The sequence below is a fragment of the Coenobita brevimanus genome, chromosome 68 (genome assembly GCF_032717465.1).
Source record: "Coenobita brevimanus isolate Jiangsu-jjx chromosome 68, ASM3271746v2, whole genome shotgun sequence".
NCBI lineage: Eukaryota > Metazoa > Arthropoda > Malacostraca > Decapoda > Coenobitidae > Coenobita > Coenobita brevimanus.
In genome coordinates this window covers 9,832,501-10,052,500 of record NC_137021.1, presented here as the reverse complement: position 1 = coordinate 10,052,500, position 220,000 = coordinate 9,832,501, and the positions used below count along the sequence as shown (strand labels likewise).

Genomic DNA, 220,000 nt, shown 5'->3' with positions numbered 1-220,000 from the left:
ATGATTTATGGTGATTTTCTCTCTCTCTCTCTCTCTCTCTCTCTCTCTCTCTCTCTCTCTCTCTCTCTCTCTCTCTCTCTCTCTCTCTCAATAAGCGACTTCTAACAAAATACAGAAAAAATGGAATATATTTAACATCCATGAAAATTTCCATATGCTTAAGATTCAGTAGTAACCCAATACCCGTTACTCACTCATTCACACACTTTTTAAAATCTAAGAGAGAGAGAGAGAGAGAGAGAGAGGTGAATGTGTCATGTTGAAAAGGTGGAGGTGAAGGACGAGTTACAGACGGAAGAGTTAGTGAAGTAGCCTACCTGATTGGAGAAGGACGAGTAAAAAAAGTGAAGGACGAATAAGTAAAGGGTAAGTGAAGGACAAGTAGGTGAAGGATGAATTAGTGAAGTACCTAATTGGAGAAGGACGAGTTGGTGAAGGACGAGTTAGTGGAGGATGAATTAGTGAAGGACGAGTTAGTGAAGGACGAATTAATGAAGGACGAGTTAGTGAAGGACTGGTTAGTGAAGGACGAGTTAGTGAAGGGTGAGTTACTGAAGGACGAGTTAGGAAGGGGAAGAGAGGAGGGAAATGATGAGAGAAAGAGGAAGTGAGGGGAGAAGAGGGAAGTGATGAGAGAAAGGGGAAGTGAGGGGAAAAAAGGGAAGTGATGAGAGAAGGAGGATGTGAGGAGAGAAGCTGGAGAGGAAAGGGAAGAGACGGTAGAGGAACGGGGAAAGAGGAGAGAAGACTGAGAGGAAGGGGATGGGAAGAGAGAAGAGTAGAGAGAAAGGGGACGAGAGATGAGAGGAGAGTGGAGAGGAAGGATGAGAGGAGAGATGAGAGGAGAGTGGAGAGGAAGGATGAGAGGAGAGATGAGAGGAGAGAAGACTGGAGAGAAAGGGAAAGACAGAAGAAAAGACTGGAGAGGAAGTCGAAGAGAGAAGAGAAGACTGGAGAGGACTGGGAAGAATAGGATGTGAAAATAACCCGTGGTAGGAGAGCAGTGGGGCGGGTGTAAAACAAAAGGATCCTGCAGTAATGACGCTACCAGGAAGGGTTTAGACGCCTCGGAGCTTCGCTGGAAAACGATTCACGGCTGTATTATTAAAACTGAGTACGCGAAGGTGTGGGCAGGCTCCTCCCCCCAGTTTTTGACAATGGTTTCTAAAGCTTGTGATGATAGGTTATGTCTGACCATTTTTCTACTTTGCTGTCAGCACTTTGTAATGTGGGATGCAGGCAGACTACATTTGAGTTGTAGGCGTGTCATAAATATTTGTCAGAAATTAACAGCTTGCATATGCCCTCGTGATCGTAATTTTAGTAATATGACCGTCAGTTGTCAGTTAAGGGGAAAAATATCGTAAGAAAGCTGTAACCTTGCGTTACGTAGGCTATACGTAAATAAATAAATAAATAAGTAAATAAATAAATAAATAAATAAATAAAGCTTATTAGGTTAGTTGGGAGCTCGGTGCGTCAAAGTAGAGGTCAACGTACCAATTGATCTTAGATTTCATGTCTCTTAGAGTGTCAGTATATAGCGAAATAAAACAGTTTTTAAGTGTGAAAAACTAGCGCAAAAGTTCAAATCACTTTGCCGTCACTGTAGACCAGTGAGAACGGAGGAAGTAGTTAATACCGCTAGTAAATCATTATCATCGTCGTCGTCGTCGTCTGATTCCATTTCCCACCATAGGCTGGGGTGAGGTAGAATCCAGGAACAGGGAAATAGTACAAAGTGGAAGAGTTGTCAACAGCATGTCCAGTAAAATTGGTCACATAATCATCCACATATTCAGACCCTCAGAATTCTGGCATGTACTGGACAGGAACATATTAGTGAGCTTTAACAGTGGACATCTCATTATTAACACCTTTCTTTTGTCTGACAGTAAATTGCAAGCATTATTCCCCTCGACACTTGTACGGGATAAAACTGTAGGATCATGAAGAGAGAACCTGTATTTTTACACAGGAAAAATCATCAGAGAAATTACCAATATGCCGGGAATCGAACCCGGGACTCTCAGGTGAGAGACAGGCAGCATACCACTCCCACCTGAGAGTCCTGGGTTCGATTCTCGGCATATTGGTAATTTCTCTGATGATGTAGGATCATGTATACTGTTCAAGACATCTTGCAGTATGGCAGAATTATAGTTTCACTTTTTTCTCTTTTTTTTTCCCAGGGTGAAATAAAAATACATGGTGAAGTAGTGGCTTGTGAAGTTACGTGATGTGGATTTAAAAAAAAAAAAAAAAGAAGAGAAAACTATAACTAAAAGTGGACATGATTCACCTTATGCTAGGTAGATACTCAGTACCAGTCGTCATCATGCGCAGTACCAGTCCTCATCATGCGCAATACCAGTCCTCATTATGCGCAATACCAGTCCTCATTATGCGCAATACCAGTCCTCATTATGTGCAGTACTGTAGAGCCGGCTGAGGTAAAATATATGACGAATCACCATGGGAAATAACACAGTCAACCCTTTTACTATAGTTTGTCTACCATGACCTGGCGGAGATTTTCCTGAGCACAGTTTAAGAATAAGACTACTACGGGTCCACAGCACATCCATTCCCTAACCCTTCTTTGTGACTGGCATTCATAGTCTAGTGCTAACCTCTTGTAGCAGCATAACATTATAGATGAAGCGATGGTAATTTTTGGCCAAGATTAAGTGGACAGATTAGGCTGTAGGGGTAATGCGTGGATTTGTTCTTCTGAGTAGCAGTGTTCCTGTATTCTAAATGGCATTGCAGGCTTGGTAGCACCTCTTCCTTAGCGATTTATTTTCCATACTACACCTTAACATTCTCTGGTATGTCAGTTATATCATTTAGATGTCTACATAAGTTGTATTAGGAACGTGCAAGGGGATACTGAGGTATAATGGATAATAAATAGCTAAGGAAGAGGCGCTACGACATCTTAGAGACCGAAACCATGTTGTGGCAGAAACAGGTGGGGTGTTGTTGGATTTATGGCCTGGCGGAAGTTGTTGTGCTTGCTCCACCACATCTCCTGAGACCGGGGTACGAATTGCCAGGGCTTGTGACCCAAGTTTCGTCCTGCGCTGCAGGAATAAAGCAATTAATCGTTCCACGCACACATGTATGCACACTTACCGCATATACCAGTACAGAGAGAGAGAGAGAGAGAGAGAGAGAGAGAGTTTCGTGTTGTGTTGCCGGAATAAAACAATTAGACTAATCGTTTCAGCACACGCACTCATGTTTGCACACGTAGCGCATATACCAATACATACAGAGAGAGAGAGAGAGAGAGAGAGAGAGAGAGAGAGAGAGAGAGAGAGAGAGAGAGAGAGAGAGAGACCTAACATTTCCAACCCAGGCCCATATAGCTTAATGTGTTTAACTAAGTTTGAGGAATCAGGCCCATATTACCTCATCTCCTAACCCTGTACCTCTTCCCGAGCCCCTGCCCCTGCCCCTGTCCTTATTCTTGTGCCTGTTCCTGTCTCTGTTCCTGTCATTGGGCTTATTCATGTTAATACTGCTGTGTGCGTCCTTGTCCCTGTCACTTTTCTCATCACTTTTCTTGTCCCTGTCCCTTTCATTGTTCCTGTCACAGTGGGCCTCCGCCTGTGCACTTAGGCTATCCATACCCGTCCCATTCTTCTCCCTGTCTCATCTTGTCCCCGCGCCTTCTTACTTATTTTCCATTCCTACCCTTCCTCCCTTCCTGTCTCTCTTCACTTCCTACCCATCTTCCCTTCCTACCACTCCTCCTTTTCTACCCATCCGCCCTTCCTATCCTTCCTTCCTTCCTATTCATCCTCCTTTCCTACCCATCCTCACTTCCTGCCCATCCTTTCTTCCTACCCGTCCTGCTTCCCTACCCATCCTCCCTTCATCCCTTCCCACCTTTCCTCACTTCCCACCCTTTCTCTTTTCCCACACTTCCTAACCGCCCTTCTTTCCCAGCCTTCCTCCCTTCTCACCTTTCCTCCCCATCTCACCCTTCCTCCCTTCCTACCCTTCCTTCCCTTCTCACCTTTCCTTCCCATCCCACCCTTCCTCCCTTCCTGCCCGTCCTGCCCTTTTCACTTTTCCTCCCTGCACACTCTTCCTCTTTTCCCATCCTTCCTTCTTTCCTTTTTTTCTCACTCTTCCTCCCTCACCCACTCTTCCTCCCCTTCCCACCCTTGCTTCTTTCCTACCTTTCTTCCCTTCCTACTCCTCCTCCTTGCCCATCCTTCTCCCCTTACTTTCGTACTCCTCCCTTCTTCCTTCCCTCGTCACCTTCCTCCTTTCCCTCCTTTCCCCTTAGGCAACACCTCCTCCCACGCTTTCCTCTCCTCCCACGCTTATTACATTCATCATACACTCCTCTCATTCTTCCCCCACACACCCTCATTTTTCCCCACATTCCCCTCATTCTTCTTACACTCCCCTCATTCTTCCACATTCCCCTCATTCTTCCCACACTCCCTTCATTCTTCTCACACCCCTCTCATTATCTCACACTCCCCTCATTCTTCCATATTGCCCTCATTCTTCCCACACCCCTCATTCTTCCCACACTCCCCTCATTCTTCTCAAACTGCCCTCATCCTTCCACTTTCCCATCATTCTTCTCACATTCCCCTCATTCTTACCACACTCCCCTAATGCTTCCACACTCCCGTCATTCTTCCCACACTCCCGTCATTCTTCCCACACTATCCTCATTCTTCTCAAGCCCCTAATCCTCACCAACTCCCCATTTTTCTCTCTCACCCCTTACCTTTTATCCTCCCCCTTTCCTCCGTACTTCCTTCTCCCACTCCCCCCCCCATGGATCCTATTCCTTCCCAATCCCTCTTTCCGTCCCTTTCACCCCTTTCTATCCCCTCCCATCATCCCATTTCCTTCCTCTCCCCTGCCTCCATTCCAATTCGCCCGTCCCCCCTTCATTCCTATCCCTTCCATCCCCCTCCCTTCTTTTCCTCTCTCCCTCTTCCACTCGCGTCTCTTCCTCACACCTGTCTTCCTCACACCTATCTTCCTCTCCCCTCCCTCCAGTCAACTCCCTCCCTCTCCAGTAATCCTCAAATTACCTTCTTCCCTCCAGCTTACCACCTTCTCCTCCCTTCCAGAACCTCCCTCCTCCTCCTTCTTTCCCCCTCTCTCTCTCTCTCTCTCTCTCTCTCTCTCTCTCTCTCTCTCTCTCTCTCTCTCTCATCACCGACTTCATCTCCCGTGGGCCGAGCAGGGAGCGAGTTGGGGAGAGAAAATCATGTGGGTGGAAGCGGTGGGCATTTGGTGGTGATAGTGGTGGTGGTGATGGTGGTGGTGGTGATAGTGGTGATGGTGGTAGTGGTGATGATAGTGGTGATGCGATAATGGTGGTGGTAATGTTGGTGGTAGTGGTGATGGTGATAATAGTGGTGGAGTTGTGGTAATGGTGGTGGTGATTGTGGTGGCGGTGATAGTGTTGGTGGTGGTTATGGTAGTATGATAATGGTGGTGGTGGCGGTGATAGTGATGATGAAATTGGTGGTGATGGTGATGGTGGTGAGGGTGGTGGTGATAAAGGTGATGGTGGTAATGAATATATGGATAGGGGTTCCGGTGATGGGGTGGGAGTGGTGGAGATGATGGAGAGTGATGAAGGTAGTGGTGGTGACAATGGACGTAATGGTGGTGATACTGGCAAATGGCCCCGCAGTATCACAAAAATGAGAGAGAGAGAGAGAGAGAGAGAGAGAGAGAGAGAGAGAGAGAGAGAGAGAGAGAGAGAGAGAGGAAAGTCAAAGTGAACAGGAATGGAGAGAAAATAATACAAGACGATGGAGAAGGAGAATGGAAAAAATAAGTGATAAAAGTATGAAAAACGACGGGGGAAGAGGGAAGAGGAGGAGAAGGAGGAAAGGGAAGAAGAAAAGGAGGAGGAGGAAGAAGAAAAGGAGGAGGAGGAAGAAGAAAAGGAGGAATAGGAAGAAGAAAAGGAGGAGGAGGAAGAAGAAAAGGAGGACGAGGAAGACGAAAAGGAGGAAGAGGAAAACGAAAAGGAGGAAGAGGAAGACGAAAATGAGGACGAGGAAGACGAAAAGGAGGAAGAGGAAAACGAAAAGGAGGAAGTGGAAGAAGAAAAAGAAGGAAGTGGAAGAAGAAAAGGAGGAAGAGGAAGACGAAAAGGAGGAAGAGGAAGACGAAAAGGAGGAAGTGGAAGAAGAAAAAGAAGGAAGTGGAAGAAGAAAAGGAGGAAGAGGAAGAAGAAAAGGAGGAAGAGGAAGAAGAAAAGAAGGAAGTGGAAGAAGAAAAGGAAGAAGAGGAAGACGAAAAGGAGAAAGTGGAAGAAGAAAAGGAGGAAGAGGAAGAAGAAAAGGAGGAAGTGGAAGAAGAAAAGGAGGAAGAGGAAGAAGAAAAGGAGGAAGTGGAAGAAGAAAAGGAGGAAGAGGAAGAAGAAAAGAAGGAAGAGGAGGACGAAAAAGAGGAAGTGGAAGAAGAAAAGGAGGAAGAGGAAGAAGAAAAGGAGGAGGAAGAAGAAGAAAAGGAGGAGGAGGAAGAAGAAAAGGAGGAAGAGGAAGACGAAAAGGAGGAAGTGGAAGAAGAAAAGGAGGAAGTGGAAGAAGAAAAAGAGGAAGAAGAAAAGGAGGAAGAGGAGGAGACGATTAAAGATTGTCAATATTCCCAAGGTAATGCAAGATGGTCTACACACAGCCACATATAACTAACATAAGGAAACGACAAGACTTCCTTTCACATTCACTTGGTATTTAATAAACAAACAAAATCATTGAATCCCGAAGTATATCATGCATTTGTGTAGTGTGACCTCTGACCTCATAGTAAGCCTCAATAATAAAAAAAAAAAAAGATGTTGGTATGGATTTTTTGCCCAAGGACTAATTGTACCAAGTTTGAAGTGAATTCGTGAAGAAGTATAGGGATGGCGTCAACCTGAGATTTTTTTTTTTTTTTTGAAAGAAGATGAAAGAAAGGAAATGAGCAAATACAATATCATCCCCACCAGTGTGACCATAATAAAAAAGGAGGAGGAGGAGGAGGTGGAGGTGGAGGAGGAGGAGGAGGAGGAGGAGGAGGAGGAGGACCTAATGGAGAGGGAACGAGTGGAAGTAAGAAAGGAGGAAGGATAAGAAGGAGATAAGGAGGGAAAAGAACGCGCTGGAAGGGAGAGATAAGGGAGAGAGAGAGGGAGGGAGAGGGGAATATAAAAGAGAGAGGGAGAGATAGGAGAGAGGAATGGTGGGAGGAAAGAAAGATAGGGAGGAGGAATAATGGAAAGAGGAGGGGAAAAAATATTAGAGGGAGGAAGGAGGGAAGAGTGAGGGAGACTAGAAGACAGAAAATTGAGAAAACTGCGAGAGAGAGAGAGAGAGAGAGAGAGAGAGAGAGAGGACTAGGAGAGAGGTGAAAAGAGTTATATATTATATGGAAATGAAGAAATGAGTAATTGTAAGGTAGTGGAGATGAGGCAGGCGACAAGGTTATAGAAGTAGTGAATAAAGGAATGGGTTAAATGAGTGAAGGGGAGAAAAAGGTGTTGAAATGAATGCAGGGGAGAGAAGGCAGGAGGAAATTAGTAGAGGGAAGAAGTTGGGGAAGTAGGTAGAAGGGAGGACGGTAGGGGAAGGGAAGGAAAGGGAAGGGAAGGGGAGTGGATAAGGAATCGTGGAGCGGAAAAGAAAAGGGTAAGGGAAGGGGGAGGGGAAATAAGGGGAAGGGGAAGGGGAAAGTGAGGGGAAACGAGCGCAAGGGGAAGGGAAGGATGGGGGGAAGGGGAAAATGAGGGTGCGGGGAAGGGAAGGGAAGGGAAGGGGAGAGTGAGGGGAAATGAGGGCGAGGGGAAGGGGTAAGGTTAGTGTTGGTAATTCCCCTCCACCACAAACCAAGTTACCCTCATTGTGATGCTAAGGGAGAAGGGAGTAATGGCTCTTCTCCCTTCCTCCCCAGATGGACTCACTTTTTTCTCTCCCTCTCTCCCTCCCTCACCGTCTCTCCCCACCATCTCTCCTTCTCCCTCCTTCGTCATCTCTCCCTTTCTGCCTCACCCTCCCTTCATTCCTCACAGTCTCTCTCTCTCTCTCTCTCTCTCTTCCTCATCATCTCTCCCCCTCTCTCGTACTCCCCCTCTTCCTTACCACCTCTCTCTCTCTCTCTCTCTCTCTCTCTCTCTCTCTTCTCCCCCCCCACAGCCCCTTCCCTACAAATTCCCTCCTTACCCTCCTACCGTCTCCCTCCCTCCGTTTCCCTCATCCATTTCTTCTTCTCTCTCTCCTCTCCTTCCCTTAGCTTCATTTAATATCAACTTCCACCTACTTTGCAAATTTCCTTCGTACATTTCAGTCCTACAGTGTGTTGCATGTACTATTTTCCTGTACGGCTTATTGTCAGACGGTGGGGAAGGTCGGGGTGAGAGCTTTTTAGTTTGTAATTCTGTTCTAAAACTCATGTGATTCGTTTAACTTTTTAAATTTAAGAGTAAGGCTTTCTGCTGACACTCATTACACTGAGGGGTTTCTTCTCAGCTGAGTGAAATCGTCTGATGTTAGAATATTATAATGAATTGATGCTTTTTTTTTTGGCACATAGGGTTAATATTAAGGCTGAACCACCTGGAAGAGCTTACCGTCTTTGTGGGGTTTATGTAACTGCAACTCTCTCTCTCTCTCTCTCTCTCTCTCTCTCTCTCTCCAAATCCCCTTTTCTCTTCTTTTATTACAGTTTCCCCCCCGCAAACTTTTTCACTCTTCATTCCCTCCAGCCTCCCCTCCACCACCACCCATCCCCTCACCCCCTCCATTCTCTCTTCCTACTATCCCCTCTAGGCCATCTCTCCCTCACCCTTCCCCTCACCAACACCATTCTCCCCCCATTTCATCACACCTTTCCGTTTTCATTACTTACCTAATACTTTCTTTTACTGGTTCCTCTCACACAAACTTTTCTCCTGTCGCCTCCACCTTTTCCCTTTCCATTTTTTTTTTCAGCTATTCTCCCCAATAGTCTTCCCTCTTTATCGTTCCCATTCATTCTGTCCCATATTATTATTTTCTTTTGTCTTTCTCTTTTACATCTGGTATATTTTCTTCGTCTCCCTTCTTCTGACCTTTTATTGTTATTATTATTACTGACAAAATACTGTACATTCTTTGTTACACTTGCTTTTCAGCCTCTTGTTACTGCTTCCTTTTTCTTTATCATTGTCAGTTTTTTCGTGTTTTCATTTCAATACTTCTTTAATATTATTTTCTTTCACTGCCTGTCGACGTCAAACTTTTTCCCTCGTCTGGTTCTCCATCTCCCTCTTTCTTTCATCAGCACTGTCCCCTTCCCTTTGTATCGCACGTTCTATATATATATATTTTTTGTTTCACTCTTTCCCTTTTTCACAGGCGCCATGCTGTACTTCTTTCCTTGTTTCTTCTTTTGTGTGGGTGTGTTATTTATCTAATGCTTTGTTTACTGTTTCTTGACATATACTTTATTCACTCGTCTGTTCCTGCTCCCATTGCTCTTTCCTAGCATAATTTTCTTTCCGTTTTTTTTTTATCAGTAATTTTCACGTCTATATATCAGGCGTGGGGAAGCCCGCTGCTAGAATATACACCGGTACGTGCATACATACATATGTCAGGATACGATTTCTTTATTAGTTTCCTTGCCACTCGTCACCTTTTCTCCTACCCATTTCTTTCGCCTACTCTGCTTTCCCTCCATTTCAACGCCCCCTTTCAGATTTTTTTGTTTTGTTTACAGATTAAGTTTTTTTTTTTTTTTTACAGTTTTTTTCTCTTACCCTTTCATGTCTCCCTCTTTCTTTCGCCAGTAACACTGTCTTCATTTTTCATTTAATCATGCCATTATTATATCTTGTTCTACTTTTCTCTACTATAAATCGTCCACCTTAATTTGGAGGAAAGTTTCATCTAGTTTCGTCCTTCGTCAACTTATTTCCTGAGGCTTGGTGGCAGAATTAAACCTCACTACGGCTTTACATTTCCGCAGCATTTCTTCGTGACTGTCTCTGTGTTCTAGCGTTTATGTTTACAGCTCAGTTTCCAAGATGGAGAGATAGCAATTTTGGGCCAAGTTAAAGTGGCCAGAGTATAGTTTCTCTTGTATTATTCAGTTCCTTCCGTCTCACCTCTCATCACAGTTGGTTTTCTTCTTCCTTTTCATTGCTCTTCTTCAACTTTTAACACCTTCAGCCAGATTCACCAACATGTCATAAAACATCCCTGCTAATATCACACTACCAGCCCAAATTGAGAGACGTAACTTATCATCATTATGGTCGGTGGGTATTACTGCCGAAGTAGTCATATGAAAAACTTTGTGGCATAGAAGAGGACTGTTGGTTTTCGGGGAGCGACCTGAGATCTGTGTGTACCGTCAAAAAATAAATGAATAAATAAGTAAATCCTCTTTCATTTTTTTACTGTCCCTTTCCTTCCCTACTCCTACCCTCCTCCTCCTCCTCCATCGCCACTTTTCGGTTTTTCCTGGCTATAGCATTTTTTTCCCTCCATCCCCAAACGTCCACGAACATGATATATAAGAGATACTAGACAGTTTTTACGGTAAGCAAGTCGCCATAACAGTTCATTCTTATCACAGCCTGACACTTCATGTGGTGGCACCGACATAGCCGAACGGTGTAGCTTCATGGTTATACAAACGTCCCTCAGCAAATTTTTACGATAAACAGGTCTCGATAATAGTTAAGTATTATCTCAGACAGACGCCCTCAGTTGATGCCACCTCACTAACTGGGCTGTTGAGATGCCTGGTTATACAAACGTCCCTCAGTTCCTTCCCTATCCCCCTCAAGGAGGCTGGTTGATTGCAGGTGGAGGGCAGCTTCATCCTGCAGTCCACCGGGTTCACGTCCAGATGAGCCTTGGGTTGCAAGTGCTATTACAACTACTACAGGATGTTTTGTTTTTCGTATTTGGTCACTTTTGTATTAATTTTGGTATGAATGTCAAGTGTCTGATAGCTGTAATTGTAAAGGCAAATGTAAAGACAAGCAAACTTATACACAGCTTAAGCTTTGGAGAGTTTATAAATACTGACACTGGAAAAGAAAAGAAATATGTAGGTTACGTACTAAATGTCAGATGTCTTGTTTGTTTTTACCCTAGCTGTTTATTTAGCTCATTACTGGTCTCTTTCTAATAGTCGTATGCTTAAACAAAAATGTGGAGACCATGAGTCGCACTCAGCATTACTGATGTGTTTAAACAAATTGTGGAATCCATATTTGTGGAATGCCAAATTTATGCGATCTTCAAATGACAAAATTACCAGGCGAAAAATGCAAATCGCAGGTAGGTTCTTCACCATAATTTCAGATACAAAGGGTATAATGATATAAAACCACTCTTATCACCCCGTTACTCTTACTAATCTAACCCACTTTCACAATTGTGGTCATGCATACGGACAGCTTATGGACTCTACTTGTGGAGTGCGGCGCCGATTGCACAAGGGTGGAGTGCCACAAGTATTGTTTAAGCATACCACCATTAGTCTAGGCCTTAAACCCTCCCAACAGATGACGCAGTTGTTTTTTTCCTTTGCTGTTGCCAGACGATTTTGTTCACCTTTGAAATAATTCATCATAATGAATGTGTTAATGGTGGCTGTATCTAACCCCTCCAATTCAGAGTGTCTCGTAAGGTGAATAAAATCGTCTGAAGGTTGTTAGAATGAAACCTAAATGTCATCAGAATTAAGGGTATAAAAAAATTATTTTTTATACTTTTGACTTTGTTCCCGCGCACGGGAAGCAAGAACGGGTATTATTTTTGCTTGACGTGTGTGTGTGGGGGGAGGGGGAATGTGTACGCGCGCGCACGCCCGTGTGTGCCGACACGAGGTCTGGGTAGTCCACAGAAAGAATGTTTCCCCTGGAGCACTGTGGGGGCTATATTTCTCTCTCTCTCTCTCTCTCTCTCTCTCTCTCTCTCTCTCTCTCTCTCTCTCTCTCTCTCACGAGTACTGGGGCAGATAGTAAAGTTTCATCGTCTCCCCTTCCACCAACCCACCATCCTTTACTTTATTTTTTCCCCTCTCACTCTTTTTGTCCACGCTCACTTTTTGTCTACGAGGTCAAGGAGCGTTCATCATGGAGGAGGAGACAGCAGGGAGGAGCGTGGTTTCGTTTTACGGTGGGTTTGTGGCCGTCCAGACAAAGACAATGATATTTGTGTCCCCCCTCCCTTTCCCTTGCTGATGGTACTCCGTTTTCTTCTGGTCATCGCTCATTGTCTGTCTGTCTGTCTGTCTGTCTGTCTGATGCAACAGAAAGTGGCCCGCAATTACACTTTACATCTTTATATTCTACTATACTCTGTCCACTTTAACTTGACCTAAAATTGCCGTCTTTGCATTTAGAGTACGGACCTGTAGCAAGAGAACAAACTTTGATGCTAAACACGAAGAAGTGCTTAGGAATGGATATACTGTAGAGCCATAGTGCTTCAAACAAACGAAAATGTCTACGAAGTTAAAACCGACAAACTATGGAAGAGATGCAAAACAGTATGGGCGTCTTCTCATAACGTGGTGCTGGAGAGGGACGCCTTCACGTGGTGGCACACGCTTAGCTATACAAGAGGCTCCCCAGTTCCGTCCCTATCCAACAAAAGGAGGATGGTGGATTGCGTGAGGACAGCTTCAGCCTGCAGTCCAATGGGTGCACGTTTCAGATGAGCCTAGGCTACTGCTACAACCACTCATACACAGCCCTCCCCCCTCCAAGACTACACCACTTAGTCCACTTAGTAGTCAGGTTATGGGAGTTGCCTAGTTCTGCCAGGTTAAAACAAACTTACTATAGTGCAGTAATTTTGCCGTTGCTCAGCCGGTAGTGCAGATGTGGACCTGGATGTGAACCGACTATTTTATCTCTTATTCTAGAAGATTAGGACTCAGCGGAAGATCATTAATTGCCAAAATGGACCACGTGAATTCGATAGGCAAAAGCTAGCCCTTGTTCTTCCTCCATCCCCCCTCTCTCCCTCGCCCACCCTTACGCAACGCACTGTAGGTAGCCGCCCGGTCGAAGAACGCTCTTGTTGTAATTACTTCCGCCTCCTTTATTCTGCTGCTCCTCCTCATCCTTCTTCTTTTTCAGTCATCCTCCTCTCTTCTGCTGCTGCTCCTCCTCCTCCTCTCTTCTACTGCTACTACTACTCCATTCTTCTGTTACTTCCATTCCTCTCTTCTGCTGTTACTCCTCTCTTCTTCTACTCCCCTTTTCTCCTGCTATTCCTCCTCCCTGCTACTATTCATCCCCTCTTTGCTACTCCTCCTCTCTTCTACTACTTTTCAGTATTTTGCTATTTCTCCTCTCTCCTGCTACTTCTCTCTTCTGCTACTTCTCTTCTCTTACTTCTCCTCTCTTCTGCTACTTCTCCTCTCTTCTGCTACTTATCATCTTTTATGCTACTTCTCCTCCCTTCTGCTGCTTATCCTCTCTTCTGCTGCCCCTCTTTTGCTGCTCCTCTTCTTCTACTCATCCTCTTCTGCTGCTCCTCCTTTCTTCTGTTACTCCTCCTCCCCCTTGGTCTTCCTACTCCTCCATTTCCTCTTTTCTACTCTTCTCCCTGTCTTCTGCTACTACTCCTCTCTTCTTCTGCGCCCTCTTCCTTCTCCTACTCTTCCTTTTTTCTCCTCCTCTCTTCTGCTGTTCCTCTCCTCTTCAACAGCTCCCATCTTTTGCTGTTCCTCTCCTCTTCTGCAGCTCTCCCTCTTTCTTCTGCCGCTCCTCTTTGCTGCTGCCTATCTTCTGCTACTTCTCTCTCATCTGCTACTGTTCCTCGTCTAATGCTCCTTCTTTCTTGTGCTGCTCCTTTTTTGTCATTTTGTTTCAGGTTTTCTCCTTGCAAATGCTCTTTTACCCTGTACATAGTTTTTATTCTAGTTAGCCCTTTGTCTTCCAGCTTATTCTTGTTTCTCTCTCTCTCTCTCTCTCTCTCTCTCTCTCTGTTTTAAACTCCTATTTCGATCTTCCGTACTCTTCTTTCTTTTCTTTGTCTCTGATTCAAAGTCCCCCTATCATAGATAAAATGACAACCTAACTTTGAATCTACAATGTGTTTGGATGGGTAGGGGTGGATGCAGGGTGTGGTGGCGGAGTTAGGGGTAGATGCAGGGTGTGGTAGGGTTGGTAGGGGTGGATGCAGGGTGTGGTGGGGTGGGCAGGGGTAGATGCAGGGTGTGGTGGGATGGATAAGGGTAGATGCAAGATGTGGTTAGGTGGGCAGAGATAGATGTAAGGTGTGGTGGGATGGGTAGGAGTAGATGCAGGGTGTGGTGGGATGGGCAGGGGTAGATGCAGGGTGTGGTGGAGTGGGTAGGAGTAGATCCAGGGTGTGGTGGGGTGGGTAGGGGTAGATGCAGGGTATGGTGGGGTGGGTAGGGGTAGATGCAGGGTGTGGTGGGATGGGTAGGAGTAGATGCAGAGTGTGGCGGGGTGGGTAGGGGTAGGTGCAGGGTGTGGTGGAGTGGGTAGGAGTAGATGAAGGATGTGGTGAAGTGGGTTGGTTAAGACACAGTAAGATGCAGACGACTCCATCAGACACATCAATCCTGCCAGTCCCTTCAAGACCCACGTGACAAGGGTGTTAAGAACTTGCTAGGGCAGTGAAGGATCGACGTCTTTAATTATGCATCTTTCTTTACATTAGTTCAGTTTTCATATCTGCAGACGATTCTTTCAACTTAATGTGTATAGTAAAGAGGGACGTGTTTTATTTTATTTGTCCCATCTGCAGACGATTTTTTTTTAAACTTAGGAAAGATGTGTAGTCATGGAGGTGTTAATTTGGGCAGTAGGTAGTCCCTCGAATTCGACAGGTGTCCCCCATTCTGAATAAAATCATCAACAGATAGTAAGAATTAAAAAAAAAATCATCGTTTGAAGGGGTTAATGAGTAGACGTGGGTGTATGGAACGACGGAAGAAGGAAAGATATGGGAGTGAGTGTCCCTTTAAAGTGTGTGTGGGTATAGGTGGAAACAATAAAGGAGTGTGGATGGAAGGGTGTATGTATGGGTAGGTGTGGATGGGTAAAGGGAGGGGGAAAGAAAACTATGGTTCGTCTACGTTTAACTCGACGGATATTTTCATTCTTTTACAACTTCTTTCCTCGTAGGTCAGTGACTGTACCGGTACCATGGTTCTAAATCCTTTCCATGGAACTTCTTCGTGACTAGCGCTGTGCTCTAGTGTTCATCTTTTAGCTCAGCATTCAGGTTGGAGAGATGAGACTTAAGCCACGTTAAAGTGAACAGAATATAGTTGTGGTGGCAATGCAGGTCCCTAACGAATGTGAGTGTACGGGAAAGGGGTTGTCAGTGTAAAGAAAAAAAAAAGAAGTGAGGAGCACAGAGAAAAGACAGAAAAGGGAGAAAGATAGAAAACATAGGAAAACAAAGAGGAGAGAAGGACAGAGAAGGGAGGAGGACAGAGAGAAGAGGGGGATGAACAACGGCAAAAAATCTAATCCTATCAAAGTGAATGACCATATGGGCAGCTGTGGAAGGGAAGCAGGATGGATGTAAGGAGAGTTACATTTTGAGATAACGTGTTCTGAAAGTACTGTCTTATCATCTTGAATGTGGAGCTGTTGCTGTAGGCTAACAATAGAGTATGGTGCTGTTACGAAAGCGGTTAGGAATGGATGTGAAGCCGCCGTATTATCTTACTTTGCCGCTGAGCTACCAGCATTAAGTTGCAGAAGAACGAAAATCTCAGCCAGATTAAGGTGGATGAGCTAGCGATTACCTTTTTACTTTTACCGAAGTGCTGGTCATGTGACGTAAGTGGCCATGGAGCGCCATCTTCCTCTATCCTCAGCTATCCTGATTAACTCCACATTGCTGATTCTTTCTTGTAAATCGCTTCTTATACAGTCCATATACTTTAATCGTTGTCTTCCTCTTGCTTTTCTTCCCTCTATTCTCCCAAGTAAACAGTCATTTTCAAGATCTTTTATAACATGTCCCAAAAATTCCATCTGTCCTTTCTTTATAATCTTCATCATTTCTCTTTCCACTCCTGCCTTTCTCAGAACTTCTTCATTTGTTACTTTTTCTATCCATGATATTTGCATTATTCTTCTCAAAAACCATACCTCAACTGCTTATAATCTCTCTCTCATTTTCTTCTTTACTGTCCACGTTTCGCACCCATATAATAGCGTTGGCCGGACAAAACATTTCAACACTCTTATTCGTGTCCTCATATCCATAGTTATGTTAGAGATACGATACAGTAAAGACTAGAGCTGCCTACCAAAGCTGATGGTAGATAAAGTGGATGTGGATAGAGAGACGGACATAGCAATAAATGAACTGATAAGTGCAATAGGCTTTTAGGCTCGTAAAAGGAGTCTTTTATCACAGAGTATAAATGTGTAAATCTATATAGGCCACAGCACGTGAGTGAGAAAATTATAGCAAGGGAGGAGGCCCCTTCCCCCACCCCACCGGCCCTCCTTCCCCTCCTGTCCATCTCGCCTTTCAGCGGATGCTGGTAGGAAAATATGAGGAGTGACAAATGTAACTTGGGAATGTTTTAAGGAAAGAACGAAACAGAACACTGTATTTGCTCGAGCCGAGTCCTGATTTTTTCCCGGCTGTGGACATTGACTACGACCATTAGGCCTACCGTAACAAGCAGCTGTTGAATGAAAAGATTCTGTCTCTTCAGTCCTTTGACGTATTTTGTTATTTTAGTCTTGTTCTGTGTTGACTTTTTTTTTTTGCTTTGTTAGAAAGAGTACGAAACTGAAAAGTAGGATGTAACCCTAACCCCTGCAACTACAAGATGTCTCCCAAACACTGAATGAAATCGTCTGGAAAAAGAAATAAATCGCAGCTTGGCCAAACTGAAGGGGTTAAACCTGCAAAGAATATGTATGTGTTATTATTATTGACATGCATATATGCCTTTTTTTTTTTTTTTTTATACACACGCTATTAGGTAAAAATCGTAAACTTATACATTCCTCACTTGCCATAGGTTGATTATCCTTTGTATGCTGGTTCGTAGTGCCACGGTAGCCAATACTCTGTCTCCTGTAAATTAACCTAAAATTGCTGACTCTATCTTGAATGCTGAGCTGTAACGAGAGATGAACGCTAGAGTATGGTGTTACGAAAAATCTTATGAAGAGGATGTATACCTGTGGCATTCGTTGTCATATTCAGCCATTGAGCTTCGGGAATTAACTGCAGAATGACGAAAATGTTCACCAAGTTTAGATTTATGAAGCAAATTTGTAAGCATTGATGGGAGAAAAGGAGCAAATGCGAAAGTCAGAATGGGAGGGAAAGAAACAAATTTGAAAGTTCTAGTGGGAGAAGAGGAACAAATTCGAACGTTAGAAGTGGGAGAAAAGGAACAAATGTGAAAATCAGGGTGGGAGAAAAGGAACGAAATCGAAAGTGACGATGTTAAAACCAAGGTTACATTAATTTCCTACACCACAGTAACTGAAAAAAAAAAAAAAATGGATGATGATTGTAGTGACTGGCAGTTGTAGCATATCGTGGAAGGCCTGAAGGGACGGGAGGAAAGAAACTGGAGAGGAGGACAGTTGCGAGGACGGAAACAGATTGTAAAGGACAGTGGCGAGGACGGATTGGAGAGGGGGACAGCAGCGAGGACGGAAATAAATTGAATAGGGGGACAGTCCTAGTACCAAGACATCTCAATATGGGCGAGAGATTGGCGATAAATTGAGGGTCGGGTAACTCAAAGTCTCCCTAATTCCCAAAACTGACTGACCCTTATTCTCTCCCTGATTCTCAATATTCTCTCCCTGATTACCAATATCCTCTCGCTGATTCTCGGTATTCTCTCCCTGATTCTCGATATCCTCTCCCTGATTCCCAATATTCTCTCCCTGATTCCCAATATTCTCTCCCTGATTCCCAATATTCTCTCCCTGATTCCCGATATTCTCTCCCTGATTCCCAATATCCTCTCCCTGATTCCCAATATTCTCCCCGATTCCCAATATCCTCTCCCTGATTCCCAATATCCTCTCCCTGATTCCCATATTCTCTCCCTGATTCCCGATATTCTCTCCCTGATTCCCAATATCCTCTCCCTGATTCCCAATATTCTCCCTGATTCCCAATATCCTCTCCCTGATTCTCAATATCCTCTCCCTGATTCCCAATATTCTCTCCCTGATTCCCAATATTCTCCCTGATTCCCAATATCCTCTCCCTGATTCCCAATATTCTCCCTGATTCCCAATATCCTCTCCCTGATTCCCGATATCCTCTCCCTGATTCCCAATATCCTCTCCCTGATTCCCGATATCCTCTCCCTGATTCCCAATATCCTCTCACTGCTTCCCAATATTCTCTCCCTGATTCCTAATATCCTCTCCCTGATTCCCAATATCCTCTCACTGCTTCCCAATATTCTCTCCCTGATTCCCAATATCCTCTCCCTGATTCCCAATATCCTCTCCCTGATTCCCAACACCGACTAGCCCTGGCAATCAAGAGGCTGAAGATTATTTGAAAATCATTTTGTCAAAGTCCAAGATCAGGTGAGCGTTAATATAATCTGGGTTTATTTATGAAGGTTTGGTCTTTAATAGTTGATCCCTTTTCTCTCTTTTTCAGTGCCTGTGATGAGTATAGCTTCCATTTACACTACAGTGGTGAGTACGAAGGAATATTATCTCTCTCTCTCTCTCTCTGTTTCTCTCTCTCTCTCTCTCTTTCTTTAGGCTCTTCCCACTAGTCATTCCCCTCTTCTTCCGGTCTTTCTCAAACTACATGTCTTAACTGCAACTATATAGAGGGAGTAATAGCACATAACGAAGGCTTGTAAGTAATATATTAGAAGGTAGAACACTTAAGAATGAAAGAAGAGTCAACGAAAGCACCCAAGTCATATTATAGTGTAAAATAAATCGCAAAAAAAGAGGAGTTAGAAGAAGGTTCCGAGGTAACATATTAGAGGGTAGAACACTTAAGTATGAAAAAAGAGTCAACGAAAGCACCTGAGTAGCATAGTATAGTGTAAAATAAATCGCTAAAAAAGAGGAGTTAAGAAGGTTCCGAGGTAATATATAAAGAGGGTAAAAGTGAACTCAGCGAGAGAAAAGCTGTGAGTTAACGAAAGCGCTCATGTAGCATAATATAACGTAAAATAAATCGCTAAGAAATAGGAATTAAGAAAGCTCTGAGACAACATACTTAGAGGGTAAAAGTGGTCGCCATAAAAGGAAAGCAATGAACGCTCCTAAGTTAAAAAAAAAAAAAAATCGCTAAGGAAGAGGAGTTACGGAGAGTTGCCAGGTAATGTAATAGAGGGAAAAATGAATCACGAAAGGGAGGGTGTTACGAAAGTCAGTTCCCCAAGGTAGAATACATCGCTAAGGAAGATGCATTACGTAAGCTGCCAAAGCAATGAGGGAACAATTAGAAGTAAGTTGTCCTCTGAAGGTCCAGTGAAGGCTGCCTTGGCTTTGATTTTGGAGGGTAAACGTGAGAGAGAGAGAAAGAGAGAGAGAGAGAGAGAGAGTGAGAGAGAGAGAGAGAGAGAGAGAGAGAGAGAGAGAGAGAGAGAGAGAGAGAGCTGATAGACTTGTGAACTCGCTTTAATCTAGACTGGGGAAGGAGTGTGGGCTTTTCATGTACCTGGTAATGATGGACGCGGGGTATTGAGAGAGAGAGAGAGAGAGAGAGAGAGAGAGACTGGAGGAAGAGGAGAGAGCGAGAGGATGTATACCGTTGCCAAAGGAGGTATAGTGGTGCAAAAGGAGGTATAGTGGTGCAAGAGGAGGTATAGTGGTGCAAGAGGACGTATAGTGGTGCAAGAGGAAGTATAGTGGTGCAAGAGGAGGTATAGTGGTACAAGAGGAGGTATAGTGGTGCAAGAGGACGTATAATGGTGCAAGAGGAGGTATAGTGGTGCAAGAGGAGGTATAGTGGTACAAGAGGAGGTATAGTGGTGCAAGAGGACGTATAATGGTGCAAGAGGAGGTATAGTGGTGCAAGAGGAGGTATAGTGGTGCAAGAGGAGGTATATTGGTGCAAGAGGAGGTATAGTGGTGCAGAAGGAGGTATAATGGTGCAAGAGGAAACTTTTAGTCTCACCATCTCTGACTATCCCACCCTATGTCTCATTCTCTCTCTCTCTCTCTCTCTCCCACTCTCTCTCTCTCTCTCTCTCTCTCTCTCTCTCTCTCTCTCTCTCTCTCTCTCTCGCGTCACGTGTCTGGTTTCCCTTCACTGATGCGCTCACTCCCATCTTGAAAACAGTGGATGAATTTTGTTGTTGTTGCCGAAGTTGTAATGAGAGTTGTTGCTAATGAAAAATGGTAATGAATGGGAGTTAATGGAGGGGTGAGATGGGATAGGAGGGGAGGGGAGGGTGAAGTAGATGAGTGGGAATGAGAGGGGAGGGTGGAGTAGATGGGAAGGAAGGGGAAGGGGAGGATGGAGAAGAAGGGAGGGAATGGGTGGGTGTAACAGACGGGAAGGGGTGGAGGAGAGGTCGAACAGATGTGTGGGAAGGGGAGGGAAAGGTGGAGTAGATGGAATTGAAAGGGAGGGAAAGGAGGAATAGATGGGAATGAAGGGGTAAGCGGGGTGTAGATGGGTGGAAAGGGGAGGATGAGTGTGGCAGAGGAGAGGGGAAGGAGAAGAATAGGATAAGAGAGAGGGGACTGGGTAGATGAGAGGGGGAACAGTGGGATGGGAGGGGGAAATAGATGGAAAAGAGGGGAAAGTGGGGCAGATGGGAGGGGATGGGGATGGAAGGGAGAGTCTGGTGGGATACAGATGGACGAGAAGGCGGAATGTAGGAGAGGAGTTGAAAGGAGAGTGATGCAGAAGCTCCACCGAAGAACCCTTTGTTCAAACTTTTACCTCTAATTCTACTTTGAACTATTCTCTGCTGGTCTTCCTCTTCCCCCTCCCCCCCATCACTCCTCCTCTACTGACTTCGTTATGCCTGACTTTAAAATTTCTGTTTTAAAACATAGAATTTCTCTCATCATGGCCTGATTGGGTCCCTCCTGTTAATCTCATGAACTGTGCTTTTGTGCTTGTCACCCTGCCAAGGCGGACTTTTGTCTTTTGTCAGCGTGCATCTTTTTTTTCGATGGAAGTTTGCTCTTATTTAGCAGAAGGGTGACTGTTTCAAGCCTCAAACTATCGGCTAATCGCCTTAATTTTTTGCATTAATAAGGCCTTTAGAGAGTACGCTATCTGAATCAAGAAGATTTTGCAGTAGTTTTCCTCTTACTGACGACCCATGTGGTAAATACACACACACACACACACACACACACACACACACACAGATGCATCGGTCATGGGCTTCATAAAGAACAGTGAAAAGGAGCGTTTGGGTGTAGTTTTTACTTAACTAAATCTGTGTGTTTTTTCCAGTGTTAGTTAATTGCTGACTTTGTGCGGGGCATTATTCTTCTTTTGTGTAGGGTACAACTCCTCTGTGCGCTGACTCGGATAATGCAGCATTTATAGAAGCTCCCTTCAGCCTCTCTCTCTCTCTCTCTCTCTCTCTCTCTCTCTCTCTCTCTCTCGTGTGTGTTGTTGTGTGTGTATTGTCATACGGAGAAGAATATCGCTCCTCATTTTAGCTGAGTAAATATGAAACTCTCACATAATATTCGGAAAAGTCTCTTGGTCTCCGAAGATCACATTTATTGGGTTTCGAAAGGCATTGTTCACAGTCTCGTTATTTATCGTGAGGAAGTGTATCGGTGTTTTTGTCCACAGTTGTACTTCTGTTAACCTCTTTAATCCGATGACTTCTTCTTAGGTTTAGACCATTTCATGCAACGTAAGAAAATCTCCCTCACTAAGCAGGTTCTTGAATGCCATATCTAATCCTTCCAGTTTGGTAAAATCTCCCAAGCTGAGTAAAATAGTCTGAAGAAAGTGGAAAAATGTGTCTGGAATGGAAGTAGTAATAGTAGTAGTAGTAGCAGAAGTAGTAGTAGTTGTAGCTGTAGTAGTAGTAGTAGTTGCCATTCCAGGCTCATGTGAACTTCATAATGGTGGACTGCTGGCTGAAGTTGCCCTTATACAGCCACCCATCTTCCTTTCGGGGGCTAGGGAGGAAATTGTGGGACATTTGTATAATCGGGTAGGGGCGCCGTCCGGTTACATCAGTGCCACCGTATGAAGGCGTCTGTCTCTAGCATCGAAGCAAGGGGGGGAAAATTAAGTCTTTGGTGTGAATGGGTTAAATCATCGGCACTGTCACGGGAAGCGGCGGGAAGTTGTTGATTTATTGAAAACTGGAGCAAAATAAAGTGAGGGCGTTATCAGGGTCCCGGAGAAGAAGAATTGACGCAAGTTTTTCGTGTCCATTAATCTTGCTCAGTATTTCTCTTGTCTTTACACTGGGTACGGTAGTCAGTTGAGCAATATAGCCTCAAATTTTCTCAGTATTTGGTGTTCTATAGACCGAGGGTACAGATTTTAACATTATATTGTCTCTATAACACATCAATCTTGCTCAGTCTTTTCCTTGCTTTCATATTGGGTACGGTATTGTGTTGAGCAATATAAACCCGTACCGTCTTACAATTTGGTCCTTTGCAGACTGAAAGTACAAGTGTAATACCGGTACTTAACTTTTTCCTGCCGATTAGTTTTGCCCAGTACCGGTATTTCCCTGTTTTTCTTCTGGGTATGTGTAGTATGTGAGCAATATAATATCATATTGCCTTAGTATTTAATATTTTATAGATTGGAAGCACAAATGTAGTACTATAGGTTTTCTAACTCCTTCACCCCGAGGACAGTATCGTTATTTTTTTCCCTTGCCGTCTCCTGCTGATTAGGGGAGACTTTTCGAAGGATAAGAAATAACACTGAATAGCTCCTTTAATACTGTCACTCGCCTAAACTAAATTAAATAGTCTGGTAGCAACAAAATGAAGTAAGAATGACCTCCTTGGATTTGAAGTTGTTAATACAGGGTGTGGGAGAAGTGTGTGCAGGAGGAGACGGGAGGTGTGGCAGTGTGTGGGAGATGGAGAGATTCTGGGTCTGTTTTAGATGACATAAGCTTCGTGGCACCTCCTCCTTAGCGATTTATTTTCCATGTACGCCTAAACATTTTCGTGTCTGCTGTTTATGTCGTTCTAAAATCGACAATATATGCATCGGTAATAAACAAAAGGATATTGAGGAGTAAAGTGCAGAATTAATTGCCAAGAAAAAGTTGCTGCGAAATCTCCAGAGCTGTCTAGAGTACCATGCTGTGCTGTTGTGTCGTGGTGTATCAAGATCATAATAACAGCGCAACACCAACACCACTCCTAAAACATCACCACCAAAACACCACCACCACCACCACCAACACACCACCACCACCACCACCACCACCACCACATTCATCAACACTGCAATACTGCCGTCACACCAACACCACCCTCACAAATAAATTCACAGCACCACCACAACCGGCAATAACAATATCATGACACCACCAGCACTACACCACCACCATCACCAACACCAGTACCATGACACCACCAGCACCACACCATCCCCATCACACCATTAATACCATCACTTGCCAATCAGGATATCCTTGTCTTGTTTATGGTGTAGCGGTGGCCCTGGTGTGACTGTGGCCACCTCAATTTATGGCCACAATGGATCGGGGTTAAATCCTATCACGCCCACATCTTTATTGTGCCCTATGATTTGTGTGTGTGTGTGTGTGTGTGTGTGTGTGTGTGTGTGTGTGTGTGTGTGTGTGTGTGCTGTGGTTTTGTCAGTAGGTGTAGGCTATGTGTGTGTGTGTGTGTGTGTGTGTGTGTGTGTGTGTGTGTGTGTGTGTGTGTGTGTGTGTGTGTGTGTGTGTGTGCTTGCTGTGGTTTTGTCAGTAGGTGTAGGCTATGTGGGTGTGTGTGTGTGTGTGTGGGTGTGTGTGTTGTAGGTAAAATACTAACAGACGGATTGATAAATGAAGAATGTAGGTAGATGGATGGATAGACGGACGGCCAGATACTGTAGAGTGGGTGAGGTTGTATAGGTGAAAATGACTGGTATAGATAGTTGGCTAGATAGACATTTTATGTATAGGCTGATGGATAAATAGATAGATAGACAGATAGATTTATAAACACTTTGATGGATAGACAGATGAACTGCTTAAAACATATATACCCGTAAATGTTGCTAAATGGAAAGACAGAGACGGATAGAAGTCTAGAGAGGAAGGTGTGGCTGCGAAAGTGAAATAGATTGCCCTCATTAAATTTTTTGTCTTTACGTAGCTGGATAAGAATTAAAAAAACAAGCTAGCCTACTATTGACATCTCTGTAATTATGAGTGTAGTCCATTAGCACCATTACTATCATTCGACTTTCATCAGTGCCACTTCTGTCACAAACACCACCATTACTGTCACCGGCACCATCACTGTTTTCACCACTAGTCATCATTATCATCCACTACAATCACCACAAGTCATAATTACCACACCATTATTATTACCATCTTACCACCACTATCACCACCACCACTGTCATCATCACCGCTGTTGTCATCACTTCTGTCAGTACACACAACCACTACTATCACCACTTCCACCTTCATTATCACCCACACTATCATTACCACCACCACCACAACTTCCACTATCACCATCGTCGGTGCCACCATTCAGCCTTCAAATCTTCATCACTGCTTTCACGACCACCACCAGTGCTCTCGCCACTTCCGTCTTCAGATCATTACCACTGCTCTCACCACTTTCACCTTCGTTATCACCTCCACTACCGTCACTATTTTTACTTTATTTATAACAATTTAACCTTCCATCACTTCAACCTCCGCCTCGATCACCGCTGGGACTTATTTTCATCACTGCTATCACCATTATCACAACTGCCGCTTCCATTATCACCACCACCACCACCACCACCACCACCACAGCACTTTCTCTGGTGGCTCTGTTTCCACCTCAAACACCGGTGACACTTGCCGCTAATAGCCAGCTTGACTGATGGCCAGGTGGGAGAGTGGTGGAGAAGGTGGAGGAGATTGGTGGAGATTGAAGGGAAGAAATTGATGGAGGGAGTAAATTGAGAGAAGGTGAAGGTTGAGGGGAAGAGGAGGAGGAGGAGTTGATGGAGAAGGAGACTGAAGGGAAGAGGAGTTAAAGGGAGGAGGAGGAGATTGAGAGGGAAGCAAGAGAAGAGATTTAACAGGAGGAGGAAGAGGAGGAGGAGGAGGAGGAGGAGGAGATTGAGAGGGAAGCAAGAGAAGAGATTTAACAGGAGGAGGAAGAGGAGGAGGAGGAGGAGGAGGAGATTGAGAGGAAGAGGAAGATGATTTGTGAGGCGTGTAAGAAAAGTTGAATGCATAATGATGGGGGAATTGCATAAGGTAAATGAAATGCAAAAATGAGGATGAAAGAAGTGGGCTAAATAAATTAATGGGGAAATTCTCTCTCTCTCTCTCTCTCTCTCTCTTTCTCTCCCAGGTAAGATAATTAAGAAGTCTTGTCCTGATTTACACCTTTCCATTATAAGATTAACGCCTCAGTCACCATGGGTCAAAACATTTTAAAAATCTTACCCCAAAAAAATAACAAGCAAAAAAAAAGCAAAAAAACAAGTGCTAAAAAAAATCCGTCTTTATATTTACTCTTTGGAAGTCGAGTTTTTTTTTTTTAGGTCCTTTCGGCCCGAGGACGTATTTTTTTTTTTTTTTATAGTTTTAGGGTTTTGAGAGAGAGAGAGAGAGAGAGAGTAGAGTGTCACCTGTCTGCCAGTAATGACCCTAATGACCTGACCTGATCTCTTTTGCTGGAGACTTGACCAATTAGCGCGCTTCGTGGATCAGAGAGAGAGAGAGAGAGAGAGAGGAAAATGGAAGAATAAGAGGAAGAGGACAGGATGGAAAGAGAGAGGAAAGGGAGGGAGAGGAGGAAAAGGAAGGAAAAAAGGGGAAAGGGGACAGGAAGGGAAGAGAAGAGAAGAGTAAGAGGTAAAGGTAAAAACGAGGATGAGAAAGAGGAAGGAAGAGGTGAAGGAAATGGCAGGAGAGAGAGAGGAGGGAGGGAAACGAAATGATAATGGGGAGTGGAAAAAGTGGGAGGGGAAAGGGAGGACACGAGGCTGGTAAGAGAGAAGGGAGGGAAAGAATACAAAAATGGGAGGAAATGAGGGAATAGACAAAGGGAGGGAGGGAAGTAGGGAGAGAAGGTGAGGAAAAAGGGAGAGAAAAGCGGGAATCGGAGAGACTGGAGGGAAGGGAGAGAAAGGGATGGAAAGAAGATAAGGGAAAAAGAAGTAATAATTAAGCGAGGTCAAGAGAAAGAAAGCGAGAGGAGGGAGAGAGGGGAGAGAAATAAGTATGCAAAGAAGGGAAGGAAGAGAATGGGAGGAAAAAGGGAGAGAAAGGAGAGAAGGGAGAGAAAGGGAGGAAGAAGGGAGAGAGGAGAGAAGGGAAAGAAAAGTGAGAGAAAGGAGACAAGGAAAGGAAAAGGGTGGGAGAAAAAGGGAGGGATAGGGGTGAGGAAGAAGGAGAGAAAGGGAGGAAAGGGGGAGAGAAAGGTGGAAAAGGAGAGAAAGGGAGGAAAAGGGGAGAGAAAGGAGGGAAGGGAGAGAAAAAGTGGGGTTGCTATCGAGTATTGACGAGGGTCCAAGTTTCACATTAGGGAAATCAGAGAGGTAGAGGGGAAGGGGGGAGGGGAAATGGAGGGAAAGGAGAGAAGAGGAGGAAGAGGCGAGAAGAGAAAGAGAAGGGGAAATGGAAGGAAAGGAGAGAGGAGGAGGAAGAGGAAGGAAGAGAAAGAGGAGGGGAAATGGAGGGAAAGAAGAGAAGAGGAGGAAGAGGAAGGAAGAGAAAGAGGAGGGGAAATGGAGGGAAAGAAGAGAAGAGGAGGAGGAGAAAGGAAGAGAAAGGGGATAAATGTTGGAAAGAGAAGGAAGACGTACACTGCAAAAAGACAACAGGGATACGGGAGGGAAGTGGAGAGACGGTAAAAAGAGGAGGAAGGGAGAGAGAAAGGAAGAGAGGAAAAAGAGTAAGAAGAAACGGTAGAGAATAAACATGGAGGAGGAAGAGGAGGAAATGCACAACGGAAGGAAGAAAAGAAGGAGAGATGAGAAAGAGGTAGAGGATGGGGAGGGAGAAATAGGTAGAAGGAAGAGGTAAAAAAATGAAAAACAGGAGGCCAGAGGGGAGAAGGAAGAGGTGAAGGTGAGAGAGAGAAAAGAGATGGAGGATGAGAAGGAGATAAGGAGGAACAGATAATGGAAAAGAGAGGAGAGGGAAAAAGAGGAGGAGGAAAGGGGAGGAGGAGACGAGGAAGAAGAGAGAAAAGAGGGGTAGAATGAGGATGAGGCGGAAGAAAGGGAAGAAAGTGGCAACAAAAAGAAAGTAATGTCAAGGGAGAGGGAGGAGGATATGGAGAAAAGGAAAGAGGAGGAGAAGGAGGAGGAGGAGGAAGAAGAGCAGGAGCAGAAGAAAAAGAGAAGGGACGGGAGGGGAAGGAGGAAGGGAAGAGACAGTGTATGTGTTGGGGAGATGAGGGGGTTTGGGTGGATTTGGGTGGGGAGGTTGGGGGGGGATTGGTGGGAGGGAGGGAGACTTTTCACGTATAGCTCTTCTAAACAGGGTGGAGTTAAAGGTACCGAATAACGTTTAGTTAACTTCTGTTCTCTGACGGACTGAGGCCATTCTCTCTCATCAGTGCAGTATTGCATTCCTCTCTCATCACCGTATAGTGCTGCAGCCCTCTTTCTCTCCACCGTAGTGTTGTAGCTGTCACTGTCTTCATCACAGTATTGTAACCCTCTTTCTCTCTTCACCGTAGTGTTGCAGAGCTGTCATTCACCACAGTGTCGCATCTTTCTGTCTCTACGGGAGTGTTGCAGCCTTGACTCTTTACTATCAGTATTATATCGGACACATCTGTACTCTGCCAGCATGCCTTCCCCATTTCGACAGACACATTGCACCCGATTTTCCACACTTTTTTCACTCCTTTTCTGTCCAACTTTTTGCTGCGATAGTGAACCAGCATTATCACCCCCTCATGTACACAACTACTCAACTCTACCGCTTCTTACACAGTCTTTCCATCCGTCTACGGGTCTGCTTCCAGTCTTGAAGAAGCAGTATGTCCAGACTTCTGGGAGTGAAACAACTGGTATCATAGTTTGGGCAGTCATACAATCCTTTACAGAAGAGAGCTTTTAAGATTTTTACATTCATTTCCTCGTCTGTATATGTAAAAATAATAATAATAATAATAATAATAATAATAATGATAATAATAATAATGACGGTAATCGAAGGGCCTGTAGAGATAGTTACCTTGTTTATATGCGCTTGAAATTCATTGAGTGCAGCACATGCAAAGCCCCTGTGTCCCTTGTGTCAAAATGTTGTCTTTAGAATGATGATGAATGTGACACGTAGTGCTAGACTGAGAGCGGAGTATGGTCGGGTGGGATGGGGTAGGGGTGGGGCGGTGTAGTGTGATTTTGGATGAGGATGGGATGGGGAGGGGAGGGGTGGGGTGAGGGGTGGAGGACCGGTGGAGTGGGGTGGGTGGGATGAGAGGGGTAACATGAGTTTGGGGTAGGATGAAGTGAAGGTGGGCTGTGGTTGGGTGAGGTTGGGTAGGTGTAGCGTGTTGGTGAGGTTGGGTGGGGTGTAGAGTATTGGGGTGAGGTGGGGTAGGATGGAGTAGGGGTGGATTTGGTGGAGTAGGGTATGATGGAATGAGGGAGTGTGGGTTGGGGCGGGACCTTTATAAAAACACCTCATATGGCACATTTTTAGAGTCTGTGTGTCACATACAGGGGTAACAGCTGAATGGCCCGGTGAATGTGTGAGTGAGTGAGTGGGTGAGTGAGTGTGTGAATGAGTGAGTATTTGGGTGAGTGAGTGAGTGAGTGTCTGAGTGAGTGTGTGAGTGAGTGAGTGTGTGACAGTGATTGTGTGAGTGAGTGTGTGAGTGAATGTGAGAGAGTTGGAGTGGGTAAGAGGAAAAGAATGAGGGTGAGAGCGAGAAGCAGAGTGCGTAAGAAGGAAAGTATGAGTGAATGTGCGAATGAATGTTGACTGAGTGAATGGGTGAGATGGTGAGGGTTGGAGTGAGAGAGCGAGAGTTGAAGTGGGTGAGTGAGAGGGTGACGGTTAGAGTGAGTGAGTGAGAGGGTGAGGGTTGCTGTGAGTATGTGAGTGGGTAAGTGAGAGAGTGAGGGCTAGATAAGTAAGGGAGTGCGTGAGTAAGAGGGAAAGGGTGGGGGTTGGAATGAGTGAGTTAAAGGATGACATTTGGAGTAGGTTAATGAGAGGGTAAGGGTTGGAGTGAGTGAGATTGAGAGAGCAAGACTTGAAATGACCGAGCGAGAGGGCGTAGGATGGAATGAGTGAGGGCATGAGAGTGAGAGGGTGAGAGGGATGGAATGAGTGAGTGAATGAGAGTGAGAGGGTGAGAGTTAGTGAGTATAAGAGGGTTAAAGTGAGTGGGTCAAGAGTGTATGGATGTGAGGACTGGAGTGAAGCGAGAGGAAATGGGTAATTTGGATGATCTTAGATTGTTCATATAAATTAATGGGGCAGCATGACTGAGTGAATCGGGGTCAGTGTGTGTGTGTGTGTGTGTGTGTGTGTGTGTGTGTGTGTGTGTGTGTGTGTGTGTGTGTGAATGAAAGGGTGAAATGGGGAACGTTGGAGTGAATAAAAATGAGTGAGAAAATGTGAATGAGACTGAGAGTGTGAGGTGTAGTAAGTGTGTGAAAATTTTGTTGAATCTATGAGAATAAGAGATGAGGGTTAGCGAGTGTGAAAAGTAGTGAGTAAATGAATATAAATGGTTGAGGTTGAAAGTTGGTGACATAATAAATGGAAGAGTTTGTGTGTGAATGAGTGTCAAATATTGAGGGTTACTGAGTGAGCGAATGAGAGTGAGTGGATGAAGGCTAGTGACAGTGCCAGAATCATTGAGTGAATGAGGGTGAGGTTGTGAAGGTTAGTTAGTGAGTGAGAGCATAAATTAATTTGATTTTGAGAATAACCCAGACAGAGGTCAGAGTCACAGTAGCCTACAGGGTCAAAAATTCGACCCTATATCTCAAACAGCTTTCATTTGATTTGGACCAAATTTGGTTGAACAACTGAGGGGCAGCAAGGGATGAGGAGATTAGCTTTGAGAACAATTGGTCAAAGGCCAAGGTCACCGGGCATGGTCATCTCAGATTTGCCCTGCAGTTGGCTGATATAAGCTAATGATATACTGTATACACACACACACACACACACACACACATATATATATATATATATATATATATATATATATATATATATATATATATATATATATATATATATATATATATATATATATATATATATATATATATATATATATATATATGATGAGGGAAAACGAGAGAGCAAAAATAATCACCTCCTTTCCACTTCAACACGACCACCTTTATTGGCCAAATTTGCTGAGGAAGGCTGGATGTGGCGGGAGGGTGAGGCTGATAGTGAGGCAGGTTGGATGAAGCAGGTCGGGTGAAGCAGGCTGGGTGAGGAACATTGGATAAGGCAGGTTTGTTGAAGAGGGTTGGGTAAGGCAGATCGGATGAGACAAGTTGGATGTAGCGGGAGAGTGAGGGTGAAGGTGAAACAGGTTGGGTGAAGGATGGTGGGTGAGGCAGGTTGGATGTGGCGGGATGGATGTGGTGGGAGGATGAGACAGACCGGATGTCGAGGTGGGATGAGGGTGAAGGTGAGACAGACTGGCTGAAGCAGTTGGATGAGGCAGACTGGATGTGGTGTGGGGATGAGGTTGAATTTGTAGCAGGCTGAGTGAGGTAGGCTGGGTGAGGCAAGTTGGGTGAGGCAGGCTGGATGTGTCGGAAAGGTAACGGTGAAGGTGAGGCACCCGAGTGAGGCAGATTGGAGAGGCAGGGTGGGTAAGGCAGGGCGGTCGCGGCAGAGTAATTAACTATTTTTACACAAAGGTTTATTTTTGTAGTTTAATCGAAGTGCGAGATGATTTAAGCAACAGAGAAGAGTCCATGGAAAAATAAATCTTCTAAGCTGAATAAAATCGTCTGGGGATAGCAGGAAAAAATAAAAGATAATCCCTGTGGGTAAAAGGTTTAATGTAAGAAGAAATAAATAGACAGATAGATATATACATCGGTAGTTAGATAGATAGATATAAGAACAACTCAGTGGAGGAAACAGAATACGTAAAGGGTAAACTATCGAGCAGAAGAGAACACAAATGATGTGAACACAAGTACCAATACCATTCAAGCACAACTCGATACGTCCCTGGTGGATAAAATAACTAAAGGGTAAAGCCGTAAGTACGAGGCGACCCAATAAACTGTATCGAGTGAGTCTCATTATTGGCCAAATTTTCGTTTCGGTGTGCAGGGCGGGCGAGAAAATTTTATATATTAAATGCTACCCCGCCGCATCGTAATGGGGGGGGAGGGGAGGGGGCGATGGAGGGATAGAGAGGGGATGTTAGAGTGGGAGAGTGGGGGAAGGGTAAAAATTATGGATAGATTATGATGAATGTGGGGAGGAGGTGGGGACGTGTGTTGGGGGATAGGGGGATATGGTAAAAAGTAAGAGTCACGAGGATAGTTTATGATAAATGTGTATAGGTAGAGGGGGGGGGAGTTGATTTGTGTGGGTGGGTGGGGGAGGTAGTAGGTATGTCGGTGGGTGTAGATGTGGGTATGGGTGTGTGGGGGGAGGCGGGATAGGTGAGATGGGAAGAGGGAAAATTATGAGAATTGAGGTTAGTGGATTGATGATTGTGTGTGTGTGTGTGTGTGTGTGTGTGTGTGTGTGTGTGTGTGTGTGTTTAATGGGGAAGATGCAACTATTCTGATCTGACATGGACCTTAAATTTTTGTGTATCCTCAGTCAGCAACTTTTAAAAATGTGTGTACAATTACTGTATGTAAACAGTTGAAACGCTGTGATAGGAACACACACACACACACACACACACACACACACACACACACACACACACACACACACACACACACACACACACACACACACACACACACACACACACACAGGTGGAGTGGAGATCAGTATTTGGCCTAACATTTCACCTCTTCTGCTTCTCACTGTTCTCTGCTGGTTAATATTCCTAAGCTAAGAGAGGCTTGGTATCTATCTCTGCCCTTAGATGATGCTCTCTATAATCTGCGTCAGGGAGGGAAGTGTCAGGTGCACCTAAGTGTCGAATAATAAACATATTCTTTTCTTGACTGTTGTTATTAATGATGATGATGATGATGATGATGATGTTCGTTGTTGTTACCCCAGGCTAATCTGAAGCGTGATACCGGTGAACAGCTGGCATAATTTTTTTTTTGTTCCCCCGCCGTTCAACCATCCTTCTTTCGGGTGATATGGAGGGAGTAAATGGACGTCTGTATATCCGGACAGTGGAGCCGCCCGGTCATATTGGTGCCACTGCGTTAAGGCATCTCTTTCTAAATACCTGGCATATGCATGAAAAAATGGCCAGACTAATTTTTGTCCTAGCTGTACATGTCTCCGGGAACTTCAGTAAGAAATTCCTGGAAAATGCATGGAGAAATACCCGGGAAATGCATGAAGAAATAACAGAGAAATACATGAAGAATTACCAGGGAAATGCATGAAGAAATACCAGGGAAATGCACGAAGAAATACCAGAGAAATGCACGAGGAAATACCGGGGAAATGCATGAAGAAATACCAGGGAAATGCACGAAGAAATACCAGGTAAATGCATGAAGAAATACCAGGGAAATGCACGAAGTCCCAGGGAAATGCACAAAGAAGTACCAGGGAAATGGCTGAGGAATTGGGCAGGCAATATGCACACGTGGGGAGCATTTAAAAGGTGAACTATGAGGTAAAGGATCATGGCGTTTTGCTGAATGAATGTGGCTGCTTTGTTTACCTGCATATTTTACCCCCTTAGCGACACGCGCTTAGTTAGCAGTATATTGCGGTTTATACATTTGCGTCATTTACACATTTACGTCGTTTATATATTTACGTCACTTATCTTTGCCCAGTATTTGCGTCACGTACTGTACTATTGCTCAACATTTGCGTCATACACCTTTGCCCGACAAACATTTATTTAGCTATCTGTTTAGCTTGTTTTCCTTGTTGGATTTGCATTTTATTGACTCTTACATTTGATTCATAGTGTGTGTGTGTGTGTGTGTGTGTGTGTGTGTGTGTGTGTGTGTGTGTGTGTGTGTGTTTGTCATTGGCTTAATATTCTTTCCCGGACTCATATTTTCCATGCATGCTACATTGACCTTACTATCCTTGCTTTTCTTCCATTTATTTCAGCTACTCATGATATTATTTTTCTGACAGCATTTTTTCGAGTTATATATTTACGCTACTCGTCATTATTAACATTTCTTGACCTGTATATACTGTAATTGAACTTCCATGCTTGATTTCCCCCTGTCACCCATGCAACAGAAGGGGGAGCGTGGGTGTCTGTCTGTAGCACTTTTTCCTAAGCGATTTATTTTGCTTATTGCACTTTACTGTCCTCTTCTGTGATTATAAATCCTTCAAACATCGCCATACTCTGCGTAAATAACGTACAAAAGGATATTAACCGGCCATATCGCCATACTCTGCATAAATAACGTACAAAAGGATATTGACCAGCCATATCCAGAAATAAATAGCTAAGGACGAGGTGCTAGGGAGCTTCCTTACGCGACCAGAATAAGGAGCTTTGTCTTTCGTTTGGTCACAGGCGTGCAGAATCTTACCTCATCTTCAGTACAGCTGTGATAGTCTTTTTCTGCTATCGCCTAATGACACTCAGCTGCTAGTGAGTCATAGAAGCCTGTTAAGTGTTAATACCCACCACTAACTCTCTCAAGGACGGAACAGCTTTTGGTATTCTTTTCCCGCTAATGCCATATGCTATTCAGCTGCTGGGGAGCTTCAGTGTGTCGAGCTTGAGAATAATTTCATCTGATGGTAACTACTACTACTACTACTGGTAGTAGTAGTAGTAGTAGTAGTAACAACTAGAAAGCACTCAGAGAGTGCCTGCCTCTGCCAATGCCATTGCCATTAAAAAGGATCCGAATCCCGATCCGTGGAGATATTGTGTGGAATACGTAGGATCCGGATCATCCCCCAAGTTTAATCAATTGCTTCTTGACCCACATCCCACCCTTCCACAAAATTTTATTAAAATTCGTTGAGAACTCTTGGAGATACTATAAATAGGATCTGGATCTGGATCCGCCCCCAGAATTAATCAATTCTTTCCTGGCTTATGGCCCATCCTTCCACCAGGTTTCATTGAAATTCACTGAGAACTTTTGGAGATATCTGGGCAAACAGACAGACAGACAAACATAGGTGAATACATAACCTCCTCCAGCTTCGATGGAGGTAATATTAATAATGATAATATTTATAATGGTAATAATAATAATAACAATAATAATGATTATAAAATAATAATAATAATAATAATAATAATAATAATAAAAACAAGCGGGTAGCCTAGATGTTACCTTACCTTCGTTGACCCATCCAGTACAACGATTTTCTTTTTTAAATTGTTGCAAGCTTCAGACAGTTATGTTTTATTTAGGAAAGAGTTGCTGATGAAGGCTGTCAATAAACCCCTCCAGTTCGGAAAGAAGCAAACTATCTTAAGTGAAAAAAAAAATCGTCTGATGATAGTAGGAATAACACGGAAAAAGGCGCCCTCGTAGTGAAGGGGTTAAAACTGCCTGTTATTTCTTGTCTTTATGGTTACTTAGGTCATTACAGGGACTGGTATGGGGTGCTTAGAGAGAGAGAGAGAGAGAGAGAGAGAGAGAGAGGGGGGGGAGGGTTATATTTTCCACTATATCCATAGTTTTATGTGCATGCTGTACATATAGCCCCCTTCCTCTTATATTTCCCCCGCCTCTTGTATTTTCCCCTGCCTCTTATACGTCCCCCTTCCTCTTGTATTGCCCCCTTCCTCGTATATATCCCCCTGCCTCTTATATTTTCCACTGCCTGGTGTGTTTTTCCCTTGCCTCATATTTTTCCCTGCCACCTCTTTTTCCCTAGACACATACACTTTCCTCATCCTGTTAGAATTTCGCCTACCTTATATTTTCCCCTCTCACTTATATTTCCCTCTTCCTCTTATTTTTCCCTCTACCATTTATATTATCTCCAGCCTTCTGTATATTTCGTAACCTTTTGTATTTTTCCATGTCTCTTGTATTTTCCCTTACATATTTCCCCCTGCATGTTTTTTTTTTTTTCATTTCTTCTGTGTTACTTCATTTATTTTTCCTCTGTTTATCATATTTTGTGCATTTTATTTTTTCCTGTTCTTGTTCTATACCCATCTGTGTTAAAATTTTCCCGTATGGTGTAAGTTTTTCCTGGCATGTTTTATTTATGTGAAGGTAATGATGTCCGGATTGAAGGATTGATGGAGGGATGGATGGATGGATGGAGGGAGGGAGGGAGGGAAGGAAGGAGGGATGGTTGGATCGGTGGAAGAACTGAGATGGACTGATAGATTGTTGGCTGGTTGAACTGATGGACAGATGCATTGATGGAAGAAATGGGTGGTGCAGAGATGGAAGGATGAGAGAGAGAGAGAGAGAGAGAGAGAGAGAGAGAGAGAGAGAGAGAGAGAGAGAGAGACGATGAAAGAGGCTGTCGACAGAGGAAAAAGTGTAATATGATTGAAGTGAGTGGGAGGAGAGGGAGGGAGGGAGGGAGGGATTCTGAAGAGGGATGTAGGAAAGATGTGGAGGGAAAAGTGGAGAGAAAGAGAGAGATGGAGGGGGCTTCAAAAGGGCTCAGAGGTGGAGAGTGGATTGAGAGGTGTGGGTGAGGAGTATGGGTGTGGGTGAGGGTGTGGGTGTGAGTATAGGTGTGGGTGAGGGTGTGCGTGTGGGTGTGGGTGAGGAGTGTGTGTGTGATTGTGGGTCAGGGTGAGAGTGTGGGTGAATGAGTGAGGGTGTGGGTAAGGGTGTGTTTGTGGTTGTGGGCGAATGGGTGAGGATGTGATCGAGGGATGTGGGTGAGGATATGGGTCAGGGTGTGGATGAGGATGCTGGTGAATGTGTGTGAGTGAGGGTGTTGGTGAATGGGTGTGGGTGTGGGTCTGGGTGAAAGTGAGGATGTGATCAAGGGATGTGAGTGAGGGAGTGGGTGAAGAGTAGGAGTGAGCTGTGGATGGGTGGTGTGGGTGACAGTGCAAGTGCCTGTGTTGATGAGGGAGTATGGATGGAAGTATGGATGAGGGTGTGAGTGGGGATGTGGATTAGTGATTGTGGGTTGCAGGTGACGGTGCGGGTGAGGGTGTGCGTGTGGGTTGAGAGGATGAGTGAAAGTGTGAATGAGAATGTGAGCGAGGGGTTTGGTGAGAGGTTTTAAAGAGAGAGGGAGGGCTGGACGTGTGAGGGAAAGAGCAGTTATCATCATCATAATTTTCCACAGTATTATGGTAGTCTTTATGTTACTCTTGCCGACTACTGATGATTTTATTTAGTTTAGTAGAGACTTTTCGACCTGTAGATATTGCTTTCATTACCTTTTAAGTGCAAAATTTCCTCTCAAGATTGTATAAAATTGTCTGAGGTGGCAAGAACATATCAGGAGAATACGTCAGCTGATTTAAGGTCTCTTATTCGCTTGATTTTCTATATGTCTGTTTATTCCCAGACGCCTTAATCCCGTAAGAGGTGACCACAAACAAATCGCCTCCATGTCGCCCTGTCCCCTGCCGTTTCGCAGCCCTTCCCTAAACTTACACTCCCCTCTCTTATATACGTCCTTGCTCCATCCCTTGATTTTGTTCTCATAAATTGGAACTGGCTGAAAATAAGAAGATGGGAAAAACGTATCACTGCAGTAGATCAGTTGGTACATGCACGGCAGCTCCCGGCAGCATGACTACCATGTTTAGAGACAGAGATTGTACAAAATACCTTTCCCTGCCCACCAAATCCTCCGGTCGACACTGATAGGAAAAAGTGATAAGGAACAACACACATTAGAGAAAACTTACATGGGAAAATTGTAGGAGAAGACCTTTCCCAAGTATAAAACCTCTGCTAACTTTACATCTTCAATATTTCCGTAAGAGGTTGTACGTACATGCCTGTGAAGCGTCGTAACTTTAGATGAAAACGGGTAAGGAAAAAGGATGAAAAAAGGGTAGGGGGTGAAGAGGTGATCGATGAGGCAAAAGGGTATGAGATAAAAGCCGGATTAATAAAAACAAGCGAAAAAAGGGTGCGAGGGGTCGATGAGGTAAAAGGGTGTAAAATAAAAGAACAGGGCTGGGAAAAGGGTGAAGAGGGTGAGCTGGTGAAGAGGTTGATTGATATTTAAAAAAAAAAAAAAAGGAAAAAAAATATGCTGTGACAAGCAGGTGGGGGTTAGAGGGAGGGGAGTGTCGAGGTAGGCGGGGGAGGAGAGGGGAGGGGAGAGGAGAGGAGAGGGATAAAAAAGGAGGAGAGAGGGGAAGACAGAGAAAAGGAGAGGGGAGGGGGAGAAAGGGAGGAGAGTGAGAGAATGATAGAGGAAAGGGAGAGGGGATTGAGAGAACGGGAGGAGAAATGGGGAAAGAAGAATAAGAGTAAAGGAGGAGACAAAAGGGAGGGTGGGGAAGGTGAAGAGGAGATAGGGAGTCACGAACAACATGCATAAATAGTTAAGAAGGGAGGCAGGAGGGAAGCGGAGATCTTCACTCCCCTCCCTCGTGAAAAAAAGGTGGTAATGAAAATCTCGCTTAGTCTCACCTTAACTCCTTCAGTTTGGTGGTCTCTTTCATTCTTTTCACGGTACCCTTTAACTTGACCTAAAATTGCCACGTCTCTATCATGAATGCTGAGTTGTAGGAATGGGTGAACACTAGATTATGGTGCTAGTCACGAAGAGGTGGTATGGCAAGGATGTGGAACAGCAGTATTATCTTATTCAGCTGTTGAGCCACGTGAAATAAGTCCCCAAAATACAAAAGTCTGAACCACCTTAAAATGAAAGCACTACACCTGGCGATTTTCTTCAGGTGAGTGCAGGTGTTAGAAACTGTGAGGGTTAGATATACTAGCGTTTATTTATCCCTTCAGTACGAGTTTTTATTAAGTTGAAGGAGTTCGTGTGAAGTTTGTAAAAATACGTCATCGAAGTGAAAGGGTTAACTCGCTTCCCTGTTTTATTTACATTCCTTCTTATGATTTCCTGTTCTTATTTTCCTGTCTTATTTTCTCTCTCTCTCTCTCTCTCTCTCTCTCTCTCTCTCTCTCTCAGCAACAGAAGGGCTGATTAGTATTCTCGCCTTTCTGAGTAAGTGGCTTAAGGGTCGTTAAGGAGAGGATGCAGGGATGCTGAGAGAGAGAGAGAGAGAAAGTTGTGTGTGTGTGTGTGTGTGTGTGTGTGTGTGTGTGTGTGCGTGTAAACTGGAAATTCTTACTTAAATACCGTATTATACTCGTATTTGTAAGCAAGTAATACTAATGTCTTGACTGAAAATTATCATCCGTGAATATTAAAAAAAAATTATATATGACCAACAATAATTTAATCCTGAAGCCATTAGAATATACCGCCTTTGTGTCAGAAATATTCACGGGGTTCCAGAACAATTCACGTGACATCAGAAATATTCACGTGATTTCAGAAATATTCATGTGATTTCAGAAATATTCACGTGCTTTCGGAAACAGTCACCTGATTCCAGAAACATTCACGTGATTTCAGAACCATTCACGTGATTTTTGACCTATTCACGTGATTTCAAAACTTCACGTAATTTCAGAAATATTCACGTGATCTCAGAACTTCACGTGATTTCAGAAATATTCACGTGATCTCAGAACTTCACGTGATTTCAGAAATATTCACGTGATTTCAGAAATATTCACATGATGCCCCACTTCTAGCAGTTAGGGACAGCAGATTGGATCCAGCAGGGAGTGGGGAAGCCAGGCCAGGGATTCACAGGGACATTTACCATCAATTACCAGTCGAAACTCGGCTTTGTTTTCCCAGGTAAGACTAGACTGCAGGAAAAAATATCTCTTTCGTTCGTCCTCAAAAAAAAAAGAAGCAAGTTGTAGTTACGTGTAAAGTTATAGCATTTATTTACGTCTTAATTTTTTTTTCTCCCAGGAAGCTCAAGGCAAGGAGAGTGCAAATATTTTTTTCCTCCATGTGGCTTGTGGTCTTCCTCCTGCAAAAAATAAATCGTAAGTTACAGCGGAGGATCGATCGTAATGCTGGCTCTTCCGGCCGTTCATCCCGTAAATCCCATGATGTGCGATTTAATCTTGCTGCTACCAGACGATTTTTTGCTGCTTTTGAGGGCGGATCTTGAGTAGTGAGGAAGGAATGTCAACTCTCTCTCTTTCTCTCTCTCTCTCTCTCTCTCTCTCTCTCTCTCTCTCTCAAAGCTGTATAAAATCGACTGGGGATGCTGGACTGGGTAAAGTGGAAAACAGATCATTGATCTGAAGTAGCAGGTAGGTAGGTAGGTAGGCTAGGTAGAAAGAGAGAGAGAGAGAGCGAGAGGGAGAGGGAGAGAGTCGACATTCGTCAGGTTATGGAAATGTATTATAACGCTGTTTTTTTTTTTTTTTTTTTTTTTTTTTAATCTAACTGCATCGAGGTTGTTGTTGGCGGCATTGGAGAGTCGTTCAGATCAACATCATGTGGGGGTAGGGAGGAAGAGAGTAAGCAAGAGGTAGGAAAGGAGGCATGTAGGTAGGTAGGTAGGTAGGTAGGTAAGTAGGAAGGTAGATTGATAGATTGATCGGGAAGGAGGTAGATAGGCAGGTAGGTAGGTAAGTAAGTAGGAAGGTAGATTGGTAGATAGATCGGGAAGGAGGTAGATAGGCAGGTAGGTAGGTAAGTAAGTAGGAAGGTAGATTGGTAGATAGATCGGGAAGGAGGTAGATAGGCAGGTAGGTGGGGAACAAAGTAGGTAGGTGGGAAGATGGATGGGGAAGGAGGTAGGTAGGTAGGTGGGGAGGAAGGTAGGTAATTATTTGGAGACGGTGATACTGTAGGTAGGTAAGTAGGGATAGGGATAGGTAGGTACTGCAGGTAGGTTGGTAGGTAGGTAGGGAAGGAAATAGGTAAGTAGGTAGATAGAGAAGGAGGGAGTTCCGTAGGCAAGTCACGCTCTGTATTGTGGAGAGAGAGGGAGAGAGGAGGAGGGGGGGGAAGATAGGAAGGGAGGAGGAGGGAAGGGGAGAAATGAGGGATGAGATTGATTGAAGAAAAGGGGGGGGGGAGAATGGGGAGATAGAAAGTGGGGGGAGAGAGGAGAAGGGAGAGTAAAGGAGGAGAAGGACTATAGGAGATGAGGGAAGTTTCTGAATGAGGAGAGAAAGAGGGAAGGGATTCTGGATAATGTAGTTAATCTCTTCGTGGTCGGAATAACTCTGCTCTATTTGGATCCAACGCTGAATAGTTTTACATGTATTTAAGTGAATGAATAATGGGAATGGGAATTGTAGTGAACGAGATATTTTTTCAGGCGGGTTCAGTTTTGTGAGCGTCCGAGAGCAGCGAGGTGTCAGGGTAAATGTGGATAAGGGTAAATAATGGTTGTTAAAAGAGCATGTGATCCACGGTGTGACGCTCTACTAAATGGAGAGAGGCTTGAACTGTTGAAGGATTTTAAGTATCACAGTGCTGTCATTGAAAAGAAAGAAATGGAAAGAACAAGAAGAGGATAGAATTGTTCAAGGAAGAGGAGTGGCCGGTGCTATGAAAGCCATACTACGAAACGAAAGGCTTAAAACGGGTTGCAAGAGGACTGCATGAAGGTGAGATAGTTTTGACATTAGTGTATAGGTGTGATGCCTAACAAAACATGATTGAGAGTATTAGAAAGGAACTGTTAAAGAATGTAAGTTACGTAGATGAAATAGTTTCCATCGATAAAGCTCAACTTCTTAATGGGGAGTCTTGCTGCTTATGTTGCGAGACTTTGAGGTTATGGCAAAAAGTTATGTTGCCACTGGTCATTAGTTTTCTGCACGTCCATTTATATTCATTATTTTCTGTATAAGCTCCCAGTTTGAAGGGTGACATATAGGTTACCCCTTTGCTGGAACTGACGTCAGGCAATAAACACTCTTTTGTTGACATTTGAAGGACATCTGACACTTAATGTTTCAGTCTGTTTTGGTGTGTGTGTGTGTGTGTGTGTTTGTGTGTGTGTGTGTGTGTGTGTGTGTGTGTGTGTGTGTGTGTGTGTGTGTGTGTGTGTGAGAGAGAGAGGGAGAGAGAGAGGACGTTAGTTAATTGGCTGGTTGTTAAAGATTAAAGGATGTTTTTAGTGATGGTTGTTCCAAGTTCCTTGTTTTATGCCTTTAATTTAGCTGCCCCTGTTACGCCCTATAGCAGCTATCCTGATTCTACCACCCCTTCTGCCCTCCCCCTCCCCCCGCCTCCCTAACTGTACCCTGCCACTTCTGCCTCACTCCCATTTCCCTACCACCCCTGCCTTCCTCCCTCCCTCCCTCTTTCCTGCCACCCCTGCCTCCCTCCTTCTCTCCTGCGTCCCCTTCCTCCCTCTTCACTGCCACCCCTTCCTCTCTCTATCAGTCTCTCTCTCCCCTGCCACCCCTGTCTCCTTCCCTCTTTCCTGCCACCCTTTTCTCACTCCCACTTACCTGCCACCCCTGCCTTCCTCCCTTCCTCTTCTCTGTCACCCCTTCCTCCCTCTCCCCCACCTTCCCTTCCTCCCCTTCCTCTCTCCCTCTCCCCTGCCACCCCTGCCTCCTTCCCTTTCCCCTCCCACCCCTTCCTCTCTCCCTATCCTTGGCCACCCCAACATCCCACCCTCTCCCCTGCCACCCATATCTTCTCTCTCTCTCTCTCTCTCTCTCTCTCTCTCTCTCTCTCCCCCCTTATACCAGCAGGTGGTGATATCAGCCTTATATTAGTTTTGTCAAGTGTGTGGCCGCGTGTCACCACCTCATGAATTATGCAGCCTCAGCCAAACTTCCCCTCACACACACACACACACACACACACACACACACACACACACACACACACACACACACACACACACACACACACACACACACACACACACACACACACACGTTGCTTCCCCTGTCCTTTGGCTCTCCGTCTCTCCCTTGTCCTTCTGCCCCCTCCCTATCTCTGCTAATCTCTCTCATATCTCCCCATATCCTCCTCAGTCTTTCTCCCATATCCCTTTCCATCTCTCCCTGTCTGTCTAATTCCTCTTTCCTCATTTCTCTCTCTGCACTTCTCTGTCTCTCCCTTCTCTCTATCTCGCCCTAATCCATTTGCATCTCGCTCTTCCTCTTTCTGTAATATCTCTTTATTTCTCTCCCACTCGTTTCATTGTCTCTCCAGTCTGTCTCTCTTTTCACCCCTATCTCATTGCGTCTCTTCCTGTCTTTCCTGTTCTCCCAGTTTTCTTATTTCTCTTCCTTCCCCCTGTCTCTCCATTCCCTCCTCCCTTTTTGATCTTGCACTATCCCTACCCAACTCTATCTCTCATTTCTCTCCCTGTTCTTCTGTCCCTTCAGTGTCTCTCCATCTCTCCCTCATTTCTCTCCATTTCCCTCTGTCTCGCCGCTAGTATTTCTCAGTCTATCTCCAGTAGTCTGTTTTACCATGCCTTCCTCCCCCTCCAGTATCTCTCTATCTCTTCTTTTCTCAAGTATTTCTCCATCTCTTGCTCTCTCAAGTATCTTTCCATCTTCTTATCTCTCCAGTAATTATTCTTCCACCTTCTCTCATGTATCTCTCCAGCTTCCTGTCTCCATTATCTCATCTCTCCAGTATGCCTCCGTCTCTCCAGCATCTGTCCATCTCTCCCTGTCCACAGTATCTCTCCATCTCTCTCCCTCCTCACCCTTATGCCCATCACTTCCCCCCTCTCGCCCCTTTGGTAAACACATTAAACATTTTTCCGGGTGAGTGAGGTCGGGGGCGTCTCTCCTCCTCACAATTAATGCCCCCTACCCCTCACCGACACCCCTGTAATGAGTGGGTGTTTTAGGCTGGCTAGGGGGTGTGAGGGTGTGAGTAGGTGGTGTGACAGTGATGTGGGTGTGTGGATGTGTTGTGCGGTGTGAGGATGGTGTGGTATGAGCGTGGGGAGAGTTTGGTGGTGTTTTTGTGGTGTGTGATGATAGTGTGTATGGGTGTGGTAGTGAGGGTTTGATGTGAGGTGTGGTGGTATGGGTGTGTGGTGTCTTGTGAGTGTAATTTGAGAGTGATGAGTAAATAGTGATAAGAGTGGTGAAGTTGTGTGTTGGCACTGTACATTGTGGTTGAGAGGGTGTATATGTGTTGTGAGGGTGTGGTGTGTGGCCGTGTGTGGTGAGGTAGTGAGGGTGTGTGTGACTTGTGAGTGTGTGGTGGGTGGTCGTGTGCGGTGAGGTAGTGAGTGTGTATGTGACTTGTGAGTGTGTGGTGGGTGGCTTTGTGTGGTGTGGTAGTGAGGGTGGGTGGTGTGGTGGGAAGTTGTGTGTGGTGTGGTAGTGAGGGTGAGTGGTTGCGTGTGGTGTGGTAGTGAGGATGTGTGTGTTTTGTGAGTGTATGGTGTAAAGGTGTGGTGTGTGGTTGTGAGAATGTATTGTATGCAGATTAGTTTGGGTTGGATAGAGGTCATGTTTTATACTGAAAGTTGTAGTAGTAGTAGTAGTAGTAATAGTAGTAGTAATAGTAGTAGTGTTGTTGCTGTTGCTGTTGTTGTGTAGTAGTAGTAGTAGTAGTAATAGTAGTAGTGGTGGTAGTAGTAGTAATAACAATTGTAGCAGTAAAGCGGTGGTGGTAGTAGCAGTAGTAGTAGCAATAGTAATAGGAGTAATACGGTAGTAGTAGCAGCAGTAGTCGTCGTCGTTGTAATGGTTGTGTAAGTAGTAGTTGTGGCAGTAATGGTGGCAGTTAAGGCAATTAAGAAGGGGTTATGTCAGTGCTCGTGGATTGTCTAGGCCTAACCCTTCATTTGTTAGTTTTGTTACTGTTATTGCTGGTGCTCAGAGTTTTTGGTTTACGGTGGTAGTTGTGGTTGTAATTGCTGTTATACGTTCGCCATTTGTTGTTGTTGTTGTTGGTAGTGGTGGTGGTGGCGTTGGTGGTGGTGGTGGTGGTGGTGGTGGTGGCGTTTGTGGTGATGGTGGTAATGTCTTTTCTCCTTCTTGTTACTAGAGGGGAGAGAGGGTCAGTATAGGGAAGAGGGGATGGGGAGAGAGAGAGGGTCAGTATGAGGGAGAGGGGAGGGGGAGAGAGAGGGTCAGTATGGGGGAGAGGGAAGGGGGAGAGAGAGGATCGGTATGAGGAAGAGGGGAGGGGGAGAGAGAGGGGGTCAGTATGAGGGAGAGGGGAGGGGGAGAGAGAGGGTCAGTATGGGGGAGAGGGGATGGGGAGAGAGAGGGTCAGTATGAGGGAGAGGGGATGGGGAGAGAGAGGGTCTGTATGGGGGAGAGAGAGGGTCAAAGGGGGAGAGGGAATGGAGAGAGAAAGTGAAGAGAGGAGAGGGAAGGAGGGGAGTTCTGGGGAGGAAAAAAGAATAGGGAGGGGGAGGAAGGGACATGGATGAAGGAGAGAGAGGGGAAGAAGAAGAGGATAGGGAGCAGTGGGAGAGGTGTGAAAGAGAGGGAGAGAAAATAATGGTGACAGGAACAGGAAAGGTGAAAGTGGGGGAAATGGAGAGAAGAGAGGGGTGGAGGTGGAAGGGAGGGAGAAAGGTAGTACAGAGGAAGGAGGGGCGGAAGAGAGTACTGTGATAACGAGAAAAGGGAGAAAAAGAAAGGGGAGGAAAGAAACAGAGGATGCTGTTAAGTGTGAGAGGAAGAGAGGGAGGAGAGGTGAGAGAAAAATGAGAAGAGAAGTTAGACGGGAGAGAAAAGTGACAAAGGAGTAGAAGTGAGAGAGGAAAGGGGTGGGAGAGAGGTGAGAGAGGAAGAGGGTGGGAGAGGGATGAGTGTGGAAAAGGATGGGGGAGAAATGATAGAGGAAGAGGGTGGGAGAGAGGTGAGTGAAAATGAGGATAGGAGAGAGCTGAGAGAGGAAGAGGATAGGAGAGAGCTGAGAGAGGAAGAGGGTGGGAGAGAGGTGATAGAGGAAGAGGGTGGGAGAGAGATGAGTTACGAAGAGGGTGGGAGAGAGATGAGAGAGGAAGAGGGTGGGGGAGAGATGAGTTAGGAAGAGGGGTGGGAGAGAGGTGAGAGAGGAAATGGAAGAGAGAGAAGTGAAATTGGAAATAGAGGTAAGAGGAGAGCTATTGGCGTGTAACGAGGGTATCTGTCAGGGTAATGTGGTTACGCTAAACCTCTACTCTACATTTGTGAGAAAAGTGTAGAAAAAAGCGACTCTTACCCATACCCGCCACTTCCCTTGGCAGTGAGAGTTGGCAGGAAAGGAGTACAAAGGAATACAAAAGAAATCAAACAGCAACAGACCTTTTCTTTTCATCCTTATTTATTTATTTATTTATTTTTTGTCCAGCAGTTTTCCTCCGCGCTATTTACCGTCACACGTCACCATTTTAGCGCTAATCCCCACGTCTTTACTGAATACATCCAAGGGCTGCCTCATTCAGGACTGGTGTGATGCTGTTAGCGTGGGTAATAACATGTCTGTAGATCTTGTGGGGGATCGATGAAACCCGCTTTAGCGAAATGATCGGACTATTACTTACCCCATCATAGGATCGAACTCCCGTCCTTTTAGACAGAAGGAGAAACGGTCGTATCTCTTCTGTCTTTGCCCCGTACTATCATTCATTAAGGAAGCTCCGTAGCACCTCTTCCTCAACGATTTATTCTTGGATCCGGCTGGTTAATATAATTTTTGTATGTTATTTATGCTGACTGTGATGGTATTAGAGATTTAAATGACAGAAGAGTGTGGTGAACAGTAATAAGCAAAATAAATCGCATCGGATGAGGTGATAGGGGACTTCCTTATCCAACGACAATACGTACCTCTGTACTGCCGACAGTAAAAGTAAAAACAGTCGCAGGATACAACCATAATTAACCCATTGAGCCCCGGGATGAGAGAGAGAGAGAGAGAGAGAGAGAGAGAGAGAGAGAGAGAGAATTTATGTACATTCTTGCCACCTCCAGACAGTGACATTCTTCCAAGGATAAAGTTTTCGAACTGGACGAGGGAAATATATTAATCAACCCCATTAATTGCAGATGCTTCTAATGAGTTTAAGGACAGCCAAAGCATTCGCCCACCAATAGGTCTCGTCCACCATCACTGAAACCTAAATCAATAATCTTTGCTAAAATGGATGCAGTTTACTTCGCCAAAATCTAATCAGTACAAGCCTCATATCCCGGAATACTGTTCACAGAGTTTGAATGCAATTTGCCAGCTTCATTTTTAGATATTTTGGTAACACACACACACACACACACACACACACACACACACACACACACACACACACACACACTGTTATATAATCGCGTAGCTAGGCGGGCGATAATAATAACGTTTGGTCACAGCAAGAGTAAACTGGTAAAAAATAAGATACAGTTATACATCTTTGAGCCTTTATTGTGGAGGACGATCTGGGATAAAATTTCGTACTCTAGGTGGCATGGGAGACTTCGTAGAACCTCTTTTTCAGCGATTTATTTTGGATATTATACTTATTTCTGTTCCCTGTACGTTAGTAAGGCAAGCTTATATTTAATTTTATATTATATTCGGGTGCCATAGTGCGATAGTTACACAGTGGAATTTGAAAGTGATTCTAGTTATAACACCAACTTTTTTTTTTTTTTTTTTTTTGGAGCTTGTTCTAGTGTTCCATTGTGTCGATATTAAAGTCATAGTTTCCTTTTTATTATTATTATCATTGGATCTTTTTACATTCACCTTCATTCCATTAATTATATACCATTTTCATCTTACCTTGGATCAGATTTTCGTCCACTTTGTCGCCTGTTTCGAGTAGTTTAATGGAAGAATGGAAGTAAAATGCAATGCTACAGTCCTGCATCCTTGCCATACCATTTCTTCGTGGCGAGCACCATATTTTGAGGATAATCTGTAGCTCTGTATATTGAATAAGATTTCGTAACTGCCGTCGTTGAATCAGTCACCCCTTGTACAGAGAAAAATTAGCACTGTGATTTCTATGACTCCCCCTCAGCTGAATAAAATCGTCTGGCTGGAATAAATTAAGAGTTATCCCGTCCGTGAGAGGGTAAATGGTGATAGTATAACACCCTCTCTCTCCTTTGGTTAACTCTCAGCTGAATGAAATCGCGTATAACATTATTTTCTGATTTATCTATGAATGGTTTATCTAGCTATAAGTATTTTTTTTTTACAGCCTCTGTTACTACTTGTTTAATTTGTTTTTATTACTCCAAGCCTTTTCTTAGTATAGCTGTCCCTTTTTTTTTTTTTTTTTTTTTTTTTTTTTTTGACTTCCAGTGATTATCATTTTGCAATGTTTCGGCCCAATTAAACAGCTTATAAAGAACTCTCTCTGAATTGTCTGCCTTTGTAATGCCGTGTCTGCTCTCATGCCAGGTTTTCTATCATCGGCAGATTTAGGGATCTTGCAAAATAATCCTTCATCAGCATTATGTATATAGATATTTAGAGTAGAGTAGGGCCTAACACTGAACCCTGTGGCACCCCACGTGTAACGTGTATCCTGTCTGATTCTTTTCCATTTTTTACAACTTTCGTTTCGTCCTGTGAGGTGGGAGGAAGAGGAAGGGAAGGAGGGAGAGGAAAGGGAGGAGGGAGAGGAAGGGAAGGAGAGAGAGGGGAAGGTAGGTGGGAGAAGGTAGGAAGGATTGATGGAGTTGATGTAAAAGTTGGGGAAGCGCATATTACGCCATTAATCACCCCCTGACTCCGCCGCTCACGGGAGGAGGGGTAAGAGTGGGGGACGAAAGCAGAGGTAACTAGAAGGATGGGGAGATGTGGGGAAGGTGGAGAGGAAGTGGGAACAAAAAAGGAAGAGTTGAGAATGAATGAAGAAATTACGAAGTCAGAGGAGAGTAGGATGAGAGGGGTAAGAGGAGAGTAGGATGAGAGGGGTAAGGCGAGGAAGATGGGGGACGAGGAGAGGAAGGGGGAAGAGGAGAAGAGGGAGGGGAAGAAGTTGCACGAGAGGATAGGGAAGAAGGAACAGGAGAGGGTGGAGAAGAAGGAGTAGGAGAGGAAGGGAAAAAGATGGAGGGGAAGGAAAGAGGGTAAAAAAGGAGGAAAGAGGAGGGTGAAGGGGAGTAAAGAGGAGAGGGTAAAATGGGGAGAGAGGAGTGAGTTAAGAAAGGAAGGGAGGAGAGGAGAAAGCGGAAGAGAAATGAGAGGAGGAAAGGGAGGAAAGAGAAGAGGAGAGAAGGGAAGGAAGAAGAGGAGAGAAGGGAGGAAAGGTGAGAGAAGAGAGGGAAAAGAAGAAAAAGGTAAGTAGAAACCGGAACAAAGAGAAGAAAGAGAAGAGAAGAGAAGCAAAGGAATGAGAAGGGAAAGTAGCGAAGGATAGAAAGAAGGTAGAGGAGAGAAAGGAAGGTAAGGAAAAGGGAAGTGGAATAGAGAGGACAAGGAAAAGAAGAGAGGAAAAGAGATGAGGGATAAAAGAGGATAGGAGGGAGAGAAAAAGAGGAAGACAAAACTGTAGGGAAGGGAGGACAGAGGAAACCAGAAAAGGGCAAGATTGGGACAGAAAGGAATACAAGAGTCCAAAGGAAAATAAACACCAGCTGGTTTGTTGGTCCCCTGAAGCCCCTTTTTTATTGGGTCACTGGGCCTCATGGTTGTAAAACAGCTTGTGTGCGAAATTCATTAGTGAGTAGCTGACTGACCGGACCGTTCTGAGAGGCGCTGAGAGAGAAAGAGAGAGAGAGAGAGAGAGAGAGAGAGAGAGAGAGAGAGAAAGGAGAGTACTGTCCTGGAAAAGAGAGAAAAAGATGAGTGTAGAATGGGCGCTGAGAGAAGAGGTACTCGTGGTAGTGGAGTGGGTAAGGGTCTTCTCTCTCTCACGCTGTCTCTCTCACACACTCTCTCTTTCTCTCTCTTACACTCTCTCTTTCTGCAGGCTTGAGTTTATTCCCTGGTGACGTGTTGAGAGGAGGGCTTCAGAGAGAGAGAGAGAGAGAGAGAGAGAGAGAGAGAGAGATGCCACAGGTGACCATGTCTGTCTCACTGAGCCTCTTCATTCAACTTTTCCTCACCCACCATTTCTGTGGCATATATTTTCTTTTCTTTCATGGTCTCTCTCTCACACACACACACACACACACACACACACACACACACACACACACACACACACACACACACACACACACACACACACACCTGTGATAATGATGGACGTGCGCATCGGAGCGGAGGAGGGGAAGGGAAGAAGGAGGCAAACAAGGAAGGAAGGAAGGAAGGAAGGAAGGAGGGAGGGAGGGAGGGAGGGAGGGAGGGAGGGAGAGGAGCGTAGGAAGGAAGGAAGGAAGGAGAAAGGGAAGGAGGGAGAGAAGGAAGGAGGAAGGCAAAGAAGGAAGAAAGGAAGGAGTGCAGAAAGGAAGAAGGACAAAAGGAAGAGAGGAAGGAGCGAGAGAGGGAGGGAGAGGACCATAGACAGGGGAAAAATGAGAGGAAAGGAGCTGAAGAGAGGAAAGTAAGTCATTAATTAAGTAAATGAATGAATGAATGAAGGAAGGAAGAAAGGAATGGGGGGAGCGAATGAGAGGGAAGAAAGGAAGCAAGAAAGAAAGAAACAAGGGAGAGGAGCGGAGGAAGGGAAAGGAGGAGGGAAGGAAGGAAGGAGTGAGAAACAGAGATGAGATATAAAATGAAGGAGAGGCGAAGAGAGGGGAGGAGCAGATCGGGATAAGAAAAAGAGGAAGGAAGGAAGGACACCCAATCGAGAAGAAAGACAAGGGGGAGGGAGAAGGAAACTAAGGAGAAAAGGGAAAAGGAGAGAGATTCAAGAGAAGGAGAAAGGAAGGATGGAAACAAAAAATTAACAGACGTGAAGAAAGAGGAAGGAGAGAAGGAGGATAGAAGAAGGGGAAAGAGTAGGAGGTAGGAGGTTAGGTGAGAGAGGAAGGAATGGATAAAGGAAGATGGAAAAGGAGGAAGGAAGGAAGGAGAAAGAGAAAGGAAGAAATGATATAGGTGGAGAGAGAGAGAGAGAGAGAGAGAGAGAGAGAGAGAGAGAGAGTCCCATGCTCTCGTAAAAAGTCCCCCTTCTCTTCGAACTGTTTTTCATTATTCACAGCTGCCTCCTTCATCCAGTGTCGTTTGTACTGTGTGTGTGTGTGTGTGTGTGTGTGTGTGTGTGTGTGTGTGTGTGTGTGTGTGTGTGTGTGTGTGTGTGTGTGTGTGTGTGTGTGTGTGTGTGTGGTCTTCCTTCATTGCTTCACCATCCTCTCGCCGGGTCATTCCATCAGTTTTTGACGTCTCTCAAACTTATCTTTTTCCCTTCACCTCTCCACCTTTTCTTTCCACACATCCATCTTTCTCTTCACTCTTCCACCTTTTCTGTTCACCCCTCCACCTTTTCTGTTCACCTCTCCACCTTTTCTTTCCACACATCCATCTTTCTCTTCACTCTTCCACCTTTTCTGTTCACCCCTCCACCTTTTCTGTTCACCTCTCCACCTTTTCTCTCCACACCTTCACCTTTTCTCTTCACACCACCTATTTCTCCACACCTCCACCTTTTTTTCTTCACCCCTCCACCTTTTCTGTTCACTCCTCCACCTTTTCTCCACTCGTCCACCTTTGTCTCCACCCCTCCAGCATTCCCTCATTCCTTCACTTTCACTGCTTCACTTTCCTTTTGATTTCACTTCTTTTTTCTTCACCTTCACTTTTTGTCACTTTTCTCTTGATCATTCACCTTTATTTTCATCATTCAGTCTTTCTTCTTTTCCTTTCTTCTTCTCCCTCTCTTTACGTTACTCTCTTCTTTTTCCTCCTCTGTCTTTATCTCTTCACCTCCCACGCCCTCACTCTAAATTCATACCGTCTCTCTCTCTCTCTCTCTCTCTCTCTCTCTCTCTCTCTCTCTCTCTCTCATCATCCTTGACTTTTATCTTAAATTCTTTGTTCCATTCTTTCCGTCCCTCCTCTCCTCTCTTTTTCCCTCCTCTTTTCCACTTTTTACAATCTGCTCTCTTTCTTTTCCATCATTCCTCTCTTCGTCTCCTGCGCTTTTTCTTATGTACATTTAAATAAGAAAAACTAAACCACTTAAGAAAAACTAATAATAATAAACCGGGATAAATAATACGGAATACAAGATAATATATTACTCTTTATTCCTAACTTCAGACCTAAACTACATTACAAAATATGGGTTTGATTATGACACTTGTATCCCCTCGCTACAGACTAGGCTCATTTTGTAACTAATGACTCGTAGGCTTAGAGTACTCCCTAGCACCTCTTCCTTAGCGATTTATTTGATGGCTTACGCAGATTGATTGATGGGAGATAGGTAGATAGGTAGAGAGATATAGATGGATAGATAGACATATTTACACACACACACACACACACACACACACACACACACACACACACGCACACACACACACACACACTTGCTTCCATCCATACATAGACAGACACAAATAATTGCACACACACACACACACACACAAACCCCTTCAGTACGACTACCCCACGAATATTACCGGGCTAAGGGCAGACCTCTCGTAGTGAAGGGGTGGAGAGAAAATTACAGTGTCATATGCAGGAATAAATTAAGAAATAAACCAGTACGGAATGGGGTGTCGGGGAGCCTCCTAGGGATACGAGGATAGAAATTTTTAGAAGTCTGAAGGACGTATTCTAGGCGGTACAGGAACCTTCTTAACACCTCTTCCTCAGCGACTTGTTTTGTATACTCCGCCTTAACGTTTTCTCGTATTTTTTTTTTTTATTTATATCGATTCAATGTGGACATTTTGCATCAGTAACATACCAAAGGATACTGAAGTGTAATGTCAAGAATAAATCGCTAAAGAAGAGGTCTTACGAAGCCTCCTGTGCTGTCTAAACTACGGCCCTCTGTGACCTCAACTATAGCTCGTCCACCTTAACTTGGCGCAATTTTCGTCCTGTTGCAGCTTATTTCACTTTATGATGGAGACTGCACTTTGGCCTCTACCTCCTCTCCATAACACTTACTTCGTTACTGTCATTAGTACACTATAGTTCCTTCACCTTAACCTGACCTGGATTTTCGCCCTATTGTTGCTTATTTCACGTATATCAGTGACAGAACACAATGCTACTGTTCTACATCATTTGCACAACGCTTCTTTGTGACTAGCATCATATTCTAGTGTCAGTCTATTGTTACAACTCAGCATTCAAAATGGATGGTAGTTTTAGGCCAGGTTAGAGTGAAAAGAGTATAGTGTTAACGTGAATAGAATATAGGGTTAATATTTTGTTAAAGTTCAGCACTCAGAATGAAGGTGTGGGAATGGTAGGCCAAGTTACAGTGGACAGATTATAGGTACAGAAAGTGGCAACTTGTACCCCTAGATTACATGAGGCCGTAAAATCATTGGCTGAGGCGACTTTGTAACACCTCTAACTTAGCGGATATATTTCTGTATTTGGTCCATTAGCGTAGGTGTGTGTTAATCGTAAAAATCTATGACAGTTTGGAAAAGATATACTGCCACATTACATAGACTGGGCGTGCTGTTGTGTTAAGCATCTATGCCACTATCTATCCATCTATAGCCAGACGCCTTTGTTCTTTAAGGGGTGGCCACAGACAAATAGCCTCCATGTCACCCTCTCCTCTTCTGTCTGGCTGCCCTCCCCTTCAACTCACGAACCCTTCTCTCATATATCTCTCCACTCCATCCCTCCATCTCAACATCTGTCTCCCCCTCCACCTCTCCTCCTCCATCTCACTCACGTACACTCTTCTAGTCAGTCTCTTATTTACAATCCCCCAATATTTTAAGGCTATTTATGCAACACTCCTACTAGTTAGATGTAGTAATTCTGCTTCGCACATTGTGGAATGTAGTCAGCAGCATGTAAAAGAAAATCATCACATGCTTCAGAAATTACCGTAATATATTGAAGGCCTGCCCACACCTTTGCGTCCTCAGTTTTCATAATACGGCCAATGGATAGCACTGAAGAGGAAGATAAGGTGTCATATGCATAATAAATCGCTAAGGAAGAGGTGCTAGAAACCTTCCCAACCAAACGATACGACTCTAGTTTACTTAAGAACGTATTCTCATTGACATAGCAGGCTCCTTAACACCTCTTCCCTGGCGATTTTTGTGCTCATTACACTCCATCCCTGTGTCAGTGCATGCTTACAAGATTTAATATGCAGAATAAATCGCTAAGGAAGAGGTGCAACGAAGTCAACGATGCCAGCGAGAATACGACTGAATTAGGGAGTAGGCGGAGATATACATAGAAATTCTTAATGCTATACAGGAGGCAGATACATAAACAAACTTAAGATCAGTTTCCCGTGGTAAGTAAGATCTCTCTCTCTCATTTTTTTTTTTTTTTTTTTTTTTGTAGGAATGACTAGGAAGGAATAGCTCAGTCTTCCCGTATTTATTTTTCTTGTTATTAGTAAGATTTTTTTTTTATAGGAAAGACCAGGAAGGGAAAGTGCAGAATATCCTCGTGTATCTTGTTCATCCTATTAAAAAAAAAAAAAATACGGTATTTGTTACACGGACTTTGATCGTAAGTTTGTGAATCTGCCCCAAATGTGTAGGTGTGGAATGTGGCAGGTGTGGACTAGTGGCAGATGTGGAATTAAGGAGAGGTATTTGGTAACTGTGGGATGTTTAGGAGATGTGGAATTTGGGAGGTGTGAAATTACGGTGATGTGGGATTTGGCAGGAGTGTGATGTGACGTATGTGATGGTATGACAGTTGTGATGGTGTGAGTGTCAGGTGTGATGGTGTAACAGATATGGGTGTGGCAGGTGTGGTAGTATGGCAGGTGTGATGGTGTGACAGGTGTGGTGGTGTAACAGATGTGGGTGTGACAGGTGTGATGGTGTAACAGATGTGGAGGTAACAGGCGTGGTGGTGTGGCAGGATACGGTAGTGTGACAGGTGTGGGGTATGACAGGTGTGACAGGTGTGGCATTTGACATGTTGGTGATTAAAAATAGAGTGGGTGAATAATCTGGCAGGTATAGGTATCAGCAGGTGGAGATTTTGACTCTTGACACTCTGTAGATGTGAAGTTGTTTGCATATTGACATTTTAACCTTGCCAGCTTCCTTCCAAAGGTGCTTCCCTTCACGTGTGGATATTACAGATATGGATTCAAACATGTTAGCATTTATCAGGTGGAGAGTTGAATATGAAACATATATAGCATTTGGAATTGAACATGTGGAATGTATGAGCACTGGAATTGAACTTATGAGACATTTACGGGATTTAGGAGCTTTGATATTGAACCTGTATTTTTATGAGATCTGGAATTGAACATTAGTTTGAGGTGTGGAGTTCAACAAGAGGTCTTATGAGGACTGGTAGCCCATATGACATTTGGAATTGAACTTGTGGAGTTTCTTTGGAATTCAACAAGTGGCATGATCAGATCCAGATTTTTACATTTGGCATACATAAGATTTGGAACTGAAGATATTTCATTTGTGACGTCTGGAACTGAACAAAAGTGACACATACAGTTTTGGCATTGGATTGACAAGGACTAGTGAATGATAAAATGCTGTCTGAACATTTTCAGTCATTCACAAGGAAGCAATGTGTGATACAGATCCATATGAATGAATGACAGTGAATGAATGACAAAATGCATATGGATTTCTAAATTATTTTAATAAAGGTGTGAAAATGTTTAGGGAGCCACAGACAGCTCCACTGATTATTTTTATTTTGACACTGACAATACATGTGGATTTTTAGGTAATTTTAATAAAGATTTTAGTAAGCCACAAACAGCTCCACTGATTTTTTTCCTACGCTGACTCCTGTGAATATTTAAGTACAGGACACACACAGATTTCTCTGAGCAATTTCATTCGCATTCCATTAAGAAACAGTGTACATTTACTATTTATGATTCGTCCGTGAGTTTTTTTTTTTTTTTTTTTTTTTTTTTTTTTGGTAACAGTGAAAACTTATTAAATTTCACATCGCCAGCTAATGGACAGTCACGTTCACCTGCTTTGGGCCTGTCGGTTAATTACAGTATCAACACAAGACAGGCCACAGTGCGAAGAGGGAATTGTGGAAACCAAGTCCATGACTTGGAACTGAAAAAAAAATATATATATCTACAGTATATATGTACCATATGAAACCACTTTCTGAAAATCTTATGTATACTTGGCACTGCCAGTTTAAGGAAATAGTGCGTGTTTTGTAGAATCTAGATGCAGGTCATCCACTCATTGTCTAACGAAACTGATACGTACGTTTGACATGCTTGTCTGCAGCCCACGTACGGTAAGTCACGAACTATGGGTTGTCAGTTACTGTTGCTACATTCGACTGTAGTTGTAGTGTTAATATAGTACTTTCTGCACTGTGGCATGTCCTGTGGCATCATTATAATTGACAGAAATGCCTGCTGCAGATGAGCATCGCTGCCGTAAATTATATTATCCAATTAACAGGTTGTAAGTGACTCTGTAGACAATAAGTACTATATTTCAGTTACATGAAAACTTTGATAATTTCTGTCTCATACAACAGGTAAATGTTTCTTGACAGTTTTATTTGAGAAGGGAATCACTCAGGTAATCTTGTACACCCTGAACTGATATATTTTGGGAGGGTTGTAATAAAGGTTTATGATATTTAGCAAGCCCCAAACAACTCCATTGATGTTTCTATTTTACATTCCCAGTAAAGTTTGCAGTATACGTGTTTATGAGCATGAAGACTTGATTTAGCCTATGTATGCATAAAAGTACAAGCAACTCCAAATATTCAAATGATGTTTGTATTCATCCCCAAAATATATGAAGATGATTTATAGTGTTTGCAACAAATGTTAGAATCTTCATGGAATTTCAGAGAAAAATGTGGATTTCGCCTTAAAGTTAGCGAATGTGCTTTTGGAATTATGAAAATTGGGAATGTCTTGTGTGAAATAGGGTGGGGCCTTGATATATATAAATGAGTACAAGCAGGTAATACAAAGGTGAGAGACTGTACAATATTAACTACAACAGAGTGGCTGACATGGCATGTCACTGATAGTATTTTTGTGCGGGAAAGGTGGGATATTGTTTTCTCATTTCTTGTACAATATTTTGATTTCTGTTTAACTGTGAACTTACATTTGCGTATATTATATTATTTCCTTAACTCTCTACAGATGAAAAATTCTTTCTCAAAGTTTCCTTTACACTTAGCCTTTTTGACAGTTTGATTACTTCTATGATTTTTCATTTTTTCTCCTATTTACTCATCAGTACACGTCTGTTTTATATCATTCACTTCACACCTTCGGTATTTTCACAGTAAAATATTTATTTCACATACAGTTTCTCATATATTTGTGTTTTTTGAGTTTCGTATCTTTTCATTCCAGGTAGTTTTTTTATGTATTTTATCTTAATTGTTCCCATTTTAATTTTCACTACATTATTTATTTTTTGATTCGTGTACTTCATTTCATTAACGTTCTTTTGAAAATGCACTTCTGATAGTTTGGATTTTTTTGCATATTGTAATTTACTCACACTCGCTCACACTCTCATTCATCTGTATATATGCTGATGTGACTTACTAGCAAAATATATCTATACTATTAACTGTTCTACGACCAGCCTACACACAGACACAGACACTTACACACAGAAACACATACACACATTGTTCCTATACAGTCTGGTTATATCAAAGGCACACCACTATAGGCCTTATGCTCTCCTGCAATAGGGTTTGGGAATCTACGGTACCTAGTTGTCTATATCAAGTCTATATTGAAGGTACAAAAATGTGTCTATAGCCTACGCGTTCAATATAGCCACTACGAGCGCAATATGACTAGGCAATTCAGAGTGGGAATATAATGGCAATATTACTTAAAGAATATATGACAGGCTAACACTGCAATATAGAACGAGAGCAGGGTTATGGGGATGGATATTTTCTGAAAGTGCTGAAGGTAAATGTGGTGGAAGGTGAGTATATGCATGATTAGGGTGATAGTTTTTTAAGAGGAAATTTTGAAGTCAGTAGTTTGATGGGGTGATGAGTTATTGATGAGTTGTGAGTATATGCATGATTAGAATGTTTTTTTTTTTTTTTTATATAAGGAAATTTTTGAGGTCAGTAGTTTGATGGGGTGATGAATTATTGTGTTGATGAGTTTGATGATAACTTGGCGTGGATTTTGACCGACTACCTGATTCTTGATTGTGAGAGGTTTAAAGACATGTACAACCATGGACAAAAGTTCCTCTACATTTTCACTGCGTCTGCCCTTCACCTAGGGCATATCAGTCAGTGTCTACTCTGATGCATTGTAATATCATCAGTGGACCGAATAAAATATACAGCATCTCTCAGTTTAGGAATATTAGCTAGAAGAGGGAAATGGGTAATAGAAGACGTGAAGTATTAGCCGAACTTCTGTCCCTGGCCATACACAGGTTAAGAGCTCTGTGATTGATCAGAATTTTTGTTCATTTTAAAACTCGTCCTTCCATGGATTTGGATGCAGAAAATCGAAAAAAGCTTCCGTATGAGTAGTTTATTTCTCGACCAATCACAGGACCAAATTTTCTAGATAAAAATATATAGATTTAACCCCCTATATCTGGAGACTTTTTTTTTTTTTTTTTTTTTGCTATTTTCAGGCCACTTTCTCCTGTTCGAACTGAAGGGTTTAGATAAAGCCTTCATCAGCCCCTTGACTACTAGGGATTTTCTGATCTAAATAAATAATAATCGTCTACTAGCAGCATAAGGAAAAATCTGACGTCCTCTGTCTGAAAGGGTTAATACTGTTTAAAAGAAGTTGGAATAAGATAAAATAATAAACGGGGGAAAAAGAAAGAAAATGGAATATTGGAATGGGGAAAAAGGGGGAAGGGCAAACTTGTATGATTCTCACGGTTTGAATGGAGTGGGGGACTGTAATTGATTTTGAGAGAGAAATACACACACACACACACACACACACACACACACACACACACACACACACACACACACACACACACACACACACACACACACACACACACACACACACACACACACACACACACACACACACACACACACACACACACACACACACACACACACACACACACCATACATAAGATATAGGGCCCGGATTAGCCCCCGTACTGTTGCCCATACATATAAATCGTTAGCCTCTGTTTCATGTCGTAAATCCCGCAGCCCCTGTTACCACGGCTCTGTGCAACGTCCAGCTCTATGCAACCTCCAAGCTCTTTGCAACACCGAGTTCTGTGTAACCTAAAGTTCTACGTCACTTCCAGCACTTTGCAACCTTGGCTCTATGCAACCTCCCAGTTCTGTGCAACCACATTTCTATGTTAACCCACACCTCTATGCATCGGCCACCTCTATGCAACCCTCATCTCTGTGCAACCTTCATCTCTACAGCCCCCACCTCTATGCAGCCACCAGCTGTGCAACGTCCCATCTCTATGCAATCCTCATCTCTATGCAGCACCCAGCTCTGTGTATCACCCCAGTGCTATATTCTGCCTCCCAGCTCTGTGCCACCTCAAGCTCTAAGCAACGTACCAGCTCTGTGCCACAACCCCAGCTCTGTACAGCCCTATATATAAACTGGTGCAGGTTTGATAGCGACCCTCCCCTCTGTGTTCGGCTCATCCCTCATAAAAATCTGATTTGTTTTATTGCTCTCGTACAGGATAACTATTCCCTTTATCCTCGTTGGCTGGTTTCCGCGTTTACATATATCTGTCTGTCTGTTTGTCTATGTTCCTGTCTATTTTTCTATCTGCCTGGATCAATCTCTATGTCTGCCTGTGTTCCTGTCTGTTTTTCTGTCTGTCTCTCTGTCTGTCTGTGTTCCTGTCTTTCTAGTTTTCTATCAACGGTATCTATATCTGTCTCTTCGTGTCAGTCTCTTCATGTTTGCTTTGTCCTTTCTGTCTGGTTTCTGCATTTATCTTTGTGTGTCTGTCTGTCTGCTTGTCCGTATCTGTATTTTGTCTGCCTATGTTAAACTGTCTATCTGTTCTTCGCACATAACCCTTTCCTTACCAGATCTTTTCCCACTTCATTCTTGTCATCACTAGCCGACCTTTCCCCTATTTTTTGTTCTTCCTGTTTTCAGACGATTATGTTCGGTTTACGGGAGACCTTTTCGAACTTGGGGGGGGGGCTTTCTGACTTAAATAAAATCGTGTGCAGAATTGATTAAGAAAACGCGTCATAGGATTGAAGGGATTTAAAACAGGATTTATTAAGCCGCCCTAGTTAATCCCCCAGTTACTTAACCTCTAGACGATTTTGTTCTAGCTAAAGACCAGACGATTTTATTCAGCCTGTCTCAATTTACCCCCCATTTTTTTCGACGGTTCTCTCCAATTTTGCCCTTACTGCCGCGGGACGATTATGTTGTAGCCAAAAACCAGACGATTTTATTCATCTGCGAGGGGGAAAAAAATAGTACTGCCTGTCTCAAAACCACCCCGGCGATAATCCCTCAGTTGGTAAGAGCTGTCACACACTGGCAAAATATGGCTCTCAATTCTGGTATCAACCTTTTTGATGTGTAAAGTTGGCAACACTGGATGCGTGTATTTGCTCGTCCCTCTGTTAGTCCGTCTGTATGTTTGTGTATCTGTCTGTGTGTTTGTGTCTGTCGTCTCCCTACTTGTTTGCCTTCCTATCTGTCTATTTATCTATTTATCTGTCTGTCCATCTATCTATCCATCTATCTATCTCTATCTATCTGTCTATCTGTCTCTATCTGTCTATCTGTTTATGTCTGTCTGTGTCACCATCCCAGCGTCTTGGCTGTACCTTGATTAATGCTTTGTGATTGGTCAGAATTTTTTGTCTTAATTATACCTGTCTGACTATCTATCTGTCTGTCCACCTATTTCTATCTATCTACAGTATCTATCGATTGAAGCTGCGTCCTGGGATGGGTGACCTTGACAAAAACAACCTCCAGGCTTTTCTCTCCCTGCCCAGTAACGAATCCTCTTCCCACGACACACCACCCTCTCTCGAACACCCCTTCATCAAGCACCGCATCACCTACGAGGCCTTCGCGCTTGTTTGCTGGGGTATAAGGGATTTAGGCCAATTAAGATGTCGTTAGTGGATCGCCCGTTAAGAGCTTCTCCGTTATGTGTGTGTGTGTGTGTGTGTGTGTGTGTGTGTGTGTGTGTGTGTGTGTGAGAGAGAGAGAGAGAGAGAGAGAGAGAGGAGTGTAAACATGGTCCGAATTACGCGAAAAAATAAAAAACCCATAGGGCTGATGGAAGATTCTTTAAAAAATATTACCGAATTTCCCTCCACATCCGGAAAACAAAAATATATGAAAAAAAAAAAAAAATGATGAAGGATGGCGAAAACACGGGATAGGTTCCTTTGGCAACGAAGAGAAAAATTGTAAAGAAATTAGTGATAGGAAAAAAATAAATGAAATTACAGAACGGTTCACATTTGATCTTTAATTTACTCATCCACGGACGATGGGTGGTGGTTAAATGCATTGGTTAGCACTTGCACCTCGCCGCTGGAAGAACCCGAGGTCAATTATCGGCCCGACTTGACCAGTGGACCCGGTTTTGTATCCCTCTGGTTCCTGCGAGTGGTGTTCTAGGGGAAAATTAGGACTTAGAAAAAATGATTGTCTCCCTTAATGACTAGCTTGTGTTAGTAGGAGGATGCTGTAAGTTCTCGCCGTCTTGTGTCTGTCTGTGTCTGTACCATTAACCCCTGGCATCCGATGACCTTAGTTTTACTATATTTTCAACGACCAAACAGTGATATTCAACTTATGAGCGACTGTTTCAACTTGAGGTGTTTTAGCGCACTTAACCCATTCCCACGCTACATTTATTCCAGCCGTAGAGTGAGCGAATGTTTCCTCACCTTGTCCCTAGCTTTCACATAGTCGTGGCCTCATGTTTTGTGTACCCCAGTAAAGCAGCAGCACCAGTTTGGAAGGATAGAGCTTCCTACATCTCGGTGCAAGGAGCAGTTACACTTTACAGGTTATAATAATTCGCATCTGATTTTCCGAATGTGAAGTAAATAAAAGGGTAGTTTTCTGGGCGAGAAGTGCTTTTGCGAGTGGAGCTCACATATGATACTAGCGCCCGCCCGCACGCACGCACAAAACACACACACACACACACACACACACACACACACACACACACACACACACACACACACACACACACACACACACTCTGAAAATAAGGATTAGGGTGTTATATTAAATTGGATGTGTCAGATTAAGACAAGCTTGTTTGGGTGCTGTTGGTCAAATTGTTTTGGATTCCCTGGAAAATCACGGCAGATTGAAATTAATTTGGGTTAGCTTTGACCATAAGTATGTTACAGTTAGATAAATGGAAGGTTGAAAAATGGACTTGTGAGGTTAAGTTCGCTCAGGTTGGACAAGGTTAGGTTTGGCGTGGTTGTGTTGGGCTAGGTTAGGTTTGGCGAGATTGTGTTGGGCTAGGTTAGGTTCGACAATATTAGGTTATTCTGAGTTAAAGCTGGGTTGAGTTACGTCGGGTTAATTTAGCTTGGGTCAGGTTAAGAGTGCATGGAGACGTCAACATAAAACTAAGGACGATGAATACTGATAAATGTGTATTGATTTATAGCTTTTAAAAATGTTACACAATAAATCCACTCGTGATAAAAATGGTATGGTATTTTTTTCAGTCTTTTGTTTTGGTGTTAAAAAAAAAATTGATAAAGAGGAGCTTAAGATGATTTGTAAGCAGTTGATGAAGTTTAGGGTAAAAATCTTTGTTAAGAAGATGGATGTTGATGATAAGTTTGCTTCTATAATGACGATCAGGGTGATAAAACCATACTAATTTCACTCTTAACTTGGCTGCTCTACCTTCTGTCTATGGCACATCTTCGTGACTAGCATCATATTCTAGTGTTATTTCAGCATTCAAGATGAGAGGATGGCAATTTTAGGCCAAGTTGGAGTAAAAAGAGTATAGTGATGAAATATTAAAGTTAAGAATAGTGTAATAAGTGATCGCAAAATTACTAAAAGAAAGATGATAGAGATGATAATAATGACACTGACGAGATGATAAGAATTGATAACTCTGCAGGATCGTAAAAACGGTAAATTCTGGAAATGGCTTATATTCTTTGGTGTGGGACCCTTGGCTGGTTAGGGGGGCGGATGGCGGACCTCCCCCCTAGAGACTGCCCGCCCCCCGCCCCGTTCTAGACCCAGCCCCGCTCTCGACCCCCACCCCGCTCTCGACCCCCACCCCGTTCTCAGCCCCACCCCATTCTCGACCTCACACCGTTCATGACCCGTGATTGTTGAGTTTTGACCCCCTTTATCCCTAACCTCACTCGTGTCCCCTGACCTCACTTTGTCCGTACTACAAACTTGACACTGACCCATTTTCCCCCCTGTAAGGATCAACTTCTGCTTCATTTTTATCATTCCTTACTCACCTATTTCCATTTCTTACACTAATTTCTGACTTTTTTCTATATATATTTTTTTTTAGTTATGGTACATTCTATTTTTTTTTTTTTTATGTTATGATTTCTGACTCACATCTGGCGATTTCTGGTTAACTTATACCTGTTTGTAACTCTCCTTTGTTCATTTCTTGTTGATATTAAAGCTGGCTCACATCAGTTCACCTTTTCTAACTCTTTTATTCGTTTCATACTCATTAAATTTCTGTCTCTTATCAATCCATCTTCGACACTTTTCATTTATATTCATTTTCAAAGCTTCTCTGGTCATTTTCAGTTCACATTTATTCATAGCAATCGCATACTTATTTCCAACTCACTTTTTTTTTTTTTTTAAATCTCATATCTTTTAATTTCCATCTCTTTTCGATTATTTTTCTTTGCCATCAGAAACTTCCGTCTGATTTCTGTCGATTTCCAACACATTTCACTTCATTTACAACTCAGTTCTTTTAATTTCCAGTGCAGTTATATTCATTTCTAACTCACTATATATATTTCTGTGTATTTCCAACTTATTTATGTGTATTTCCAACTTATTTTTGTGTATTTCCATCTTATTTCTTTGTATTTCCAACTAAATTATGTGTATTTCCAACTTATTTGTGTATTTCCAACTAATTCCTCTTGATTTCCAACTTTTTTTTTTTTCAGCTAATTTCTGTTTCGCCAGCTTCCTGTAGTATCCCCCTCAGATTCACTCTCCTCTACCCAATCTAAAAGAAAATGGTGACGTACCGTACTGCTGCGGAACGATGAACAGCGAGACTGAACAATGACTTTCGAAACCCAGTGATTTGGTCTTCGGAAACCAACAAGCTTTTCAGAATAACGGGTTTCATAATTATCCGACTAAAAAAACTGGAACGATATTCTGTTTCCAACTGTACATTTATTTCATTTTCCCCCCCACAATATCGACGAGTAGAGGCTGTGGGGGTGAGGGAAGGGAGATGGCAGGGGTCCCCAAGTGAAGGGTGACAATGTCTACCCTGTCACTACCCTGCCTGTCCCTCTCCCTCACCCCCATCTGCACCCCTGTAACTTTTAGGAGGGGTCGTATCCGCACCCCTGTAACTTTTAGGAAGGGTCATTTGTGAACCCCTGTAATTTTCAGGAGGGGTCGTTTCTGCACCCCTGTAACTTTGAAGTCGTATCTACACCCCTGTAACTTTTAGGGGAATCGTATCTTCCCCCTGTAACTCTTAGGAGGCGTCGTATCTGCACCCCTGTAAATTTCACGAGGGGTCGTATCTGAACCCCTGTAAATGTCAGTAGGGGGGGGTCGTATGCTTGTGGTCTTAGGAGACTCTTTGGCTTCTCTTCCTTAGCCCCATGAATCCGGGGGTCGTCCTTTATAGTTCATTCGTGCTTTTATCAGTCGATTTTACCTTAGCCTCGCGAACTGGGTGGGTTAATGAGGGTAATATCTGAACCCCTCCAGTTCGAAAATCTATGGCTGAGGAAAATCGTCTGTGGGTAGCAAGAATAGTGTTTTATATTCATTGTAACTCTTTAATATCAATAATTTCTCGTCTATACTGTATATCTATTTATCTATCTATCTGTGTCTGGCTGGCTGGTTGGATATGTTTGTAGCCAGACGCCTTAATCTCAGAAGGGATGGCCACAAACGAATCGCCTCCATGTCATTCGGACCTCTGCTATCAGGCTGCCCTATCTTCAGCTCACACCTCCCCCACACATACGGTACCATAAAGCTAAATGTTAACGTAACCCTAATATTCTCTTGTTTGTCTTATCTCTCTTTAATATGCGTCTAATTCCAGAAATAAATCGGAAGAGAATATTAGCCACGTCAATAGTTTCCAAAATTTTCATAGAAGGGAATATCAAAATGCCATATCCAAAAATAAACCAGTAAGGAGGAGGTGCCAAGGAGCCTCGTATGCCCACCAGAATACAACCCTTGGAATAAAAAATAAATGGATAAATAAATGTGTGTGTATTTACAGGTGATCGTGGATTCACTTATTTATCGTGGACATTTTTCGGGTATTTTCTTGATTTTTTTCACATTACAGATGAATATTTTTCTGTTTTCTTTTAATTTTCAAGTAAAAGTACATAGGACAGTTTGGACACTGGATCTGCCACTACGTCATAATTTTCCAGCTGAGAGTACAAACATTTCCCAGGACTGAGTTTGATATATATGCTTTCATCCATTTATAAACCACTAATCACGTCAAATCATTAGCATTCTTTCAGTTTGTACTACGAAGTCACTTTGGTCCGACTTGGTTAAATAGTATAAGTGCTTTGAAGTCCTTTAATCTAAGAGTAAGAAGGGAGGAAATGCACTACGTCTCTAACAAACCTTAAGCTCTAAGATACAAGTACATTAGGGCGTGTTTTGGTCAGCGCTCCCGTAAAGTGTGCGCTGAGAAATGGCCCTTACAAAATGGCCTTTACAGACCCTTAACTTACGGTCGAAAAATATGACTAGGGTGGCCGTATGTACAAAGTTCCTGAGGGCACCACTGTGTTTCATTATCAGTCCCCTCGAAGAAGAAAAATTCACTGTATTCAAAATATGCTCACAAATGCTCACAAAATTAGCCTCGTAGAGAAATAAAGACGATTTTTCCTCTCTCTCTCTCTCTCTCTCTCTCTCTCTCTCTCTCTCTCTCTCTCATAGCAAAATAGATTCGCAGCTCACAAGATATGGTAGCCCAAGCCTTCTGAGAATCGCTCAAAAAAAGCCGGGTACGCTAAAATATGAGAATCGCTCTAGGCAGATCTCACAGAATTCCCGCGGATCCTCATCAACTCACATACGATCATTTAAAAAAACTTTCATCCCCAATAACTTGCGAAAAAAAACAACAACATATCCTCTTCATTTTTCCTTCAACATCTTCACACGCCATAAATTTTTCCTTCATTTTCCTTCACTAAAATCTTCATCAGAAAAAGCAAACTAGCAGCCACAGTCCCTCCATTTTCCTCCACCAAGATCTTTACACATCACGAATTTTATCTCCAACATTCCTCCAACAGCATTTTCACGCCTCCACTTTCTTCCACAGAAGTCTTACACGTTGCAAATCATCCCTCATGTTCTTCCTCAGAAATCCACACAATAACGAGATCTGGAACGCCTCACAGAATTTTCCTCTCCACCAAAATCTTCACACGTCACGTACGGTAATGTTTCCCCTCGCGTAAGATCCTCACACAAAAACAACCACATCTTCAGCGTCACATCTCCTCCATTCCTCACCAAAATCTTCACCTGTCTTATTATTTCCCCTCGTCTAAATACCTCCTCACCGCCACCTGAGCAGTGGGAGAGTCGCCATAGAACCCGGGGACGTTTTACAAAATTGACGCGGCCTCCTTCTCCCGGTCTGAAGCCTAAGAGTTGCCTGCGTGCATCTGTTGGTTGTAGTCTGCCATAATCTGGTCGTAGTTGTACAGGTAGCCGCCATGTTGTTCCAGTCTGGGGGGGGGAATAGAGAAAAGACTGTGAGAAAAAGGAAAAATACTTAAACACATACGCAGTCATAAACACACACACACACACACACACACACACACACACACACACACACACACACACACACAGACGGTGAAATAATACGATAAGGAAAAACTCGGGACAGAAGGAAAACAGTGATAATAGTAATGGTAAAGGAAAATTGAAATCACTTAATACAGTCCAGTGGTGAGAAAAATAATTGAAAAAAAAAAAAGGGACTCAAAAAATGAAGGCTGGAATGATTTGAAATGAGTGCATGAAGATGGTGAATTAAAGAAATGAATAAAAAGAAGACTCACCCTCCCTCCTCCCCTCCCTCCCTCCCTCCTTCCATCCTTCTTTCCTTCCTTCCTTCCTTCCTTCCTTCCCCTCCCTCTCTAAGATTCCTTCAGTTACTGTCCCATCCCCTACCCTTAATTCACTCTATGTCCCTGAGAATCCTTGCCTGACCCACCTCTGCCACTACCTTACACCTTTCCTTCCCTACCCCACCCCACTTATCCCTTATCCTGCCACCTGTTTCCCTCTTTATTCCACACCCTCTCCTCACCCCTACCTCATACCCCCTATCTTTACCTTCACACCCCTATCCTTTCCCCACCACCTCTTACTCCTACGCCTCACCCCCTCCATAGGCTACCCCACTCCTTCTCTTCCTTCCCGCAATCATTTCTTCCTGTCCTGGTCCCCTCCCCTCCCTTTCTTCCCCCTCCCCCAATCCTTTCCCTTCCTTTTCTTCCCCCTCCCCCATATTCCCATTCATACCTCACTCCCCCTACATGGACCTAGTTAGCCCTGAATGGACCTAGTTTGCCCTGAATGGACCTAGTTTGCCCTAAATGGACCTAATTAGCCCTAATTGGACCTAGTTAGCCCTGAATGAACCTAGTGTGCCTTGAATGGACCTAGTTAGCCCTGAATGGATGTAGTGTGCCCGAAATGGACCTAGTTTGCCCTAAATGGACCTAGTTAGCCCTGAATGGACGTAGTGTGCCCTAAATGGACCTAGTTTGCCCTAAATGGACCTAGTTTGCCCTAAGTGGACCTAGTTAGCCCTAAATGGACCTAGTTTGCCCTAAATGGACCTAGTTTGCCCTAAGTGGACCTAGTTAGCCCTAAATGGACCTAGTTTGCCCTAGATGGACCAGTGTGAAACAGAATGGCCTTGAGTTTACCTGACTGTGCTTGAATTGACGCTACGGACCTTAACGGAACTAAAAAAAAAAATAAAAAATAAAATAAAAACTGCACTGACGTTACCTCCCCCCCCCCACGACTCTCTTAGGTCAGTGAAACAGCGTCGTCCCCATATACCCATACCCATTTCACTTCCCCTTATCCCTACACCCACACCCCTTCATGCCCAGTGTCGTCTCCTTACACCCATACCCATTTCACTTCCCCTTATCCCTACACCCACATCCCTTCTGGTCCTTATCACAGCACCCCTTCCCTTTACCTCAACCTAGTCTACCCTTATCTACACACCCATTGCCTCTCCTTAAGCTCCAACTCACTTCCCTTTCCTCACCCCACTCACAACACTTCCCTCCCCCAAACCCTCTCCCCTTCCCTCAACCCCCGCTCACTTCCCTTTTCTTACCCTACATTTTACACTCCCCTTCCCCACACCCCCTTCTTTTACTCCCTCCCCACCCCAACACCCCCTTTCCTTTATTCCCACCCCTTCCCCACATCCCCTTCCCTTACTCTCTTCCTTCTTCTTCCTTTATTCCCACCCCTTCCCCACATTCCCTTCCCTTACTCTCCCCCTCCTTCTTCCCTTACTCCCTCCCCTCCCTAACTCACTGTAGGTCAATGAATCTGCGTCGTCTTGCCCTCCTGTGTGAGTACTGCCGCACCGCCATCACGACCGTCACGTTAATGATCAGGAACCCCACCACGCCGCACACCGCACCTGAAGAACGACAACGGCATAACATTACGTGTGATCGGAGGAGGATGGGATAGGAGAATTGGGTTGTTGCTGAATAGGGATAGAAATGCCTGGAGGTGGTTTGAGTGGCATTGAGAACCACATAACATAGTGTGTGATCGGGTAGGATAAGATAGGAGAGTGGGGTTGTTCCTGAATAGGGATAGAAATGCCTGGAGGTGATTTGTTGAGTGACATTGAGAGCGTGTGGCCTCGGGCTCTGGTGAATTTGTAAGAGTGTGTGTAAATGCTTTATTGAAGAATGATGTAGATTTAATGCATTATTTAAGTGTTCGCTGAATACTAGAAGGAATCGACAAATAAAAACGTGCTGAAGGAGTTGATGGTGCTCGCTGAGTAAGATGGGGAGGGGAAAACTAGGGAGGAAAGAAAGGCAGGGGAAAAAGGAGGGAGAAACGAAGAAGAGGGGACTGAGGGAAGTGGAGAGAGGGAGAGGAAGATGCAGAGAGGGAAAGAATCGAGGCTACAGGAGGGAAACAGAAACAAGGAAGAAGGAAAGGTTGAAGGTAAATAGGGGAAGGGGGAAGGAAAGGCAGATGGGGAGTACAAAAGTGTACAGTATGAAGGAAATCAAACAACGGACCTATTGTTCCTTTCGAGGCCGTTTGTTATACTGTAGATTATAAGTTAACTGTTCTACAAGTCAAAGACAAGGATATTAAAGGAAGAAAGGTCCGCCCAAACAAACATTTCCATCAGCAGAAACTGACCGAATAAGTGATAAGGAATACCACGCAGTATGAAAAAGAAGTCATGGAAATTTCATAGGAAAGGATATTCTGCACTCTCTTAGCTTCAAAGTAATATCAAATCCGCATTAGAATGATTTTCTGTGGTTGTTCTTTGGGGGTTTATCGCTCACGTAAGGCCACTCAGGGATGAGTGAGCCTGGTCACTCTCATACTAAATGTCAGGACCAACTTGCCTAGCCCCGGGCTCCTACGCATCTGGTGCAACGTAGGATTGGATGATGATGATGATGATGATATGTTTCTTCCATGCTTGGAAGCATTATACTTCAAAAATGTGTTAGGTAGGAGTGATCTTGGAAGTGAGAGAACAGAGGAAGGACGGGGAAAGGGACGGTAGAGGGAGAGAGGAGGAAGAGAAAAGGACAAGGAGGGGAGGGGGAAAGAAGAGGACAAGGAGGGAAGAGGAAGGAAAGAGGGCAGGATGGAGAAAGGGAGATGAAGGAAAGCAGGAGAGAGAGAGAGAGAGAGAGAATCGGGAAGGGGAGTAAGAAGGAATGGGAGAGGAGAACAGGGGAATGAGAGAAGGAGGAAGAAGAAGAGAAAAGAAGTGGAGAAGGGAAGTGAGAAGGAAGAGAAGAAAGAAAGGAAGGAATGGAGAGAGAGGGAGACGAAGAGAGGGTAGATATCACAGAACATTAGGAACGACTTAGGTAACATTATATTAGTACCGACAATAGAGATGATGGCTGTGATATTGATGATGACAGGAGAGAGAGAGAGAGAGAGAGAGAGAGAGAGAATGATGGGGGATGCAATTTTATCAAAGGCCAAGTAATGTATCACCATGGTAACCCCACCCCACACATGCCACCCGCACCCCTCACGCTTACCTGTCACCCTCACCCTCACGCTCACCTGTCACCCTCACCCCTCACGCTCACCTCTCACCCTCACCCTTCACGCTCACCTCTCACCCACACCCCTCACGCTCACCTCTCACCCATACCCTCACCATCACGTGTTCACCCTCATCCTCACCTTTCATCCTCACCCTCACTTGTCACCCTCTCCCTCATCTGTCGCCCTCACCATCACCTGTCACCCTCAACTCTCATCCTCATTCATCCTCATCTGTCACCCTCAGTTTCCACCTTCGCCTTTCACCCTCACCACTTTCACCCACACCCTCATTGCTTAGGGGATATATCATAGAGCGCGTCCACACCATACGCTTGCTGGCACGTCCTAGAGTTTTGCATCACTGTAACCCATAGAAGTTCTTGCCAGCACCCGCCCGCGTCCAGTGGGGTCATTTGTATGGGTCTCAGTAGTGCAGATCTCTCACCCGCACCCGCCCGCACCAGCAAGCCTTTGGTGTGGACGCGCCTTGTGCATAGGTACGTCCACATCAGAAAGTAAGTTAATCCTGTTAGCCCTTTCAGTACGGTGACTGCGTTCCAGCTGTATTCCTTTTAGTATTCGTTGCAAACTCTAGGCTCATCTGGACGTGAACCCAGTGGACTGCAGGTTTCGAGGGATAGGAAGAGAGCTGAGGGATGTTTGTGTAACCGGGAAGCTCCACCGTCCGCTATATTTTTGTCTTCTCCTGAAAGCATCCCTCTCCGGCACGTATTTCGTATTATCTCCAGTCATAAGATTTTAATGTGAGAAAAAATGCGCCAGCGGGACAATATTTAATACATAGCTTTCAGTACCTAAATTAAATCGTTTGGCTGAGGAATGAGTTACGGAGAGGAGTTACCATTATGAAAAGGCCTGAGACATGGGTTCCAATAATTCTAAATAGACGACCCGCGATAAATATTAAACCCAATTGGTGGAAGACTGATATTGATAATTCTTTTTCAGTCCAATAAATTGCTCGCCAAAGTGATAAAGCCATAAGAATTGAAAGAATGTGGTGAATGCGGTGAATGAGGGATGTGTGAGTGGGGTGTATAGGTGGGGTGAGTGAATGAGGGTGCATGAGAAGGTGAGTGAGTGGGGTGCATGAGAGGGCGAGTGAATCAGGGTGCATGAGTTACGAATGGGATGCTTAGGAGGGGTGGTGAGTCGAGTGCATGATAGAGCTGAGTGGGGTGCATGAGAAGAGTGTGAGGCGCATGAGCAGGGTTGGTGTGTACGGTGAATGAGAGAGATGAGTGGGGTGCATGAGAGCTGTGAGTTAGGGGTGCATGAGTGATGAGTGATTGGGATGTATGAGAGGGGTAAGTGAGTGGGAGGTATGAGAGGGTTAAGTGAGTGAGATGTATGAGAGGGGTGAATGAGTGGGATGCATGAGAGAGGTGAGTGAGAGGTGTACATGGGTGGAGTGAATAAGTATGGTGCATGAGAGGGATGCGTGAATGAATGGGGTGAGTGGAAGTGTGAGTATGTAGGGAGCATGGGAGGTGTGAATGAGGAAGGTGCATGGGAGGGGTGAGTGAGTGGTATGCATGAGAGGGGTAAATGAGTGGTATGCATGACAGGGGTGAGTGGTTTTGATTGAGAGGGGCTAGTGAGTGCGGTGAGTGAAATGGATGCATGAGAGGGTTGCGTGAGTGGGATGCGTGAGGGGTGAATGAATGGGGTGTATGAGGAAGCTGAATGTGTGGGGTGCATGAGAAGGGTGAGTGGGGTGAATGAGAGGGGTGAGTGAGCGGGGTACATGAGAGCGGAGGGAAGGTCATGCTATTGATTGTGTGCTGAAGTTTTGTGTGGCAGGGAGGAGGTGGGGACGAGAGGGAGGGAGGAGGTGGGGAGTGAGGGAAGTGGGGTGGTGTGAAGAAGAGGGAGTAGGGAGTGGGGTGAGGGAGAGGAGGGAAGAGAGTATGGGGATGAGAGGAGGGTTGGGATGAGTGAGGGAGAAGGGAAGGGGAAGGGCAGTGTTGGGTAGAGAGGGGTAGTTTAGAGGAGAGGGGGATGAGGGAGGGAGAGGGGGATGAGGGAGGGAGAGCCGGTGAGGGAGAGGGAGGAGAGAGCCATATTGAGTTGTGAGGGACAGTGTGATGAGAGGAGGAGGAGGAGGAGGGAGTAATTTTGGGTTGAAGGGGGAGGAGGGGTTGGAGTGAGAGGGAGAGAGGAGGAGGGAAGGAGGGGGGCAAGGGAGGGAGAGGGGGAGGTGGGGATGGCTTGTAAGGTGGTAGAGAAAGGGAGTGGGAAGAGAGGTTGGTGAATATTTTGAAGGAATGCAGTGGGTAACTATGGTGGAGAACGTGCGGGATGGGGAGGAGAGGAGCGGAATATGAGGAGTACAGATGGGAAGAAGAGCATGGGGAGAAGGCAGTGAGAAAGGGGATAGAGAGAATGGAATGAAGTGAAAGGGATAGGAGGACGGAATGAGGAGTGGATGGGGAGAAGGCAGTGGGAAGTATAGATCGGGAGATAATGGGGAGAAGAGAAAAAGAGAATGGGGAGGAGAACAGGGTCTAATTGGGGGTGAGAGTAGGGAGGAAAAGAAGCCTTGGTGAGGTTAAAAAAAGGACTGGGTGTAAGTGGGAGTGGAGGAGGGGATGGGAAGGGAGGGGAAGGGATGACGAGATATCAGTGTGGGGAGGAAGTATTTGATGAGGAGTAAAGGCCGAGGGGGGAGAGAGAGAGAGAGAGAGAGAGAGAGAGAGAGAGAGAGATGTCAGGATTAGAACGGTAGGGACCCGTGGAGGTGAGGGGTGTGGAGGTGACGGGTGCTGAGGGGTGTGGAGGTGACGGGTTCTGAAGGATGTGGAGGTGAGGGGTGTGGAGGTGACAGGTGCTGAGGGGTGTGGAGGTGACGGGTTCTGAGGGATGTGGAGGTGAGGGGTGTGGAGGTGACAGGTGCTGAGGGGTGTGGAGGTGACGGGTGCAGATGGGTGTGGAGGTGAGGGGTGTGGAGGTGACAGGTGCTGAGGGGTGTGGAGGTGACGGGTGCTCAGGGATGTGGAGGTGTCGGGTGCTGAGGGGTGTGGAGGGGTGTGAAGTTGAGATTTGCTGAAGGGTGTGGAGGTGAGGGAGTGGAGGAGTGTGGGGTGTGGCGAAATATAGAGCAAGATAGAGAAGGGGAGGTGAGGGAGCAGAGGGGAGGATGCTTATCAAAATTACAAAGCTACTGGTACCTAGGAGGACAATATATATATATATATATATATATATATATATATATATATAGATAGATAGATATATATATATATATATATATATATATTTATATATATATATATATATATATTGCAAACTTCGTCGAAATGCTAAAAGCTTAACAAAAGAAAGTACGGAGAATTTTGTAGCACATATAGCTAGCATCAGTAAGTCAGATCCGAAAGATTTTTTGTTTACATCAGAAGTAAGGTAATGACACGAACAACAGGGCCGCAAGTCACTGCCAATGGTGAACATACAAACGATGAAACCGAGATGGCCAAAATTTTACACCTTCTTTGTATCAGTATTTACACCAGTCAGTCCATGTTTGTTGCCTCCACTACCCTCCGTTCATACACATGAAGATAGAACAGTTAATGCTGTTATGATCAGTGAGGGCGATGTACTATATGCAATGAATAAACTTAAGATCAACAAAACACCTGGACCAGATAGAACATCTCCAAGAGTCTTGAAGTAAGTGAAGAATGAAATATTGAAACCTTTAGCTCACTAAGGAGAGACAGTACCGTAGGACTGGAAACTAGCTCATGTAACTCTAATATTAAAAAAGGCAATCAATCACAACCTATAAATTTTCGTCCTATTTACATTAACGTCAATAATATGCAGGTTATTGGAAACCATACTTAGAGATGAAATAATCAGACATTTAGAAGTAATCGCATTAAAGACTCACAGCATGTAATCCAGAACAAGTGGTATTGTCTTACTAATCTTGTTGACTGTTTCATTATTGTTACTGAAATGTATGATGAAACTAAATCTGTTGATTTAATATAGCTCGATTTCCAGAAGGTATTTGATAAAGTTCTCCATAAACCACTTTATGAGAAACTTGAAGTTTGTGGTATCAGAGGCAGTGCACTAAAATGGATTGGACGTTGGCTTATGGAACGTAAACAAAGAGTTGTACTTAATGGGAAAGAGTCAGACTGGAGTACCAAGTGGAGTACCAGAGGGTTCAGTTCTCGGCCCTGTTCTGTTCTTAACTTATGTTGACGATATTGATGAAGGTTTGTGCTGCAAAATCAACAGATTTACTGATAATACAAAAATTTTAATAGAGCTGATACACCCGAACATAGGGTGATGATTGAAGATCTGGATAAATTTTTTAACTGGGCTCAAACGTGGCAGGTGGACTTAAGTATTGATTAAAGCAAAGTTTGAAAGTTTGAAATGCTAGAAGTAAAAATGAAAAATTTACGTACACTGTCCGTGATACACACGGAATGTGAACCAGGAGAAAGATTTAGGAATAATTATAACAAGCGATTTGAAACCCAGTTGAAAGTGCACGGAAGCAATAAAGAAAACTAATAAACTAGTCGAATTTGTAAAAAGAGCGTTTGAATTCATATTGGAGAACGTCATTCTCACCTAGTACAGTTCCTCAGGACGACCCTATTCGTAGTACTGTACTCAGTTTCGGTCACCTTATTACAAGAAGACTATGGAGAAATGAGAGTGCAGCGAAGAATCACAAAAAATGATACCCAGTTTAAGGAACAAATCGTTTGAGGAACTTTTAAAAGAGCTAAAGCTGTTTAAATTATCAAAGCGCAGATTATTTGAGGTAACGGTTATAAAGTGTTCAGCAGGCGTTTCCAGTGTAATAAAGCAAACCACTTTCTTTTTTCAATGTATGAAGCAAATTGGCTAGAAATGTGGTAGACTGTAATACAGTCATAACGTGTAAAAGTCGACTGGATAAAGTAACTGGCCTCGAATTCTCGGGTAAACACGTTCATGGTTGAATAATTAATTTGACTGCCTGACTTTTCCTCTCATGCAGATCGTGAAGAATACGGCAGCGGTTTTTCAAATAATGTTAATTTTCCGTTGTGGAATGTAAGTTGAAGATGATTTTTTTATTTTATTTAGCCTTTCCTTTAAAATTTTCATGGCAGTTTTTCAATGCTGCATGGTGGACTTTCCTACATTTTCCCGTCGGTTTCGGCTAGAGGGTTTGGTGGACGGGGAAGACCTTGTTGCTTTGCTGTCCTTATCTTTAGCTCATTGGATCAGATCTCATAGCTATAGTCTTCCTCATAACAAACCGCCCCGTTAAGACCAATAGGTTTGTTGCTGTTTGCTTTCCCTTTTACTCCTTGGACAAGAGGAATCGGCAGGGGGAGGGGAGGATGTAAGGAAAGATGGAGGGGGGGTAGGGGAGAGTGGGGAGGTTTAGAGAAGGGGGAGGCGAGGTAGGTACAGATGGGAAGGGGGGGGGACAAGGGGAGTATAGAAAGATAAGGGAAGAGGAGAGGGGAGGCGAAGAAAAGGTGGAGAGAAACAAAGACTGGGAGGAAAGGGGAGTAAAAGGTAAGGAGAGGAAAGAGAGGGAGAGAAAAGAGTGGAAAGAGACAAAAGTGAAGAGAGAGAGAGGTTTAGGAGAAAAAAGAGATGGAGTATATGAGAGGCGGGAGTGAGAGATGGGGAGTGGAGAAAGAAGGTGAAAGAGAGGTAAGAGGTAGAGGTGGTGGGACGGAGTGACGAGGTAGGGAGGTATAGGGAGAGGAGAGGTGGGGAGAGGAGAAATAGTGAGGAAGAAGGAAGGAAGTAAGGAAGGAAGAAACGAAGAAGGATCACTAGAAAAGAGAAGTGGGAATGAAAGATTTGGAGAAGAAGAAGGAAGGATGAAAGGAGGGAAGAAAGGAAGGATGATGGAGGTAAGGAGGTACAGTAATGAGAGGAGAGAGGTAGAGTGGAGAGAGATGAAGAAAGAGATGAGGATGAAGAGATATTGAGGTAAGTGGAGCTATGGACATGATATTCTTTCTCTAGTTTATATAAAGACCCTCCCCCCCCCTTCTCTCTCTCTCTCTCTCTCTCTCTCTCTCTCTCTCTCTCCACAGGATGATTATTTGTTTCTCAGCCATGTTCATACTTCTTTGGTGGTAATGCTATCTATCTGTCTGTCTCTCTGTCTATCCATCGTCTATCAGTCTGTCTGTCTATTTATCCATCGACATCTGTCTGTTTATGTATGTATTGTACAGAGAGAGAGAGAGAGAGAGAATCAATGACACAAATGGACTCAACATTGAATTGGCCCACTCTACCCCACAGCGTCTTCTCTTTTTCTCATTTTTCCTCTTTTTCTTCTCCCGAACGACAGGTAATTTCATTCAGCTTAGAGACCCACCGAGGTTAATGGGTCGGCAACAGCAGCCCTTCCTCCATCAAAGAATCTTAACCCTCTCATAGTCCGGACAACTCTTGGATTTTTTTTCCAACTGACGGCACACAATTTTTTACCTGGAAACCAGGAAGGGAGGCCGAGAGTGTCAATACTGCCACCATTAACCGTCTTATAGTCGGTACAACTCTAGTATTATTTCTCAGACGGTTTTATTCAGCCGAGAGGGATTCATAGGAGTCTGAGAGCTGGTCCATTTAGGCCAAGTATGTCGTTTATATTCTGTTGCGTTCTACCAGACGATTTTATTCAGCATAGGAAAATACTCTAGTAGTGAGAGGGTTTATGGTGGCGATAATTAACCTTCCGCCGGTTCGAAAAGTATGTCCTGCGCTGAATAAAATCGTCCAGAGAAAGCAAGACTGTAATGGAAAAAAGAGGCCACATATTGTACCATTTTTCTTTAACTTGGGTTGGTGCTCAAGACGGACGCCTTCACGTGGTGGCACAGATATAACCGGGCGGCTCCACTGCTCGGTTATACAAACGTCCCTGAGCTGAAACGTGAACCCAGTGGACTGCAGGCTGGAGTTGCCCTCATCCTGCAGTTCACCATCGTCCTTCAGGAAGATGGTGCGAAGTTGAGGAACGGATCGGGCAATGGAGCCGACCGTTTACATCGGTGCTACCACGTGAAGGCATTTCTCTCTCTCTCTCTCTCTCTCTCTCTCTCTCTCTCTCTTAATACGTTCATCTTAACCAGGTGGAGATTTTCGTCTATTTGCAGCTTATTTCCCGTGCATCAGTGGCAGAGTGAGAAAGTACCATGGCCCTGCGTCATTTCCATATTTTTTCGTGACAAGCACCGTTTTATAGGAATGTATATGTGCATGAAGTGAAGTAATCTACATATGTTCAAGATCCCTTTCTCACCAGCCTTGCTTTATAAATCCCTCCTCCTCCTCTGCAGTTTTGATGCCCTTGTATTCTAGGGGTTAAATAATAGGAAAGGAATGTGTAAGATATATACGTGAGGGAATACTTATGTCACTGGTCGCTTTCCTTCCCAGCCTGCGTAATAAATCCCCCCGTCCTTGCTCTTTTTAAGCTACTGAAGTACTAGTAAAGGAATATATACGTATGCATTATATACCAGCAAAGGAATGTATATATATGTGCATGGAGTGAAATACATATCCTTGCTTCCTTTGCCACCCATGCTGCCCTATAAATACCTCCCCTTCCGCATTTTTGGCCTCATTCCCCCGTGCAAGGCTGTGTCCTGAGGGGAAGGGCTTCACGCTGGTAATTTCCCGCTATACTCGCCTTTACCGAAAACATCAATGCATTTTGAGCCCAGGGGCCATACTCGCTGTTTTAAAGGACTTGGTATGGATTTCAGTAGTTTTTAGCTTTTTTTTTTTTTATGTCGATTTTATATTTTGTTAGTAATTTTTGAGATCTCCGTTTGAGATATCATCCCGCTCTACTCCCTTGCACTGAAAACATTAGTGCATTTTGAGCTTAAGGGGCCATGCTCTGTGTTTGATGTTTTGAAGGAATTGGTGTGGATTTCACTTGTTTGTGTTAAATATATATATATATATATATATATATATATATATATATATATATATATATATATATAGAGATAGAGAGAGAGAGAGAGAGAGAGAGAGAGAGAGAGAGAGAGAGAGAGAGAGAGAGAATCTAGTTCCGGGGACAAAGATCATAACTCTGGGAAATGATAGATCTGGGAATTTTCAGTAATACATGTTGCATTAACATGGATCCAAATTTCAACCGAAACGGAGGGAAAGTCACTAATAACCATATAGGTAATTCATGAGAGAGAACATTTTCACTCATAAGGGTACTAACTGTATCTCCGTAACCGTTCAGATTTGAACCTATGTCGACATAGCATTTCTTTCCATAACATTCCCTCTTCTCTTCATTTCTTTTATAAAGGTATGCCCATTCCTTCCGAGACACCTTATATATAATATATACCGATATATTCCTTTCAATTTAGATATGTTGTATGTATAATATAATGTAGCCTAATACGTGCACTGACAACCCCGTTATACATGCTGACCGTCGTTCTACTTAAGTTAAACAGCATCCACGTTCATCGGTACAGTTAGTTCCTCTTTGTCACTCACAGAGGACAGGCTGTGTTAAACACGCCGTCCCCTGTACAGTTTTTTGTAATATATTAATATTCCAGTCACAAGGACACCGACGTTTCATGTATGCCTTCGATTGTGACTGAATAATTCACACCATGTACAACTACTACTATGCTACAGCTAGCCTAACACACTGCTGCCATGTGACGATACCATCTAATCACACTCGCCCACCCTGTTATCAGCATGCTTCCTTACTCTGCAACTTTCACGAATTACATTATTTCATATCCTATTCACTCCACGCACTCCATACACATTCCTCGTTAATCCCCCTCCCCCTCCTCTCTCTCTCTCTCTCTCTCTCTCTCTCTCTCTCTCTCTCTCTCTCTCTCATTTCTTTACTTACGTCTTACACCCTTATTTCATTTTGGGCACTAGCACTGTTTCATATAATCCTCTTTCAACCTCCATTTCCATGCCTTTCTTAAGTATCAGGGTCTTCACTGCACCAGCCACTTCTCTTCCCAATACCACTCTACTTTCCACTTCCTTTGCACATTTACCTCTTTTCTATTAAAGTACATAAACTCTCTCTTCGTTAACAAGAATGGGAAAGATTATGAACATTTTCATTTGGGAGTACGGCTAACATTTTACTTGTTTGTAAAAATACGAGAGAATGAAAGACATATAAACCTGGTATAATTAGTGGGCATTAAGACTTAGGTACAACATAACGAGCACAGGTCAGGAAAACAAGAAAGTGTCTGTTTGTTTCAGAGTGTTTGACAGGGGCTGAGGGCAGGAGGTACAGTAGAACACGTGCGTACGGTCGAGGCGCACTGCTGGGATACAACCAAACCCTCGCCGTCAACTACCAGGTGAGTAGAAAGTGAGTTGTTAAAAAATAGATGTGCATTTTGTGTCAGTGTAAGAGAAACCATAAATGATTTTTGTTTTTTTCGAGTCACTGGAACCATAGATTGGTATTTCGTGTCCAAATAGTGAAAATCATAAATGAGTATGTCTGTCAGTGATAGAAACCATAAGCTGGCTTTTTGTGTTTTGGATATGGGAGCCTTAGATTCGCATTTTGTGTCAGAAAGAGCGATGAAAGACATAGTTTCGCTTTTTTTTCCCCCCCAGAAGGAACGATACAAACCATAGGTTCATAATTTGTGTATGAAGGAGTTATAGATACTACATATGGATAATTCATTCTAGAAAGGAAAGTAGAAACCATAGTCGGGTATATTGCATCAGAAAGTGTGATAGAAGCTACCGATAGCCATTTTGCGTCAAAGAGGTTATAGAAACGATAGGTGGGAAGTTTGTGTGAGATACCTAGTATAACACTGGTGGATGGTACTGCGTTGTGTGGGTCCCTGCGTGGTGCGTTCATGTGGCGTTGGCTCATCATCACCACAATACCCCCATCCCCTGCTGACTGTTGCTGTTCCTCCCTTCTGCTGCTGCTGCTGCTGCCCCCCTCCCTCGCCCCTCCCCCAACGGGCCTGGGGGAAGGACGGGGCGGTGGGGGACGCACCTCCAGGGCGACGGCTCGATTCCCGTCTGTTGGAGGAGAAGAAAAAGATTACGGTTATTGTTGTATTGTAGTTTTAGCAGGAGAAGAGAATAAGATTATGGTTGTTATAAGAGGATAAAAGTGTATAATTGTAGTTGTATTTTTCCTGTCTATTGTAGGAGGAGAAAAGGGTTATGATTATGCTTGTATTTTGGTTCCTGGTGGTCTAGTTGGTTAAAACGCCCCACACGGAATAATATCCTTGCATATGTTCGATCCTCAGTAAGTGAATGGGAACAGTATGACTATGCTTGTATTGTGGTGCCTGGTGGTGTAGTGGTTTCAGTGCCCCAGATGGAATGACGGCCTTGCATGAATTCGGTCCCCAAAAGATGACTATAGGCCTTTCGATTATGATATTCTGTAGTGCCACCAGGGGAAGTAGCGTTATTATTATTATTATTTTTATTTTTATTATTACTATTACTATGATGATGATAATGATGATGATGACGCGAGGCCTAGATATATTGGAATATGAAGAGGGTGGGGAGTGGTATGCTGTAAGGTGGTATGCTAAGGGTGAAGAGGCTAGGAGATGGTATATTCGAGACTCAAAAGAATGGGATGTGGTATATCAGGGAGGCGGTATGTTGTGAGGTGGTATATGTGCTAGGAGGTAATATAATAGGAGGTGGTATGTTGGGATGTGGTGTATATTGGGGGCTGGTATTTAGAGATGCGTACTGGAGGATGGTATGATGGGGTGGTATGCCAATCGCGAGAGAATAGTCCCGGGAGATGAAGTGTTGTATTACGAGGATGAAAGGCAAGAGATGGCTGGGCTGGGTGGGGAATGCCTCTGGGCCGGGAAGTGAGTGCTGCTTTATCACACACACACACACACACACACACACACACACACACACACACACACACACACACACACACACACACAGAGTAAAGGCGGATCTCGCATATGAGTTTTTGTGAGTTGGGAACCAGGATGGAAAAAGAATGGGTGGGAGAGAGCACAAAGGGGGAGGGGAGATTAGAGAGAGAGAGAGAGAGAGAGAGAGAGAGAGAGAGAGGAGAAAAAGGTGCTTAGTGTGAGGCAATGAAAATGAAAGTGTGAAAAAATATTTGGAGTAGGAAAGGAGGAGAAAGGGAGAAAAAGAAGAGATAGGGAGGAAGAACGAGGGGAAGAGGGGTTAGCATAGGGAGGGTAAGGGAGAGGGACTGCCCCCCTTGTGGCTCCTGGGCACGAGAGGGGAGTGACCTGTAGTTCATGTTGGCTTGGGGTCTTTGTGGGTTAATGGTGGGGTGAGGGGAAAAGAGGGGAGGGGTGAGAGGAGGGGGTGGAAAATGTTTGGTAGTGAGATGAGAAGGAAGATTGTGGTAGAGGTTAGGGGAGGGGAGAGGGAGAGACTTTTAGTAGTGTGGGGATGGGAGAGAGGGGGTAGAAGTGTAGTGGTGAGGAGAAGGGAGAGAGAAAGTATGGTGCTGAGTGGGGAAGGGGAAGGTATTGTACTAGGGAGAGGGAAGGGGGATATATGTGTGTGGTAGGAGGGGGGAGGGGAGGGAGGGGAAAAAGTGATAATGAGGTAAGGGCAGGGGGAGGATAAGGTTGTGACAGTGAGGGAAGAGGAGAGGGAAAGATTTTGAGGATGTGGGGAGGGGAGGGAGAAGAGTGTGGTGATGATGGTGGGGTGAGATGTATGGTGGACATGGTGGTGAGGGGAGAGCATTGTGGTGGTGATAGTGGTGAGGAGAGGGTGTTTTGGTTTGTAGTTGTGGTTTTGTATATGGGGAGGCAGGTAGTAGTGGTTGTCATGGTGAGGGCAGGAGGTATGGTGGTGGTGGTGCTAAGATGGATAGGTGTGGTGATGGAGGGATTTATATGTGGTTGTGATGGTGAGGGTGTTGTGTGTGTTAAGAGGATAGTAATGGTGGTGGGAGTGGATAACTGTGGTGGTGGTGGTGAGAGAGGGTTTTGGTGGTAAAGTGGGGGAAATTGTGTGGTTGTGATGAGGGGAGGGCGTATGTAGTTTTGTGTGTGTGTGTGTGTGTGTGTGTGTGAGAGAGAGAGAGAGAGAGAGAGAGAGAGAGAGAGAGAGAGAGACCTATAACTTGAGCGGGACAACTTGGCAAGCAATAACTTATGAGAGCAAGAGTTATAATCAGAAGGACTCAAGGCACCTGACTCAAGATGTCTGCCCCCACACATACTCTCTCACTCATTTACTCACTCACTCACCCACGCACTCACTCACTCATTCACTCACTCATTTATTGCATTTGGCATAAAATATCTGCCTGGACACACACATACTGTACACGCACATACACACTCATTGACTAACTCACTCACTGAATGACTGATGATAAACTGTACGAGTGATTGACTGGATGGTTGACTGACTCATTGAGAGACTGGATGATTGTCTGACTGCCTGGATGGTTGACTGCCTGGATTCTTGACTGGATGGTTGACTAACTGGTTGATTGTGAGACTGGATGATTGTTTCGAGGATTGGCTAGCTATTGGTTGACTGGCAGGTTGATTGACAGACTTAAATGATGACTAGTAGACTGGATGGTTGACTGACTGGATGGTTGCTCCCAAATCCACGGACGTACCCTCCATGTATACCCAGTCCCAGCAACTTTCATCCACTCTACACCTCTTCCATCCACACCCACCCCCGCGCATTAACACTCACTTTCACTCGCCTGCGTCCATGTGGCAGTCTTCAGCTTTATCGACATCCACCTACGCTATTCCACCTACACCCACTTACACCCAACTACAACACCCACATACACACACCCAACACATTTACACCCATCCGCACTCCCACCCACCACTCGATATCTACCCACCCTCACGCGTAAACTCCCACCGTCCTGACCATACACCCACCTACATCCACCCCCACCCACCCATCAACACCCACCCCACACATTTACACCCTCTGTGCCTACACTTTCAAACCTGCACCCACTTACATCCACCCCATACACAGATTCAGTTACACCCACCCCCTCTCACGTACACCCACCCACCTATCCCCACACACATATACACCCACCTACACCAACTCTCACCCACGTACACACATGTATACCCACTCGCCACACACACAAATACACCCACCTGCACCAGCATCCACCCAGGAATAGCCACGCATTCCCACCCACCCACACACATGTACACTCACCTATACGCACTCCCACTCACGTACACCCACTCATCCCAACACATATACCCCCACATACACGTACTCACCTCCACCTACCTACACCCACACGCACACACAGACGCCAACCTTCACCCACTCCTCCCACTCCCACCCGTATACACCTATCCACTCCCTCCCCCCCAAATATGCACCCACACACCTACACACACTCACCTGCACTTACCCACGTGTACCTGGCCTAACTTTGATCACAGGTGGTGGTTTATGCGGCTTCCTTCATTACCGCTCGGAGGGTAAGGAAGGGAGGGGAGGGGGGAGGGAAGGGGAAAGGGAAAGGAAGAGGGGAGGGGAGGGGGAAGGGGAAAGGGAAAGGAAGAGGGGAGGGGGAGAGGAAGGGAAGGGGAAAGGAGGGAAGAGGAATGAGTAAGGTGGGTAGGGCAAGGGGAGGGTGAGAAGAGGGAGTATAGGGGTGGGGAGGGGGGAGAGGAGGGTGCAGAAGAGTGGGGAGGGGGAGAGGAAGGTGCAGGAGGGTGGGGAGGGGGAGGAAGAGGTAAAGGGGAGGGGAAGGGGAAATGTTAGGTCGAGATTAACGTTGGAAATATATGAGCTTAACGTCATGATTTTTTGTGTGGGTTTAGACCTTAATACTGTGGGATTAGCTGTTGAATTATTGACGTTGTGGGGTTGTGGATTTAGGTGGATTAGCAGGATTAACCCTTTCACCATCAAGTCGTCGTATTTATTCTTCATTTTTATCTTTATTCTTCGTGCCCTTAGACGATTTACTTCAGTTAATGTTTTTATTTATTTATTTACTTACTGAATTGGGCATACCTTTGGCAGTGTCGAGGCATAAACAGCCCCAATAAAAATCCTTTAGTCCGATTTTTTTTTATTAGGCCACCACCAGACGATTTTATTCAGCATATGACTAAATTTCCAAACTGCAGGGAATAGGTACAGTATTTCTCAACCTCTTCACGACTTAGAGCGTCTCCTTAAGTTGAAGAAAATCGTCTGGAAGAAGAGAGAAAAAACTGAGAGGTCCGGTGAAGCGATTAAACCTCTCCAGAGCCAGAGGTGGTGGTGGAGAGGGACGCCTCCGTGTGGTTGCACCGATGTGCCCGGGTGGTGGAGCTGCCTGGTTATGTATACTCGTTAGGGGGTGACAAGAAAAAACTAAAAAAAATGGAAAAAAATGCGTTCTTGGGCTGAAAGGTGGGTTCTGTGGGGCTGACGTTGAGAGAGAGAGAGAGAGAGAGAGAGAGAGAGAGAGATATGGTGGGGGGGGGGGGCAGAAGAATATAGGGCGGCCATGTCAGCGCTGATGGATGTAATGAAGAGAGACCCTCAGAGCCCTATTTTGGATGGTATAGGAGGCTTCGTAACACATCTTCCTAAGCGATTTATGCATCCTATTACACCTTAACACTCTATTGTATGTGCTTTATAAGAGTATATTGAGATGAAGTGGACAGAATAAATCGCTGAGGGAGAAACGCCACGAAATCTGCAAAGCCCCATAGAACACCACCCTGAGACAAGTGATTTGTTTTTTTTTTCTTTTTTCTTTTTTTTTTTGCGTACTTTTGGGGTTGGTGGTGGCTTTTTGGGGGTTGGTGGTGGTTTTTTGGGGGGTTGGCGGTGGGTTTTGGGGGTTGGTGGTGGCCTTTGGGGGGTTGGTGGTGGCTTTTTGGGGGTTGGTGGTGGCTTTCCTGGCAGCTGGCGACTACTGAAGCTCATGTGACAGTACTTCTTTCAAAGTTTGCAAGAATAAAAAATGCTTGTGTTGGTCAAAGGGTTAAGCATCCGTTTAATATTTAGCTCTTTGTTAGCCTGTTATTGAGTGGTAATTATAGACTGACGATGATGATGATGATGATGATGATGATGTTTACGATGATGATGATGATGATGATGATGATGATGTTTACGATGATGGTGATGATGACGATGATGATGATGAAACAGAACACAGAGGAGGGACGTTCATATTGCTTCACACAAGACCTGCACGTAATGTAGATGCCAGAAATATCCCTCAACTGAACAAACTGGCGATGCAGTAGCCAAATATAATCCCTTGTTGTGTTCTTGTCAGGTGAAGAGCAAAGTTTTCTGGTCAACCGTAAGAGCATTTTTCACGTGTTTTAAAGTGAATTACTAAGTTACCATTGAATTATTAAGGTATCATTGGCATCTGGATTATTATTATCACCGTTCCATAAAGACTACGACTGAATCATTGTCTTCATCACTCACACTTCCAATCCTCTCATTCCCTCACTCCCCTTTATTCGACCTACTAACCGAAATTCCCTAATATCTCCCCATCTATTTAAGTCCCCACCCCGTTCCTCCCCCCTCCTCTACCCCCGCCCCCACCCCGTTCCTCTCCCACCCCCACCCCACTCCACAGCCAGCGTAATCACTCTTTATCTGGGCTGTATCGCTCCGGTAATGACGGCGCTGAATAAATTACGAGGTGGGAGGATAGGTGTGTCTGGCTGGCTGGCTGGTGGAGGGTGGGAGGTTGGGTTTGCTTTGTCTCCCTGGCCGGTATTCTCGTAGGCTAAGGAAGCTTCCTAGCACCAATTCTTTAGCAATTTATTTTCCACACTACCCATTAATATCCAGTTTTTTGCTTCTCATATCTTGTTAATGTCGATGTAGATTGCATGAATGACACACGAGTATATAATAAAGGAGCAAAATTAGAAATAAACTGGTAAGGAAGAGGTGTTAGTAACCACACCAGAATGCATCCCTCTCTGTCGTGTGATCCCCTGACGCCTTTCCCTTTGCGATTATTTCTGCACATTACACCTCTGTACCTTCTTGATTGTTTTTGATGCAAATTGTAGATATTAAAGCGATATGACGACCATACGAGAGAAGGTTGCGGTGTAAAATGTTAAATAAATTGCTAAGATAGAGGTGCTAGGAAGCCTCAAATACCACCATTCCTCTAAATAAACTCATCTGGTGTTAACGGGAATTGAGTGCTAGAATTTTCCCAATCATGATAGGGTTTAGCGTTTTTTTTTCTGCTTATTTCTCGTAGCTCAGTGGCCCCCTCCAAAAAAAAAAGAAAAAAAAAAAAACTTGGCACCGCATCTTTCCATGGCACTTCTTCGTGACTAGCGCACTATTCTTGTGTTTATATATATATTTTCACAACTCGGCAAAAAAGATAGGTGAAATTTATGCGAGCGGGGTATAGTGTGTTTTTTTTGGGGGGGTGTTGAGAGAGAGAGAGAGAGAGAGAGAGAGAGAGAGAGAGAGAGATTTATGTGTTTATACGGTTATGTGTATGTGCTGTGTTAATGTGTTATGTGTTGGGATTATGTGTATTTGCAGGGTTATGGGTATTTGTGTGTGTGTGTGTGTGTGTGTGTGTGTGTGTGTGTGTGTGTGTGTGTGTGTGTGTGTGTGTGTTTGATTATGTTCTGCGTGTACATAAGTTTTACACCTGGCAATATTTTTCAGTCTAATTAACCCTTTCAGTACAATGACTTCACCTTTTTAAAAATCTAATTAGGCTGCCACTACACGTTTCTCTTTGGTCGGAATGATCTCTTGTAAGGAAGTCAATGAAAGTTTTATATTTTATTCCATTATTTCGAAAAAAATATTAAAATCGTCTGGAGATTGCAAGAATAGATACAACAATACATCCTCTGGTGCAGAAGGTTAAGAAAATAAAGTAAGTCTTGGAGGAAATCTATAGTTGATAAAGAAGAATATTTTTTATCTATGTGTCGAATATGCCACATGATTTGACGATAGAGTAATATACTGAAAGTTTTTATAGTAATAAGATTTATACGCAATAGATAGGTGTTAATATATGAACATTTTCCTGTCTCATTCTCTTGTGCAGTGAAGGTATCAGTATTATATTCTTAGCCTAACCAGACGATTTTATTCAGCTGAGGAAAGTTAGGGCAGACTTTAGAATTAGAAGGGTTAGATCTAGCCTTCATCAACCCCCTTCCCTGCTAGACATCCATCCACAGTTGAATGAAATCGTCTGAATGTAATAGGAATAACAGCCCGACATCGCAGTGCATGTGTGTGTGTGTGTGTGTGTGTGTGTGTGTGGTAATAACTGCAAGCAACCTTAAAAAGTGGAGTTATCATTTTTCAACCCAGTATTTCGGTGAAGGCCACTCTCTCTCTCTCTCTCTCTCTCTCTCTCTCTCTCTCTCTCTCTCTCTCAACCTGTACAATATATGGTTCTCGCTTCCCCTAATGTCTTTTTGCCGTCGGGTCCAAGTTAGTGCCCGTCCTTTCAGAGATTGAGAGATTCCGAGAGATAGGAGGGAGATGGAGATGGAGAATGGGAGGGATTTGGGAGAGAAGGGGTAGATATGGGAGAGAAGGGAGGCGGAGGAAAGAGGTAGATTTGAGGGAAGAGAGGGGAGGGAAATAGGTAGATCTGGGAGATGAAGGAGATGGGAAGGTTGAGAGGAGGAGAGAAACAGGTCGCTGTGAGAGGGGAGGGAAAGGGGAGAAAGGGGGATATAGGAGGGACAGGAGAGAAGGGAAGGATATGGGAGTGGAGGGGAGGGGAGGAAAGGGGAGAAAGGGGGATATAGGAGGGAGAGGAGAGAAGGGAAGGACATGAGAGGGGAGGGAAGAAAAGGGAGGATATGGGAGGTGAAGGGAGAAGGGAGGGGAGGGAAGAAAAGGGAAGATATGAGAAGGGAGGGGGGAAGGGGGAGCATATTGGAAGGGGAGGAAGAAGGAGGAGGATATAAGGGGAAGGGAGAAAGGAGAGGCTATGGAGTGGGAGGAGAAAGTAGGTCGGAGGGCGAAAAAAGGGGAGGGAGGGACTGGGAGGAAGTGAAGGAGGAGGACAGGGGAGATTTGGGGTTGGGGGAGAGAAACAAGGTGGGAGAGAGTGGGGAATGGGGAGGGGGAAGAAGGTGTTAGGGGTTTAAGTGGCAGGGTAGGGGTTAGAAAGGGGTTTTTAGGGCAGGGAAGGTAGGGAGAGGGGAGGGAATAATGTAGATGGGAAGGGAATGAGGTAGCAGAGTGATCGGAAATATTTTAGGGAGTCAGTGGGAGTGATTGGAGTATTTTAAGGAACCCGGTAGACTGCAGGCTTTAAGTTACCTTTCTGCATTTCACCATCCTTCATTTTGGGGGATAGGGAAGTAGTTGAGGGAAGTTTGCGTAACCAGGCAGTTGAGTCGCCCGGTTATATTAGTGCCACCACGTGAAGGCGTCCCTGTCCACCACCAGTCGAGAAGAGAGATACAGGTAGATGGAATAGTGGGAGAAGGAAGTGATGAAGAGGAGAAAATGGAAATAATAAATAATGATAAGAGGAAGAGAAGACAAGAGAAATGTGAAAGAGAGAGAGAGAGAGAGAGAGAGAGAGAGAGAGAGAGAGAGAGAGAGAGAGATGGACACAACACATTTCGCTTATTGTGAAATATTGAAATTTTCACTTTGTTGAGACATAATTCCAGGCGGAGGGGAGCAGGTGATGACTAGAGAGAGAGAGAGAGAGGTTTGTAACAATGATAGGAAAAGCCGATAAAGAGAGCAAATGAGAGATAAGGAATAATGAGGAAGCAATAAAGAAAAGGCAAGGGAAATGTTAAACAGTGAGCGAAGTAGGAAATAAAGGGAATAAATAAAAATAAGAAATAATGGGAAGAGGAGGCGATAGAGGAGGAGGAGGAGGCGAGAAAGAGAAGGAAAGAGAAGTAAGGAATAAGTGAAAGGAGGAAGCGATAAAGAAAACAAAAGAGATTTATGACGTAATGAGAATAGATGAAGGGTTCAGGCAAAAACTGAAAAAAAATATGTCCAGATAAAAAAGGAAAATGGTATGAAAAGAGAGGACAATGTTGGGAAAAAGAGGGGAATATGTTGAGAAGAGTTGAAAATATTGAGAAAAGAGGAGAAAATGTTAAAAAAAAGAGAGCATAATATTAAGAAAAGTGGAGAAAAAGTTGTAAAAAGAGGAGAAAAGGTTGAGAAAAAAGAGGATAAAATGTTTTAAAAAAGAGAGAATGTTGAGAAAAGAGGAGAAAATGTTGAGAAACGAGATGAAAATACTGAGAAAAGAGGAGAAAACGTTGAGAAAAGAGGAGAAATTGTTGAGAAAAAAGAGAAAAAGTGAAAAGGAAGTGGGGGGAGTGAGAGAATAAAAGCGAGGGGAAGATGGGTGATAAAAGGGACTGATCTGGAAGGCTTTAGTTGAGTTAGAGAAAGTGAGGGGATGATCCTGGTCTCACTTCACTCGACACCTCCCCTCATTCACTGGACACCTCCCTTCACCCACTCGACACATACCCTCACTAACTCAACACCTCTCACTTCCCCTTACTCACTCGACGCCTCTTGTTCACCCACGCACGAGATTTTCAACAAATTATATCACTGAAAGATAAGAATGGTGGTCATGAAGTGCTGAGAGATGTTGGTGAAGAGAGTTGAAGAGTTTTACAAAGACCCGTGTGAATCAGAGACAGTAGTACCAGCAGACAGCAGTTATCATTTCAGCTGACACAGTAAAATACCTGATGTAACAGCAGATGAAATAAATATTTAAAAGTATGAAGCGAGGAAAGGCCCCGGGAGACGATGGAATAGTAGTAGAATTATTGTCAGATGCAGAAGCAGTTCAAAGCCGACTCGCACACTTATTTACCCAGTGTATAAAGAAGAAAATTCCAAAACCATGTTGTAATGCATTAGTTATTTTGCTTTACATGTGAAGTGACTCAGAAGGTCCTAGTAACCGTCATCCTATTAGCTTATTATCAGTTATTTACAAACTCTTTACGATAGCCTTTAAGAACATAATAAATTTGGAAGAAAACCAGCCATGTGACCGGGCAGGATTCCGAAGAGGGGTGTTTGACTGCTGATCCCCTACACACAGTGAATCAGCAAGTTGAGAAAACTATCTGTCTATTTATCTATTGCCAGACGCCTCAATCCCGTTTGGGGTGGCCACAAACAAATCGCCTCCAAGTCGCCCTGTCCCCCGCCATTTCACTGCCCTGCTCCCAACTCACACCCCCCTCTCTCATATACCTCTCCAACCCATCCCTTCATCTCATCCTCGGCCTCCCCCTCCCTCTTCCCCCCTCCACCTCACTCACATACACTCTCTTCGTCAGTCTTTCACCCTCCATCCTCTCCACATGGCTAAACCACCTTAGTGTGTTCCTCATAACGCTTCCTATCACATCCACATCAACACCACAACGCTCCTTTACATCCTCATTCGTCAGCCTGTCTCTCCACGTGACTCCACAGGCTCCTCTTAAATAACTCATTTCCACTGCTTTCACTCTTGACTTGTGTCCTTCCAACAATGTCCAAGCTTCACTTCCGTACGTTAGAGTTGGTATCACAATACTGTCATGTAGTAACTTTTTCACTTCCATGCTCACTTCCCTGTTTCTTATCACTGCTTTCAAAGAACCAGCAACCTTTCTTGAGAAAACTAAGGAATATAATAAGCTACTGTGCTTAGTTTTGTTGATTACGAAAAGGCTTTCGACTCAGTGGAGCATATTAATTTTAATTCATTGCCAGAACAGGAGTAAACGAGAACACCGCAAAAGCTGTTTGTGGCATAAAGGCTATAAAAAAAAAAAAAAAAATTTAGATTGAGAAAGGCGTACGTCAGGTTGATTCAGCGTCACCAAAATTATGTATAGCGTGGCTTGAAAGCGATTTCAGAAAAAAAAAAAATAGAATGGGAGAACAAATGAGTAAAATAGATGGAGAAACTTAACCGTATAAGATTTGCAGATGACATTGTCATAATATCAGAAACAGCAGTGACATTGCAAGAAATGTTAAGTGACGTAAAATATGGAGTCTCCTCGTAGGACTAAAGATTAACCAGGGTAAAACCAAAGTATTGTTTAATTCATATACATCAAAGAATGTCAGTAAAATAGTTGAGGAAACTTTTGAAGAGGGTGAGGAGTACTTTTACTTGTGGCAAATACTAAAATTAACGATAGACCATGAAAACGAAATTAAAAGACATTACAAGTGAATGGCAAGCCTTCGGTTAACACAGAGACTTCATGAAAAGTTGCTTTCCAGTATGTATGAAGCGCAGAGTATATAATGCGTGCATAATCCCAACTGTGACGTACGGATGTTAGACCTGAAAACTGACAAAATCAGTAGAAAACAATCCAGTCTGTTCTCATGCAATGGAAGGCCAGTGTTGGAAATATCTTAAGGTGACAGGAAGAGATCAACTTGGGTGAGAGAGTAGACTAAGTCAAGGACAATATAGAATTTCTAAAAGAACAGAAATGAAGGTGGGCAGGTCATGTGGCAAGAATAATGGATAACCGATGAAGCAAGAGGCTGATTGACTAAACTTCAAAAGACTGCAAGTGTAGCAGAACAAGGCTAGACAGGGGGTAGAGAGATGAAATAGAGAAGTTTACAGGGTAAACCTGGCAGAAATTGGCTCAGTCAAGGAATTCGTGGAGAAGGTTTGGGGAGGCCTTTATTCAGCAGTTGGCCTCAAATGACAGATGATGTTGATGATGATTCAGATGACTGATGATTCAGATGATGATGATGATGATGATGATGATACCGGTACGCGTTCATATATATATATATATATATATATATATATATATATATATGTGTGTGTGTGTGTGTGTGTGTGTGTGTGTGTGTGTGTGTGTGTGTGTGTGTGTGTGTGTGTGTGTGTGCGCCTTTGTACATATGTTTTTAATACATTTTTCCTACCCACTTTGCCAATTAACGTTAACAGTCATATTCCCTTATTGTTATCGTCGTTTTTATCGGAATGGTTCGCATTAATATTCTACTTGTATTTTATTTTTTAATCTGGTGTAATGAACGTGATTTTTCTTGTGTGTGATGGTTTTTGATGCTGTGAAAATCCTTTGTTCATTTTAGATTGTGTGTTCACGTGTTTATATATTTGTTCACTGTGTTGTTATCTTTATCATCCCGGTCTGTTTATTCCCCTTCCCCCTCCAATATTCCATCCTTCCCTCCCTTCCTTTTCTTGTTCTTTCTTTTTTCTCTTCTGTCTTCCCCACACTTCTGTCTTCCCTCCTCTCCTTCCTCCCCTTCTCGTTCCTTCTCCTTTTGTATACTCGTTCCTTCCTTCCTTTCGCTTTGCATCCCCTTTCGTCCCTCATTCCTTTTCCTTCCTTCCTTCCTTCCCTCTCTCCCTCTCTCCCCCTCATACTTCTTCCGTTCCTTCACTCTCTACATTGTTCTCACCTTCCTGTTCCATCAAACTCCTCTCCTCCCTCTCCCAACACTCTTCCCCATCCTCTCTTTACATTCCTCACCATCCTTTCCCCACACTCCCATCCTTTCCTCACACTTCTCCCCTCCTTCTTCCCACACTCTTTCCCATCTTTTCCCCACACTCCTCCCATCCCTCTCCCCACACTCCTCCCCTCCCTCTCCCCACACTCTTTCCTATCCTTTCCTCACACGCCTCCCCTCCTTCTTCCCACACTCCTCCCCTCCCTCTCCTCACACTCTTTCCCATCCATTCCTCACACTCCTCCCCTCCCTCTTCCCACACTCTTTCCCATCCTCTCCCCACATTCCTCCCTTTCCTCTACCCACACTCCACTCCATCCCCTCCGTCACGTTTCTCCCTTCTTTGTCACACTTCCTTCCTCTCGCCCCTCTTATCTCTTATCCTCACACATTCCTCCCATCCTTCCCTTCTCTTCCCTTTCCGCACTTCTTCCACCATTGTCTTGTTTCCCACCTCACTTCTCTTTTAGTCCTTTCTTTTCTACCCGTTTTTCTTTACTCTCTTTCACTCCTTCCCTCCCTTTCCTTCCCCAACACTCCTACTTTCATTCCTTCTCCCTCCTCTCCCTTTGTGTTTACTCCCTACCTACCCCCCAGTGTCCTCCTTTTCCTTTTCTTTCCCTTTAATCTAGTTCCTTCTTTCCTACAGTCCTTCTCTCTCTCTCTCTCTCTCTCTCTCTGCTTCTCATTTCTCTCACGTTTTCCCCAACTTTTCATTTCAACTCTTTCCTTCCCTTCTTCCTTCATCCTTTCTTTTCCTTTCTGTTCTTGGAATTCTTCTCTCATCTCTACATCTCCTCTCTTTCTCCTCTCTTTACACTTTCTTAAATTATCTCATATTTTCTCATCTTTATTTTTCTTTCTCCTCCTTTTTCACTTTTCCTTTCCTCATTCCTTCCATCCTTCTTATTCCTCCCTTCCTTCCTCTCTCTCTTGCTTCCTTCCCCTCTCCCTTGCTTGCTTCCCTTCTCTCTTTCTCTCCCGTCCTTCCCTCCTGTCTCATCCTTCTTTTCATTCTCTTCTTTTCTTTCGTCTCTCTCTCTCTCTCTCTCTCTCTCTCTCTCTCTCTCTCTCTCTCTCTCTCTCTCATATCCTCACCCTGCCCTCCACATGTCCAGAATCCCTCCCTCCAACATAGGCTAAAGCTTCGGTAGGGGTGGGTCACTTCCCCATTGTCAAAGTGGATTCTCTGGATTACACTCCGTCTACTTCAGCTTGGCCTGAAATTACCTTCTCTGTTTCATGAATGTTGAACTGTAGTAAGAGATAAACAGTAGGATTTGGCACTAGTCACGAAGAAGTGCGGTAGAAACGTAGATGTGTAGTATTGTCGAGTTCTGCCAGTGAGCTGTAGCAAGACGTTAACACTAGGATATGGTGCTAGTCACGAAGAAGTGCTGTAGAAACGATGTAGGAATGTATTGTATTGTTCTTCGATTGAGATTTAGCAGGAAATTTAACAACAGGCTATGGTACTAGTCACGAAGAAGTGCTGTGGAAAGGATGTAGATCGTACTGTCCGTTTCTGCCACTGAGGTACAAGACATAAGCTACAAAAGAACGAAAAATCTGTGCCAGGTAAAAGTGAATGGAATATAGTTCTTGCTCAGGACCAGTAAGACTCTGCCTGGGCGTGTTTGGTACAGCTTCCAGCCTGTGTAATGGAAGATCAAGGTCCCTATTCTTGGGTAAGGAGACTCCCTAACACCTCTTCCTTAGTGATTAATTTTCCATATGCTTAATGCCTGTGTAATGTAAGATCAAGGTCCCTATTCTTGGCTAAGGTGACTCCCTAACACCTCTTCCTTAGCGATTTATTTTCCATATGCTTAATGCCTGTGTAATGTAAGATCAAGGTCCCTGTTCTTGGATAAGGTGGCTCCCTTGCACCTTTTCCTTTACGATTTATTTTCCACATTTCCAAGCTACCAATTAATATCCTCTTTTTTCTATATCTTTTTAATATCGACATTGCATGAATAACACACAGGAATATAGTAACGGAGCGGAATCAGAAATAATCCAGTAAGGAGGAGGTGTTATACTCAGTTTTATTTTTTATTGAGGCGAAGATGCACTTGACAGATTGGTGATAATTGGCTGAATGCAACGTTACTTTATAATCTCTTTATTATTAATTGACAACATATATCTGATGGGAAAATTTGGGTTAGTGAATGTTATTCGGACATGTTGCATTCAGCCAATCGTCACCAACCTATCCAGTGCATCTTCGCCTCAATAAAAAAAAACTGAGTATAGTAAGCTTCCTAACCAGACAGACAGACGGACAGACAGACTTATTCAGCGTGAGCAGAGAGAGAGAGAGAGAGAGAGAGAGGGCGGGGGAGAGGGGAGGGAAGGGGAGGAGGAGGAGGAGAATGGGCTAAGGGGGAGGGGAGGGAAGAAGAAAGGAGTCAAAGGGTAGTACTGTATTGAGGTCAGGGCGAAGTGACAGACAGAAAGAACTGGGTCAAGGGAATTGGAGAGGGAAGGGGAGTGGAGGAGGGGAAGAGGAGTAGCAATTCTAAGAGGGGAGGGTGAGGGGAAGGGGAGAGGGAGAGACTAAGAGAGGGAAAAATTTAAAAGATGAGTGTGAGAGAGGAGGGGAGCGTGAGGGGAAGTGAAAAGATAAAGGAGAGGGTTGGAGGAAGATGAGCAGGGAGGGGTGAGAAAATCGAGAAAGAGAGAGAGAGAGAGAGAGAATGTAGGGGAAGGTAAAAGGGAAGGGAAGGGTGGAGAAGAGAATAGTTTGGAAGAGAAGAGAGGAGGAGTGAAGAGAGGAAAAGAAAAAAATGAAAGGAAGGGAGAGGAGAAGAGAGGAGGGAGGAGAGGGGACGAGAAAAAGAGATGATTTATACGGGTTTGAAAGTGGAAGAAGAATGAAAAGAGAGAGACATAAGGAACATTTTTTTTCTATTTAGAGAGAGAGAGAGAGAGAGTGAGAGAGAGAGTATGAAAGGAGAAAATAAGGGCAAGAGAGAAGAAAGGGGACAGATAAAGGGAGGAACGGTAAAAGGAGAGATGACTGATAAGATAAAATGATGATTGAATTATGGAAGGAGGAGCAAGAAGAGAATGATGGGGAAATAAAGATGATGAGAAAAAGATAGAGGGGAGAGCGATGGTGGGGAGAGAGAGAGAGAGAGAGAGGAAGAGAGATAGTAGACACAGATAGATGCCTTCACACACACACACACACACACACACACACACACACACACACACACACACACACACACACACACACACACACACACACACACACACACACACACACACACACACACACACACGGTATACATGAGAGAGAAAGGTCCCCCTGAAATAAAGGAGAAGAGTGGTGATAGACGACAAGGGACGTGAAAATATTTTAAACGAGACTATACTGGATGAAATATAGGGTTTGGCGTGTGGCAGTAGACAGATAGATAGATAGATTGACACACTGACAGATAGATAGACACACAGACAGATAGATAGACACACGGATGGATGGATAGATAGATAGATGGTGTATGAGATGTGGAGAATATAACAAAAAAGGAGAAATATGGGGAACATGGAAGGGGACAAAAAGAAAATGGATATGAGAGAGAGAGAGAGAGAGAGAGAGAGAGACAGAGAGACAGAGAGCATCCAATATTACAACGCCCTCACAGCTGCCACCCCTCACTTCCTTCACCCCCTTGACCTCCCCACCCCCTCGCCCTCACCGCTCACCCCACATCTTACCCTCTCACCTCTCAGCCTCTAACCCTTCACCCTTCACCCCCTCACTTTTTATTTTCTCATCCTTCGTTCTCATTCCCCTCACCCCCACTCTCTTACCCTCACTTTCTCACCTTCGACGCTCATGCTCACCTCTCACCCTCACCGTAACCCTCACCCTCACTCTCACCCTCACCCTCGTCCATTTTAATCTCTCTTCATCGCACCTACTCCGCACCCCACCACATTCGCCCCTCACTCTCCTGCTCTCTCTCCCCCATCACTCATTCCTCACTCACCTTTTCCCTCTTCCAGTTTCCCTCTCTCCTTTCTTCCCTCTTCTCTTCCGCTTCTTTTCTCCTCGAACATTCCTCTCTCCCTCCATCATCTCTTTTCTCCTTTCGCACCTTCCTATAAAATTTCCACGTCAGTTTTTGTATACCGCGTGGTGTTCGCACTCACTTTTTCCTGTCGGTTTCGTCTGGAGGGTTTGGCGGGCGGGGGAGAGCCTTCTTCTTTGCTATCCTTGTCATATTAAGAATGTGAGAGTTGCCTAGCATGGGTGTTCTTATATTCCCCTTTGTCTCCTTTTCTCCCTTTTCACTCCTCTCCCCTTTCCTTCAATTTCTTCTGTTCGTCTTTTGTTATCCCTCTTCCTCTTGCATTTCTTCTCTCCTTCCTTCATTTCTCCTCTCCCCTTCATTGTCCCCTCTTGACTCCTATCCAGTTTCCTCCATTTCCCTCTTCCCCCTCATTCCCTTTCTCGCGTCCAGCTCCCCCTTCCATCTACTCCATTATCTTGAATTGTCCCCTTCCCATCCCCATATCGCTTTCCCACTCTCCCTCCCTTCCCACTCCGTCTCCTTCTCTTTTTCCCTCTGCCTCTCTTCTCCCTCTCCATGTCCATCTCCCCCTCTTCCCCTCCCACTCTCCTCTTCCTCTCCCTCTTCGCCTCCCTCTCCATTTTTCCTTCCCCCTCCCTCATATCCATCCATCTCACTTCTTCATCTCATCCCATGCCACTCTCTGCTTTCCTTTGCCTCCGGCTTTTCTATTCCTGTCTTTAATCTCCTTTAGCTTTCTTGTACACGTTTATATTCCTGTCTTCCGCTCCTTCCTCCTCCCTCCTATCTCCTTCTCTCTCCTCCTTCACCCTACTTCATGCTCCCTTCCCCTCCTTTCTTCCTCCTGCTCCCTCTCCTTCACCTCTTGCTTTGCTTTGCTTTAGGTTATAAAATTAGATATCATAGTCTTCGTAAAAAACGGCCCCAAAAGGACGTTGGGTTTGTTGCTGATTGCTTGCCTTTGTACTCCTACCTACCTTCTAACCCTTCGCCATCCTCCTCTTACCCGCATTCCCTACCCATTCACCTCTTCCTATCCCCACCTGACCCCATCCTCACTGTTTCACTCCTGTATTAGCTTTTACCCCTCATTCTTTTACCTTTTCCTTCCTCACCCCTCTCCCATTCCTCTTCCTCTGCATCCCTTCCCATCCCCTTCCTCTCACTCCTTGCTCATACCCCTTCCTTCTTCTTACCTTCACTGGTTCCTCCCCGTATCTCATTCCCCCTTTTCCCCTCACCCTTCCCCTTACCTGTTCCTCCATCCCCATATCCAATCCCCCACCCCTTCTTTCCCCTCCCGTCTTCTCCTTCCATTTACTCGCCTGTTCTCTTCCTCCTCCCCTCCCCTCCGCTCCCCTCCTCTCTCCCCTCCCCCTCCCCTCTCCTCCCCCCACTTGCATATACCTACAAGTTTCAAGGTTTTGTCTTAGACCATTTTTACCTGTTGTTTATTTTCTTTCCTTCCTCCCCTCCTTCATAATCCTTTTTCTCCCTTCCTCTCCTTTTTCCCTTTTCCTTTTTAGTGTTTCTCGCCTAACTTCTCATCTTCATCACCTGTTTTTTTTTTTCCCCATCTTTCCACCTTCCATTTTTCTTTTCCTTCCTTCCGTTTCTCTTGGGCTTTTCGTCTTTTTTTTTTCCTCCTTTCCTTCGTTCCTTGCTTGGTTCTCCTTCTTTTTTTTTTGTCATTCCTTCGTTTTTCTTCCTTTTTTTTCTTTTACTCCTCTGTTCTTCCGATAAAGGACCCTTATGCCTGAGTGGTCTGTGCATGTGTAATTCTCTCTCTCTCTCTCTCTCTCTCTCTCTCTCTCTCTCTCTCTCTCTCTCTCTCTCTCTCTCGATACCAACATTCCATACGCCGTAACACTGACTGAAAAATATGTGCCTACCTTTGTTGGAATTCATCCCCTCACCTGCCTTTCCCCTCCTGTCCTTCCCCTTCCCTCTTTCCCCCTCCCTCCTTCTCTCTTCCTTCCATTTCCTCCCTTCCCGCATCCTTCTTCCCCTATCTGTCACCTGTCTTTTCTCTGTCCACTTTCCGCCCATCCCACCTTCCCCTCCCCTCCTACTCCTTCCCTCCCCATCTTCCTCTTCCTACCTCCCCCTTTCCACCTTCCCCACCTTTCTCCATCCTCTCCCCTCTCCCCATTCTTCTCTCCTTTCCCCTTCCCGACCCTATTCGTCTTCCCTTCCCCCTTCCTTCTCTTACCATTTTTTTCACATTCCCCTTCCCTCTTCGCCGTTTTTAATTTCCCCTGTACTTTCCCTACCTTTCACCTATTCTTTCCCTTCCTTTCTTCCTCTTTCCCATCTCATCCTCTTCCGTTTTCCTTTCTTATCCCTTCCTTCCCTCCTCCTTCTCCTCACCTCCTTTTTTCTGTACTTTCTTCCTCTCCTTAACTTTTCTTCTCCCCTCCCTCCTCCTCTCCCTCCCATGCTTCCCCTCCCATTTCCTCTTTCCTTCGTCCCCTCTCCTGCACTCATCTTCCCCCATTTCAGTTTGCCATTCCCCTTCCGTTCACCCTTTCCTCCTTCTTTCCCATTCCTCCTTCCATTTTGCCATTTTTCCTCTCCCACCTCATCCCCATTTCCCCTCACCCATTTTCCTTCCTGTGTATCCCTTCCACTTATCCCTTTCTTTCCATTTTCACTTGTCCCATTTCCTCACCCCTCACAATATCCTTTTTTTTTTCTTTTCATGTTTTTTTTTTTTATTAGTCTTATGCTCATTCCATTTCTTTTCCCCCATCCCTGTTATTCTCCTTTCCTCTATTCTCCATTTTCTTTTCTCTCCTCGCTCTTTCTCTTCCCCCTTCTACCTCCCCTCCCCCTCTTTCTCTTCTCCCTTCCCTCCCCTCGCCTCTCTTTCCCTCCTCCCTTCCCCATCTCCTCTTTTCCTGTCTCACGTTTTCTCCTCTCCCTTCTTTCTCACCCCCCCCCCTCTCCCATTCCTTTCCTCCTCCTTTCCTGTCACTCCATCACCCTTTTGCTGCCTCCATTTTAGCTGTTTGTTTTTTCTCCCCTCCCCTCCCCTCTCCCCCCTCCTCTTCTCTTCCCCTCCTCCCTTCTTGCCCTCTTCCTCCTCATTCATTCCCTTCCTCTTCTCCTTCCCCCTCTCTCTCCTCTTCCCTTCTCCTCCTTTCCCCTTACTCTTCCACCTCCCTCTTTCTCCCTTCCCCATTGTTTTCCAGTCCTATTTCTTCTTTCCCCGCCTTCTCGTTCCTCATCTCTCCCTTTCTTGTCACATCATCAACCCTTCCTATTGCTTTTCTCTTCCTCCCCATTCATTATCCTCCCTTCTCCCTCTGTCCACCTTCCTTCTTCCTCCCTTCCTCCTCCCCTCCTCCATTCCCCTTTCCCTCCCTCTCCCTTCCCTTTCCCTCCCCTTCCTTCTCTCTCTCTCTCTCTCTCTCTCCTCTTCAGTGTCCATTCCCCTCCCGTCACCCCAGTCACCCTTCCACTCCTTGCTTTTCTTCTCCCCTCTCGCCCCCTCACCCCCCCTCCACAGCGACAATAGATTTCTTCCTTGTCTTCTCTTCAGTCCTCCTCGCCACCCCTTCCCCTCCCTTTCCTTGTCTCCGCTTCTCCCCATCCCTTGTTTCCTCCATCCTTTCCATTCTTTCCCCTCCCCATCTTTTCTTTCCCATGCCTTCCTCCTCTTTCCTTGCTCTCTTTCTCCTTCATCTTCCCTCCTCCACCTCTCCAACTATTTCACGTTCCCTCTCCCCCACCCTTTTCCACTCCCTCCCTCTCCCCCACCTTTTTCCACTCCCTCCCTTTCCCTCTCCCTTTCCCACTCCCACTCATCCCTCTCCCTTTCTCTCCCGCTTCCTCTCCCTTTCGCTCTCACATTCCCTCTCCTTCCCCCTTGCCCCATTTCCACTACCTGTCTCTCTCTCTCGTCCTCCTCCCCTGTCTTCTCTCCCTCTCTCTTGCCTTTCCTGTTCCTTCTCCCTCTCCTCCCCTCCCCGTCTCATCACTCCATCAACTTTGTGCTACCAACCTCCCCCTTCCCCCCCCCCCCGTGACAATAGACTCCCTCTCCCTTAATGGTCTCTCTTTGTCCCCCTCCCCTCTCCCCTATCCTTCCCCCTCCTCCTCCCCTCTCCTCTATCCCCCTCCTCCTCCCCCACCTGATATTGCAGTGGGATTAATGGGAGGAAGGATCTTTGACTAATTGGCAACCCCCCACACCTCCTCCTCCTCCTCCTCCTCCTCCTCTATCTGTCTTCATTCCCTCTTCCTCCTCCTCCGTCCTTACTTCCTCTTCCTGTCATTTACCTTCTTCTTTTCCTCATTTCCTTCATCTTCATCTCATTTTTCCCCTCCCATTCTCTCCTCCTTCCCTTGTCTTCTTTCTCACCTATTTTATCTACCCTCTTGGTTATGCTTCTTCTTCTTCTTCTTCTTCTCTTTCTCTCTCTCTCTCTCTCAGTCTCCATTTATCGTCTTCATTACCTTCCTTCCCCTTCTCTCTTTCTCCCTTCTCTTTTTCTCCCCCCTCATGTCCTTTTCCCTCCGTTTTCTCATCCTCCCTCCCTCCTTTCCCTTTCTGCCTACCATCTCTCCTTCCCTCCCCTCTCTTTTTCCCTCCCTTCTCTGTCTCTCTCCCTTCCTCCTTCTCCCTCTCCCTCTTTCTCCTTCCTTCCGTCACTCCTATCCATCTCAATCCCCCTCCACCAATCCCCTTTCCTATTGCCTCATGTTGGCAAGGTCGTTACTGGCTTGAGCTGTTCCTTTGCCTGATACCTCCTGTCTCTCGCTGTGACGGTGACGGTGACGGTGTGGTGTGGTAGTGGAGGGGTAAGTGTGGTGTTGCGGTAGTGGTGTGGTGGTTGTGTGGTGATGGTGTGGTCGTGGAGGGGTAAATGTGGTGTTGCGGTAGTGGTGTGGTGGTTGTGTGGTGATGATGTGGTCGTGGAGGGGTAAGTATGGTGTTGCGGTAGTGGTGTGGCGGTTGTGTGGTGATGGTGTGGTAGTGGAAGGGTAAGTTTTATGTTGCGGTATGGTGTGGTGGTTGTGTGGTGATGGTGTGGTAGTGGAGGGGTAAGTATGGTGTTGCGGTAGTGATGTGGTGGTTGTGTGGTGTTGGTGTGGTATGGGTAGAGTGATAGTTGGGTGTGGTCGTGGTGTGGTGATAATGGTGGTGGTGATGTTATGGGGAGGGGGTGAGAATGGTGGTGTAGTGGTTGTGGTGGTGGTGTGGTGATGGGGGTAAGAGAATGCTGTTGTGGTGGTGAAAGTGATGTTATATTGTGGTAGTGGTGAGAGTGGTGGTGTGGTGTGGTGGAATTATAGCGATGGTGTGATGTTGTGGTGGTAATAGTGGTTGCAGTTGGTATTTATAGTAGTAGTGGTGGTAATGATGGTGTGGTGTGGTACTGTCGTGGTGGTGGTGTGGTGGTGATGTGGTGGAGGTGGCGAAGTAGAAGTAGTGATAGTGTGGTGGCGGTTGTTATAGATGTTGTGCTGTGGTGGTAAAATGAGTGGTGTGGTGTTACGAGTTGTGATGATGTGTTGTTGAGGTTTTAGTAGTAGCTGCGGTTGTGGTGAGTGTGGTAGTGGTATTGCTGGTGGTGTGCTCAGGGTGGTGTTGTGGCGGTGGTACGAATGATGTTGATGGTGGTGAGGTCATTACAGGCTTGAGCTGTTCCTCCGCCTGATGCCTCCTATCTCCTGCTGTGAGGAGGGCTTGGTGTGTGGTGGTGGTGTCGTATGATGGTGGTATGGTGGTGTGATGTGACTGTGATTGTGTGATGGTGGTAATGATGGTAGTGTGGTTTTCTGGTTACAGTGCAGTACTGTAGTGATGTTGGTTATGGTGTGGTAATGCATGTGTGTTACGGTGCTGGTGGTGGATGTGTGTTGTTGTTGCGGTGGTGGTGGTTATGTTGTGGTATTAGACCCTTTTCCTCATGGATAGAATGTGACACAAATAACGAAGTCTTCTGAACAATACACGTGGATATTGTTGGTAGGTCTGCCATCCTAGTATGGGAGAGTTGCCCGTTATTCGTTAGGCACATGCTTTAACAACTGTGAGTCTTAGTGTCCACCTGTAGTAGAGTAATATAGCTGATTGCCGAAATATATCAGTAAGCTTGGTCCTTATTTCGTGAAGGGAGATAATAATGCCTCTTGATTTTTGCGAGATACCGGTATCTGTGGAGGCTGTAAAACCCATGGGTGCGTTTGACACTGTTTCAACTTGTAGATCAGAAGATTCTCCACTGGCTTCATTCACATGAGGTGGAAGTAATATTACCATACAGTGAATCACAATGGTATTGTTATTTGCTCTGGTATTTTTATATAACTATGAGTGCTTTCAGAAGCAGTATTCGATCACTTTCCTTTATTGTATATTTCATTCGAAGCAGTTCGTCAGTAAGTTCGGTTCATGCAAACATAGGGACGTTATAGCCTACTGCTACTTGGCATCCCAACTGTTGAAACGGGCATTATCTAAGGAACAAGAAACACAACGGTAGTTTCTCCGCATATGGTATAAAAAAAACTTGGTTCGGTGGTTCGGTGTCTGTTGTAAGAGTAAGTGGTATACTGTATGTAAGGTAATTATCAGAGGCATAAAAATAGAAAGAAAGGTGCAGACCACTGGCAGAAATACCAGCCATGTCGAACCTTCCGTGCATGTCATGTCATGTGCACATTACAGTAACATCGTGTGCATGGGGGTCGATACTTTTTTGAGAGACTGTACGTGGTGATTGTGGTGGTTGTGGTGGTGACGGTGCTGTGTTATGGTTACGGTGTATAGTAGTGGTTGTGGTGTGCATCGATGGTGGTACAGAATAAATGACAAAGGAAGAGATGTTACGAAAAAAACGAACCCACTTAAAATACGACATTAAGGGTGTCCAGTGCAGTGAAGTTTCTTTTTAACCCTCTGACTGACAGAATTTCGCCCCGCTAACAAAATTGTCTGGTGTTTGCTGAAAATAAAATGTTCCAGTGTATTGATGGCAGTGGGGGAGCCCGTTTTAAACCCTCTTAGAGCCAGGGAGGATACAACTGAATAAAATCGTCTGGTGTTTGCCGGAATGTGTGTAAGGGCAGGTGGATGTCTGAGTGAGAGGTTTGCAGCTGCGATTCGGTTGATAGTTCTCTTAGTTTCGTGCTTTCTCCTTCCCTGTTTCTGGACTGTACAACCCCAGTGATGATGATGATGTTGCGAGGGATAAAATAGTGATGATGATGGCGATGATGATGATGATGATGATGATGATGAGAGTGATGAAATAGTGGCGATGATGATGATGATGACGAATGATGTTACCTTCAGTGAAATAGTTCATTGTATTTATAGGTGCAAAGAGGTTAATTGACTTTTTAACCCCTTCCACCCCACTCCACCCACAGAACTCTCCCTCTACGCATCCCCTCTCCCTGTGCACTTCCCCTCTCCTCACTCACCCTCACACTCACCCTCTCCCGCTCCTTCCGTTTTCGTCACCTCTCGTCATCTCTCGCTCTCCCTCTCCTGTTTTCGTCACCTCTCGCCTCTTCTCTTCCTCTTCTCTCGTCTCCATTTGTCCTGTTTTTTCTCCTCTCCTCTCCTCTCCACTGCCCTCCTCTCCTCTCCTCTCGTGTTGTCACGTGTGTCATCTCCTATCCTCTCCCCTCCCCTCCTCTTCCCTCCTTTCTCCTCCCCTCTTCTCTCATCTCATCTCATCTCCTCTCATCATTTCCCTCTCCCACTCTTTTCTCCTTTCCTCCCTACCTTCCAGTATACCTCCTGCCACCCACACCACCTCACTTCGTCCCCTCTGCTTTCAAATTACTATTGATTCACCTAATTTCTCTCTCATTTCACCTCCCTCATTCGCCCCTCTCTCTCCCCTCTCCCTCCCAGTGTTTCTCATCACCCCTCCATCTACCCTTTCCTCTCCTCCAAACCTTTTCCTCCTGTACCCGTCCCCTCCTTACCCCCATCTGCTCTCCCTATCCCCTTCTCTACCCTTCCCCTCCTCCCGTGTTTTCCCTCCTCTCACCATTTACATCCTCTCCCCTTCCACTCTTCTCCCCTTTCACTCTCCCTCTCTTTCTTCCCTCTCCTCCCTCCACCACCCAAGGCCTCTCACCACGTACCCTCACCATATGAATTACTTAGGCTCCTATGACTCACTCTCAGCTGAATAAAATCGTCTGGCGTGTGTAGCAATAAAATAGAGATACTATAGTTGTCCCGATAGTGAGAGGGTTAAAGGCTAAACTAAGCTTTATATCTCGTATGACAATCTCAGCAATAGAAAATCGTCTGGCGTTACCTTGAAGAGAATAATAGAATAATCCCGATCATGAGAGGATTAATTGCATACGCATCACCAAATTTCCACAGTTCTAACTCCCCTACCTCCCTCCCCATCTTCCTCCGATTCTGCCTCTCCTACCTCCTCCCCATCTTCCTCCAGTTCTGCCGGTCCTACCTCCTCCCCATCTTCCTCCGATTCTACCTCTCCTGCCTCCTCCATTTCTTCCTCGTATACTGCCTGTCTTACATCCTTCCCCAGCTTCCCCCGATTCTGCCTTTCCTACTTCCTCCTCCATCTTCTTTCTCATCTTCCTCCGATTCTGCCTCTCCTACCTTCCCTCCCACCTTCCTCCAGTTCTATCCAGTCTGCCTCCTTCCCATCTTTCTCCAGTTCTTCCTCTCCTACCTCCCCACCATCTTCCTCCAATCCTATCTAGTCTACCACCTCTCCATCTTCCTCCAGTTCTGCTTCTCCTACTTCCTCCCTGTCTTCCTCCAATTCTATCCTGTTTTCCTCCACCCACCCACACAGGCCAGCTGCTCCTTTTGCCACCTAATTTCCTTTTCCTTTCCCTTTCCTCCCCTTCCTTCACTTCTTTCCGATTTACCTCCGCCTGTTCATACACAGGCTCCCATCCCTATTAATTTAAGCCTCCTTCGGTCAGTTTCCTCTGACCGACCTTTCCACAAAACCCACAGACCCCCTCTTCATCTCCTTTCCTTTCCCTACCCCTTTCTCCTCTCCCTCCAGTTCCTTCCCTTCTAACTCTGCCCACTTACTCACATACACCCCTCTCCCTATTAACTTCTCCTGCTTGAAGTCATTTTCCATCCTTCTCCCTTCTCTCACTTTCCCATCGACATTATTTCCCACCTACTCTTCCCGTTCAGTTTCCAGTTCTTTCCCATTTACCTCTGCCAACTCCCTCCCACACACGTCCCTCTCCCCATTAATTTCCCCTGCATCAACCAGTGTCTTTCCACTGTATATTTCTCAGACCAAACTGCCTATTTTCCTTTCCCCTTCTTCCTCTCCTCGTGTTCTTTCCTATCTTTCCTTTCGCGATCTGTCTCCAGTTCTTTCCTACGTACCTATACCCATTCACACACACGCGCCCTTCTTCCTATTAATTTTTCCTTCTTCAGCCAAAATTTTTCCTTCTCTCTTTTTTCACTCCTCTCCATCTTCTACCTCCATCGACATTGCTTCCTTTTTCCTCTTCTTCCTTTGTCTCCAGGACTTTCCTACCTGCCTCAACCCACTCACACTCATCCCACCTCCCACTATTAATTTCTCCTGCTTCAACCAGTTTCTTTCTGCTGCTCATTCCACAAATCATAACAACCCATCCCCCCATTTTCACCTAATTTCCCTTTCCCTCCACTTTCTTCCACTTTCTTCAGCTCTTTCCTAGTCTACCTCCAATTTCTCACACACACCCCTCTCCCCATTCATTTCTCCTTCTCCTTTTTTCCACATATCTCACCTTTTTTACTTTCCCACTGACACTCTTTCCTTCCTCCTATTCCTTTTCTGTATACAATTCTTTTTCATCTGTTCTTGCACTCTCACACGCCCCTCTCCCTATCAATTTCTCCTGCTTCAGCCAATTTCTTTCCTCCGATTTTTCCAGGAACCAGAAGCAGGGAGTGAGAGAGTGAGTGACCGCTGGAGCCGAGGACACACTAACTTGTTGCTCGGGGAAGTTATTAGGGGAAGTTATTAGGGTTCGCACTTGGGCCAAACTCGATGTAATTTGGCCCTGACTTGATGGGATTTGACGTGAATTAAAGTGCAAGAATCAGCGTGAATTAGAGCGCAAAAAATCGACGTGAATTAGAGTGTAAGAATCAACGTGCACTAGTTTAAGAATCACCTCTATTTGGCTTGGATTAGAGTGCAAGAATCACCTTTATCTTCACGTGAATTTGAGGGCAAGAGCCACTTTGTTTTCAAGTGAATTAGAAAGCAAGAATCGTCTTCATTTTTGCACACTTTCCTTTTTTTAATCTTACATTTTTTTTTTTCTTCTGACTCTGGGCACAGGTATGACAGTTCATTCCCTGACGCCCAGCAGTTCTACGTGCCACACTTTGTCATATGCCACAACGTAGGCTCTAATTCTTGCTAGAACCTTCAAATTCTAAGTCTGGTGCAGTGATGTAAAGGGGGTGTTTTTAATACATGTCGCTAGGTTTTGAGTAAGGTCACAAAGTCTGTTTTAGCGAGTGGACATTAGTAAATCCTCTCCGTGCCCCAGCCTGGAATCAAACTCACGCCTTTCCCACATGTTAGAATTACCACGGGTTTATTTATTTATTTCTCTATCTATCTGTCTATTTATTTATTTATTGCTAAACTGTATGAATGACCAAGTTTGCCTCTAGCGAAGGATTTAAATCATAACTAAATTCTTTATTAATGTAATGATATAATAATTTTAGGGTGTTCCTCAGCCCTCTTATCACCGGGACATCATTGGTACACCTTTCAAAATGAGGGCATTGATGAAGGCCGTATCTAACCACATCACTTCGAGAAGTCACTTTTATGTGAATCAAATGGTCTGGAGATATTAAGAATAAATGAAAAGTACGTCATTGGAGTGAAGTGGCCTATGTTTGACACATATTCCTTGCTGCAGTTTACGGACAAAAGTAGAAAAATACAAAAAAAAAAAAAAAACAGTTCGGAAAGAAACTCAAACAAGAATCCGCGGTAAGCGTTTCCTAGCAGATAAAAAAAATCATATATATATATATATATATATATATATATATATATATATATGTTTAAGCTAAATATTTTTGCCAAAAAATTAGACAGATATATTCGTGCCTGGAAGAAGAGAAAAAATTTAGAAAAGAATATTTATGCCTGATTAATGTTCTTACTTTAATTTTTTTTATTCCTTTATTTTTGTCGCCAGGAGCTGGTAATGAGCTGACGATAAAACAGTGAGAGGCAATTAGCTGGCTTGATGGCTAATGACGGACTCGGGCGTAGCGGGCGAGTGGCTTTGGGGAGTGCCGTGGGGAAGTGGTTAGGTGACTGGTTTAGGGGGACTTGCCTAAGGGGAGTGGCATTGGAACTGGCTTATGGGGATTGGGTTAAGGGACTGGCACAGGGGAATGACTTTGAAAGGCTGGCTTAGGTGATCGGCTTAAATGACTAGATTAGGGGGCTAGCTTAGGGAACTGGCTTAGGACAGTGGCGTAGGGAGACTGGCTTATGGGGAGTGTCTTGGCCAAATTACTTAGATAGGGGGACAGGCTTAAGAGGGGAGGCTGTCATTTCGTTCAGGTGAAAGTGAGTCATGGTAAACAGAGAGTGCATTGTATATTACTTAGATTTTCAGAGATTACTACAGTTAAGGTGTGAATTGAGAGAGAGAGAGAGAGAGAGAGAGAGAGAGAGAGAGAGAGAGAGAGAGAGAGAGAGAGAGAGAGAGCAACGACCCTACAAAGAGGCACAGAAATACACATAATTCCCTCTGAGAAGTTCCTGAAGAGTTGACTTGAGCAGGGCAGAAGGAAACGGGGAAGGGGAGGAGGAAGAAGATGAGGAAGTGGAGGAGGAGGAAAAAGAAGAGGAAAGGAAGACGAGAGAAGGGAAGAGGAAAAGAAGGAGGGGGGACATAGGATGATAATGATAAGAATGATGATAATGATTACTAAAGATGAGTCGAAAGGGGAAGGAGAATGCAAGAGGATGAGGATAAAGAGACATGATGGTGGTGATGAGGATGAAGAGCAGGAGGAGGAGGAAAAAAATGTGTTTTGAAACCTAATGAATTCTTGGTATATGTTTCTCTCTCTCTCTCTCTCTCTCTCTCTCTCTCTCTCTCTCTCTCTCTCTCTCTCTCTCTCTCTCTCTCTCTCAGAACTGGGGGGTTTAGATATAGCCGTCATTAACCCCTTCACTACGAGAGTATTCTCCTTAATAATATTGTTTGGAAGCAAGAATAAAGTGTAAGTCGTCGGGCTGAAGAGGCGAAACATCACTGAGCCTAAGGAGCAGATAGACCTCCTCCTCCTCCTCCTCTTCATCATCATCATCATCATCATCGTCCTATATTCCTCCTCCGCCTTCCTCAGATGGAGGTAAGCGCTCAGCAAAGAACCACACAAGAGAAGAAAATAGTAAATTGTTAATAAATAAATAAAAAGTAAACAAATAGAATAAACAAATAAAAACAGATACATAAAATAAATTAAATACGATATATATATATAAATAAAGAAATAGTCAAGTGAGTAAATGCACAAATAAATAATGAATAGTGATAAATATAAATAAGGTGAGATTATAGCGAAGGAAAAAGAAGGAAGAGATGGGAATAAAATGATAAATATAACTAAGCACACACTTATAAAATTATATAAAGTAAAATTATAGGAGAGGAAGGGAAGGAACAAGCAGGGAATGGAAAAGAAGCTGAAAGGAAAAAAGTGAAAGAGTAAGTGAAGCGAAAGAAAAGGTAAAAGATAATATGGATGGAATGAAGGAAAGAGAGAGAGAGAGAGAGAGAGAGAGAGAGAGAGGGGTGGTGAAAGATAAAAGTGACACGGAAAATGGAAGGAAAGAGAAGATGGCAGATATTCAGAGCCTCACGCCCACAACCATGTTTTGAGATGAGAGAGAGAGAGAGAGAGAGAGAGAGAGAGAGAGAGAGAGAGAGAGAGAGAGAGAGAGAGCCTTGTAGCTCAGAACTGCATAAAGACTAATTATAATCATCCAGCTTGTCTTCCTTCCCCTTCCTGTTCCTCCTTCTCTTCCCTTTTATTCTAACTTCTCCTCCTCCTCCTCCTGCTCCTGCTGCTCCTGCTCCTGCTCCTGCTCCTGCTCCTGCTCCTGCTCCTGCTCCTGCTCCTGCTCCTCCTCCTCCTCCTCCTCCTCCTTTCTTTTACTTTTTCTTCATGCTTTCATTTATCCTCTTTACCCTCTCTTACTCCTTTTTCTCCTCCTTCCCCTCTTCCCTTCTCTCCTCGTTCGTCTTTATTTCAGTTTTTATATTTTTCTGATTTTCCACTACCTCACACCTTCCTTGACCCCCCCCCCTCTCTCTCTCTCTCTCTCTCTCTCTCTCTCTCTCTCTCTCTCTCTCTCTCTCTCTCTCTCTCTCTCTCTCTCTCTCTCTCTCGGGTGAATGTACGAGCGAATTATAATTATTAACGCAAGATACCGGAAGGGGAAGGAAGAGGGAGGGAGAGGAGCAGGAAGAGGAAGACGAGGAGGAGGAGGAAGAGGAAGAGGAGAAGGAGGAGGAGGACAGAATAAGGATTGGTGGAGAAGAGGAATGAAAGCTAAAGAGAATGGACATAAAGGCAGGCGGGTTAGAGGGGAGTGTATGAGGATGGAGGGAGGGCGGCGAAAGGAGAGAGAGAGAGAGAGAGAGAGAGAGGGGGGGGAGTGGAGAGACGGAGGGAGGGGAGGAAAGAGGAGGGGGAGGGAAGGAATAAGTGAGTGGTAGGGAGGAAGGCAGCAAGAAAAGAATGGAGAAAGAGGGAGAGAAGCAGGGGATGAAGGGAGGGGAGGAGGAAAGAAGGAGGGATAGAGGGAAGAAGTGTAGTTAGGAGACAGCGGCCCATATAGTCGTTGGTTAAAGAAGCTCCCTAACACCTTTTCCTTAGCGAATCATTTTGCTTATTGCACCTTATTGTCTTCTTCTGTGTTACATCGATCCCCCAAACATCGCTGTACTCTGCATAAGCAACTTACAGGAGGATATTAATCAGCCATATCCAAAAATAAATCGCCAGGGAAAATGTGCTAGGGGGGATGGGAATACGAGTCAGAGCCTTCATTATCCCCTTCACTACAAGAGGTCCCACAGAACTGAATGAAATCGTCTGACGGTAGCAGGAAAAAAAAGGATCATACGGAGGAGGTGACGAGAAAATATAACTGAGTTTGGTCAGAGATATTGTAATGCGTAACCACCCGACACCGGTGACTTATTTCCTATTTTATTCTTGCTTCCCTCAGACGATTTTGTCAACTAAGGAGAGATTTTTACAACTGGTGGGGTTAGATACGGCCTTCATACATCCCTTCGCTACATGAGATCTTTTCTCAGTTGAAGAAAATCGTCTGTAAGAAGCAAGAATACGGGTTGAAAATACTGGATTGGAAGGGTTTAACCTCTTTGACCGCTCTTTATTTCTCTCTGCGGAGCTACATCGTCGATGGTAGCCAAAATGTAATTCCTAGGTGTCCCAGTTTCAGAGATGAGGTGTTTGAATTTCTGTCAGTTGAACAAAATCATCTGCTGTTATACTCTTTTCACTTTAACTAGGCCTAAAATTACCATCCTTCCACCCTGAATGCGCAGTTGTAGCAATAGATGAACACCAGAATATGATGCTAGTGAAAGAAAAGTACAGTGGAAAGGATGTAGAGCCACAGTATTCATTTTTCTGACACTGAACAACGTGAAACAAGCTGGAATAAGACGGAAATCTGGGCCAAGTTAAGGTAAAAAGACTATAGGATTTAAATGAGTGGAAGGAGAGCATTGAAAGGGTTACTGAAAGATAAATGCAACCCTAATAGCTACAGAAAATACCCTAAGGAAAATAATATCATATGGAGGTTGTAAAAAATGAAAGAGAAAAATTATATAATCTGATTTAGGAGGCTGAACCCAAACTATAGTCAAAATTTCCCGCCAAATAAGTTTAATTAAGTAGTGTAGGAACCCTTCTAAAAGTAATTAAGGACTGCTAGAGGCTAATTAGGGAGGGAAAATAATTGCTCGTTAGGGCGTCTTTCAGTTATACTCTGCCTGTTTCGGAGCCTTCTTCATTCGTCTATTATTATTATTATTATTTTTTTAGTCCTGGCTGCTTCCTTTTCCTTTGCATTATGCCTGCTCATTTTCCTTTCGTTCTTTTCTCCCATTTTCTCTATTTTCTTCCGTTCTTTCTCCTTTTTCTTTATGCATCCATGCATTAACTCTTTCGTTCGTTCGTTCCGTCGTTCACTTGTTTGTTCGTCCCTTCATTCGTTCATTCCTTCCTTCTTTCCATCATTAATACATTTACGGTATTTATTTATTCATTCATTCATTTTGTTCCTTTCATCCTTCCTTCCTTCCTTCCTTCCTTCCTTCCTTCCTTCCTCCCTCCCTCCCTCCCTCCCTCCCTCCCTCCCTCCCTCCCTTCCTTCATTCATTACCTGATAGCCTTGGGTCGATCACACACCACCTATATTCCCCCCTGCCGACTGTCCTTCACTCACTGTCCTTTCTTTCTGTTATTCTTCCTTCCTTTCTTCCTTCCTTCCTTCCTTTCTTCTTTCCTTGTTTACTTGCTTGCTTGCTTGCTTGCTTGCTTGCTTCCTTCCTTCCTTCCTTCCTTCCTTCCTTCCTTCCTTCCCTCATTACCTGATAGCCTTGGGTCGATCACACACCACCCATATTCTCCCTGCCTACCCTCCTTCACTCGGTGTCCTTTCTTACTGTCATTCTTCCCTTTCTTCGTTTTTTTCTTTATTAGATCATTGTTTTCCCTTCTTAGGGGCGCATACTTCAGGCAAGGGGGAGGGCATACTTTGGGCAAGGAGGGGGGGGGCGCATACTTTGGGCAGGGAGGGGGGGGCGCATACTTTGGGCAAGGGGGGAGGAGCACCCTCAAGGTAAAAGAGTTAATAAGTAGCTATAAACATTTGGATTTTTGCAGAGAATAATTTGAGAAGAGCATTAACGTTTATCTCTTGTTATATAATTAATCGTCAGCCCTCTTTAAAATATTTCATGCTTGTAAATCATAAATAAATCGATAAAGATAGTAAAGAAACACGGATCTTCAGTTACCGTGTCAACTTAGCACAGTTTAAGAATATGTTTAGCCGTCAGCATATAAGCATCATATTTTTTCAGTTCAGTTGTGTCACGCTTGCCATATTGTCTTGGGCTGCGTGTGTGTGTGTGTGTGTGTGTGTGTGTGTGTGTGTGTGTGTGTGTGTGTGTGTGGTTTACTCTTTCAGGTCATTTACAAGTCACCGAAAAAAAATATCCGCTGCTTACTTTATTATGATTATGATGATGATGATGGTGATGATGATTTTTATTTTTATTATTATTATTATTATTATTATTATTATATTTTTTGCGGACGTATAATTTTATGAAGTTTAACCCACTGACCAGACAAAAGTGAAAAAAAATAGCGTAAAATCCAGTATGAAGAAAAAAAAATGTAATCAACCTTTTTTTCATCAGTGCACAGGTGATAAGTGTAATGATAGAGGGACGACTATCAATTCTCTCTCTCTCTCTCTCTCTCTCTCTCTCTCTCTCTCTCTCTCACACACATTATCTTGTAAGAAAAAAAATGTAGGAGAGGGAAGCGATGTCAGATTATTTGGAAATTAAGGGGTCGTTGTGACTGAACACTTGGGAAACACTGAATCATTTAATTTTTTTTTTATCAGTTACCCATCTCTCTCCTTCCTTCCTCCCTTCATTCATTCATTTATCATTCTTTCATTTTTCTTGTCTTTCATTCCTTTCCTTTTTTTTTATCCATTAATTCCTTCAGTCACTCATCAGCTCCTTCCTTACCACCTTCCTTTCTTCCTTCCTTCCCTTCTTCCTTCCTTCCTTCCATCCTTCCTTCTTTCCTTCCCTCTATCCCTCCCTCCCTCCCTCCTTCCCTCCTTTCTTCTCATCTTCCTTCCTTCCTTCCTTCCTTCCGTATGTCTTTCATTTTTCCTTGACAGACAACCCCGATATTGTGGCTACGTACTTCCTTCACTTCCCTTCTTTCTTTCTTCCCGTCCTTCCTTCCTCCATCCCTTCTTTCCCTTCCTCTTTTCCTGCACTTTTATCCCATCTGCCTTTCTTCATCTCATCCTTCATTCTTGCCTTCCATCCATCCTTCCTTCCTTTTTTCCTTCCTCCTTGTCCATTCCTTTCCATCCTCCTTTTCTTCTTTCCTCCTTCCCTTTCCTTTCACTTACACTCTCTTTAATCCCTCTCCACCTTCCTTCCTTCCTCTCAGTCTTTGTTCTTTCCTTACTTCCTCCCTTCCTTTCATCCTTCACTTTGATCAGTATTGTGGCTCCCTTCACTCTCCTTCCCCTTCTTTCCTTCCATCCTTCCTTCCTTCCTTTCTTCCTTCCTTCCAGCCTTCCTTCCTTCCTTCCTTCCTTCCTTCCTTCCTTCCATCCCTCCTTCCTCTTACCTTAACCCTCACCCTCCACCACCATCTTTTATTCAGTTTCCCTCAGACTCTCCACACACTCACTCCTCTTCCCCTCCTTCTTCCTCCCCCTCCCTCTTCTTCGTCCCCCTCCCTCCCCGTCCTCTGCCATGAGCCCCTCCACACACATTCACTCCTCCTCCCCACCCTGTCCCTCACCCTCACCGTCATCTCTCCTCCCTTCATCCCTTTCTTCCCCTTCCCCACCTCTCCCTTCCCTTGTCCCTTCACTTTTCTCTTTCTTCCCTCCCCCCCCCTCCCATTCCCCTCACCTGCCCTCAGCTTCATGCCCCTCCCCATATATTTCCCATCCCTGTCAGTTCCCTATATCTCTACTCATCCCCACCTACCTCCCTCTCCCACTCCCCCATTCCCCACTCCTACCACTACCCCTTCCCCTCCCCTCCCCTCCCCTCCTCTCCCCTCCCCTCCCCTCCCCTCCCCTCCCCTCCTCTCCTCTCCTCTCCTCTCCTCTCCTCTCCTCTTCTCTCCTCTCCTCTCCTCTCCTCTCCTTTCCCCTCCCCGAGAACTATTATATTAACACACCTGATGCACCGTCCTATTAAATTTCATCTGACGAATTGACTCAAATGATTACGTCCTTAGCCGTCTTATTGGCGTCTTAGGAGCTGATTATAGGTACTTTGTAGGGGAAGAAGACAAGAGGAGGAGGAAGAAGAAGAAGAAGAAGAGGAGTACAAGGACGTAGCGTTTAAAATGGAACACTGTAGATAATAAGAGGAAGAGGAGGAGGAAGATGTAATGCCCTGATGTAATGAGGCACGTTATAGGATCCCGAGTTGAAAGATGCGCCTTTAGGTTTGGTCTCATGTCGATATGACGAATTTGAAAGGAGTTATGGCGAAAAAAATATTTGAACCCGTCCCCGTTTTTTTTTTTTTTTTTAATACATTTTTGGGGTCCTACAGCCTGGGCCTTTGCCCAATTTGACCCAAGATTTAATCAGGTGATCATGTCATAGCCCAACATCCCTCTGAGTTTAGTCAAAATCGCACCAGTAGCTTTAGCGTAAAGTTGTTAATAGACAGACAGACAAGCAAACAAACAGACAAACCGAGTGAAAACAATACCCAACCCCGAGCCCCTCCGGGTCGGGGACGGGTAATTAGGAGAAAGAAAGAGGAAGAGGAGGAGGAGGAGGAGGACTGAGGAAGCAAATGGAAGAGGAAGAGGAGTACAAGGACTTATTGTTCAGAAATATGAGGAAGAGCAGGAGGAAGAAAGAAGAAGAGGAAGAATGGGGGGTAGATGGATGAAAACTAGGTGAAAGAAAGGGGAAGAGGAGGAAAGTATGGAAAAGCCAAAAAAATATAAGTAAGAAGAAAGAGGAGGAGGAGGAAGAAAGAGAAAGAGGAGAAGGAGGAGGAAGAGGAAGAGGAGAAGGAGGAGGAAGAGGAGGAGGTGTGCAATGAGGCAGAGTTTAAGATGGAACACTATGGAGAAGGCATAATTCATCTCTCCTCTTGAAGGCTCATTATCGATAGCCCCCAAGCCCACCTCGCTACACCACCCTTGTCAACACGAGAGAGAGAGAGAGAGAGAGAGAGAGAGAGAGCAGAAGCAGTTGGAATGGAGAGGAAAGTGGGAAAAAAAAGAGGAGATATATGTGAAAGAATAATTGGATGGAAAAGACTGAGGTATTAAGGAAATGGCTGAAGGAGAAGAAAAGCTAAGAATAAATGGGTGTGTAGGAGGGGGTGAGGGAGAGGGTGGAGGATGTGTGAAGGAGGTGGAGGGGGGTGGAGAGGAAGAGGGAGGGAATAGGAGAAGGAGGGGGAGGGAAGTGGTGGAGGATGTGTGGTTGATGGAGTGTGAGTGTGGTGAAGTGTGAATGAGGTGGAGTGTGAGTGTGGTAGAGTATGAGTGAGTTGTGTGTGTGTGTGTGTGTGTGTGTGTTCTGGAGTGTAGCGGTGTGTGAAGATGGAGTTACATTGTGGGTCGTGGCAAGAAATCTGTTTACCTTGAGATTTCCCTGTCCCGCTTTCGTCACATCTTTATCCTTTATTCTCCATCCCTGTATTCTTTCTTTAATATTTTTCTTACTTTTCCTTCTTTAACATACTCAGGTAGATGTATTGCTTGGACATAGTATTAACTGAGTGGTATTGGTTTTGATACTGGATGGTCTTGGTATTTGTGGTTGGTATTGGGTGGTGTTGGTATAATGATTGATACTGGATGGTGCTGATATTAGTGACTGGTATTGGGTGGTACTGGTATTAAGGCTGGCATTGAGTGGTATTTGTGGTTGGCATTGGTTGGCATTGGTATTAGTTATGATTTTGGATTTGTGCTGTATTGGTATTTGTGATTGGTACTGGTGATTGGTTGTGGGTGGTGTCAGTGGTTAGTATTGGGTGGTACTGGTATTACTGGTTGGTAGTGGATGGTACCGGTGTTATTGGTTGGTAGTGGATGACATTTGTACCAGTAGTTGGTTCTGGATGGTATTGGTATTGGTATTGGTATTAGTGGTTGTGCAGAGGTGATAAGAGGCGTAGAATATCGATTAAGTCCTTCAGCCAGACGACGTAATTTTATAATGGGAGAGCATTGCTTGAAGTGGCCCGGTCAGTCAGTCACGCCTAAGGATTTTTCACTGACCGTGCTTCACTTAACCTCCATAAAGATTTTCACGCAAGGTTCTTCACTAGCAAAGCCCCATGTGGTGCTTTCGTTCCTTCCGTCCTTTCCTTCCTCCTTTCTTCCTTCCTCCTTTTCCCTTTCCTTTCTTTCACACTTTCTTTAATCCCTCTCCGCCTTCCTTCCCCCCAGTCTTTGTTCTTTCTTTTCTTCCTCCCGTATGGTCCCGCATCTGTCTAATATTTCTTTACTTGTTGCTTTGTTTCTTCTGCTTCTTAATGATTATAATTAGGTCAGAAGAGATTTTTGGGACAGTGGGAATTATGTATATCCTTCAATATACCCTTTACTACTAGGGTATTTCCACAGTCTTAATAAATCGACTGATAGCAGCAATAAAATAAATAAATAAATAAATAGATAAATAAAATATCTCCATGTTGAAGGGGTTAAGTGCCGTTTTCTAGATGGCATAGAAGGCTTCGTTGCACTTCTTCGTTGGCAGTTTATTTTGCATATTACGTCTTCACATTTTCATATACATCCATTCATTCATTCATTCAGTCAGTCAGTCAGTCAGTCAGTCAGTCAGTCAGTCAGTCATACATACATACATACATACATACATACATATATACATACATACATACATACATACATACGTTATATCGTATTAACATCGCCATAAGTTACATAAAAAAACATTCAGGGGGATATTAGGGTGTAATGTGCAGAATAAATCATTTAGAAAGAATAATTGCGGACTCGTCAGAATCACTTGGAATACTACCACCCAAATTCCGACGCCACATTCCCGTGCTTGAAGAAACATTACCTCCCACAAACTCTCCAGACCGTGAGATTTCGTAACGCCTCTTCCTCAGCGATTTATTTTGAACATCTCATCATAATATTCTTAAATGTATGTTTCTAATGCAAAGTGTGTCGATATTAAGCAGGTGTACGTAACATGCAAGAGAAAGTGAGGTGTCGGATGGAAAATAAATCGCAAAGGAAGAGGCATTACGGTACGAAATTTGTAAACCATTCGTGTAGGCTGTGGGTTGAACTGCTGAGACTGGTTATTTTTATATAGGTCGATTTGGGCGTGTGGATTGTAGAAAATAAATCGCAAAGGAAGAGGCATTGCGAAATATCCTGGACCATCCGTCTGGACTCAGGGGTGAACTGCACAGACTGGTTAAATTTATCTAGGTCGATTTGGGCGTGTGGATGGGAGAAAGTAAATCGCAGAGGAAGAGGCGCAACGTGTGGATGGTTGCGTGACTGAGAGGAAGGGACCCAACACACATTGCTCCACACCACCACACGCAACCTTCTATTTATAATCCAGGTCTTGTTTCAGATCTATACTCGTTTTACACTATCTTGGCTCAGATTTTCGTCCCATTGCAAACTATCTCACGTAGCTCAGTGGCAACAAAATACAATGCTGCATTTCCACATCTTTTCCATAGCACTTCTTGTAACTAGCATCATGTTCTAGTGCTATGCTCTTGGCCAAGATTTTCGCCCTTTTACAGACTATTTCGCTTAGCTTAATGGCAGAGAAAGACACTATTGCATTTCCACATCCTTTCCATAGCACTTCTTGTGGCTAGCATCATGTTTTAGTGCAATACTCTTTTTACGCTATCTTGGCCGAGATTTTCGCCCCTTTGCAGATTATTTCGCGTAGCGCAGTGACAGAAAAAACAGGACTGCAGTTCCACATTCTTTCCATAGCACTTCTTTGTGACTAGCATCATGCTGTGGTGCAATACCCTTCTTACTTTATCATGGCCAAGATTTTCGTCCTTTTGTAGACTTTCACGTAGCTCAGTGGCAGAAAAAGACAATATTGCATTTCCACAACCTTTCCATAGCACTTCTTTGTGACTAGCATCATGTTCTAGTGCTAATCAGTTGCTGTGAGTGAACACAAAAAATTAAGAGATGACAACTTTAGGCCAAGTTAGAATAAAACGGGTATAGGTACGAACTTGGGTATACACTAGCAACTGCGTCCAGATGTCTCGTGGTAGACCCGTTAATCGAACCAGAGGAAGGAAACTCGTAGGTATTTGTTTTATATATATATATATATATATATATATATGCATTTTTGGTCTAGCTGGATGGAACTGAGTGGTGAAATTATCAGGCCATGTAGCTTTTTCATAGGGCGGACACACGGCGATTTTTAAGATCACTCGCAGAAAAAATTAGTAAATAAGTAAAGGAACAAAAACGATTTCTAGAAGGAGACGTTACCTCTACCCAAACCTGCTGAACTTAAGCAAACATTCCGAAGTGAACTACTTAATGGACGCACAAATCCGGCTTATGCAGATGACAGGCCAACAGAGCGTTTGTAGGAGCCTTTGCACCACACTGGCAGCTGGAGGACGTATTGTGATAACTGAAGACGCTAAAGTATGGACAGGCCCTCAATTCTCACGTTAAGTTCTGAAGCGTGTGATGATGACTAAACTCTGCATTATGGAGTGGAGTTTTACCACATATAACAATTACAGGTGTTCCAAAATTATAGGAAATAATTAGGGGCTTGCTCATATCTTCGAACTCTTAAGTTTTAGTACGATGGCAGTGAATTCAGCTCACTTACGCAAAAGACTCGAATTCGTTTTTCAGTGCGGTGTAACAGATTACTACTTAACTTTAAAACAGGTAGAACAAATGAGGTGTAATTTCAAATTGACTATACGGCATTCCACCAAGAACGTAGGGGCCCTCAGTTAGGCCACCCAGTGCAGGTATTTAAAGCAAGAATGACAAGGTATTCGTCTCTCAGTGACATCAAGTGAGAAATATAGACAAACCACCTCTTGAAATAACGAGTACACTCTTACGGGTCCCATTCAGTTGGAGAGTCTTAATCCATTGCACCACCAGGCATCTGTTTGCTCGTTACATATTTACCACTCAACGTATTAAATGGCTTTCGTGGCTAAAGGAACTAGTTTCCTTATCACACAATGTACAGTCGCCTGAATTTGTAACACTACATCGAGTGAGTGGATGATGGTTCGACTCATCCCTCCCCCCCGTCCAGTGAGGTATTCATCATTTTAAACAGTCCACCAGACGCTTTTGTTTATTTATTTACATTATTATTATTATTATTATTATCATTATTATTATTATTATTATTATTATTATTATTATTATTATTACTATTGTTATTATTATTATTATTATTATTACTATTATTATTAACTTTGAAAGGGTGTGCATTAATGAAAAGGATAATGAAGACTATCCAACCCCTCCGGTTCGAGAAGTTCTGCCTAAGCTGAAATAAATAGCCTGGGGATTGCAAGAAGAAGAGGATAAGTACACTCGTAGGGGTGCGGGGGTTAAGATGTTCAGAATTGTTCACGGATAGTTAATATAAAAGATGGACTTGTTCGCGGGGGATTAAAATGTTCAAAGATATAGTCAAACAGGAGAAATGTTCAGAAAGACATCATCAAGGGTATTAAGATGTTAAAAAAGACATGTTCAAGGAGAGTTAAGGTGTTCAAAGGACATGTCTACGGGGGAGTAAGATGTTAAAAAAAAAAATGCATGTTCACGGGAGTCAGGATATTAAAAAAGACATGTTCACGCTGGATTATGATGTTGATAAAGACATGTTTACTTGGAATTAAGATGTTGAAGAAAAGACATGTTAATGGAAAACTGATACGAGGATAAATGTTCACGGGAGATTAAGGTGATCAAAGACGTGTTCAGAGGAGGTAAGATGTTCAGAAGACTGTTCACGGGAATTTAGGGTGTTCAGAAGACATGTTCAGAGGAGGAAAGATGTTCAGAAGACTGTTTACGTGAGTTTAAGGTGTTCAAAAGACATGTTCAGTGGGGCAAAGACGTTCAGAGACACCGTTCACTGAGTACTCACGTGGTTTGAAGCGGACGATGTTAGAATTGTAGATATCGGCGGAGTGATTGCAGGTGAGGAAGGCGTAATAGGTCGTGTTGGGACTGAGGTTGGCCAGGCTGATATCCCTCGTCTCCGTGCTCACCTCCGTCTGAACCTGCATCGCCTCCGTCATGGGCCCGTAGTGCAGCCAGCAGGAGGTGATGGGCTGGCGGGAGGTGAGCAGGGAGGTCACCCACGTCAGCACTGCTCCATCACCCGTCACCTTCGTCACCGTCACCTTCAGCGTGTCCGTCTCCCATACTGCACCTGTTGAAGATGAAGCACAGGTTAGGTTTGATTAGGTTACGTTGAGTAGTTAGAATAGGTAATTAGGTTAGAGTTAGACCAGAATGAGTTACTACATTAGGTCAGATTAAATTACTCATTAGGTAAGACTGGAATATGCCATGTTATGCTTGCTTATGCTAGATTAGATTAAGGTAGAGATGGTTATTTTCCTGTTTGCTGAGTTAGGTTGCGTGGGTTAGATTAGAAAGTGTTAGACAAGGTTAAGTTGAAGTAATATTAAGTTAGGCTGGGATAGATTACAGAAGATTAGGTCGTCAGGTCAGTTGAGATGAGGCCAGGTCAGATGATATTAAGGCAGGTCATATTAGATGAGGCCAGGTCAGATAAGGTGAGGTTAGGTTAGATAAAATGGTCAGGTCACATGAGATTAGGTCAGATAAGATGAGGTCATGTAAAGTAAGGTGAGGGTAGATCAGATAAGGTGAGGTCAGGTCAGATAAGGTCAGGTCAGATAAGATGAGGCTGGGTCAGATAAGCAGGCCAGATAGGGTAAGGTCAGGTCAGATAAGGTGAGATGAGGTCAGATCAGATAAGATGACGATGGATAACGTTAAACCGGATTATTTGGGGTTTACAGAAGTCGAATTAGAGTAGTTTAGGCGAGAATAGTTTAGGTTAGGTTAAGTGAGGTTAAATTAGGTAAAATAAAGATAAATCTGGTTAGTGACTGAATGATGGGGATGTAGGGTCCTCTCTCTCTCTCTCTCTCTCTCTCTCTCTCTCTCTCTCTCTCTCTCTCTCTCTCTCTCTCTCTCATAAAAAGTAAAGCAGCTTTCACCATTCGTATCCATGACTTACCAGTTGCCGAGAGAGGGAGAGAGAGAGAGAGAGAGAAAGGAAAGCCAACTCTACCTCACGTAATAGCCCCCACTGTAGATCCCCCTCATCACCATTAACCCATTATAAAAACCCATTGCCCATTTGGAGACCATTAAGAGAGACACAGAGGGCTATTAGAAGCGAGGTATACCGGGTGTAGATAAGCCATAGCGATAATATGAGGGAAATGGAGAAATACCATGAGAGAGAGAGAGAGAGAGAGAGAGAGAGTTATAGCGACAGAGTTGACGTGACCACAATGGTTTGAGAGAGACGGGCGGATCAGAGTGGGGGAATGTGAGTGAGAGAGTGAGGAAATGAGAGTGAGAGAGAGTGAGGAAATGAGAGAGAGAGAGAGAGAGAGAGAGAGAGAGAGAGAGAGAGAGAGAGAGAGAGAGAGAGGGAATGAGAGTGAGAGAGTGAGAGTGAGGACGAGTGAGTGAGGGGTGAGAGAAGGTTAGAATGTGTGAAAGGAGGAAACTGAGAGAAAGGATGTCAACGGGGAACGGAGTCGGGGAAAGTGAGATGGTTAGTGGGAAATAGTGAATGGGTGAGAAACAGAGAGAGAGAGAGAGAGAGAGAGAGGGGGGGGGCTGGACACCTCCCCCTGACCACCGTTCTGTAATGCCCTCAATGACGCCAGTTATGGAGACACGGGATTAAGGAAGGGAGGGAGGGAGGGTCGGAAGGAGGAAGGGAGGGGGAGAGAGAGAGGAGTGAAAGTAGAAAAGGAGGAAGGAGAGAGAGAAGAGAGAATGAACAGGTTAAAACAGTACTTCAAGTTAGGAAGAGAAGAGGAGGAAGAGGAATGAAGATTTTAGGGCAGAGGTAAGGATGGGGAAGGGAGGAAAGAAGGAAGATAGGAAAGCGTAAGAATAAGAGTGGGAAGGGGGAAATAGGAAAAGGAGGAAAAGTGAATAGGAAGGAAAAACAAAATTAAGGAAAGGAAGAGAAAACGGGGAGAGAGGGAAAGGAGAGGGAAGGGAAAAAGGAGGAAAAATAGGAAACATGGGAGTGAAGGGAGGACTCAGAAGAAAGGAAAAAGAAAAGAATACGAGGAAACGACTATGGGAGAGGGAAAAATAAAACATAAAGTTGAAGTAAGAAGGAAAAAAGGAAAGGAGAGAGAGACTGGAAGGAAAGCGAGGACAAGAAAGAGATTGAAAGGAAAGGGGAAAGGAAGAAAAGAAGGAAACAAAAATAGGAGGGGATTAATGAAACCAATTGCAGATCCCCCCACCACTATCCCCACCCCACCTCCCCCACCTTGCCTCCCCCACCCTCTCCCTTACGTGCTCCCTCACCTCCTCCCCCGCCCCTCCCTCGTGCCAGCCAAGGTCTCTCTCTCTCTCTCTCTCACGCACGCACGCACGCACGCACGCACGCACGCACACACACACACACACACACACACACACACACACACACACACACACACACACACACACACACACACACACACACACACACACACACACACACACACACACACACACACACACACACACACACACACACACACAGTCTTCCTCTCGCTGGCAGCCGTCTAGAGACTGAACATTTGAAAAATTTGTCCCAAGTAAAGAAGGCCAGGCAAAGTAAAGCCAAAATCAGTATCCCTTTATTTTTACCTGCCTGAACACACTGCCTTCCGAAAAGTGGAGGTCGTAGTCAGAGGGAAAGATAGACTCGAGGTAACTGTAGTCTGTTTGTATTCACCTGAAACTGGGCCACTCCCACAATACTAAGCTGTTTCATGAAATTTGCTTAATCATGTATGTATGAGTATACTTGGTTAAATGCCAAGTCATCTGCCCAATCTGACTACACTTGACCATGAACTGAGCAGATTCAGGGATCTTTTTGTCAGGGTAGAGAATGTACTGTAGTTATGTGTCTTCTTATTACCCTTTCCTGTTCATCTTTCTTCCCTCTAGACGATATTATTAACGCCAAATAACTTAAGCCCGATGACATTTGTTTCATTTTATTCTTGTTATCTCTAGGCGATTTCATTCAGCCGAGAGGAGACGTTTTCGGACTGTAGATATAGTTTTCCTTAACTCCCTTGACCACCGGTGTTTTCTCCAAATCTGTGTACTGTTTGGTAGCAGCAAAAACATAATTAAAAATGCGTCAGTAAGCTGTAGAGTTTAAAGGAACAGAAACAATAGCTATTAATGTATTCACTACGAGCTGTCCGCTAGCCGAACGAAATCGAATGGTGGTTGCAAGAATGAAAATAAGGGTAGTCGTAGTGAAGGCTCTTGTTATTGTTGTTGCGTCAGGCTCATTTGAAACGTGAATCGGTGAAGTGTAGGCTTAAGCTGACCTTCTCCTGCAGTCCACCACCCTCCGTCCGCGAGAGAGGGATGTACAGTATGTATGTGAGTGGAGGCAGTTGATCCCCCTGGCTATCTCGGTACCAACTCAGACAGGCATCCTTCTCCAACAGCCGCAATGACAGCGTGAACAGTAAACAGGAGACGCCAAAATCAGGGCAAGCGAGCAAGGTTGTGTGTTCATAAATCTCCTAACCAGTATGTATGTATGTATGTATGTATGTGCTGTAACTCCTAGGCTGTTTGATGGATTTGAATGATGCTTCCCAGGTGAGTCCGTCTGGTAACTACGAAGGATTGGGTACGCAGTTTTCATGTTTTTTTTGAGTGCACACGAAAACATTGCACATCTACTTTATTTTCAGAAGTAAATTAGTTTGATAGGATGATGATGATGATGATGGTGGTGATGATGATGGGATGATGATGATGATGGTGGTGATTCCTGCTATGCTGCTTTGGACGAGTAAAGCACAGTGGACACAATATTCCCTGTAAATATCCCGTGGCAAGTGGAGCAGCAGAATAGAGAGAGACGCAGTAATAAGAGAAGTATTATGTACAGAGTCCTTGCTGAAAATTCTAATCAGACATACGTATATTTTGAGTCAGAGTTTTTGTCGATGGTGTAGCTAACGTAAAAGGTATAATACTCTGACTCCTCTTCCCTTATTCTTCTCCCTACCTTCTTCTGTTACTCCCCATCGCCCCGCTCCACCCCATTCTCCCTGCTTTCGCATCCCTCTCACTCCCCAACCCCCACCTTCATACTCCCCTCTACCCCCCACCTCCATTCCCCCTTCCACCCTTATCCTCATTCCCCCTTTCTTCCCAATCCCTCAAATCATTTTACCCTCATACACTCCCCTACCTTTCCCATACCATGTCTCCTTCTATCCTTCCTCTCTCCCGTCCCTTACCCTCACTCCTTCCTCTCCCTCTCTCCAAACCTTCCATCCCTCCCATCTACCCATTCCTCCCACCTTCCCATCCCTCCCAACTTCCTATCTCTCCCTTCTCCCTGCCTCCCCTTCTACCCTCCATTCTCCTGTCTCTTCCATCTTCAAGCCCCCATGCACGTTCCTTTCCTATCTCCAGTCCCTCCACCTCCTTCCCCTAACTTCCTTCCACCCACACCCTCCTTTCTTAAATCTCTCGACCCCCTTTCACCCCTCTCCTTTCCACCCCCACCCATCTTTCTTATATCCCTCCACCTCACTTCCCCCCACCCTTATCAAAGTGGGGTGATCAGTGCTGGGGTGTGGATGCCAACTTATCTGCCCCCCTGCCAACTTTCCAACAGTTACCCCACAACACATCCACGTTTTTTGTTGCCTCGACTCATTTTCTGCCTCGATTTCATTTGGTGTCTTTTATTTCTCCTGGTATATCGTTTTAGTTTTATTATATATGTTCTTATGATTTGTACCTTTTATCTATTTTGCTCCATATTCTAAATTCCACGCGTTTTGTTGCTGCTCAGTTTCTTTCTGAATTCCTATTAGTAATGTCTTTTATTTTCTCCAGTTAATTTTTTTCGTTGTTTATTATTTTTCTGTGTCCTTCTCCTGATTATCTGATTTTTCTTTTTAACTTTTCTCGTTTAGTTGTTTATGGCTTTTGATGCCCTTATAACTACTTGTATATTTTTATCTGCTTATTTATTCTTTATCCGGTTAAGTTTTTTTTTTCTGATTTTCTTAACTATTAAATTATTCCAATTGTTACCCTTTGTATCCACTGTCTTTTGAATTTTCTCATTTTTCTCTCTTCTACTCTCATTTTCCCCGTTCTTTCCTATATTTTCCTCTCTTTTTCACTCACATTTCGCCGCTTCTTGTCATCCTCACTCTCCTCTCATCTTCCTCTCTCTTTTCTCTTCTGCCTTGTTCTTTTCATCTTCCTCTTCTTCGACTCCTTCGTTATTCTCCTGTCGTTTCTTACTTTCTTATCTTCCTCCTCACAATATCGCGCTTTGCTGTTCTTTCTTTCTTTCTTTTTTTTTTTTCTTCTTCTTCTTCTTCTTCTGAGAGAGAGAGAGAGAGAGAGAGAGAGAGAGAGAGAGAGAGAGAGATGAACCCCGGCCTTATATCCACAACCACAGGCCATGAAATTAAAGACTCTACTGATTGACCCCACATCACACCTTTCTCCTCTCTCTCTCTCTCTCTCTCTCTCTCTCTCTCTCTCTCTCTCTCTCTCTCTCTCTCTCTCTCTCTCTCTCTCTCTCTCTCTCTCTCTCCAGTATATATATATATTTGTGGTAAGTGGGGGCACTCACCATCGACTCACTCGATGTAGTGCTGCTCTCGGGTGTCTGCCCTTTCCTCTCCTTTCCATCCATCCTCTTCTGTCTTTCTTTACTTCAGTCTTTCCTCGTCCTTCCGCCTACGGATGACTTTTCACTCCCTCTTTTGTCATTCTTTCATTCTTTCCGGTTCCTTCTGCCTATGGGTGACTCTACACTGAGTGACAAGCTAAATGGTTTGCTGTACACCAGGAAACCACTTACTACGCTGGGTGGTAACCATATAACCAGATTATGGCGCCTGGTGGTTAAGTGGGTAATTGCGGCGCTCCAGTTGGATTGAGCCGGTGAAGGTTTATATCCAAGGGGTGGTTGGGGTTATTGCTCACGTAATGCCACTCAGGGATGAGTGAGGCTGGTCACTCTCATCTTATATATCAGAACCTAGCCCCGGGCTCCTACGCTCCTCATGGGGCAACGTAGGGTTGGATGATGGATATATATATATATATATATATATATATATATATATATATATATATATATATATATATATATATATATATATAGATTGATAGATAGATATATAGATAGATAGCTACATAGATACATACATACATACATACATAATGTGTGTGTGTGTGTGTGTGCTCACCACTAACATCGTGCAGTACCAGGAAGCGACAAAAACATTTCATTCAGGCCGCTTCATTCATTACCCACGCCTGTTGACACGTGGCTCTCTCTCTCTCTCTCTCTCTCTCACACACACACACACACACACACACACACACACACACACACACACACACACACACACACACACACACACACACACACACACACACACGTCGGGAGAGACTCTGTAGGTTGAATGCAATCGTCTACTGGCAGCAGGAATGAAATGTAACGTCCTACTGCTGTTGGGGTTAATCGGGACAGAATCATCTCGCGGGAAAGTAATAATCAGATGAATATGGGCGTGTTTGTGGTAAAAAGCAGTGCATGTGAAATTCCCTTTCTTGAAAAAGCTAGGTGTCTGTCAGAGGGCCTTGTTATAAGTGGCATTGAAGGCTTCGTTGTGCCCTTTTCATACCGATTTAGTCCACATGTCACACCTCAGCGACCTCTTGTGTGTTACTGATGCACACGACGTCGATATTAAATCTGTATAATATAAATGACGGGGGAATATTATGGCCTAATTTGCTAATTAAATTACCAAGAAGAGAAACCACATACAATACTATCCAAAGTGAATATATGTCATTGGAAGTATCGATTGGGAACGAATGTATACTAGTTTATGAAAGGCAGTACTACCGGCACCCTCTGTAAATGTCCGTCAAGGTTGGTGCGTCACACTCCAGATTCATGATTCGGACCACAGGCATATCGGGAAGAGAGTGCAGTACGATGTGCTTGGTAAATGTGGACTATCGTTGTTGTGGAGGTATGCACTCTGAAACCGGGGATAGAAGTTCGCCAGATGTTTTTGTCCCCTCAACGTCTCACTATCCTCTGGTGGCTAATGTTGCTGAGAGAAGCATGTATTATTTCTGACCATATGTGATTCCCTTAAACGATGCATGAGGGAAGAAAGGGTGTTTTAGACACAGTAACACACTAGTCGATCTTTTGTCCCAGACCGTGCTGCTGTTCTCCTCAATGTTCCACCAAAATCCTTTAGGGAGAGAGTCGATTGAGGATTTCGTTTTCTTCAACAATACGAAGGGAAGAAATACAGATACCGACGTCAGCGGTTTTGTGAGAAAAGGGAGGAGTGGCCGCGGCAGCAATAGTGACTAGGCCAGGTGACGAGCTAGGGGGACAAGATCTATAGGTTCGTGATATTAAAACTTGGAGCGCGAAGGACGGAACAGATCTATACTACGCGCCATCCAACTTATCCGTAGAATCCCACCCTCTCAGCCATCATCCGAGAATCATGGAAAGCCTGTCTATCTGCACCTTAATCCTGTTAGGTGTGGCGACAAAGAAATCGCCTCCACATCGCCCTGTCCTCTGCCATTTAGCTACCTCCTTCCACCTCACAACCTCCTCTCTCATATCTTCACTCCATCCTTCCTCTTCCTTGATCTCCCCCTCCACCTCATTATTATATACCCTTCTAGACAGCCTCTCATTCTCCATTGTGCAGGTCATTGTTATATTTACCAACAAATATAATCATTCTGTGTGACTCATACCATCATTTTATCAATAGGAAGAAAATTGCCGTAGCGATTAAGAGACAACTGTTGGGAAAAGGTGTGAATCTATTGGTAAGTTGGCCTGCACGGAGAATATTAATCAGTTCCTGCTATTGTCAGACGATTTCATTCAACTGAGAGCGAATCATTAGAGAGTTTTCTTAATACTGCTCAGAATACATGTATGGGCAAGGCATGGAAGCTTCTCTATAAGTGCCATTATATTAACAAGTAAATCTCCAATGCAAAATTGTTGTTACTGGTAAGGAAGATTAGTATTGCGTTCCATACTTCCCATTAGGAAACTGTGTATTATTCTTTACACACACACACACACACACACACACACACAACTCTCTCTCTCTCTCTCTCACACACACACACACACACACACACACACACACAACTCTCTCTCTCTCTCTCTCTCTCTCTCTCTCTCTCTCTCCCCAGCGTGAATGAGGCCCGCGATGTTTTGTTTACCTTTGTTGATGTGTCTCCGCATCCCTGTTTACTATCTCCTGTTTACCTCCCCGTGTTCTCTACCCTCTGTTTAGCACCCGCTGTCTAGCACCCACTGTTCAGCACCACATGTTTAGCACCTATTTTAGAACCACCTGTTTAACACCTATTTTAGCGCCATCTGTTCGGCACCCTCTCTCTAGCACGTCCTGTTTTAGCATCGCCTGTTTAGCACCTTCTATTTTAGCACCACCTATTTAGCACCTTCTACTTTAGCACCACCCGTTTAGCACCTTCTGTTTTATTATTCCCTGTTTAGCACCTCCTGTTTCACCATCAGACTCAGCCCACTGCTAAACAAAAGCCTTTCCCAACCATTCTCCACGATTCCCGGAACTGTGCCAACCTCTGCCATTCTCATAAGTCCACATCATATCTGCCCTTTTCCTACAAACTTGAGGTCTCGTTATTTCGTATCTCGCTTCATCTTTTATAATCATTTAGCACTAACTTGGCCTCGAATTGCTCAGCTATAACTTGACTCTTGAATATGATACGGGTCACTACGAGATGCTGTGGAAATGACGTGGAGATGAAATATTGTCTTTTCGTGCCACCGAGCTGGGTGAAACTCTTTAGTTGCCCGTCCCATAAAATTTTTCACTGTACTGTAGTCTGTTCTCGTGTCCACAGTGCTCTTCCTCTTGCTGTCTCTCTGTTATTCCCCCTGTTTACCACTCTTGTTACCTGCCTGTCACCCTTTTTTACCTGTCTGCCATCCCTGTTTTCTTTATGACATCTGTTTTCCTGTTTACCACTTCTGTATACCCCTCTTTACCACCATTGTTTACCTGTTCACCACCTCTGTTTATGTTTACCACTTTGTTCACCAGTAGCACCCTGTGTGTGTGTGTGTGTGTGTGTGTGTGTGTGTGTGTGTGTGTGTGTGTGTGTGTGTGTGTGTGCCGTGTCCGTGTCCGGCTCTGGGCAGAGGCTTAAGAGTCCGTTCCAGGAGGCCCGGCACCAGTAGTCTTGCTATATATTATACACCCACACGTCACCACTTCGGCGCTAACACCCACCGACCATATTGTATACGTGCTAGGGATGTCTCATACAGGACTGGTGCATTGGTATTACCAGGGGTTTTTACAGCATGTCGGTGGGTTCCATGATAGATGAGTAAAATCTTCTTTAACGAAATTCAAATCGTTAAACTGTTCCCAACCCCAGTCGGGATTCGACCCACAACCATTGGAGCAGCAGACCACCGACTCGGCTACCGTCGTCCCCACATTGTTTACCACCTTTGTTTTACCTTTTTACCGCCTCTGTTTACCTGTTTACCTCCTCTGTGTACCTGTTTGCCACCCCTGTTTATGCCCACCATTGTTTACCATGCCTCTGGGTGCTGTGCTAAAACTCATCAGTGTTTTTGTTTATTCTGCGGAAAGATGGAGGGCCACGTTCTGGGTTGCATAGGAGGTTTCGTAGCACCTACATCTCAGCGATTTATTTTGCGTATTACAACTTAACTTTCTCTTGTATATGCTGCGTGTACAGTTAATAAATAGCAACTGTTTATTTTGTTCACCCCTCGCCCTTCCCCAAAACACACACGTAGACAGACACAAAAATACACGGCGAATAAACATAATCTCTCTCTCTCTCTCTCTCTCTCTCTCTCTTATCGGAAGGTCGGGTAGTTCCATTTCACTCCCTCCGAGCCGTAGGGGCCCGAGGCTAGTCTAAATTTAAAAGCAGATGACCAGCCTACTCCCCTTTGTGGCATTACACCTCCAGGGGGATCGAACCTACGCCATACCGTCACTTCGATTGGGGCATTCTAACCACTATCCCTCGTAATAATCGGTGCCATCCGTTTACTGATGAATTTTCCCTTTCTTCTAGTGTGTGTGTGTGTGTGTGTGTGTGTGTGTGTGTGTGTGTGTGTGTGTGTGTGTGTGAGAGAGAGAGATTGTGTGTTTTTATGTACTTAAATATTAAAGTGAGAGTTTATTTTTCTCTTTAAATTTGACCCCCCTTCCGTCTGCTGAAATATCCCGGAAGTGAAGCAGAGTGAATGTGTAATGTGGAAAAATGGAGGGAAAAAGGACGTTGGAGAGAGAGAGAGAGAGAGAGAGTGTGTGTGTGTGTGTTTGTGTGTGTGTGTGTTTGTGTGTGTGTGTGTGTGTGTGTGTGTGTGTGTGTGTGTGTGTGTGTGTGTGTGTGTGTGTGTGTGTGAGAGAGAGAGAGAGAGAGAGATGAGAGAGAGAGAGTGGGTGAGTGTGTGTGTGTGTGTGTGTGTGTGTGTGTGTGTGTGTGTGTGTGTGTGTGTGTGAGAGAGAGAGAGAGGCGGTGGGATAAAAATCTGTGTTCCTGGAATGGGGGTGTCTGTGGTGAGGTTAGTTTGAGGAGGAGGGGGAATGGGTGTGGGCGGAGGAAACGAGGAGGTGTAGAGGGGGAGGGGGTAAGGTGAAGGGATGAATGGGGTGTGGAGGGGGGGAGAGAAAGTGGTGCGAGGAGGAATAAAGTTGGTGTGAGGGGGAGGGGGATGAGTGTGGATGGAGGGAAGGGATGGGATGTGGAGGGAGAGAGAAGGAGGGTGTGGAGGAGGAGGAAGGGGAAGTGGTGTGGGTGAAGGAGGGTCGTATGGAGGGGTTGGAGGAAAGGTGGAATGGGTGGAAGGCTTTGTAGTGTGAAAGAGGAGGGGTTTATGTGGAAGGGGGAGGAGTGCAGCTGTGAGATGGGGAGAGGGAGGTGGTGTGTGAAGAGGAGGGGATGATGTAGAGGGAACAGGAATGGTGATGAGTGAAGAGGAGAGGGGTGATATGGAGAGGGGAAGGGTGGTGGTGTGGAGGAGCAAGGAAGCGTGTTGTGGATATGGCGGGGTATTCGTCTCTAGTTTTTTCAGTGTCTCGTATCATCTCACTTTTATCTCGCACTTTTACGTCTGATCCTGGCTGTCTGTGTCATTAGGATTGCTTTGTACCTGTCTGTCTGTCTTTCTGTGTCTGTCTGCGTCTGTCTACCTCTTGTTTTTTATGTCTGTCTTTTTTCGTCTGACTATCTGTGTTCGTGTTTGTTTTTGTCTTTAGTTTATTTGTGTATAATATTATGCTCTCTTCTGTATTTGTCTGCGACTGTGATGTCTTCTGTATGTCTGTGATTCCCTGTCTGTCTGTCTATCTGCCTGTCTGTTTATCTATCTGTCTACCTGTCTTTCATTTATTGTATTTATTGTCTACCTGTATCAGTTAAACATGGCTATAATTTCGTCTCTCTCTCTCTCTCTCTCTCTCTCTCTCTCTCTCATTACAGTATTATAAATGTATCACGAGCAAATTGAGTTAAGGTTTTTTCTCCCTCCCTGTTCCTGACGACCTCACTCCTCCTCACCCCTTCCCCTCCTTTCACCCCCCGCTCCCTATCACCTCACTCCGTCTCAACACCTCTGTACAACATTTCCCCTCATCCCCTCCCGTCATGACCTCACTCATTTCCCTCACTTTCACCCCTTAACTCCCCTCCCTCTCCTCTTACTTACTCCCTTCACCCCTCCCCTCACCTCTCTCCCTCATCCTCTCCCCCTCACCCTCTCCTCCTCACCCCCTCGTCCCCTCCTCCTCTCCCCCTCACCGTCTCCTCCTCTCCCCTCATCCCCAACCCCTTCTCTCCTCGTCTCCCTTCTTCCCCTTCCCTCACCCCTTCCCTCACCCTAACTCCATGATATACAAGAGTAGGGGAGAGGGACAGGGAGAGAGAGAGGAGGAGGAAGATAGGGAAAAGGATTGAGGTCAGATGGGGAAGAGAAGAGGGAGATGGGGAGAGGGATTGGAGAAAGATAAGCATAGGGAAGGGAATGGCGAAAAAAGTAGGGGAAAGGGAGGAGAGGAAGAAGTGGAGGAGAGAGAATGGTAAGGGGTAGAACAGGGGAGGAGAGAGTTTGAAATATATATAACAGAGGGTAGAACAGGAGAGAGGGAGAGAGAGCAGGCTAACACGGGAGGCAGGAGGAAGGAAGGAGAAGGTAGAGGAATTGAGGAAGGGGAGAGAGGAGAAATAAAGGAGAAAAGGAGGAAATAAAGAAGAGAATAACAAAGGAAGAGAAAGTAAGAGGAAAGTGCGTGATAAGGGAAAGAAGTAACATTGATTCAGATTTTCTTTTTTTTTTTACTCTTCAACGCACAAACACATTCTCAAAGATAAGCATACATACATACATACATTTACAAGCTCACACACATACTGTATACATGCTCAAGCTGATATGAACACACACACACACACACACACACACACACACACACACACACACACACACACACAGCAGGACAGGAGGCATGAGAAATAATGTATCTATCACCAATACCCGTGTGTGTGTGTGTGTGTGTGTGTGTGTGTGTGTGTGTGTGTGTGTGTGTTTTGTGTGTGTGTGTGTGTGTGTATGTGTGTGTGAAGTTTTGTGTGTCTCCCTTTACCCGTGTGTGTTAGTAGAGTTATTGCGTGTATGGTAATGAACATGTGTGTATGTATGCATGAGGCTCTTCCCTTATGGTATTAGTATACTGTATGAAAGACTGTATACATGAGCGTATTGGAGGGCCAACTACGTACACGCGTGGCGGGATGAGGTGGACATAGGCAGTTTGTATGCATGGAAGTGTGTCTAAGTGGTTGGCAGCGTGTGTGTGTGTGTGAGAGAGAGAGAGAGAGAGAGAGAGAGAGAGAGAGAGAGAGAGAGAGACGCTATTTCCTAACAACATCCTTTTATGTTCTATTCGCACACATAGAGTACCGCCACTTTCATCGTTTCCTTTTTTCTTTTGCCATTTTTTTTTTTCTACTGACCCGCCTTTATGACCTGTCGTATAATTCACTTGATATTCCCACAGCTCTAGGATGGATTAATCGTAGTGAAGATGTTAAAAGGGACGGGAGCAGGAATTTGGCAAACGCTCTCCCCCTCTTCGCATACGTATTCTCTCATCGTCTTCTCATCGTTTTCCCTGTCTCCTCCTCCTTCTCCTCTCGTACCCTCATTCCTTCCCCACCTTCTCTCATCCGTCCCCTTCTCTTCCCTCTTCTCTCTTTTTTTCTATTTTTCTCTCGTCTTTTTTCACCTCCTTCCTCTTTTCTCTCCTCTTTTTTCTTTTTTTCCCCCTCTCCCCTTTGATCCCTTCTTTCATAATAACAGAGTGGTAAAGTACAATCGGTGACAAAATCTTGCTTAATAATTTTATCTCTTCTACTTATCACTTTTCTATGATGGCTAATATTTTTAAGCTGGGAGGGGCTTGGTGTGTTGCTGTAATGCTGGACCTCTCTTCCTTCTCATTTTCTTCTGCTGGATAATGTATTCTAAGAGAGACGTAGTATGTTACTGTTAATATTTTGCTTTTGATTTTAACATTCTTATGCTGAGTAATATTTCTGAGCTGAGAGAGGCTTGGTATGTTGCCTTAATATTGAACCTCTTCTGCTTATTTTTCTCTGGGTAATATTTCTATGTTGAGAGAGGCTTGGCATGTTGCTTTAATATTGGACCTCTTCTGCTTCCCATTTTTTTTTTCTTCCGGGTAATATTTCTGAGCTGAGAGGGGCTTGGTATGTTGCGTTAATACTGGACCGTTTCTGCTTCCCACTTTCTTGTGCTGGGTAATATATCAAAGCTGAGAGAGGTGGTACGGTATCTTGCGTCAATAGATTAGTCTCTTTTATACGATGTATTAGGCAGGAAAGTGACGAACATGGCGAACGCATGAAGTAAGCACAGTGAAGTGATAGTCAGACTTTCATCCCTGATATTCCCAACCCCACCATAGAGCAAATGACCTTGTAACTCCATGGCACAAGGACGGACAAAATTGTGGTTCGGGTTTTATTTTCCTCTGATGTGTGTCTTGAAGTGGATTAAAGAACCTTGCTCTTGATATCCTTTCCTTGTGTGCAAATGACAGGCAACATTACGATTATGAAGATGACTCTGGTGGTGGTGGTAGTGATGGTGATGAGGATAATATATACCGGTATATATATATATATATATATATATATATATATATATATATATATATATATATATATATTTTTATTTAGTATTTTCTGTTACATAACATGCGCACCTTTTAATTTACATGATTATTTGAGTCTATTGATTTAACTCTGGTCCTCTTGCTGCCTCTCCCACCCTCTCCTCTCCCTCACTCTTTCTGCGATCTCCCTCCTCCTTTACTTTCTCTTCCCGTACCACTATTTCCCTCTCCTTTTCCCTCTTTTCTTCAGCTCTCCCTCGCTTCCCTCTGTCTCTACCTCCCTCTCACTTTTGCCGTCTTTCACCCCCCTTCTCCCCTGTCTTCCCTCTCTTTTCCTCTTCAGACACCCCTCTCTCTTCTTCTCTCTACTTCCCCTTCTCCATGTCCACTCTCCTTGCTCACTCCCTCCCCTCTTCTCTCCTACTCCCTCTTCCCTTTTTCTCCATTTTCCTCTTCCTTTCTCTCCCTTTTCCTCTTCTTTCTGTTCTGCTTTATCTCCCGCCTCTGTTCACTTCTCCCTTTTCCCTTTCTCTCTCCGCCCTCTCTCGCCTCTCTTCCCCCTCCCTCTTTCTTTTTGTCATCCCACTTTCGCCATTCCACCTCCTCCCTCCCCTTCCCCCTTCTCCTCCCTTTCCTCCTTCTCCTCCTCGTCCCCCTCCTCCTCCCCTTCCTCCTCCTTCCCCTCCCTCCTCCCCTTCCGCAAAGTTTTTAGGGGAATTCCATTATCGTAACGAGTGAGGGAGTGAATTTATTTTTAGGCCCTATTTACGGGTCCATGTTTACTGTTTTTAATTGCATTTTCTTTTTTCCCCTTTTCTTTTACGTCTTTGAGGATGAGAGGTTATGATGCTGTTTTCATTCATTTATTTTTAGTGCCTCTGTCATATTAGTTTTTTGTCATCATTTATCTTTATTTATTTATTTTTCCCTTTTACATCATGGAGGGTGAGAAATTGCTATGATGTTTTTTTCGTTCATTAATTTTTCGTGCCTCTGTCGTATTATGAAATATTGCTATTTTTTTTTTTTCGTTCATATATTTTTGTACCTCTGTCATTGTTTTGTAGTATAATATTGTATTCTTATTTATTCATTTTGTATTGTATGAGTTGAGCTGTATTTTGTTGTTTTGGTACCTAAAAATGAGTTAAGGTTTTCATTTTTTTACTTTTTACTCCTTTTTCGATTTATGCTTAGGTGTTTGATGGCTTGGATTTGCGTTCATGTTTTTCTCTGGTTTCTGTGTATGTGTGAGCTGAGAGTCTGTTATGGTTTATTTTTTCCCCTATTCCCAGTTATGAGTGTACGCCTTTAGGTTTGAGTTTTTGTGATGACTTGTTGTTGAGTTTTTTTCCAACTCATTGCCTTTAGTTTTTTTTTTTTTTTTTTTTTTCCAGCTCATTGACAGTAGATTTTTTTTAAGAGGATTTTTTTTTTTAAACTGATGACTTAGGTTTTTCAAGTTTTTTTTTTCCAGTTCACTGACTTTAGGTTTTTTCTATACTATTTTTTTTTTTTTCCAACTCATTGACTTTAGGTTTTTCTATAGTTTTTTTTTTCCAACTCATTGACTTTAGGTTTTTCTGTACTTTTTTTTTCCTAATTGGACTTTAGGTTTTTCTAGATTTTTTCCAACTGATGACTTTTGATTTTACTAGAGGAGTTTTTTTTTTTTTTTTTTTTTTTCAACTGATGACTTTAGGTTTTTCATGTTTCTTTGTCTTTATTATTCGAGTTGAAAGTTTATTATATTTTTGGTTGCTATTAACGAGTATGTCTATATCAATATGGGTCAGTGAATATGAGAAAAAGAAGAGAGGGAAAAAGAGTGGAGAGGTTGATGAATGTGAGAAAGAGAAGAGAGGGGAAAAGAGTAGGGGGGTTGATGAATATGAGGAAGAGAAGAGAGGGGAAATGAATGGAGGGGTAGGTGACTATGAGAAAGAGAAGAGAGGGGAAAGAGTAAAGGGGTCGATGAATATAAGGTAGAGAAGAGAGGGGAAAAGAGTAGAGGGGTTGATGAATATGAGAAAGAGAAGAGAGGGGAAAAGAGTAGAGGGGTTGGTGAATATGAGAAAGAGAAGAGAGGGGAAAGAGTAGAGGGGTTGGTGAATATAAGAAAGAGAGAAGAGAGGGGAAAGTGTAGAGGGTATGAAACGAGATGGAATGGAATGCATGCTTGTGGGAAGGGAAGGAGCGGGAAGGTAAGGGAAGTGGCTGGTAAGGAAGGAAAGGAAAAGGAAGGCAGTGGAAAGGAATAGACAGGATGAAAAGGGTTTGGAAAAGGAAGGAAAAGCAGGAGAAAAGGAATAGAAAGGATGAAAAAGGGTATGGGAAGGGAAGGAAAGGCAGTGGAAAGGAACAGAAAGGATGAAACAGGGTATGGGAAAGGAAAGGAAAGGAAGATGGGGTTTGAAACAAGCGGGTAGGCAATGGAAAGGAAAGGAAGATAACAAAACAAATATAGAAAGAAAAGGGCGAAAGGGAAGGAGGTGGAAAGGTGCGTAATGGGAATGGAAACTGAAGAAAAGGAAAGGGAAGTGAAGTGAAGGGCAGGGTAGGGAAGGGAAGGTTAGAGGAGGGAAGGGAAGGGAAGTGAAAGGAAGGGAAGGAAAGGGAAGGGAAGGGTAGGGAGGGGAAGGGAAGGGTAGCTAATGGTCAGGAAGTGTATTGGAGTGTAGGGGAAGGGGTCAAGACAAAAAAAGAATGAGAAAGGAAAGAAGAGAGAAGAGGAAGGATATAGAAAGGAAAAGGAAGGAAAGGAAAGGAAGGAAAGGAAAGGAAGGAAAGGAAGGGAAAAAAAGGAAACGAAAGGAAGTGAAGTTAAGGGAAGGGACGGGTAGGATCAGGAAAAATATTTGAAAGGAAAAGAAGGGGCCAAATAACGAAGAAAAAGAAGGAAAGGAAGAGAGAGAAGAAAGGAGGTGAGAAGGTGCGTAAAGGGAAGGAAATGGAATAGAATGGAAGGGAAGGGAATGGTCAGGAAAGGTCTGTGAAGAAAGGGTCTGGAAGAGGCTGGTCGGGAAAGGAGCCAAAGGGAGCCAATCTTCAATAGGGAATCCACTTTAATCGATTGTGCAATACTGTCAGGGAGGTGCTGGCCCGTGGCGGGGAGGAGGAGGAAGATGAGGAGGAGGAAGATGAGGAGGAGGAGGAGGAGGAGGAGGAGGAGGAGAAGAAGAAGAAGAAGAAGAAGAAGAGGGGGAGGAGGAGGAGGAGGAGGAGGTATGGGACGAAGTGGAGCTGATGGAAACGGGTGAAGATGAGGTACATGAGAAGGAGGAAAACGAAAGAAAACGGACAGTATGAGTTCTATCATGTTCCTCTCACACTTCTTTCAGATTCCTGGCCAAAATTATTGTTACTTGGGAGAAACATTTGCTCTTGCTCTAGACATCTTAAATGCCTTTGACAGAGTATGGCATAGGTGTGTAGTTCCAAATCTACCTTCGTACAGTTTCCATCCCTCTTGCTGTGCCTTCATCTCACGTTGCCTCTGCCTTTGGTCGTTCTGTAGTTGCGGTTCTACACGACTTCTGTTCTTGAGCTCTCATTTGTGGCGTTCCTTGGGGTTCTGTCCTTTTACCATCTCTCTTGCTTCCACTCATCAGTGATCCTTTGAGCTTTACAACCCCACCAAAAACTACCCGTAGACCTGGGCAAGACAGAATGGAAAATGAGCAGAACGTAGCATTCATCGTGGCGTGATTGGTACGCCAGAAAGTGGAATGACTCACTTTGAAGCCATAACACTTGTATATGATGCACTCTTGTTTGGTGCAGTACCCATTACTGAAGGAGATACACACGAGGAAAGCTGTTTGAAGATATGTCGGTCATATATTTTAAAATGCCTGGTGCTTACAGCGTTCGGGCATTTTTTGGTGAGTGTACATCTGACCCAATCCACTCATACCCTGTGACACCAGATTTTCCACTCGGTAATCACAATGCAGTCACAACAGTTTTTGCAACAGTCATGGGATGACCCTTCGGCACGTCGCACCTCTGATTTATCTTGTATTTCTGAACGTTCCCCCCAAAAAAAAATAATAATAATAATAAATAAATAAAAAATAATTTCCTCCTCCTCCTCTCAGTTTGACAGTCTTCCACGTAACTGTCCCCTTACTCCAGCAACACACAACTCGGTCCTTCATGTCACAACAACTCTGTCTTTCTTCTCACAATAAACTTGGTGTCTCAGTTTCTCGTGATCTAGCTTGTTCCAGATCACATTCCTTGGAAAATCAGCTTCGCAGAGGTTAAACAAGCTGAATTAAATCTGCTTTCAGTAATCATTCTCAGCTGCTAACTTTGTACAGCGGTCATCTTCACACCTGTTTGCAGTACAGCTCTCATATGTGTATGTGTTGGGAGGCGGAAGGGAGGGGAACCACATGCAGTACTTCAGAGGAGGGTAGAGTCATAAGGTTTTCGTCTTATTAACTCTTCTCCTCTCAGTGACTCTTTTCAGCCTCCATCTCTTTGCTGCAGTGCTGATTAGCTCTCTCCAAATGTTACTATTCGTGGTCATTGTTCTTCTGAACTCTCAACCTTCATTCCCACGCCTTTACGGCGGCCACTCATCACCCGTCAAGCCACACACTCTCACCCGTTTTTTTTTTTTTTCCAACTCCCTAATGCAAGAATTAACCGATAATCTCAGTGTTAGAGTTTCCTCTCCACAGGTGCATAGTTTTGGAACTGTCGTCCTCAATCTGTCTTTCCTCTGCTTATATTCTCCGCTAGCTTTGAAACGGAATATGTCCAGGTATATCGATATGAATGGATTATGATTTTTGCATTTTATTTATTTTTATTTTTTTTTAAGGGACAAGTTTTCCATATATTTAGCATTTTTTTTTAACATATATAAAAATGTCAGCCACACACTCTTGCCACATTCACACATACTTGTCCCCTCCTTCACACCTCCAGGCGCTTCCCCTACTCCGTCTTCCCTCACAGCTTCATACACCTCTTTACACCCTCCCCCTCTGCCTCTTCCTTCACGCCTCCATATACCCTCCCTCCTTCCCTAGTACCTCAGACCTAAAAACACCATCCCCCTCTCCCTCTTCGTATCCCTCTTCCTTTATACTTTCGTACACTCTATTTCTCTCCCCCTCCCATCGCACCTTCTTATACCATACCTCTTTCCCTCTCCTCTCACACCTCCACACATCCTCTTCCTCTCCATTCACATATTCATGCACCCTCTGGTTAAACTGTTTTTCTTACTTTTGCAAGTCTTGGTGCATCTGTCCAAACATGGTTAAAATGATTTCTGAGTGAAGTTGCCGTAACTTCCTGTACGTCTGCTTCTCAGCCTCGAAAAAAACCCTCGAACTCCCTATCTATACACCCTCCCCTCCTCCCTCTCTCCGTCTCCCATTTCCCCTCCTCCCCCATACACCCTCCCTACCAGTGAGTAAGCCATACGGAACCACAACTGTCACCATCCATCACACCTCTCCTTGACCCCCTCCCCCCAGTCCCGACCCACTGACCCCCACCCCCTATTCCCACCTCACTGGCCCCCACCGCCCATTCCCACACCCACTGACCCTCCACCCCCATCCCCACACCACTGACTCCTCCCTCTCCACCCTGCCTCCACCTCTCTGACCTCACCACCCTCTGATCCACCCAACAAGGATCGCACCAACAACATACACCTCCTTTGACAACAACCTTGGCCCTTTCAAACTCCCACCCACTCTGACCCCCCCCCCATCACCTCTGCAAAATCCCACCTCTCACAGTGACCCCACCCCATGACCCTCGACCCCCATGATCCCCTACCCCCATGACCCCGTACCCCCATGACCTCTTCCAAGATCCTGCCCTCCACTTTAACCCCTCCATACTCTAACCAACATCCCCCACTGTGACCACCACACCCACAGTGACTTCACGCTCCCATGACCTCACCCATAGCGGTTCCCCACCACTTTGATATCCAGTTCAATTCCTCCATTACCCCTCCCAAGACCCCCACCCCCACTGATAACCCAGACCATCCATCCCCACTACTTCTATGACCCCCACCCCATAACCCTCCCCACCTCTGACCTTGAATCCCTCCAACATCCCCCATAACTCCACTCCATAATCCCCCATCACCCCACCAAGACCACTTACCCCCCCTCCAGGCCCCCCCCTTTGCCCATGACCCCCAGGAAAAAGGATCCATGGGTTTTTTTCCCCTTTTACAGCTCTTTCCGCCCCTCTCACCCTCTGAACGTGATGGAGGGCCGCCCACACGTTTTTGTGAGAGAGAGAGAGAGAGAGAGAGAGAGAGAGAGAGAGAGAGAGAGAGAGAGAGAGAGAGAGTGTCGTCACTACCCGATAAACCTTCCCTTCGTCAATATTTGGTGAGGCTGTGTCCTGAAGCGTTATTGTCACTGTCCACACACACACACACACACACACACACACACACACACACACACACACACACACACACACACACACACACACACACACACAATCAAATCAACATCTGCTTGTTTTGTTGCACGTTCTGCTCCCATCCACACACATCCTCTCTTCACATTAACACATTTCCTCTCCTCATACTACCACACTTCCTCTCTGCTCACACTACCACATTTTCTTTCCTCACACTATCACACTTCCTCAGCTCACACTCCCACACGTCCTACCACCACCCTCACACTTCCTCTTTTTACACCGTCAGACTTCCTCCCATCACTCTCACACTCTCCTCTCACACTTTCACACTTCCATCAGACCACCACACTTCCATCAGACCACCACACTTCCATCAGACCACCACACTTCCATCAGACCACCACACTTCCATCAGACCACCACACTTCCATCAGACCACCACACTTCCATCAGACCACCACACTTCCTCAGCTCACACTACCACACTTCCTTTCCTCACACCCTCACACTCCCTTCCATCACGCTGCCACACTTCTATCCTCCCACCACAACCACAACACCATCTCACAGTACACAAAATAATATAGTTATCTCTCTCTCTCTCTCTCTCTCTCTCTCTCTCTCTCTCACACACACACACACACACACACACACACACACACACACACACACACACACACACACACACACACACACACACACACACACACACACACACACACACACACACACACACACGATTACACTCTCCTACTTTAATTAACATTTCTTTTTACTTCCAGCATACTCTCTCTTTCACAGACATACCCTTTTTACTTCACCAACATATTCTCTGTTTCTGCCAACATACTCTCTTTCTCCAACATATTTTGTATTGCGCCCACATACTCTCGTTAGTTCGCCAGTTAACTCTATTTTATCAATTTGCTCTCTCTCTCTCTCTCTCTCTCTCTCTCTCTCTCTCTCTCTCTCTCTCTCTCTCTCTCTCTCTCTCTCTCATTTACTCAATATTTCACCAGCAAACCCTTTTTTTCACCAATATTTTCGTCAGTTTTTTCAATATACTCTTTAGTTCATCATTATTTTTTAACCAGATTACTTTCCCTTTCACCAGCATACTCTCTTTATTTCCCCAACATACTTGATTTCACCAACATTCTCTTTTTCATCAACATACTCCTTATTTCACCAATGTACTTATTTTTTCACCAGCGTACTCTTTATTTCAGCAACATACTCCTTATTTTACCAACATACTCCTTATTTTACCAACATACTCCTTATTTCACCAACCTAGCCTTCTCTCTCTCTTTCACCAACATGCTCCATATTTCACCAACATACTCTCCATATTCTCAGCAACATAAACCTATTTTCTTTATTGCATCAACATACGTATTGTTCCACATCAACATATTCTCTACTGCATTAACATACTGTCTTTACTGCATCAACATACTCTCTTTACTGCATCAACATACTCTCTTTACTGCATCAACATACTCTCTTTACTGCATCAACATACTCTCTTTACTGCATCAACATACTCTCTTTACTGCATCAACATACTCTCTTTACTGCTTCAACATACTTTCTTTACTACATCAACATGCTCTCTTTACTTCATCAGTGTACTTTTTTTTCCATCATACTCGCTTCCTTTCCCCAGCATAGCCTCTTCATTTCACCAACATACTGCTCATTATTCCCTAGTATACTCATGCATTTCCACTAACATACTCCTCTTGTGTCATACTCTTATTTTCACGAGCATTCAGTGTCACCAACATACTTAAGGTTTTCAGCAGCATACTCTCTTCATCTCACTAACATACACATTATTCACGCGCATACTGTTCCTGTTTCACCAACATGCGCCAACCTAGTCTCGTTTAATCAGCCTACATCCATTCTTTATTGCACCAGCATGGGGTTTTATTTTCACCAACATAGTGTCTTTATTTTACAACATAGACTTTATTTTACAACACTGAGTCTTTACAACAAACTGTCTTTATTTCAGTGTATTGTTTTGTCTTTATTTCGCCAGGATAGGGTTTTATTTGTGTCTATTTCACCGACATTGTTTTATTTTTCTTTATTTCAGCAACATAGGGTTTTATTATTCCTTATTTCACCAACGTAGGGCTTTACTTTTAATTTCACTAACATACGGTTTTATTTTCCTTTATTGCACCAGCATAGAGGTTTACTTTTCCTTTATTTCACCAACATAGGGTTTTATTGTCCTCTCGTCCTTTACTTCACCAACATAGGGCTTTATTTCTTTCCTTTTTTTAGCCCTTTTGTCTCTTATTTCACCAGCATACGGCTTTATTGTCCTTTATTTCACCAACATAGGGTTTTATTTTTACCATCATGTCTGTTTTAGCGTTTATGCTCGTCAGCTGTGGCCATTGACTCTTTTTTATATCCTTTATTGAGGGCGTGGGCTGCGTAGTTTACATATAATTTGCATACAAGTGAGAAAATCAGAGTGTCAACCTGTCTCTCCCTCTCTTTCTCACACCCACTTTCTCACACACTCTCTCTCACTCACTTTCTCTCTCCCTCACAGGTGCAAGGGCAGACGTCTGATAGTGAGTGTTGATTTTTAGTTCTCTTGTGCTTTTTGGTATTTCTCTCTCTCTCTCTCTCTCTCTCTTTCAGGTACAGGAGGCGTCTGATGGTGAGTTTGTAGTTTTTGTAGTTAGTTGATAGTGATTGTTTTGAGTTAGTTATTTTTACTTGTTTTTTTACCTTTATTTTGGTTATTTCTTTATTGTTAATCGTTGTTCTTTTGTTATTATTTGTTATTGAGGTAAGTGAGAATTGGCAGCGATAAGAAGGGTTGGCAGAGGGAAGAAGGGTGAGGGAGGGTTGACACAGGGAGGAAGGGTGAGGGAAGGTTGACAGTGGGAGGAAGGGTGAGGGAGGGTTGGCGGAGGGAGGAAAGGTGAGGGAGGGTTGTCAGAGGTAGGAAGGGTGAAGAAGGGTTGGCAGAAGGAGGAAGGGTGAGGGAGGGTTGGCAGAGGTAGGAAGGGTGAAGGAGGGTTGGCAGAAGGAGGAAGGGTGAGGGAGGGTTGGCAGAGGGAGGAAGGGTGAAGGAGGGTTGGCAGAGGGAGGAAGGGTACAAGAGAGGGTTGGCAGAGGCAGGAAGGGTGAAGGAGGGTTGGCAGAGGGAGGAAGGGTGAAGGAGAGTTGGCAGAGGGAGGAAGAGTGAAGGAGGGTTGGCAGAGGGAGGAAGGGTGAGATAGGGTTGGCAGAGGGATGAAGGGTGAAGATGTGTGGGCGGAAGAAGTATGAGGGAGGTAAGTGAGATAGTAAGCAAAGGAAGGAAGGGTAAAGAAGTTAGGTGTGACTAAGTAGAGAGAGAAGTAAGGAGATTAGACGACGGAAGAAAGAATATAAGAATGGACGAAGGGAAAAAAATTGTCTGTAAATGGATCAGCAAGCGGCGACATTATTATTTCGTAGTTGTAATACAGGCATTTTTGTATTTATGACGATTTTTCTATGTAATGTAGAGTCTTCGATGGTATACATGTGGAAAGCGAATGAACCGTATTGTAGACTTACGTTGAGAAATTGTCCTCGCAGGCTTACTTTAGGGAAATACCATTACAGAGAAATTTTAGGGAACTACCATTGCTGATTTATTTTAGGGGGCCGCCATTGCTGATTTATTTTAGGGGGCCACCATTGCTGATTTATTTTAGGAGGCCACCATTGCTGATTTATTTTAGGGGGCCACCATTGCTGATTTATTTTAGGGGACTACAATTGCTGATATATTTTAGGGGACTACCATTGCTGGTTTATTTTAGGGAACTACCACTGCTGATTAATTTTAGGGGACTACCACCGCTGATTTATTTTAAGGGACTACCACTGCAGGTTTACTTATTTGGGGCTACCACTACGGATTTATTTTAAGGTGAACTGCTGTCGATGTTCTAGGGAAGCAGTGAAGGAGGAGGACATGAGGAAGGATGTCTGAGTGTGGTTTATTCTCTCTCTCTCTCTCTCTCGTGAGGTTGTCTGTGCGTGTGTTGAGCTTGGTGTCCAAAATTCTGTACCTAGCTTTTGAGTTGATATTTCGTCGTCTTGGGAGCTTCATGGAGGAGAGAGAGAGAGAGAGAGAGAGAGAGAGAGAGGTAAGAGGAGAAAGATGAAGGGGAAACGGAGGGGGAATATTTAAAGAGGTGGATGGAGGGGAAGAGGAGAGGGAGCCGAATGGAGAGAGAGGGTGGGGGAGGGGGAGTAGAGTGGAGAAAGAGGATGAGAAAAGGGGGGCAAAGTGGAGAGGGATAGAGGGGAGAGGGGAGCGAAGTGGAGAAAAAAGGAGAGGAAGGGGGAGCAGAGTGGAGAGAGGTCGTCCGGGAGGGGGAGCTGAGTGGAGAAAGAGGGAGGGGTAGGTGGAGCTGAATGGAGAGACATGGAGGGGGAGGGGGAGCAAAGAGAGGAAAGCAGAATGGAGAGAGAGATGGGAGGAGGGGAGCAAAATGGAGAGAGATGGAGAAGGGGAGAGCAAAATGAAGAGAGGGAGAAGGAAAGCGGATTGTAGAGAGAATGGATGGGAGGTGATGGAAGGTATAAAGGGAGGTTGACCGATAAGGAGAGGAGAGTAGCGGGAAAGATAAAAAGGAGAGAAGAAGGAAAATAAGAGGATTGTGAGGCGAAGAAGAGTGAGGAGAATGAGGTGGAAGAAAAAGGGAAAAAATAAGAAAGAGGGAAAATTAGAAGAGGGGGATGAGGGATGCATGAAAATGGACTAGAGATGAAAGTAAATAACACACATGAGAAAATTGTGTACAGGTAGTTTATAAAGAGATTACTTGAAAATAAAAAGGATGGGGATGATACGGCCTCTATCCTTGCGTTTGCCGGGGAAAGGACAGTATTTTCGGTGGAGGGAGGCTTCGTAGCACCTCTTTCATAGCGAATTATTTTGCGAATTGTACCGTAACATTCTCTTTTGTTGTTAATATTCACGTAGTTTTCGCCAATAACATATACGAGGTTACTGATGTATGATGTGCAGAATAAATCGCTGAGGTAAGAGGCGTTGCGGAATTTCTGAGGGGAACTGTAAATGCGGTCCTAAGTTTTTCAGTATTGTCCGCTTGCTCGACAGTATTACAGGCGAGAATAATGTTACCTCTTTTAGTGTAGGAATAAAGTTTGTCAGTGTTTGGATATCTCATAGTAGCATAAATAGTCTGACATTATTTAAAAGACTGACAATATCTGAAATGGTCTGTCTGAAAGTCTGGTTGTAGGTAAAGGTGCATTACAGTACGGCAGCTGAAAGACTTAGCAAATTTAGCTGAAATAATGTAACAGTAGCTGAATATTTGATAGTAACCAAAATAGCTTGACATCATCATCACTCCTCGTCAGCCTCACCACTATTTCTCTTTCTTTCATCCCCTCCACGTACCTCCTCCTCTTCTTCACTGTCCCTCCTCCTCCTCCTGCTCCCTTTCCTCTTTTTTCCCCTCCTGTATTCCTCCCTCCCCTCCCCTGTTCCCCCTACCTTAAGTGTTGAGAGTCGCCAGAAATCGCATTATCCCGCCAGAGAGTAGATTTGTCCCTCTCACTCTTCATTTCTCCTTCACTTCTGCTTCATCCCTACCTCGTCCCTACCTCCCTACTGCCTCACCTCTTCCTCATTCCTGCCTCCCTCACTCCTACCTCACCCCTGCTTCCCTCACCCCTGTCTCCCTTAACCCTACCTTATCGTTATCTCCCTACTGCTTCACCCCTGCATCACCCTGTCTCACGCCTGCCTCCCTCATTTGCTGCCTCACTCATCCCTGCCTCCCTCACCCCTCCTTTCCTAATGCCTCGTCCTTGTCTCACTCTGCCTCAACCATGCTTCACTCTAACTCACATCTGCCGCATTCTCCACACCTCTGCCTCATACTGCCACACTGTATCCCACCGTTCCTCACATCCTTAGGCTGCCTCACCCCTGCCTCACTCTGCCTTACCCCTGACACCCAAACCTCGCCCCGGCCTTGCTCCAGTCTCACTCCAACCTCACATCTGCCTCATCCCAGCTTCACCCCTGCTTGATCCTTACCTCTTTCCTCATACCTTACTCTAGCAAAACTCGACATCACCTTCTCCTCACTCCGCCTTAATCTACCTCATCCTCACCCCTTCCTCACCCTGCCTTACCCCACCCTCACCCCTCTGCCTCACCCCTGACCTTCTCCACCCGCCGCAAGTGGCTTAAACAAGGAGATAATTATACCAAGTGGCTTTAATTGGCTTTTTGACCACTAGAATAATTACTGCCTCGATAATTGCAATAATTGTGCCCAGTAAATTTATATCTGGGAGTCTCTATGGCCACAACTTTTTCTCTCTCTCGCACGGTTAATTGCTTTCCTCCTCCTCCTCCTCCTCCTCCTATTTTCCTTCCACTTTGTTTACTTTTTGTACTTCTTACTTTTTCCTTTATTTTTCCTCCCACTTGCTTTTTCCTCCCACTTGCTTTTTCCTCCCACTTGCTTTTTCCTATCACTTGCCTTTTCCCACCACTTACCTTTTTCCACCACTTGTTTTTTTCCTACCGCTTGTGTTTTCCTACCACTAGCCAAATGGGAGATAACTGGACAAAACGGACAGACATACAGACAGACAGACAGAATTTGGCTCTCTTTTGTATTGTTTTTGTTTTTTTCTTGGAAGGAACGGTTTGCGGGCCCCTGGTCTTTGGGTCCTTCTTTCTTGCATAAAAAAAAAGGAAGGTAGACACGCAGGTAATGTAATCCCATCCTAATATTAATCTTGTGCAACAGAAGGACAGACAGACAGCGAGACAGAGAAATAGAAAGACAGACAGATAGACAAGTGGATAATGCTGACCCTTACGAATATTAATTGTATACAACAGACGGACAGCCAGACAGCGAGACGGAATTACAGACAGAGACAGACAGACAGGTTGGCAAATAGATAATGCAGCTTAATCCAGACAGACAGGTAGACGGAAAAACAGACAGGTAGACAGATTATGCAGCTCAATCTAGACAAACGAACTGACAGCTACAGAGAAAAACAGACAGACAGACAGACTGGTAGACAAATAAATGAAGCAGCTTATTTCAGACAGATAGACGGACGGATAGACTGAAAGACAGACAGACAGGTAGACAGATAGGTAACACAGGGCCATCCCAATATTAATCTTGTGCTCATCACGTCCATCACGGGATAAAACTCGGCACCTCTGAACTGGGGAGCCGGAATGTCACATATTGGCGAACTCTCCTGAAAAAACAGCATAATAGTCGGCCTTTGAGGAGAGTCTGGAGAGTGGGAGGATTGGAGAGAGGGAGGGAAGGAGGGAGGGAGGGAGAAGGAGAGAGGAACTTGTGAGAGGGAGGGGATATATGGAAGGGAAGAGAGGAGGGGGTGGGAGGGTGGGGATAGAGAGAGGTAGCAAGAGGAAGCAGTGGGGGAGGGGATAGTGGGAGGGGGCGAGAGGAGGGAGCTGGGGAGGGGATAGTGGGAGGGGGAGAGAGGAAGGAATGGGAGGGAATGGATAAAAATAGGGTTTGTGAGTGGAGAGGGAGAAGGGAGTAAGGGGAGCGTGGAGAGAAGGGGAAGAGGGAGAACAGAGTGGGGGAGTATAATAAGATTTGGAGGGGGAGGAGACGAGGAGGAAGGGAGGGAGGAAAAAGAAAGGGGAGAGAGGGAGAAGAAAGTTGAAAAGAAGGAGGGGGAGAGTGGGGAGAGGTAATGGGAGGTAAGTGGGAAAGAACACAGGAAGAGAGGGAGGGGAGGGGGAAAGGAGAGGGGGAGATTAGAAGAGATGGGGAAGGAGAATGGGATGGAGAAGGAGAGGGAAGGGGAGGGAAGTGAGAAGGAGGAGAGATGGGGAAGGAGGGTGGTGAGAGTAAAGGAAGGTTGTGAGGGAGAGGAAGGTAAGCGGAGAGAAAAGCGAGAGGAAGGGGAAGGAGGAGAAATTAGAGGAAAGGGATCGGGCATGAGTGGAGGTAGACTGTAAAGGAAAATAAAAACGAGAGAGAGAGAGAGAGAGAGAGAGAATGGAAGTTGTTATAAAGAATGGGTAAAATGCCGGAAATGAGAATAGTAGAGAGAAGTTAGGAAGAAAGAAACCATGGGAGTGAGAGAGGAAAGTAGTCAGGATGGGGCAGGGAGAGAGAGAGGATAGAGTGGGTGGAGATAAGTAGAGTAGTAGTAGTAATTGTTGTTGTTGATGTTGTTGTTATTGTTGTTACTGTTGTTGCAGGTTAATGGTAGGCAGATTTAGAGCGGGTTAGGCAGAGCTGAAGATGATTACCGAAGATTTAGAGGGGTTAAGGACGGGCTGGGGTAGGTAGAGATAGAGAGGGTGAGGCAGAGTTGGGGTTAGGCGGAGGTACAGGGGTGAGGCAGGGAGGAGGATGGGCACAGTTGAAGCGGGTGAGGCCGGGTTTAGGAGGTAGAAGTAGAGAGGGTGAGGCAGGGTTGGAGAGGCAGGCAGAGAGAGGCAGGAAGGATAGGTAGAGGAAGGGTGAGGCAGGGGGAAGGAAACGTATTAGGAGGCCTCTCGATGTCTCTCTAATGGGTCTCTTCCGCGGCCGGCTGAGAGAGAGAGAGAGAGAGAAGCACCCCACACAAAGCCCACCCACAGCTCTATAAAACTCGCATCAAACCCCATTCTCCCTCCTCCCCATAACAGCCGCTTCCCCATTATGCAACAACAATGAAGCAGATCCACAAGAAATGATGAAAGGCAGTGAAAAAATGATGAAAGGGGGTGATGAAAGGGACTGATGATAGAAGGCAGTGGAAAAAATGATGAAAAGGGATGATGAAAGGCAGTGAAAACGATGAAAAGAAATATATATAAATGATAAAAGGCAGTGAAATAATGAAAGGAGATGATGAAAGGGAATAATAATGATGAAAAGCAGTGAGAAAAATGATGAAAAGAGGAAAAATGATGAAAGGGGAAGGCAGCTGGGAAAGGGAATTGCATGATAAAAGAAAATGAATGGAAATGATGAGAGTGTACAATCATGACATGGAGTAGAGGGTGATGAGAGGGTAATGAATATGCATGAAAGTGAGTAAAAATTTATGAAAGGTAATGACATGAAAGGAATAATGATAAAAAGGGGTCATAAAAATAAAATGGAAAATGATGATAGGAAATGAAAAAAAAATGAATAGAAATGGAAAATGGTGAATGTGAAAAAAAAATATTGTAAGGAAATGAAAAATGATGAATGGGAATAAAATAAATGGTGTAAGGGAATGAAAATGATGCGAGAAAATGAATGAACATGAAAGGAAATGACTACAGAAAAGGGAAGGAATGGATTGGAGAAAGGAAAACATAGGAGGAAAGTATGGAGAGAGAGAGAGAGAGAGAGAGAGAGAGAGAGAGAGAGAGAGATGAAAAGGAGGGGGCAAGAGGCAGGAAGCAGTAGAATGGAGGGAGGAGAGGAGGGACGGAAAAGGAGGGGTTGGAGGGGAGGAAGAATGGAGGAAGCGGAAGGAGGGGAGAGAGGGAGGAAAGAGGGGAGAGAGGGAGGAAACGGAGGGACACGACTGACTAATGCAGGGTTCAACTCTGCTTAGGTCAGTCCAGGTAAAGGAGAGAGAGAGAGAGAGAGAGAGAGAGAGAGAGAGAGAGAGATTAGGCATATAGTAATAATTGAGCGATTTTTTATTATTATTATTTTATTATTATTATTATTATTATTATTATTATCATTTTTTTCCTAATTGTATCTATGGGGTGGAAGAAAAGATTGGTCAATAAATAAAATCTTGACATTATAAATCACGTCCTTTCCTCTCTTCCTCCCCCTTCCTTTTTTTCCCTCCCCACCTCCTTGCCCCTCTCCCCACTTCTCTCTCCTCTCTCCCTATCTCCCCACTCATCTCTCTCTTCCTCCCATCGCATCTCCCATCTCATTTTTCCTTGCTTATCTCTCATCTCATCTTTCATGCCTCATCGTCTGTACTCTCATTTCACTCTCTCTCTCATCTTCCATCTCCCCTCTCTCATTCCTCCTCTGTTCCAGCCTCTCCTTTCCCCTCATTACACTTTCCTTCCCTTCTTTCATCCTCTCACTCTTCTCCTCATTCTTCTCTTTTTTTTCTGTCATCTCACCTTCCTTCTCTCCCCTCATATTCCCTTTCTTTCCACCCATCCTTCCCTCCCATTACCTTCCCCTTCTTCCTCATTTCCCCCTTTCCTCTGTTTTCTTACCCTTATCTTTCACCCCTCTTCTCTCATCATCTCTCCTCATCTTACCTCTCTTCCCATCCTTCCTTCCCTCCCGTCATCTTCCCCTCCTCTCAGATTCCGCCCCTTCTCTCTTCTCGTCTCCCTTTTTTACCTCTGTTCCACCCTTCCTCCCCTCTCATTTTCATCCAGTCTCTCCTCCTCCTCCTCCTCCTCCTCCTCCTCCTCCTCCTCCTCCTCCATATCTTTCATTCTCACGTGCCCTCTCATCTTCCTTCTCATTTCTATTTTAGTCTGTCTCTTCATTTCTCCTTTCTTCACTCATCTTTCTTTCGCATTCCCTCTCATCTTTGCTCTTTTTCCTCTCATCTTTCCTTCCGTCTTCTTTCTCTCTCCCTTCATCTTCCCTGTTTTCTATCCCCTCTTTTCCACCCATTGTCTTCCTCTTCTTCCTGTCCTTCTTCATTTCTCTCTCTCTCTCTCTCTCTCTCTCTCTCTCTCTCTCTTCACCCATATCACCATCCTTCCTTCTCCTCTCATTTTCACATTCCCTCTTTCCTTGTTTTCCTCTCTTCTCACTCTCCTCTTCCGTCTCTCCTATTCCTCCCGTCTCTCCTCCCTCCCCTCTCCTTTCCCCACTTTTTCTTCTTTCCTCTTCCCACTCTTTCCTCTTCTCTTCTCTCCCCACTTTTATCTCCCCCTCTCATTTCCCCGGACAACTTCTCTTTTCCCGTTTCTTTTCTCTCCCTCACTCTTTTTTCTATCCCTTTCCCCTGTCTCTTCCTATTCTTTTTCTCTCGTCTCCCCTTCTCTCCACTTTTATTTCTTCTCTCTTCTCCCTCCTTCACTCCCCTCCCTTTCAAATTCTTCTCCTCATTTTGTCTTCCATTCTCAAGTCTCCCCTTTCCCTTTCCTCTCCTCTCTTCCTCCTGTTCTCTCTCCCTTTCCTCTCCTCTATCCTCATATCTCCCCTCCTCTCCACTTTCTCCACTCCTTTCCTCTTTCTCCCCTCCTTTCCTCTCTCTCCCTTTCTCTCCTATCTCCCCTCCTTCTCTCCCACTTCCCTCCTCTCCCCTCCTTCCGCCTCTTCCTCTTCATCACCCCAAAATATGGCTGGCGTAAATTATAGCCAGATAGCGGAAGGAAAAAACACTCCCTATTCACTGCCTCCTTGCTACCTCTCCACCTCCTCCCCCTCCTCCTTCTCCACCTCCTGATCCATCTTCCCTATCGCTTTCCTTCCCTCCTCCTCCTGATCTATCTTTTCTGTCGCTTTCCTTCTCCTTTCCACGTCTCTGGTCTTTCCCCTCCTCTTCCCTGCCCCCTCTCGTCCCCCTTGCTACCTCTCCTTGTTCATTCTCGACCTCTTCCTCCATGCTTCCTTTTCTGTTGCCTCTCCTCCGCATCAACATCGTCATCATCATCATCATCATCATCATCATCATCATCATCATCATCATTGTCGTCGTCGTCGTCGTCGTCGTCTCAACCTCTTCGATTTCACCTTTCTCTCTTTCCTTTCCCTTTCCCTTATGTTTTCCTCCTCTTCTTTCCCACTTTCCTTCACCTGTGTGCTTCCTCCCTTCATTTCTTTCCTTGCCCATTCCTTACCCTCCTATCCTCTTTCATTTTCTTCCTCACCTCTTTCATTGTTCTTCTTTTCTCTTCCCCTCTACATTCTTCCTCTTCATGCCCTCTTTCCCTTGCCGTCTCCTCCCATCATTCATCCATCAGCCCATCTATTCATACGTTTTCCCAACCCATCCATCCATCCATCATCTGTTCCCTCAAGCCTGCCATTTTCCGTTCGCAGTGTATCCGGAACGAGATGTAGGTCTTTTTATCTGTTCATCCATCCATCCATCCATCCATCCATCCATGTTCAGTGTATGTGGTATAAGGTGTGGGTCTCTGTCTGTTATGCATCCATTCAACTTTTCTCTCATCTCTTCCATCCATTTATTCATCCATTCATCCTCCAGTCCATCCATCCACACATCATCCATCCATCCAACCACTCACCCATCCAAGCATCCTTCCATCCGTCCATCATCTAATCATCCGTCCATCCATCCATCCACCTCTCCATCCATCCATCCATCCATCCGTCATCCATCCATCCATCCTTCATTTGTCCATCTATCCATCCACCCGTGTAACCTGCCCTCTCTTGTTCAGTGTATCTGGAATGAGGTGTGGGGGTGCTGTAGGGAGGCGAGAAATGAGTCTTCCTGAGGTCCCGAATGACAACAAAAGGGCCAGTGAGGCTCGTACGCGGGCTGCAGCGGACTCGTTAAGGTGGGGGGCAGGCAGACGGGGGAGGCAGGAACTGAAACAGGTGGGTAGGCAACTTGACAGGTTGGGAGGTAGAAAGGGGGGCATAAAGACAGGTGTGACTAGGGAAGCATGGAAAAAGGGAGGAAGCAGAGAGAGAGTGGAAGGGAGGCAAGTAGAAAGGTAGATTGCTAGGAAGGAAGGCAGGCAGGATAGGGTAGGCAAGAGAGGGGGGATTAAGGAAATACGTACAAAGAGCGAGAGAGATGAGAAAGGAAGGGAAACTGACAGGTAGGCAGGCAAGCATGCAGTAGGCATTTGGGTAGGCAGACAGGTAGGTAAGCAAACAGGCAAGCAGGCAGGCAGGCAGACAGGCTGGGAGGGATGGAAGACAGACAGGGTGCGACCGTGCGAGGGAGAGAAGTAGGTGGAAGGGAGGCTAGGAGGGAGGGAGAGAGACTAGGACGGATGAAGAGAGGGAGGCAGGCATGGAGAGTGGGAGGGAGGTTTGGAGGGAGTGAGGGTAGCCGGGAGGGGAGAGGGAGAGAGGGAGGGAGATACTGTACAGAGGAAGTCGTGTGTAGTGTGGAGGTATGAATAGAGAGAAAAGAATTGCAAGAAACAAAGAGAGAGAGAGAGAGAGAGAGAGAGAGAGAGAGAGAGAGAGCGGCATGGAAAGAGGAAAACATAATGAGAAAAAACAAAGAATGTGAAAGAAGGTAAAGAGAAAGAAGACTGAAAGGAGAAAAGAAAGGAAGACAAAGCTGTGTGGAATGCAGTGAGATTGTATGTTGTGGTAGTTGTGGTTGATTGAATGGTAGCTACAGATGGTTGTAGTTTGGAAATGTTGGTTGTAGATGTGGCAGTGATGGTGGTGATAGTGGGCGTCGTTGTCATTGTGGTATTGGTGGTGGTGTGGGGGATGTGGAAGCGACTGTGGTTGTGGTTGTGATGGTGGTGGTGATTTTGATGGTGATGGTGATGATTGTGGCAGTGACTGTGGTTGTGGTGGTGGTGGAGGTGGATGTGGCAGTAACTGTGGTTGTGGTCGTGGAGGTATTAGTAACTGTGGTTGTGGTAGTAGTGGTGGTCAGTTTGGTGGTGGTGGTGGTGGTGTGGGGGATGTGGAAGCGACTGTGGTTGTGGTTGTGATGGTGGTGGTGATTTTGATGGTGATGGTGATGATTGTGGCAGTGACTGTGGTTGTGTTGGTGGTGGAGGTGGATGTGGCAGTAACTGTGGTTGTGGTCGTGGAGGTATTAGTAACTGTGGTTGTGGTAGTAGTGGTGGTCAGTTTGGTGGTGGTGGTGGTGGTGGTGATAAAGGATTTATTGAAAGTGATAGCTTTTCCTACGAGTGTTTATGGTCGTTCGTTCAGCTTCACCTGGCGGGGATTTTCGTCCTTACGCAGCTTATTTCCCGTAGCTCAGTGGCAGAATAAGACAGTACTACGGCTTCGCATCCCCACATCAGCACTTCTTCGTTACTAGCATCGTATTCTAGTGTTAATCTAGTGTTACAGCTCAGCATCAAGACGGAGAGATAGCAGTTTTAGGACAGAGGGAGGAGAGCGTAGTATCTTTAGTAGTGGTAGTTCTGGTAGTGATTATGGTGGTAGTAGCTGGGTAGTGATAGTGGTGGTGATGGGAAATGAAATGGTGGTGGTGGTGGTGGTGGTGGTGATGGTAGTAGTTGTGATTTGGTGGTGAAGGTGTGACTGGTTGATAGTGGTGGTGGTGGTGGCTGTGGTGGTGAGGATAGTGCTGATTATGGTCATGAATGGTACTAGTAGTGGTGGTGATAGTGGTATTGGTTGTGAATAATGGTGGCTGTGGTTAGCAAATGTGGTGATAGTGGTGGTGGAGGTGGTAATGGCAGTGGGTGTGGATATGTTGGTAGTGATAGTGATGGCAGTGATGTTGGAGTGAGTGTGGTCTTAGTGGTAGTAGTGTTAGTGGGTGCAGGTGTGGTCGTAATGATAGTATTGATGGTAGTGGTGGTAGTAGTGCAAGTGGGTGTGGATGTGGTCGTAGAGGTAGTAATAATGGTAGTGGGTGTGACAGTTTGTGGTGATGGTGGTTGTGGGTGTGGAGGTAATGGTAGATGTGGTAGTGGGAATTGTGGTATATGTAGGTGATAGTAGTGGGTGTGGTGTTAATGGTAGTGGTGGTAGTGGCAGTTAACATGAAGGTGGTAGTGGCAGTGGGTATGGTAGTGGTGGTAGTAGGTGTGGTTGTGGCAGCAGTAGAGGGTTTGGTAGTAGTGATAGTGGGTGTGGTAGTAATGGTAGTGGGTGTGGTAGTAATGATAGTGGTAATAGTGGGTGTGGTGTTGGGCCGTCACCACCATTTCATCACCATTATGTGCCAGGAATGACCCCCCTCTGTGCCAGATAATGTTTTTTATGTGCCCCTGCTCCTGTGTGTGTGTGTGTGTGTGTGTGTGTGTGTGTGTGTGTGTGTGTTCCATGTAAACATATTCCCCGTACTTCTCTATAAAACACATATATTTTTTTTAGCATATTCCCTTATCATATTCCTCGTGTCCCTTATAAACATACTCTTCCATAGACACATATTCTCACTTTTCTTTACCTTATAAAAACGTCATCCCCTTTTCACCCTGTCATGGTCAGGACAAATCTAGTATTGTATTCTGGCCAACACTAGACGATTTTATCCAGCTGAGAATGACTCCTAGGCGATTTTATTCAGCTGAGATTGGGTCATAGGAGCCGTGGGGGGGTTTAACAAAGTCCCATATAAACGCTAGCTACAACCCCCTTATTTTTTTCTTTTTCTATCCATTCAAGCAGAGGTCTTTTTTTTTCTTTTCTTTTTTTTCTTGCAGTCTCCAGACGATTTTCTTTCAAGATAGGAAGGATCTGTACGAGTGATGGATGAAATAAACGAGTGATGAGGCAAATGGATGAATGATGGGGCAGATGAATGAGTGATGAGGCAGATGAACGAGTGATGGGGCAAATGAACGAGTGATGGGCCAAATGAACGAGCGATGGGGCAGATGAACGAGTGATGGGCCAAATGAACGAGTGGTGGGGCAAATGAACGAGTGGTGGGGCAAATAAAGGCTATAATTATATAACACCATAATCTCAAAAAGTCTCTCCTGGTGTGAAAAAAAATCGTCGTCTGATTGGAGATATTGATCCTGTCCCCTGATCACGAGTTTTTTGCATTGTATTATTCTTATTACAATACTTTTATTCGGCTTTGGAGAGACTTTTCGAACTGGAGAGAGACTTTTCGAACAGGAGAGAGAGAGAGAGAGACTTTGTGAACTGGAGAGAGCCTTTTCAAACAGGAGAGAGAGACTTTTCGAACTGGAGAAAGACTTTTCGAACTGGAGAAAGACTTTTCGAACTGGAGAGAGACTTTTCGAACTGGAGAGAGACTTTTCGACTGGAGAGAGACTTTTCGACCTGTAGAGAGACTTTTCGAACTGGAGAGACTTTCGAACTGGAGGGAGAATTTTCGAACTGGAGAGACTTTTCGACTGGAACGAGACTTTTCGAACTGGAGAGACTTTTCGACTGGAGGGAGACTTTTCGAACTGGAGAGACTTTTCGACCTGGAAAGAGACTTTTCGACCTGGAGAGAGACTTTTCCCCATCATCACAGAAGGTCTCCATAAAGCTGAATAAAATCGCATGAAGGAAGTATATAAATTTGTAAATAAAATAAATATAACATCATCGGTCGGAAGAGGCTAAACTGACTCAAGGAGGTATCGACCCCACCGCCGAGCACTTCCCACGTACTTCCCGTGCACTTCCCACCCGCAGGCTACTTTATCCTTTGAATCATGTCCCCAAAAGAGATCAAAAAGCCATGCCGTATACCCCGCTACCTGTTGTGGACATGGGGAGTGGGGCTAATATGATGATATGGTTGAGAGAGAGAGAGAGAGAGAGAGAGAGAGAGAGAGAGAGAGAGAGAGAGAGAGAGAGATTAGTTGCAGGAGGATGTGGAGGGAGGGTGGTGTGTCATGGGGAGAGGGGTCCTTACTGAGTAGGGACAGAAACCACTGGAGGTTCTTTATTGTCGATGTCACCTCTATGGATGCGGCGCCAGGCAGTGGATAGATGGATAGGTAGGTAAATGGACAGATAGATAGATGGATGGAGAGGTAGATAGGCAGACAGAAAGATGGATAAGGTTGCTCATCTTCCTCAAACATCGTCCACACTGTAATGTTTATGTTAGCGGTGCAGCATAATATACACTCATGCAATGGTGTCTTTACTCCCACGCATATACAGCGTGGTTTGTACATTACCCAGTCCAATTTTCGTGTGTTGCGGGGACAGCTGTGTATCGTGCAACATTTTCTACTGCCCATAACCCTGTTCATGTTTTAGTTTTTTTTCTTTCTTCTTCTTTTACGCCCATTGACTGCTTCATTGATTGGCAGTGTCATGAGTCTAAATATTTTCGTTCCTCACAAAAGCAGAGCCGTCCGCATAACACACAAGATTAGAGAGCGCAAGATACGGACCACCAAATACTTCAGTATATCGTTGCTGCACTTATTGTGCCTGTTGTCTCTCTCTTCTTTTTCTTACTGCATTCCATCCTTCAAAGTAGTAATTAGCCATGCAGTCAGAGGATGTAAAGAAAATAAACAAATAAATAAATAAATACCGAAACCACGAAGTGTTAAAAAAAAAATATGAATAGAAAACGATGCAGGGTAGAGCAACGGTGACTGAGCCGTTCACGCAACACACCAAAAAGACATTGGCAACGCTGACTGAGCCGTTCACGCAACACACCAGAAAGACATTGGCAACGCTGACTGAGCCGTTCATGCAACACACCAGAAAGACATTGGCAACGCTGACTGAGCCGTTCACGCAACACACCAGAAAGACATTGGCAACGCTGACTGAGCCATTCACGCAACACACCAGAAAGACATTGGCAACGCTGACAGAGCCGTTCACGCAACACACCAGAATTTGACAGCTAAGAGCAGGGATGGGTGTGTACAGTATATAAATGGCCCTATACACCCATACATATGTGAATTTATGGCAACAGCCCCTCCTAACAGTACAGTATGCTCCTAACTCTGGTGTGCGGCCATAACTCAACCCTGATATAACTGCCATTACACCGCTACTGTTGCTCGTCACTCCTGCGCTCGCTGTCGCAGTCCAATTAGTTTGCGTGTGTGTGTGTGTGTTTGTGTGCAGTATATGTATTCTATTTCATGTGTGTTTATGTTTTAACGTGTGCATTAGTTTGTGTAGGTGTACGTGTATGAGACAGAGAGAGAGAGAGAGAGAGAGAGAGAGAGAGAGAGAGAGAGAGAATTACCTCCACATCAAATCACCTAATGCATTTTATAGTCTCCATCTATCTCCATTTATTTCTCTATCGTTTGTATTACATGGCCCCTTTTTTTCAGAGATCTCTATTTAATGTTATTGTTAGTGATAGATGCTGTTATTTTGGATTCTCTCTCTCTCTCTCTCTCTCTCTCTCTCTCTCTGTGATTGGCAGTATTTTGCACTTGTTAATTAAGGGTCTGACTGAAGTAATGAATGAATACATATGATATAAATAAATGCTTGAATACCAAATGAAGCTGAGGGCGAATAATTTTGAAATGACTGATTATGAAATGAATGAATGAAAATGAAGTTAATGAATGAATGAATATGAATGAATGAACGAATGAAAATGAAGTGAATGGATGAATGAATGAATGCATGGAAGGATGGATGGATGAAAATGAAGTGAATAATTAATGAACGAATGAATGGAAATGAATGAATGAATGAATGGTTATATGAATGGATGAAAATGAATGAATGAAGGATTGAATGAATGGTTAGATGGATGGATGAAAATGGTCGAATGGATGCAAATGATTGAATGAATGAATGAATGATTGAAAGTGAAATAAATAAATGAAATAATGAATCTATCTATCTATCTATTGCCAGACGCCTCAATCCCGTTTGGGGTGGCCACAAACAAATCGCCTCCACGTCGTCCTGTCCCCCGCCATTTCACTGCCCTGCTCCCAACTCACACCCCCCTCTCTCATATATATTCCACCCCTTCCCTCCATCTCATCATCGGCCTCCCCCTCCCTCTTCCCCCCTCCACCTCACTCACATACACTCTCTTCGTCAGTCTTTCACCCTCCATCCTCTCCACATGGCCAAACCACCTCTGTGTTCCTCATAACACTTCCTATCACATCCACATCCACACCACAACGCTCCTTTATATCCTCATTCGTCAGCTTGTCTCTCCATGTGACTCCACAGGCTCCTGTTAAATAGCTCATTTCCACTGCTCTCACTCTTGACTTGTGTCCTTCCAACAACGTCCAAGCTTCACTTCCATACGTTAGAGTTGGTATCACAATACTGTCATGTAGTAACTTTTTCACTTCCATGCTCACTTCCCTGTTTCTTATCACTGCTTTCAAAGAACCAGCAACCTTTCTTCCCTGCTGTACCCTGTCAAGCACTTCACCCTCCAAACCTCCATCCTTACTCATCACACTACCCAAGTACTTAAACGTACTCACATTTTCCAATTCCTCACCATCCAACCTCGCTGTACATTCACTGACTTCACCTCTCTCAAAGACCATCACTTTACTCTTCCCTACATTCACCTTTAGATTCCGTTTCTTGCACACTCTCTCAAACTCATCCACCAAGCCTTGCAGCTCCCCTTCCTCTTCACTCAACAACACAGTATCATCTGCAAATAACAGTACAGGGAGTTTCCAAACACTATCCTCTCTCACCAGGGCCACTCCAACATCCACTACCCTACCTTGTACCTCTTTTATTACCCCATCCATGAACAGATTGAACAACCATGGAGACATGACACATCCTTGTTTCAACCGAACCTCCAAAGAGAAAAATTCACTTAGTTCACCATCCACACGCACTGCAGCCTTAGCACCATCATACATACTCTTCACAGCATTCAACAACATTCCATCTACTCCATATATTCTTAATACTTTCCACAATCCTTGTCTATCCACCCTGTCATATGCTTTCTCCAAACAATGAATCGAATATGAAATAAATATAAAATACAAATGAAATGAATGCATGAATGTGAAAAAAGTAATTGCATGCGAAATGAGTTAACGAATATGAAATTAATAATGGAATGTGATGTGAATAAGAAGTGAATGAGGGAAATAATGATATAAATGAATGCGAGATGAATAAATGAATGAGTGAATGAATATGAAATGAGTGAGTGAATGAGTTTTATGTGATAGAGTAGCATAAGATCTGAGAGTCATTACCCCCTTCAGAGAGAGAGAGAGAGAGAGAGAGAGAGAATTAACATCACCACCATGCTGTAATTTTCATCCCAATTCTATCTATCTCCAGACGATTTTATTCAGCCTAGAACAGACATCTATCGGCATGAGGGACAGAAATGCTGGTGTGTGTGTGTGTGTGTGTGTGTGTGTGTGTGTGTGTGTGTGTGCTTGAAACTGGGTACTTTTAATTACATTTGATCAGCTTGTCTGGAATTAAGTGAATTTAATCTGCGAGTTCGTTCGTGAGCACTGACGAGGGAGTACGTGTGTGTGTGTATGCGTACTTAACTAATCTCATGTGCACACACACACACACACACACACACACACACACACACACACACACACACACACACACACACACACACACACACACACACATACACATGCACGCACGCACGCACGCACGCACGTACGCACGCACGCGCACACACACACACACACACACACACACACACACACACACACACACACACACACACACACACACACACACACACACACACACACACACACACACACACACACACAAGCCTAACGTCACTAACACCTGAAGGACAAAGGGAGCAAAGGGAGGAAGGGGGTGAGGTCGGGGAGGGGAAGGGGAGTTTGTGGTGGGGGAGAAGGGAAGGGAGTTGGTGGGGAGGGGTAGTGGAGGGGAGAGGTAGGAAGTGAAGTGTGAGGAGGTTAACGGGGGGAAGGGGAAGTGGAAGGAGGGGGAGCCTGAGATATGGGAAAGGGGGAAGTGGGGATAGGTGGAGAGGGGAAGGGGAGGAGAGAGGGAGTATTGATGGAGGGGAAATGGGGGGAGGGGAAGTCGAAGGTGAGGCAGGGGAATGGGGAGGGGTAGATAGGTGAGAGAAGGGGAAAGAGAAAGGAATATTGATGGAAATAGGGGAGGGGAAATCTAAGGTAGGGAAGGGGAAGAAGGAAGGAGGGAAGATGGGGGAGGGGAAAGGGAAGGTGGTAGATGAACGAAGGAAGGGAGAGATGGATGAGGGCGGTGAGATGGGAAAGAGATGGGGGCGGGGGTGCGAAAATATTACCAAAATGAAAGAAATCTGGAAGAAACTGGTCCCAGCTGTTTCAAGGCGTCACTTATATGTATGAAAAATATCCCACTGTCTCCTGCCGTAATGGAAAATTTGTGTCCTTGAGCAGGGAAAATTACAAAGCTATTTTATTCTTAAATTTTTTGTATATATATTTTTGTAGATTTAGTCCCCTTCATTTCGATGACATATGTGATATATATATATATATATTTTTTCTTGCTCTCTGAACCTGCCTTACCCCATCCGTAGTTAGGAAAAGAGATATGGATGATGATGATGATAATGATGATTTTCGGTTATTTGACTTGACTTCGGTGGACTTTTCGAACTGATGGGGTGACATAGCGTCTCCATTATCCCCTCACTTCCACATGCCTTTCAGCCAAAAAAATGAAAATCGTCTGCCAGCAAGAATATAATATAAATGGCACATTCTGGTTCAGGTGATTAATGGTGTAATATCATTTGTTGCATATCCATCATATTTATTTATTTATTTATTTTTTTATTTATATGTTTTTGAGGATGGTCAGTAATTAACTCCTTAGCCAAGTTAAAATGTCCGGGGTTAGCCAAGAATAACCCCTTCAGGCCGGTGACGTTCGTAATATTTTCTTCTTGCTATCCCTACGCGATTTTGTTTGGCTGAGGAGAGACTTAAGGTTCTGGGTGGATTACATGTGGCCTTAATTAACACCAGCGGGAATAGAGATATCCTGAGTTGCTTAAAATCTTCCAGTGGTGGCAGGATTAAAATGTAAAAAATATCACCGTACTGAATGGGTTTATGGGTTGGTGGTGGGCGAAGGACTAAATGAGTGGGTGGTTGTGTGGCCCATATCCTACTGTTATGCATTCTTATTCCTGGATCCTACCTACCCCGCCTTTATGCGATTTAATACCGTTCACCCTAAAGGTCGGAACAAGGGTCGGAACGTGCTCCTAGATAACTCCCAAGTAAATAGGCTGTTTCCACATACGAGCATATCATTAATCTTTACCAAGAATTATGGTGTCGGGAGTCAGTATATTAAGCTTATAACCCTAAAAGTGGAAGAGCAAGAGTCACGAAAATTTTCGGTATCTTAACATTTTATGAATATTATTTGTAAATTAGTATTTAATATTTATTAATTGTCGATAAGTAAATTAATAGGTATTCTCGATCAACATTTATTTTACTGGAGTGGTTGCTTGCCTGGGGACAGTGGCCTCTTGGGGGGTTTTGAAGTAATCTTGAGTGTTAGGAGTCAGCATTTCCCCCCTCCTCCCGCGCTTTTTTTTTTTTTTTTTTTTTTTTTTTTGCCTCAGATTTTTTTTAGAAATCATTTTCCCATTACCTTTCTCTCTGAGATCCTACTAGAGGCATAGCACGGTAATTTCTTGGAGTTTAGAAGCCGATCATTTGCTAAAGAGACAGTCAGAGAAAGGATCTTGATGGAGTTTTGGTTCAACATTAGTTACTTCTGTCATCAACATTGGCTACCCGGATGCCTCTGCAGTTCTTGACTGCCTGTCTCAACGAAGCAGAGTTATTGAGATGATGAACATCAGATCGAAGAAGACAAAGTGATTTCATGTTAAAGATGACCACTGCAAAGCCTCATTTACTGATGCCCCAATTGGTAGCAAGATAAAAAAAAAAAAATGAGTTTTCAGTTAATATCTTAGGTGGTCAGTCATATTTATGCACGGCGTCCTTACTTTTGATTATGCGTCGTGTTAAAATTTCACGTCCAACATTTAAGCGACGATCTGCTATTTGCTTCTTCAAGGAAAGATGTGGTTGGAAGGAGGCCACTGAGGTCGTTATATATTGTCAGGGGAGCCACAGAATGGAAAAGGCTGGAACCATTGTTTTATTGAGTGTTTTACCTATTTATTCAGTGAGTATTGAAATATTTTTGTTCGTTGGTATTCTCTGACCGTAGATATTTTATTGAGTAGGGTAATGTGTCTGTAAGTATTCATTGAGTATTATCTTTTTATGAATTTTCACTAACTATACTTCCCGTAAAGTTTCAAGTAAGTATTTTCAGTTTATGAATATTTGAAAAGGAGTTTTATCTTTATTTTATGTGTTCTGTCTATAAATGTCCAGTGAATATCCTGTCAGTAAATATTGAATTATTCTCTCTACAAATATTCAGTGAGTATCCATTTAATATTCAGTGAGCATCCTTGTAATATTGAGTAAATGTCCTGTCCATGAATATTCACTTTTTCTCTCTATAAATTATCAGTGAGTATCCATTTAATATTCAGTGCGTATCCATATAATATTCAGTGCGTATCCTTTTAGTATTCGCCGAGTATCCATCCACAAATATTCAGCAAGTATTCACAGCCTAAATATTCAACAAGTATTGCCTCGTTTATAAATATTGGCGGGCGGGTCGTTCATCTGTGTTAATTAAAAAGGCTAGTCTTCCCCACACGGCCCAAATTACACAGATTGCCACGCCTAATTATATAGATTGCAGCCCACTTACCCTTAATAAAAATCGTCTGCTGATGGGATTTGGCTCGTTAAAGTCGTCAGGTGATGGGATTTATAGTAGTAAAATCGTCTAGTGATGGGATTTATATCATAGGAAAATCGTCTGCTGATAGGATTTATAGAAGTAGTAAAATTTTCTGTTGATGAGATTTATATCTAGTAAAATCGTCTGGTGATGTGATTTATTTGAATGGTAAAAAATCTGGTGAGGGGATTCAGCACAGATTAAAATCTCTCTGTGATAAGCATTAGGCTAAGTAAAAAAAGCGTCTGGTGGTAGGAAGTGCTCAGGTAAATAAAATCGTCTGGTTATAGGTTTTAGCACAAGTAAAAAAATCGTCCGGTGATAGGATTTAGCTGGTGTTAATCATAATGGAGAAGTGATAGGTATCATAGAAATAATTTATTATCCTCTGACGTCGAATTTGTCCCAGCTGAATAAAATCGTCTGTTTTTAGCTCGATTAAAATACCCAGTCTCCAAGAGGGCTACGCAAGACATTTATCTGTTCATTTATTTATCTATATTTATGTATTTTTTATCCACAGACTTAAAAGATTTCTCTCAGCTGAATCAAATCATCTGGTTATAGTCTTCTTATAATGAACTTAAGCGAAATTGTTTATAACCCCTGTGACTGCGAGGATTTCCCTCAGCCCAGCCAAAATCGATTGGTGTTAAGTCTGGTGTTAGGATTATTGTCGCCCCTGCACCCTGTCGACGGCTTTTTTTTTTTTTGCTGCCACCAGACGATTTTATCTTAGGAGAGCGCCGTGGTAGTGAAGGGGTTAAATGAAGGCTGTAACTAACCCCATCAGAACATAGTCACTCCTGAACTGAATGAAATCGTCGAGAAGAATCGAGTAGTAGTAGCAGTAGTAGTAGTAGTGGTAGTAGTAGTTGCAACCCCAGGCCTATCTAAACGTAAACCCAGCGAAGTGCAGAGTGCAGTTGGTCTACTCACGCAGTCCACCACCCTCGTTTAGGGGGATGGAGTTGAGGGACGTTTGTGTTACCGGGCAGTGAAGCACCTCTGTTATATCAGTGCCACCGCGTGAAAGCGACCCTCTCCAGCAAGAGTAAAATGAAAAACATTATCGAGTTTCTGTGTCTTGCATCGTGTATACATTTCCTACCCCCGCTACCACAACCACGCCCGTACCGGCAGACTGAGCCGTCCCCGCAACACAAAAGATACCGTCAGCTGAGTTTCTAGTGGGGCGCTTTTTATGCACCACCCCTTCTTTTTAAAGTTAATAAGGAGGCAGAAAAAAGAATAATACTTAAAGGATTACTGAAGAATGAAAATTTGCGACTTTATTTTTTTCTTAACTTATTTTTAGACATTAGCGAGGAAGGTGAAAGAAACTGGAAGGTAATTCTGTCTCTTTACGTAGGAGGTTAATGAAGGGGGTAGAAATATATGGATCCAATTTTCATTTTATTTTTCCCCTCTGTCTCTCTTCCTGTTTCTTTTTTCTTTCTTCCTTTTTTTTTTTTTTTTTTTTTTAAGAATTCGAGGAAGTAGCGTTTCTCAGCCCCCTCTTAGGTGGAGGAAATGGAAAATAAAGTGGATTGGAGGGATGCGAGAGATGACAGTTGTGTGGGTGAGGTTGTGTGGGTGGTAGGATGGGTGTGGGATGGATGGGTGAGATAGGGTTGTGGGATTCTGTGTGTGTGTGTGTGTGTGTGTGTGTGGATGAGTGTGTAATAGCATGATTGTGGTGTGTGTGTGTGTGTGTGTGTGTGTGTGTGTGAATGAGTGTAATAGCATGATTGTGGTGTGTGTGTGTGTGTGTGTGTGTGTGTGTGTGTCTGTGTCTGTGTGAATGAGTGTAATAGCATGATTGTGGTGTGTGTGTGTGTGTGTGTGTGTGTGTGTGTGTGTGAGTAAGGTTTGGGGATACGTGTGTGAGAGCAGATGTGATTGGGGGAGGGTTTAGGGGATAGGTGTATGGTGGAGGGTACGTGTGTGACTGGGATGTGGATAGATAGGCAGGATAATTTTTTGGACCAGGTGTAATGGGATAAGTGTGAGGAAGATGGGTTATTGGGGTACGTTTGTGGGGTAAATGGTGCGCGGGGACAGGTGGGTGGGGTGGCTGTGTGGGCATTTGATTGTTGGGGTGCGTTTGTGGGCTAGGTGTGTTGGGGTAGGTGTGTAGGGGAAGGTACCTGTTCGTGGGAATTGGATTATTGAGGTACGTTTGTGAAGCAAGTGTGTGAGGACAGGTGTGTGGGAATTAAGTTGTTGGAGTGCGTTTGTGGGTCAGGTGTAAGGGGGCAGGTTATTAGGGGGCAGGTGTGTTGAGGTAGGTGTGAGGATGCAGGTGCGAGAGGATTGGATCGTTGGGGTACGTTTGTGGGACAGGTGTTTTGAGGCAGGTGTGTAAGGTAGATTCTTTTCAGCTTAATGTGGCCTGGATTTTCGCCTTTTGCAGCCAATTTCACGTTATTTGATGGCTGGATACGACCATACCACAACATTGACTGATTTTCGTAGTACTTCTTCGTATCGTGACTAGCTTCATGCTAGTGGTAGTATATTGTAGCAGCTTGGTATTTAAGATGGCTAGAGAGAATTTTAGCCCAGGATCGAGTAAAAGAAATATACATGGGGCCAGAGTAAAATGTGTAAGAAATCATCACACAAAAAATAAGTGAAAATATTACGGCTCCTCTAACTCTCAGCGGAAGTAAATCATCTAGGATTAGCAAGAAGAAAATCCTACAGTTGTCCCGGCCATAAGAGAGAGATGTTGGAGGCAGTATTAACACACTCGGGCGTCAGTGAAAGAGAGAGAGAGAGAGAGAGAGAGAGAGAGAGAGAGAGAGAGAGAGAGAGAGAGAGAGAGAGAGAGAGAGAGAGAGAGAGAGAGAGAGAGAGAGAGAGAGAGAGAGAGAGAGAGAGAACGATAGCTAGGGCGAAAGACAGACGGGCAGAGTAATAGGAGACATCAGTTAGAGAGAAAAGCTGGATATTTGGTGAGATGGTGTTGTGGTGGGCGTTGTGGGCAGCGTCGGAGGGAGGGAGGGAAGGAGGGAGGGAGGGATATGTGGGGAGTGGGAAGTAGGGATGGAAGGAGGGGGAAGGTGTAGCGAAAGGGAGGGAGGGAGGAGTGGGGAGAGCTAGGAAGGTATCTGGTGGGAGAGGGGATAGGGAGTGATTGAGGGAAGGAAGATTTGGAGGAAAGGAAGGGAGGAGGGGAAGGAAGCAGAAAAGGGAGGAAGAAGGTGCAGGGGAGACTGGAGGAGGTGGAGTGGGAGGGAGAGAGGGAGGGAGGTGTGGGGGAGGGAGAGAGGGAAGGAGGTGTGATGGAGAAGGAGGGAGGAAGAAAGGAAATAAGAGAATGAGGGAGGGAAAGGGAGAGAAAGAGAGAGGTGTGAGAGAGAGGGAGGGAGGGAGGGAGGGAGGAGGTGAGTTAAGGGGGGGAGAAGAGAAGGACAGAGGTACGGGGAAGTGAGAGAGGAGGGTGTAGAGGAAGGGAGGGTGAGGAGATAGTGTGGGGGAAAGAGGAGACAGGGAGGGATGTAGGTGAGAGGAGAAGGGGAGAAAGAGAGGGAGGGATAGGGAAGGAAGAAAGGGAGGGAGGGAGGGAGGGAGGAAGGAAGGAAGGAAGGAAGGAAGGAAGGAAGGAAGGAAGGAAGGAAGGAAGGAAGGAAGGAAGGAAGGAAGGGAAGAAGGAAGGAAGGAAGGAGGGTGCGGGAAAGAAAAGGAGGAAGGAAGGTTTTGAGGAGAGAGCAAGGAAGGAAGGTTTGAGGGTGTGAAGTAGGGAGGAATGTGTGAAAGAGGGAGGAAGAGAGGGAGGGAGGGAGGGAGGGAGGAAAGGAGGGAGGTGTGGAGGGAATGTGTGGGCAGCAGTCTGAGGTAACATTACGGCAAGACATTGATCCCAGCTCTGCGTGTGTGTGTGTGTGTGTGTGTGTGTGTGTGTGTGTGTGTGTGTGTTTGTGTACGTTATGTGTGTGCGTGTGTGTATGTACGATATGTGTGTGCGTGTGTACGTGTGAGTGTGTGTGTTTGTGTACGTGTGTGTGTGTGTGTGTGGTTGGGGGATGATATTTTATGCGTTTATGTCCTGTTTGCCAGCGTTAATGTGAGAAGGGATTGCGTGCAGTGAATGTTGGTTACGTGACCACTAGGACAGAAACGGTGTGTGTCTGCATGTAAGAATGTGTAGGTATGTGTGTGTATGTATTTGGATTGTGTTTGCGTATGTATGTATGTATGTATATGTGTGTATGTGTGTATTCCTTGTTATCTTCATCTCATACGATTTGATATTATAGTCATAGTTTTCTGTAAAAAATAAAAAATTCCATTAGATCTTTTGCTGGCTGCTTTCCTTTATTCTCCATTATGCTTCTTTGTATGTCGTCTACTCGTATGGTGAGGACACATGCCACACCGCCTACCCATTTACCTACACACACACACACACACACACACACACACACACACACACACACACACACACACACACACACACACACACATACACACACACACACACACACACATTCTCTACCTGTAAGCTGATCTTTAGCCTCATTATTTTTTTTGCTGTTTATTATGAGTCTTATTTACCTTTGCAATAAGAAGTGTGTGTGTGTGTGTGTGTGTGTGTGTGTGTGTGTGTGTGTGTGTGTGTGTGTGTGTGAGAGAGAGAGAGAGAGAGAGAGAGAGAGAGAGAGAGAGAGAGAGAGAGAGAGAGTTGCGAAAAAGACAGACGGAAGGAGGTGGAGGAGAGAAGAATGGAGAAGGAGGAGTGGCAAGGGAGACTAAAAGGGAGATGAAGGAGATGGAGTGGAGTGGAGAGAGAGAGAGAGAGAGAGGGAGAGAGAGAGAGGTCTGAAAGGTGGAGATAAAACTAGTTAGGTAATTTGTGGACCTTGTGAGCGAGAAAGAGACAGTAAAAAAAGAAAGAGAGAAAAGTGAGAGAGGAGGAGAGGAACAGTGTGAGAAAGAACGTGAATGGAACGAGAGGGAAAGGGAAAGAGTGAATGAGAGATGTGAGGAAGAAATGAAAGAGAAATGAATAAAAGAGGAGGTAAAAGTGAAAAGAAAAAGGGGAGTGAGTGAGAAGGGAGGTTAGAGAGAGAGAGAGAGAGAGAGAGAGAGAGAGAGAGAGAAAACTAGGTAAGTAATTGGTGATCCCTGGGGGAGTGAGAGAGTGAGAAAGAAACTGAGAAAGGAAGAAAGTGAGAAAGGGGTTGAGAGAGAAAAGTGAATAAGGAATCTACAGATATGGTGAGAATGGAAGTGTGTGTGTGTGTGTGTGTGTGTGTGTGTAGGAGAGAGAGAGAGAGAGAGAGAGAGAGAGAGAGAGAGAGAGAGACAGAGACAGAGAGAGAGAGAGAGAAGAAGGAAGTGAAAAAGAGAGAGAGAGAAAGCGAGGGGGTGAAACCAGGAAAGAAAAGACAAAGGTGTGAGAAAAATGAGACAGGAGAAGGAGAGAGAAAAGTGAGACAGAGGTGAAAGAGAGAGAGAGAGAGTGGGATTTAGAGGATTGAAGGTGGCGATAAAATTAGTTAAGTAATTGGTGAATCCTGAAATCTTAGAGAGAGAGAGAGAGAGAGAGAGAGAGAGAGAGAGAGAGAAGGGGGAGGGAATAATGTGACGAAACTTAGTGAGTAGGCAGTGGAGACAGAAAGAAGAAGTGAGAAAGAGTCGAGAGAAAAGAGAGAAAGTGAAAAAGTGAGAGAGGTCTGAAGGGTGGAGATAAAACTAGGTAAGTAATTGGTGAGCCCTGAGAGCCTCTTCTATGGCGGCTGATTCGGGGGCCTCTTTGTCCTGTCCCTCTGGCCTGTCTGAGCTGTCTGTCTCGTCTGTCTGAGGTGTCTGTCATCCTCCTTTTGTGCTTCTGTCTCTTCTGTCTGTTTGAGTTTTGTGGGGTTGTCATATACCCTTTATTCCCTGCTTCATTTCAGTTCTACTTTTTGTCTTCTTTTGTTTTCTTTATTACTTCCGCTGGTGAAGATGGACGGAGGATGGTGTGTTCACCCGTGCCTGTGTGTCTGTTTGTGTATATCTCTGAAAGTTGTAATCTGATGTCAGTGAAATCTGGTGGACAGATGGGCAGTGTGGCAAGGAAGAGCTGATTAGATTCTGAGGTGGAGTCGGACTCAGATGCAGGAATAATTAATAAATTTTCTAGGTGTTAGCGAAGGTCTTAGCTCACTGAGATTGTGAAACGAGGCAGAGTAAGACCGTAGAATTAATTGACTGTGTGATACCATAAGAGTATGGGCTGACAGGAAAAAGAATTACGGCAGGAAATCATTATTTTATTGTCGTTAGCGCAGGTATAGGCCGTGGATGCTGTCTAGTTCATTTTATTTTTGCCTCTCTAGTGTGTATTATTGTTGCGAAGATGTCACTTAATCCTGAGTTTATGTTATATTACAGGTTATTTTTGTATTGAGCTTCTGTGTTTGTATTATTATTTCCTTTTGTTTTTGTCTGGCTTCTCTGTTAGCTGTCTGTTAGGCCTTTTTCCCTGTGCCTCTTGACTGTCTAAGCTCTCTACAACCTTTTTTTGTGTGTCTCAAGTACGGCCTTATATGGGATTATCTGCTTTGACTTCTACTTCCGTCTTTTCTGTTTGTCTAAGTTTTGTTAAGTTTTCATTTTAACAGTTGATTTCTCGTTTTATTCCTGTTCATCTCTGTTTTATCTTCTGTCTCTGGTATCCATACTCCCCCTTGCCTGTGTTTGTTTCATCTGTCAGTCTGCCTCTTTTGTTCTCTCTCTTGGTTGTCTGGGCTGTCTCTGTGCCTCCTTTCATTCTCAGTCTCGTGTCTGTCAGAGTTTTATGGGGGGTTTTACTTTTAATTTGCTGCTTTTACTTTTTTCATCTGTTTTATCTCTTTTCTCAGTTTGCTTCCTACGTCTCTCTCTCTCTCTCTCTCTCTCTCTCGTTTCTAAGTTTTATGCCTGTCAGCTTTGAGAATTTATCCTTTTTCCGTCTCATGTCTGTCTGTCTCTCATTTGTCTCTCTGTTTCTCTTATTTATTTGTCTTGCTCTTCATTTGTGACTCCTCTTCCTCTGTCTTATTTATCACTATCTCTTCTGCCCATCTGACAGTTTTCATGGTACTTTCGTGGCTACTTCTTCCTCACTTTGATAATGTCTCTTTCGAATTTTTTTTTTTTTTGTCTGTCCTCGTGTTTGTGCCCGCTTCCTGTCCCACATTTCCGTCTGTCATGTTACGCTTCTGTACGTATTTTCTGTTTATCGTTATATTTCTCTGCCTTTCTCTCTTTTATCTGTATGCTTCATTTCTCTGCCTTTCTCTGTTTATCTGTATGCTTTATTTCTCAGACTTTCTTCCTTGTCACTGCATTACTATGTCTGTTGTAATATATTAGTTTCTGTTTCTTCCTTGTTCTCAATTTTATGTTGTCTTGATTGTGTTATGTCTTTATTTTTTCCCTCCTCTGTGTTTTATTTATCATGTCATATTTCTGTGCCTCTGTTTCTCTTGTGTCACGGCGTTTCATCCTTCTGCATATCGTTTTATTTCTGTTTCTCTCAAGTTTCCCTTCTTCAGGGTGTTTTACTGAGATTGATGGGAATAAATATGGACAGCGTAATAATTCTTCGTAAAGGAAATAAATTCACATTCTGAAATAATAAGTTTAGCAGTTGTTGAATAAAATAGTAGGACATATTTTTACGTTGAAATATATGCTCAGAGATTTACATTTTGAGATTATGTTGGTTTTAATATATTTTCTTCCTATGTCTAAAGGGTATTAATATTATGTTTTTATTTGGTGGGGGTAATTATGAATGTGCTCGCTTTGTTAGTCTTGTATATGTGTTGATATTAACACGTAGGCTCCGATGACTCACTCTCAGCCTAATATAATCGTTTGGCGGTAGGAGGACGAAGTAGAAAAGAAAGTTGTTCCTACCATGAGAGGGTTAATGACCGGCTGATTAAGTTGGGCTAGGTTAGATTGGGTTAGTTTTATTTAGCCTGATGAAAGTTAAGTTAGTTTATTACAAGTTAGACTGAGTTATATTGATATTGTTAAGTTAGGATAGGTCTGAGTAGGTTAGGGTAAACTGGACTGATTTAAGACTGAGTAAAGTTAAGGAATGTTAGATACAGTTAGGAATGGTTAGAGTGAAATAGGTTAGATTTAGTTAGGTTGTATTAGGTTGAGGTAGGTCAGGATATGATAGAGTAAACTGAATTAAATCCCATTTGGTTATGAATGGTAACGTTGAATAAAGTTGCAGTGGGTTAGATTAGGGTATAATATAGATGCGAACCAGATCACTGCTGATATCTCTGCTGGATCTGAGTGTAAGCAGGAGCAGAGCAGGGGATGAGCAGACAGACCCTCGCCATTAGCAGAGGCAGCAGAAGTACCGATATAGAGGCAGACAGTGGCAGCATCAGACGTCAGCGGTACCCATTACATAAAGTGTATTAGCAGCCTGGGCCTCCATTAAACCCCTTCCCCCCCCCTCTCTCTCTCTCTCTCTCTCTCTCCCCGTCTCCCCTTCTCACCTAGTCCCGCATTTTCTCTCATTTGCCTCTTTCTCTCTTCCCTCTCCCCCTACCCTCATCCTCTTTCCCCCTTCCTTTTTCCTCTTTCTCTCTCCAACCCCCCCTCCCCTTCCTCCCTTCCTTTTCCCTTCCCCCTCTCTTCCTCCCCTCCCTTCCCCATCACCCCTTCTTCCCCCTCCCCTCCCCCCTCCCCCCCATCGTTCCTCCCCCTCTGATCCACCCCATTAGGTCGTTTGTACAATTTACGGTTGCTAGGAAGTGCTTTACCTCTCTCTCTCTCTCTCTCTCTCTCTCTCTCTCTCTCTCTCTCTCTCTCTCTCTCTCTCTCTCAGAATGATAAAGTGAGATATTAGGTGGTGGAGGGAAGCGTGGGGTGGAACAAAGAGGTGGAGCTGAGTCAGGAGTAGCCAATCTGGGCCTGGATTTTTAGAGAGAGAGAGAGAGAGAGAGAGAGAGAGAAAGAGAAAGAAAGAAAGAAAGAGAGAGAGAGAAAGAGTGATGGATGGCTATATAGATTTTTTGATTGATGGATGGATAGAATGAAAGGAAAAGAAAGATAGATAGATAGTTTGATTGATAGACAGGTAATTAGGTAGGTATGAGTAAGTAGACAGACATAAGTAATTAAATAGATAGATAATTATATACCGTAAATATTGATAAGTAGGCAGAACAGATAGATACACTGACACTTACATACATACATACATACATTCGTGCATAAAAATAGATAGATAGTCAAGCAGCCCTACGTAATAAAGTGATATATCAGTAGGTAGATAGATATTGACAGGTGGGCAGATAAGTAGGTATTTTAAGTAGGTAGGTAGGTAGGTGGATGGCTGGTTGGATGGATGAATGGATGGCCGCACTGAAAGATGTATCGATGAGTGGATGGACAGATAGATAGATTGCCTGATATAAAGGTAGATAGATGGATAGAAAGACACATGTAAATAGATATATGTATTGACAGGATGAATGTATACTGTCATACACTGATAGATAGATAGATAGATAGACAGATAGACAGATAAATAGACAGGTAGATAGATGAAATTTATTAATATTGAGGGATGAATGACTGCTCGAGCAGATAGGCAGGGAGAGAAGTAGTAGAGAGTAGACGGGTAGAAAGTAGGCAGGCAGAGAGCAGACACGTAGAGAGTAGGCGGTAAAGAAGCAGACTGAGAGTAGACAGGTAGAGAGCAGGCAGAAAAGCAGGTAGAGAACGGGCAGGTACAGAAGCAGGGTGAGAGTAAGCGGTAGAGAAGCAGGTAGAGAATAACCCGGAAGAGAGTAGGCAGGAAGAGAGTCGGCAGGTAGAGAGCAGACAGGAAGAGGTTAGAGAAGTGGAAAGTAGGCAGGAATAGAGTAGGCAGGAAGAGAGTAGGCAGGAATAGAGTAGGCAGGAAAGAGTAGGCAGGAAGAGAGTAGGCAGACAGAGAGCAGGCAAGTGGAGAGTAGGCAGGAAGAGAGCAGACAGGTGAGCTAAATAAAAGCAAGGTACAGTCAAAATAAAGTAAAAAGTCCATCCTCGTCCTGAATGTGATAAATATAGGATGATTGTTAAATACTTGCTGGCGGTAGTTGTGAGCCAGCAATTATAGCCATTAAAATCAGACTGTTTGATCCTGACATATTATTTACTTTAACTGGTGCCGGAAATAGGATGATGATGATGGTGGTGATTGATGGTGGTGGTAATAGTGATCTTGGTGTAAATAGTGCTGACTGTGATGATGATGATGATGATGATGATGATGATGATTAAGGTGATGGGGCTAGTTGTGTTGAGTGACTATGGTGGCGATATGATGATGATGGTGATGATGACGATAATAATGGCAGTGACGATGATGATGATGATCATAACAACGACAGTGAGGCAGATAACGATGATAATAATACTGTACTAATGAGCTGACGACAGAGGTTCAGTAACACCCTCCTCCATTTATAGATAGGTAAACGGGTTAGTATCTGGCGAGTGAGTGGATAGATTAGTATACAGGGGCACACACAGAGCGTATACCTCCTCTAGGGCAGCACCATCTCCCATTTTGACCTCGACCTTTGACCTTTTTCACTCAAAATTAAATCACTTCTTCCTCAGATGGTCCTCAGTTATTATTACAAAAATACTGCAATTCCATCGAGTAGATTTTTTATAATATAGCTGACAGACATAAATACATACAGACAATCAAACATACAGACAATCAAACATACAGACACTCAAACAAACAAGTCGAGCCCAAAACGTAACCTCCCTGGTGGATGTAATAAATTTCAGAAATAATAAAATAGATAAACCGTGGATGATAGACAGATTGATGGTTGGGGTGACATGTAGGTAAATGAAATACTGAGCAGTGGATGGATGGGTGGCTTGATGAATGGATGGGTGAATGGATGGATGGATGGATGGAGGGATGGATGGATGGAAAGAAGGAGGGAAGCATGAAAGATGGATGGGAAGATGGATAGCTGGAAGGAGGGATGGATAGATGGATGGAGGGATGGAAAACTGGAGGATGGATGAATGAAAAATATTTGATAATGAGCCACATACAATAGACATGAAAAAATGAGCAGATGAATTGATAGATAGATATAGAGATAGATTAAAAGCCAGAGAGACAGACGTACAGATAGATTAATAGACCCTAATGAAAGCTTTTAACGTCATGATTAGCCCTTTTTTTTGTGACCACTCCTAGTCGAATCTAATTTTGACCTGGCACTTTTTTTACTCAGTCAGAATCAATGAAATGGGCGGGGATCTCTCTCTCTCTCTCTCTCTCTCTCTCTCTCTCTCTCTCTCTCTCTCAGCACAGTTCAGCTCCCTACTCTTGACTCTTTCCGGATAATAACCCTTTCAGATCGCACGTTTCTTCTTATTACCTGTACGTGTTCAGCGCCTACCCCCCTCCCCCCAAAAGGAAAGAACTAAAAGAAAGAAAATGGAATATCTGTCTATCTGTCTATCTATTTACCTTTACACCTATATCTGTCTATCTGTTTACCTTTACATCAATATCCATCTATCTACCTGTCTACCTGTAGCCCTGGGAAAAGGTGAAAGGATGGCGAGAGGTGAAAGAAAGGCGAAGGGATTGAAGTGGAAATTACGAAAGCCACACCGGACCTACGCACATCGTTGGAATGCGTAAGGACAAGGAAAAGGTGTTATTTAATATGTTACTTTCCTTAAAATTCGCCACCACATTGCTGGAAAAAGTAAAGGGAAGCCAAAATTGAACACCAAAACTGGGTTACCTTGGCCGTTGGTAAAGCTGCGGCCAACCTGCTGATATCACTGGGAAGCCAAAATAATAACATTAGTATGCTTGCTTGGCGAACATTATACCGCACATTCAAGGGTGGAGACGTACTAGGTGTCGCTGTTATTATTATTATTATTATTATTATTATTATTATTAATATTCATATCTCAGAAATAATTCTTTGAGTGTCAGCAGGAATCAAAGTCAAATGTTGTTTGACAGTTTTTTGTGTGTGTTGCATATTCACCTTTCAGATCACAGAAGTTTTCAATCTTTCATGTATTCCTGCATGGGGTAGTAGTAGCAGTAGTAGTAGTAATAGTAGTTGTAGTAGTAGTAAAGGGAAAAAGAGAGAGAGAGAGAGAGAGAGTAGGTTATATCTTTACGTTAAGTGGTTTACCTCGACAGATAACCTCGTTTTGGGCCAACAGTCCATTATTATTTATTTCTTGTATGCTCCTCCCCTGCGCCGCTCCACAACCCAGCCCTCTACACCTCTCCACTACCTTCTCCCTTACACCTCTCCAATACTGTATCCTCTACACCCCTTCATCACATTACATCCTTCATCACCTTTGCCGTACACTTTTACCACCATACTCCCTACACTCCATCACCTCCATATTCCCCACACCCCTCCACCACCTAATCTGCATCCCTCCACCACCAAATTTACACCCCTCCACCAGCTCATCAACACCCCTCCACACTTCATCTACACCCCACCTCCACCTCTCGCCTACATACTTCCACCAGATTCACTCATACTCCTTATCCGTCTCTGCACACTCGACCCTCCCGCCCCAACACCTTCCCCTGCTCGCGCGTCTCTCTCTCCAACTCTTCGTCTACGCAATTTCACGGACGGGGGCATTTTTACACCCAATTTACGACCCGCCCCTGCCTGTTTACGTCCCCATTACGCACCAAATTGGCATCGGGCGACCTCTGGCGGGCGGGAGGAGAGGTCATATCAGACTATATCGGGCCGGGCGTAATTGTAAATCTCTAATATACGCCAGAGCTGGAGTGGATGAAATTAGGCACGTTTGGCCTGGGCTGCGCGCGCGCGTGTGTGTGTGTGTGTGTGTGTGTGTGTGTGTGTGTGTGTGTGTGTGTGTGTGTGGCTATTCCTCCTGCCACCAGACGATTCTGTTCTACTTCAGGAAAATTTTTTTGTATTGAAGATTTTATTAATGCCATGTCTAACCCCTCCAAATCGAAAACATATTCTAATCTCCAAATAAATCGGCAGGAGATTGCAAGAATATAGTGAAGAAATAAGGCACCGGATTAAAGGGGTTAATCTACATAAAAATCATCTGCTGCCGACAGGAATAAATAGCTAAATACGTCACCGGATTGGAAGGGTTAAGAAAGGGGAAGCATTCCTTTTAATTACAATGAAAGCATATATGGAGAAATGTTTTATCCTGTAGTGTATTATTATCCGGCGCTTTTCCATGTACAGTCGCGATCAAAAGAGAGTATCCAGCCTTGTCGATGCCGTGGCCAGAAAACCAAGAATGGTCTAGTGTTCGGACACAGTTTCAAACCTCCTCCCCTCCTCCTCCCTCCTTCCATTATCATCAACCATCACCTTCCTTCATGTAGAGGTAGATCACTCCTTTGCTTCGTGGTTTGAAGCGCGTGCACACACACACACACACACACACACACACACACACACACACACACACACACACACACACACACACACACACACACACACACACACACACACACACACACACACACACACACACACACACAAATGTATGATAAGGAAGGAAGACTAGTCATTACGAGCTTGACTCAGTCCTTTAGAGCGTCAGTGTAATTAATATTATTCAGTGAGTAAAAATACCTGTCACGGGTGAAGCGTGTTCTGCCCTAAGCTGAATAAACCTGTCAGCCAGTAGCAGGAATAAAATAGCAGTTTACTTCATGAATGAACTACGGTATTTGGAGAAAGTTTGTCTGTTATTCAGTATGTCTGCATGTTATGTTTTACGTCTTCCTAATCAGGAGAATCGTATCTTCATTAAGCTAAAGAAACTCATCTGGCAGTTACAATATATAATGCATTACCAGTCAATATGAACTGATAATTCCGATTATTGTGAAAATAATATTTAGGTAACTATGTCTCACATTCACTCTGTTTATGCTACCTCTTTGTCTTTCACGTCGTCATCTACAGTAGTTTATTCTCACATATGCTGAATAAAATCGTCTGCCTTTAGCAGGAGTGAAATAGCAGTCAGTTTGAAATTATAACTGAGAAACTATGTTTGTCTTTCCCTCTGTCCGTCTATCCTAGTGTCTATCACATCCTCCTCTACGAGAGGGGCCTGTTAGAATCATTATAGAAAAATGTCACTCACAATAGTAATGCATAGAACCGTTTTTCCATTTAGTCTATAGCTGCGTACTTTCGGTCCCTTTCTGAAGTACATATATCAGAATCACAATAGAAAAATGTGGAAAGTTGTTTTTATATCTGTATATACTTGGGGCCCACTCGAAGGACTCGTACGTCAGACTCACGATAGAAATATATAGAATTTTGTCATCTTCTCTATGTGTATTTTTCAGACCCTTTTGAGGTACCACCGTCACAGTCGCAACAGAGAATTCGTGTCATCCTCCTCCCTATATGTATATGTTCTCGACCTCTTTCCTATGTACCAGTGTCGGCCTGTCTTTCTGTCCGTCCTCCCCCCTCGTTTCAATTACTCTCGCCGTTTTTATCAACCCTTATCCTCTCTCCGCTCACTTTACTCCTTCCCTTTACAGCCACTTTCATTCACTTTTCCCCTCCTCTCAACACTAACCTGTTCCCATTCTTTTTTAAATCTCTGTCCGTTTTTTTACTCTGTTTCTTTCCTCTGTCCTTCTTTCTGTCAGCGTCTTACCTTTCCATACCCTCCTTTCATTAATCTTATTCCGTTTGTTTAATAATGTTTCTTTCCTAGCTTTTCATTTTTTTTTTTTTATATTCCCAGCATTCCATTGTCTTTCTGTTTCTGGAGCCAGTTGGATTCAAATCTATGATGCTGGCCTCTCGAGTTGGAACCCCACACTTTAGCGGATATTTCCTTTCGTATGATACGAGTATAATCGTATCACTTTAATTAACCTAAAATTGCCGTCTTTCTATCTTGAATGCCGAGCTGTAGCAATAGATTAACACTAGAATAAGATGCTAGTCGACAAGAAGTGCTGTGTAAAGGATGTTGAGACATCATTGCCATTTTTCTGCTACTGAGTTGCGTGGTGTCAGGTGCAAAAGGACGAAAATCTCGGTCAAACGAAGGTGAAAGAATTATAGCATATATTGGTACCATTTTAACTGGTGGAATATACAGGCTTTCGTGCTATAGAAGGACCCCGTCACGTGAAGGCTCCGATATGACAGCGGTGGAGTTGCCCAGTTATACACTCATCTCTCAGTTCCCTCCCTATCCCCTGAAAGGACGATGGCGTGCTGCTGAAGAGGGGTAACCATGGCCTACAGCCCACTAAATTCATATTTCATTTGAGCCTGGGGTTGCAACTGCTACTATTGATACTTGAGATTTTGACACAGACAAATCTATCCAATGCACCACTTGTCCTGTCAGCAGACATATCTATTCAATGCACCACTTGTCCTGTCAGCAGACAAATCTATCCAGTGCACCACTTGTCCTGTCAAATGGACCACTATCGCAACAGACGTCTCTCACTGGTTCATTCGCGGCCAACTTTAGGAAGGGACATTTCTTGCTATTGCTGTCCCTTCGACAAGCTTCGGTCGTGCGGAGCCTTCAACCCCGTCTCCCCCATCCTCCTTTTCCTTCTCCCTCCCGCATCCTTTTCTCTTCCCTCCAGCCCGCAATTTCCCCCGTCTCCCTTCTTTCGCAAGCATCCCATCCACTAACCTCAACCTACCCAACATTTTCTTTCGCCAGCTTCCCCTTCCCCTAACCTTTTTCCTTTTCCAACCCTCCTGCTCCTCCAGCCTTCCTCTTCATTTTCTTCTTCCCTCCCCAGCCTCGTCTCCCTTTTTCTCACTTAATCTCCCCCTTCACCTAATCTCCCCCATCCCCCAACCTTTCCTCTAAATCTCCCCCTCCTCAGTCTTCCCTGCCCTATTCTCAGTCCATCCCGCAACGTTCCCCCTATCTCCCACCTTCCCTCAGCCTCCCCCATCCCCTCAACAAGTCTCCTTTGCCCCAACTTCCCCCAACCCCTCAACAAGTATCTTTCTTCCAACCTCCTCCATCCCCAAGTCTTTCCCCTTTCCCCTAATCTCTCTTCCTTAACCTTTCTCCATCCCTCAACTTACCCATTCACTCATCCTTCTGCCATTCCTCCCTCCTTCCCTCCAATATTCCACTCCCCCTCCACCTCCTCCTTCCCCTCCTCTTCCCCCTTCCCCCTCAGGACCGCAGCCGCCGGTGTAAATTAAACTGGTAAGTGTATTAATTATTCCCCTAGGGCCTGGTTTCATTCCGGACCCTTCCCACCCCTCCTATCCACCCCCTCTCTCCTTTCCCCTCCTCTCCCTTCCTCCCTCTACTTCTCTCCGTCTCCTCTCCCCCCCATTCTCTCCACCTCCTTTCCCATCACTCCTCTTCGTTTCCTTTCCTTCTCCCCTTCCCCCCTTCCTCCCCTACACTCAGTGGTCGAGGGGTCATAACACTGTGAGGGAGAGGAGAAGGGAGGGGAAGAGACGGGGGGGAACTGAATATGGAACAGAGGGTTAGGGGAGGGAATATGAAGGAGTGAGGGGAATAAAGGAGGAGTGGAATGGGAGGAGGGAAAAAGAAGAACAGAAAGAGGAGGAAGTGAGAGGGAAAGGGAAGAAGCATTGGAGGGCTAAAGAAAATGGAAGGGGGAGAAATAGTTATGGACGGATTTTTTCCTTGTTGCTTTTCTTGTTTGCTTTTCTTTATTTCCCTTCCCTTCCTTTGCCTTCCCATTCCTTTCCTTCCCTTCCCTTGCCTTCCCATTCCTTTCCTTTCCTTTCCTTCCCTTTCCATCCCTTCACTTCCCTTCCATTATCATCCGTTTGCTTGTTCATTCACCCCTTCCTTCCTTGCTATTCTCTTCCCATCCCTTCTCGTTCTTTATCATCCGTTCCCTCGTTTTTTCGTTCATTCATTTCTGCTCTTTCTGCAACAGCTCAGAAGAAGCTGAGGAGTTATTTTTTTCCTTCTCTTCCCTTCATTCTTCATTTCATTTCCTTCATCTCTTCCTTCTTTCTTTTCCCTTCATATTCTAATGTTAATCGCTTGCTATAACTCAGCATTCAAGATGGAGAGATGGCAGTTTTGGAACAAGTTAGAGTAGAAAGAGTATAGTATGTCTTCCGTTCAGATGCAAACAAATCAACTCGACCCAGCACCCCCGTTGTCTGAAATGTCACTTTGATCGACAGGCCAACAGACGCAGAGCCAAATTGTAGATGGTATGGGAGGCTTCGTAACACCCATTCTTTGCAACTTATTTTGAGTATTACATGTTATCACTGTTCAATATATCATTTAGATATTGACATAGGTTGCATAAATAACATACAAGCGAACATATAAAGGAAGAAAAAGGTTAGGGCGTCTCCTTTAACTGACATGAATACTGCAGAAGAATGCTGCTCCTTGTAATGTCTTTCCAGTTAACGCCACACGGTTTCATCAAATTTAGATTGACTATAGGAGTGGTAATACATAGCATCAGTAACATAAAAGAGATTATTCTATGCAAAGTATATCGTTTGGGAAGAAATAATTCTAAGTCGCCAGCACCATTAAGAATACCGCTCACTGCCACAAGTAAATGAGATATTAGAATGGAGTGGAGGCCAGTGGACGGTAGGAGTCATCTTTGGCTGTACTTTTACATAGAATATATATTTTTTATTCCACAAATTGGAAGTGGCAGTTGAAGGGTTGTTCATGCCTGAGGGACACAATTCACAACATTGAATATTCATAGCTATATACTGGGCAATATTGTATGATTGCGACACAGGTGATTTATCGTGGAATTCGGAAGAAAGACGACCGTAACGTACAGATGAATAAATGTGCTGGCTGGCTTGTGTGTGTTTCGTTGTTCGATTTTGATCACTTTTGTTCAGTATGTTTCGAGACAGTTATTCTGTTACCAAGTAAATCCCACCACTAGCGGCGAAAACATTCTCACAGCTTCCAGGATTGTGTAAGCAAGAGATTGAGAGTGAAAGTCCTTCAAATTCCTCCCGTTGTCGGCCAGTTCTTCCTCGATGTAAAATGAAGCAGTGTATATATATATATATATATATATATATATATATATATATATATATATATATATATATATATATATATATATATATATATATATATCATCATCATCATCAGCCGTTTGAGTGTTCACTGCAGGACCGGCCTATCCTAACCGAAGTCGAGACGATACAGCCAATATATCTCTACCAAATGGCTTAGGCTGTCTGGTAGAGATTATGTGTAGGGTGAGAAGTGCTTGTAAGTGTAATTGTAGAGTCGTAGTGGGTTTGGACGTGTGTGTAGTCTGTGAACCAAGTGTGATATATATATATATATATATATATATATATATATATATATATATATATATATATATATATATATATATATATATATATAATGATATTTTTTCCAAGGATTCCTTAGTACCGGAAATAAAGGGTGCGGAAACAGCAACCCAGTTATAACTCATGACAACACTGGCGAAGGGAGCAGTAACTATAATTTAGTATGTGCTGGTCTTTGTTGTGGGGGGTGCATGAAAGGTGTGGTGTTGCGGCCACTGGGAGTACTGGGCTAGTAGTATGAGGCAAGAGTCTTGGGTAGCCAGGCATTGTTTGGCATTGAGTGGGTAGTGAAGGATTGCAAATGGTTTGCCTAAGTACTAGTAATTTCCAGTCTTCATGTGAAATAATATGAAAACCTTATTTGGGATGTAATATAGGAAGATTATTTATCTTCTATTGTTATTGTTAGCTTTTATAATTATACATATATCGTCATCATCATCATCATCATCATCAGTAGCAGCAGCAGCAGCAGCAAAAGTGATAACAATTTATACTCGCATCATTTCAGATTCTCTTGGTGTATTTCATATCCCTTCGTATTTCCTTGCCTCCTCCACTGCTGGCTCACGCACCCTTTTCTTCCCTCTCCGACCGACTTTCCCGCTCTGTGTCTGTCTGTCTGTCTGTCTCTCTCTCTCTCTCTCTCTCTCTCTCTCTCTCTCTGTCTCTCTCTCCCGCTCCCGCTCCTGCTCCCTTTTCCTCCCTTTCTCTTCCCTCTTCTTCATGTCCCTCTCCCTCTCCTTTGCCTGGCTCCATTTCCGCTGTGTCTGCCGCAGGTAATCTCTTCTCTCTCCCTCCCTCCTCACAATATACACCCAATCTTTATCTGTTTCCTCTTCTCCTTCTTCTTTCTTTTCCTCTCCCTTTGTTTCATTCCCTCCATTTTTTATTATCCTCCTTCTCGCTCTATGTATTTCTTCCCCCTCTTTCTTCTTTTCCTCCTCCTCCTTCTCCTCCTCCTCCTCCTGTTGAAGTTTTCAAAACCATGTATGGATATGAGAACTAAGACGTGAACAAATTTTGAAATAGAGCGGTCGAGTCAGACCAGGAGTAATGGTTGCAAAATTATGGGAAAGCTTTTCCATTCCCATGAAGCGTAAATATCTGGAACAGATTACCCTCAGATACCGTGAACAGTATCTCAGTTAAGACATTTAAAAACAAAATAGACAATTACTTGCGCGGGAATCCACACCTGACTGTTTCTGTCCGAATAACTTATTTTACCAGCTATGCGTAAGTTCATTCCCCTCCTGTCAACAAGACAATCCGTAAACTTAACGTACCCGTACACAGCGGGTACGTTAAGTTTATCAGTTTATTAAATGAAAATAAAGCAGTATAAACGCAGACTAGGGTCTGCACAGATAGTCCTGAGTTAACGATCACAACTTTTACTTTCGACCTGTGATGGGCTGTCGATCACTGAGAGTCCCTGATAGTTATGTGACCACCAACGGGATTTTTTTTTTAATGTGCCACTGTTTTATGGGGTAACTTGCGTACTTGTCCCGCGTGGGAAAGTTCCTTGTTTCAGTGGAGTGAACGGAGCTGGGGCCTGATTGACTGCTGCCTACCTTAAAAGCGCCAGACAAAGCTGCCGCACCACCCCTGAACATCCATTCTATGCATTTCCACACTGTGTCCACAGACTCTCCGTTAACTCAACGTATCCATACATAATGTCATACCTTCGTTATTTATTTATTTGATTATTCATTTTACTTTATTACTTTCTCTTTCAGGTTATTCAAACTGGTAGCTTAAGAGATAAAGTTTTAAAGAATGACACTTTTCTTTTTCAGTCTTTCCTATGAAATTTCCATGTCAATTTTTCCATGCTGCATGGTGATCCTTCTCAGTTTTTCCTGACAGTTTTAATTTGAGGGTTTGGAGGCGGGGGGAGCCTTCTTGCTTTACTACCCTTATCCTTCAGCATGTAGAATTAGATCTCGTAGTCATAGTCTACTCTGTAACAAGCAGCCTCGAAAGAACCATAAGGTCTGTTGCTGTTTGCTTTCCTTTGTATTCCTCCTCCTCCTTGCAATGCACTTGCATTATTTCCTAACCTCCTTCCTCATTTTCTAATTCCCTTCTCCTAAACACACACACACACACACACACACACACACACACACACACACACACACACACACACACACACACACACACACACACACACACACACACACACACACACACACACACACACACACACACACACACACGCTTCCTATTTCCTCCTGTCCTTTGCATCACTGTTTTATTCTGCTTTTTACTGCTTCCTTCATCATCTTCCCCCGCCTCTCCCACGGAAGTCTTCCAACCTTCCATCTTCCTTCCGATCTTCCTTTGTCTCTTCTCTTCCTGTATTCCTCTGTGTTTCAAACCATGCCTTCTCTTCTCCTCTCCCTCCTCCCCCTCATTCTTCTTCTTCCCCCACCTCCTCCTCCTCTTCTTCCCCCTCTCTTACTTCTCCTCTTACTTTGTTTTGATTCCTCATCACATGTTCTTTTTCCTCTTTCATTTTTGTCCCAATTTTCGTTTGTATCTCTTTTTCTTTTTATTGTGATCCATCCAATCTTCCTCCTCTTCCTTCTACTCCGTTCATACTCCTCCTCCTCCATTCTTACTTCTCCTCCTCCTCCTCCATTCCTCCTCCTCCTCCTCCTCCTCCTGATTCTTTTCCTGTGTTTTTTCTTCCTCTGTTCCTCTCCCTTACTTTTCCTCCTCCTCCTCCTCCTCCTCCTCCTCCTCTTCCTCCTCCTCTGCACTCCATCGTTGTCTTACCGCTGACTTATTGTTTTCTTTCTCCTTGCCGCTACCCATTTTCTTTTTCCATCACACATTTTTGTTATTTATCCATTTTCATTTTCTCATCACTTGTTTTCTTTCTCTTTATTTAATTCATTACTTCTTCTCACCTTTTTTATATATCACATTTTATTCCCATTTACCACTATTATTCCCCTCATTTCCTTAGTCATCATCATCATCATCATCATCATCGTTTCCCATAACCCATTTTTACTACCCCTTCACTTCACTTCTGTCTCCTCTTTCCCCCTCATCTTTTTCCCACATTTCTCTCTTCTGTACCTCCTCACCTCCATCATTTTCCTCCCCATCATCTTTCCTCTCATCACCACATTACCGTTCCTCCTATCTTCTTCCACTTATTGTTTCCCCATCATCATCTTTTGTCAACACCATCATTTTTCTACGTCATTCATTTTGCCTGTCTTTAGCATCTTTTTTTTTTCTACCAGTATCATCTCCCCTCCATTTTCATCATCTTTCCTCAATAACATCATCTTTCCTCACTACCATTACCTTTCCTCCAACATTTCTGCCCTTTCCCTCCTCTTATCGTCTTCCCTCTCGCTCTTCCTCACTATCACCATCTTCTCTGTATCACCTTTGTTCCATCGTCTCTTCACGGTGTCATCTTTCCTACTTCATCTCTCTGTCTTCTCACCGCCATCGTCTTTCCCTCATCGTCTCTCACTATCATCTTTGCCCCATCGTCTCTTTTTTGCATCCTCTTTCCTGCATCATCTCTTCTTCATCATCTTCTTTACATCATCTCAGCAATATCGTTCCTCTGTTATCATCCTTCCATTATCACTCCTTCATCATCTTTCTTGCATCATCACCCCTTCATCACCATCTTCCCAACATCTCTCCTCCCCACCCTGTTGTTCCCATCACCGTAATTCCTCTCCAGATTACTTCCAGCATTTTTTTTTTCCCTCACCATCACCATCTATCCTTCCCATCACCACCTCTCCTCCATCATTTTTTCTCTCCACTGTGCCCTCCTGTTTCACCATTCTCTTCCCCAACTTTTCTCCTCACCCTCTTTTCCCCATCACCCACCCAGATCTTTCCATATCATCTTCATCTTCCTTCTGCACCATCATTTTTAATCCCTGTCGTCATTATTCCACTCCATCATCATCATTTCCTTCACCAGCATTATTGTCTTCCCCCATCACCATCTTTCCTCCACCATCATCTCTTCTATTACCATCTTTCTTCACATCATCAGTATCCCTCATCATCATCATCTTTTCTCCACCAACACCATCTTTCCTTCATCATTTATCCTCCCGTTTCCCCACCACCACCACCACCACCACCACCATCTTTCACGTATCCTCCCTTTCTCCACTCATACCACCTTTCCATCACCAGCATCATATTTTCCCATTCCATCGCCATTACCACCACCACCACCACCACCGTCATCTTTCCTCCACCACCACCACCACCATCCTTCCTCCAACTTTCCTCCTGTTCCTCCACCACCACCATCATCTTTCCTCTTCCCGTCCCTGGCTGGCTCCGGGTCAGGCCTAATTTCTCAGCTAACAGCATCTCCCAGCCCCTCAACCCTATCTTCACCACCGCCAATATTTTGTGATCCAATATGATAACTTCTTGTGTATTGGCGGAGATTTGTAGGATTTTATTATTATTATCATTATTATCATTATTATTATTATTATTATTATTATTATTATTATTATTACAGTAGTTGTAGTAATAGTAGTAGTAGTAGTAGTATTGGTTGTATTTTAACATTATTATTATTATTATTATTATTATTATTATTATTGTTGTTGTTGGTGGTGGTATTGTGTTTGTTGTTGATGTTTTTTTCGCCCATCCATTCTTTATTACCTCTCTCTCTCTCTCTCTCTCTCTCTCTCTCTCTCTCTCTCTCTCTCACTTATTTCCACCAGCATTCCAGCGCTTCTTCTTCATTTTGGTCTCCCTTCCTCAGCTCATCTGCAGCCCTCGTCTCCCAGTCATCTTGCTTTCTTTAATTTCCCTCCCCACCTTTTTCTCATTTTTGGCTCACTTTCGCGGACTTCCCGAGAGCTATCTTTCTTTTCTTTCTTTTTCTTTTTTCTTTGTTTTCTTTTTTTTTTTTGCTGCTTCGTTGCCTTCTCACTTTAATCTGTCATTCTCTTTTTTATGTTCCTTTTTTTTCATTCTTTTTTTTTGGTTTTCTGTTTTGTAGAAAGAAAACGCAAGAGGAATAATAAGTTTTAAAAATGAGAGAGAGAGAGAGAGAGAGAGAGAGAGAGAGAGAGATGGACACAACACATTTCGCTTAGTATGAAATATCGATATTTTCTCTTTGTTGAGACATGAATCCAGGCGGAGGGGAGCAGGTGGTGGAGAGAGAGAGAGAGAGAGAGAGAGAGAGAGAGAGAGAGAGAGAATAAAAAGGAAGAACAGTCAGTAAAGAAACAGGACAGAGGCAGAGAGAGGGTGGAAAATGGCGAAATAAGAACTGAGAGAGAGAGAGAGAGAGAGAGAGAGAGAGAGAGAGAGAGAGAGAGAGGATTAATAAAAGCTGAACACAGAAAAGTACAGAGACTATGAAAGAAAAACTGCTAACGGAAGGAGGAAAACAAAGCAGTGATGAAAAGAACCAAATAGTGTTTATAAAAGGAGAGAAGATAAAAGATACAGGAGAGAAAAAGATACAGGAGGAAAAACGGTACAGAAGAAAAGAGATACAGGAGTAAAAATATACAGGAGAAAAGAGATACAGGAGTAAAAATATACAGGAGAAAAGAGATACAGGAGTAAAAATAGAGGAGAAAAAAAGATACGAGAAAAAGATACAGTAAAGGTACAAGAGAAAAAAGTTATAGGAGAAAAAAGATACGGGAGAAAATGATACAAGGGAAAGGAGATTCAGTAGAAAAAGATACAGGCGAAAAAAGAGACAAGAGAAAAGAGATAAGGGAAAAAATATACGAGAGATAAAAGATACAGGAGAAAAACGAGACGAGAGAGCAAAAAGATACAGGAGAAAAAAGATACCGAAGAAAAAGACCAAGGTGAGAGAATGAGAAAAAAGTTACGAGAAAAAAAAATACAGGAATGAAATGGCAGGAACAGAGCGAAAGAAAAATTCAGAGTGCATTATTCTGTTTATTATCCAGTTTTTTATTGTCCCCTTAAAAACGTAGAGGCCCGGGGCTAGGCAAGTTAGTTCAGAGATTTCATTCGAGTGACCAGCCGTTCGCTTTGGACTTGTTAAACTTGCGTAACAAACCCCAACCATCCCTCGAACGTAAACCCCTATGGACCTCGCCAAAACTAAGATCGCAGTGTATGAGTTAATTTTCGTCCTCTTGTATATCCTCTTCTCGCACACATATTAGTTAATTTTTCGAGTTCATTTTCCTCCCAACAGAGAACCTCCTTTTGGGCCAATAAGTTTCTTGACATCCGGACTTTCCATGTAGTCTGGTATGCCAATCCCTGTAACTCCTACCAACCCAGTCCTCTCCCTTCAGCCCCCTCCCTCTTCCTTCAGCCCTCTCCCTCTTCCCCAAACCCCCTCTGCTCTCAGTCTCTCTCTCTCTCTCCCCAACCCCTCTTAGATCCTCTCCCCCTACCCTCGGTCTTTCCCTCTTCCTCTCCCTTCCTCTCTCTATTTTCCTCTTTCTTTAGTCCTCTTTGCCCTCAGCTTCATTTCCTGCCACCGCATACAACTCACCTCCTCCCCCTCCTCTTTTCACATTCATTCCCCTCCTTTAACACTCTCTCCTGTCTTCTGAACACTTTCCCCCCTCCTCTTAATAGTCTTTCCTCTCTCCTTTTAACACCCTCTTCCCTATTCCCATCCCAGAACCCCCCTTAACCCCTCCTCCCAAAACTAACTGCCACTTTGACTTTCAACCCCATTCCGTCCCTCCCCTTAACATCGCCCCTCGTTCTTTCAGTCCCCCCCACCCTCAACCCCGAATCAACTTCTCCTCCTCTCCCCCTCCCCCTATCCTGTATTCGTGCCTTCTTCTCTCCCTGTCCTCCATTTGCCCGCTCCTCCTCTCCCTCTCTCCTCCTTCCCTCTCTACCTGCTTTCCCCCCACTCTGCCCCTGTCCTTCTCCCGTCAACCCCAGCCCTCTGTACCCCAATTCTCAACCTCCCTCTCCTCTCTCCCGTTCCCCTTCAACCCCTCCACACCCCATCCCTAACTCGGGGCAAGATTGTCGAGCCAGTTACATAAATTGGCCCTCTAACTCGCTTTATACACACACCCAACTCCAGCTAATTGCATCACCGACTTAGGCGCAACTCCCTGGATTAGAATAAGCAGGCTGCAAAGTTCAAGATGGAAGAGATGGGATAAAAATTCTGGGGGGCCGTAGCTTATCTCTTGTCCCTCTCTGTCCCCTTCCTCTGTCTCTCTGTAATCCTCTGTATCTCAAGGTGAAAGAGATGGGATAAATATTTTGGGGGGCCGTAGCTTATCTCTTGTCTCTCTCTGTCCCCTTCCTCTGTCTCTTCATAACCCTCTTTCTCTCTCCTTCTGTCTCTTTCTCAGCTTGCAAGATTAGAATTATGAAGACTGCAAAGTTCAAGATGGAGGAGATGGGATAAAAATTTAGAGGGGCCGTGGCTTATCTCCAGTCTCCCTCTGCCCTCCCTCTGTCTCTTCATAACCCCCATTATCTCTCGCTATCTCTCCATCTATCCTCATTCTCCTTGGCGTAACTTGAAGTATTAGAGTAGGGAAGAAGAGAAGGGATGATAATTTAGGGGGGCATGGCTTACTTCCTGTCTCCTTTGTCTCTCAGTCTCCTGACTTTCTCTTCATAATCCTCCTCAGCTCCCCATCGGTCTCTTGCTCAACTTGCGAGATTCGAATAAGGAAGTTGCAAAGTTCATACTGCAGAGGTGAGATTAAAGTCTAGGAGACACCTCTGGCTTACTTCCTGTCTCTTTATCCTCTTCCTCTATCTCTTTAAAAACCCCATTAACTCCCTATCCTCTTTCTTCTTGACTAAAGTTACTAAAATGGGATTGGGAGGATTTAGAGTGGGATGATATGGGATAAGGATTTCAGAGATTCTTCCCCCTTTGACGTATCTCCCATCTCTCCATCTTCTCCCTCCGTCTCTTTATAAACTCCACTATCTCTCCATCTGGCTTCATTCTCCATTGTTTTAGATTAAGATAGAGTGGATTTTTGAGTTCCCGATGGAGAGAGAGATATATATGAGACCTCTGTTTATATTCTACCGCCTATCCTACTTCCTATCCCTTCATAACCCGCCACTGTCTACTACCCCTCATCCACACACCATCCTTGCCGTTTGCTTGTGTTGACGAAAGTGATTGTTGAGTTAGCGATGGAAGGAACTGGGAAACAACATAAGAGACTCTGGCCTATAGTTTGTCTCCCTATCCCAGTCCTCTGCCCCTCCGTTTATCCCCCACCCTCTCTGTCCCTCCATCTTTTCACCCACCCTCCCTGTCTCTCCCAGTCTCCTTGGTACAACTCGCGAGATAAGAATGAGAAGAATGAGGAGGTTGGATGATGGGAGCTTCGGTTTATCTCTTCTCCCCCTATCCCCTTTCTTTATCTCTCCGAAGTTCCCTCTGCCCATCCCATGCCTCCGCCTTCTATCCCTTCCAAAGTTCGCGATGGAAGAAATGGAAGAAACTTTAAGGTGCCTTGGTGTATTTTCTATCCCCATATCCCTTCTCTATCCCCTAAACAATCCCTTCTATCCCTTCTTCTATAGCTTCATCTATCCCCAACGCCCTCTGTCCCTACCTTTTCCCCCATATACAGTTTGGTAGATTGAAATAGATATGATGATTTAGTGACCTCCCTTCAATCCCCTATCCCCCTCTACCCCTACTCTGCCCCCTCCCGCTTAGACCACCCGCCACCGTCACACCTTCTGACTCTCCTCCCCCGCTCCCTCTCACCTGGGCTTAACTTGCTTTTCGGGTATTAGGATAAGGAGAATACTGTAGTTGCCTGGGAAGAGATGGGAATCAATGTAGGGCCTCTTGCATATCTCTAGCGCCCTCCCCACTCCCCTAGCGCCCTCCCCTCCCCCCTCGCGCCCTCCCCACCCCCCTCGCGCCCTCCCCACCCCCCTCGCGCCCTCCCCACTCCCCTCGCGCCCTCCCCACCCCCCTCGCGCCCTCCCCTCCCCCTCCTTTCTGTTTCTCACTCCTTCCTCTTCTCTTTATCCCCCCCTCTCCCTCTCCCCTTCTTCTAACCCCTGTCCCCTTCCTTTCCCCTCCCCTCGTTTCCCAGATTACCCTTCTCCCTTCCTTTTTCGCCTGCTCCCTCTCTCTCTCTCCCCTCCCATCTGTCCTCCGTCTCCTCCCTATCCCTTCCCTCTGTCCCCCTTACCCCCTCCTGCCCTTTCCTTTCCTTTATTCCTCCCTCTTGCCTCCATCCCCTCTGTTCCTTACCCCCTGTTTCCACCCCCTCCCACTATTTCTCTCTTTCTCTTCCTTGCTGTATCCGTCTCCCTTCCTCTATCCCTCCCTCATCCTCCGTCACTCCCCCTCCTCTTCTTTTCTCTCCCTCTGTCTAGTGCGGTGTGGTGTAGTGTCGTGTGGTGAGGTATGGTATGGTGTGATGTGTGCCTTGATACGATGTGATGTGGTGTGGTGTGTCGTGATATGGTGGTGTGGTGCGGTTTTTGTGTATTGGTTTAGTGAGAGAGGCTGGTGTTAATGGGCTGGTGTAGTGGTGTGAAGAGTTAAAATAGTTAATAAAAAGAAATGACTGAACTATAATTATTGGGAGTGAAATGAATCCTGAGAGATATCCGAAAGTTAATGAAGAGAGCGAATCTACCTGAAATCGATGAAGTGAGAAAGACTGGTGTAATGGTATACTGATATGTGCCTGCTTAGTGTGGTGGTGTAGGTGTGGTGTGATGGTATGGTGGTGGTGTAATATAGTGTGGTTGTGTGGTTGGTGGTAGTGGTGTTGTAGTGTAGTGGTGGTTTGGTATATGGTGTGGTATGGTGGTGTATTTATGTGGTGTGGTGTTTGAGTGGTGCGGTATGGTGGTGTGGTGGTATGGTGTTGGTGTGGTATGCCGATGTGATGTAATGGTATGGTTGGGTGTTGTGATGGTTGAGAAGTGGTGTGGTGGAAGTGGTGTGTTATAGTGATGTGAGGGTATATTGATGGTGTAGTATGGTGATGTGGTTGTGTGGTGACAGTGGTTCTTAAGTGGTGTGGTATAATTCTGTGATGGTATTGTAGTTGGGAGATATAGTGGTGTATTTGTGTGTTGTGGTGGTAGAATGGTGTAGTATTGTAGTGGTATGGTATAGTGGTGGTGTGGTATGGTGGTGTGACAGTGGCGTAGTATAAGGATGGGATGATATAGTGGTGATGTAGTATGGTGTGACAGTGGTGTGGTATGGTTTGTGACTGGTGTGGTATAGTGATATGGTGGTATAGGGGTGGTGTGGGATGGTGGTATGACAGTGGCTTGGTATAGTGATGTGATGGTGAAGTGATGGTGTTGTATGGCGGTGTGATACAGTGGTGTGGTATAGTGATGTGGTGGTATAGTAGTGGTGGTGTGGTATGGTGGTGTGACGTGTGGTATATGGATGTGATGGTACAGTGAAGGTGTGGTATGGTGGTGTGAGAGTGGTGTGGTACAGGAATGTGATAGTACACTTGTAGTGGTGGTGTGGTATGGCAGTGTCATATGCTGGTGTGGCTCTTGTGTGGTGGTAGAATGGCGTGGTGTGGTAGTTGTGTGGCGGTAGAATGGCGTGGTGTGGAAGCTGTATAGTGGTAGAATGGCGTGGTGTGGTAGCTGTATAGTGGTAGAATGGTATGGTGTGGTATAGTGGTGTATTGTGGTGGTGTGGTATTGGTGTGGTGGGCAAGAAAGAAATCTGAACAAACCGATGCCCTGTTTTGTGCAGCTTCCCCCAGAGAGCCAATTAGGAGAGACCCTCACTAGATGGGGGGTCAGGCCAGGTGCGGCGATCAAAAGGGGGAAGGGAGAGGGTGAAAGAAAGGGAGAGGAGGGAGAAAAAATGTGGAAGAAAGGGAGAGGGGGGGAGAGAAAATATGGAAGGAGATGATGAAAGGAGGAGGGAGAGGGAGGGAGAAAAAAGGTGGAAGAAAGAGTGATGAGTGGAGAAAGAGGGAAAGGGAGGGAAAATAAAGGTGGAAGAAAGGGAGATGAGGAAAGGAGAAAGAGGAGAGGGGGGGGTGAAAGGAGAGGAGATGAGGGAGAGAGAAAAAGGGTGAAACAAAGGGAGCTGAGTGAGAAAGTGGTAAAAAAGGGCGATGAAAAAGGGATGATGCAGTAGAAGGGACACTGGAGAGAGGGGGTAAAAGGAGGAGAGATGAAATGTAGGTGAAAGAGAGCGAGAGAGCACGGAAGGAAGGGAGATGAAGCAGGAAGATAGGAGGGAGGGAAGGAGGGAAAGAGAAGATAAAGAAAGTAGATGAAAGGTTTGAGGGAGAGGGAAAAAGAAAGGGAGATCGCGTAAGGAGGATGGACGTGGAAGAGGGTGCAAAAAAAAGGAGATGAAAGGTAGGAAGAAAGGGGGAGAGAGAGAGAGGGTAAAAGAAAGGGAGGTTAATTAGAACGACAGGAGGGAAGAAGAGGGTGAAACTAGGGGAGAAGAAATAGGAATAAAGGGAGATGAAAGGTAGGGAGAAGAGGAAGGGAAATGATGACAGGAGATTAAATAGGAAGTAAGGGGGGGGGGAGAGGGTAAAAGAAGGGTAGGAAAAAGAAGGGAGGCAGAGCGTAAACGGAAGGGAGATGAAATAGAAAGGAAAGGGGAAGGAGAGAGTGAAAGAAAGAGAGGTGACAGGTTGAGAGAAAGAGTGTGATAAAGGGAGGTGTAAAACAGGGGGAGGAGAAAGGGAGATGAGTAACAAAGGAAGATGGAAAGAGATGGAGAAGAAGTAAGATGAATGAGATGAGAATGGTGGAAAGGGATTGGGAAAAAAGGAAGAAAGAAATGGTAATGGGAAATAGGGAGATGAAACTGAAATAGAGAAAGATGGAGAAAGCAGGAGAATGAAGAAAATTTGCAAGAGATAAAGAAGAAACTTGGAAAGATATGAAAAGGGGACAAAAAGGATATGAGGAAAACAGGCAATAAGAAAGATTATGCGGGGAAAAGCACAGGTAGAGAGGGTAGAAGGAGATGGTCGTAGAAGAGAAGGAGAGAGAGGAAGGAAGAAGGGGGTTGTGGATGAGAGGAAAAGAGTGGATAGAAGGTAGCTGTAAATGAGGATACACATAAAAGGATAGAAGAAGGTAGTTGTAACTGAGGAAGTGAGAGAGGATGGAGACAGATGGCTACAGATGAGAAGAAAAAAATAAGATAGTAGAAGATAGTTGTAAATGAGGAGAAAAGAGAAATGGGAGAAAATGCCTGTAGATGTGTCAAAAAGAGAGGGGTGCAGTTCGACAAATGACATGGGAGTTAGTATAGAAGAGAGAGGTAAAATAAAAAAAGAATAAGGAGGTGGAATGGCTGAGAATAGAAAGGTAAGAGATGAAAGATAAGTGGAAGGAAAGCTAAGTATGAAAGGAGAGGAAATGTGAAGCGACCCACCCAGCTCCACAGTAGGCCTACCACATGACACTACCACACTGCACCACACCTAACCTCATACCACAGAGTACCAGATCATACTACCACACTGCACCACAGAACACCACACACTACCACATCAGACTTTCACAGTACAAAACAGCCTGCCGTATCAAACTACCACAGTGCTCCACACCCAACCACACACCACACAGTACGAGATCACACTACCACACTGCACCATGCGCTGTTTCATCACACTACCACAGAACACCACACACTACATCACACTGCACAGTACATCACACCCTCCCGTTTCCCAAATACTACATTGCACCACACCCAACACAACACAATACCACACGATACCAGATCGCACTACATTACACCACACAACACTACACCACACCACATCACAACGCCACACCACACCACACCACATCGCCACACCACACCGCCACACCACAGAGGAGCGAGGTGAGAAAGTAGGAAGCCACAAACCTGGCCTGTGATCCCCCTGTCACCCCAGCCCCCCCTAACTGTCCCCGCTGGCTCACTTTATGTCTCACTCCCAACACTCACTTTCTCTCTCTCTCTCTCTCTCTCTCTCTCTCTCACACACACACACACAGTTTCTCTCTCTCTCTCTCTCTCTCTCTCTCCCTCTCTCAGCTTTCTTCTAATTGCCCGGAAACTTGCCAAACTCTCACCGTGATCAAATACGTCCAAACCCTCGTTTCTCTCTCTCTCTCTCTCTCTCAGAATAAAATCATCATCAAGTTAATATCCCTATTAGGTTCTACAACAGAGTCAACTTTGTCTTTATTCAGCCTCATGGAAATCCAGCCTCTCATTCTACAAGGCCTGCTCGATCCCTAGCCTTACAACTTTGTCCAGAAAAAGAAAGGAAATAAGAAATAGCTCTTTTCTTTCTCAACTTGTACTCTCTCTCTCTCTCTCTCTCTCTCATGTTGAAGGAGGGTGTTCAAAACTTGTGTCAGTGTGCCGTTTGGTGTTGTAAATAGTAAGGCAGAGAGAGAGAGAGAGAGAGAGAGAGAGAGAGAGAGAGAGAGATGAATGTAAAGAAAGTGACGAAGAAAAGCAGTATGACAGCAATTCATCAAGATTCCACCAGTTAGAGAGAGAGAGAGAAAGAAGTAACGAAGAAGTGCAATGAGAGGGCAATTCATCAAGGACTCATCCGCCCTTGTCAAGAAGTGGGACAAACTCTGGGACAGCTCCCCTCTCTCCTCCCCCTCATATTTGGGTCATACTCTACACCACCACACCAGCACCACATCACCACTACACCACCACACCAGCACCACATCACCACACCACAACACCAACACCACCACACCACACCATCACCACATCACCATCATCACACTGCTGCCGTATCTGAACCTTCACTAAGCAACACCACCACTGTGCCACATCACCACTACATCACCACTTCACCACCACACTCCCACTACTGTAGCTCTAAGAAACTAAGCCACCACATTCCCATACCACTTCATCACAACACTGCCACACCACACCACACCACACGGTCTTCACATCATCATAAAACCTAATATTTTGTCTTTTTTTTTATTTTTTTATTCTAACCACCACACCATCATCATCACAAACATACCAGCATGCCATTATATCACACCACAGGCTCATCACCACACATCATTACTGGGTCATTCTTTTGTTACTCTCACAGTCACATTACTACACCAGTACATCGCCATCACACTACATCACACAACACCACACACCACATTACCTCATTTGGATCACATTGTTGTTACTATCATTACCACACCCACCACTACTCTACCACATCACACCACCACCATACCACACTCACCACACCACTACCACACCACACCACCATCACTCCACGCCCCTCTTTCACCACTGCGACCACTTCTGCCACCACTTAAGTCAGTTCTCTCATTACCACCAGTCCTGTCAACACTACAAACATTTCTTTCTCCACCACACGGAGTTAGATCTTTCTTTCTGTATATACCGCCTTGAGTATCACTGTTAACCCTTCCCAGTTTGCCATCCATCCGTCATTACCCATCATCCTCTCCTTCCTTGCCCGATCAGGAGCTTAGAGACCCGTGCCTAAGCTACTTTGTGACCAGCCTCGTTTACCTGAAAACATTATTTGAACGGGAAGCTCCAACCACACTTAGATGTGAACCCATATAGGCCACATTCAGTCGGAGCGCCTTAACCCACTAGATCACTAGGGCTTTGTTTGTTTATAGTTACCACCCAGCGTAATAATTGGATTCCTGGGTTACAAGAAGCTATTTGGAAAACTCACTCTGTATCGATTTACCTTTGGCAGCACTACATCAGGTGAATGGATGAAGGGCGCCCCCCGTATGCCATAAACTACCACCCCTACAGAAACAATGAACTCGTAGGACTATACGTCTTCTCGGCTGTTAATGAAGATACCTATACTCTTTTTACTTTAACTTGGTAAAGATTTTAGTCCTGAGGCTTATTTAACATCGCCCAGTGTCAGAAAAAGACAATATTAAGGCCTTAAATCCATTCCAGAGCACTTTATCGTGACTAGCAACATATTCTAGTGTTAATCTGTCATTATAACTCTGCCTGCAAAGTGGAGAGAAGGTAATTTTAGAGCAGGTTAGAGTGAAAGGAGTATAGCACCTTTAATTTCCAGCCTATTCATTGACGAGGCTTGGTAGTATTGTCTTATGGATTAATGCATAGGCGATCGATATAATAACCCTTGATAGATAGAACTTGAGGGGATAGATAGAGCCCTAATTTACCCATGCACTACGACAGATCCTTCCAGAGTTAAATTTAAAAGATAGCAAAAACGGAATGGAAAATACGTCGTCGGATGGAAGGAATTAGAAGGAGATGAAAATTTAAAAAAGAGTTAATGTGTAATGTGTAAAATTAATATCTAGAGAGGAGGTAATTGGAAGACACTCACAGGTAGACACACACACACACACACCCACACACCCACCCACCCACCCACCCACCCACCCACACACCCACCCACCCACCCACCCACCCACACACACACACACACACACACACACACACACACACACACACACACAATTGCAAATACGGACACGCAAACACCTTACACTCAAACACCGGACACGCATACACCTGACACGAAAGCACCTGCCACGCAACACCTGAAACACGCAAACACCTGACATGCAAACACAGACACGGAAGCACGTACACGCACAGGCGACCTCTACCCTTAAACTGTGTGTGTGTGTGTGTGTGTGTGTGTGTGTGTGTGTGTGTGTGTGTGTGTGTGTGTGTGTGCGCGCCGGTCACCCCTCGCTCTATTATTACCTGAGAGGCATCGGATCACTGGAATATAATGATCTGCTTCTGTGTGTCCTGTGTGTCAAAGGGAAGGAGGGAGAGAGAGAGAGAGAGAGAGAGAGAGAGAGAGAGAGAGAGAGAGAGAAGGGTCTTGTGATAGTGAACAGAGCGAGTGATAATTAGATGAAAGGATGATAACAGTGAGAGAGAGAGAGAGAGAGAGAGAGAGAGAGAGAGAGAAGGGTCTTGTGATGGAGTGAACAGAGAAAGAGTGATAATTGGATGAAGGGATGATAATAGTGATAATAAGAGAGAGAGAGAGAGAGAGAGAGAGAGAGAGAGAGAGAGAGAGAAGGAACACTTGATCGGACAATCGGTGACAAGAATTGAAAGTGAAAGGAGAGGAGGGAGGAAGAAGAGAGAGAAGTGTGAGAGAGAGAAAATGAAAGAGAAAAGAGGAAGAGGCAGATGAAGAGGGAAAGAGGAGGGGAAGTTAAAAGGGGAGAAGGAGAGAAGTGATTGGAGGGAAGAGAAAGAACTATAGGTTAAAATTAACGAGAGAGAAAGACAGGAAAAGATTAATATAAAGAATAAAATGAGAGGAAAAGAGAGGTGAGAGGGAAAGAGAAAGAGAGGAGAGACAGGAAGAGTTGTGAAAACGACGGGAAAAGGAGGATGGAGGTAAGAGTGAGGGAGGAGGAGAAAAAAGGAGAGAAAAGAGACAGGAAGAGAAGGAAATGAGGGATGGAGGGAAGGAAAACGGAGATAGGGAGGGAGAGGGGGAGAGAAAATGGAGAGTAAGAAAGAGAAGATGGAAGGAGGGATGGAAGAGACAGAGGAAGGGGTTGAGGGAACTGCTGAAGAGGGTGAGGTAATTTCTGAGAGAGAGAGAGAGAGAGAGAGAGAGCTAATGGAAGATCTCCTTAGACGGCAGACGCCAAAGTTTAAATGGCCATTGTTTTGTCAGCCAAAGGGAGGAGGGGGCTTGTAGGGGAGGGGAGGGGAGGGGGGAGGGAAGGGGAGAGGAGGGAAGAAGAGAGGAGAGGAGAAAAGAGGGGAGAGGGGAGGAGGGGATGGGGAGCAGGAAGAAGAGAAAGCTTTAAGTATGGAGAGGAGAAGAGGGACTGCTTATAGTGAGGTGTGGGAGAGGGAAAGATTGTAGAGGTGGTGGTAAGGGGAAAGAACCTCAGGAGAGATAGGGGAGATGGGGTGGGTCAGGGGGAGAGAAGGAGAGGGGGGATAAGAAAATCGCATAGGGATGGAGGGGAGAGACAGAGGAAGGTTGTACGGGGAGATTGTAGGGGTGAATGAGAGAGGGAAAATTGGAGGCGTGGAGGGGAGGAACAGGGGGAGAGGTCTGTAAGAGGCTGGAGGGAAGGGGTGAAGGAAAGGAAGAAGGGAGGATGAATGAGAGGAGGAGAGGGTAACCTGTAAGGGTAAGTGTGAAGGAGAGGTGGAGGAGAAGGTTGCAAGGGAAGGGGAAGGGAAGGGAAGGGGGAGAGAAAGAATGGAGGGGAGAGGTGAAGGAAAAGAAGAAGGTAAAGGTTGTGGTGGGGGATGAAGGGGAGGACGTAAATTGTAATGGTGGTAGTGGAGATGGAGGGGAGGGTGGGCTTGTAGGGGGACGAAAGGGAGGCATAAAGGGGTATATTGTAAGGGTGTTGGTGAAGGGCGTGAGGGGAGGAAAAAGGGGTGAAGGGGAGGGGAGGGGAGACTTGTGAGGGAGATGAATGGGGGGGGGAGGTGGGAGGGGTAACTTTTAGGGACGTAGGAAAATTAAAGCAAAACTTATAATGGGGTAACGATGGGTACTTAGGAGAGTATAGGACACAGAAAAGGAGAGAGAGAGAGAGAGAGAGAGAGAGAGAGAGAGAGAGAAATATGGACAAGAAAGTAAATATAACGAGGAAACAAAGAAAACGGAGACGAATCAGAAAATGTCGTATACTTTTATTATCTTTCTTATCATGGAGAGAGAGATAAGAGGCAGTGAGAAAAGGTGGGCAAAATGAAGAGCTACAGTTGAGACAAAAATTGGGGAAAAAATATTGGGAAAAAAGACAAGAAGAAAAATGTTTTGAGGGAAGAATGGGTAAGATAGGAAGAAAAAGGGCAAGATAAAAATTGCCCAAGAGAAGAAAGAGGCCATTGATTAAGGTAGATCCAACAGGAGTACTTAATTAATTAGGATAAAAAAGTACTGAATTGGAAAGTTGAGGGGGAACTTCAGCGCTCTCTCTCTCTCTCTCTCTCTCTCTCTCTCTCTCTCTCTCTCTCTCTCTCTCTCTCTCCCTCTCTCTCTCTCTCTCTCTCTCTGTTTGTCTGGGTCTGTCTTTCTGTCTGTCTGTCTATCGGTCTTTCTACCTACCCGTCTATCTATCTATCTATCTATCTGTCTATCTATCTATCTATATATATATTTCCCATCTGTCCATCCATCTGTCTGCTTGTCAATGTCTGCCTACCTACTCATCTGTCTGTCAGTCTGTGTCTGTTTATTTATCTTTATATTATCTTGTCCTCTCGTTCTCTATCTCTGTCTTCCTCTCCTTTTTCTTAGCGTATTTTCTTTCCCAATTTAACCTATTCAGTCCAAAGACGCAATCAATTCTTTAGTCTTGCTGCCACCACACGACTTCATCCAGCTTAAGAGAGCACCCTAGTAGTGAAGGACGTATACTCTGTTCACCTTAACTTGGCTTAGATTTCCGCCCTCTTGTAGCTTACTTCACATACCTCAGTGGCAGAAAAAGGCAATACTACGGCTCTACATCCTTTCCATAGCACCTCTTCGTGAATAGCATCGTATTCTGGCCCTACACTCTTGTTACAACTCAGCATTTAAGATGGAGAGAGGGCAATTTTAAGCCAAGTTAGAATAAAAGGAGTATAGTAAAAGTTACATCTAGCCTCTCCATTTCCAAGGCCCGAATGGTCCCCTAACACCTTTTGCTAAGCGATTTATTTTGCTTATTGCACCATACTGTCCTATTCTGTGTTACATAAATCCTTCAGACATCACCATAGTCTGCATAAATGTCGCACAAAAGGATATTAACCGCCCATACCCGAAAATAAATCGCTAAGGAAGAGATGCTAGGGAGCCTCCTAACCCAACGAGAGTACGAGCCTAAGTGAAGTTGCAAGAATATAGCGGAAAAACACGTCATCGTCCTGAAAGTGTTTGTTTTTATCTTTTATTATATTCCTTTTTATTTCTCATTATTATTCTCCATTCCTTCTGTTTTTTTTTTTCTTTTCTCTCCTCTGTCTTCATTTCCTATTGGTTTTCCTCTTGTCTTTTTTGTTTCTCATTTATCTCTTCTCTTCACATCATTTTTCTTCTTTCTACTCATGTCTCTTCTCTTCCTCTCTTCCATTTTCTTTTCTAATTTTCCCTCTCTCTCTCTCTCTCTCTCTCTCTCTCTCTCTCTCTCTCTCTCTCTCTCTCTCTCTCTCTCTCTCTCTCTCTCTCATTTCTGTCTCCTCTTCATTTCTCATAACTCTAAGAAGACATTTTAATTTCTCGGCACATTCTTCTGTACTTTGCAACTTGAATTAGCTTTCTTATATTCCACTCCATCCTTTGATCTTCTTCCATCCTGCCCTCATTACGTTTTTTCTTCCTTCCTTCCTCCATTCCTTCCTTCTTCATTTTGTACACATCATGCTTCCATTCTTCCACTTTTTCTTCTTTGTACACCATCCTTCATTCTACACGTCCCTCCCTCCCTTCCTTCCTTCCTTCTACGTGTCCCTTCATTCCACCATTTCTTCTTTCCATCCTACCTTCCTTCCACACGTCTCTCCTTTCCACCCGTCCTTCCTTCCTTCCATTTACTCGTCCCTCCTTTCCACCCGTCCTTCCTTCCTTGCTTTCCTTCCATCTTTCCTTCCTTCCTTCTTTACGTCCCTCCTTTCTTCTCTGCGTCTCTTCTTCCTTCTTACATCTTCCCTCTCTTTCTTTTTCTTTCCTTCCTTGCTTCATTCCTTCCTTACTTTTTTTTAATTTTCCTCTTCTGTCTCCAGCGTTGTCTTTCATTGTCCTTTCCTTTTTCATTTCTGCTCTTCCATTTTTCAGACCTTCAGTATCATTCCTCCCTCTTCCCATCCTTCGCTACCCTCCTCCCCTCCTCCCTTCCTTCGCTACCTTCTTCCCTTCCTCCCTTCCTTTGCTACCCTCTACCCCTCCTCTCATCCTTCGCTGCCATATTCTTCCTCCATCCGCCATTTTCCTTCTTACCTCCTCCATTCATTCATTACTACTTCCTCCTCCTTCCTTCCTTTCTTTCTCCCTTCTTCCATCCTTCACTACCCCTTCTTTCTTTATCCTTCATTCATTCATTCTCCTTCCTCCTTCCTTCTTTCACAACCCCTCCTTTCTTCATCCTGCCTTCCTTCATCTTTCTCTTCCTCCACGCCTCCTTCCTCCGTCCTTCTCTTTCTCCTCGCTTCCTTCACTGCCCCTCCTTCGTTTCATCAGAGCCATTCCTTCTCATTTAGGATAAGTCTTTTCTGTAAACATTTTCTCATCTTCTTTCAGGTTGCTTTCTTCGCTCTTCGTTCGTGTCTTTCTTCTTTATATTTTACTCACATTTTTTTTATTTTATCATTTACCCGTTCTCTTTCACAGTTCCTTGTGTGCTTCCTCCTTTCTGCCTGTTGCTTTCTTTCATCTTTCCTTATTATTTTGTTATCCTTGTCTTACCCTTGGTCTGTACGTCTGTGTTCCTTAGCACTACCGAATGAGTTGTTGATGTGATGTAGTTTGTTTCTGTGTGTGTGTATCTGTGTTGCTGTGTTAGTGTACCTGTATCTTTGGCCTGTATTCTCGTACGTAAAGGAAGCCCCCTAACACCTTTTCTCAAGCTATTTGTTTTGCTTATTACACCTTGCTGTCCTCCCTGTGTTACTTAAATCATTCCAGTGTCGCCATACTCTGTCTAAATAGCGTACAGAAGGATATTAACAAGCCATATAAAAGAATCGCTAAGGAAGAGGTGTTAGGGAGCATCCATACCAGACGATTATGTTAACAGAATATCTCATAAATTACAGGTCCAGACTGCAGCTCCCTAACACCTCTTCCTTAGCGATTTATTTTTGGATACGGCTGGTGAATAACAAGTTGTAAGTTATTTATGCTGAAACCGTGGCAGATGGAATTCTACAGTTGACAGAGAAGAGGATAGTAAGGAGTAATACGCAAAATAAATCGCTTAGGAAGAGGTGTTAGGGAGCACAATACGGGCCAAGGTCACGGGTCAAGGTTAAAGGTCAGAGTGTGTGTGGAAAATACCTCATGAACGTCTGGCGCGATCTGCAGAGAAACAGGTTCATGTATTGTGTGTGAGGATGGGGTGGAAGTGGTTCAACTAGGAGCAGACCAATCGAGGTCAAGGTCACGGGTCAGGGACAGAGTTCGAGCGCTGGGTCACTGTGCTTTCTGTGCTCTCTCTCTCTCTCTCTCTCTCTCTCTCTCTCTCTCTCTCTCTCTCTCTCTCTCTCTCTCTCTCTCTCTCTCTCTTCCGGGAAACACCTGGGAGTGGACAATGGCTCACCTGATTACCGTACCTGCACGTGAAAGAGACGGGGGGAAGGGAGGGGAGGAGGAAGGGAGGAAGGAGTAGGGGGAGGAGACAGGAAGCTGGGGACGGAGAAAACGGCGGAGAGAAAAATACGGAAGGACAGAAGGAAGGAAGGAAGGAAGATATAGAGTGATGGAGACAAAGAGACAAGGGAAAGATGAGAGGAAGGAAGGTGGCGAAGGAGGGCAAAGGGGGAAGGATGGGGAGTTATAGGACGTTGGGGGACGGAGAGAACAGAGGAAGAAAGGAGAAAGGGAGATGGAGAGAACGGAGGGAAGGAGGGAGGGATGGAGGGAGAGGAGAAATAAGGAAGTTGAGAATGGGAACGAGATTTCAAGGAGGGAGATGAGGGAAAGAGGACATGAGGGGAAGCTTATGTATACACACAAAATATTCACGAAAGATTGAGTGAGGTGAGTGATGGAAGATGAGGGAGGAAGGGGTCAGTTCGAGGGGAAGAAAAGGGGAAGGAGTGAGAGCGGAAGGAAGAAGAGGGAGGAGGAGTGAGTGCGTAAGAAAAGAAGAGGAAAAGAGTGGGGTGAAAGATGGACGAAGAGGGAGACAGGACTGAGGTATAAGGATGGAAGAAGGGGGAGAAAGGACCGAGGTGAAACATGGAAGACGAGGGAGGAAGAAGTGAATGCTAAAATGGGAAGAGGGAGGAGAAGTGAGTGAGAGAAGAAGAATAGGGAGGACAAGGAGGGAGTGCGAAGGAAAGAAGAGGGAAAAATGAATGAGCGCAAAAGGAGGAGTGCGTGCGAAAGGGATCAAAGGGAAAGGGGAAAGAGTGCAAAGGGTAGGAAATGAGGGAGGCGAAAGACAGTGAAGATGGAGAGAGGAAAGAGTGAGAGATGGACGAAGAGAGCGAAAGAACTGAAGTGAAAGATGGAAGAGGAGGGAGAAAGGACTGAGCGAAAGATACAAGAAGAGGGAGAAAGGAGTGTGTGCGAAGGGAAGGAGGGAAGAGGAGTGAGGTGAAAAGTGGAAGAAGAGAGAGAATAGACTGAAGTGGAAGATTGAAGAAGAGGGAGAAAAGGAGTGAAATGCAACATGAAGAGGAAGACAGGGAATTATTTAGATTCAGTGTAAGGGGTGAGGGACATTGAGAGAGAGAGAGAGAGAGAGAGAGAGAGACAGACAGACAGACAGAGACAGAGACAGACAGACAGACAGACAGACAGATAAATAGACAGACAGACAGACAGAGGTGTAATGAGAGGGAAGGCAGGTGTGTTCGTTCCCACCAACCTTTCTACTCGCGTGGATTAGAAGACGTTGCCTAGGATGGATGGATGGATGGATGAGCGTGAGGGGGTTAGCAGCCAGTGAGATGGATGGAAGACTGTTGGATAGATGGATTAAAATTGGATGAATGGATGACAGATTGATTCGGTGATGGATAGTTGATGATTGACTGGACGAAGGACAGGCTATTTGATTGGGTGGATGCACACACACACACACACACACACACACACACACACACACACACACACACACACACACACACACACACACACACACACACACAAGGGATATATAGGCAGATGGTCATTGTACTGAGCTTTTAATCCTAATATCGGAGAATGGAATCCCGGTGTATCAATGGGTTATAATACTGGGATTTGTTTTGTTGTAGAATTTGTTTCAGTAGGCCTGTAATTGTAACTATAACAGTCCATATTAGACACACTGCAGGAGTGGACCTTATTTCGTGAGGAAAGTGATAGAGTCATGTTGACAAAATACGAATGGGGGGAGGGGTCAGAGGGGAGTATGTTGCATGTTGAAATTATAATGGCTTTGTTTGGCAATGTCCATGTGTGTCAGTGTCAGTGTAGTAAAATGTAACGTCGGTATGAACCTTCATAGTAAGAATATATGCGAAGTACACACTACCAGCACCTAATTCATATCTCCGCCATTCGCGTGGTTTTCGAATCCGAGACTCAGGACACACGCAAATAGCAAGAATAGATTGCTACCACCAAGCCACCGGGGTTCATGTGTAGGCTTAGCCATGCCATAAAAACACCTTGTTACCGGTACATCTTACTATGAAAGATTCACCAGTTTGTGAAAAAAAAAAAAAAGTGGGCAAGTGGTCGACAAGAAGGTAACATACCATGTGTACAACATCTCCCTGTCCTCCTGCATAACTAACGCAGAAGCATCTTGGCCTAATACCTGTACACAACATAGCGACTTCGTTGTAAAATTAACGCGCGCTTTCCTACACACACACACACACACACACACACACACACACACACACACACACACACACACACACACACACACACACACCACTCATCTGCCGATCTATCTGTGCACTCTGAAGAGCCCCCACCGACCCCTCTTCAACTCCATCTCCTTCCACTACCCCTCCCCTCTGTCATCTATAATCCTTCCGCACTCCTCTTTCTTTACATGCACTCCATTCTCCCCTCCCCATTTCCTTATCAATACTCCTCTTCCCTTGCCAGCATCCTGTCGCCTCCCCCTTTTCTTCCCCATCTCCACTCTCCCTCTCAGTACTTCCTCTTCGCTCCTCCTCCCTCTCATCACACCTTCACTCCTCTTCGCTCCTGCTTCACCGCTCCTTTCCTTGATTCCCTCTTCCTTCACCCTATCCGCTAGCACCATTTCGTCCTCTCCAAATCCCTCATACCTCCACTTTCCTCATTCTCAAACATCCCCGACCTCTCCACTTCCCCAACCCTCCATTTCTCCCTCACTCTTCACATTCTTCTCATCTCTCCACACCCTCCTCATCTCTCCACATCCCCCTCATCTCCCCACATCTTCCTCATCCCTCCACATCTTCCTGATCTCACCACATCCTTCTCATCCCTCCATGTCCTCCCACCCCCTCTACAACTCCCCTGTCTCAAAACCCTTCCCCCACCCCTTTCTTTGTTTCCAATTCACCATCCCCCTCTCCCACTTACCATCCTCCCTCCTAATTCACCATCCCCTGTCCCTCACTCACCATCCCCCTTCCCCTACCGACAGTCACTCCCAGCCTCTTTCCCCATCCCTTTCCCATCTCCCTCCCCCACTCCCCCCACTCACGCTGCAGTTCAGTCATTGGCTCAGACAGTCCTCCACCTGAATATGTAATTATAATCCTATGCCGCGCTTCTCCCCTAATTAATAGCCATTTTTTGCCATCCACTTTCCCGTCTGTTGCAGAAAAATTAAGTCGAAAAGTACGCTGGGTTTTTCTGTTTTTGTTTTATTTATTTTTATTGTCGCCTTTTTTTGTTACGCCTCTCTGGGTTGCTTTTTTGGGGGGTGATGGGGATTGTTTAGTTGTTATTGACTCTCTCTCTCTCTCTCTCTCTGTCTATCTGACTATTCATTCATCCATCTGTGTGTGTGTGTGTGTGTGTGTGTGTGTGTGTGTGTGTGTGTGTGTGTGTGTTTTGGGGGAGAGTTCCATCCATATGATCTGGATGTGGACCCACTTACGTCATGTAAAGGTACCCACAGTTTGCAATACCTGAGTCAGTTAAGGTAAAGGCATTGCGAGCACGGTAATTCCCAACATTTACGTTAGATGGGATGAAGAAAAGGTGAGGCAGGTGTTAAAGACGGGCTCACCTGTAATCTCATTAGGGCTGCAGGTGATTTTGTTAGGTAAGAAAGATGTATACCTGGTCTGTCAGATGTTCTACCTGGCCGAACGGAAACCCAGATTCTCTCCATATCCTTTGAACATAATCTGAGGAGCGCACATAGGGGGGTGGAAAGAATTATGGTAGATATGACGTGATGGGGTAAGAGGGAAGAGTTTTGAAAGGACAATATTTCCTCGTCTCAGTTAAATAACCAAAAGGAACAGGTGATAGATGAGCAACGAGGGTAACATAGATAGACAGATAGATAGATAGATAGAAAGATACATATATACTCGTCACAATCAGATAAGGAAAATTTCGAGTCTTCCAAGGAACAGATAATAGATGGGCAACGAAGGTGACACAGATAGACAGAAAGATAGATAGATAGATAGAGGTGCGGAACGAAATCCAAATAGTTTTTCCAAGCTGTACCCTATTGTCGTTTAAGAGGAACAGTCTACCTAATAATGAGGTAATTTGCTTCGCTTGGCCGGACGGCAATGGTCTGGCTTGAAAAAATTCGGAATATATCATCAGTGTTTGTTGGTAGCGTTGAATTTCCTGAAGGTTTGCTCTCAGTTTCGTTGGTTTTTTCCTCATTTTATTTTTTCCTACGTTCTTCTGCCTCACCCCCTTGTCTCTCTGCTTAGTTCATATCTTTCTTTTTCATTTATTCATTGCCTTCGTTTTTTCATTCTCATTCTCTCTTGGTGTCTCTGTTTCCTTCATGAACTTTTTTTTTACTGTCTTTCTCATGTTTTTCATTCTGTGTCTCCGTCTGTCTCTGTTTTTCTGTCTCCCTCTGTCTCTTCATTTCTTTCCATTGTCCTCCTTTCAATTAGCTTTTGTCTTCGTTTTCCTCATTTTCTTCCCGTCTCTGTTTCTCCATTTCGTTCGTCATTGCCTTCTTTTCCATTCACTTATTTTTGTCTTCGTCCTTTCTTTGTCTCCCTCTGTTCGTCCTCATGCATTATAGATTTTTTTTTCCTCTTTCTCTTGTCTTAATTTTTGTCTCCTTCCTCTTTCTTCTTCACTTTTCTTCTTTGTCTTTGTTCTTTGATTCATTGTCTTCCTCTGTCCATCCTGGTGCAGTATAATCTCTTTTCTCTTTCTTTTTCCCTAAATTTAATCTTTCTTTTTTCTCTTTCTTTTGTATACCTTCTCTAATATATTTCCTTATTTTTGCAGTATTTCCCAGTCTTTAAAACTTTTTCTCCCTTCATCCATCATATTTTTTTTCAAACATTTACATAAGCATTTCAAAATCCGTAACCTCTCTGTCAATTTAATGACCAGATGTAGTCAAATTTAAAGGTCGATTTGACTAGTAACCAAGGAGACTCATTCCTCCCTAATGCTTATTTAATTTCATGGAACTACGACGCAGTATTCAAGTTGTGAGAATGGTCCAGTTCCGTCAAATGAAAACCCATCGATTATAATATGTGTTAGTATATCAAGTGCAGTAAATCTCGCTGACTCTGTCCTCCGTTTTTTTTTTTCTTCCTGTCTCTCTCCTTCCCTTTCTACCTCTTCCCCCCCCCCTTTCTACCTCTTTCCCTCAATTCCTACCTCTCTTCCTCCCTTCATATCTCTTTCCACCCCCCGTTTCTACCTCATTCCCGCAATTCCTACCTCTCTTCCTCCCTTCATATCTTCTTTCCCTCCCTTCCTACCTCTTTCCCTACCTTTCCACCTTTTTCCCTTCCTCATCCTGCAGTTAATCTTGCCAACTGTGTCGTGTCTTCTTCCTGTCTCTCCCTCTTTCTATCTCTCCCTCCCTCACTAGGTCTCTCTCTCTCTCTTTCCCTCTCTCCCTTCCTACATCTCTCCCTCCCTTCGTGCCTCCCTTCCTACCTCTCTCCCTCCCTTTCTACGTCTTTCTCTCCCTTCCTGTTTCTCCCTCTCCCCTTCTACATGTGTTCCTCCCACTCTGCTCTTACCTTTCCCCCTCCCTTCCTTCCTCTCCCTCCCTTCCTGCCACTTTCCCTCCCTTTCTACCTCTCTCCCTCCCTTCCTATCTCTCTCCTCCCCGTCACACCTCTCCCGCCCTTCCTACCTCTCTCCTCCCCGCTACATCTCTCCCCTTTCCATCCTACCTCTTTCCGTCTCTTACTGACTCTCTCCCTTTCATACCTTTCTCCCTCCATTCCTACCTCTCTCCCTCCCTTCCTACCTCTTCTCCCTCCCTTCCTACCTCTCTCCCTCCTTTCCTACCTCTTCTCCCTCCTTTCCTACCTCACTCCCTTGCTTCCTACCTCTCTCCTTCCCTTCCTACCTCTCTCCCTTCCTTTCTACCTCTCTCCTTCCCTTCCTACCTTTCTCCCCTCCATCCTGCCTCTTCTCCCTCCCAACCTCACTCCCTCCCTTCTCACCTCCCTCCTCCTTCTGTACATACTTCCTCACATCCCTCCCTTTGGTTTTTTCATTCCCATGGCTTCCTCCCTCATCCCTTCCCCCCTCTCTCTATTCTCCCATCTCTCTCTCTCTCTCTCTCTCTCAGCATTTTTCTTCCCACCTCGATGACACTCCCCCTACCCTTCTCCCTCTCTTCTCTTACCCCTTTCTTTTCCCTTTTTCCTTGCTCTCATCCCTTCCCTCTTGTCTTTTCTTCCCTCCCCCATCGCTCCTTCCATTCCTTCATTCCCTTCCTCCTCCTTCTCTCCTTCCCTCCCCCCTCTCTCTCTCCTTCCCTCCTTTTCTCCCTCCTGGGCAAATCCTCCAGGAATTACTGAGGCTAAGCGGAGTTTTGGGTCTTCATGCGGTCCCCTTCGGCTGGAGAGAGAGAGAGAGAGAGAGAGAAAAGAATGTGTGACCTAAAAAAATGATGATAATGATAATGATGATGATGATAATAATTAAATTCTACCTAAATTTAGCCAGCATATACCTACCTACGGTTCTAACATTACAAAATAATCTACTTTAAGACATAATTAGGTAAGGTAATTTATATGCTAAAAGTTTACGATAGATTTTACATATTTTAAAAAAGGTTATGTACAGTATAACAAACCCTTTCAATCCGATTACTTTTATATACATTTTTCTTGCTACTCTTAGACGATTTTTTTTTTTCGAGTTGGGAAGGATTTCGTGTTTTCTGACCTCTCTAGCTCGAGCTGAAGAAAACCGTCTGAAGGTAATGAGAGCAGTGAAATGCGTCATCGGAGTGAAGTGGCTAACCCTTTCGATCCAATTACGTATTTTCTGTCGTATTCTCGCCATCTCCGGACGATTTATTTCTTCTTAGGATATTCTTTTCTAGCTGAAGTTCTTAAATATCGCCTTATTTGACCCCTCTTCACAACGAGAGCGTCTTTTCACTTTCACTAGGCGTAAAATTGTCGTATCTTCTTCATGCACGCTTAGCTAAAACAAAAGATTAACATTAGAATATGATGATAGTCATGAAAAAGAGCTATGGAGAGGATGTAGAGTCGTAGCACTTTTTTTTTTCTTTTATTCCTATTGAACTACGTGAAATAAGCTCCAAAAAGGCTAAAATCCCAGCTAAGTTATAATAAATGAACTGTATCGTGAAATAGGACAGATTTTTCGGAAAGGCGAGGTAAAATATAGCTTTCATTAACCCCCAGACTCTGATAGGCTGAATAAAATCGTCTGGTTGCGTAAAAAATAAAGGCCATCCCGTACTGAAGAAGCGTATACAAAAGTTCATCTGATACTTCACCTTCTCTGCTTCTCACTTTCATTAACTGACTCAAATTCCTAAACTGAGAGAAGCCTGGTATATTTCTCTGGCCGTAAATGATGCTCTTTGATATGATGCGTCAAGAAGGAAGGAAGGAAAGGAAAGGAGGAAGGAAAGGAGGGAAGGAAGGGAGGAAGGAAGTGAAATAGACACAGTGGAATAGTAGGCGAAATTTTGTCCTTGACGTCGCATCTCAGGCTTTGGATTTTGAGACATTTATAATCGATTCCCCGTCGTCACGTTAGTCTTTTTTTTTTTTTTTCTTTCTTTTGGCAGGAAGTTATAGACAAGTGGAGATCCTGCGTTCATTTGTACTTGCCCTTCCTGGGAAAACCAATAACAGTTAGGATGGGGCATAGGTCGTAGGTGTGTTTATGAATTGTCTCAGTAAGTTAGAGGTCCTGTGATTGGTGTAGTTTGATGGCGCTGGTGTCTGTATACCCAAGAAGTAAGCAGGATTTTTGATATTTTTTCCTTTTTTTTTTTCTTATATTTTACACTGCCATATTTTCTTTTGTTATAGCCTTTTTTTTTTTTCACCTAAAGAAACTGGGCCACTTTCAGAAGTCATGGGTGCGTGGAATTCGATAAGCTTTAGTAATGAGGTAGAAATGAATCTCCCTGCTTACTCATCAAATCTTCTCTCATATCTGACTACTTTTGGCCATCCATAGAGCTGAAAGAGCTTAATAGTAATCTTTGTAAGGTTAAAGTAAACGTGCTGTAATCATGTCTTTTGTATATCGACACGTTTGTCATATCTAAGCCCGAGAATTAGTGCCCCACATGAATTATTAATTTGGTAAGGAAGAGGTGCCAGTGACCCTCATGTATCGACGAAAATACAGGCCCACGTCAGGCAGCTTCACCCAATGAGTCTTGAATAGCTCCGTGGGTCAGAGGAATATATTCTTGGTAGCATAAGTTTCGTAGCACCTCTTCCGTAGCTATTTATCTTGCTTATTACATCATGAGGCTCTTGTATGTTCTGTATATCGTTTTATTAGTGAACATTTGCCATTAGCAACATACAGAATTATATAGAAATAGAGATATAATGTGCTGAATTAATCGCTGAGAGAAAGGTGTAACGAAGTATCCATAAGCACTTCAGAATGCAACTGATATTCTCGTCTGCTGCGAAGGTTCTCAAATACCTCTTCCTTAACGATGTACCATATTCTGTGTATTGTATTACACTGTGTAAGGCTTCTCTACACCAGCTGCTTTAAGAAATTTTGCCTTCTGCGCAATATTATACTTATATATATATATATATATATATATATATATAGATAGATAGATAGATAGATAGATAGACAGATAGATAGATAGATAGATAGATATAGATAGATAGATATAGATACTGTATATATACACACACACACATTTTGCGTCTGTAACTTTGAAAGGGGATATTAAGGTTTAATATGTAGAATAAATCATTAAGTAAGAGGTGCTACGAAGCTTCCTATGGCCCCCAGAATAAGGACTTGAATATGACACGTGTGGAGCTGTAGGGTTTCTCATTCTGCACTTCCTTTGTTCTCTTTTCTCTGTCTTTATCTTTTGGCCAGCTCTTGCTGCCCTTATTGTTAGTCGAGTTTCCTTGCTTGGTTTCTTTCATTTGATCTTTCTTTCTTGTTTAATTGAGTCAAGCACTTTACCCCCCAAAAAAAGAAACGCTTTTTTCGTGCATTTCACGTTTTGAGTTGTAGAAGCATTACTCATGGGCGTAGAAGGCTCTGACTTCTATGGGCGTAATCTTGAAGTCATTGCCTATCGGAACTGTGCCATCCATTTTCCTCTCTCTCCTCTGGTTTTCGAGTGGCAACCCTGCGAAAATTGGCCTCGGCGTCCCTAGCATCCAGTACCCTTTTCAAATATGCCCCCCTAGTTCCCTAGCGGCTCAGTGGTATTGAATGAAACTGCATGCCTATAAACATTGACTTGACAAGTTTCTATTGTACACCTGTATGCCACATTGACCTGGTCAGAGGTCAAAGATCATCAAATGCAAAAACGGTGAAAATAGCTAAAATCACAATTATGCTCGCGCGAAATGCTAAGGCTCCGAAGATTATTAAGCCAGGGCCATGATTCTTGGGTGGAATGTTGCACTGGAGTACCTCCATACAAAAATGACGTTTAGTGTCAAAACTCACTTCCAGTTGCTGGCAGCGCCACCTAGAAGTTGTACCTGTGGTGGGCCGTTCCGCGAATTTCAAGTTCCCAAGCTTCACAGTGGGAGGATGAAATCGAATGAAACATTGCATGCTTACAGACGTTAATGAGCACTACAAGCGTGTTTCGCATATGCATGACCTATATCCGCCAGGTCAGGAGTCAAAGGTCATCAAGTGCAGGAAATATGAAATGCGCTAAAATTACGACCTTGCTCGCGCGAAATGCCAAGGCTCTGAAGAATATTAAGCCAGGCCATGATTCATGGATGGAATGTTGCCCTGGAGTACCTCCATATAGAAATGACTTGTAGTGTCGAAACTCACTTCCGATCAATGACAAAGTTAGGTCCGCTTAGAGCTGGCCATCGTCGCCTACAGGCTTGTACTTTTTTAATGGTATGTGTGAATATGTACGTATGTATTGTATGCATGTATGTATGTATGTATGTACTATATGTCTGCATGTATGTGTGTGTAGGTTATGTATGTACGCGTATGTATGTATTTTATCCATGTTCTGCACTTGCTCTTCTTGTACGGCGACATTGACCTTTGTTGATATGCTGCCATGATCATTTTAATGTAATCAGTCAATCATTCTCTTTCCATTTCTCAGTCTCATTTCTCTCATTCTTCCTTCTTTCTCTCTTTTCTCTTTTTCTACTGTTTTTTCTTCCTCTGTTCATCTTTTCTTTCGTTCTTTCCTCCTTTTCATTAATGGCTCTATCATTGTCTTTCTTTTTTTCTGTCATCTTCTGTATTATATTTCGTTTCTTCGATACTTCTCATTTCCTTTTATAACTTTCTCCTTTGCTTCATTGCCCCATCCTTTTTTCTTCTTGTTCTTTGATCGTCCTTAATTCGTCTTTCCCCATCTTCTCTTCTCACACCCTTCCGTATTTCTTCGTTTTATAATTTGCTCTTTCTTCTTTTTATTCGTTCTTTCCTTTTTTTTCTTTTCATTCTCCATACATCCCGCTCCCAAGGTCGTTGTTAATCAGGATTTTATCACGCTGTATTGTCCTGCTCACCTTTTCCTTCCTTCCTGCCACTCTCTCTCTCTCTCTCTCTCTCTCTCCCTCCCTCCCTTCTTCCCACCCTCCCTCTTTCTTTTATTTCTTTTTAGGTACTAGACTGTCTTTACATGCGCCTCTCCCTCATTCCTCCTTTTTCCCTCTTCCTTGTTTTCTTCCCCTCCTTCTTTCTTCCGTTCATCCCTTCCTTGCTTCCCATCTTCCGTTCTTTCTTCCTCACTTCCATCCATCCATCCATCCATCCATCTATCCATCCATTCATTCATTCATTCCCCTTCCTTCCTTCCATCCTTCATTCATTCATCCATCCAGCCATCCCCCTCACTTACCTCCCGTCCTTCCATCCTTCCTTCCTTCTGTTGATCCATCTGTTCTTCATTCATTCACTTGTTCCCTATCCAGCCTTCCTTCTTTCCCTTTCTCGTTTTCCGTCATCCATCCTTTCATCCCTTTCTTTTTTAGTATCTCCCGTTCTATCTTTCTGTCTGCCATCCATTCATTCACTTTTTTCTTCATTCACTCCCCTTCCTTCCTTCATTCATTCACCATCTTTCCTTCTTTCATTCATTCATTGTTTCTTCTGCATCCTTTCCCCATCCTTTCATTCCTCCTTTTCTCCCTTCTTCATCGACTGCTTTTTCATCCTGCCTTCCTTCCTCCCTTCTTCATCATCTGCTTTTTCTTCCTTCCCTCTTTCCTTCATTTCTTTTTACCCCATGACTCTCACCTTCCCGTAATCTAGTGTGTTTAATTTTCCTTCCTACTCTTCCTTTCCCTCTATAATATCTTCTTTTCTTCCATTATACACACCTTCCTTGCCTTCATAATAATTTCCTTCCATCCTTTCTTTTCTTTCCTCTCTTCCTTCCATTCATTACAGCCCTCCATATTGCATGCCTTCCGTCCTTACTTTCTTCCTTCCTGCCTTTATTCCCTACTTATTGCAGTCTTTCCTTCCCTTTTTAATGTTTTCTATCCTCACTATCTTTGTTCATTCATTCATTTCTGAACTGTCTCACCACCACACCTGTCACACCACCGTACCTGTCACACCCCACCTGTATTACCCACATACCTGTCACACAACCACACTAGTCGCACCGCCACATCTGTCACACCACCACACCTGTTACACTACCACACCTGTCACACCACCACACCTATCACATCACCACACCTATCACATCACCACACCTGTCACATCCTCACACCGGTAATAACCGCACACCTGTCACACTACCACACCTGTAATACAACCATACTTGCATTACCACCAAAACACGTCACACCACCACACCTGGCACACCACCACACCCGTAATACCACCACACCTGTCACATCACCACATCTGTCACACCACCACACCTGCTCTTTCTATTCGTACTCCTTTCTCTCGCCCACACCTACTCCTTTTTCGCCCCACAGTCACCCGTCCTACAGATTAGCTAATATAAAAATTGTTAACTGAGCGGATACATCGTTTACAAGGTAGGCGATTCAGAGGGACCTTGAGCAACACATTAACTGGGCCCAAACACGCCAGACATCAATGTTACTAAATGCAATACGCTAAACACTGGTAGTGTCAAACACGCAATACCAAGAGCAGTTTTGACGTTAATGTAAACCACGAAAATATTTAAGAATTATAAAAACGAATGATCTGAAAAAAAAAAAAAGCAAAGAGTCTACAGAAGCTATTAAGAAAGCCAACAAATTCATTGGATTCATAGGAAGAGCACTTTCAGATAAAAATCAGAAAATATCATCACCTTGTATAATTTTCTCGTATCTCGACACTTGGAGTATTGTATCCAGCTCTAGCCACATTATTACCAAAAAAAGATGTGGTGAGGTTTGAGACAGTAATCCACGGGGTGACAGAATGATATGTAGATGAAGAAATAAGCCATACGAGGAATGCTTAAAAAGAACTGAATCTTTTTACTAGAAGTAGGTGCAGACTATGAGGGGATTAAGCCATGAGTAAAAAGTTTCAAAAGACGTTATAATATAACAATCGAAAAACAATAAACAGATTTGTCGAATGTTAGAGGAAATGATCATGAAATTGTTGGCAAACGTTTTCAGTGACATGAGGCTAGGCATTTTTCTTCCCTAGATTTGCAAGTAGGCCTATGTGGAGTAAACTGCTCTCAATTGTTGTAAAATGTGATGCGCTAACGCAAAATATGAACTTCAGTATTTCTTTACTAATTTGCAGCTAAACATGGCCCTTCATCAATTATAAATTAATGAAGTAAAGGTCTTCGTAAAGTTAAAAGCATGGGGGATACAACCACAGAACAATATCGTTGTGTTTGTTACCGTACTCTTACTTTCCCATACAGGCTACGCATGTGACTGTACAACATGATTTCCCTTCATTAGTTCCTCTGAAGTTTTCCTGAATGTTTCCATGCTGTATGTTAGTTCTCATTTTTTCCTGTAGGTTTGGACTGAAGTGTTTGGTGAATGGGGAAGCCTTCCTGAATTGCTGTCCTTGCCCTTGGCCTGTAGTTATATATAGTTAAATTATTGATTACTTACCCTTTAATTAACAGCCCCAGAAGTGTCAATAGAGCTGTTCCTGTTTCGTTTCTTATATATACTCGTTTGTCCTCTTACCAACATCTCCTTCACTCTCCCCCTGCCCCTCCCTCATACTCACCTCCTCCTTCCCTGCCCACCACTCCCCCACACATAGCGCACCTGCCCCTCACCCATATTCACCGTACTTCCCTTCCTCTTCCACACTCACCCCTCCCTCTACCCCAACCTCCGCCCCATTCTCACACTTTCCCCTCCTCCACACTTAACCCATGCACCTTCCTTACACTCACCCTCGTGCCCCTTCCCCTCCACCACACTCATCCTTACACTCCTCTTCCCTACACTCACCCCTCCTCTCTCTCATCCACATTCGCCCGTCCACCCTTCCATCTTCCTTACAAGCACTCCTCCGTCCCTCCCTCACCTCCACACTCACCTGTCCCCCTTCACCACACTCAATCCTCCTCTCCTTCACCACATTCACTCCTCCACCCTCCCCCACACTCATTCCTCGCCACCTTCTTCATAGTCATTCCTCCCCTACCCCACACTCAACCCCCCTCCCCTTCCCACACACTCACCCCTCTTCACCTTCCCACACACCTGCCCTCCCCCACACTCACCTCTCCTCCCCTCCCCAACACTCACCCCTCCTCCCCTCCCCCACACTCACCACTCCTTCCCTCCCCCACGTCACCCCTCCTCCCCTCCCTCACACACACCCCTCCTCCCCACCCCCTCCCTCACACTCACCTCCGTGCCTTTCTTTCCTAAATTACCCCATCTACCAATCTTTCCTCCCTCTTCATTACATTTTCTTCCTACCTCGTCTCTTCTTTCATTATCTCCCTCCCCCTTCCCTTTCATCCTTCCTTCCTATCTCGCTTCTTCCTTCCTTCTCCTCCCTCGCATGCCATCTCTTTTACTATCTTTCTCTTCAACTCTCTTCAACTCATATGGCTTAATTAGAAACCACAGTCATGTAACAAACTACCTTGAAAGGACTAGTAGGATCCTTCCAGTTTGGCCTCATTTGTACATGTATTAATTTGTATCTTTTCTCCTTTTAGTCATCTTTCCTGTGGTCTTTCCCTCCTTCCTTCTGTTTGTTTTTTTTCTCCCTCCATTCTTCTCCCTGTGTCCTCTTCCCCTCCTCACCATGACTCACCTGTGGCGGAGTGTAGCCACGCCAGCAGCAGGTGCAGCACCAGTGGGAGTGGTGGCCTCCCACCCCCTCCTGGCACCATTATCCCACCACCCACTCCCACCATCCCGCCCTCCCCGCTCCCCCACTCTCATCAACCCCCCCACTCTTATCTCCCCACCCCCCTCCTCTCATCACCCCACTCCCCCTTCACCTATCACCAACACTTGCCCTCCTTTCTTTCTTTCCCCTCCCTCCACTCCCCTCACTCCCATCACCAACACTTGCCCTTCTTCTTTCTTCCTTCCTCCTCCTTTCTCCCTCCCTCCACCTTCCTTTCTCCTTTCTACCTCCCCCTTTCCTTTCCTCCTCCCCCCACTCACTTTCCTTTCTTCTTTCCTCCCTCTCTCCCTGCCCCTTCCTTTCTCCCTCCCGCATTCCACCTTGCTGTGTCCCTCTCTCATTCCCCCTTCCTTTCTCCAACCATGCTATCTCCCTCCCTCCCTCTTTCCCCCTTATTTTTTCCTTCCTCTAACTTTCTTCATTCCTCCCTCCCACTTCCATTCTTCTTTCATTCCTCCCTCCCACTTCCTTCTTTTCTTCCCTCCCCCCTGCCCGCCTTACCTGCTGCGGAGTGTATCCATGCCAGAAGCAAGTGCAGCAGCAGCAGCAGCAGGGACGGCGCGCCCCCACTCCCCCACCTGCCCCCCATCAGACCCCCACTCCCCTCACCAACACCTGCCACTGAGTCAGCCTACGGTCTCCCTCTTTCCCAGGGGCTTGAGTCTGGTTCAGTAGTCTCTCGCTGTTATCTCTTTCAGAAGTCTTTTTGCCAAGATTTCATTTATTACACTCTTTTTTCAGTAGTCTATATTGCTTGTTTCTTGTTGACTTATGGTTTGCTTGTGTCTCTTTCAGTAGTCTCTCCTGCTAGTCTCTTTCAACAGTCTCACTTGCTAGTATCACTTTCATTAGCTTTTCGTGCTAGTATCTCGATAGTCTCCTGACAGTTTTGTTTTTTTCTTTTTCTGATGTATATCGATTGTCTCTCCTGCTTCAGTGCTGTCTCTTTCAGAAGTCTCTATTTATGCAGATTCTTTTCGCTTATTTTTAAGAATTTTAAAGGTTGTGTATGTTTTTTTTCCCAGTGAGATGGTGTAAAGGTGTCTCTTACTGTTTATCGCATCACATAAAAAAATGAGTCTCTTTCGACGAACCAGGAGTGTTATTTTGATCCTAGTTTAGTATCTCGTCATTCACTTAGGCACTGCAAAGGTAAAGATAACTATTTGTCACTATCTCTTACCTTCCTGAATCATCTATCTCGCGACCTTTATCAGTCCTC

General features: G+C 44.3%; 1 protein-coding gene across 1 annotated transcript; it reads right to left on the bottom strand.

Annotated features, from left to right (window-relative positions):
• Positions 1-66,117: 66,117 nt before the first annotated feature.
• Positions 66,118-218,758, bottom strand: LOC145405822 (uncharacterized). The gene is made up of 5 exons (XM_080277061.1): positions 218,680-218,758; positions 120,420-120,719; positions 79,655-79,882; positions 68,051-68,159; positions 66,118-66,202 (listed from the first exon to the last, which is right to left on the bottom strand). Exons 1-5 carry the CDS (start codon positions 218,756-218,758, stop codon positions 66,118-66,120), a joined length of 801 nt encoding a protein of 266 aa, XP_080133187.1.
• Positions 218,759-220,000: the final 1,242 nt, after the last annotated feature.

Bases quoted from the DNA above. Each gene is read 5' to 3' on its own strand.
- LOC145405822 (XM_080277061.1), bottom strand. From the start codon at position 218,758: ATGGTGCCAGGAGGGGGTGGGAGGCCACCACTCCCACTGGTGCTGCAC. The intron at 79,883-120,419 runs GTGAGTACTCAG...CTCCTCCAACAG, and splicing joins CATCGTCCGCTTCAAACCAC to ACGGGAATCGAGCCGTCGCC. The intron at 68,160-79,654 runs GTATCTCACACA...GTCGTTCTTCAG, and splicing joins ATCCACCAGTGTTATACTAG to GTGCGGTGTGCGGCGTGGTG.